The sequence below is a fragment of the Leucoraja erinacea genome, chromosome 29 (assembly GCF_028641065.1).
Source record: "Leucoraja erinacea ecotype New England chromosome 29, Leri_hhj_1, whole genome shotgun sequence".
Taxonomy (NCBI): Eukaryota; Metazoa; Chordata; class Chondrichthyes; order Rajiformes; family Rajidae; genus Leucoraja; species Leucoraja erinaceus.
Genome location: NC_073405.1, coordinates 14927154 through 15180085, shown reverse-complemented (window position 1 = coordinate 15180085; position 252932 = coordinate 14927154). Strand labels below are relative to the sequence as shown.

Sequence of the window (252932 nt, the reverse complement as noted above, 5' to 3'; positions counted from 1 at the left end):
GCGGGACAGGCAGCATCTCTGGATAGAAGGAATGGGTGATGTTTCGGGTCTGAAGAAGTGTCTCGACCCGGAACGTCACCTATTTCTTCTATCCAGAGATGCTGTCTGACCCCTGAGTTACTGATCACTGGCCTTGGGGGTAGCCGGCGAGGGAGTGGAGCGACCGTGTGGGGGGAGGGGACGCCCCCTCTCCCACTGTAGGGACTTTTTGAAATTTGATGTATTAATATCATGTTTTAGTGCAATGTAGAAGTATGATTTCAATGTTTTTAGTTTGAAGGATTATTAAGATAATGTAGGGTCTACATGAGAGATAGGAGCAGGTGATTATTATGTTTGACCTCTTAAAAACTGGGGGATAATAATACAGGCCATCCTCCATCTCAAAAAGTGGGGGGATATATCTCCCCCCCCCCCCCCCCCCCCCTCCCGGATCGACGTCAGTGCCTTCCATGGTACAGAAAATTTGACAACAAAACTTTAAAATGTGTTATCATTTCAAGTCTATTTCCTTCGCTCCATAGATGCTGCCTCACCCGTTGAGTTTCTCCAGCACTTTTGTCTACCTTACAATTTCAAGTGCTGTTTTGGGACAAGAAATAATCATGACATTTCCTGATTTTGCAAAGTCATACAAATTATGTTTTGTTTGGGGATAAAATCAAGAGTATTTTGAAAGTATGCATTCTCCTTTTGACGTATATTTCATTTTGATTTGAATTTAGAATCATCAAACCATGACATTAATAAAGGGGGTATATGTTTGTGGAAACGTTACGTTTTTTAAAGTAAGACTTTCAAGAAATCTAAAATGCATTAGAAACATACATTTCAATGCACTGAGTCTCTTGCCCAGAGTAGGTGAATCGAGGACCAGAGGGATAGATTTAAGGAGAAGGGGAAAAGATTTCATAGAAATTTGAAGGGTAACTTTCTCCACGATAAGGGTGGTGGGTGTATGGAACAAGCTGCCAGAGGAGGTAGTTGAGGCAGGGACTATCCCAACATTTAAGAAACAGTTAGACTGATACATGGCTAGGACAGGTTTTGGAGGGATATGGACCAAAAGCAGGTAGTGAAGCTGGGGCATGTTGGCCGGTGTGGGCAAGTCTGGCCGAAGGGCCTGTTTTCACACTATCACTCTATGACTACATTATACCTCCACCATGCATGAATGCCTCAAAATCAAGTGGTTGAGTTTTATTGCCATATACTCAGACATAGAAACATAGAAAACAGGTGCAGGAATAGGCCATCGGCACTTTGAACCAGCACTGCCATTCAATATGCGCATGGCTGTTCATCTAAAATCAGTACCCCTTTCCTGTTTTTTCCCCATATCCTTTGATTTCGCTAGGCACAAGAGCTAAATGTAACTCTCTCTTGAAAAGATCAAGTGTATTGGCCTCCACTGCCTTCTGTGGCAGAGAATTCCACAGATTCACAACTCCAGGTGGAGATTTTTTTTCCTCATCTTAGTCCTAAATGGCCTACCCCTTATTCTTAAACTGTGACCCCTGATTCTGGACTCCCCCAACATCGGGAACATTTTTCCTGCATCTACCCTGTCCAATCCTCTAAGAATTTTGTATGTTTCTATAAGATATCCTCTCATCCTAATTTCCAGCGAATACAAGCCCAGTCGACCCATTCTTTCATCATATGTCAGTCCCGCCACCCTGGGAATTAACATGGCGAACCTACGCTGCACTCCCTCAATAGCAATAATGTCCTTCCTCAAATTAGGAGACCACAATTGCACACAATACTCCAGGTGCGGTCTCACCAGGGCCCTGCACAACTGCAGTAGGACCTCCTTGCTCCTAAACTCAAATCCTCTCGCAATGAACGCCAACAGCCTGCCGTACCTGCATGCTTACTTTCAGTGACTGATGTGCAAACATACCCAGGTGTCGTTGCAACCCCTTCTAATCTGACACCATTGAGATAATAATCTGCCTTCCTGTTCTTGCCACCAAGGGCAGCATGGTGGCGCAGCGGTAGATGTTGCTGCCTTACAGCGAATGCAGAACTGGAGTCCCGGGTTCGATCCTGACTATGGGTACTGTCTGTACGGAGTGTGTATGTTCTACCCCTGACCTCCATGGGTTTTCTCCAAGATCTTCGGTTTCCACCCACACTCCAAAGACGTACAGGTATGTAGATTAATTGGCTTGGTAAATGTAAAAATTGTCCCTAGTGAGTATAGGATACCGTTGGTGTGCGGGGATCACTGGTCAGAGAGAACCCGGTGGTCTGAAAGGGCCTGTTTCTGCGCTGTATCTCTAAACTAAAGTGGATAACCTCACATTTATCCACATTATAAGGAATCTGCCATGCTTCTGCCGATTCACCCAACCTTTCCAGGTCACCCTGCAGCCTCATAGCATCCTCCTCTCAGTTCACACTGCAACCCAGCTTTGTGTCATCCGCAAACTTAGAATTAATGAATGAATAAGTTTATTGGCGAAGTATGCACACATACAAGGAGTTTGCCTTGGTGTTCCGCTCGCAAGTAACAACACGACATACAGTAAATAATTGAGAATAAACCATAAAAATTTAAAACATTAAGAATAAAACATTATAGTTTAAACATGTGAATGAAATAAAATACCAGAGCAAAACAAGGCTACAGACTTTTGGTTAATGACCAGAGCTACTGTAGCAATTTTACAAAAATTTTAAGATTTAAAAAATCAAGTCTGCAATTTATCCCATCAGATAAAGCATAAAAATAAGTTTAATTTGACACCTAATTCACTTTCATATCTTCAGTATTAAAAATGTTATGGCCATTTTCATACGTGGAAATTAGCATCTTGTTCCCTATTGCTTTTGCATTGACTTAACACAAAACTGTGATCGACGACAGTCAAAAGCCCATAACTTTCTTAAACATTAAGAGAACTGAATGAAATTTTCAGTTATTATAGATTGAAGCATTCTGAAACAAATATAAAACATCTTACTTGGATGACCTGAAATTAAAACATATAATTAGTTAATTACCTAATTGTAGTCAATTACAAAATTGACCGTTGTGGCGGAAATAGTAATAAACACCCAGACTGCCTTGAAAATTCAAAAATGAGATATTCTCAAGATCAGAACTTTAATATTATTGTATTATATGCTGTAGGTCCGTAACAGATAGGTAAATAAATTACAATTTCTAACAAGAGACCAAGTCTTTATGGAGAAGATCAGTTGCTAGCTGGTACATTGGCATATCATAATCAGTAGCATCATCATACTCCTCAGATTGTAACCAATAAGCAACTCTACACCTTGTTCCACTACTTTCCCATTAAGAATGTGCTGTAGATTCAATTTCTTAAGAAAAGGATATATTTGTTAAATAGCCCAAGTATCCAAATAACAAACTAATCCCATTCACACAAGAATTCACAATATAAAATGATTTTTAAATCTCACTGTCATGAATTCATATGCCAGATGGAAGGAATTTGATTCCCATAATTTAATCTAGAAACATCCACTCAATATAATCAACATTTTTATTTTTTTGCACAATACATGGGACTAAAACTGATATTTAGTATAAAAATATTGACTATTGGGTAGACAATAACACAAAATATCGACGATTTAGATGCTCTGATGACATGTCTTAAAAAAAAGAGCATTTAAATCATCTTGCGAGTGGGTTTTTCTGGAACACAATCGATTGGAACGTTGCATTTGCGGTGAATTTGAACGCCATATCGGCAGGAAAAACACTGCCGGTTCGTATATGGGGCCCAAATCACATTTTCGCAACGAAAAATTTGATTAAAGCCATCCCAAGAAGCAAGTTTATATGTAAAATACACGACTTGCCCGTTGTTTTATCCCGTTCATGCGATCCGTCGCGTTGAGGACGTTAGAAGTCGCTTTTTATTGTAATCAAATAATTAAATTGTCTCGCGACCAAAAAATAAAAAAATTGGGAACGGAAGTCGGATCGATTGTTCTTCAGCAGCTAGCAGCCCGAGGAAATCCGCCACCGACACGGTGGCGGATTTTAATCTCGCCCCTCCCTCAAAGGCGCCTAAGTCGCGCACACGGCCAGTGGCAGAACTGAAGTGCCGCTGAAGGTAAGTTTTGTAACATTGCTAGCTACTGCTCGTGGAAAAAAGCTGTTTTTATGCCTGGCTGTGGCGGCACAGTCCGGAGTCGCCTTCCAGAGGGAAGTGCTTCAAAGAGTTTGTGGCCAGGATGAGAGGGGTCAGAGTTGGTCTTATCCACTCGCTTCCTAGCCCTTGCAGTTCGTCAATGGGGGGGGGGGGGAGATTGCAGTCAACAACCTTCTCAGCTGATCAAACGATTTGCTGCAGCCTCTGGATGTTGTGCTTGGTGGCTGAGCCAAACCAGACCATGATGGAGAAGGTGAGGACAGACTCTACGATGGCAGTATAGAATTGGACCATCATTGCCTGTGGCAGATTGCGTTTCCTCAGGTGCCGCAGGCAGTACATCCTCTGTTGAGCCTTTTTGACTTTTGCGTCGATGGTGGCCCCCCCCCCCCATTTAAGATCCTTGGAGATGATGGTCCCAAAAAGACTCCACAGATGTGACTGGTGTTATTGATGGTAGAAAAAATGCCAGAGAAACTCAGCGGGTGAGGCAGCATCCATGGAGTGAAGGAATAGGCGACTTTTCGGGTCAAGACCCTTCTCATACTGATGGTGAGGGAGGGGCAGCAGGCCATGGGAGCGGAAGGACTATAGGCTTTTAATACTTTTCCCCACAAACTGGTGGTCAACTGGGGGACCCTTCTTCATACTGATAGCTTCCTGTCGGGGAGGAGTCAGAGTGGCCATCACACATCCACGGGGCAGTAGGGGCGGGGAAGAGGCAGAGACATTGTGGGCTACTACAGTGGAGGGGGAGGGGACGCCGAGGATGAGGTGGAGCAGCTGAGGATTATCTGAAACCTTGGAGGTAATAATACTTTCATACTGACCTTGGGTGAAATATGAGGTGGCGGATTTCCTCCAATTTGCGCTGGACCACCACTCTGCTGCAATGGAGGCACTTCCTGCGGGGCTCAGGAAGGACAGAAAGGTCGGATTCGGTGAATGGGATTGGGGAGCATAGTAACATAGTGTTGAGCCACCAGGAGATCAGGTTGGTTATTGCGAACTGAGCGAGGTGTTGGGCGATGTACCTTGATGGTGAGTTGGGGAGGGGAGGGGGGGCTCTCCTAAAGTCTACTATCAATTCCACTGTCTTATGAGCATTGAGCTCCAGGTTGTTACGAAGGCACCAGGACGCCAGGTGTGTCACTACCTGTCTGTTGGCAGATTCCTCCCTATCCTGGATCAGTCCAATCAGGGTTGTGTCGTCCACAAACTTGAGAAGTAAGAGAAGCGGAACTGAAATTGGAGGTCGATATTCAATGAGTGGGAATGAAATGTGGAATCCAGGACCCCAATGAGATTGGAAGGGAGTGTCAGGTTGGGGAACTGGCATGTTGGGCGAGTTGAGAAGGACTACATGGTTCAATTCCCGTCGGTGAGGTTGTTAGAAAGGGAGCACATGACTACCAGAGTCCCTATTGGCAAGGGTTGTCAGAAAAGAGAGCGGCATGATATGGGGCCGACCCCAATGAAGTGAGTTTGAAACCAGAGTCTTGGCAAGTCAAGCATGTGGGGTGGTAGCCAAGTGTGGTGGTAATTACTTCATGAGCCAAATGCCAAGCCATTAGGATTTTTGGATTGTGGAATAATGGATTATTGGATTTTTACTAGATCAATAGATTTCTCAATAGTAAGGGAATCAGAGGTGTAAATGTAGAAACATAGAAAATAGGTGCAGGAGTATACCATTTGGCCCTTCGAGCCAGCACAGTCATTCAATATGATCATGGCTGATCGTCCAAAATCAGTATCCCGTTCCTGCTTTCTCTCCATATCCCTTGATTTTGTTAGCCCTAAGCGCTATATCTAACTCTCTCTTGAAAACATCCAGTGAATTGGCCTCCACTGCATTCTGTTTTAGGGAATTCCACAGATTTACAACTCTAGGTGAAAAAGTTTTTCCTCATCTCAGTCCTAAATAGCCTACCCCTTATTCTTAAATTGTGATCCCTGATTCTGGACTCCCCCAACATCGGGGAAATTGTTCCTGTATTTACTATACAATCCCTTAATAATTTTATATGTAAAACATATGTGTAGTAAAATCGCACTGAAGTAAAAGGTCAGCTGGGAAAGCTAAACCCCCATTTTGTATCAATGTTGAGAACCTTCTTTGGTTGAAATTTCCCCAGTCATCAGACTTGCTGCTGTTTTTCGTACTGTTATAAGTTTTCAATCTGATACTATCTTGGTATTTGCTTATTATTGCCATGTGTATCAAGATACGGTTAAAAAAACTGTCGTGCATGCTATCAAATCGATCACAGCGTACATGAGTACATCTGTCAAAGTTCGTCACTTAAAAAGCAGACAGTAACAAACATGTTAAAGGTAAACCAAGCCAATCCTTAATTGATCATCAGCTGGGAGTGTCGGGAAGTAGAAAGAGCACAACGTTGCTCAGTCTGTCCCGGGTTTCCACTCAAAGAAAAAAGGAAAGTTAGTGTAATTATACATTTTCTTATCAATAAAATACACTTTCTAAATCTGAGTGAAAGATCCGTAGCCTATGGGGAAAAAAGGGAGGTTGGACCCATATATTTTCAATGACAGCCTTATTCTCAAATCTTGGCACGGCTTCAGTACAGCAGCCCATTCCGGAAGGACAACTAACTCCATTTTGTTTTCAAATGACTTCCATCTTGGTTCCAGAATGGGCATCCATCTGTGAACTATAACAAGCTTGTAATACTTGGATGAAAGCCACTACCTTGTCCTTAGCTGGGACAGGCAGTTCAGACAGATATCTAATATGGTGCTGTGCCCAGACAATACATCTCTATTTTAATACATTGTTAATACATTGTTTCAATGATTAGTATAAACCAAACTTCTAAGATTTTCCAAGACTTTATTCTGCTGAGAAAATTCTCTTTTAAATTTGACTGCTTTCTGTTTTACAGCAAATCTTCATTTTTAATTTACGAACCAAACTTGATCAAATTAAACTCTTTCATTCCCTCCTCTTTATCATATTGTAATAACCTTCACATTCCTCGGTATTTACACAATGGCCGCAAGCATTTAATGATGACAATTAGAGCAATGATCAACAGAAAGATGAAGCCACAATGTATCAGGGTACCCCAAATTCCACTGACCCAAATGAAAGGCCACCAGTTCCCATATTCCTTACCATATCCATGCCTGTCACTGCTAACCTTATGGATCCTTTTAATTTTGAGGAAAATGTGGGGCAGCTAGGTCAGTGATATTAGAGGATTTATCAGGGAGATAGGTGCAACACTGTTGTTCTATTATAGCACAGGTGCCCCATTCGAGCGCTCATAACTCATAGACAAGAAGGTGTTAGTCCAGGTCATCTGGGTCATTCCCAGGACCAGTAACAAGATTAGTAGTTTTTGTACCATCATGTTTTTTTCATCTTTTTTATTTAAGCCCAATTTTTTTGCAATCGGCGAGATGTATCCAACGAGAGTTGTTTTCGACTTTAACAGCGGTCGGTGTGGATAGCAGTACTTGGTACAGCCCTTTCTAGTATTCGTTCAACTTTTTCCGATCCCAATTTCGTATCAGCACGTGGTTACCGGGCTGGACCTTTTTTTCTGAGTCTGTGTCAGGTAATGGTCTTTGATTCCTTCACCTGTAAGTGTATGGCTGACAGAATATGGGTTAGTTGCTGCACATAGGTTATTATCTCATCATTCAATGCGTGTAAGTCTAATGTGCCTTCATGGGGTCTACTAGCTCCCCAAGAAGTCCTTAATGGTCTACCATAGACAATTTCTGCAGGTGATAGTTTTGTAGCACTGTGGGGAGTTACTCGCATCTCAAACGAGGTAATATCTTAATCCAAGTCTGTCCCATTTCTCGCATTACCTTTGTATCCTTATTCTTGAGGGCTCCATTACCTCTTTCCACCATACCCGAAACCTGAGGGTGATATACACAGTGAAATTGCTGTTGAATGTTAAAATATGCACATAATTCTTTGTTAACAGTAGTAATAAAATGTGGGCCGTTATCAGAACTTATAACAGAGGGTAGCCCGAATCTTGGAATAATTTCTCTGAACAATAATGTCACAGTAATTTCAGCAGTAATTTTAGTGGTTGATGGAGTTTCAATCCATCTACTAAATAAATCCAGTATAACTAAGCAATATTTGTAGCAATGAGCCTTTGGCATTTCAATAAAATCAATCTGAATGCATGGTCATGCTGGCATCGGTGTTACCCCAGTGGGTATTTTAATGGTTTGCCTGGACTAATTTTCTGGCAAATCCTGCAATCGGAGGCTTATTTTAGAGCCTTCTGCCGAATTTTTGGATGCCACCATGTCTCCTTCGTTATGCTGATCATTCCCTCCTTTCCAGAAAGTGTGAGGGAGTATATTTAGGTTAGGAGTGTGGGTCAGGTACACAAACTTGTCCAAGTGGGGTTAACCAAAGTCCCGTGGTAGAATCAATGGCGCATCCCTCTTGTTTCCATTTTTGCTTTTCATGTTCAGAGGCATCCCTCTGTAATTCTTTATCCTCCCTCATGTCTGGCAATACCATTCTATTTACTAGCACTGCACTCCCTGGGGGCACCAGGTTATGTGATCTACGGGCTGCATCCATGGCGACCTGATCTATGTGAGCATTTCCCTTGGAGATGGGATCGTCTCCTCCTGTATGGGCATCGCATTTTAAAATAGCCAATTGCTTTGGTAGCATAAGTGCCTTTAAAAGGTTGTTTACAAAAAGTGCATTCTTAATCGGGGTGCCTGCTGCTGTGAGAAATCCTCTGTGTTGCCAAAGTGCTCCAAAATCGTGGGCTACTCCGAAAGCATACCTAGAATCCGTATAGATATTAGTGCATTTGTCCTTAGCTAATATACATGCTCTAGCCAGTGCAAATAATTCTGCCAGCTGTGCTGACAGAGGGGTTTGGAATCGTCCTTCTAGGACCATCTGCGTTTCATTTACAATAGAATAGCCTTAGGCTTGTTTACCTGTTTCAGGTATAACCATGGAAGAGCCATCCACAAACCCGTGTGCAGACGTGGCGCCCGACGGACGAGAAGTCGAAGCAAACCGAATGGAAACTAAGCTGAGACGCCAAATAACCGAATGGAAACAAAGCCGAAACGCCAACTAACCGAAAGGGTGGGACGCCTAAATGCAAACTAACCGAAAGGGCTGGACGCCTAAAAGCCAACTAACCGAAAGACTGCATCGCCTAAAACCAAACTCGCCGAACGGCGGCGTCGCCTACAAGCCAACGGACCGAATGCCGCTCAACAGAAAAGTCAAATAACGGACATGACGTTGCCGGGGGGCGGGACTTGTCAGCGATTGGTCCAGGCCCCCGCGTCTATCACATCACTGGAGGGATGAACATTGTCCCACACCTCCGTTCCACCCAACCCACAGCCCGCAGAGGGTGGCCGTAGGAGAGTGGGGGCTGTCCCGAGGGATGCGCACCTTCGGCCGCTTACAACTTGGTGCTTGGGTTCAGATTGGGGTCCCCTATGGCTTGTGTGGGAAAATGACCCCCACGCTCCCGTCTCCCCCATCTCTCTCCCTCCCCTTCTCTCTCCCTCCCCCTCCCTCCCCCTCTCTCTCTCTCCCCTCTCTCTCTCTCTCTCTCTCTCTCTCTCCCCTCTCTCTCTCTCCTCCCCCTCTCTCTCCCCTCTCTCTCTCTCCCCTCTCTCTCCCTCTCTCCTCTCTCTCTCTCCCCCCCTCTCCCCCCCCCCCCCCCTCTCTCCCCCCCTCCCCCCCCTCTCTCTCTCCCCCCCCCCCCCTCTCTCTCTCTCCCCCCCTCTCTCTCCCCCCCCCTCTCCTCCCCCCCCCCCCTCTCTCCCCCCCCCCTCTCCCCCCCCCCCCCCCCCCCCCCCCCCCCCCCCCCCCCCCCCTCTATGGAAGTTGAGAAAACTGGCACTGACAGCAAAGATAGACACAAAATGCTGGAGTGACTCAGTGGGACAGGCAGCATCTCTGGAGAGAAGGAATGGGTGGTGTTTCGGGTCAAGACTCTTCAGACTCAGTCTTCAGGTCTGAAGAATGGTCTCGACACGAAACGTCACCCATTCCTTCTCGCCAGAGATGCTGCTTGTTCCGCTGAGTTACTCCAGCTTTTTGTGTCCATCTTCGGTTAAAACCGTTTACAGATTCTGCTGTTTTGTCCGTGGGAGCTTGCTGTGTGCGTTCCGAGGGAGAGTGGGGGCTGTCCCGAGGGATGTATGGGAAAATGACCCCCATGCTCCCGTCTCCCCCACTGGGGTATCATTTCATATGGTCTGCCTCATCCCCTTCATCTATTACCTGGGCTCATAGCCATAATGTGTGAGGCACAGAGGCCGACGTCACAGAAAATCCTTCCGAGGGGTGAACCCTTGAAAAGCGTCTGGACCTGATGGTATACCCGGTCGTGTTCTAAAAACCTGTGCGGACCAACTGGCTGATGTTTTTACTGACATTATCAACCTCTCACTTCAGAGGTCTGAGGTTCCCTTCTGCTTTAATAGGGCATCAATTATACCGGTGCCCAAGAAGAGCAAGGTGACGTGCCTCAACAACTATCGACCAGTGGCATTAACGTCGGTGGTGATGAAGTGCTTTGAGAGGTTGATCATGGTGCAAATCAACTCCTACCTCGACAAAAACCTGGACCCACTGCAGTCTGCCTACCGCCACAACAGATCAACGGTGGATGCGATCTCACTGGCTCTCCACTCCGTCCTGGACCACTTGGACAACAAAAACTCGTATGTCAGGCTGTTATTCATTGATTACAGCTCGGCATTTAATACAATCATCCACTCCAAGCTGTTTACCAAGCTCTCAGATCTGGGTCTCTGACCATCGCTCTGCAATTGGATCCTCGACGTCCTCATCCACAGACCACAGACTGTTCGTATTGGTGGAAATGTGTCAGCCTTGATAACAATCAGCATGGGAGCACCTCAAGGCTGCGTGCTCACCCCCCTGCTATACTCACTCTATACTCATGACTGCGTAGCCGGTCATAGTGCAAATTCCATCATCAAGTTCGCTGGCGACACCACTGTTGTGGAACGTATCACTGATGGAGACGAGTCAGAGTATAGAAGAGAGATCGACCGACTGACCAAATGGTGCCAGCACAATAACCTGGTCCTCAACACCAACAAAATCAAGGAACTGATTGTGAACTTTGGAAGGGGTAGGATGGGGACCCATAGTCCCGTTTATATCAACGGGTCGATGGTGGAGAGGGTCAAGAGCTTCAAATTCCTGGGCCTGCATATTTCTGAAGATCTCTCCTGGTCCGTGAACACTGATGCAATTATAAAGAAAGTACATCAGTGCCTCTATATCCTGAGACGATTACGGTGAGTCGGTATGTCAAGGAGGACCCTCTCTAACTTCTACAGGTGCAGAGAGCATGCTGACCGGTAACTTCCACAGTAGAGAGCATGCTGACCAGTTGCATCGTGGCTTGGTTTGGCAACTTGAATACCCAGGAGCAGAAAAGACTACAAAAAGTAGTAAACACTGCCCAGTCCATCATTGGCTCTGACCTCCCTACCATCGAGGGGATCTATCGCAGTCGATGCCTCAAAAAGGCTGGCAGCATCATCAAGGACCCACACCATCCTGGCCACACACTCATCTCCCTGCTACCTTCAGGTAGAAGTTACATGAGCCTGAGGGCTGTAACGTTCAGGTTCAGGAATAGCTACTTCCCCACAGCTATCAGGCTGAAACAACTGAAACAAACCTCTGAACATTAATAGACCATTATATGATTATTTGCACTTCATCTCCTTATTTAATATGTGTATATAATGGTATATTGACACACTGATCTGTTCTGTATTCATGTCTACTATGTTCTGTTGTGCTGAAGCAAGCAAGAATTTCATTGTCCTATCTGGGACACTCTTTTGAATCTTGATTCGTTCTCCGACTCTCCCAAATAATATTCAGTTTTTATACGGCGTGCTGAGTATCCCGAGTGCGAGCTTCCTATACCATCTGCCCAAAAGGTCATAACAGCCCATCTCATCTGGGTGATATCGTTATCTGCCCAGTTCAGGTTGGTCTTTATCATGGATTGTACTTTTACTGGCAGACAACTCGTAAGTATCACATTAAACTGCTGGGACAGCTGTCCTGTATTAAAATTAACATCGCCAGCATTAGTCTGATAAGTGGCAGTGAATCTATCCAGATAATCGTGGCATTTCTTTGGAATGCGGCTTACAATCAACTATCACTGACATGTTAATGCGTTTCTTGAGACATTCCTTTAAGTGTGTCATCATAAATTCACTACAGGCTTGGGAATCCTGTGGGTAGACTGCCTTCATTGACTCCCACGTTTGGTATTTCATCAGATTTTTCCATTTTAATCTTTGTGCCTGTGATAGCAAGGACATGGTCATTGACCAGATGTCTCTGTCTGTCACTTTATAGTATACTAGACCAAGTGCAGACCCGTTGGGTCTGTTCCCCCAACATGGGGTTGTGGGGGGGGGGGGAGGCAGCATGCAGCATCACACACTAACTATCCCCCCCCCCCCCGCACTCACGCTAATTACCCCCCTTGATATTATATTAATATTATTAATTTGCTCCTTTTACCCCATAACCACCCTATCTACTGACGCATAGCCCCCAACTTGCAGTCACATCTAGAGAGGGGGGGGGTGCGGGGGTAGAGAGTGAGGTCAGAGAGAGAAGGGGCAGAGACAGAGAGAGACAGAGACACAGAGAGATGGGCAAGAGGGATAGGGGGGGTGGAGGGGAGGATAAGAGGGAGGGTGGGTGAGGGGCGAAAGGTGGGGGAGGAGGGGAGGACAGAGAGAGGGTGAGAGTGAGGGAGAGAGAGGGAAGGGGGTAGGGGTGTGTGGAGGGGAGGGGGGGTTTAGGGGAGGGACGGTGGGGGAGGGGAGGGGATGGAGGGGAGGAAAAAGAGGGGAGAGAGGTGGGGAGGGGGGAGAGGAGAGGGGCCGTTAGAGGAGATGGGGAGAGGAGAGGGGGGGGGAGGATGGGGGGGGGGGAATAGGGGGGGGGAGGGGAGGAGAGGGGGGGAGGAGGAGGGGAGTGCAGGAGGGTGTGTGGAGGAGAGAGGAGAGGATGGAAGAAAGTGAGAGGGAGGGAGAATAGAGGGGAGGGAGGAGAGGAGAAATAGGGAGAGGAGAGGGAGGGGGGGAAGAGGGAGAGGGAGGGGGGGGGGGGGGGGGGAAGAGAGTGACTTTTTACTTCAACCCAAACAACTATTTGCAGGCAGTGCTTTTTTACCTCTAACCATATTTTCATTTTCAAACCAAATTAAGGGTAGAGATGTAGACATTTGTCAGTGTCATTCAAAGCTCTGATTGAGGCACACCACTTGCAGAGACTGATTGAGGCACACCACTTGCAGAGACTGATTGAGGCACACCACTTCCTGGTTTTATAGTAGCTCCCCCTCCCTCCAGCAGGGGCAGCAGAGAGAATGGGGAATGTTGTAAAAACATTAATATATCTGTCAATTTTCATCGACGGGAAAAATCCTCGGCACACGCGGCGGAGCGAGGTGGCCAAAAATGATGACCGTAGGTGGCGGCGTTCTCTCGGAAACCGCAGCACAGAAAGCCGAAACCGGTCAAGAACAGAGTTTTAGTAATATAGGCTAGACCAAGTGCAGACCCGTTGGGTTTGTTCCCCCAACGTGCTGTTGTGGGGGGGGGGGGGGGGGGGAGGCGGCATGCAGCATCACATACACTAACTATCCCCCCCCCCCCCCGCACTCACGCGAATTACCCCCCCTTGATATTATTAATTTGCCCCTTTTACCCCATAAACACCCTATCTACTGACGCATAGCCCCCAACTTGCAGTCACACCTAGAGGGGGGGGCGTGGTAGAAAGTGAGGGCAGAGAGAGAAGGGGCAGAGACAGAGAGAGAGACAGATGCAGAGAGAGGGGCAAGAGGGAGATGGGGTAGAGAGGAGGAGAGGGAAGGTGGGTGAGGGGAAAGGAGGGGAAGAGAGAGTGTGAGAGTGAGGGGGAGAGGTGGGGGTAGCAGGGAGGGGGAGGTAGGGTGGAGGGAAGAGGGTAGGGGGTTGTGGAGGGTGGGGGAGGGGATGGAGGGGGTAGGGGGGAGTAGAGAGGGGGAGGTGAGGGGGAAAAGGGGGGAGAGAGATGGTGTGCTGAGAGGGGGAGCAGGGAGGGAGGGGGTACGGGTGTGTGGAGGGGAGGGGGTTTAGGGGAGAAATGGTGGGGGAGGGGGAGAGGAGAGGTGGGGAGAGGAAAGGGGGTGGAGGGGGGGGGAGAACCTAAAAAATATTTTAGAACCAAAAAAGACACATTCTGCAAGCATTGTAGAACCAAAAGAGACACTATTTGCAAACATTTTAGAACCAGTAAACACTTTTTGCAAACATTTTAGAACCAATAGACACATTCTGCAAGCATTTTAGAACCACTAAGGACACTTACATTTGAGTAGACATGTGTTCAGTGTTATTCACAGCTCAGAGAAACGTGACCCTCTGCCTTCCTCCAGCTTGCAGACACTGATTGAGGCACATCACTTCCTGGTTTTATAGTCCCTCCCCCCTGCCACCAGCAAGGGAAGCATAGAGAATGGGGAATTATGTAAAATCATTAATATCTCTGTCATTTTTCATCGACGGGAAAAATCCTTGGCACACAATACGGCGGAGGGGGGGGCTCTGAGCAAGGTGGCCAAAAATGACAGCCGTAGGTGGCGTCGTTCTCTCGGAAATCGCAGCACAGATGGCCAAAATCGGTCAAGAACAGACTTTTAGTAATATAGATACTAGACCAAGTGCAGACCCGTTGGGTCTGTTCCCCCAACGTGCGGTTGTGGCGGGGGGAGGGGGGGGAGGCGGCATGCAGCATCACACACTAACTACCCCCTCCCGCACTCATGCTAATAGAGGGGAGAGGAGAGAGAGGGGGATTGCTGAGAGGGGGGTGAGATGAGGGGCGGGGGGGAGAGGTGGGGAGCAGGGAGGGGGTAGGGGTGTGGAGGGGAGGGGGGTTTAGGGGAGGGGAGGAGGGGGGGGGGGGGCGGTGAGGAGAGGGAGGGGGGAGAGGAGAGGGAGGGGGGGGAGGAGAGGTGGTAGAGGGGGAGGGGGGAGAGGAGATCGAGGAGGGGGGGGGGGGGGAGAGAGAGAGTGCCTTTTTACATCAACCCAAACAACCATTTGCGTGTTGGGTGGTGGGGTGGGGGGTGGGTTTGGGGGGGGGTTGGGGTTTAGGGGCGGGGGGGGCGTGAGGAGAGGGCAGGGGGGAGAGGAGAGGGAGGGGGGGAGGAGAGAGAGGTGGTATAGGGGGGAGACAGTCCTTTTTTACCTCTAGCCATATTTTCATTTTCAAACCAAATTAAGGGTACTCACAGTGCTGTAGACACGTGTCAGTTTCATTCAAAGCTCTGATTGAGGCACACCACTTGCAGAGACTGATTGAGGCACACCACTTGCAGAGACTGATTGAGGCACATCACTTCCTGGTTTTATAGTCCCTCCCCCCTGCCACCAGCAAGGGCAGCAAAAAGAATGGGGAATTATGTAAAATCATTAATATCTCTTGTCATTTTTCATCGACGGGAAAAATCCTTGGCACAAATATGGCGGAGGGGGGCTCTGAGCAAGGTGGCCAAAAATGACGGCCGTAGATGACGGCGTTCTCTCGGAAATCGCAGCACAGATGGCCAAAACCGGTCAAGAACAGACTTTTAGTAATATAGATACTAGACCAAGTGCAGACCCGTTGGGTCTGTTCCCCCAACGTGCGGTTGTGGGGTGGGGGAGGTGGCATGCAGCATCACACACTAACTACCCCCTCCCGCACTCACGCTAATAGAGGAGAGAGGGGGAGTGCTGAGAGGGGGGTGAGATGAGGGGCGGTGGGGAGCAGGGAGGGGGGAGGGGTGTGGAGGGGAGGGGGGAGGAGAGGGGGAGAGTGAAGAGAGGAGAGGGGGGGAGAGGAGTGGTGGGGGGAGGGTAGAGGGGGGAGAGGAGAGGGGGAGAGGGGGGGGGGGTAGAGGAGATGGAGGAGGGGGGGGGAGAGAGTGCCTTTTTACTTCAACCCAAACCCAAACAACCATTTGCAGGCAGTGCTTTTTTACCTCTAGCCATATTTTCATTTTCAAACCAAATTAAGGGTACTCACAGTGCTGTAGACATTTGTCAGTGTCATTCAAAGCTCTGATTGAGGCACACCACTTGCAGAGACTGATTGAGGCACACCACTTGCAGAGACTGATTGAGGCACACCACTTCCTGGTTTTATAGTCCCTCCCCCTCCCTCCAGAAGGGGCAGGAGAGAGAATGGGGAATGTTGTAAAAACATTAGTATCTCTGTCAATTTTCATCGACGGGAAAAATCCTCCGCACACATGTGGCGGAGGGGGGCTCTGAGCGAAGTGGCCAAAAATGACAGCTGTAGGTGGCGGCGCACTCTCGGAAACCGCAGCACAGAAAGCCAAAACCGGTCAAGAACAGAGTTTTAGTAATATAGATAGTGGAGCTTTATCACGAATCATTCAATTCAATTCAACTTTAATGTCATCGCACAAATACAAGTATCAGTACAACGAAATGCAGTTTTGCGTCAGACCGTAGTAGTTGTACATAAAGAGAAAAGACAGGAAAAAAGTAGAAAGAGAGAAGATACAGAATAATCAGGAAATACAGAATGATTAAACAAAGGGGGACGGAGGGACCAGAGAAGTCTATCGTCGGGACTCCGAGTTCAGCAGTGTGATTGTGTTGTTATAGAAGCTTTTCCTCATCCTGCTGGTACGTGACCTGAGGCTCCTGTACCGCCTCCCTGATGGGAGGAGGGCAAACAGTCCATGGTTGGGGTGTGAGGGGTCTTTGATGATCTTCCCAGCCCGTCTCAGACACCGTTTTCGGTGGAGGGCATCCATGGCAGGGAGCGGGGCACCGATGATGTGCTGCGCGGTTTTCACCACCCGTTGTAGTGCTTTCCTGTCCGCAGCAGTGCAGCTGCTGTACCATACTGTGAAGCAGGTGGTCAGGATACTCTCTATTGTACAGCGGTAGAAGTTGGTCAGGATCTGGGGGGACAGTTGGGCTTTCTTGAGCCTCCTAAGGAAGTAAAGGCGCTGCTGTGCCTTTATGATCAGCTTGGAGGTGTTGAGGGACCAGGACAAGTCCTCCGAGATATGCACTCCGAGGAATTTATAGCTGGAGACGCGCTCCACCTCAGTCCCGTTGATATGGATGGCGGTATGACTGCCTCCTCTGGTCTGCCTGAAGTCGACAATAATCTCCTTCGTCTTTTTGGAGTTGAGGATGAGGTTATTGTCGGCACACCAGGTGGTCAGGTGCTGGATCTCATCCCTGTAGGCTGACTCATCGTTGTCGCTGATCAGTCCTACTACCGTGGTATCGTCAGCAAACTTAATAATGGCGTTGGATCCGTGCTTTGGGATGCAGTCGTGGGTGAAGAGGGAGTAGAGGAGAGGGCTGAGCACACAGCCCTGTGGCACTCCGGTGTTCAGTGTTATAGTGGAGGAGGTGAGGTTATTGACCCTAACAGACTGTGGTCTGTTAGTGAGGAAGTCCAATGTCCAGTTGCAGAGGGAGGTGGAGATGCCAAGTCCACTGAGTTTGGTGATCAAGCTGGCTGGGATGACGGTGTTAAAGGCAGAGCTGAAATCTATGAACAGCAGCCTGATGTAGGAGTTGTTGTGGTCCAGGTGGGACAGGGCAGAGTGTAGGGCCGCCGATATGGCGTCCTCTGTAGACCTGTTGGTCCGGTAGGCAAACTGATGGGGGTCCAGTGTGGGGGGGAGGCAGGCTTTGAGGTGAGCCAAGATCAGCCGCTCAAAGCACTTTGCAATGACAGGGGTGAGTGCCACTGGGCGGAAATCGTTGAGACTCCCTGTAGCTGACTGTTTGGGCACTGGCACGATGGTTGATGTCTTGAGGCAAGTGGGGACAACACCCTGGGCCAGTGAGAGATTGAAAATGTCGGCGAGGACTGGGGATAGTTGACCAGCACATGCCCTAAGCACCCGGCCAGGGATGCCATCGGGGCCGGCAGCTTTGCGCTCATTCACCTTGCTCAGTGCATCTTGTACAGCAGAGGTGGAGAGGCTGAGAGGTTGTTCATTCGGGGGTGGAGCAACTTTAATGGCTGGGGTTTTGTTGTCTCGGTCAAAGCGAGCATAGAAGTGGTTTAGCTCATCAGGCAGGGTGTCGTTGTCTGGGGGAGGGGTGTTAACTTTCTGATAATCGGCAAGGGATTTGATTCCTTGCCACATGCGCCTGGGGTCAGAGTTGTTATGGAAATGCTCCTCAATCCGCCGTTTGTGATTGAGTTTAGCGTTCCTAATTCCCATTTTCAGATTGGCCCTGGATGAGCTGTATCCCTCAGCGTCGCCAGATCTGAAAGCGGCATCGCGAGCCTTCAGTAGGAGTCTGACCTCCCTGCTCATCCACGGCTTCTGGTTAGGGAAAGTCTTTATCTCCTTGTGGGTAGTGACATTATCGGTACAGAATTTTATATAGTCCAGAACTGTTGAGGTGTACGAGTTGATGTCCACTTGTGGATTGGAGGTGGACTGAGTAGCAAAGAGACTCCAGTCTGTCTGCTGAAACTGCTCCTGTAAGTCAGAGACAGCCCCCTCAGGCCAGACCTTCACTGTCCTCATGGTAGGTTTCACACGTCTGATCAGAGGTGTGTATTTGGGGAGCAGGAACAGGGAGAGGTGGTCAGACTGTCCAAGGTGGGGGAGGGGGAGGGCTTTGTAGGCTTCAGTGATATTAGTGTAAACTAAGTCCAGAACATTGTTTCCTCTGGTTGGGCAGAAAACATGCTGATGGAACCTGGGGAGTACAGTTTTAAGGTCGGAGTGGTTGAAATCACCCGCAACAATAAATGCCCCCTCTGGGTGGGCAGATAGATGTTTGCTGATAGCAGCTTGCAGCTCTTCCATTGCTGGCCTGGCATTAGCGTCCGGGGGAACATAGACTGCAGTGATAACAGTTGATGTGAATTCCCTGGGCAAATAGAAGGGCCTGCACTTTAACATCAGGTATTCCAGGTCAGCAGAGCAGTGACTACCAATCTTAACAACGTCCGTGCACCATGTGTTATTCACATAAATGCATAGTCCGCCGCCCTTGGTCTTACCGGAGTCTTCCACTGATCTGTCGGCCCTGAAGACAGTGCGTCCCTCCAGCTCAATGGCGTTGTCTGGGATGTTGTCCTTTAGCCATGTCTCAGTGAAGACCATGGCATTGCAGTCGGCGATCCTTCTGTGTGTGGTGATCCGCAGCCTTAGTTCGTCTATTTTACTCACCAAGGACCGGACATTCGCGAGGAAAATGCTGGGCAGAGCTGGCTGGTGAGGATTTGATTGCAGCCTAGCTCGATGGCCTTTCTTGGGGTCTCCATACCGAATAAATTTCCATTTTTTGATCCTGATCACTTTCAGCTCGTGGATTAACGACCGTTCGGAGTGGGTAAGTTCCTTTTGATCCTAATATCATATGCGGGTGAGTTTCACACCAAAAGCTTTCTTTACCACCCTATCTACATGAGATTATACCTTCAGGGAACTATGCACAGTTATTCCTAGATCCCTCTGTTCAACTGCATTCCTCCATTTGCTACCATTTACCATGTACGTCCTATTTTGATTTGTCCTACCAAGAAGTAGCACCTCACACTTATCAGCATTAAACTCCATCTGCCATATTTCAGCCCACTCATCCAAATGGCCTAAATCTCTCTGTAGACTTTGAAAATCAACTTCATTATCCACAACACCACTTATCTTAGTCTCATCTGCATACTTACTAATCTAATTTACCACACCATCATCCAGATCATTGATGTATATGACAAACAACAGTGGACCCAACACGGATCCCTGAGGTACCCCACCAGTCACCGGCCTCCAACCTGACAAACAGCCAGCCACCATTACTCTCTGGCATCTCCCATTCAGCCACTGTTGAATCCATCTTGCTACTCCACCATTAATACCCACCAATTGAACCTTCTTAAGCAACCTTCCATGTGGAACCTTGTCAAAGGCTTTACCCTCATCAATTTCTAGTAACCTCTTCAAAAAATTCAAGAAGATTAGTCAAACATGACCTTCCAGGCACAAATCCATGTTGACTGTTCCTAATCAGACCCTGTTTATCCAGATGCTTATATATATTATCTCTAAGTATCCTTTCCTTTAATTTGCCCACCACTGACGTCAAACTAACAGGTTGATAATTGCTAGGTTTACTCTTAGAACCCTTTTTAAATAATGGAACAACATGCGCAGTACGCCAATCCTCTGGCACCATTCCCGTTTCTCATTTGAAATATTTCTGTCATAGCCCCTGCTATTTCTACACTAACATCCCTCAATGTCCTAGGGAATATGCTGTCTGGACCTGGAGACTTATCCACTTTTATATTTTTCAAGTGTCAGTACTTCCTCTTCTTTGAATCTCATAGTTTCCATAGCTACTCTACTTGTTTCCCTTACCTCACATAATTCAATATCCTTCTCCTTGGTGAATACCGAAGAAAAGAAATTGTTCAATATCTCCCCCATCTCTTTTGGCTCTGCAGATGTCTCCCCCATCTCTTTTGGCTGTCCACTCTGACTCTCTAATGGACCAATTTTATCCCTCGTTATCCTTTTGCTATTAATATAGCTGTAGAAACCCTTTGGATTTACTTTCACCTTACTTGCCAAAGCAACCTCATATCTTTTAGCTTTTCTAATTTCTTTCTTAAGATTCTTTTTACATTCTTTATACTCCGCAAGCACCTCATTTACTCCATGCTGCCTAAATAATTGTAGATCTCTCTCTTTTTCCGAACCAAGTGCCCAATTTTCCATGAAAACCATGGCTCTTTTCAATTATTACTATTTCCTTTCAACCCTTGAAGAAAAATTGGTGAATTTGCTGATAGTGAGGAGTGTGGTCTTAGGCTACAGAATTACAGATGCAATCTTAATCATGTTAAGTATGAGCTGTTGCACTTTATAAGAACTAATAAAAGTCAGGCATATAACATAAATGGTAATTCCCCTTGAGAAGACTTGAGAAATAGAAGCAACTTGTTTTATTGTATTGTAATTAATTTATTGTAATTAATTTATTAGCCAAGTATGTAAACATACAAGGAATTTCATTTGCCAACAGTCATATAAAAAAGCAACAAGATGCATAACCACATAAAAATTAAACATAGACTTAAACAGCCACCACAAGTCCCCCCCCCCCCGCAATGTCATGTCCGTTATCGGACTTTACTGTTGAGCGGCAGTTGGTCCTTTGGTATGTAGGCAACTCCTCCTTTTGGGTAGGTGGCGTTTCGACAGAGCAGCCATTCGGTAAGTTTGCTTTTAGGTGACGCAGCTTTTCGGTTCGTTGGCTTTTAGGCGTCCCGCCCTTTCGGTTAGTTTGCATTTAGGCGTCCCATCCTTTCGGTTAGAAGGCGTTTCGTCTACGTACTCTCGGTTTATTGGCATTTCGGCCTCGTTTCCATTCGGTTCTTTGGCTTCGACTTCTTTGCTTCGGCTTCTCGTCCGTCTGTGCCACGTCCGGGTACCGCCTGAAGAGTCAGAAAGCTGTCCACACTTGCACTAGACTCCGGGATGACCTCATGAAGCCATGTCCCCGCAAAACACCGAGATCACTGCACTCACAGCACTCCCTCAGAGTTCTCACCAGTGCAGGCAGCACGTCCATCTTGTTTTTTCGGCAACCTCACATTCCTCACTCTGATGGAAGGCAAATAACATACCAACTTTCCTTCTTTACTCCCGCGGTGGGGCAATCAAAACTTCCGCAGTCGGGGCGATCGAAGCTCCTGCAATCGGAGCGGTTGAAGCTCCTGCGGTTGGAGCTCCTGCAGTTGATTCTTAACAAAGGCACCGCCAGCTCCACGATGTTAAAGCCACAGTGTGGACGGAGATACAATGAAAAAGTCACATCTCCGTCGAGGAAAGAGGTCCCCCATCCCCACATAATTCAAAAACTAAAAGTACACGAAAAACATACAAGTAAACAGACCAAAACAGCAAAAGATGAAAAGGACGAGACAGGCTGTTGGCGAGGCTGCCATGTACGGTGCCACCCGATTTACAAGTGTTAAAGATAACTGAAAGTAGCAGCACAGCTTGATAAGAGTGGCAAAGACGACATAATGGATAATTGGCTTCATTAGCCGGAGCACGGAATATAAGAGTAGTCATGGGATAATTTTATAAAACATTGGATGTATCGCAGCTGGAATATTGTGTGCACACTTTGCCACACAACAGAATGGATGTAATTGCACTGGAGAGGGTACAGAGATGCATGGGATTTTGGCTTCAATGGAATATTATAATCTTGAGGAGAGTTCAGATTGATTGAGTTCAGTTTTGAGCCACAGATCGGGTAGTGATAAACCTTTCTCCATGTTGAATCAAACTATTTAATTAGGGTGGTTGCAATCTTGAATGTACTCTGAAAGATGGAGAACACAATAGTTAAATATCTGAAACACTTGAATCACCAATGCATATAAGGTCATGGACCAGATGTTAATACATGGGATTAATATAGGTAATTGATGGTTTGCATAGACATGGTGGGCTGAAAGAACCATTTATGTGCAATAGGACTATATCTTCACGCCCATTAAAAGGTTTGATAGGCTAAGAAGAAATCTGCAGCTTTTGTCGACAATCATGAAGAATCATGCTTCAATTGTCAATACCAACGATACATTACAACGAGCAGAAGCACTGTCTATATCAAATAACAAACTCGCATTCAAATACACCACACGTTTGCCTGACCTTGTCTTTTGCTTGTTTATTTCAGATTTTCAGCATCTGCTGTTTTTTGATTTTCAAGCTTTGTACATTTTTCTAAAATAACAGGGATATTGTAAAACTCCCTACTTAACATAAGTTTCTGCAATCTTTTCACAAGTATTTAATTGTACATTTCCAGTGCTGGACCAAGTGGTGGCGCCATCGAGTGTGGCAGCCTCACCAGCAGCTGTCTGTCCTTTCATCCTTTTTGTTGTTTTTAGTCTAAAAGTTTGTTTTTGGACTATTTTAGTCTTTTTTATGTGGGGGGTGGGTGGGGAAGGGGGAAACTTTTCTCAGTCACTACCTGGTCGATGATGCGTTTTTTCTCCGAGCCGCATCTTCACCCCCCTACCATCTGGATTCACGTGGCTTTTCCTGCCGGAGACCGGCCAGAGCTTCAGCGGAGGCGCAGCATTGGATTCCATCGTGGAGCGGGCGATGCCTTACTGGGATCGCCATGTTGGAGCTCCAGAATGTTGGGCCTGCCGACTTTGACACTGTGGAGTTGCGGTCCGCGGAGTTTCCAGCCGCTGACATCGCGGAGGCCTGGGATTTTTCGCCAAGGATTGCCAGTGTTGGAGGTCCGCCCAGCTCGGCCTGTAGACTTCGGAAGCCGCGGTCTCCGGTAGGAAGCGGCCGATTCAGAACTCCAGGCCGCTGAAAGTGTTCTTCCGACGTCGGAGTTCCATCATTCTGCCGAGAGGGCCTGAAACATCGGGCCACCGTTGCGGCGACTGCGGAGGGTTCAAAGGCCCCAAATACGGGTGAACAAGGGGAATATGACTGAACTTTGTTGCTTTTCCTCACAGTGGGAAACGTTGATATGTTTTTATGTTTTATGTTAAATTCTATGGTGTTGTGTTTATCTTATTTGTGTGCTGCATGGTAACTCAAATTTAACTGCACCAATTGGTGCATGTGACAATAAATGTCCTTTGTCTTTATCCAGTTTTGCACCAGGCTTTTCAGAGTCATTTAGCTCAATTAAATTATAGAAAATAATAAATTATTGCACACTAGATATAAGAATGCAAATGTGTGATCAAAAGATCTCACAGTTCATTTCCCACAAACTATGCTTTATACAGACCTAAAAAATCAAGATGCGTTTTCACATGAAAGGTCTGGGTGAATAATTACTAACAACCATTATAATTACTAGGTATAGCAACCATCTTGACTGGGAGCTGACTTTATTGTTAGTTTTTTTTAAATTACAAGTTTAATACTTGGAGCCACCCATAGTATTACATTTGGTTGTGCAATTTGAGACAAACAACATGACATGAGAAGTTATGTCTGACCGATATGAAATAGTACAAAATCATGTACTATTTACACAGGCAATTGAAAAACACAGCTATCAAAATTTTGCAGATTTACGCAACACACAAATGGTAGCACTGTACCAGGGCGGCACATTAGCGCAGATGGTAGAGCTCGGGTGCTGTATGTGTGGAGTTGGCATGTTCTCTGTCTGCATGCGTTTCCACCAGGTGATCCAGTTTCTTCCTACATCCCACAGAACTAGTGTTATCGATGGTCGGCATGGACTTGGTGGGCAAAAGGCCTGTTTGCATGTTGTATCTCTAAATTAAACGGAACCAGCCAGATTCCTAGTAATATGTCCTTAATCCCAATTAAGGACATATTACGCATTATGCCCCAGCAACTCTTTGATTGCATAAACTACTATTTTGGCTGTTGCTGAACAAGAAATTAGACAGTCCATATGACAATAGAGGGGAGGAAAAATAGTAAGAAAATTGGAAATGCAAGTTAAATATCTGGAAGAGGAAACATCAATGGTGTGTGAACTCACTTACATGATGAGCTCATTTTCTGAACAGAATATGGATGTCTCGGCTCTATTCAATATCACAAAATCCACACTCCCTTTCACACTGGAGCCCTGATTCATTTGCTCCCTTCAAACTCCTTGGTTCTGTTTCCTGTTCCCTTGAAATTTACTGGTGCCATTTCCTGCACTATTTGAAACCTATCGGATTCACAGAAAATGTTATTATTCTATCGTGTAACATCTTAAAAAAGAGTGAATTAAAAGTCCATTGAAATATTAATAACATCCAATAGTGCAGAAAATCTGCAAACACAAAGTGCAGAGTTTGCCAGATTAATGCGTTTTACTGTTTCTTGATTGACTCATTTTACTCCTCTTGCCCATTCTCCAATTTTTTTTTAATGTGAACAAATTCTGATAGAGGCAGTCCTGTGTACTTTACATAGAAATAGGTGTTTACACATTGTATTGTATCCAAAGACAATGCACAAATGTGGTTAATAAATGGTTTAATCATGGTTTTGTGAACAGACACCAGATTACAGTACACTGCAATGTTGTGTGAACATGAAGTATCAGAAGTGATGAAGCAAAATCTATATATTATTTACAAATTTATAAGACTAAATGAAAATCAGTGATTCAGGCAACAGACCAGTGATAGAAGGTTTATCAGTGACAGCACATTACAGCCAGTTTGCTATAATACAATCTATGGTCACAGTGAATATTAGCAATTTCATACCCATCCCCGTCTGATTTAATTTCATCTCCTCTTCATTTGTATCCAAATCTCAACCACAAATTATCACTGCAATAGCAGATAGAGCATGTGCAATTGCTATTTCTCCCAGTTATCGGGCTGCTTCTTTAATAATGATCATGGAACAGCAATACTTAATGCTCAAACATCATTGCAGGGCACCATGTTTTTTGCCTGCATGGTGCCCTGCCCATTGCAGGGCACCATGTGTCCTTATGAGACATGGTAATGTTATTCAATTTACTTTACAAAGTTCACTGGAACTAGACTGTCGCTTTTGGGTACAAAAATCCAAGTTAGGGGAAAACCATAAGTACCTTGACAAAAAAGCAGCACAGATCACTGGTCAACCAGAAAATATGTAACTATAGCCTTAAGTACTTGGGAAAAAAGGGAAACTTCCGTCACTGATGAGAAGCCAAATGGATACTAATCTTGAATGTGGCTTTGAACCCAGGCGATTGGAGATAAAAAGGGACATGAATATTTTGTACGTACCAAATGATTTAAACAAAGCCATCATTACTGTTTTGGTGACAAATAATCTGTACAAGGGGTAGTCAATCATGATTAGAATTAATGTGAAGCAGATTAACTGTGGATAGCCCATTAAAATAAATTTAAATTTAAAATCAAACTGAAACAAATTTCCTTTTCATGTATTCAACATTTATTATGATTCGTCTATCACATTTATTTTCTTTCTGTTCTCATTGCACAGAATGTCTTAAAAACAAAAACAGTGTACTAGATATGGAACTGAGAAAGGATTTACTATGTGCAAATTACAGATCAGCATAGATTAACATTGCTTAAAAAAGAAGAATCATATCTCTCGAGTTTACACAGCCCTGCGGGTCAGCTACTGTTTTTGAACTAAATAGTCAGTGATACTGGTATGCACAGTACTTTCCACACCAACTTGCTTACGCTTATGATGTATACAGCTCACATGTGATCGCATGGTCCACATTTATACCTGTTCGAGCTGTTAGCACCAGTTAGCTGCATAAAACACTTCAATCCTATTACAATATTCTGTTTAAAAAATAATTTCTCAAGTAAAGAACAATTTGACAAGAAAGGGGCAATTTACTTAAACATTCAGCATAATTTTAATCAAAATATTTTTCTATTGGCAAATTTCCACAGTATGTCTGGGACTGGCATTTTAGATCTGTATCAGTTTGTATCTGGAGTGAACCCAAAAGAGAACAAAATTAATATTTAACAGTGACCCTACTCTTGCATGCCTGGGTAACGTCCTGATCTGTTCAGGGAGGATGGGAAAATCCTGGATAGATATGCCTTTTGGCATCTATCCGTTACTAGCCGCTGTTGGAGAACTGGACTTCAGACATGATTGTAAGTGTTGAAAAACACTTGCCTGAACTTCAGGGTTGAACAAATGTAAAAATTATTATCAAGAATGTAAAGAATTGACAAATAATCCAATTCCAGAAGGTCCCAGGTCCCCTTCATTTCCATAGATTGATAGATTTCAAGATCCAAAGAGCCTAGAAGCCAATAAAAACATGATCAGTCATTTTTATGATAAAACTAATTCATTTTAAAACAGGTTTTTTAAAGGATAATTGTGGTCAGGTGATATGGGGTGAAGGCAGGAACAGGGTACTGATTGTGGATGATCAGTCATGATCACAGTGAATGGCGGTGCTGGCTCGAAGGGACGAATGGCCTACTCCTGCACCTATTGTCTATTGTCATAGCTCAAAACTCTCCTGGTGAAATGGCAAAGAGAAGAATTTCCATAAAGCATATTTTACATTCTCATGTTTCAGAAAGAACTGCAGATGCTGGAAAAATCGAAGGTAGACAAAAATGCTGGAGAAACTCAGCTGGTGAGGCAGCACCTTTGGAGCGAAGGAATAGGCGACATTTCTGATTGAGACCCTTTTTTAGACTGATGTCGAGGGGGTGGGGTCGTGAAAGAGAAAGGAAGAGGCGGAGACAGTAAGCTTTGTGGTAGAGCTAGGAAGGGGGAGGGGGGAAGGAGGGAGAAAGCAAGGACTACCTGGTGTTCATACCACTAGGGTGTAAATATTTACATTTTCATGATATCTCAAATTCATATGTCATGTTTTTTTTAGATATTCTCATCATGTTGGTAACTGCAGCAAGTAACTAGCATAAAAGCAGGAAGCCACCAACAACGGTGAATAACCAGAAAATCCGGCTTAATAATATGTTTTTTGTTGTCCTAAATTACGAGAACTGCAGTATTACAAGATTCTCTCTTTTTGACATAACCAAGAGATCTTTTTTGTACAGCCACGGAGGAAGATGATGCTTCGATTTAATTAATAATCTAAACCACATTGACCTCCACACCACTGCACAGAAGCATCAGTCTGATTAAGTCTCCAAAGTAAGCAGGTACAGTGCCCTCCATAATATTTTGGACAAAGACCCATCATTTATTTATTTGCCTCTATACTCCATAATTTGAGATTTGTAATAGAAAAAGTCACGTGGTTAAATTGCATATTGTCAGATTTTAATAAATGCAATTTTCATACATTTTGGTTTTAACATGTAGAAATTACAGCAGCGTTTATACATAGTCCCCCCATTTCAGGGCACCATAATGTTTGGGACACAGCATTTTCATGTAAATGAAAGTAGTCATGTTTAGTATTTTGTTGCATATCCTTTGCATGCAATGACTGCTTGAAGTCTGCGATTCATGGACATCACCAGTTGCTGGGTGTCTTCTCTGGTGATGTGCCAGGTCTGTATTACAGCCATCTTTAGCTTATGCTTGTTTTGGGGGTTCATACCCTTCAGTTTTACTCTTCAGCATATAAAAAGCATGCTCAATTGGGTTCAGATCGGGAGATTGACTGGGCCACTCAAGAATTGACCATTTTTTAGCTTTGAAAAAATCCTTTGTTGCTTTAGCAGTATGTTTGGGATCATTGTCTTGCTGTAGAATGAACCACCGGCCAATGAGTTTTGAGACATTTGTTTGAATTTGAGCAGATAGGATGTGTCTATACACTTCAGAATTCACTATGCAACTATCATCAGCAGTTGTGTCATCAATGAAGATAAGTGAGCCAGTAACTTCAGCAGCCATATATGCCCAGGCCATAACACCCCCACTGCTGTGTTTCACAGATTAAGTGGTATATGCTTTGGATCTTGGGCAGTTCCTTCTCTCCTCTATACTTTGCTCTTGCCATCACTCTGGTATAAGTTAATCTTCGTCTCATTTGTCCACAAGACCTTTTTTCCAGAACTATGGTTGCTCTTTTAAGTACCACCTCATCTGTGAAACACGGTGGTGGGGGTGTTATGGCCTGGGCATGTATGGCTGCTGAAGGTACTGGCTCACTTATCTTCATTGATGATACAACTGCTGATGGTAATAGCATAATGAATTTGAAGTGTATAGTCACATCCTATTTAACCATATAACCATATAACAATTACAGCAGGGAAACAGGCCATCTCGACCCTTCTAGTCCATGCCGAACACGTATTCTCCCCTAGTCCCATATACTTGCGCTCAGACCATAACCCTCCATTCCTTTCCCGTCCATATAACTATCCAATTTATTTTTAAATGATAAAAACGAACCTGCCTCCACAACCTTCACTGGAAGCTCATTCCACACAGCCACCACTTTCTGAGTAAAGAAGTTCCCCCTCATGTTACCCCTAAACTTCTGTCCCTTAATTCTCAAGTCATGTCCCCTTGTTTGAATCTTCCCTACTCTCAGTGGGAAAAGCTTATCCACGTCAACTCTGTCTATCCCTCTCATCATTTTAAAGACCTCTATCAAGTCCCCCCTTAACCTTCTGCGCCCCAAAGAATAAAGCCCTAACTTGTTCAATATTTGCTCAAGTTCAAACAAATGCCTCAAAACTCATTGGCCAGCGGTTCATTTTACAGCAAGACAATGATCCTAAACATACTGCTAAAGCAACAAAGGAGTTTTTCAAAGCTAAAAAAAATGGTAAATTCTTGAGTGGCCAATCACCTGATCTGAACCCAATTGAGTATGACTTTTATATGCTGAAGAGAAAACTGAAGGGGACTAGCCCCCAAAACAAGCATAAGCTAAAGATGGCTGCAATACAGGCGTGGCAGAGTATCATCAGAGAAGATACCCAGCAACTGGTGATGTCCATGAATCGCAGACTTCAAACAGTCATTGCATGAAAGGATATGCAACAAAATACTAAACATGACTACTTTCATTTACATGACATAAACTCTGCTGTAATTTCTACATGGTGAAACCAAAATTTATAAAAATGGCCTTTATTAAAATCTGTCAATGTGCACTGACACATGTGATTTTTTTTCTATTACAAATCTCAAATCATAGAATACAGAGGCAAATAAATAAATGATGGGTCTTTGTCCCAAACATTGTGGAGGGCACTGTACATTTTTATCACTCGACTTAAGACTTAAACCAATCAAAACTTTCAAAGTCAACAAATAAATTCCTCAATTTAATTTGGAGATCGAAATAGGTTGAAACAGAGTCTTAGTAAGCAACTTAAAATACCAACTACGTGATAATTATAAGCAATTTGTGTTTGGAAAAGAGATTCACAAAGGGTGAAATCAATTTATTTACTTACACAATCATACAGAACATCATGAAGATATTCCACAGGGCGATGAAGATCCGGAAGTAGCGCAGACTCAACAGGAATTCTCTTATGTTATCACCTGAGAAAAAGTCAATTATCATCAAGTTAATCTCAAGCAGCTTTCAACTGACTCTCATTTACATTCAATCACCTTTACCAGAAAACCTTTTCTCAACACTTGATCTGGGAATATTTTTTACTGAATCATAGCACAGCTAATAGAGCCACTGCCTCATGGATTCCGTGACTTGGATTCAATCCTGACCTCTGATGCTGTGTACATGGAGTCTGCATGTTGTACTTGTGGCCATGTGGGTTTGTTCTAACTGCTCCAGTTCCCTCCCACATCCAAAAACACGCACATTGGTAGGTTCACATCGATGGTTGTACATTGTTCCTGGTGTAAAAATGAGTGGAATCTGAAGTGAGTTGCTGGGGTTTCATGTTAGAATAAATGGAGTTATGGTAGGATTAGTGTCAAAATATGTGCCTCATGGTCAACATGTACAGTGGCCCGTTTCCATACAGATATCTCTATGATTCTAAGATCTTTAGTGGATATTGACGTACAGCAAGTGAAGATGTAAACAACTGAGCAATAGTTGAGCTGTTTGACTTCTCCAATACTTCCGATGTCAACAAATACTACTTTGATGGTTGACCTGCTTCCAGTGTACCGATGACCACATTGGCAACATAACTCCCTACAGCATCGGTTGTCTCGTCTATTGAGATCCATATTTTCTTGCAAGCAACTTAATCTCAAATTTTCTGCACAACAATGTTGAAGTTGCTGTCAACATAATTTTTCTGTAATGATGACTCGCTAGGTCTATGTTCCTCTGTGTATTTCTCTAAAAAACCTCTGAGCTGATTGTTTTCCAATTTCCACCGTGGAATCCAGCATCAATGAATGCCTTGCACTCGAGATCACTCGAAAACTCAGATTTGCGACTGGAGCCAGCAGTAAATGTAGTGAGGAGACAAGCTTGGGTATTTCGCTTGGGTAGTCTACACCCCAGCGGTATCAACATTGACTTCTCTAATTTTAGATAGCCATGGCCTTCTCCCTCCTCCTAGTCCTGTCTCCACCTCTTACTTTCTTTTTTTCCCGCCCCCCACACATCAGTCTGAAGAAGGGTCTCGACCCGAAACGTTGCCTATTCATTCTCTCCATTAATATTAACGTGTTAACATACAAAACATCATGGTAATCACGGTACAACCAGAGAAAATAGCACGACCTTTTGGCAAAACGGCAAAAAAAGTGATTTAGGCACTCGATCATGAAAATGGCATTATCCTGGTGAAATCATCAAAAAAGGCACGAAAAGGCATTTATGTTAAAATCCTGGCTTTACTTATGATCAATGAATTGGACAAGCGCTTAAGTGTAATATGTTCATGTTTTTTGATATTACACAGCTGGGTGCATGTGCCAGTTGTGAGGAGAATACATAGAAGTTCAATGAGATACAGACAGATCAAGTGAATGTTCAAGTACATGGAACGTAATGTTGAAAAATCTGAATTTGTCTATTTCATTGAACAAATAAATTATTTTTAAAAAGTGATTGAAGAGTGTTCAGATACCTGGGTATCACTGTGCCCGAATCATGCAGATTTAACAAGCGATCGGGAAGTCAGCTATACTGGCATTTATTGCAAGGGGGTTTGAGAACAAGAGTAAAAATGTTGTTTCAATTATATAGAGCCAAAGTGCAAAACGAGGTGGAATATTATGGTCCAGTCCAATATATCTGCCCATGGATGAATACAGGATGACACAATATGCTGGAGTAACTCAGCGGGTCAGGCAACGTCTCTGGAGAATGTGGATAGATGACATTTCGGGTCAGGACTAGAAACGTCACCTATCAATGTTCTCCAGAGATCCTGCCTGTCCCACTGAGTTACTCCAGCACTTTGTGTCTTTTTTTGTAAACCAGCATCTGCAGTTCTTTGTTTCTACAAGGAAGAATATACTTGCAATAGGGAGAATGTTATAAAAGTTTGCCAGATTAATTCCCAGGACAGTGAGAATGTTCCATAAAGACAGATTAAGCAGACTGCACCTATATTCTCTGGAGCTAAGAAAAATAAGACATGATCTCATTGAAATATACAGTATTCTTATGGGGATTGACAGGATAAAGGCAAGGATAATATTTTCTTTGAAAATCAAACTTCATATTCTTGGAATCCATAATCAAAAGATAAATTGCTGGAAACATTCAACAAATCAGGCAGAATCTTTGGAAAGAGAAACAATTAACAGTTCAGGCCTGGGACCCTTCCCCAGAGCTGGTAAAGGAGAAACAAGTTAGTTTACAGAAGCAAAGGCAGACACAAAATGCTGGAGTATCTCAGCGGGACAGGCAGCATCTCTGGAGGGAAGGAATGGATGACGTTTCGGCTCGAGACCCTTCAGACTCGAGTTACTCCAGCATTTTGTGTCTACTTTCAATAAAAACCACCATCTGCTGTTCTTTCTTACACAGTTTACAGTAGCAATGTGGGTTGGGTAGAACAAAGGGAATAACTCTAATAGGATGAGGTCAAATGATTTAAAATAGCAGCTCAAAGCATATTATGCTTCTTTGTCTGTGCAAGTGTTATAAATAGCAAAGCTGTGAGACATGCCTAATGGGGAAGACTGTATCAATAACAACACTGAAAAAAAACGATAACAGGCATAAATGATACATTTTTATACAAAAAGAACGAGAATTCAATATTGAATACGGAGCCAGCAAAAAATGCTCAGATAAAAGATGAGGTGCAGTTCTTCAATTTTGCATTGGGTCTTACAACAGAAGACCACAGACAGATCAGGTGGGATGGGGATGGGGTATTAATTTTGCAGGGAACCAAAAGCTCAGAGTCACTCCTGTGGACTGAATGCTGATGCTTCACAAAGTGATTCCCCAGTCTGTATTTGGTTTCTCACATCTAGAGGAAGCCACATTGTGAATACAGAATGTGATACACTTGATAAGAAAAAGTAGAAGCAAATTGATGCTTCACCTGGGAAGACCATTTGGTTACTGGACGAGGGGAAGAGAAACGGTGAAAATACAGGTGTGCAGCATCTGTAATTACATAAGAAAGCACCACAAAACAGGAAGTAGTTGGTGGGAATAGAAGGCGGGACACGGGAGTCGCAGAAGGTATGATCCCTTTAAAATGCTGAAAGGGGAGGGGAGGACAACGTGGGATATTGTTGAAGCTGACAGAAATTACAAAAGATGATGCATTAAATGCAAAGACTGGTGAGGTGTTGCCTTGTCCATGAGGTGAGTGGGTGAGAGACGATACATAGTCAAGTCTCTTAATATTTTCTCTGGCAGGGGTGACAAGAACCTAAATAAGATGTTGGCCATTCAGGACGGTCACAAGAAATGTCTTCAACCAATGGGTTGTGATTTTTATAACATTTTACCCAACAGGTCAGTGGAGGCTCAAAGACTCAAGAAAATTTAAGGTAGAGTCTGATATTAAGGAAATCAAGAGATAAGATGTTAGTGCAGGGAGGTGGAGCTGAGGTAATAAATCAGCCATGATCCGAACGGCATAGCAAGGATGAGAACTGAACACTCCTGTTACAATTTATTGTTTTCATGAGGTTCTCTCCTATAAGCAGCCGAAGCAGTGCTGTACTTCAAGATTGAAGAGAGTTTATTGTCATGTGTCCCTGATAGGACAATTAAATTCTTGCTTTGCTTCAGCACAACAGAACATAGTAGGCATGACTACAGAACAGATCAGTGTATCCATATACCATTATATAAATATATACACACATGAATAAATAAACTGATAAAGTGCAAATAAACAGATAATGGGCTATTAATGTTTTGTCCGAGCCAAGTTTAATAGCCTGATGGCTGTGGGGAAGTAGCTATTCCTGAACCTGGTCGTTGCAGTCTACAGGCTCCTGTACCTTCTACCTGAAGGTAGCGGGGAGATGAGTGTGTGGCCAGGATGGTGTGGGTCCTTGATGATACTGTCAGCCTTTTTGAGGCAGCGACTGCGATAGATCCCCTCGATGGAATGGAGGTCAGAGCCGATAATGGACTTAGCAGTGTTTACTACTTTTTGTAGTCTTTTCCGCTCCAGGACGCTCAAGTTGCCGAACCAAGCCGCGATGCAACCGGTCAGCATGCTCTCTACTGTGCACCTGTAGAAGTTAGAGAGAGTCCTCCTTGACAAACTGACTCTACGTAATCTTCTCAGGAAGTAGATGCGCTGATGTGCTTCCTTAATAATTGCATCAGTGTTCTCGGACCAGGAAAGATCTTCAGAGATGTGCATGCCCAGGAATTTGAAGCTCTTGACCCTTTCAACCATTGACCCATTGATATAAACGGGACTGTGGGTCCCCATCCTACTCCTTCTAAAGTCCACAATCAGTTCCTTTGTTTTGCTGGTGTTGACGGCCAGGTTATTGTGCTGGCACCTTATGGACAGTCGCTCGATCTCTCTTCTATACTCTGACTCATCCCCATCAGTGATACGTCCCACAACAGCGGTGTTGTCAGCGAACTTGATGATGGAGTTCGCACTATGACCAGCTACGCAGTCATGAGTATAGAGCGAGTACAGCAGGGGGCTGAGCACGCAGCCTTGGGGTGCTCCCGTGCTGATGTTATCGAGGCTGACGCATTTCCACCAATACGAACAGTCTGTGGTCTGTGGATGAGGAAGTCGAGGATCTAATTGCAGAGCGATGGGCAGAGACCCAGATCTGCGAGTTTGGTAACCACCTGGGAGGGGATGATTGTATTAAATGCCGAGCTGTAATCAATGAATAACAGCCTAACACATGAGTTTTTGTTGTCCAAGTGGTCCAGAGCGGAGTGGAGAGCCAGCGAGATCGCATCCACCATTGATCTGTTGTGGCGGTAAGTGAACTGCAGTGGGTCCAGGTTTTTGTCGAGGTAGGAGTTGATTTGGCCCATGATCAACCTCTCAAAGCACTTCATCACCACAGGCGTTAGTGCCACTGGTCGATAGTCATTGAGGCATGTCACATTGCTCTTCTTGGGCACTGGTATAATTGATGCCCTTTTAAAGCAGGTGGAAACCTCAGACCTCAGAAGTGAGAGGTTGCAAATGTCCATAACAACTCCAGCCAGTTGGTCCGCACAGGTTTTTAAAACACGACCGGGTATACCATCAGGTCCAGGCGCTTTTCGAGGGTTCACCCCTCTGAAGGATTTCCTGACCTCGGCCTCTGTGACTGAGACTGAAATACCATCACAGCGAATGGGGGCTCGGGAAGGCACATCAGTATTCTCATTATCAAAGCGTGCGTGAAACGCATTGAGCTCGTCAGGGAGTGATGTTTCGCCGACATTCGAGCTGCCTCCTGATTTTGCCTTGTAGGAGGTGATTGCATTCAGGCCCCGCCACAGCTGCTGAACATCTGTCTCATCATCCAGTTTGGTGCAGACATCCCTTTTGGCTTTTTTGATGGCCTTACCAAGGTCGTATCTGGACTTCTTGTAGACCACTGTATCATCGGACACGAATGCCTGGTGCCTGGTCTTCAGAAGAGTGCGGATCGCAAAGTTCATCCAAGGTTTCTGATTGGGAAACACTCGGAAGGTTTTTGCGGGGATGCAGTCCTCCACACATTTCTTTATGAAGTCTGTAACGACAGCGGCGTATTCGTTCAAGTCCGTTGCCAAGTCCTTGAACATTGTCCAGTCCATAGTGACTCCAAACAGTCCTGGAGTTGTTCCTCTTCTTAATTTCACATGAGCTATAAATTCCATGTAATAGAAGTTAAAATAACAAAATCTAAAATGGAGGTAAATGTCGACGACAGCTTCCTTTGTTGGTGTACAGGAGACCTTGTTGATTGGAAGTCACCAGGGAATCAGATTTCAACAGTTACCAGGTAAATTATTCCCCTCCTCCCAGCCCATCAAGGAGCAAATGAAGCAACAGCAACAGCTGGAGCACAGATTCCGAAAATTCCCTGGTGATGCCGGTGAAGGAAAAAGCAACAGAATGAACATTGTGAAGATTTACAGAAGTACAAAACAAGAAGAAAGAAATGGGGATGGTTTTGAGGAAATGTATTACAAACAAAATAAAATATAGGATTTAAATTAACAAAAAGATCATGGTTTTTGAAAGAGATGCTGAACATACAATCCAGCTGTTGGAACAGACTAAAAAGAAAAATACTTCAATCAACCACAGCAGCCGCAAAAAAATCACTGCTCTGTGAGGTTCCAAGTGGATTTCTTCCGATATGATTTTGACACGACACAATGTATGTCTTAGTGTAACATCCCCAAAGATCTCCACCAGACCTACCATATAGGTCCAATGGTGTGTAGTTAATGCTTAGAAACAACCTGTGTTATTAGATGAAACCTCATCAAGCCAGGATGAGAGGAGCAAATTGAATAGATCTTGCTCTTCATCTGGGTACTGTGCGATTTCATGTCCTACAAGTTTTCTTCAATAAAGAATGTTGGGTGCAAAGTAAATGCGTCTGAAATAACTGCAGTTCCCAACCATTTCTAACTCTATGTTGCGCAACACTTAGATTAATGAAGCACAAACAAAAGAGAACAGAATAACATGTGAACAGTTACAAACCAAGATGTCACCTTGAAGGACTCTGGTCAGGCAGTTACAGTGCATGCAGAAAGTATTCAGACCCCTTCACTTTTTCCACATTTTGTTATGTTATAGCCTTATTTTAAAATGGATTAAAAAAAAAAATTTAATCACCAATCTACACCCAGAATACCCCAGAATGAAGCAGCAAAAACAGGTGTTTAGAAATTTTTGCAAAGTAATTAAAAAAAATAACTGAAATATCACATTTACATAAGTATTCAGACCCTTTGCTATGACACTCAAAGATGAGCATAGACTCATCCTGTTTCCATTGATTATCCTTGAGATGTTTCTACAACTTGATTGGAGTCCACCAGTGGTACATTAAATTGATTGGACATGATTTGGAAAGGCACACACCTGTCTATATAAGGTCCCACAGTGCACAGAGCATGTCAGAGCAAAAACCAAGTCATGAAGACTAAGCAATCCAAGACAGGATTGTGTTGAGACACATATCTGGGGAAGGGTATAAAACAATTTCTGCAACATTGCAGGTCCCGACGAGCACAGTGGCCTCTGTCATTCTTTAATGGAAGAACTTTGGAACCATCAGGACCTTCATAGATCTGGCCGCCCAGCCAAACTGAGCAATCAGGGGAGAAGGGCCTTGGTCAGGGAGGTGACCAAGAACCCGATGGTCACTCTGACAGAGCTCCAGAGTTCCTCTGTGGAGATGGAAGAACCTTCCAGAAGGACAACCATAACAGTACTCCACCAATCAGGCCTTTATGGTAGAGTGGCCAGACGGAAGCCACTCCTCAGTAAAAGACACATGATAACACGCTTGGTGTTCGCCAAAAGGCATGAGAAACAAGATTGAACTCTGGCCTGAATGCCAAGTGTCACGTCTGGAGGAAACCAGGCACCACTCATCACCTGGCCAATACCACGGTGAAGCATGGTGGTGGCAGCATCATGCTGTGGGGATGTTTTTCAGCAGCAGAAACTGGGAGACTAGTCTGGACAAGTACAGAGAGATCCTTGAGGAAAACCTGCTCCAGAGCGTTCTGGGGCGGAGGTTCACCTTCCAACAGGACAACGACCTTAAGCACACAGCCAAGACAACGCAGCAGTGGCTTTGTGACAAGTCTGTGAAGGTCCTTGAGTGGCCCAGCCAGAGCCCAGACTTGAACCCGATCGAACATCTCTGGAGGGACCTGAAAATAGCTGTGCATCAACGCTCCCCATCCAACCTGACAGAGCTTGAGATGATCTGCAGAGAAGAATTGGAGAAAATACCCAAATACAGGTGTGCCAAGCTTGTAGCATCATACCCAAGATGACTTGAGGCTGTAATCGCTGCCAAAGGTGCCTCAACAAAGTACTGAGTAAAGGATCTGAATACTTATGTAAATGTGATATTTCAGTAGTTATTTTTAATTACTTTGCAAAAATTTCTAGACACCTGTTTTCAGTTTTTTATTATGGGGTATTGTGTGTAAACCTGTTATTCTAACTTTTTAGCAATGTATCTATACCTTTCTCGTCCTGGCATGCAAGATTCTTGCAAAGATCCTTGAAGGTGGTAGCACAGGCACATAACATGGCGAAGGCGTATGGAATTATTGGCCTTCATTTGTTGGCGCATTTAATACAAGAGGTTAAGCTCCAACTCTTGCAAACATTGGTCAGTTACAGTACAGCATGCAGTTATGGTCACCACACTATATGAAAGATTTGATGGTGCTGGACAGGGTACAGAGAAGACTCACTAGGATGTTACCTGAGATGCAAATTTGTATTAATGAAGAGATACTGGGTATGTTTTCCCTGGCGCAGAGGTTTTTTTCAACTTGCCCTGCCATCAGCAGTGTTCCACCCTACAATGCCATCGCAATGGGATCTCATTCACATTGAAAAAAAAACACAGCAGAGTTCCACCTCACAATGACGTCAAGAGGGGTAGGGAGGGGAGAGGGGTTATGGAGGGAGGGAGGTAGTGACTGAGGGTAGGGGAAAGGAGAGAAAGGGAGAGGTGAGGGAGGGAGTGGGAGAGGGGAAAGAAGAGGGACGGTGAAGGGGAGGGAGTGCTGGGGGATGATTGAGGCACAGTTGGGGAGAATTGCCGTGACTCTCGTCACAACGGGGATCTCTGGCGTCACAACGGGAACCCGTCAGCCGCACTGTGCAGTTTGCTGGAATATTGCATTAGGGGAACGGGGCCCAACACTTGGCCTAGTACCCTCTAATGTTGAGTTATCTATCCATTTCAAGTGTTATACTTCAAGTCCTATTCTTTGTAGAAATGATAAACAACAGCAGTCTCAGCATTGATCCCTAGTGGTACATAATTTGCACAATGGGACAGGACGGGCCACAGCTGGGTACTAGACAGTGCATCAGAGCAAGACAAATTGTTTATAAAGAGAGATAAGAAAGGAATGGGCAAGAAGAAAAAGGCAAGAAATTAAAAAGATCAACCTCTAATGTTTACAGTGAAGTGCAATAACTGTCAACATCCTACTTATCAAAAGCCAATTAACATTTTTTTTTAATTCAGTCGCTGATGTAGTGTAACGATACCACAGCATATTTTTCACACAGCAAGAACATTCACATAACCGTGACCATATGATTTAATTGAAGGTACTGATTGAGGAATATGCTTTGGTCAGAAAAAATGTGGACTACATTGCTTTTCTGTAGAACAGCAACAGGGAATTTCCTGTTAATAGCATGAATCGGATTATATCAAGTTGTTAATTGTTTACAAGTGATGTCCATCAACTGGGAACTCGTCTGTATTCATCTATATGGTATTAAACCTAACCTATAAACAGAACAGTATAGGACAGGAACGGGTCCTTCGTCCCACATGACTGTGCTGTATATGATGCCAAATTAAACTAATCCTGCCTGCACCTGATCTGTATCTCACCATTACTTACATATTCCTCTGTCTATCTAAACCGGGTTGTTGTATCTGCCTCCAACACCACCCCTGCCAGTGCTTCCTAAAGAATACCTCTTTAAAACTTTCCTCCTTTGAGTTTTGCCCTTAAGTCTGATATTTCCATCTTGGGAAAATAAGGTTCTGGCTGTCTACCCTACCTATGCTTTTCATAATTTTCTAATCTATCAGGTGTCCTGTCAGCCTCTGAAGCTTCAGAGAAAACAATCCAAGTTTATCAAAGCTCTCCTTGTACCCAATACCTTCTAATCCAGGCAACATTCTGGTTAACCTCTTCTGCACCCTCTCATGAGTCTTCACACCCTTCACATCTGTCTTCAGAACAGAACTGCACACAATAGTCCAAATGCAGCCCAACCAAAGTTTTATAAAGCTTTATTATTACATCCTGACTCTTAGATTCAATGCTCCAATTGATGAAGGAAAATATACCATATGCCTTCTTTACCACTTGTGTTGCTGCTTTCAAGCTATGGACTTGGACGTCAAGATCCCTTTGTTTATCAATATTGTTAAGAGACCTGTGATTAGTATTGTATTCACTTCTGGTCACCACGTCATCGGAAAGATGTTGTCAAGCTGGATAGGGTGCAGAGAAGATTTACGAGGATGTTGCCATGACTAGAGGTTCTGAGCTATAAGAAGAGGTTGAGTTGGCTGGAACTCTATTCCTTGGAGCGTAGGAGGATGAGAGGTGGTCTTATAGAGGTGCATAAAATCATGAGGAATAGATTGGATGGATGTATAGAATCTCTTGCCCAGAGCAGGTGAATCGAGGACCAGAAGACATAGTTTTCAGGTAAAGGGGAAAAGATTTAATAGAAATCTGAGGGGTAACGTTTTCACACAAAGGATGGTGGGGGAATGGAACAAGCTGCCAGAGGAGGTAGTTGAGGCAAGGACTATCCCAAGGTTTAAGAAACAGACCGGTACATGGATAGTGTGTAAGAAAGAACCGCAGATGCTGGTTTAAATCACACAAAATGCTGGAATAACTCAGCGGGTAAGGCAGCATCTCTGGAGAGAAGGAATGGCCGACATTTCGGGTCGAGACCCTTCTTCAGATTGATGTCTGTGGAAGGGGCGGGATAAAGATAGAATGTAGTCGAAGACAGTAAGACTAGTGGGAGAACTGGGAAGAGGATGGGGTGAGAAAGAAAGGGCTATCTGAAGTTAGAGAAGTCGATGTTCATACCGCTGGGATGTAAACTACCCAAGCGAAGTATGAGGTTCTGTTCCTCCAATTTGCACTGAGCCTCACTCTGACAATGGAGGAGGCCAGGGACAGAAAGGTCAGATTAGAAATGGGAGGGGGAGTTGAAGTGCTGGGCCACGGGGAGATCAGGCAGGTTAAGACGGACTGAGCGGAGGTGTTCAGTGAAATGATCGCCGAGCCTGCGCTTGGTCTCGCCGATGTAGAGAAGTTGACACCTGGAACAGCGGATACAGTAGATGAGGTTGGTGGAGGTGCAAGTGAACCTCTGCCTCACCTGAAAAGACTGTTTGGGTCCTTCGATGGAGTTGGAGGGGGGAGGTAAAGGGACAGGTGTTGCATCTCCTGCGTTGCTGGGGAAAGTACCTGGGGAGGGGGTGGTTCTGGGTGGGAAGGGGCAAGTTGACCAGGGAGTTTCGGAGGGAACGGTCTCAACGGAAAGCAAAAAGTGATGGAGAGGAGAAGATGTGGCCAGTAGTGGGATCGTGTTGGAGATGGCAAAAATGTTAGAGGATTATATGCTGTATGCGATAGCTTAGGTGAGGACTAGGGAGATTCTGTTCTTGTTACGAATGGGGGGGAGAGGGAATAAGAGCGGAGCTGCGGGATATCGAGGAGACCCTAGTGAGAGCCTCATCTATAATGGAAGAGGGGAACCCCTGTTTCCTAAAGGATGAGGACATCTCCAATGCCCTGGTATGGAACACCTCATCCTGGGTGCAGATGCGGTGTAGACGGAGGAATTGGGAGTGGGGATAGTCTTTACAGGAAGCAGGGTGGGAAAACAGTGTAGTCTAGATAGCTATGGGAGTCAGTAGGTTTGTAGTAGATGTCGGTCAATGGTCTGTTTCCTGTGATGGAGACGGTGAGATCTAGAAACCATATAACAATTACAGTACGGAAAACAGGCCATCTCGGCCCTTCAAGTCCGTGCTGAACACTTATTTTCCCTTAGTCCCATCTAACTGCACTCAGACCATAACCCTCCATTCCTTTCCCGTCCATATACCTATCCAATTTATTTTTAAATAATAAAATCGAACCAGCCTCCACCACTTCCACTGGAAGCTCATTCCACACAGCTACCACTCTCTGAGTAAAGAAGTTCCCCCTCATGTTACCCATAAACTTCTGTCCCTTAATTCTCGAGTCATGTCCTCGGTAGGGAGATGTTCCAAGTGAATTTGAGTGCAGGATGGAAATTAGTAGAACAGGTTTGGAGAGGTATGGGCCAAACGCGGAAAAATGTGACTAGTGTAGCTGGGACATGTTGGCTGGTGTGGGCAAGTTGAGCTAAAGGGCCTGTTTCCACGCTGTATCATTCTATGACTCTATAATTAGCTGCATACTTTCCTCTTACATTTGACCTCCTAAAATGCAACAACTCACACTTGCCAGTGCCATTTTCCCATCCATATCGACCAGGAGTGAAGAAGACTGCAAAAAGTGGCAAACACTGCCCAGTCCATCACGGGTAATTACCTGGAAGGTACACAAAAATGCTGGAGAAACTCAGCGGATGCAGCAGCATCTATGGAGCGAAGGAAATAGGCGACGTTTCGGGCCGAAACCCTTCTTCAGACGGAGGGGGGGAGAAGGAAGGAAGAAGGGAGGAGGAGGAGCCCGAGGGCGGGGGGGGATGGGAGGAGACAGCTCGAGAGTTAAGGAAGGGGAGGAGACACCAAGGGCTAGCAAAACTGGGAGAATTCAACGTTCATGCCATCCGGACGCAAGCAACCCAGGCGGAATATGAGGTGCTGTTCCTCCAATTTCCGGTGTTGCTCACTCTGGCAATGGAGGAGACCCAGGACAGAGAGGTCGGATTGGGAATGGGAGGGGGAGTTGAAGTGCTGAGCCACCGGGAGTTCAGGTAGGTTATTGCAGACTGAGCGGAGGTGTTCAGCGAAACGATCGCCCAACCTCCGCTTAGTCTCCCTGATGTAAATCAGCTGACATCTAGAGCAGTGGATGCAGTAGATGAGGTTGGAGGAGATACAGGTGAACCTTTGTCGCACCTGGAACGATTGCTTGGGTCCTTGAATGGAGTCGAGGCGGGAGGTGAAGGGACAGGTGTTGCATTTCTTGCGGTTGCAATGGAAAGTGTCCGGGGAGAGGGTGGTGCAGGAGGGAAGGGAAGAATTGACAAGGGAGTTGCGGAGGGAGCGCTCTTTGCGGAAGGCAGACATGGGGGGAGATGGGAAGATGTGGCGAGTGGTGGGGTCACGTTGGAGGTGGTGGAAATGGCGGAGGATTATTTGTTGTATTTGCCGGCTGGTGGGGTGAAAGGTGAGGACTAGGGGGACTCTGCCCTTGTTGGGAGTGCGGGGATGGGGAGAGAGAGCAGTGTTGCGGGGTAGGGATGAGACCGTGGTGCGAGCCTCATCAATGGTGGCGGAGGGGAATCCCCGTTCCCTGAAGAAAGAGGACATTTCCGATGCCCTGGTATGGAATGTCTCATCCTGGGAGCAGATGCGGCGTAGGCGGAGGAGTTGGGAGTAGGGGATGGAGTCTTTACAGGGGGCAGGGTGGGAAGACGTGTAGTCCAGATAGCCATGTGAGTCAGTTGGTTTGTAGTGTATGTCGGTCAGAAGTCTGTCCCCAGCTTCCAAGTCTGTCCAATATTCCCTCCTGATGAACCTTTTCCAGTCCTGGTAATTACCTCCCCACCATCAAAGGGATTTACAGGAAATGCAAGGCCAAGTGAGATATCATGAGCTTTTGAAATGTGGCCAGACCTGCCACCTGGTGGCTGAGCACGGATAGTGCAAAATCCTCTGTCCTTGAGTGATTCCATTCACAAATCTGGATATTTTGGAAGCAATTTAAATCTCCACAAACTCCTCAACAGACATATGTCAGCACTTAAAGCATTTAATCTCAGTGAAAGTGTTTGACATAGGAGGTCTCCCTCATGTCTGTGTCCGTAGAAAAAGAGCTTCTCAGCCTTCTAGCACTGCCGGGTCAGGGCTTTTCAAGGTCACATCCCAAGGTTGTTTAAATGTGATGAGGGTTTCTGCCTTAACCACCCTTTCAGACAAGGAAGTTCAAAGGCCTGCTACACTCTGCAAGAAAACAGTTTGCCCCATTCCTTTCTGTCGCTTCTACCAATTAATTTAGATCTACGTCTTGGATTCTGAACTGTTTGCCAAAGAAAAAATGGTCTTCCTGTTTACTCCTTCTGCCCTTCCATAATTGTATAGGTGTCCATGTCTACAATTTTCTATCAAAAACTATTTTCCTCGATAAAAGTGAGAAATTCAAATTGATGGTGTTAAGAACTCTTTTCCAAAGCAAATTTTTAGCACAAAGTACTTGAGGTCTAAAAATTAAAAAAATGTCGGGAAGTTACAACTGGTTCTAAACTGCTCAAATCAGCAAGGTATCGATTTTGGGAAGCCATGTATCAACTGCTGTGACATTGATACAATTGGGTATGTGGTGAACAGATGCAGTCAGAACTGGAAACAACTCCTGGGACTTTACCAACATAATAATCCTCCCTTTCATATGGAATTGATCATATATGCTCCAATAAATCGTGGCTTGGTTCAGCAACTAGAGCGCCCTGGAGAGGAAATGACTACAAAAAGTAGTAAACACTGCCCAGACCATCATCGGCTCTGACCTTCCTTCCATCGAGGGGATTTATCGCAGTCGCTTCCTCAAAAAGGCTGGCAGTATCATCAAAGACCCACACCATCCTGGCCACACACTCATCTCCCTGCTACCTTCAGGTAGAAGGTACAGGAGCCTGAAGGTTCAGGGATAGCCACTTCCCCACAACCATCAGGCTATTAAATCTGGCTCAGACAAAACTAATCATTAATAACCCATTATCTGTTATTTGCACTTGATCGGTCTATTTATTCATGTGTTTATATTTATATAATGGTATATGGACACACTGATCTGTTGTGTAGTAAATGCCTTCTATGTTCTGTGTGGTGAAGCAAAGCAAGAATTTGATTGTCCTATCTGGGACGCATGACAATAAACTCACTTGAACTTGAACTTGAAATTTAAAAGTGGCATAAAGGATCAGATTGAAGAAGATAATTCTAATTTAGAAGCCCTGAATGAAACAGTTTTACCTGTAGTCAGCTCTCTCCCATCTTCTCCAAAACCCTGCAGTTCTTTTCTCTTTCTAAAAAACAAAAATAAAAGTGTCATTCAATCATGCAAGAAAGAGAGACCAGACTGAAGTACAAATTCAGATATTCTGTTGTGTAGATCAATGTTTTTAGAACACAGAACAGACGGGACAGACCGTTCGGCATATAATGTCTGAGCCCAACATGATGCAAAGTTAAATTAATCTCATCTGCCTATAAAACCTTTTTTGGTAACCATAGCTGAATTTGCTATTTACATCAGTCTAATGAAGCTACACTACATACAGTAGCCCTCCATAATGTTTGGGACAAAGACCCATCATTTATTTATTTGGCTCTGTACTCTACAATTTGAGATTTGTAATAGAAAAGATCACATATGGTTAAAATGCACATTGTCAGATTTTAATAAAGGCCATTTTTACAAATGTTGGTTTCACCATGTAGAAATTACAGCAGTGTTTATACATAGTCCCCCGATTTCAGGGCACCATAATGTTTGGGACACAGCAATGTCATGCGAATGAAAGTAGTCATGTTTAGTATTTTGTTGCATATGCTTTGCATGCAATGACTGCTTGAAGTCTGTGATTTATAGGCATCACAAGTTGCTGGGTGTCTTTAGGTGATGCTCTGCCAGGCCTGTATTGCAGTCATCTTTAGCTTATGCTTGTTTTGGGAGCCAGTCCCCTCAGTTTTCTCTTCAGCTTATAAAAGGCATGCTCAATTGGGTTCAGATCAGGAGATTGACTTGGCCATTCAAGAATTGACCATTTTTTAGCTTTGAAAAATTCCTTTGTTGCTTTAGCAGTATGTTTGGGATCATAGATATAGATATAGATATGCCATTTATTGTCACTATACATGTACAGTGAAACTGAAAGCTGCTCGTACTCAGTGCATACATACAATTTAGCACAAAAAACAAGAAACAGAAAAAAAAAAAAAAAAAACAGAAGGGAAGGGGGGGGGGGGGGGGGGGGGGGGAATAGGTGCACAAATTCTGCGGCGCTACATTCATATATATATATATATACAGATGGAAGTCCGTTGTTGGGCGGTGTAGTCAGTGCATGTGTGAATTTGAATTTATGGTAGATATAATTCTCGGAAAGCAACTATTCCTGAGTCTGTTTGTCCTGGATTTGATGCACCTATAGCGCCTTCCAGAGGGCAGCAGGTCGAACAGTCCAAACGCAGGATGGGAGCTGTCTTTGATGATCTTCTTTGCCCTGCTAAGGCAGCGGGAGGTGTAGATGTCCATCAGGGAGGGGAGAGGGCAGCCAATGATCCTCTGCGCTGTCCTGGTTACCCTCTGAAGCCTCTCCCTGTCTGCCATGGTGCAGCTGCCATACCATGCTGTAATGCAGTATGTCAGCAGGCTCTCGATGGACGAGCGGTAGAAGGTCAGCAGCAGGTTAGAGTCCAGGTTGTGCTTCCTGAGGACCCTCAGGAAGTGCAGCCGCTGCTGAGCCTTCTTGATGACCGCTGTCGTGTTGTCCGTCCAGGAGATGTCAGCAGCGATATGGACACCGAGAAACCGGAAGGTGTTGACCCTCTCCACACACTCGCCGTTGATGTGTAGGGGGGCTAAGTCGGTGCTGTGCCTCCTGAAGTCGACAATGAGCTCTTTTGTTTTCCTGGTGTTCAGAGCCAGATTGTTTTCTGAGCACCAGGTTGTCAACTTCAGGACTTCCTCTCTGTAGGCTGCCTCGTCTCCCTTCGAAATAAGTCCGACCACAGTAGTGTCGTCAGCAAATTTGACGATGCGGTTGTTGTTGTGGGCCGGACTACAGTCGTAGGTGTAGAGACAGTATAAGAGGGGGCTTAGCACACAGCCCTGTGGGGAACCGGTACTCAACCTGCGAGTGGAGGAGAGGTGGGGGCCGAGTCTCACAGTCTGGGGCCGGTTGGTGAGGAAATCCTTTATCCAGGCACATGTGACAGTGGGGAGGCCGAGAGTGACCAGTTTACCTATGAGAATGTCCGGAATGATTGTATTAAAGGCTGAACTAAAATCCACAAAGAGCATCCGGACGTAGCTCTGCCCCTGCTCCAGATGGCTCAGCACAGAGTGGAGAGCTACGGTGATGGCGTCTTCTGTGGATCTGTTTTGGCGATAGGCGAATTGGTGGGGGTCGAGGTCTGGTGGTAGATAGTCCTTGATGTGCTGGAGGACCAACCTCTCGAAGCACTTCGTGATTACCGGAGTGAGGGCCACAGGACGGTAGTCATTAAGGCTGGTGATGGTAGACTTCTTCGGCACAGGGACGATTGTGGCTGATTTTAGGCAGGATGGAATAACTGCCTGGGCCAGGGAGAGGTTGAAAATTGTGGTGAAGATGGCAGTGAGCTGGTGGGCGCACGCTTTGAGCACCTTACCAGGTACTCCATCTGGGCCGGTAGTCTTCTTGGGGTTCACTGCCAGGAGCACCCGTCTGACATCGTGCTCCGTTACAGTGGGTGGAGTAGTACAGGAGCTAGGTGAGGGTGGAAACAGGGCTGTAGCAGGTGAGTGCTGCTGTTGTGATGTTTCAAAGCGGGAGAAGAAGCAATTTAGCTTTTCTGCCAGCGGCGCACTCAGGTCTTATGACTTTGTGGCACAGCCTCTGTAGTTGGTAATGTCTTGTATGCCCCGCCATACCTCCCGTGTATTATTGCTGGACAAGTGGGACTCTATGCTCCTCTTATGGTCCGCCTTGGCTTTTTTAATACCACTTTTCAGATCGGCTCGGGCAGCCCTGTACAGAGCTCTGTCACCTGACCTGAAGGCAGCATCGCGGGCTCTGAGGCGTGTGCGGACCTGGCTGGACATCCAGGGTTTCTGGTTTGGGAAAACCCGTATGTTTTTGTCTACAGTCACATTTCCGATGCAGAACTTGATATAGTCCAGCACCGATTCTGTGAGAGTTTCCAGATCCTGGTGTTCGAATATGTCCCAGTTTGGTCTGTGTAAAGCAGTCCTGTAGATTGGAGAGTGCATTTTCAGGCCAGGTTGTAACAGATCTTATGGTGGGCCTGGCACTGCGTCTGAGGGGGGTGTAGGCTGGAGAGAGCAGGAGGGAGAGATGATCTGACTGGCCGAGTTGGGGGAGGGGGATGGCTCTATACGCGTGCTTGATATTGGTGTAGACATGATCCAGCGTGTTCACACCTCTGGTAGAACACTTGACATGTTGGTAGAATTTCGGCAGTACAGTCTTCAAGTTGGCCTTATTAAAGTCCCCTGCGATTATGTGAACACCTTCGGGGTGATCCCGCTGCTGTTCGTTAATGGTGTTCAGCAGGAGAGAGAGCGCCTTGTTTACATTGGCGTCAGGTGGAATATACACAGCCGTGACAATCACGACTGTTAGTTCTCTCGGTAGAAAAAAAGGCCGGCATCTTACAGACATGTACTCGAGGTCAGGGGAACAATGATTGGCTATGATTGTCCCGTTGTTGCTCCAATTCTCATGCACGTATATACAGAGACCCCCTCCCCTGCTCTTACCGGAGTCTATAGTCCTGTCCCCGCGGAGCAGAAAGCGACCTGCTAGCTGCATGCTAGCATCAGGTATCCCCGGGTGAAGCCAGGTTTCGGTGATGATCATAATACAGCAGTCGCGGACATATCGATTTCCGGCGAGTTGTACTTCCAGGTCATCCATTTTGTGAACCAGGGATCTGGCGTTGGAGAGATACAGGCTCGGTAGAGGTGGCTTGTGTGGTCGATTCCTTAGCCTTAGCAAAGCCCCGGACCTGCGGCCTCGCTTCTGCTTCCTCTCCCTCCTCCGTCTGCGCCGCCTCCTAGACCCGACAACAATCCACGGGGACCCCGGTGGTCTCGCTATGTCGCCCGGGATGTTATACTTGCGATGGAAGACACCCGAAACCGCAGTCTGGCGCTGGTCACCGATATCCGCGATATCCACGAGGTTCTGTCGGGAGTAGCGGGTGTAGCGGGTGTTCGCAGAACCGACTGCAAAGACGTACACGGACAACACAACGTACACAAACAACAAAAAAGAGCATCGAGTCCGGGAGCCGTGAGCCGCTGCGACCGTGCGCGCCGCCATCTTGGACCGGACACATCATTGTCTTGCTGTGGAATGACCAGCCAGCCAATGAGTTTGGAGGCATTTGTTTGAACTTGAGCAGATAGGATGTGTCTAAACACTTCAGAATCCATTATGCTCACTTAAGTGAGCCAGTACCTTCAGCAGCCATGCCCAAAACACCCCCACCACCGTGTTTCACAGATGAGGTGGTATGCTTTGGATCTTGGGCAGTTCCTTCTCTCCTCCATACTTGGCTCTTGCCACGACTCTGATATAAGTTAATCTTCGTCTCATCTGTCCAAAAGACCTTTTTGCCAGAACTGTGGTTGCTCTTTTAAGTACTTCTTGGTAAACTGTAACCGGGCCATCCTATTTTTGCAGCTAACCAGTTGTTTGCATCTTGCAGTGTAGCCTCTGTATTTCTGTTCATGAAGTCTTTGGACAGTGGTCTTGGACAAATCCACACCTGATTCCTGAAGAGTGTTTCTGATCCGTCGGACAGGTGTTTGGAGATTTTTCTTTATTGTAGAGAGAATCCTTCTGTCATCAGCTGTAGAGGTCTTGCTTGGCCTGCCAGTCCCTTTGCGGTTAGTAAGCTCACCAGTGCTCTCTTTCTTCTTAATGATATTCCAAACAGTTGATTTTGGTAAGCCTAAGGTTTTTCTGATATCTCTAACAGTTTTATTCTTGTTTCTCAGTCTCATGATGGCTACTTTGACTTTCATTGGCACAACTTTGGTTAAAATGTTGAAAAACAGCAATAAAAGTTTCCAAAGGTGATGGAAAGACTGGAGGGAAAATTAAGTTGCAAGAGCTCTCTTATACCTGCATTACGGAGGCAATTAAACACACCTGAGCAATTACAAATGCCTGTGAAGCCATGCACCCCAAACATTATGGTACCCTGAAATTGGGGGACTATGTATAAACACAGCTGTAATTTCTACATGGTGAAACCAAAATGTTAAAAAAACGGCCTTTAATAAAATCTGACAATGTGCACTTTAACCACATGTGATTTTTTCTATTACAAATCTCAACTTGTGGAGTACAGAGGGAAATAAATAAATAATTGATATTTCTCCCAAACATTATGGAGGGCACTGTATATTTGTGGAACTCTAAAACCTAAATGAAACGTAATAGGCACAGCATCAAACAAGTGGAGGCGTCAGTCCCTGTGCAACACTATTCTGAAATTATGTTCAGTTTCTCTTATTTCATACAAACACGAGTTATGAACAGCAGTAGGTCACTTGGTCCCTCAAGCCTGCTCCATCACTCAATAAGATCACAACTGATCCGACAACAATCTCAAGGTAATGTTGCCACGGTCTCATTTAGATATTGTGAATCAACTTCAGATCCAAAAATGTTCAAAGGTTCTGATTCCACCATCTGGTGAGGAAGAAAGTTCCAAACAAATTCACTATCTTCAAGACATTTACCTTAACCACTTAGGTAGACACAAAATGCTGGAGTTACTCAGCAGGACAGGCAGCATCTCTGGAGTGGGTCTTGACTCGAAATGTCACCCATTCCTTCCCTCCAGAGATGTTGCCTGTTCCGCTGAGTTACTCCAACATTTTGTGTCTACCTTCGATTTAAACCAGCATTTGAAGTTCTTTCCTATACCTTAACCACTTGTTAGATACACAGCAAACAGCTGGCTTCTTTTCCCCAACTTCTAGCAATCTGTCCAAGTCACTTCCACCTTTTCTGATAGCTTTTAACGTAGGCATTTAGCAACAAAAAAACGAACTTGCTGTTTGCCTATCAGCTACTCAACTTGCATTGACAATGCCCTTTTAAACCAATGCTGGTGTTGAGATGCTCCTGCTGTTTTCCCCACATACTGAAGCCCTATTACACTGCATAGCCCAAACTCCAAGGACCTCTCCGCTGAAAGAGCCTTATATTTCGAGTTTTAAACAAATTGACGATGTCAACTGAATAGTTGGTAAACTTACATAGTAATGAACTTCTCAGTTGCAATTACAATGTGGGCCTCTCCGAAAGCGACTTGTTTACCATCTCAATTGTAACCATTCTAGTTTAAAGCTACAAGGATGTGACTCTAAACTAGATATGGATAATACTTTAAATTAAAACTAACTCACCCCTTCTGCAACAAGGCACACATTGTGAACTTTGCTGCCCATTAACAGCTGGACACTTCACAAACTACTTTTCACAGCGTTCTATGAAGAGCCGTTGCTATTTAAAGGGGAATTCATTGTGTACCTTTGACAGTGTCAGCTGCACATGGCTTTAAGCAGGCAGGGGCTGTAAGAATGAAGTGGGATGGGGTGACTGCTTCTGGCGTGAAGCACAAGTTATTTTTGCATCGCTCCTGCTGTTTGCTGGTGGAGACCACCTGTTCTCCTCGAGTACAAGTGGCAGGTGTCGCAGGCATGCGAGGTTACGAGGATTAAAGGTTCAAGGAAGATTGAACTCATCTGGCACTTGACCTGCACATTTCCTAGTTCTGCAAAACTCAATGACTTCTTCAACTTCACGACTAATTTCCATCCTCCACTCATATTCACTTGGACCATCTCCGACATCTCCCTACCGTTTCGTGGTCTCACCGTCTTCATCACAGGAGACAGACTATTTACCGTCATCTACTACAAACCTACTGACTCCCATAGCCATCTAGACTACACTTCTTCCCACACTGCTTCCTGTAAAGACTATCCCCTACTCCCATTTCCTCCGTCAAGACCGCATCTACACCCAGGATGAGGTTTTCCCCATACTAAATATTCAGAGATGTCCTCATTCTTTAGAAAAAAGGGTTCCCTTATAATAATCATCCATTATAAATTAGATTCTCACTAGGTTCTCCTCAATATCCTGCAGCTCCCCTTCCACCCATTGCAACAATGCCAGAATCCCCCCTTGTCCTCCCCTTCCATCCCATCAGCCGTCGCATACAGCATATAATCCTCCAACACTTTTGCCACCTACAATGGGATCCCACTATTGGCCACATCTTCCCATCTCCATCCCTTTCTGCTTTCTGCAGAGACCATTCCCTCCACAACTCCCTGGTCAACTGGTCCCCTCCCACTCAAAACACCCCCTCCCCAGGTTCATTCCCCTGCAACCGCAGGAGATGCAACACTTTACCTCCCACCTCAACTTTATCCAAGGACACCGACAGTCTTTTCAGGTGAGGCAGTGGTTCACTTGCACCTCCTCCAACCTCATCTACTGTATCCACTGCTCCAGGTGTCAACTTCTGAACATCGGCGAGACCAAGCACAGGCTTGGCGATCGTTTCGCTGAACACCTCCGCTCAGTCCGCCTTAACCTACCTGATCTCCCAGTTGCTCATCAGTTTAACTCCCCCTCCCATTCCCAATCTGACCTTTCTGTCTGGGCCTCCTCCATTGTCAGAGTGAGGCCCAGAGCAAATTGGAGGAACAGCACCTCATATTTTGCTTGAGTAGCTTACACCCCAGCGGTATGAACATTGAGTTCTCTAACTGCAAAGAGCGCTTGCTTTCCCTCTCTCTCCATCCCCTTCCCATTTCCAGTTCTCCCACCAGTCTTACAGTCTCTGACTACATTCTATCTTTGTCCTGCCCACTCCCCTGACATCAGTCTGAAGAAGGGTCTTGACCCGAAGCGTCATCCATTCCTTCTCTCCAGAGATGCTGCCTGTCTTGCTGAGTTACTTCAGCATTTTGTGTCTACCCTCTTTTTTTCGTGATACCCTCTAATCCAGACAGCCTCTCCAAAGCCATCCTTCCTGTAATGAGACAACTGTTTGGGTCATATTTCTCCAAATGCAGCTTCACCTAAACTTTATAGTCTCAATTTGATTTCCTGACTCTTATACTCTACGGTCCTATCGATATACTCAATGCCTGGACTGTTGCTCTGAAGTGCTCATGAGTGATATGGGATGATACTTCAAGCACACATTTTTACATCACGTGGACTTGCAGTACCAAATTCAACTGGAAGGTATTTTATTGTGTCTCTTTAAAGCACTTCTCACAATACCCCACATTCCCATTCTCCCCATCACCCCACCCCCCTCACCAACAAAATCAATAGAGCATTTTTATAAATTGTTCAAACAGACAGATTGAGAAACTATCAAAGAACTTTAAGTGGAATGACGACATGAATTACAGCCACAAAAGCCTGGATTCATCCCTCCCCAGGGACATACTCACAGTTTGAAGTTCAGCACAGCTCCTGCATTCATCAGCAAGGTGCTGCAAGAGATTGAATTAGGTGAAAACACAAAAGCATAATTTATCTCTCCATATATATATATATCATAAAGTTTCATCTTGTATGTATGTATGTATGTTCCTGAAATACAGCCAAAACGGTACATGATAGCGCCACAATTTTAGGGGCGCCTTACTCATCATTCGCCTGGTAAGTTTTGTTCAATTTTACAAAGTAAAATTTTTACAAAGTATTTCCTTTTATAAACTTTCATATACTTTATACCTTGAGCGGCACTGCGCTCCCACTTGCCAGGCCCATTAGTTGTGCCTTCGCAGTTGGGGGAGGGGCCGGGCCACCAGCCATTTTGAGATCGGCATTTTGACTGGCGTCACAACGGGGATCTCTGGTGTCACAACTGGGATCCAACGGGTCATCTAGTATTCTATAATTTTCCATCCCTGCTCTTTCCCTTCACCCACTGTGGTTTTTTAGTTGGGCCACATTTATTTGTTTTTACCCAAGTACATGTGTTTAGTTAATTTCTTCTGACTAAAACCTTTGCATATCTGGAGAAGAGACTCCCTTCTGATGGATGCTTCCTATTTCAATTACATTTTTAAAAAGGTAATCCTGAAATATGTAGAAATGTGGCCATATTGGTCGCCTTTCTGCACAGAGTACCATACAACAACAATGATAACATGAAGGTTTAACTCCAACTCAAATTAAAGGTTTGTTTCAAATGCACTCTTTCAAGTTAAACATTACACACTTCGTTTTTATTTCAAAGAATAGAACATAATTTTCAAGAAAATATTTTTTTATGAAAATCTAAATTCTATTAACTTGTACTTATACAGTGTTACACTTTGGAACACCTGACATTCTTTGCAACCAATGAAGTATGTTGAAGGTTAGTTCATATTCAATCATAGGAAGTACAGCAGCCAATTGTACACATCACGTAATCAATGTTTTGGTGGAATTTCTGTTGAGCAATTGATTTCACAAATTAAACCTCTTTGACTCCTCTGTATAATGGAGCCTTTAACAATTAGCCTCAGCTTCATGGTACAGCCATGCTCCACACGACCTACTTCCATTCTGCACCAGTGTAAATCAAGACTACATTCTCTGTGCAAAACTGCTCCTGACTCAAGTACAAATAACTGCATTGTTCATGGCAAAGGCTGCATACATCAAACAATCAGTCTTATTTAGACTTCTGGAACCCATGCATTCAATGGCTGATCCAGGGCCATGTCAATCTGGCTGTGACCAATGGCTCTACTTTGATTGACCGGTATTCAGTGGCTCCTGGGTCATTAAGAGCCACGCAGACCTGCAGCACCTCTGATACATGTATGTGGACGGACGCCCTTCTTTCTGCTTCATCAGTGGAATCCACATGGAGTCCAACAGCAGAGACCAATCATGGCACAATTCTCCATCATTACATAAAATAATCCACCTCTCCAATACAATGACAACCAAACCAGGCAAATAAATAGAGGTCTCATCGTTTAAAGAGGATTTAGCCCTATTGATTAATTTAGCAAGTAGACTAAATTACTTTATTATACTAACTTCACATTTTGTTAACTTTAGGAAGCATATAGCTATGTTTTAATTATTTTCTTTTAATTTGCAGCATTCAATATATTTTAAATGTTTGAATGTCAGAAACATTTAATGATTGTTACAACGTCTCAGGAGCTTTGACTGGAGGCGAGTGTTTTCCTCTAGATATGCCGCTGGTAAAAAGACAAACAAGGACCACCTCCTCTAACCTTATCTACTGCATCTGGTGTTCCCAATGTGGACTCCTGTACATCAGCAACACCAAGCAACTGTTTTGCTGATCACTTGCACTTGGTCTGTAAAGGCCCACTGGATCTCCCGGTTGCTAACCATTTTAACTTCCCTTCCCATTCTGACCTCAATACATATTTGGGTTGGGCAGATTATAACCCAATGGTATGAACACTGAATTCTCCAATTTTAGGTAACCTCTCATCAACCTCCTGTCCCAATCCCTTTCTTCCCCACAAACCTTCCCCCCCCCCCCCCCCCCACCTCCTCTTTTCCCCATTCCCTTCACTCCCCTGTGCCCTACCTGGACTCTCACTATTTCTCCCCTCCACTTTACTCATTCTTTGATATCACTAGGTTAATAATGTAGCAGCAAGTGTGTAGAAATAATGTACTTGTAGCAGCAAGAATTTAGGAAGGCAAAATGTAATTTAATTCTTACTGCAAAAGATTTGAGTGTAAGAATAGAGATGTCCTGCACCAACTATGTAAGGCCCTGGATACATAATATTACGAATATTCCCAACTAAATGAAGAACACATTGTGAGAGCGAGTAACGCCAGTTTGATTCTTGCTATGGTTGGATTGGTGTGTGAAAAGAGACTGGGGTAATACTCTGTACAGTTCAAATGAATGAGGTGATTCCTTTAAAATGTCTAAACTATTTCAGATCTGCGAAGATAAATGCAAGTGTTAAAAACAAACTGCTGGACGAACTCAGAGGGCAAGGCAGCAGCCGTGGAGGAAATAGACAGTTGACTTTTTGGATTAAGACTCTTCAGCTAGACCGTGTCTTGTGGGATTGATATTTCCCAGGCCAGAGTTCTGCAACCAGGAGTCACAGTATAAACATCTGAAATTCTCTGCCCGAGGCGCGGCAGATAAGTGCAGTCAGCACAAAATTCACGGGCGTATCTGAAAAGTGTCAGTAATTTAAAAAAATGCTCAAATGGGACGATTACGTGGGTAACAGAAGGACTGCCTACATTTGTTTAAATTATTCCCGGGTACCCCTGGTACCCGCCACAGGAGTTCAGTGACCACCAACAACCCGACCTGAATCCCTGCCCCTCCCTCCCTCGCACCCACAACAACCGCCGCCCGCTCCATCACCGCCAACCCCCGCCTCCAGGCGCAACCCAGCGTCAGGCCGGGTCCCTCACAGCCCAACGTCAGGCGAGTCCCCCCTGGGGGCCGGCGCTGCCCCCTCCCGCCGGGGACCCGCTCCCCAATCGACGGCCTTTACCCGAACAGCAGAAAGTCTCCGATCATCTCCGTCCACCTCACCGCTCGGCGCAGCCCAGCGGCGTCATCGCCGCCGTCCAATCACAACGCGGCCACACAGTCGCAGAAGGATGACGTCAGGCCACAGGTCCAGCAGGTTTGGTTGTGCGCCACCACCGCGTTCTCCGGTCAACCAAACAGAGGAGTCGAGGCCGCTGCTGCCTCAAAGATACTAGATACTATAATCTTTGCTGCTGCCCAAAGATCATATAGCGGAGGGTCTTTGTTGCTGCCTCAAACCCCGATTTACGTGCCCACCCGTTCCCCACCATTCATACGTCCTGAGCTCGCTGTCGGTTCCCCCCCAACTTCTTGGTCCTCCAAAATATTCCAAATGGAATTTAAACTGGAGGTGGTGAACTTTTGTAGCAATGTTACAAAATTTTGAGATTTAAAAAATCAAGTCTGCAATTTATCCCATCAGATAAAGCATAACAATAAGTTTAATTTGACACCAAATTCACTTTCATATCTCAAGTATTAAAAAAGTTATGACCATTTTCATACTCGGAAATTAGCATCTTGTTCCCTATTGATTTTCAATGGGCATTACAAAAAAGCTGTGATCTTAGATAATCAAAAGCACATTTCTTAAGGAAAGATTAACATTTTTAAATAGCCTAAGTGTCCAAAGATTATTCACAAATAATTCACAATATAACATGATTTTTATATCTAATTTACATTAATTTATAGGCCAAATGGAAGGAATTTAGTGTTCAATTGCTGTAAATAAATGCCCATTTAAATCGGTTTTCTAGTGGGTTCATGTGGAACGCGCAGGTTTAGAATGTTGACAGCGCGCTGGATTAGTGCCCTCAAATGCCGAGAAAAATACTGGGGGATATAAAAAGCCCAAAATGAGCTACTCGCTATAGAAAATTATAATTATAGGGTAATATACATGCCCCATTTAATGTAAAAATAAGGTACATACCTTTAATTGTTTGCTTTATAAAACCCTGGGGCTGCCAGAGCTTGCGAACTGAACGAGAGCTTTTAAATTTATTATATCTACTCTTCGAGGCCTATAAAACTAATAATAGCTTTTGGGACCGGGTCTTGCAGCGATTCTCCGTTAATGATTTACTAGGCTGAACATCTGCGATTGGAACAGCCTAGTAAAAATCGGGTTTTAAACCCGCCCCCTCCAAACAGCTCCAAAATCACACACAAGGGGAGGGGCAGATGCTCAGCCACGATTCAGGTACGTTTTGTAACATACCTAGGTGAAGGGAGGGCTTAAGCCAGAAAGAGCTATTTTAAATTGGGAAGAAAGAGCTACTTTACATTTAATTGCATCTGGTTGGGTAACTATAGTTGGGTGGAGATTATTCCATGCTTTAATTGTGCGGGGAAAGAACAAATTGCTGTATACATCTATTTTTGTAGCTGGGATCACAAATTGGATCGAATGCCCTCGTCTGCTCCTAATTGGTTTGGGTTTGGTGTAGGTCTTGTAATCTATGTAACCCCAGTCCACCATTACCCCGCCGTTCCCAGTGCAGGAATCGACCTCAACCCTGAATCCACCCCCACCCACACCCGGCCCGTCATATGCGAGCCCCGCACGGGTGTCGTCTCCCATCCATCTGCCACGGGTTCAGAGCCCACTTGGACTCCTAACCCCTGGACCTGAGCCCATTGGCTCAATTGTCCCACTATTGTAACCTCATTGCCAACATTTACCCCCCCTCATAAACGTCGGGCCAGAATGCCACCCCCTCACTCGCAGGATTTCTCAATCTCAGGATCTCATCCAGGTCATCATTCTTTACACCCCCACCAATGGGACATGCAGAACACCAGCACGTGCGGCCCATTCCACGTTCTTCTTCCTTGGAGTTACCTGAGCCATATTTCAGTTAATCTGCGGATCCAAGATGGAATGAGTCTAAGGGGTTGCAATGCACAGGTCCCTGGACAACAAGGGCAACAACGTAGTCAACATCTTCACCCTAAGATAGACACAAAAAGCTGAAGTGACTCAGCGGGACAGGCAGCATCTCTGGAGAGAAGGAATGGATGATGTTTTGGGTCGAGACCCTTCTCATCTTCATCCTTTGGCCATTTCTGTATGTGACTACAATAGGCGGTGCATGGCACCAGAGTATTGCAAACATCCAGTGTCACTATGTGCTGAGATTCTACTCGTTGCTGAGGATAACCCCTTTGCCGTGCAATGTAGAAGGCGGATGGCCATTTCTGCACTACCTATCCTTCATGGAAAGGTTCTATCAGAAAAAAAACACCGTGGATTATAAGTCATTAGATAGTAGTCTGCATACAACTTCCAACGGACACGGTGGAACAAGATAGATACTGTGGAGTGGTTCCCTGAACAGACGGCCCAAATCATCTGCAGAATACTTCAGTGCCAGAACAAGCATCACGAAAAGACACAAAATGCTGGAACAACTTGTCTGAAGAAGGATTTTGGCCCGAAACGTTGCCTATCTCCTTCGCTCCATAGATGCTGCTGCACCCGCTGAGTTTCTCCAGCATTTTAGTGTACCCTGGAACAACTTAACAGGTCAGGCAGCATTATTGCAGAACATGGCTAGGCGATGTTTCAGGTCGGGACCCTTCTTCAGTCTGACTCGACCCGAGAGGTCACGACCCAAAACGTCACCTAGCCATGTTCTCCAGAGACGCTGCCTGACCCTCTGAGTTGCTCCAGCACTTTGTGTCTTTTTTAGTAAAGCAGCAGCGGCAGTTCCTTGTTTCAACAAGCACCAAGACATTACTTGGCTGGTGCTGAGAGTGGCCCTTCCTGATCCTTCCTGTATAGACACAAAGAGCTGGAGTAACTCAGCGGGACAGGCAGACTCGTGCACCAGTCAGAAGAAAGGTCTCAACCTGAAATCTCACCCATTCCTTCTCTCCATAGATGCAACCTGTCCTGTGGAGTTACTCCAGTTTTTTGTGCCTATTTTTGGTTTAAACCAGCATCTACAGTTCTTTCCTACACAGATCCATCCTGTATGTTTGAAACGTGCTGCCTTTGGAGTGGCTGTGATGGGGAAGATATGGTTACCCGCAGACTGTTGACTGGTTTTGCTAAGAGGACTGTCAAGGCTCATTCCAAGCAGCTATATAACAATGAACTCTCTGATTTATGGGCTGTTCCCATGGACACATACCAATACAAACATCAAGTACTACTGGGAGATCATCAACTTGATGAAGGACGCTCATTGGTCTGCACAGAACTTGATAATCATCACGTCCAAAAGAGAATATTGCCAACTGGCACATTCCACGCTACAAGGGTATGTGCTGAGGGACGCACCGGGGCCCAGTGCAGCTAATGCAAATGTTTTGTGGGTAATGGTTGCAGTCAATAGTCCATCTGCCATTGGACATTGAGGGACTAAGTCCGGAGAAGAAGCCTTTTAAACATTAAAAGTTTGTATTAAAGCTATGCTTGTTTTAAGGGTAGGAAACGCAGAAAATATGGGGAACATTCCGTAGATATAAACGTATCCGTTTGTGGAAGGCGGAGGTCGTTTAAAGTGGTGCTGTTGATGAATCGTAGGAAGAATGCTCGTCCATTCTGTCCTCCCTCTGTGATTCACCTTCAAAAGGTGCAGCCAGGGAGTTTGCCGCTCAGGCTGCTGTTTTCTGTTTAATTCCGGATCCCGACGTCACCGCCCTCGCCTGATGACACTTGACTCCTCGGGTCCTCCAAGGATCCAATGATAGGGGTGTGACAAGCCTTTCCTCTCGCTGGGTTGTTTCCCCGCCTGCCTTTTTAGGGCTGTGTTTAGGGCTGTTTATTTTTGTGTAGGCTGCAGAGATAGGTCCCTGATTGGCTTTGATCACACGTTAGCCGTGCAATTGTGTGTTGTGTGGGTGACGTCAAGGGTTTATTTGTGATAGTCAGGGGCCGAGTTAGGGGCATTTACACTGTCAACCACAGCTGAGGAAAGGCAGACAGATAGACATAGACAGAAAGAGAGGCAGAGAAGGAGAGAGAGTGGAGGAGAGACAGAGAGAGACGTGGAACCGGAGGAAAGGTTTAGAGCCACCTGGCCAAAGCATTTACCGGAACCAGAAGCAGCAAAAGCCTCAGAATGGATGTCCTGGCGGTGCTGAATCTGAGCGACATCGCTGTTTATTTTTCTAAACTCACCATGTTCCCGCTGTTTGACCTGGCTTATTACATCGTGTCAATTCTCTACTTGAAATACGAACCAGGTCTGTGCATTTCAGTCTCGGCGGTATTGGGGCAGGGGGCCGTGGTTATATTTGAGGGACGAGGACAATCCTCTTTCGTACTTGCATTATTCCCAGCCCAAGAGACCGGACGTATTTCTAGAATTTGCTGTGTTTCATCCTGCTCGGCGATGGATCGGGCGTGTATCTTACTTTAATCATGGGCCGGGTCGAGATCTGAAAGCGATTCGCTTTAACGTTTGGTTCTGCAACCGTGTATTTACCGAATGAAATCACTAATGATCAGAAGGACATCGGGTGGTAACCCCAGAACCAGCTGGCCTCTGTTGTTGCAGCGTGTCCTACCGCAGTCTGCGCCCTTTAAACCCGACCTTTATCAAAGTATTCACTTGATCTTTTTACTTCACTCTCCTTACTTTGCCATCAACGGAAGGAGTATTTTGGCACATTTGGAGGTTGTGTTTATGGTGGTGGCGGGTGTGAGGGACGGTGAGAATCTGCAGGAGGTTCCTCATGTGCCAGAGAAGAGAGAATAAATAGCTGTGTCTAAGAATAACTGCAGCTGTCTAGCTGCGATGCACATTCCTTAGGGTAGATCCAGCGAGGGCACACGGTTATTCTCATATACTTTCATCACATGGTTTCCAATTAGGAATCCAGAAGAAATAAATAGACGCGGGTAGATATACAGCTGGATATTGAAATTTGAAAGAAAAATAAGTAATTGCCAGTACTGGCGTACGATCTTTCAAGATCAGGATATTTCCTGTTTCTTCCTCAACAGCGTCAGCTCAGCGGGATAAAGTCTGAATTCGGGTCCAGTGCAAATATAGTAATACACGGCCATCTCTCAAACTGAAACTCAGCAGTTCTTTAAACTCAAAAAAACTACTTTTTTTTCACTAACTAGTCTTTTATTGATTTGTAAACGTAACATTAATGCGATGCTAGGTCATTGTCATCTCCTTTCCTCTCCCTTCTATGTTCTAAGTGGGCTATATCCTCCAAAACACTCTGGTTCAGTCTTACAACTCCACCGAGAGCCACTTGATTTCCCATAGTCACCTTCCCATCTAATTGCAGAAGTTGCCACACCTGCCTTATATTTCCACCCCTTCCAATGTCCAGGGACCTCTCTCCAGAACACCTCCGTTTGGTCAGCAAAGGATGGTCCCAGAGGTTCCATTTGTCTTGTCACTTCAACTCTTCATCCAACACCCACCTAACTTTGGCCTCGAACAAGATTTCAACAAACCCAAACCTAACCTCAAAGAACAACACCTTCTCTTCCAACACAACACATTTACAAATATGGAATCCAGTCTTGTATATTACATTTCCAGCATTCGGTTTTGTTCTCTTCTCTGGTCATTTCAGAGTTAATTAATCTCCTTGGCACACACCATTTCTTATTCGCTTTATAGTCTATTTTCTTCTGGCATTACTATTATTTATGTCATTCAATCTCCCATGGTCTCCACACTAGGACAAATGTATTGTTTTGTTTTCTCCACCCCCCCCCCCCCCCCTTACTTTCACTACTTTAAATTTAGTCTTTTGTTACTTTTCCCAGCTCTGATGGAAGGTCGTCACCCTGAATTGTTGACGTCATCGTAGATGCTACCCAATCTGCTGAAGATTTCCAGTATTTTTTAAATTTCAGATTCTAGCCTTGAAGCATTTTGGTTGTGGTGTACCTGTAACTGAATGGGTGACTGTGATAATAGTTGCCACGGCTGCTCTCTAATTGGCAGAATCTGCTTTCCCGTTTTCCTGACTGCACCACTGTCTTCTTCAACAATGCCCAAAGTATATATTTTGTTAATTTATGCATGGGATATGATTGCCCCTGTGTCCATCATACATTGTCAATGCTTAATTGCTTTCAAATTAAGGAGGCAGTTAAGAGCCAACAAATTGGTGAGTCTAGAGTCACATACAAGCCACAATGAGTAATGATGACAGATTTCCATCCCTTTTGGAAATTAGAATACCATAGTTCTTACAACAATCCCATACTTTAATGGTTATCATTACTAGGTTTCTTTTATAATTTTAGGTTCATTATTGAATTTAAATTTCTTAGCTGCCATGATGGGATTTGACAATCATCCAGAATTCTGTCCTTCCTAAAGAGTAGCGACCAGAACCGTGCACAGTACTCCACCTAACCAATATTTTCTAAGGTTGTACCATAACCACCTCCTTTCTCTTATATTCAATGCTTCTGCTACAGAAGACAAGTATCCCATATGCCTTCTTCACCATCTTGACTCTATGTGGTACCATCTTCAGGTATTTGTAGATTTGTACATCAAGATCCCTCTGTGCACAATACTCCCATACATCCTACCATTCATTATGTACAATCAACCCATATTAGCCCACCCAACATCCAAAGAAGTCAAGAAGTGTTTATCATCATAAGCACAAGTATGGTCAGGTACAATGAAAATCTTGCTTGCAGTAGCATTACAGGCGCATCGACTCAAATAATGCTTATAAACATACATTATAAATAAGTTACAATTACATTTTATAAGACACAGTAAAAAGAAAAAGACTGGGCAAAAAACAAAACATTAGAGCAAAACACAATGAGGAAACTATCAATGGTAGTGCAAGAGGTGGTCCATAGTGTTCCTTTGCTGAGATACATTGAGGTTGGTTGGTTCCAGAACCTGATGGTGTAGGAATGGTTTAATTTCATCGACGGGTAGCATTTCTACCAGAAATAAGTACAAGCACTAGAAACGCCTGCAAAAGGCTTCTTTTGCACAATTTCCTTATCCGATTTTGATGCTTCAATTATTTCAAAACCTAACCATGTATGAATACCCTTTTTCATTATGCACATGCTTTACATCAGATGAAGCAAGTTTAATTGATCAGAAGGGCAAGTATTCCCTCTAAGATTCACTTGTTGGTGAAAAAAATCTAAGTTGCTGGAAAATGACAGTGAACTGGTTTGGTGGGCACAGAAGTAGGAAATGGAATTCAAAGCAGTGAAATATAAGATAATGCATTTGGAAAGGGGAAAAGGCAAAGTAATACATAATAAGTGGTGCAACGTTACAAACTGCAAGCAAAAGAGGCTATCATGGACTACATTATCCACAGAATCCGAAGGTAGAGGGATAGATAGATCAGGAGGCTATTGGTAAATACAAAGAACGGGGAAGGTAGACAAAAATGCTGGAGAAACTCAACGAGTGAGGCAGCATCTATGGAGCGAAGGAATAGGTGATGTTTCGGGTCGAGACCCGTCTGAAAAAGGGGCTCGACCCGAAACGTCACCTATTCCTTCGCTCCATAGATGCTGCCTCACCCACTGAGTTTCTCCAATATTTTTGTCTACCTTCGATTTTTCCAGCATCTGCAGTTCTTTCTTAAACAAATAACAGAGAGGTTACATTAGAACAATAAGACTCCAGAGGACGATGTCACCACACTTGAAGTAAAAGGTTATAAATTAGAGAAGGTGCAGAGCAGTTTAACAAAGATATTGAAAACCAAACTAAATGCAGATGCAGAAAATCTGAAATAAATATTGAATATGTTGGAAATGTTTCAGTCTAAGACCCATCATCAGACTGGGAAACCTGTTTTTTATCTTTCTCAATTCTGATGATGGCTCTTTGATCTAAAACATTAACCATTCCCTTTTCCACAAATGCGCCTAATCTGCTGAGTGTTTCTTGCATTTTCAGTTTTTTTATTTAACAAAGATATTACTAGAAGAATTCTAGTTACTAGGGTGGATTGTATCAGGCTGTGGGTGTTTTCTTTGGAGAATTGAGATTATAAGATACAGATGTACAGAATTTTCAGAGGAAGGTCGATAACCTGGAGACGTAGGCTTGAACACATAGGAGGAGATGTGAAAAAATGTTTTCACCAGAATAGTAAAAGTGTGGAATTCACTGCCCTTAAGAGTGGTGGTGGCATAAACCCTTATCACATTAGATGAGCACTTGAATCATAACATACAGGCCAATATAAAAATAACATTTGTTTAAGAAAGAACTGTAGATGCTGGAATAATCAAAGGTAGACAAAAATGCTGGAGAAACTCAGCGGGTGAGGCAGCATCTATGGAGTGAAGGAATAGGTGACGTTTCGGGTTGAGACCCTTCTTCAGACTGATGTGGGGGCGGGGGTTTGGCGGGTGGGAAGAAGAAAGGAAGAGGCAGAGACAGTGGGCCGTGGGAGAGCTGGGAAGGGAAGGGGGAGGAGGGAGAAAGCAAGGACTACCTGAAATTGTAGAAGTCAATGTTCATACCGCTGGGGTGTCATTTGGCTGGGATAGACATAATAGGCTGAGTAGCCTTCTTCAATGTTATATGATTGTTACTGGAGAAGTCGCAGAGACACCTGAATTTCGTGGGGAGTTCAATGGCAGCTGAAAATGGTAGGACAGAGTAACAATCGCAAGCGCAAGAGATGCAACACTTGTCCCTTTACCTCCCCCCTCGACTCCGTTCAAGGACCCAAGCAGTCGTTCCAGGTGCGACAGAGGTTTACCTGCATCTCTTCCAACCTCATCTATTGCGTCCGCTGCTCTAGATGTCAGTAGATCTATATCGGTGAGACCAAGCGGAGGTTGGGCGATCGTTTCGCCGAACATCTCCGCTCGGTCCGCAATAACCAAGCTGACCTCCCGGTGGCTCAGCACTTCAACTCCCCCTCCCACTCCGTCTCTGACCTCTCTGTCCTGGGTCTCCTCCATGGCCACAGCGAGCAGCACCGGAAATTGGAGGAACAGCACCTCATATTCCGTTTGGGGAGTCTGCATCCTGGGGGCATGAACATCGAATTCTCCCAATTTTGTTAGTCCTTGCTGTCTCCTCCCCTTCCTCAGTCCCCCTGCTGTCTCCTCCCATCCCCCAGCCTTCGGGCTCCTCCTCCTTTTTCCTTTCTTGTCCCCCCCCACCCCCGCCCCCGATCAGTCTGAAGAAGGGTTTTGGCACGAAACGTTGCCTATTTCCTTCGTTCCATAGATGCTGCTGCACCCGCTGAGTTTCTCCAGCTTTTTTGTGTACCTTCGATTCTCCAGCATCTGCAGTTCCTTCTTAAACACAGAGTAACAATCTGATCGATTGTTACATTTTGTTACCAAAATGATCAAGCTATAACACTTGAATAGGCAAATGAAATTTATAGCTACTTTGGAACACCGCGATAATATAGTTACCCATCAGCTTTTAACAGTGCATTGTGCTTTTAAAAATAAATGATGTTGCGTTGATAATGAACCTTTCAAACCATCAGGAAGTCAAAATCCAAACTACAGTAAGTATAGGAAGGTAGCACAAATAGCAATGAGCTAAATGACTCTCTTCTATTTCAGTGATCATGATTGGGGAATAAATATTGACCAGGACAATCATTCTTTAAATAGGGCCAGACCTCCTCATCCATCTAAGAGGGAAGAAGCAGCCTTGGTGTTGCAATGCGACTTGAAAGATGGCACCTATAACAGTGCAGCATTCCCTCAGTACTGAACTGGAGTGCAGATCAGTCAGGGTATGTGCTTACATTTCTGAGATGGCACATGAATTCATGTCCTACATATTCAGAGTTAAATGTGCCAACACAGGGATAAGATTGACCATCAAATTCGAGAACAACTTAAAGCACTCTTAAATCCAAATTTTACATAGTGAATCCTTTACATGTTCATTGGCATTTCCTAGTTTTGCTTTTAATTACATGATTTAATTCATCAAAATTACTTATTTGAGGGTGCTTTGAGAACCAATTTCTATGTAAAAAATTGCTTTGAAAATGCTGTAATTGTTACAATGTTTAGAGCTGATGGTAAAAAGTTCCTGAGAGGCCACCTAAAATCCACAGCCAGCAATAATCATGGGTCTTTCCACTTAGATGGTTTGATTGGCCTTCCTCGTATGTATTTTTCAAGTACTCTACATATGTACAGAGCTGGAAACTGGTCAATATTGATGTTCTAAGTTATTTGGAAAGGAAACTGGAAAATATATGGTGGAAAACAGCATGAATGGCTACAGGGAAAAGTAGAATCAAAGAAGGTCACATTTTCAATAAATGCACTTGTGATTGCAAGGCAGGAAGGGATGTGAAATATTGTCCTGAGGGGAAGATATTTACAGAACTCTGTAGTCAGGAAATATTTTTGTAGAATTTTTATTAATGAGATAGAATGATTGGGTATCCACGTCTATGGGATAACATACAACCCATTCTGGTTCCTTGTTTTCTTTTTTTTCTCATTCACAGGATGGGCATTGCCGCCAAGGATAGAATTTTTACCCATCCCTAACCTCACTATGGTAGAATAATGATTACATTGCATGACCAGTGGTATCGAAGGACTTGGTTAATATCTAGGAACGAGTTCTGATCACACCATGGCATCAGTTTTGGTGATCAAGAAACAACAGGTCTGTCATAAAAGCTTATTTCATTCATAAATGTACTTAGGCAGAGAAATATGCTGATCTGGCCTATATGTGACTCCAGAGTCTAACAAACAATATGGCCAACTCAGTCTAGTGTCAACCACATTACTGTTGCTTTTTGGGAGATATTTATATAATTTGTTGATTTCTTTGTGATGTGGGCATTGATGGCAAGGCCAACATTTATTGCCCATTCTGAATCGCCTTGAGAAATTAGTGGTGTGCTGCCTTCTTTAACTGCCGTGGCCTTTTATGGAAGTGCTGATGGGCAGGGACTTCCGGGAACTGGAAACAGTTACAAAGAAAGGCAGACAATATATTTCCAATTCAGAATGGTGTGTGATTGAAGGGGAACCCACAGCTGGTGGGATTCCCATATGTCAGTGATCTTTATCCTTTTCTATCAATAACGGTTGCAACTTTGGGAACTTACATTACATTACAGCAGTCTTGGCAAGTTGATAACAGATAGAAGACAATAGGTCAAAATAAGATATCATCCTCTTTGGTATAAAAATATTTAAAAAAAAGCAGTTTTCTTTTTAAGTGAGAGATTAAAAGGTCTTGTTGCTCTGAAGGACCTGGCTGTCCTTGTACATGAATCACTGAGAGCTAGTTTTTAGGCATTCAGCAAGCATTCAGGAAGGCAAACAGAATATTTGCTTTTATTGGAAGAGAATTGAGTATGTGAGGAAATATGTCTTGCTCCTCTGGTTAGTTACAGAGCTAATAAAAGTGTATATGCAATATTGTATGCCTTCTTACCATAGGAAGGATATACTTGCATGGGAGAGGGTACCAAAGGTTGTGTGTTGTCACAAAAATCTGATTTGATCATGAAAGGTATCTGCTGCTATATTCTACTCTGGTTTTCATATGCAATTGGTATTGGTTTATTATTGTCATGTGTACCAAAAATGCAGTGAAAAACTTTTGCATGCTATCCAGGCAGTTCATTTAATGCACAAGTGCAATCATTCCATATATAAGTACAGCAAGTGCAAAAGACAAAGTAAATCAAGTGTAGAATACAGTATTACAGCTAGAGAGAAAGTGCAGGTAAAAATGTGCAGAGGTCGTAACATAGTATATTGGAGGATCGGGAATAAATCTTTAGCATATGAGATCCGTTCAAGAGTCGGATCACACCACGGGTAGAAGCTGTTCTTGAATCTGATGATGTGCTTTCAAGTTTTTGTATCTTCTGCCCGATGGGAGAGGGGAGAAGAGAGAATGACCGGGGTGTGAGTGGTATTTTGATAAGGTTTCCCAAGGCAATGTGAAGTGTAAATGAAGTAAACGAGGAGAAGGCTGGTTTGCATGATGGACCGGGCCGTATCCACAGTAAAGCATTGTTTTGTGTGGTCTTGGGCAGTTGACCAGTGTGAGTAATTAAACCAAGCTGTGATACATTCCAATAGAATGCTTTCTATGCATCAGTATAAATTGATGAGTCAATGAGGACTTGCCAAATTTTGAGGAAGTAGAGGATTTGGTGTGCTTTCTTGGCCATATTGTGTTTGTGATCAACATCTTTACTTCTGCTGTGGTGTATGTAACTTTTAGTCCTTTGATCGAAAATAGGTTTGTGCTGCTAATAAAGAAGGAACTAAAGATGGGTCCCAACCTGAATCAGAACCTTTCATTTTCTCCAGAGATGCTGCCTGACCCGCTGAGTTACTCCAGCATTTTGTGTCTATCTTAGTTATGTGCTACTTATAGTTTTACACATTGATGAGTTGGGTGAAAGAGTTAGCAAGTGATATTGTGGGGAGTGGTGCTGTGTGTATGAGTCGGTGGAACTGATCTGAAGATATTTTCAGAATCTCAGTATCTTTTACACGCAAACTGCAGGCTCATCATTCTGCACAGGATCAAATTGACAGCAACTGCTTGAGATTAACTTCTTGGCTTTGAGTAGGTAGAGAACCAAAATGATTGATCTATAATTAATAGTTTAATGTAATGCTCAAAAAGTAATACCTAACCCAAGTTTAAAAAAAATTGAAATCAAATAATAATATTCATCGATTAAATGGGATTTCAGTAGTGACTTTTGGACAAAAATGGCAACCTGTAAAAGCTACCTTATTTGCTTCATATGTCATTTTCAACCTTACTCATCTTAAAAATGAGAAATTAGTTCTTACATATTTATAGAATAATCAAATTTTACTTTCATGGTTTTTCCTCGAATTGCTATTTAAGGAGCCAGGACTGGGACTGTATTTTTTTCACTTGGATCAGTGACCTATGGCCTCAAACACTCTCATACATGTACCTGCACTGCTTGACCCATGGAGGTTATGTTGATTATAGTCACTCACAGATTCCGACCATCAGGACCATTCCAAGCTGCTGTTGTTGTTCATTGCTGGAATAAAGCACAGAGATTTCATCTTGTTTTTCTTCAACTCAGCGGAATTGCAGGCTTCCCTAAAGTTGAGACTCCCTGACACCTTGCCAAGAGCACCTGGTTGTAGCTCTGAAGGATATCTATGACCCTCATGCTCAAATATCATATTTCCTGCAGGCATATCTACTGGTTCTTCATTAGCCTAACCAGATGCCTTGAATTGTCCTCTCAACATTTTACCTTTCATTTTATCAAGCTGTTTTAGGGATGGCACAGTGGCACAGCTTTAAGAGAATGCGAGGAGAATTAAAATACATGATTATATGATTAGTGTAAATGAGTAATTGATGACTGGTGCAGACTTCATGGGCTGAAGGTCCTTTTCCATGCTTTATGTCTCTTTGACATTTATTCAGTCCCTTTAAGAGTTGGCTTAAATTATACCAACAAGCTAAATGTCAGCAGTCCATATAACTGTAATAGATCAGTAGTGTGCACTGAAACATAGAAAGGGAAACCCAATAAAACCTTTCAGTCAATCTTGCAGTTAAAAATAAGTGTTGTGTGGGACACACAAATACTTTGTGAACCTCCCATAATATCTAGATTTTTCACTCCAAGCTTCATGGAATAGCATTGTAGGTTTCTAATTTCCGGCCCATATTTTACATATTCAGAGGAATTCAGTGGAACATTTTAAGGGGCTTTGCAGGAGTAATAAACAAAAGTTGGCACTAACCCACATAGAGCAACGTTCAAAAGTTGGCCAGAGGCAGGTTTAAGATTAATTTTAAAAGAGGAAAGTCAAGGTTTAAAGGGGAAATTCCAGAACCTGCCCAATTTACAGCTGAAGATATCTGTCAACAATGATCAGTCAAAGTTGCTCAAGAGGCCAGAATTGGAGAACTGCAGATTTCATGTGTAACTAAATTGTAGAACTAAAGAAGATTACAGAGATAATGTACGATGAGCCAATGGGTAAATTTGAAAACAAGAGCATTTTACAATCATTGTATTGTTTAATCAGGAGCTGATGTAAATGAACATGTCCATGCTCGAGTAATGGAGTTTGGGGATAGGAGTGCTCAAGAATTGAATTTTACCCCATTTCATAGAATCATAGAAACTTACGCCTCAGAATGAAGTTGATTGACTCATTGTACCCAAGCTTCCAAGTAACTTGAATGCATAAGGTACTAATAAAAATATTTGACCACTTGTGTGTTCAATAAACTTGGTAATGTATGCCTCTTTGTTTACATTGCTAGAACATTCATATATTTCTATCAGCAGCCACTACCTATTTCTATCATAGATATTGTCTGTCTCTACCTTGGCCTCAGCCACCCTGCTGCTGTTATCTTCAGGCATAACTATTCCAATGCTCTCACCTAGCCTCATAACTTTCATTCTCCATAAATTTCAGCTCATCCAAAAAGCACCAAGACCCAGCTTGCACCAAATCCTGATCACCGGGATCTTACTCAGCAGAATCTGTTTGAAAATGTTTTAAGGCCCACTAGATTTTCGTTTTGCTGCAACACACAGCATCCATGCACTATTTCATTTTTGGTTTCTTATGCATCCCCAATTTCCTCTACTAGACCAACATCCTAAACTACAGGCACTGAAATTCATTTTCTAAACCGTAATATCACCCCCCTTCACTTCCACAGGAGAGGCTGCAGAAGACCGCTTTGTTGCTTGCCTCGGGACTCAAGCTTGGTCCAGTCTTGGCATCTTCAATGGTTTTGTGAAGATCATAAATAGATTTCTTGTACTGCTGGGGAATGCTTGATATGAATGCTGGAGACTTGGACTTCAGCTGAGAAATGTAACTCGCAGTTAATTTATAGTTTCAGGTTGGGGAACGTGCGTATCAGCTTCTTTGGTACACATTCCTCTCCACACTTGAAGTCTGTGATAGCAGTGATATGCTCATTTAGGTTAGCCACAGCTTCCTTGTATACAGACCAGTTCTCTGACTCAAAGCAGTTGCAAAGTATCGCATCTGTTTCCTCAGACCAACAATGCACGTTCTGCACCAGATCCTCTGGCATCCGTTTTTGCTTTTTAGCAGGGAGTAAAATCGTAGACAGGTGGTCAGATTTGCCAAAGTGTGGTCGGGGATGGAACAGTAGGCCACTTTAATTGTTATCTAGAAGTATTCAAAGGTGTTTGGGCCTCTGGTTGAACAGTGCTGGTAATATTTTGGTAGCATGCTCTTGAGGTTGGCCCAATTGAAAACCCTGGCATTTATGAACAAGACCTCAGGGTAATTCATTTCAAGGCTATTGGTGAAGCGTGTAGTGCATTGAGTGCAAACTTAGCATCAGCATGGGTTGGGATGTAGGCAACGTGAATTCCTGTGGCAGGGAGTAGGGACGAGTCTGGAGATTCCAAAGACGATGAAGTGAGTTACTGTGTTAGTTGCGGTCACAAACAACATAATTGATGACTTTAAGCAACGCACACCCAGAAACCAAATTACCATCAAGAGTGTTTTTAAATAATAATAACAAAAGTAGGGAGAGGACACAAGCAGAAACAAATTCTCAGACAAAGGTGTGTTTATAAAGTTGTGTTTGGAGCGATAAATGTACATAGGGGTTTTACCTCAATCATATCAGCATAATGAGAAACTGTGATGCTGGTGGGTGTGGCGTGCTGAATGAATGTCATGAATGTAAGGATTTGAGAGGGCTGAGGTAGATGTGAGGAAGCAATCCTGTGAATCATTTTAGATGATTTGAGTATGGGAATCCATGGGCATGCCTTGGTGTAGAAGGAGGAGAAGGAGCTCAGAGTAGATAGAGTGATACAATTAAGCTTTCACCACATAATCCATTAAAAGCAACAGGAAGCAGCAATCACATGTTAGCAGTAATTGTTGAGTTTCTATTGATGACTGCCAGCCAATAATTTGAATTCAGGGTGTGTATATGTCTAGGCTTACTGCAGGCAAATACACATCTAACAGCTGTTTACACAACAAATGATCTATTTAAGGAACATATGACGGTAATTTTTGTTTCTAATTTTGAAAAGGACATTCTTTGTTAAAATGCAGGCTGTGGAGTTTTATACACATTTTGTACTTTCTCAACTCACTTAGAGCTATGCAATCACATGGGCTTGAATGACAGTGGATTGCACAATCATGCCACCATTATGGACATTGTCACAAATTCAAACTTTAATTACTTCATTATTCAAATGAACAGAAATTCATTCCTGTCTTGTTTTAGACAACAACACAAACTTCAGTTGAGGGAGTAAGTTTAAAATTTTGTAGAAAATACAAAACTTAGCAATATTGAAGATGCTGGTCCAAAGCCGCAGCAGAACCCAGGAATATATTGATAAAATGCTGATGTTGATATCCCACTATCCAGACTCAACTTAATGTAGGTAAATGTGACACGAGATGAAACATTTCAGTGAAGCTGAATAATCAATTTGGCTTTGATTGGACCTGGGAGAGTACTTGCACAAACATTTGAACATGCTGGGGGCAGTTGAGAATGCACAGCGTAGCTTCAGTTTTTCAGATAGGAAAATTAAATATAGAAGCAAGAATATTGTGCTGAACCTTCGCAAACATTGGTCCATTCGTAGCTGATGATACATTGTGCATTATTTATGACACCAAACTTTATGAAAATTGTTAAGGTTCTTACAGGGTATGCAGGGTGTTTACCCAGGTTAATGCAGTAATGTGAAGAAATTGGAGAAACCAGTATGTCCTTATTTGAATAGACAATTTTAGTCAAGATCTATTATAGGCAGGTCAAAACTGTTTACTCTGGCTAGTCAATCTATAACCACTGGCCAGACATTAAAAACAATTGGCAGAACTAATGGAACATTTCTTTGCACCTATGTTAAAGGTGTCATATTCCATTGAAACATTTAAAAGTCAATTGGACATGCATTTGAAAAAGACATGCAGATTTTATGGGGGTAGATGGGGTTGGAATTACACAGCCCTTTTAAAGAACTGGCAGAGGCATAATCAGTTGAAAGACCTCTACTGCACTGTAGGATTTGATATAATCCAATCAATCAGGGTATATGAAGGGACACTATTTTGAATGGACAGATTAGGGCAGATGTGGACCAAAGAGTTGAGTGGCCAATTTGTAATTACAAAACTAACTGTGGATCCATGTGATTGATATGGGGCGATGGGAAATACACAAAAAAAACTGTTGCCGATGTTATAGAGCTCCAGAGAAGCTGCACTGGTCTACAGAGTAGTGAATAAAGCTACACATTTGTAGTGTTTTCCTTAAGTTACTATCTCATCTTTTATTTAAATGAATGACTATAGTTGAACTTTTGCCTGCAAGTCAAAAGGTTGACTATTCTGGTCCTACCCAAAAGATATGAACACAAAAGCTCTCAAGTGCTGTAAAAATAACCCATGGCAGTATTTTTGGAAGATGATTTCCCTGGTATCATCTTCCATTTTTATTACTGACTCCAACATCGCTCAAAAGATTGCCAGGCCGTTACATTGCTGTGTGCAACAGCTTGCTGTGTCCAATTTTGCAGCACTGCTTCCAAAATTACACCAATCGCTATCCTCTAAATACACTTCATCCAGTGGAAACCATTTCAGGATGTCCAGAGATCTTGAAAGATGCCATTCTTACTTGATGTCATTCTTTCTTCATGCCTAGTAAATCAAGAAAAAGATTAATAAGGTATAGACTGACAGCTTTTGCAAATGTATGCAATGTTGGATATAGTAAAAGAGGATCTGAGGACCATGCAAGGTTAAATAAAGGTACATGTGGCTGATTGGTGCGTTTTTTTTTTACAGGAGCAGTGGATGTATCCCGTCGTAATCCAATTGCCTCATGGTTATGTGCAATGCTTTATTGCTTTGCCAGTTACATAATGGCCGATGTCCTGCTTGGAGAATCGCCTCTCCATTATTTTAACAACACTTCTCACGTCTTACTGGCATCAGCTGTTTGGTGAGTGGTCACTGATTTTATTATTTAGAGTATTCACTTGATTAAAATAGAAGATATTACCATTGATGGGGTTGTTCATATACGCCTAATTGGTGCTCAGACGTCACTATGGATATGCTAGTATACATTCACAGGACAATTAGTTGTAATTCACAGAACAATTTGTTGTAAAATAAATTAAGCCATCTCAACTTATTACAAGGATTGTTAGACCGTTAGAAAATTGTGCCCTAGTGGATGAAACCTCTATGTGATGAAAAAGGTATTGAAAGCTGCCATCAGGTTAATTCCAAGCTTAATGTAGTAGTTATCCCCACAAACACCTGTGTCCGTATGTTAAGCAATCAGAGATTTACAAATAATTTGATCAAAATTGGTGAAATTCTGATAGCACTTTTTGTGCAGTACAATTGTTTCAATTGGGTAGATCAGTGAAGACCAGGGTTTTAGAACATGTACAAGGGCAGATAAAGTAGATGTTACGAGGTTTCCATTTTTCCAGAAAATAGTGGCCCTTTAAAACAAACTGCTAGCACATAGAAGGAAATAATGATTCATTGGATTTCTTCAAGAGTAAACAGGATCTGTTTCCAGTTGGGATGAGCATTTGGTGCAAGAAGGCATTATGCGGGCCTCCTGAATTTGTCCTGGTCACATGACATTTGTCTTTTGCAGATCTAGCCTTATCATGATGTCGATATTCAAGTCTCCTTTCAAATGTCTACAGTTTAGGTAGTAGAGGAGTGTTTGTATTGTGGCATAGAAGGCTAATTGATTGTCCTATCCCATGTATTACAGGACTCTCACTTAACTTTTTTTCCCTGTTGCCAGCCGGGCAACCTAGGCAGCTTATTAGTTTGCCAAATGACAGTTTAGGTGGTTATTTAAGACGGCTTGCATGATGCGTCCAATAATGTGCTGGGACGAAGTGCGTAGTTACCAGTCGGAATTATGCTCAATGAAGCATTCACATATTATTTCTGCTTGAAATAAAGTCGCAAACTAAACATATTCACCAATCAAGACATGATATACACCACAATGACATGCAGCAAAATTATAATACAGTATCTCAACTCTTTTTACGCATTGCAATTAATGCAATTTCTATTATTTCTTTCCACTTCCAAACAAAAATGTGGTTGGATTATTCAGCGTATGATCAACCTGTGTCAATAAATCCTGGACCATGGTAACATATATGCTTAACCATGCGCACTACAGATTGATGCAAGCATGTTTTCTGTGAAGGACCGAAAATTATCATGACATGGCCATAGCATGGGTCGTTATTGCTATTGGTACAGAAACACTCTCGCTTCCCACATAATTTATCCACAACAAAATATACAGGTTGTAAGGAAATGTCCAAAGGCATTTTATGATAATAGCTGTTAAAACCGACTATACCCATCTGACAGGTTAAACATTACATTAACTGACAAGAGATGGCCAAATGACATAACTGCAGCAAATGTTCTTTTGGTAATATGTTTAAAGGTGTCAAAACGCCACATTACCAGACATTCAGATTAGATGTATGTGCTGTGAACAGCAATGACGATACCCAGTTTGTACGCACCAAATTTTTTAAAAAATTGATAAATGCTGTTTCCATCATTCCCACTTCAGAATTAACGTTAAAATTTCAATTGAAAAATCTCCTGACAAAATTTGTGTTGTATATAACCGACGGTAGAAGTAAAACCTGGATAAATCCAACGTATAGTTGTGAACGTTGCTCATTAAATAACTACAGTACTGATACTCCATATTAAGAGCATTGATTTGCCGTTAAAATGAATTCTGTAATAACGTGTCAACGGTAGCAGTGACAATCGAACACTGAGGTTTTAATGTTTCACGAGTTATGGATTAAATTAAATAATAACATTGAGAATTAAAACACATTTGATTGTATTCCGTTATCAAACATAGTCAATGTTCGCTCTGAAGACATTTCCAGCGGAGTAGGGTCGGGGGGGGGGGGGGGGGGGAATCAGTGCGGGATGTATAGATGGGGGGGGGGGGGGGGGTGTTGAGAAGGCAATCGGTGTGGAATGAATGGATTAAGGCTGGGGAATTAGTGCGTGTTGGAGTAGGTAAAATTGTGAGGGGAGAGCGCGGGGTTGTCAGAGGGGTTGAATGGAGGGATCAGTACGGGATGGACGGGGGGTGGGAGGGTCTGTGCAGGATGGATGGGGGGATCAGTACAGGATGGATGTGGGGGGGGGTCTGTGCAGGATGGATGGGTTGATCAGTACAGGATGGATGGGGGTAGACAAAAATGTTGGAGAAACTCAGCGGGTGAGGCAGCATCTATAGGAAGGAAATAGTCAACGTTTCGAGTCGAGACCTTTCTTCAGACTGATCCCCCCCATTCTTTGTTGAATGGGAGGATCAGTACAGGATGAATGGGGGGGGGGGGGGGAGGGTCAGTACAGTGTGGATCGGAGGGTCTGTGCAGGATGAATGGGTGGTTCACTACAGGATGAATGTGGGGGATCGCTACAGTATGAATGGGGGATCAGTGCAGTATGAATGGGGGATCAGTGCAGGATGAATGGGGGGAGATCAGTGCAGGATGAATGGGGGGGATCAGTACGGAATGAATGAGGGGATCAGTACAGGATGAATGGAGGGGGGGGTATCAGTGAAAGATGAATGGGGAGATCACTGCAGGATGGATGGGGAGGGGGGTCAGTATGGGATGAATGAGGGGAGCAGTACAGGATAAAAGGTGGATCAGTAAAAGATGAATGGGGAAATCACTACAGGATGGATGAGGGGTTCGGTGCAGGGTAAATGGAGGGTGGGTCAGTACGGGATGAATGAGGGGTTCATTACCGGATGGATAGAGGAGAAGTGCAGGATGAATGGGGAAGGGGGTCAGCAGTGTAGGATGGATGGGGAGTGGCAGGAGAATCAATGCGAGGTGGATAGGGTGATCAGCGCAGGATTAATAGATTGGGGGGGGGGGGGGGTAGTTGGGGAGCACAGGGGATGTCAGTGAGGACTGAAGAGACGGGAATGGGGATCAGTGTGGGTTGGAGAGGAGGGGTCTCAGGATAAGGGGGGGAGGGGTCGTACGAGAGAGAGAGAGAGGGGAGATGGGGAGGAAGGAAGATCAGCGCTCATTGGACAGGGTCAGCATCATCGCCCCGCTGCCTTAGCCGTCCCTGTCCACCGCCAAGTGCTGCCGCCAAAGGGGGAGGCAGTTGGGATCTCTTCGCCACCGCCTCCCCTCCTTCGCCAGCCAACAGGAAGGTGCGGGGCCGAGCGGTGCAGTTGCTTCAGACAGCGGGAGGCCTCCCCCTTCCTTCCTCCCTCCTAGCTTCGGCGTGCGGGAGGGTTTGCCTTAAAAGCGAATATAGTGGAGTGGCAAGCAGCGACCGCTATTAGTGCGGGCGGGGTGCGGGAGGAGGAGGAGGTGGAGCCGCTGCCGCTGTGCAGGGCACGCCATTCGCTCCAACTGTCCGTCACGCCGCACCTAGTATCTTTGCCCTGGACTACAGCTTGTTACCACCGCCGACACGAAACATCACGTTCCTTTTCTCCAGAGATGCTGCCTGACACGCTGAGTTACTCCAGTTTTTTGTATCTATTTTCGGTATAAACCAGTATCTGCAGTGCCAAGCCGGGCAAAATGACTCGGCATTTAGGTTGCCCGGCGACACTTTGGGTGGTCATTGGCACCCGGGCAACCGCTAATTTCGAACCCTGTATTATATTTTGTGCATATTTTATTAATTCCAATCATATTTCAGGATCCTTGTCCTAATACTCTACTGAAAGGATTTGAGAAAAAAATGGGGTCAAGAAATGTATCCATGGTTAGTAGTGCAATCTTATAGAAACAACTCATTGACCTACACAATATGCTGATGATACCATATTACAAGTTTTGCATAATAAGCGAGTTCGGTATTCCGACTGCGTATTCCCAGGTCAAAGGTCACCCTGCATAAACATTGCTGTATAAGCAGTGGAGCTGTGGACACATTTCATCCGTTTTTTCCAGCTTTGATTCTTCTAGGTAAGAAAATATTGCTTTCAAACTATGAATTAGTTGTATTTAATGTTCCTTTGTTAAAAGCTAAGATTATTTTGTCGATTTTATTGCTTTATGCTACGGTGAGTGAGCGAGGTCGGGGTCCTTGGTCGGGCCCAGGTCTCCGGCGCTGCTGAGTTGCAGATGGGCCGTCCCTGTCCCCTCCCGGGTGTCCCGTCCTTGTCCGGAGGCGGCTGGAGGTATCGGGCCGGGCTTGCAGCCGGCGCGGAGAGAAAAGACATTGACTCCAGCTCCCGGGGGGGACCTGGGGCCATCGGCTGCGCCTCTCTCCTTGTGCAATGGCTGACGGTTGGCCCAATCGGTGCCGGCGTGGGCCGAGCGCCGGTCATCGGACTGTGTGCCGCCACTGCTCCGGGCCGCTGTCCTGTCGGTCCGGGGCTGTCAGTTGCCCCGGCGGGGCAGGCAGAGTTGAGCTGGGGTTGGTGCTTCTTCTCCACGCTGGCTGTGGGCCTGTGGGACGGTCCAGTGGCGGTTCGGCAGCGCTTGCGCCGCCGGGAACCCAGGTTCGATCCTGGCTGCGATGAGGCGCGGATGTGTGCGTGCAGCTGCCGAGAATGTCTCTCCGCCGGTCCAGTCTCCTTCCCCCCCCCACCTGTCTCCCACTCGCATCTGCCCCCTCTATCTCGCTGGTACACCCTGCTCTCCCGCTACCTGGCACACCTGTTCCTCTGATTCAATATATTTTCACACGTAAATCATGAATAAAGATAAGAATATATAAAGTTTATACAACCAGCGTTTTGTTCGCTTTTTCTTTATGGTGAATGACAAATCCCATGATTCTTCGCGTTTTTCAGAATACCGAACTCGCTTATTGACTGGAGATAGTTACCTAGGCATTGCCATTTTAAAGCATAGTATATTTACATATGTTTATGATTAAAGTATCTACTGTAATAAAAACCTGTTAGCTTGTATTGGTAAATCATCAACAACTCACCCGTTCTGTTGGAAAGTTAGTGATTGTGGTTACTCGGCAGTTGAACAGCAAAAGATAAAACAAACATTTAGGCAAAGAAAGAGATGATTCTAGGCTACATATCTGATGGCATACTCAGCCAAAGACTGTCAGATTAATACATAACTGGAATCAAACAAGATGAAAAGGGAAAGAAGGAAAATAAAATGGGAATTAAGGACGGCAAAGAGACCTGCTGCCTCGGGTTCAGCTCGCTGAGCTAAATGTTACTTGCATTACTGTCTGTGTGGAGTAGGCAGTTTATCTCTGTGACCACTTGGGTGCTCGCTGGTGCCATTTACTCCCACATCCCAAGGGTGTGATGGTTAATTGGTTATTGTAAATTACTCTCAGTATACATAGTATGTCAAATTAGGAGAGTGAGAGAGAGAATAGGCAAGGGAATTGGAATGAAATGATAGACATAATGGGCCGCATAATATGAAAGATGAAGAAGGAAGGAATAAAATGTTAATTGAGTACAATGAACTAAGGTGAGAAGAAACTCAGAGCTTACATTGGCTTAGCGTGTTGCATGAATTCTTGCTTTGCTCAGAATATCTATGATTGCATGTAATGTCGGGAAATTTTGATTGCTCTTTGGTCTTCTATCACAAGCTGCACCAAAATAATTAAATAAATATGATTTAAATTCTTAATTTTTATATTCACTCGTCATCTAATAAAGCAAGTTAACTATGAAGCTTTAAATCACCAAGTACGTCTTTGTCCTGCCTTAACAGCGATTGAAGAAGTCCATTTACAAAGTATACAGATTGTATATTAGTTCACAAGAGAGTACTACTGTTATGACCCTTTCTCCCTGGTCGCACTCTTGTGTGATATAGGACAGGGCAAGGACAAGGACATACCATATGTATGGCTAATATTTCCGCAAAAACTGAAGGTGCTGAAACTAAATACTCAATTGTTAAATTGGTTAAGGCTAGAGATTGTAGACAATAGACAATAGGTGCAGGAGTAGGTGATTTGGCCTTTGGCTGATCATCCCCAATCAGTACCCCGTTCCTGCCTTCTGCCCATATCCCCTGACTCCGCTATCTTTAAGAGCCCTATCTAACTACAGATTGTAGTCCAGATCTTGTTGATTTCTGCGTGCTCATTAACACCAGATGGTACCATAAAATACATACCCAATCATGAAAGTGACCAACAATTGACTCCTTCCCACTGCAACTATTGTACTTCAGATACTTTTTATCCATCAAATTTTTCAACAGAGAATATCTTGGTCAATGTTCCCTGTACCCAGTTACTATCCAATCACAGTTGTAAGAGCTACCTACTCTTTCCCTATAATTCCACAACCTTTCTAATTTTATTGTGAAAGTTGCAACTGAATCTCTCCAACCATTCTTTCAGTGAATACATTCCAGATGTTCGAAACAAAAATCTCTCCATAATCCCTATATTTCTTTGGTTCTTATTTCTATTATCTTAAATGTATCTCCTGGTTAGTTACCTTTTTGTGTCTCCCTTTAACGTTTTCTGTTCTAAGGAGGAAAACTGTACAGAAAATTTGTAAAGATGAACCGTATAATTCATTCAAATAAAGTTTTCATTGTATTACTTGCATCTTGCACAATATTTAATTTCCAAACTATGTAAATTTGTACAAAAGTGGATTATAATACAAAATGAAATTCTTGTGTGCCAATTTTTGCACATGGTAACTCACCTAATTTCATGGAAAATTAAAAGTACCATTGAAAGAAGATAAACTTCAAACGCCACGAATAATCAGAGAAATGTGAAAAAGCCATTCAAGATAATTTCAGCTGTGGCACATCTCCAGCGAGTAGGGTTCAATCCAGAACGCTTGTGCTGTCTGTGTGGAGCTTGCACGTTCTCCCTGTGATTATATGGATTTCCTCAGGTGGTCTGAATTTTTCCCACAAAGATGTCTATGCAGGCAGACAAATGTCCACTGTACAATACTTGGAGCATGCAGGTGAGTGGTCGAGTCTGGGGGTGAGTGGTCGAGTCTGGGGGGAATTGAGGGGAAAATAAAATGTGATTCATGCAAAGGGCACTTTATGTTTGGCATGGATTTGATAAATCAAAAGCTTGTTTCTGTGCTGTATGATTCAATGAAAAGGCTGATATATTGTGCACTTGTTGTCCATATTTGGAAAAAAATGTTGTATTTATGTCATTTCTTTACAACTCCAGAATGTTTTGAAGCATTTTACATCTAATGAAATACATATTTGTGACCAGCATGGTCACAACAAAACAATGATGGCTTATTGTCATTGTTGAATACAGGATAGGCTGGGCAGTAGCAAGAATGCCCTTCATTTTTGAAATAATGCCATAAGATCTTTGTCAGGCACTTGAGTGAGTTAATGAGGCTGTTTAAATCTCATCATTGCATTATTGACAAAGTTAGCACTCCTGCAGCATTACACCAGAGCATCAGTTTGGATTTTCTGATAACCTCTGAAATATATTTCCACCCACAACCTTGTTATATATGGCTGAAGGCCAAGGAAAAAAACCAAAAACATTTTGATTACTTTTTGGATTCCTCTTTCCCTACACACCATATTTATTTTGGACTAATTCAAGAGTCAAGAATGGTTTATTGTCATATGTCCCAGATAGGACAATAGAGTGAAAGTTCTCATCCAATGCAGCCTTTTATTCAGATATGAATTCCAATCTGAATGAAAAGTCAGAGGAGCAGAATTAGGCCATTCAGCCCATTGAGTCTACTACTCCATTCCATCATGGCTGTTCTATCTTTCCCTCAACCCCAATCTCCTGCCTTCTCTCCTTAACCTTTTGACACCCTTCCTAATCAAGAAGCTGTCAATCTCTACTTTAAAAATACCCAATGACTCGGCCTCCACAGCTGTTTGTAACAATGAATTCCACAGATTCACCACTCTCTGACTAAAGAAATTCTTCTTCATCTCCTTTTATTCTGAGGCAGTTCCCAATGGTCCTAGGCTCTCCCACCAGTGCAAAACATCCTCGCCACATCTACTCTATCCAGACCTTTCGCTATTCTGTAAGTTTCAATGAGGTCCTTCCTCATCCTTTTAAACTCCAGCGGGTACAGGCCCAGAGACGTCAAACGCTCTTCATTAATTAACCCAATCAGCTCTGGGATCAGTCTTGTAAACCTCCTCTGGACCTCCTCCTACAAGATATGGGGTCCAAAACTGCTCCCAATACTCCAAATGTGGTCTGACCAGTGCTTTAGAAAGCCTCAGTATTATATTCCTGCTTGTATATCCTAGTCCTCTCGAAATGTATGCTAATATTGCATTTGTCTTCCTTACTACTGACTCAACATGTAAATTAACCTTTTGGGAATCCTACACCAGCACTTCCAAGTCCCTTTGAATTAAAATGTCCTCACATTTGATTTTTGTCATCTATTTAAAGATTCATCTGTTTGGGATCCCTCGGTCAAAGGCATGAACATGACCTCTGTTCATGGGGCCGTGTGGGAAATTAAATCACATTTAACAACACACATTTGATTATGTTGGTGTTACATGTACTTATTCAGTGTGTTTAAGTTTTGAATATTGAAATCAGGAATATTTATCACAAACTGAACCAATGCTTTTAACTTAGGTATCTCATCTTTTACTGCCCATTGAACCTTTTCTACAAATGTGTGACCTTCATGCCTGTGAAGTTGGCCCTCACTGCTATGAAGGAGGTGGTGCGAGTACGCAAAATTAGTGTGGGCGTTATTCATGCTCACCATGCCTATCACCATGGATGGATCATTATGGCTTTGGTTGGATGGGCTAAAGGTAAGTAACTTGTTATCTCTCTATTTTTTAGGATGTTAAGCTAGGCATGGCAGCATTGAATATTAATTATAGCTTCACCTATATAATTGTAAATTTCACAAGAGTTTGTGACTGCCTTCCAGTTGTGTTCTTCTCAAGCTATATTTTACTCTCTGGATGGGTGCATTGGGACTGATCTTTGTATGAAAAAAAAATGAGACTTGAAGAAATCACAATTCATAAAAATTAAAAATCCAATTATACAGTCAATACAAAATTAAAACAGAATTATCTGGATGATTAACTAATGGTGGTCATTATTATTTTGTTCCCCACAGGTGCTGGAGTTGCCCTGATCTCCAACTTTGAGCAGCTGATTCGTGGTGTCTGGAAACCTGAAACAAATGAGTTTCTCAACATGTCCTTGTAAGTGTCAATGACAATGTCCAGAGGATGAAATTTATCCAAAGTAAATGGTCAATCGCCAGCTGATCGCCCATGTTACGACCTGCCCAGTTTTGGAAAGGAAAACTAGCTGCCAATTTGTAATTACCTGTTTCTGGTCCCACTCAAGATAGAATTGGCCCTGCTACTCCCGACATGCTTAATGTTTCCGACACGTTCATGATTAAATCTTTGATCATCATAGTGCAGGTTTAATCCTGTTCTCTAAACCTCAGCTGTGGTTATGGGAGCAGCCACTAAGCAGAAATCAGATGTCATTCTTAAGAGAATGGAAAAGTTGTGGAGAACATATCTGATAAGCCGATATCATCACATATGGAATCAGGAAAATTACAATGGGGGATGTACGATTGACAACAAAACTAACCACAATTTTATTTTGTCCTTGAACAGCCCGACAAAAGCTAGTCTTCTTGGAGCTGTTATCTTCACCCTACAGCAAGCCCGTTGGCTGCCCATATCCAAAAACAACGTTGTCTTCCTGTTTACTATATTCATGATTGTTACTAAGGTAAATTACTTTTTTCAATTGCAAAACATAAAGCTATGTTTCAGGATTGTGATATTCTAGGCTTGGTCTTGAACAGTTGTTGGTAATCACTTTTACCTCTGAGCGAATGCCCAGTAGCATTTCAACTTACGGATCTTCAACAAAGATGTGGAAGCAACCTTGATTGTTATTCAACGTTTCTTCCTCTCTTTGACTTCTTTGCCTCAAGAAACATAGTTACATATTCTGCTTCCTATGTAATCCCTTTTGGTCCGCCATAATGCTAAGGGCTTGGATGCAGTGGAATTTATCAAGTGTATCTAGGAACGTTTCTTCAAGCAATCTGTGGATGGCCCTGTTAGAGAGGGGATAATGCTGGACTTTCTATTGGGAAATGAGGTTGGGTAAGTGACTGAAGTGGCAGTGGGGGAAGAATTTGAGATCAGTGATTATAATTCTATGTTTTAAAATGGTTATGATAAAAGACAGGACTGGTTCACAAGTTAAAGTCCTAAACTGAAGTGAGGCTAATTCTGATTATATTATACAGGAACTTGCAACAATGATTGCAAGAATTTGTTGAGGGCAAATGGTGAGACATTTTTAAAAATAAAACAAGGAGAATTCAGGACTAGTGTGTTGTATTAGAGTAAGGGCAAGGCTGGCAGAACAAAATCCCTTAAATAATCCTTCTATCAATTAATTTAAATCTATGTCTCCCCTTAGTTAAGAACATCACTGCTGATGCAAATGAAACTATAGCTGAAAAGTGATTTTGAGACTGGTCAGGAAAAAGGAGGAATGTGCCAAGTATAGGCAGCTAAGATCAAGCAAATCCCTTGAAGAGTATAAGGGTAAGAGGAAAAATCAGCAGGGCAAAAAGAGGTTACGAGATGACTGGTAGAAATGGTAAATGAGAATCTTAGGAGATCCTGCAAATATATTAAGAGCAAAAGGGAAACCAGGGAGAGACTAGAGCTCCTTAGCAATCAATGTGGTTGTCATGTGTGGAGACACTGAAGATGAACGAGATGTTGTGAATATTTCACAACTGCATTTACCATGGAGAATTTCACAGAATGTAACAAATTCAGTGATATTTTAATATCTATCCACAATACAAAGAAGGAGGTGCTGGTGATCGTCAAGGTGGATAAATCCTCAGCGGCTGATCAAGTGCATCTCAGGACATTATAGGAATCCAGGGAATCTGAGGCCTAGATGGAGATTTTTGCATCGTTAGCCAGGGTTGAGGTACAGAAAGGCTGGTGGGTGGCTAATGTTTATTTTAATTTAAGAAAGGCTGCAAGATCAAATTTATAGTGACAGGAAGCACTGGTTGTGAGAGAGTTTTGTTGACAAGAAAGCTGTTTGTCGGATCCTGTGATTGGTTCTTTGTATTTATACATTTAAAAGCAGGTGTCATTACTGAATATTTCGGCAAATAAAATTTGTCTCATTGGCAAAGAAAGCTTTAGACTGCAAGAAATTATCTAAGGACTGATGAAGATCGCAGAAAAGTGGGAAATGGTATTTATTCTGGAGAAGGGTGAACTATGCACTTGAGAAAGGCAAACATGTCAAAGGAATAAGCAATCATTTGTAGGAAACCAGTTTCACCGAAACTGAAGGGGGACCCATATCCTGGAAGGTTTTCTGTGCGATTTTGGAAATTCTAAACTAGAATGGTAGGTGCAGAGAGTCCCAGATGCGAAAGTTGGGAGCAAATACTATAGTCAAATAGAGCAAGATTTGGAGGCAGGTTAGGCAGAGAGAAAAGACCAGTGGTTAAAACTGCATTTATTTAATTGTATAGGCTTAATAATGGGTAAGGTGAATGAGCTCAGAGTGTGGATTGGCTCGGGGGCTGAGATATTACAGAAAAATGGCTGAGGGAAGGACAGGACAGGTGGCTCAATGTTCCAGGGTATAGATGTTACAGGTATAAAGATGCAGGTAAGAGAGGAGGGGGGATTGCCTTTTTGATCAGGAGGACATAACTACATTGCTTATAGAGGATATTCTTGGGCGATCGTCCAGTGAGGCTACACGGATGGAACTCAGAAGAGGAAAAAAACATCTTGATGGGACTGTATTATAGGCCCCACAATTGTCAACTAGGAATTAGAGGAACCAATGTATACAGAGATTGCAGATAGCTGTAAAAATTAAGGGCAGCATTAATGGGAGATTTTAGCTTCCCTAACATTGACGGTTTCCCATAGTGTAAAGGACTTGAACGGATGGAATTTATTAAATATGTCCAAGATAGCTTTTGTGGCATAGGATGTTTAAATGGGTGTTTGATGGTCAACAAAGACTTGAATGGTAAAGAGCAAGTTCCTGGATCTACAACACTAGGTAGCTGAAGGTAACATAATGGGAAGAATAGTACGGTTAAAGTTCATTGCATCTTTACCTTTTTGGCCTAAGAGTTGAAAATAATAGGTGTTAGAACTATTCTGTTTATGCCACAGGTCTAATCACTGGGAAGGATATGATAGCACTATCAATATGAAATTATCACTAATGTCACAACAGCTGGACTTTTTAGGTATAAGGAGGGATTGGCTAGGTTGTGCTTTAGAGGCTGAGGTTGTATAAAATTTAAGAGCAGCCTGAATATGGTGAAAGGGCAGACCTATTTACATCATGCCCTATTTGCATCAGCAATGATGTCTTTGACCATGAGGAGACATAGATTTAAATTAATTCATAGAACAATTAAACCTTTTTGCTTGGAAGAGTGGCGGAGTCAGAAACTTTAATTCCATGGAAAATATCAAATATAAAATATAACATAGGAACAAGCCCTTCATCCCACAATGTCTCTGTCAAACATGTTACCAAATTAAACAAATCTCCTCTACCTCTCCCCATTCCCTGGATATTTGTGTGCCTACCGTACCTGCTTCCACCACCACCAGTGGCAGCGCATTCCAGGCACCCTCCACTTTCTCTGTAAAAAAAACCTGCCCAGCACATTGCCTTTAAATTTTACCCTCTGATCTTAAAGTTATGCCCTCTAGTATTTGGCATTTCCATCCCGGGATAAAGCTTCTGACTGTCTACCCCTATGCATGCCTCTCAAATTTATAAGGTTCTATTTTGACGTCTCCCGTTAGTCTCCAATGCTCTAGAGAAAACTATCCAAGTTTGTCCAACTTCTCCTTTTAGCTAATACCTTGAATAGATAGGCAACCATCTGATAAACCTTTTCTGAACTTTCCAAAGTATTCACACCATTCCTGTAATGGGGTAAGTGGAAGTGTACATATAACTCCAAAATGGTTCATAAAGCTGCAACTTGGATTTGCAATGTACATGGATGAGCTCCTGGTGTACTGTAGTTTATAGCCCTGTAGTTTGCGAAATGGCAATTTTAATTAGATCTTTTTTAACCCAGCATGAAAGTGGTCTGCTTCTATGCCATAAATATCTGTGATTCTATGACGTTGATTTTTCAACCAGTTTCATGCACAAGAATTCAAATGAATCAGAATAAATGAGGCACAATCACTTTCCTTAGCTTCGATGGTAAAAATGTGTGTGTGTTTACAATACAGCGAGTCACATTTTTTTAGATAGTTAATGGAGCATCTGTATCCTCGCTTACCTCCTCCTTGTGCAAATCCCAGTTTACATTTGTTTCTGTGATTGTAATGCTGATAAAATAGAGTCTTTTTGACTAAATAATTAACTTGCATTGATAGAAGAATTAAGGTGATCAAAATAGACAATGTTAAAAATAAATGTAATTCATTTGCTGCTGCTGTTTTATTATTCTCCCATTGCAGGTATTCATGACAGCAACACACTCCCATTGGTCACCTTTTGCTCCCATTGAAGCTTTTATCTGCCCCATCGTCTTTAGGAATACTTGTGTTACCTCTGATGATCATGACCGTGTCTATTCTCGTGACAATACACATAGCTGCTCCCCTTGCAATCTGTCTCCCTACACCGCCAAGACAAAGGAGGAACTCAATGAAGGGACAAGGAAGAAGAAGTGCAAAAAGACTGAATAACTGCTATGACTCCCAAGACAGTTATCAAAGTGCTGAAAGTGCAATTTCTGGGATTTAGTGTGATCCGGAAACTGTTATTATGAGGAAAATCAACATAATTGTACTCATACAGTCTACTAGGGTTTGCGTTTGAGCTTGTCTGTCTCATTAAATGGAAAGAAAAATGTGAATGAATGTGAATTAGCCTGTCCTTCCCAGGAATGTCTATCCTGGTACTGAAAAAGAATGTGATTCCCAGTCTCATATCCCACCTAGAATGGAGATAGCAATTTGTCATTGTCTCTTTAAGGCTATGTGGATATAGAATGGGAAGTAAATGGAAAGATGCATCCTGAATTGTCCGCCAAAATTGCTGGGCTGTATTCTCGGAACTTTGTAAAGATAAATGCCTTATTTGCATCCAACTAACATTTGTGCCAGGTCTGAGAGAGTTTCGTTTCATCACTGAATGCCAATGTCAAAATGGATTATTTTTCAGTATTGTTGGCTAATAGCTTTTGGACTGAAGAGGCAAAAACAAATGATTAGAATGATTAATTCCAGTAAGTGCTGAAGCGGTATAGCCTCTAATAATTAGAGTAGATGCATTGTTCCTGTCAAGACTCACAAGAGTTAAAGACAGCAATTGAAATTGAATGGTACAGACAGTGGAACTGTAACAGGCAGCTGGGAGAAACAGTTCAACGATTCTATTGATGTTGGTACAGAAAATGGGACTGCAACAAGCAGCTAGAAGTAAACAATTCAACATTTCTAATGGTAATACTGAATAATGATTTGTGCATGTTTTAAGCATTAGTCTACTGAGATCTAGGATAAAACTACACCACAGATATGTGAAATGCCACATAGGAAATTTCAAATTTACACTCCAAAATTAGGTTATTGTACCAACATTAAGAGAAATCCATTCTGACGCTATAATAAAATGTCCTCATACGGTACACACACACTCATTATTTTCAGGTAAAGGTAGAAAGAATTTTGTTGTTGCCAAAAATACAATGTAAGGAACTGTATTATACTTGTGATCTTCCAAATAAAAAATACTTAATATAATAAAGATTAAATATAAACTACATAGCTGAATGTTGACTTGTTCACATACTGAGAATGACGAGAAGACGGAGACGTGGGCTGCCTGAGGTTAGTGGAGTCAAAAATGTTTACAGGTACTTTGTCTTTGTTTTTTTGCAGCCACTGTATGAACATATTACCTCCAGATTTCCTAATCAATTAGTGCTTTTAGAGCATTTGAAAAATAGGAATTTGAGAAGCAGACACGTGGAGACTGTTTCAAGGGCTAAAGTGTGTAATACAAGGCAATGAAGATGGGAGGACATTGTATGGCAACAAATGTTTTTGTGCTAAACAAAGTTTAAATTATCAGTAATTTTCCATGAATGTGCAAAAACTAAAAGTACCATATTTACGATCTAACAACATTTGAAATACATGGATATAAAGATGGAAATTATACTTCTTGTAACATTTCACAACATCCTCCATTTTTTTGTCCTGGGAGAGTCTGAAGTAACGGTGAGGGAGGGAGGTGGGGGGGGAAGAGAGAGAATGTGTCATGTAGCAATATTTGAAGCAGAGTGGAATGCAAGGTGAAGGGCAAGTAGGGAATCCAAGACATGATACGAAGAGTCACGGTGGAAAGCCATATGTAACCCACAGGACTTCCTGGAGATACTGTGAATCTTTGGTAAAGACAATACATCTGAAAATTAGTGCAATAAATGCTTGGTTGGGACATAGAACAAAGCTCTTACTATAGTGATGTTCTGACCAACCAGGCTCAGTATATGGGAAAATACACACACTATTTTAAGTCTGAAGAAGGGCCCTAACCCGAAACATCGCCTATCCATGTTTTCCAGAAATGCTGCAAGACCCATTGAATAACTCCTGGACTTTGATTTTTGATAGATGATTGAAAACATGTTTTGCCTGTGGTATAAGGTTGACATTAATATTTTTGAAGGAAGTCTTGGAGAAATGGGGAATGAAAATAAGTGATGTTCGCTTAAAGGAAGAATTTGCCTTGGCTTCAGTTGAGAAGAAATCAGGAAAATTGTATTGTTCTTTGTGCCTGTACTACACAAAGTACAGAAACAGTTTGGTCTATCACTTTCTGGAGCACAAAAGTAAAATCCTATCACTATTTAAACAGTATATACAGTGCCCTCCATAATGTTTGCGACAAAGACCCATCATTTATTTATTTGCCTCTGTACTCCACAATTTGAGATTTGTAATAGAAAAGAAATCACACGTGGTTAAAGTGCACATTGTCAGATTTTATTAAAGGGTATTTTTATATATTTTGGTTTCACCATGTAGAAATTACAGCTGTGTTTGTACATAGTCCCATTTCAGGGCACCATAATATTTGGGACACATGGCTTCACAGGCGTTTGTAATTGGTCAGGTGTATTTAAATGCCTCCTTAATGCAGGTATAAGAGAGCTCGCAGCACCTAGTCTTTCCTCCTGTCTTTCCATCACCTTTGGAAACTTTTATTGCTGTTATCAATGTGCGGATCAAAGTTGTGCCAATGAAATTCAAAGAAGCCATTGTGAGTCTGAGAAACAATAAAACTGTTAAGATACATCAGCCAAACCTTAGGCTTACCAAAATCAACTGTATGGAACATCATTAAGAAGAAAGAGAGCACTGGTGAGCTTACTAATCACAAAGGGACTGTTAGGCCAATGAAGACCTCCTCAGCTGATGACCAAAGAATTATCTCTATAGTAAAGAAAAATCCCCAAACACCTGTCCGACAGATCAGAAACTCTTCAGGAGTCGGGTGCGGATTTGTCCGCCGAAAACTTCATAAACAGAAATACGGAGGCTTCACTGCAAGATGCAAAACAATGGTTAGCTGCAAAAATATAATGGCCAGGTTACAGTTTGCCACAAAGTACTTAAAAGAGCAACCACAGTTCTGGAAAAGGGTCTTGTGAACAGATGAGACAAAGATGAACTTATATCAGAGTGATGGCAAGAGCAAAGTACAGAGGAGAGAAGGAACTGCCCAAGATCAAAAGCATACCACCACATCTGTGAAACGGTGGTGGGGGTGTTATGGTCTGGGCATATATGGCTGCTGAAGGTATGGCTCACTTATCTTCATTGATGATACAACTGCTGAAGGTAGTAACATAATAAATTCTGAAGTGTATAGAAGCATCCTATCTGCTCAAGTCCAAACAAATGCCTCAAAACTCATTGGCCGGTGGTTCATTCTACACCAAGACAATGGTCCCAAACATACTGCTAAAGCAACAAAGGAGTTTTTCAAAGCTAAAAAATGGTCAATTCTTGAGTGGCCAAGTCAATCACCTGATCTGAACCCAATTGAGCATGCCTTTTATATGCTGAAGAGAAATCTGAATGGGAGTAGCCCCCAAAACAAGTATAAGCAATACAGGCATGGCGGAGCATCACCAGAGAAGCCACCCAGCAACTGGTGATGTCCACGAATCGCAGACTTCAAGCAGTCATTGCATGCAAAGGATATGCAACAAAATACTAAACATTACTACTTTCATGTACATTACATTGCTGTGTCCCAAACATTATAGTGCCCTGAAACAGGGGCACTATGTATAAACACAGCTGTAATTTCTACACAGTGAAACCAAAATGTATAAAAATGGCCTTTATTAACATCTGTCAATGTGCACTTTAACCACATGTGATGTTTTCTATTACAAATCTCAAATTGTGGAGTACAGAGGCAAATAAATAAATTCTGGGTCTTTGTCCCAAACATTGTGGAGGGCATTGCATGCAGCCTTTGATCTAAATCAGTGAGGCAGACCACACTATGTATTTTGTTCTGTTGTTCACTGCTGAGCTATATACCTGCACGGGAAGGTAGACACTCCCGCCCCCACGAGTCTCGGGCAGATGGGGCTCGTCAGCCTAGGAAGGCAGTCCATCTAGGAGAGGGAAAGCTCCAATTTAAAACCTCCACTGCCTTGTGGCCATATCCACTCATGGAGTCTGGAGTCGGAGCCCCTAAGGCAGTTCGTTGTTGTCTACAACCTCGCTCTGACAGCTCCTGCGACGGCGCTGGTGCCAAACTGTAACGGCCCTGCTGTTCCTTTGGATCGATCAGCGACATGGAGAGGGGGGATGTGCTGCATGGGGAACAGCCTGTCTTGTATCCGACTACACATCACCTGCACAACTAGGATGCATCACCACCATGCATGACCATCAGTCATGACCGAGAGGGGCCTACTACTATTCACTGCTGAAAGATGGGTCAGGCACAGATTGAATCTTTGCAAAATCATGTTGAGTTTTGTATAGTACCCATCAATTGAAAAGTGCAAGGCGGTGAATGGCCCAAATCCAAAACCATTTTTTCTATTTTTTAATATAACTAAAGAACATTTTACTGTAGTCCATCAGAAAAAAACATGATGTAGGACAATCAATTCCCCTCACCCCCAACATCCCTTAATTGAGAAGGAACTACCTCAAATAATCTCACCATCCATCACTTGAAATGCAATCTTGAATTTTAGAGTTCTTCAAGACCACATCCAAATACTGTACAAAAGATTTTTTTTTTAAATCTTGACCATCCTTTCAGACATTGAGATCCAGATGGCAACCAGATGGCTGGAGAAAAGAAATAGGTGACGTTTCGGATCGAGACCATTCTTCAGAGTCGGGGAAGAGGGAGACTAGAGATATGAAAGGGTACAAAGTGAATTTAAGGTGTGAAAAGGACAGATCAAAGCATACAATGCTCAAGGAAATGTAGAATGGTTCATTGTTGGCTATGGGGAAGCTGACAACGAGGCACACACAATAAAAATACTCAGGAAGGCAGTGAAACTAGTCGGAGAACTAGTGTGGGTTGGGACGGAGAGCAAGGGTTACTTGGTTAGAAAAATTAATATTCATGCCTCGTTTATATCATACGGTCTTACCTCTCTTTCTCCCATCAGCCATGTTCCCCACCATCTTAGCTTATCCCGCTTTCCGTCTTGGTGGAGCCTCGCCCACAACATTAATTGACGGGGTCTCAGCCAAAGATCTGGTCTCAGTCAAAGATCCTTGCTATAAGTTTGGTCTCAGCTCCCCGAGCAGTTATTGGACCTGCGCATGACAGTCTCTTTAGCTCGGGGTTGTGCGATTCATGGGCTCGAGCAAACGGACGTTGAGGGCAAGGCCTGAGCGTGCTGGAGGCGGGTGTGCGAGCGACCGCGCCGTCGAGTGGTGGCTGTGAGGTAAAAATATGAGTCAATGGATGGTGGTTTTCAGCAAGCTGAGCCGTCGCCATAACCGCCTGACTCGTCGGTTGGGATGAATCTTCCAGAAGGTGGGAGCCAGTTGACAGCATTCTAAGAGTTACCGCTTTTTTTTGGAAAGGGCGCAGGTTGGTTTCCCCTTTGGGCCCAATCCTGTTTTTTTTTCTAAATGAGTCACACTCGCAAAATCTTAACTGATTTAAGATATCTTCGCCTATTGAAGAACCTGGCACTCCAACATTGCTTAGCCGTTCTGTTATATGAAAACATTTCAACTAACATATTGATATAAAGGTGGCGGTGGGCGACTCGGAAAATTAAAAGAGTTTGTCAAGTGGAGGAATTGTTCTGGAATCCTCGACATTGATTCAAGGCACTTCACCGCTGAAGTACGCTAAGAATAGCTTTAGCTAGCGGCTAGTTACCCTGTCCCACTTAGGAAACCTGAACAGAAACCTCTGGAGACTTTGCGCCCCACCCAATGTTTCCGTGCGGTTCCCGGAGGTTGCAGGTGGTTGCCGGAGGTTGCAGGTAGGGAGACTGACAAAAACCTCCGGGAACCGCATAGAAACCTTGGGTGGGGCGCAAAGTCTCCAGAGGTTTCCGTTCAGGTGTCCTAAGTGAGACGGGCATACACTGTAAAAATAGATCCAGTCGTTGCATTGAAGCGATTGGATGGCAAAGTAAAGTGGAATTTTGTACTTACTATCATGTCCGAATAGTGGATAAGGAATGCAACACCTGTGGAGGCAAAAGGTGGATCAACATTTTTTGGTCAAAACCTTACATCGGGATTGGGGATGTAGAGGGAAGATAGTCCGTTTAAAGAAGTGATGGACTTTCACACAGAGAGTGGTGAATCTCTGGAACTCTCTGCCACAGAGGGTAGTTGAGGCCAGTTCATTGGCTATATTTAAGAGGGAGTTAGATGTGGCCAAGGGGATCAGAGGGTATGGAGAGAAGGCAGGTGCGGGATACTGAGTTGGATGAGCAGCCATGATCATATTGAATGGTGGTGCAGGCTCGAAGGGCCGAATGGCCTACTCCTGCACCTAATTTCTATGTTTCTATGGAGAGGAGTAAAACGGGCTGGAAGGTGAGGAACCAGGTGAGGTGGTGGATGATGGTCAGATGGACAGGTGGAGGAGAGGGAAATTTAGAGATAGTTTGGAGGGTGATATGTGTAAACGGATAAAGAAAATAAAAAAAGAGCAAATGGAGCTGTGGGGGAAGGTGGATGGACGGTGCTAAATAAAACCAGATAAGAGCAGGATGATGGATAGGTGAATTCTACATTGCTATCGCTTATGTCTCCAGTCTTTGTTTCATTGCTACTTGGGGCCCCTTACCTAAACTCTTTCTGATACATCAACTGCATTGGTATTGCTTTCTGTACTCGTACAGAACTTAGCCTTCATTATTTTTGCTGCCATTTTCCATGTTGCCTAATTTCCATGAGTCCTTTCTTGCACTATCTTTATCACGGAATAGGATAGTGACAAACATTCTTTACTTAGTCCGTGGACTCCGACAACTATCTTGACAATGCTTCCTCTCATCCCATCTCCAATGTGGAGATTATTCCATTCTCCATGTTTCGTTATTTCTGCTTCAATGAGGGGACTTTCCTCACAGCTGCCTTTGAGATGCCTCCCTGAAACTTAGTTCCTGGACAGAGGATTGAGTTACCTTGCATCTAATTTTCTATACTATTGGTCCCCAAATTCAAAGGATTATCCTTTATAATGTCTGCCAACTTCAATGAGATTCCATCAATCGCCACATGTCCCATTCCTGTCCACTTTCAGCATTACAAAGGGGCAGTTCCCTTTCTCTGGTTTATTCTTCCATCTCCACCATTTACTTTCCTTCTCACACACTTTCCCCATGCAATCTCAGGAGATATAACACTCATCCTCTCATATTTTCCTTTCCTAGGGAAGGGATCAAAACCTTCCAGATGAAGCACTGTACTTCTGATGTACTGCATTTGGTGTTCGCAATGTGGTCTGCAGTACGAGAAGCAAAATGCATATTTGGTGACCATTTTGTAGCGCACTTGCATTACGTCTGGAGAGGTGATCTAGTGCTTCCTGTTGCCTGCCACTTTAAATCTCCATCTCACTTCTACTCCAACCGAGCTGTTTGTTGCGTCTTGGGCTGTTATCAAATCCAGCCTAAGGTTGATGAACAGCATTTTGTTTACAATCTGGGCACATTGTACTCTTCCAATCACATTATTGAAATCTACAACTCTGATATCTAAACTTTCTGTCCGATTCAGAACTGACCACTTCCATCTGTGATATTAGCTTAGTTTTTTTTTCTCCAGTAGCATTGGTTGATCTACTGGACATATCCTATGGCCCTGCATTTTACCTTTTTATATGTACCAATTACCTCCATTAATGAGTCAGATGATGTCAACAAATTATCCCTATGGCCACCTTGGCCTTGCCCTATCAGAGAAATTCCCATTATCCTATCTATCTTTCCCCCCCATCTTTACTGCAATCAGGAAAGAATAATTAAAACGGATGCACTGCAGGTGCTGTGTGACTTTGTGATTTATTGTAATTTTTTATCTCTTACTGTTTATAGGAGAAAACTTTATATTTTGGAACAAAGATACCTTCAGCGGAGATGTTGAAGAATTTATTCACAGCAATCAAAATAACAATCAACTGACTGCGTCAATGGTCAGCAATGTCACGATAAGAATGGATACTTAGCTTTCAAAGAAAATATGAATATCTTTTGTGGCACTGTTTAAAAACAAAATGACAAAACAAGAATATTCAATTGAACAGACTTCTACTTTTGATTGTAAATTACATGCTAACGTGAAATGTGCTTGCAAGCAGGAAATAAATGTGTATAATATTGCACCATGATAGTGAAAGGAAACACTGGTTTTCCAACAAGTAATCAGAACTGGATCATTTGTAAAGGATACCATTAATGTTATTCACACTTGTGGGCTGCCAATGCTGATGAATTGAGAATAAAATATTTTGGTCATACATAACCTTATGAAAATATTTCAGAAATAACTAAGGGAATGGAGTTGTCTGAAGATTACTTTCTTGTTACATCTGACAAAGCACAGGATAGTTCATCTAAACAGATTAATCTAGATAAGTCATCTGAAGCTGGGATAAAACTAGAATTAAATAGAAAACCAATAATAGAAAGTGATAAAATATTGTGCATGTGGTGTGGATATTATGCATTTAACAAGCAGTGCTTTGAAGATCATACAAAGGAGCAGCACAGCCACTTTAAATTAAGTAAAGAAATCTCAGCCTCTTCAAAAGGGCTGCAGTGCTTTGGAACAAGAAACAGTTGCTTGAATTCTCAAATTAATTCATCCAACAACGAGTCTCTGAAAATAAAGGCAATTGTGAAGAAAATAAAGACAGTTAGATCTGAGTATCAACACAGTGTCAGAAAAAATATTTCAAGTATCACTGGAAAATGTGATGGTTACAAGTCTTCAAAGAACATGCCAGAGGAATCTATAACCCAACTTACATTTGGACAAAGAAACCCAAACAAAATGTTAAAATATGAAAAACAAACTTTGCTCTATATAAAACGACTATGTTTATTTCATTGTATTCTTTGTCGATTTCACACTTTGTTCCATAATTGCATCCTGCGTCATGTTAGAAATGTCCATTTTAACCCCAGTGGAAAGCGAAAACTTAAAAGCAGTGTTCGTTTTTCCAAAGGTTTAAGAGCACTAAAGCTTTGTAATAAGCGATGCATGTCAAAAAAATTATCATCGAACAGCTACATATTATCATCGGTAGGAAATGATTTCACTGTAAATACACCAGATATGAGCATAAAAAATGAAAATAAAAATTTGGCATCCTCCATCGCAGAACCATTTGTTTACAGTAGTAAGTTGGATAATAATGAATCAAGTAGTTATTTAAGTAAGGAGGACATTGACCGAAATTGTGAGACATCTTTGTTGCTTCAGATTAATGATCAGATGCAATTTTCAGTACCTTGTTTCGGTTATTCAGATATTAATGCAGTTCCAGAAATGGCTCGAGATTTTATTGGTACACCTTTATACTTTTCAACCATAATGACTCCTAAGAAGAAGACCAATGAAAATGACTTGTACTGTGTTAATCCAGCTTCTAGTAAATGTCTGGCTTTGGAAGACATAGTGAAAAATCTGAAAAAACGCAGGATACTGCCAATCAAACGCATGCCTGTAGTATCCCTGCTAAATGATCGAAGTGCGAGGCGTAAACAAACTATTCCATATTGTAGAACAACAGAGGAACAACAGGCTAAGTGGATGCTGGAGGCCTATAGCTTCTTAAACCAACAGAAGATTGAAAAAGCGGTGGAGTTTCCCATGTATGGTGACAATTGTTTCATTGACACAGTAGCTGAAATTGAAGTTGTGTTATCTGATACAGATGATAATGTTAAAAGGGCAAATTTAAATGCTTGCAAAATTTATAATTTGGGTGAACAGTTAACAAAATCAGTAGATGAGAGCAAGATGTATTCTACATCAAGTAATAAAAGAAAACTAGGAAATGTTTACACACGCATGTATAAGTGCAACATTTGCCCTTTTTCAAGTGCTAACATCAGCTATGTCTTTTTACACTCTCAGGAACAACATTCTGAAGAGGAAATGTCCTGTAAAAAGATTCATAATTATAGCCATAAGTTAAACATGCTGACAAAGAGGAATTTTTGCTTGTCTCTGCATGATGTATTTTTGGTTGACTCAGAATCTTCTGATCCAACTCTCCCTTGCTTGGATGCATCTTCTAAGATATGTTTCTGCAAGCACTGTTCATACAGTGGGGACTGGTTTTCTTTATTTGAGCATTACCAAAGTAGTCACCTGTCCAAGAAAGAACCAAAGAGTCAAAATGTCAACTACCTGCAGGGCAGAGGACAATTATCATCCCTTTCAACCTCCAACAGTGAGCCACAATTGGTATTTGAGTGCCAGGTCTGTAATTTTGCCTGCTCTTCAAGGCGAGTTATTTGTAGACACCATTGCATCAAGCGCAGTATTACTTATGCTCAACTTGAAGACTCTGAAATTATTTTCAAATGTGCTTTGTGCATGTTCACTCATATAATTCGGGAAGGACTCGTTAATCATTATCTCGTGTTTCATAATATTGAGCCTCCACATAGATATTATGGAAAAGGTCACGATGAGCTTGGCTCTCTGATAACCAGTAATGAAGAGCTGAAAGCTAGTATGGAAAAACAAATATGTATATTATGCTCTTTTAAAGCTATCACTCAAAAAAAACTTTTGTTCCATTATAAAATACGACACTTCAAATTTTATTCTCAAAATAAGTGCACAATCGAGTGCAAAAAGACCAACTTAAATATAACTAATTTTCATCCATTTGATGAAATAAAAACTTTAAGAGAGAATGGAAGTGAAAATGTTAATGCTGTGATGGACAGGAGAATATATACAGAGAGTAAGATAGATGCAGATATCCCTTTAAAATGTAGTAATGCTGAGAAACTGGAATTGATCAGCTGCAAAGGAAGTGACTGCTTTGTGAAAGCAATACCAATCAGAGATAAATTGGGAAATGAAAACTGCATCCCAAAAAGAAAATTGGACAATTCATTCCCTGTGACTGCAAACTCAATGAATATGACAAGATTTCATCTCGGAAAGCACACATTGAGCAGACGTGAGAGTGAGCACTTGGGTTGTAATGTCGTGATGCCAGAAGAGCAAAATGTTGACAGCAGAGATCTTTTCTGTGGAACTGTCGATCCTTTGAACAAAGTGAAATATAAAGAGGCAGACAAAAAATGTATACTAGAAGCTGAGGATCAGTGCCTTCGAGGAAATCTGGTAGGGTTTACTGGCTCCAAAAATCATTTTTAGTATGACACGCAGAAAGAAAATGGCATAGAATTTAAATTGTTTTCTTTCATAAAACTTAGTTACTTCTGCATAGCAGGTGTCTCCATTTGATAATGTACATATCTTCTGTATTTTTAATTCATATTTGACAGTTTGCCTTTGATATTTTCAGGCAATTATGTGGCAGATTTACTTGTGTAAGAAAGAGCTGCAGATGCTGGTTTAAATCGAAGGTAGACATAAAATACTGGAGTAACTCAGGTGAACAGGCAGCATTTCTGAAGAGAAGGAATAGGTAACGATTCGGGTCGTGACCCGACCCGACCCGAAACGCCACCCATTCGTTCTCTCCAGAGATGCTGCCTTTCACGCTGAGTTACTCCAGCATTAACTGTCTACCTTATGGCAGATTTACTTGTTCAGATAGTGTAAAACATCTTTATTAGCAACAAAAGCTAATATTATGCCAGTATATATGGCTTATTTTTAGATTTTATGACAGTGCACCAGTCACCTAATATTTGAAATGGTAGCAAATTGTTTTCTGGAAGAAATACAAATTTTAGAACCCAGTTATAGTTCAAAATGAGTAATTCATTCTTTAAATATAAAATGTAAAAAGTCACAAAGTAGAGCAAAAAATTATGTTAGGGGAATATTAAACGGCAGATATTAATGAAATTAGAAGTACAAGTAAATCATCCCTACATTTCCATTGGTTCATTATACATTATTTCTCTTCAATAATTTCAGGTCCCAGAAAACAAAATATCAAGCTGCTATCATAGTGTGAAGAAAAAATATTCAAAGTTTGCAGTTAATCAGAATATTGCAATGGAAGGGTACCGTTGCAAGTATTGTACACGACTTTTTAAAGCATTGGCAGGACTGCGCAACCATGAAAAGACTCACTATTTGTCCAAAAATTGTCACCGCTCTGCTAACAAGAGCAGGTAATGCTAATATATTTTTCATATTGTTTTGCTTATATTTTTCTATTTATTTATTTATTTTTTAATTTTAAGTACAGTAAATTACAGTAATACACATCACATATATCTTATTACATTTGTTGTACCACTTCGTTTTTCGAGCTTTAAAAAAGGTAGAAATAAAAGAAGTAAGGAAAGTGAGCAAGAATCGTGAAGGTGCAGGAACGTGTTGGGAAAAGAAAGCCCCTTAGGGAAGAAGTTAGAGAAGGAAGTAAAGAAAGGAAATAAGACCCTAGAAAGAAAAGAAAAAAAAAGGAAAAACAATCGCTCTATTGTAACACAAAACTCCGCAAAAAAGGATATACCAACCGTGTTTTTTTTTAATTTATTTTATGCCCCCCATTACCAGATCCCGGTACCATTTATATTTTAAATTACTTTTGCACCTTATGCTTGTAATAGTTCCATAAATGCAGACCACGTCTTTTGGAAGTGGTCTGCTTTGCCTGCTAGGAGGAGTCTCATCTCTTCCAAGTGTAGTGTTTCGAACATGTTTGAAATCCACATTTTTATTGTTGGTATTGGAGCATTTTTCCAAAATTTGTGTATAAGCCTTTTTCCCATTATTAACCCGTAATTAAGTAAGTTCTTTTGAAACGCGTTTAATTCGGGGTTACCTTCCGATATTCCAAAAATGATCCATTCTGCTTTTGGTACAAGTTTTATTTTAAATAATTTTGTGAAGATTTCAAATATCTCGTTCCAGAATTTTTGGATTTTTATACAAAAAACAAAAGAGTACGCTATGGTTGCTTCTTGTGACTGACATTTATCACAAATGGGTGAGACATTGGGGAAAAGTTTATTTATGTTAGTTTTTGAATAATATAGTCTATGTAATGTTTTATATTGAATTAGAGTATGTCGTACGTTGATCGAGCATTTATGCACATATAGTAAGTGTTTATCCCAGCTCTCTTTTGAAATTTTTATAGCTAGTTCTTGTTCCCAGTCTCTTCTAATACCATCGGTTATAGGCATTTCTATATTTAAAATAATGTTGTATAAGTATAATATTAGATTTGCTGATTCAGCCTTTGTCTTCATGGCTTCATCCAGTAAGTCTGGGGGCATGTTATGATAGTCTTTTGTGTATTTTTTCAGATAGTCACGGATTTGAAGATATTTAAAATATTGATTATTTTTCAAATTATATTTCAGTTGTAATTGTTGAAATGATAATAATTTTCCTAATTCATACAAGTCTCCGAGCGTTTTGATTCCCATTCTTTCCCATTGTGTAAATGATTTATCTATAATTGAAGGTTTAAACAACGGGTTATTGACTATTGGCATTAAAAGAGATAGATTTCTTAATTTTAGATTCTGTTTTATTTGTTTCCAAGTTGGATTTTTATTATAATTTTTGTTATTCAGATTCATTGGTGAGAGGAGATTCGCTCCTGTATTACACGGAGAGCAGTCCTCTCTCCATTACAATCCAGTCCACCTGCTGGGCATAGGTGTCCAGCAGGTGAATCATATTTTTAATATTTACTGCCCAATTATAGTACATAAAGTTAGGGAGCGCTAGACCACCCATCTCTTTTGGTTTACTAAGGTGTGCTCTTTGTATTCTGTGGGATTTCTAATCCCATATAAAATTTGTAATGTCTGAGTCTAGTTTTTTGAAAAACTTTTTTGGAAGATATATTGGAATTGATTGAAATAAATATAGGATTTGTGGTATAAAGATCATTTTTATAGCATTTATTCGACCTATTAAAGACATCGGGAGCGTTTTCCAAAATTTGATTAGATTATTTAGTTTCTTAAGTAAGGGGCTATAATTGGCATTAAACATAATGTGATAGTTTCTTGTGATTTCAATTCCTAAATATTTACATTTTTCTGTGGCTATTTTAAAAAATAGTTTTGCTTATATTTATGACGACTGTGCAGCTGACGATGCTATTCATGCATTTCCACTTTCTGATGTTGCAGCCAAACTTGTGATTTATCTAGAACTGAAAAGAATACTCTTTAAGATAGTTTTGCATGTGGGTTTCTACTCCAACTTCTGTGTCTTTAAAAGTTGAGAATCTCTATGTTTTTTATACTTACATTTGATATCTCTCAAAATAATAGTGTTTAGTCTCCAACCACTCCACAGGACTAAAATTAGTTATATATTACCAAGTCAAGTGCTCTGCTAATGTAATCGTACCTATATGTAGTTTTATTTTTCAGTTTTCTCGGGTGCGTAAAATATTTAGACCATGTGATTAAACCAAAGTTGGCTACATTATGGGGAGGAGCCATCTTGGGGAACGGCTGCTAATCAGCAGCCGTCCGTTTAACTCACTCATTTGTTTTGTAGTTTTAGTGAGTCCAGTGCTTTGCTTATTGGAGAGTTAGACCTTTTAATGTGGGGGGAAGTCAAGTCAAGTCAAGTCAAGTTTATTTGTCACATACACATACGAGATGTGCAGTGAAATGAAAGTGGCAATGCTCGCGGAACAACAAAACAACCAAACAAATTATAAACACAATCATAACACACATATTATTTTACATAATAAATAATAGAAGGAAAAACGTTCTGTACAGTTAGTCACTGGTGAGAAAGGCGTTTACAGTCCGAATTGCCTCTGGGAAGAAACTCCTTCTCAACCTCTCCGTTCTCACTGCATGGCAACGGAGGCGTTTGCCTGACCGTAGTGGCTGGAACAGTCCGTTGCAGGGGTGGAAGAGGTCTCTCATGATTTTGTTTGCTCTGGAGTTGCACCTCCTGTTGTATAGTTCCTGCAGGGGGGTGAGTGAAGTTCCCATAGTGCGTTCGGCCGAACGCACTACTCTCTGCAGAGCCTTCTTGTCCTTGGCAGAGCAATTCCCGAACCAGATGGTAATGTTCCCGGACAAGATGCTTTCCACCGCCGCTGCGTAGAAGCACTGGAGGATCCTCGGAGACACTCTGAATTTCCTCAATTGCCTGAGGTGGTAAAGGCGCTGCCTTGCCTTACTCACCAGTGCTGAGGCGTGCGATGACCATGTCATATCCTCGGAGATGTGGACTCCCAGATATTTAAAACAGTTCACCCTATCCACAGGATCCCCATTTATACTCAATGGAGTGTACGTCCTCGGATGATGTGCCCTCCTAAAGTCCATGATCAGCTCCTTCGTTCTTTTGATGTTCAAGAGGAGGCTGTTCTCCTGGCACCAGAGTGCTAGATCAGCCACCTCCTCCCGGTAGGCCCTCTCATCATTGTCTGAGATCAGGCCCACCACAACAGTGTCATCAGCAAACTTAATTATTGAATTGGAGCTGAACCTAGCCACACAGTCATGTGTGTACAGGGAGTACAATAGGGGGCTGAGGACGCAACCCTGGGGCGATCCTGTGCTCAGGGTGAGGGACTTCGATGTATTCCCTCCCATCTTGACTACCTGGGGCCTGGCGGTGAGAAAGTCCAGGACCCAGGCACACAGGGAGGTGTTGAGCCCCAATTCCAGTAGCTTCTCGGCCAGTCTGGTGGGGACTATCGTGTTGAAGGCTGAACTGTAGTCTATGAACAGCATCCTCACGTAGCCCCCCTTCTGGCTGTCCAGATGGGAGAGAGCGGTGTGCAAGACCTGGGAGACCGCATCGTCCGTGGACCTGTTCGGACGGTATGCAAACTGCAACGGGTCCATGTTCCGAGGGAGGAAGTCGCAGATGTGATTCTTCACCAGCCTCTCAAAGCATTTTGAGGAAGGGGGTAACTAAATTTCTAGGTCCCTACCTGGTCGGTGAGGCAGCTTTTTCTCCGGGCTGCCCCGTCGACCCGTCCTCGTGGCCTACCAGTGGGCGTGGAGCGCCGTTTCCTGGCGGGGACCGCCCAGCACCTCGGCTTCGGTGGCGGCACAGCGCTGGAGCGCTATCGCGGAGCGGAGCGGGCGATGCGTTGCCTGGGTCGCCGTGCTGGATCGACGCGCTGGAGCTCCGGTGAGCTGTGACTGCCGAGTTCATCACTGCGGGGCTGTGGAGCGGAGCGGGCGGCGCCGACTTCATCGGGAGCCTTGGAGCTCCAAACCGACGCGGCCTTGTCGGCTTCGGACGCCGCGGTCTCCGGTTAGGAAGCGGTCGCTCCGCTGAGTGGACTCTCCCGACGCCGGGGCAACAGCACCTGGTGAGAACGGCCAGGAACATCGGGCCTCCGTAGAGGCAATAGCGGAGGCCTCAATAGGCCTGACTTTGGGAGAACTGGAGATGGGGACTGGACATTGTGCCTTCCCCCACAGTGGTAACCATTGTGGGGGGATGTTTTTTTGTATGCAAGTGAATATTTAAGTTTGTGTCCAAGATGGCTGTCGGAAGGGAGAGTGTACGCTGGCGCGGTTTGGCTGCCGCTGCTCTCTCTTCACATTGTGTTTTTGATTTTTTTGTCTTTGGATCGAATTCTGTCTTTAATTTGTGTATTGGTGATGTCTTTATTATTTATTTTATTCCGATTATATGTTTTTTTACTCTTGTTAATTTCTGTAAGGTGTCCTTGAGACTTTTGAAAGGCGCCCACAAATAAAATCTATTATTATTATTATTATTATTAGATATTTAAAAAAATTATCGCCCAAAAATTGTATGGAACATTATATTTGACACAATGGATTTTTTTGCACGTAGAACATAAAACAGTACAGCCCAGGAACAAGCCCTTTGCCAATAATTTCTGTGCCGAACTTTATAACAAAATATACTAATCTCACCTGTCAACGCATGATCCTTATCCCTCCATTCCTTGCATATCCATATGCCTATTTAATAGTCTTTTAACAGTTACTATCATATCTTCCACCACCCTTATGTGCACGTTCCAGGCACCCACTACCCTCTGTTTAAAAGAAATTACTTGCCCCGCAAATCTTCTTTAAACTTTGCCCCTCTTACCATAAAGATAAGCCTTGAATTTTTTGACATTTATCCGCTAGGAATAGATTCTGACTGTCTACCATATCTATGCCCCTTATACTTTTACATACAGTAAACTCTCGCTACAACGGGCAATGGGGGGGGGGGGGGGGGGGATGATGTCCATTATTGCTGATTGTCTGCTAAAACCTAGTACGGAATTATCATTGTATGTAGATGAAACAAGGAGCTGCAAATGATGGTTTATACTCAAAAGGACACAAAATGCATATTTCTGGGCCCTGGACCCAGCACATTGATGCAATCATGCAATAAAGAAAGCCCATCAACACCTCTACTTCCTTAGTTGATTGAGGAGATTCGGAATGCTGATAGATACCCTCTTGAACGTCTACGGGTGTACAGTGGAGAGCATATTGACTGATTGCATCACGGCCAGGTTCAACAACGATTGTCCAGGAGCAAAGGAGATTATAAAATGTGGTAAATACTGCCCAGTCCATTACGGCAACTGACCTCGAAGGGATCTATAGGATGTGCTGCCTCAAAAAGGCAGCCTACATTATAAAGGACCCACACCATCCTGGCCCCACTCTCTTTCCACTCCTGCCATCTGGAAGAAGGTATAGGAGCCTGTAATCTAGAACATCCAGTTTCAGGAACAGCCTCTCAAAAACCATTCGGCTATTGAACTCTACGAACTCCAACTAAACTCCGAACTATTAACTTCCTTGATTGCAATAGGGGCTTAGGCTTTGTTTTGTTTTTGCATTATATATATTTTAATTTATTGAACTTTTTGTTGTCTGTTGTGGTATCTACTGAGTACTATGATTACTTACCTACTGTGTTGCTGCAAGTAAGAGTTTCATTATTCAGTTTTGGGACATATGACAATAAAACACTCTTGACTGGTATATTTCTCTTTGCACTACGGTTATATTTACATGCGGATTGATCGTACTTGTATTATATGATCTGATTTAATTGATGTCAGCTATCATGACAATAAGACGCAAACAAAGATGTGTCCTCTATCTTGGAACAGTGACTATAATAAACCAACACCAAATGTCCAAACTCCATTGTCAGCAATGGAAGTCGGGATCGAACTTGGGCACATTTTACTGCCTGTGCCATTGTGAGTCCATAGTGAGTTCAAAATGTGCAGATGAAATGTAACTTAGCTATTCAGAAACTGAGAAGGGCTAAAGCACTTCAGGAGGATATATTCTGATAAAATGGGCAGAATTCATTGGTGCCTTAAGTGTTGTAGGGAAGTAAATGCAGCAAATTTTGTTGATGGTACACACTATGACCACTAGTGCATGAGGAAGAGAATGGGATAAATGGAGGGGTGCCAGTCAAATAATTGTATTGTCCTGATGGTGTCAAGCTTCCTGAAAGTTGTTAAAGCGCACTAATCCAGGTATCCCATCACATTCCTGACATGCCATGTGCTGGAAAATATTCCCTTATTATATGGAAGGCCATTAGGCTCATTGAATCTTTCCCAGTTCTTGGAAAAATCTAAACAATCTAATTTTCCACTCACCAATGTTTCTGAAATCGGAACCATTTTGTGCCTTATACCTTTGTGGCACAAATATTATTGGCACCTACGACTCATGCCTGACTGTTGCCTGGGTCTTATTGGATACAAGTGTGTACTGCTTGAATTGTTGACAAGTTATAAATTAAATTGAGTATTGTGCAATCATCAGTGAACATCCACTTCTGATGGAACGAGGACTATTGATGAAATAACTACAGCTGGTCTTTGGCTATATCCATGAGCATCTCCTGTAGTTGCATCTTAAGGCTGGGATGAATAACCTCCAACAACAACAACTTTCTTTTTGTATGAAGTATGTCTCCAACCTCAAAGTTTCCCCATGATAATTTGTGACTTTAAAAAAGGCACAAAATGCTGGAGTAACACAGCAGATCAGGCAGCATCTCTGAAGAACATGGATAGGTGATGTTTCAGGATGAAACTCTTGGATTTCTCTATTTTTTGACTGAGGTCCTGGTGAAACCAACACTGAACATTGGAAACCCATTATTGGGCAATGAAAGCCACCTGATAGCACTGAGAATGATAATTTCCATCACTGATTGACCTCGTTGGATCTGTCCTGCATTTTGTAAACAGACTTGAGCAACTTGTCCGATGGATGCCTGTATTGTAGTTGTGTTGGAACAACTAGCCAGGACCATATCTAATTATGGAATGCAGATTTTCTATACTAGAATTGGGAAGTTGTGCAGTCTATGACAACTTTTCAGAGTGATACAAATAAATGTTTATCCCACCCTAGCTTATGAAAAATAAGGCAATAAAAATGATAAATATCTTATTTGCGATCTCTTCAAATTACAAAATGAAAAAAAAACATAACTTCTATTTATAACATTACTGAGCATCTTTAGTTAGATGAAAAAAATTATACAACTAAGGCAAATGATCACATTTAAATGCCTTAAAACAATACTGCTGGATTTCTGTCCTGAGCCTAAAGAGACTAAAGTAGCTAGGACAAATAATGGGAAAGCTGCATCATGAGATTGCCAGATTGTTGCAAAGGGGAGGTTTCACGGCAGTCAGGTCACGACCCATGACCCGTACTGTTGCTACGCTACTCCAAGTGGAGTACACGCGATGAACTGCAGGTAGGCACTTACCATTGTTTCCAGCGTAGCGGGCCCGTTAAAACCCGCTGAAATTGTCAATTTTTGCGCCGTAAATAATTATGGAAATTGGGATAAGCGCGAGAGACATTTAGCCTACTTCAGAATTACAAGAGTGAGGAGAAATGACGGTAGATAGAAGCGAGAAATGAAGGGACAACAACAGCCAGAGTGCTTGGCGAACATTGGCCGTTTGCTCACTGCATTTCATCAACAAAGGCATTATTTGTGTTTTTTCTTGATTCCTTTAGCATCTAAAAAGTTTCAGAAGTGATAAATCTGGCTATAAATTTTTTAAATCGCCCATGGTTCTCAAGTGGTTTTTACATACAAAATGAAAACGCATCTGAAGAAAAGTTCACAGCCAGATTCATCACTTCTGAGACTTTTTAGATACCAAAGGAATCAAGAAAAAACACAAATAATGCCTTACTTGATGAAATGCAGTGAGCAAACGCGATAATTCCCAATATTTTCATTTCCGATATCTGCACAGCCAATGTTTACCAAGCACTTTAGCTGCTGTTGTCCCTTCCACACTTGCTTCTCTTTACTTTCATTTCGCTTCACTTTTGGAATTCTAAAGTTGGGGACATGTCTCTCACACTTACCCCGACTTCCACAATTTTTTTCAGCGCAGAAATTCAACATTTTGGCCATTTTTAACAGGTAGGAAAGTACGCGTTTCTTGCATTAATAACATATACCGGAGGTTACGGATGTCCTCCAGATGGATTGAGCGGCTCTGTGCATCAAGCCCTATGACCCAGTGACCTTACGTGCAACCCCCCTATACCCCAGGTGGCTTCACTGATGTCCTTCAAGCAAGTAAACTGCCTCCCTCACACAAACTAACCTCTATATCCAGAGCCATAGCAACGTGATTGATGATTAACCAACTTCTGAAATGATCAAGTAAACTTTTCGGGTTCAGTTATCCTGAAAGAAATGCTGAATGAAATAACAATAATGTATTAAATTATCACTGTTTATCACCAGCATCCAGATGTTTGATGCTAGGCCTACAATCAGTGCACTGAAGATGTTATGCTAAGTTTGTCTATTGCAGGCAATGATTGAAAACTGCTGTGAGAATGAAATTTTGGGTTTAAAGTAATATTTTTAGCGATAATATAATTTTGTGGGCCTTGAGGTGTAGTAAAAAGCTAATTCGTTTTTTTTCTGCTTTTCTTTAGTAAAAAAAACAAGTACAATGTGATAAATGACATCCTGACTGCTAGCTCAGGTAGTATGAGATCCTATTTTGTTTTCTTTAGATTTTGACTTACTCCATGACTAATAATCAGTTCTACCTTGGAAGGAAGCGATTCCTAAAGTTATTATTTTTGGTATTACTTGCATATTTTACTGAATTATTTCCAAAAATGCATTATGGATGGGGAAATTTCATTTCTCGTGATTTCTTTCTAAATCCTGCAGTGAAGAGCACTTGCAATGTTTGGTTCAGTAGAAATAGATGATGTTTGGTTAGAAGTAGAATTGCGAATAAGCTGATAATTAAGTGGATTCATTCTATTAAAATGTTACAGAAGGCAGAAACTACAGATGCCCAAGGTGTTCTTATTCTACCCCACTGATTGAACACCTAAGGTCCCATTCACTAAAAGTGCATGGGAGATTTCTTATGCCAAAACTGCGTTCTATGACATTGGACTCTCAAGAAACTGGAGGATATGTGTCCCAGCCATTAAATGGTAAGAATTTTCTGGCTTTTTATTGAGGATCAATGTTATATCTCTATAAGAGAGAGACTCATTGTCATGTTTGCTTTATTATTGGAAAGGCAAAAGAATACAATGACACCTCATTTCATGCCTAGGATGTGTTACCAGGAACAAGAATACAAATGAAGTTAGTGCTGAGAGGGGTAATTGTAGCATTATGTACAGAGAATGCTGACCGTGTTGCTGTGATAGGAACCTAGTGCATGTCCAGCAATGAGCCATGCTTGGCTCAGTGTGGAGAGACTGCCTGTGAGAGTACCATCACATTTACACTAGTCTTGTGCGTGCAATCTTGGGATGGCTTGATACTGTGTCTATTGAAGAATTGTAATAATGTCCTTGGTAGTGACTATCAGGAAATAAGGAAATCCATATAACCCATCTGTTTGGTTAAATTGATATAAAAGATCTGGAAGCGAGGATTTTTTTTCTTGCATCTTTGTCAAAATTTACTCCAGAAATAACATCAGAACAATTTATATAGTTATTTGTATTGCTAATCTTTTTGAGATAGAATTAGGGTTGTGCAGGTTGGTTCACAAACTTGATGGTTGTAGGAAAGTAGCTGTTTCTGAACCCGGGGTGTGAGACTTCAGACTTCTGTACCTCATGCCAATGGTAACAGCAAATGATGGTGATCCTTGATGATAGATGCCATTTACTTAAGGATGTGCCCCTTGTAAACCCTTTCAATGGTGGAACAAATAAAGTACAAATTGCTTGCCATTTATAGCAGTGACCACATTGAAGGCTGTTCATAATGGAAAAACAACAACTTTTGATGTTTTATGGCTGTGAAAGGTGCAATATTATTTGATCTTCGTTCACTGGATTCCAGAATTCCTATTCATGTAAGTTTATTTCAATAGTTTTACAGTCGTTCTTTGTCATTTCAGAAAATATATTTTTGGAGACTCCACGGAGTGATTGCCAAGCCTGTATCATTAGCAGTGACTCAGCAACAGAAGTCATGCCAAAGACTGCGGAGATGAAGCGCTATGCATGTGAATTTTGTGATTTTAACACGTGCCGGTTCCAGAATGTGAGGAATCATTATCGTACAATGCATCCTGAGAATCTATATTTTGAATGTAAAAGATGTTGTTTCTTCAGTGGGGAAAAGTAAGTTTCAAAGATGATGGATTTAAGATGTTTTATCTTCCCTGCATAAAGGAAAATATCTCAAACTTTGGTGTCTTTTGTACATTGGTAATATTGGATGAGGAAAAGTGATCGGAAGAGAACTAGAAATAAATTATGTAAATTTATGTATTTGTCTTAATGAACTTTGAGATTGCAAATTGATATAGGTAATAGAATGGTCATGCATTAAGTTTCAAAAGAAGCCCAGGACTTTGGTTAGGCTGCATTTGGAATATTGTGTGCAGTTTTGGTTCCCCCATAATTGGAAGGATGTGCAGGGTTTGGAAAGGGTGCAGAGAAGGTTTACCAGAATGATGCCTGGATTAGGGGGTATTAGCTAGAGGGACAGTTTGTACAGACTTGGATTGTTTTCTCTGGACAACAGAAGTTGCAAGGAGACCTGATAGAAATATATAAAATGATGAGAGGCTTAGATAAGGTAGACATTCAGAACCTTTTTCCCAGGATGGAAAAATCAAATACTAGAGGATATATCTTTAAGGCGAGAGGGGCAAAGTTTAAAGGAGATATGTGGGCAAGTTTCTTTTTAGAGGGTAGTGAGTGCCTCAAATGTGCTGCTGGGGTTGGTAGTTACGGCAGATACGATAGTGGCATTTGAGACTTTTGGATATGCAGGAAATGGATGGATATGCATTATGTGCATGTAAATAAGAGATGGCTGTAGCATCATGTTCATATAGATGTGGGTTGAAGGACCTGTTCTTGTTCAGTATTTTCTATATTCAATAACATTTCTATAGAACCAGAGTTAAGAGTTTTCAATCTTATCAAGATATTTTTGCAAGCATGTATGCTGAAAAAGTCTGATATTAAAAATGTATGTTAGATAGAAATTGTGAACTAGGCCGATTTCTTAATCCTCATCCAAAATTGATTGCAAATAGAAATGCAGTTGTATGTTCTCCTAGGTTTATTGAGTTGGTTTTGCAAATAATTATTCTCACTTCACAAGGTAAAATAATCGTTTGGCTGCTGAGAGTTCAAATGTGTTAAAGTGCATTGAAGATTTCCTTTGTTGCATTGGCAATAGACTTTGTGCTTATTTGTATCCTTTGAGGAGAAACTTAATTTGAATTTTATTGGATTTTACCACGAAATAGTAAGGTAATTCTGTTTAAGGTTCTAGCCACCATTCATGAATATATGTGTTAATTTATTCATCTTGATTATCTGTGAAATCTAATTGAATAATAATGGTAATCTGGGGATTGCAGACGACACAAAATTGTGGGGATCTAACATTGGTGTTTTAGAGATATAGTTAAAAGGGGGGTCACTGGTCCTCCTGATGTTTATACTTCCTGAGTTGAGCAGATTCATTGAAAGTGTATCTTGTGAAGAAGTCACAGTTTGAAGAGCTATATGCAGTGCAATACAAGGAACATTGTCTCATTTGGATTCATTCAGCTAAGTAATGGGGGAATATGTAGAGTCGCAATCTGAATTGGGGACAATAATTTTAGTAGAAGTGTCTTTTTAATCAGGTAGTCCCTTATTGCTAATGCAGTCAAAGTCCACCCTGATATTTGGGGTGAGGGTGATTGTGTTCTTCTGAGAGCTCACCTGGTATCATTCTATTCCTGTGCCTTTTTCTTTAATATGTTCCTTAATATGCATATTGCTGCTCATTGGGTTGGTGTCTTCAGATAGCAAGATTGTGTAGAATACAGCACACAAAATCAAAGTGCACTGAAAGATAAACAAGTGATTAGGATGCACTTAGTTATTCTGGTTGAGTTTTTTGTTCATCCTTGAGAAAATCTTTGAACTTTTATGTTGTTGAACGTGGCTTGCTACTAGTCGTGGCTGCCTATTAATGACAAGATTTCCTATTCAACACGAGCTGCTATGGAAATATGGATTAGGTCATGCTGATACCTGGTCTTCTGATGATGTTTGTTCTTATTTGCCTCAACTTTTCAAGAGAATATATAATCTGGTTTGGTCTAGTAAACTTTTTCTATGTAAGTGCTTATCCTTTCTCCTGATTTTAATCAACCTGGTCTCTTGTTTGCTAATTGTATCTTCATTGTTTATTTAGCTTTTTTTCTCTGGCAAATACTAGGCTGGTTTTCAAAATACAAACCTACAAAGTAAAAATAATATTATTAAGATAAATTCAATTGTAGTTACTTAGAATTTTCTGAGATAAGCAATGCAGAAGTATTTTTATTTGATAATTTCCAGAAATACACTTTCTCGGAACACAGAAGTATGCAAACTCGCTGCGGATGATAAAAAAAACTCTACAAGGAAGGTGGACGTTAATATTTTTGAAGGAAGTCTTGGAGAAATGGGGAATGAAAATGAGAGTGATGTTTGCTTAAAGAAAGAATTTGCCTTGGCTTCAGTTGAGAAGAAATCTGGAAAATTGCATTGTCCTTTGTGCCTGTACTACACAAAGCACAAAAACCGTTTGGTCAATCACATTCTGGAGCACAAAAGTAAGATCCTATCACTACTACTTCATATTTAAACAGCATATACAGTGCCCTCCATAATGTTTGCGACAAAGACCCATGATTTATTTATTTGCCTCTTAACTCCACAATTTGAGATTTGTAAAAGAAAAACAATCACATGTGATTAAAGTGCACATTGTCCCCCCATTTCAGGGCACCATAATGTTTGGGACACACAGTTTCACAGGTATTTGTAATTGCTCATGTGTGTTTAAATGCCTCCTTAATGCAGGTATAAGAGAGCTAAATGATGGGTCTTTGTCCCAAACATGGACGGCACTGTAAGTAAACAAAATGTATAAGAAGGAACTGCAGATCATTAGTCAATAGTCTATTCCTTGTGATGGAGGCTGTGAGATTAAGAAAGGGGAGGGAGGTGTCAGAGATGGTCCGTCTGAAGAAGGGTCTCGACCCAAAACGCCACCCATTCCTTTTCTCCAGAGATGCTGCCTGTCCCACTGAGTTACTCCATCTTTTTGCGTGTACAGTATATAAGTAAACTCTGAAAACCTCAATTTGACGTTCATCCAACTTTTTTTATTTGATTACAGCTTGTACAATAGTGAAACTCCTCGTGAATATTATGAATTTTGTGGAAGCCTTTGAACTGATACAGTCTATGATACAGTCTAGCAAATCCCCTATATTTGAAATGATGTCAGGCACTTTTTCTTTGCTCTCTTTGCAAGGAGATGATTTTTTTTTCTTTCTATTAAGAGAAGGCATTGTTAATATCTATTTTACCGGACATGGATCCTAATACCCAACGAGTGCAAAATGAGTGCAAGCCAGGTAGGACTAGTACATGTGCAGTAAGTGGAATGGCACTAAGGAATGTTGATGAAAAGAGGGCTACTGGCATCCAAATCCATCCAAAAGAGAGCTATTGGCATCCAAATCCGTTATTCCCTTAAACTGGCGACATGGGTCGATAGAATGGTGAGGAAGGCATATGGCATGCCTGCCTTTATCAGTCAGGACATGGAAAAAGCACAATGTTATGTCAAAACCCTGGTTATGCCACTCTCAAGTGCATTGTGTACAGGTCTGGTCTTGAAGGATGTGATTACACTGGAGGAAGTGCAGGGAAGATTCATCAGGTTGTTTCCCGGATTGGAGGTATTTAATTATGGGGTGAGAGTGAATAAGCTGGGCTTGTTTTTGGTAGGGAATAGGAGGCTAACGTATAATGGATAGAAGTATATAAAATGGCGAGTCATAGAAAAGGTATATTGTCAAAGTCTATTTCCCATGCTATCAAAAACAATCGGGCATAGGTTCACGTTGAGACAAAGACATTTTCAGGATGAGCTGAGAGGGTAAGCTTTCATTATTACATAGTGATTGCAATTTCGAATTCACTCGCAGATGAGATAGTGAAATCGAATTCAATCACAACGTTTGAGGCACTTAGGCAGACACTTGAATAGGCAAAGGCATGGATGCTTAGTCATAGAGTGATACAGTGTGGAAACAGGCTCTTCGGCCCAACTCGCCCACGCGGCCAACAATGTTCCAGCTACCGTAGTCCCTCTTGCCTGCGCTTGGTCCATAACCTATTCTATCCATGTACCTGTCTAACTGTTTATTAAACAATGAGATAGTCCCAGCCTCAACTACCTCCTCTGGCAGCTTGTTCCATACACCCACCACTGTGTGAAAAAGATACCCCTCGGATTCCGATTAAATCTAATAATAATAATAAATACTTTATTGATCCTCTCAGGGAAATTCAGATGTCCAGAAGCCCCCAACCAACAAACCCACAGATTCAAAACGAACGCAGACAGAAAATACATAGAATACACTGTGGACACTACCTGAGAGCAATAAATACTTAAAAAGACCAATAATTAACAAATTAAAAATTGCAAAAATGCATCCCCCTACAGCCTAGCGGTCTGAATTATAAAATCTAATGGCTGCAGGGGTGAAGGATCTCCTGAACCGCTCCGTTCTACAGGGCAGGGAGAGGAGCCGGTTGTTGTTCCGAGTGCTCTTTTGACTCTCCAGAATTACATGGAGGGGATGCCCGGGGTTTTTCAGGATGACCTGCACCTTGTGCCTCATACGCCTCTCAAGCACATCCATCCCAGAGTCTACTCTCCCCTCCAGCACTGAGCTAGCTCGTTTAATCAGTTTGACCAGCTTCTTCTTGTTTTTTTCACTAATGCTGTTGCCCCAGCAGACAACAGCATAGAAAATAACACTTGCAACCACAGTGTTGTAAAACATGTGCAGCATATCACTGCACACATTGAAGGATTTGAGCCTTCTGAGGAAAAAGAGTCTGCTCTGGCCTTTTTTGTAGAGGGAGTCAGAGTTGACAGACCAGTCCAGTTTGTTATCAAGGTGCACTCCAAGGTATTTATATGTCTGCACCACCTCAATGTCAGCCCCAGCAGCGTTGACCAAAGATCTTATAGCGAAGCAAGATAGACTACTCCTGCTAAATGCAATGGACTGACGTGTAGTACGCTATGGAGGGGATCATGGGCATTTTTCCACGCCCATTTTAGCAACCTGAGCCTACCTGACCCGACCCGACTCGCACTGTAATCAATGTTGCGGGGCAACAGTTTGTATGGGTCAGATTCATAAATCTGTCAGTTCAAACTTCTTGTCAAGAATAAAATTTGATTCTGGTAATTGTCTTTTTTAATGTTTTTTAAATCATTTCTTTTTAATTGGCTCACAAGCAGTGTTTGAGTTGATTTTGTAGTAACCGGAACCGACCCGACTCGCAGGGTGATTGACAGGGGGGGACTTTTTGTGCGTGATATAGGGTTAGATTCATAATTCTGTTAGTTCATAATTCTGTTGATTCTTGTTAAAGAATAAAATGTTTATAAACACATACATGAAAATTATATAAATGTATATAACACACACAATTATATTTCTTCTAATCCAATAATGAACTTTATTTCAGACTAGACAAGGGACATTAAATAAGAAACATTGTAAATAAGAAACATTGTAAAACTCCCTGCAACTTCACACACACTAGGCCTTATCCCCCCCGGCACTCTCTCGCCTGCCCCCTTACTACAATGTTCCCCCTCCTATGCCCCCTCTCCTCGCTGCCCCGGGCCCCGCACTCTCTCTCCCCACTGCCCCGGACCCCGCACTCTCACCCCTTCCCCCCGCCCTGGGCCCAGCACTCCCTCTCCCCGCTGCCCCGGGCCCCACACTCCCTCTCCTCGCTGCACCGGACCCCGCACTCTCTCTCCCCGCTGCCCCGGACCCTGCACTCCTTCTCCCCGCTGCCCCGGGCCCCGCACTCCCTCTCCCCGCTGCCCCGGGCCCCGCACTCTCTCTCCTCGCCGCCCCGGGCCCCACACTCCCTCTCCTCGCTGCACGGACCCCGCACTCCCCCCCGCTGCCCCCGCACTCTCTCTCCCTGCTGCCCCGGGCCCCGCACTCTCTCTCCCCGCTGCCCCGGGCCCCGCACTCTCTCTCCCCGCTGCCCCGGGCCCCACACTCCTCTCCTCGCTGCACGGACCCCCGCACTCCTTCTCCCGCTGCCCCGCACTCTCTCTCCCCGCTGCCCCACACTCTCTCTTCCCGCTGCCCCGGGCCCCGCACTCTCTCTCTCCCTGCTGCCCCGGACCCCGCACTCTCTCTCCCCGCTGCCCCGCACTCTCTCTCCCCGCTGCCCCGGGCCCCGCACTCTCTCTCCCCGCTGCACCCCGCACACTCCTTCTCCCCGCTACCCCGCACTCTCTCTCCCCGCTGCCCCGGGCCCCGCACTCTCTCTCCCCGCTGCCCCCCCCACACTCCCTCTCCCTCGCTGCCCCGGACCCCGCACTCCTCTCTGCCCCCGCACTCTCTCTCCCTGCTGCCCCGGGCCCCGCGCTCTCTCTCTCCCCGCTGCCCGGGCCCCGCACTCTCTCTCCCCGCTGGCCCCGGCCCCGCACTCTCTCTCTGCCCCGGACCCCGCACTGCTGCCCCTGCCCGCCCCGGACCGCGCCTCTCTCTCCCCGCTGCCCCGGACCCCGCACTCCTCTCTCCCCGCTGCCCCCCGCACTCTCTCCCCCGCTGCCCCCGCCCCCGCACTCTCGGATCCAATCTCCCCGCTTGGATCCAATCTTTGGCCGGAAGAGAAGGCGGGAGCAAGATGGCAAGAAGGGGGAGCAAGATGGTGGAGTCAGGTTGCTAAAATGTGTCCTATAATCACCCATGAATCCGCCCATGAGCGTACCTCACGTTTGCGTGAGAGTAATCCATCTTGCTTTGCTATAAGATCTTTGGCGTTGACCGGCTGAAGGGGGAGCTTGGACCTGCCAAAGTTAACCACCATCTCTTTAGTCTTAGTTGTGTTCAGGATGAGACAGTTCTCTTCACTCCAGGCACAAAAGGAACTGGTCAAGTTCCTGTATTCCTCCTCCTGCCCGTTCCTTACACATGCCACAATCGCTGTATCATCTGAATATTTCTGTACGTGGCATGTGTCAGACTTATAGTTAAAGTCTGCTGTATACAGGGTGAAGAGGAACGGGGCCAGAACCATTCCCTGTGGGGCACCAACATTGCACACCACTGTGCCAGAGACACTGTCCCCCAGCTTGACAAACTGTGGTCGACCCGTCAGGTAGTTGTATATCCAGGAGATAAATGTGGAATCCACCCCCATCTTCTTAAGCTTGTCATTCAGAATCAGGGGTTGGATGGTGTTGAACGCACTTGAGAAGCCGAAGAACATAATCCTCACATAGCCACCGGGTTTGTCCAAAAAGGAGTAGATCCGGTGCAGCATGTAGAGGACTGTGTCATCCACCCCAGTGTTCTCCTGGTATGCAAACTGTAGTGGGTCGAGTGTGTGCTGGACTTGTGGTCTCAGAAGACGAATGAGTAGCCGCTCCATTGTTTTCATGATATGGGATGTAAAGGCCACCGGTCTGTAGTCGTTTATCTTGGTCGGCCGCCCTGCTTTGGGAACCGGCACGAGACATGATGTTTTCCACAGACCTGGTACCCTCCCTGACTGGAGCTCAGGTTGAAAATGGTCTGGAGCGGCTCCGCCAGCTGAGCCGCACAGTCTTTTAGTAGCCTGGGACATACACCATCAGGGCCAGCTGCTTTACCAGGGCGCAACCTCCTCAGCTCAGCTCTCACCTCGTCCGCCGTGAAGAACAGTTGAGGAGATGCCGGCGTAGGAGGTGCTGCAGCTGTGGTGTTGGGGGGGCTGCCTCGTGGAGGTGATGGTGGGGGAGAGGCTGCACCCGATCAAACCTGTTATAGAACAGGTTAAACTCATTGGCCTTGTCCACGTCTCCTGACGGCTGGCTTCTCTTCTCCTTGAAGCCAGTGATGGTCTTCATTCCTCTCCACACCTCTTTGATGTTGTTGTACTGCAGTTTCTTCTCCAGCTTCCTTTTATAGTCCCCTTTTGCCTGCTTCATACTCCTTTTCAAGTGCTGCTGTACCCTCTTGATTTTTTCCCGATCACCAACCTTGAAGGCCTCCTTTTTCTCGTTTAGGAGGCTCTTGATGTTGCTTGTAATCTAAAGTTTATTATTGGGAAAGCAACAAACAGTTCTTACTGGTACAACAACATCCCTACAGAAGTTGATGTAGTCCGTTATGCATCCAGCCATCCTGTCGATGTCCATACAGCTGTTTAATTCCTGTGACTCCATCAGTATGTCCCAGTCTGTGCATTGAAAGCAGTCCCTCAGTGATTCACTGGCCTCTGGTGTCCACTTTCTGAAAGACCGGGTGGTTGTAGGCTGTCTCAGTACACAGGGTTTGTAAGAAGGCCTTAGATAAACCAGGTTGTGATCTGATTTGCCAAGCGGTGGAAAGGCTAAGACACTATAGGCCTCCTTGACATTGACATAGCACAAGTCCAGTGTCTTATTGTGCCTTGTGGGACAGTCAACATACTGTGAGAAGCCTGACAAGTGGGGGCTGATGTTCACATGATTGAAGTCCCCTGATAAGGCAATGAGTACGTCCGGGTGTCGGGTCTGTAATCTCGCGACAGTCTCTTGGATGACGTCACATGCAACTACAGGCTCCGCTCGAGGAGGAATGTAAACAATAATGGCGACGATTCTTTTCCCCTTCACCTTGAACCTATGTCGTCTAGTCCTCGATCTCCCTACTCTGGGTAAAAGACTGTGCATCTACTCGATCTATTCCTCTCATAATTTTGTATACCTCTATAAGATCTCCCCTCATCCTCCTCCGCTCCATGGAATAGAGACCCAGCCTACTCAACCTCTCCCTATAGCTCACACCCTCTAGTCCTGGCAACATCCTCGTAAATCTTATCTGAACCCTTTCAAGCTTAACAATATCTTTCCTATAACATGGTGCCCAGAACTGAACACAATATTCGAAATGCAGTCTCACCAATGTCTTTTACAACTGCAACATGACCTCCCAGCTTCTCTCCTCAATCTCTGACTGATGAAGGCCAAAGTGCCAATAGCCTTTTTGACCACCGACTCAATCTTCAATGAACAATGCACTTGTACTCCTAGATCCCTCTGCTCTACAACATTACCCAGAAGCCTACCATTTACTGTGTAGGTCCTGCCCTTGTTTGACATCCCAAAATGCAACACCTCACACTTCACTGTATTAAATTACATCAACCATTCCTCCGCCCACCTGGCCAATCGATCCAGACCCCGCTGCAATCGTTCACAACCATCTTCACTATCTGCAAAACCACTCACTTTTGTATCATCAGCAAACTTGTTCATCTTGCCCTGTATATTCTCATCCCAATCATTAATGTAGATGATAAACAGTAACGGGCCCAGCACCGAACCCTGTGGCACACCACTTGTTACAGACCTACATTCTGAGAAGCAATCTTCCACCATCACCCTTTACTCCGTGGAGCCAATTTGCTATCCATTCAGCTATCTCTCCTTCAATCCCATGCGATCTAACCTTCCAGAGCAGCCAACCATGCGGCACCTTGTCGAGCGCCTTACTAAAGTCCATGTACAAAACATCTACAGCTCTGCCTTCATCAACCTTTTTGATCACGTCTTTAAAAAAATCAATCAGATTTGTGAGACATGACCTCCCATGTACAAAACCATGCAGACTGTCCCTAATCAGCCCTTGCCCATCCAAATGTCTGCATATCCTATCCCTCAGAATAATTTCCAGTAATTTACCAACTACAGATGTTAAGCTCACCGGCATGTAGTTCCCAGCATTTTCCCTGCAGCCCTTTTTGAAAAGAGGTACAACATTTGCCACCCTCCAATCCTCTGGCACCTTTCCTGTATTTAAGGACGACTCATAAATTTAAACCAGGGCTCCCGCAATTTCCTCTCTAGTTTCCCCACAATGTCCTCGGATATATCTGATCAGGTCCCGGAGATTTGTCTACCTTCAAACATGACAGTACCTTCAGTACTTCCTCCACGGTAACCCTGACTGCTCTCATGACACTTATGGTGACTGCTCCAATTTCCTCCGTCCTACTGTCTTTCTCCTTAGTAAATACAGAAGAGAAGTACTAATTGAGGACCTTGCCCATCTCCTGTGGCTCCACACAGAGGTGACTGCTTTTATTCCTGAGAGGACCCATTCTCTCTCTAGTTACCCTTTTCCCCCTTGTGTATTTATAACATCTTTTGGGACTGTCTTTTATGTTTCCCGCCAGAGCTATTTCCTGGCCTCTTTTTGCCCTTCTGATCTCCTTTTTTAGTTTGCTCCTTAGTTCTTAAAACTCCTCCAGGGATGCACTTGATCCCAGCTGCCTACACCTCTCCCGTGTATCCTTCTTGTTTTTGACTAACGTCTCAATTTCCCTCATCAGCAAAGCTTCCTTATGTTTGCCTGCTTTACCTTTCACTCTTGCGTTCTAATGCTGACAAATAGGATGATTGTAGGTGGGTTAAAAGGTTGAAATAAACCTGGTGGGCCGAGAGCCCGTTTCTGTGCTGTAAGACACTATGACAATGGAACATCATCGTTATCACGACCTCTACAAAAATGGAGCTTGAACTATGTGGCTCAGAATTCCACTAATCACTGAGAGATGAAGAACCACATTTTGCATTCACACATTTGTGTTCTTACTCTTAACCGTCCTCGGTAATCAGAGGCCCAGATGAGTTTGTTTTCAGTTTATCCACCCTGGCCTCATCAGAAATAATCAATTTGTTTTATTCATCTCTTCCCACCCTGTGCAACTTAAAACCCTCTTTCCCAGATCTACCAAAGAGCATGAAATTCTAACTTTACACAGATACTGCCTGATCTACTGAGTATTTTCAGTTTTTCCAAGTTTAATTATTGAAGAATTGGATACTTCTGGAATTTTGGAATTTGCTATTCTCTCGTTTATTTTTGGAATTCTTGCAAGCAGCCTTATAAGAGACAAATTTGAACTAAGCACTTTATGTAGGTATTGACAATGATAGTCCCATAATTTTGTGACCAGGATGTCTCTACATTAAACCATGAAACAGAAGGACCAATAAATCTCATTAGATATAAGGGAATTTCTGTTTTTGTAGCAGTTCAGATAATTTCATTATCTTATCCCTGGCATTTACCTGTGCTTTTGTCTTCAGATGGCCAAGCACCATATGCGGAAGATTGTCAACTGAAGCTTCTGCAATTCTTTACTGAGAAGATTTTCTGTTGTGATTGGTGTACATTTGTTACGCTTAGCGAGGAAAGCCTACTACATCATATGGATACGCACAGCCTGGTGAAGCCGTACAAGTGTCGACTCTGTTTCTTTGAAACTGGGCTACAGACAGAGTTGGAGAATCATCTACAGGAGCAGCACAAGGTACTTTTCTTGAGGATGTGGAAGGGAATATAGAACATTGAATATCTGTTTTTCCCCAATACCTAGGTTGGTCAAGATTCCTCAATATTGCAATAAATTAATAGCTATTACAGATTATGTTGACTATATTTGTGGGTTCATTTTAAAGGAAGTTACTTCAGGCAAGATGCTTTTTAATATCATGAGTATGCAGTGATTCCAATAAATGGCTCGGGTGCCAATTTGAAAATACTCAAAAGGAGAAACTAAGTTTAGTTTCATGTGTGTTTTGTTGCTTTTTTTCTGTATGGTAATTTGCATATCACTATACCTTAATTGGTACATGTGACAATAAAAGACCTTTGAAACCTTTGACCTTCTTCGTGAACTGAAATGTAATTATGGTATGCAGTCCAGAAAGCAAGTGACCAACGCATCACTAAATTAGTTCATTTATTGGCGATGGTGATAGTTTCATTATTTCCTGAAAAGATAAATGCTTAAATATAAACGGTGAACTAGTAAGAACATTTCTTATAGCAGAGATGTCCAGAACAAAAGGGCATAGTTTTAGGATAAGGGGAAGGAGATTCAGAGGGGATCTGAGGAAGATTTTTTTCCACGCAAACTAATTGGAATCTGGAAAAAAAAACGGAGTCGATACGGAGACAGATACTTTCACACAATTTAAGAAGTACTGTATCTAACCAATTGAAGTGGAATAGAATAAATTCCATGACACTTTTGTTCCTTTATGTAAATAATTAATTAGCAAATCCCAAATTTAAGCAGTTTAAATTTTCTAGGAAATGTTTTCTCCTAATTGTGCCATTCAGAAAGAATCTGTTAAATATGATGGACATTCTAATATTTGCTTGAATTATTCGGGCTGTTTGATTTAACTGTGCAAATTATTTGATTCATCTGTAAAACCTGAGTTGTTTGCATGTAAATATGTGTGTTTATTAAATAGGTAAAGTGCAACTTTGATCTGGTTGGTGAGGTTAACCTAAGTGAAGCTGAATTAGTTGCAGAAATTGAAGAGTTCCAAAGGAAGAGACTCAAGAGTAGTCACCGTGAAAAAAGTGAGCAGTATTTGCACTTTATAGAAAGGTGATTTATCACCATAAGTTCTATTTAAGGGTGGAGAGGTGAGAAGAATGACATTTGTTTTCAGGATGCAGCCAACACTCTAGTATTTGTTACATGTCCAACAAGATGTATTCAAAAATCAAACGAAAACCAAAAAATAAACCGTGATATTTAAAATAAAAACATAAAATGCTAGAAATATTCAGCAGGTCTGTATCTGTGGGAATACAAATGGTTAACATTTCAGGTCAAAGGCATTTCATCAGAATAAGATTTATTTGATAATGTGGAAGTTGAAGTTATTTAGCAAATCCTATTATGAGTTTGATTCTGCTGAAAAATTATAAACCGTCACTTGTGTGATATTGAATCGGGTTTGTATATAAATTCAAAGGCATTTGAACCCAAATAAACCAATTGTAAGTGATCTTTTCTTTTACTTGTTTGTCCCAAAGGTAGTCAGCGTTGTTTTGTTGTTTTTGTCATTTACTTATTGGCACAGTTAAATATTGCTCCAGAACCACATAGAAGCGAGTTAGTTTATCTAATTGTAGTCCATTGTCCAAGAGATCAGCCTAACCTCACTCTAACAAAAATATTTAATTACATTAAATTCATTGGATTTGTCTATATTTTGTATATCCTGTTTCCTATTAAAGTTACAGCAGTTAAAGTATTCATTCTTTTGATTTTTTTCTCAAGTAATGAACTCTACAGTGTTGGCGTGGATTTGGTTGCTTTCACCCAACTTAGCTGAGTTTCTGTTCACTTCATTCTAGCCTTGGACATCAAGTCCTAGGTGTTGATTTTATTTTATACGTGATCGGGATCATTGTCACTACAGTGGAGTGGAAGAGCTTGGCTCGCTTCCAGTTGGGAAAGCAGCTCTTCCTTCCCTGTTGCTGGTAGTGCTACAAAATCAACATCTAAATGGAAGACCCTCTACATTCAGTAAGATTGATCACATATTGATTGATGATATGTTTATGCTCCCATCACAGATTAATTTCATGTTTGCATTCCATTTTATGCTATTTTATCTGAAATGTTATATAGACTTAAGAAAACATTCTTTTAAAAAGTGGAAATAACATAAATGTTCATAATTGCTAAGACCTCTTCATTGGCAATGAAAACATTTGAGTATAATGTTAAAAAAAAAACAATTTTTCAAATTGGGCATTGCTTTCACATTGTTAAAGTTTCATTATGTAAAAGGTGCATTTTTTGTTCTTTTAGGGATTCAAAGTTGCATAAGGCATCACCATTCAACTAAATCGATCCAATTTCCTTGTGAATATTGTGGCCGAAGATTCTTGGATCCCTTGGAATGGATGAGCCATGTTCAGAGACACTCTGTAAGTTACAATAGAATACCAGTAACAACAGTAGACAAAAATGCTGGAGAAACTCAGCGGGTGAGGCAACATCTATGGAGCGAAGAAATAGGCGACGTTTCGGGTCGAGACCCTTCTTCATACTGATGTTGGGGAGGGGGGAGAGGGGTGGGCGGGCGAGACAAAGAAAGGAAGAGGCGGAGACTGTGAGAGAGCTGGAAAGGGGAGGGGAAGGAGGGAGAAAGCAAGGACTACCTGAAATTGTAGGTCAATGTTCATTACTCTGGGGTGTAAACTACCCATGTGAAATATGAGGTGCTGCTCCTCCAATTTGTGGTGGGACTCAATTCTGGGCATGGAGGAGGCCCAGGACAGAAAGGTCGGATTCGGAATGGGACGGGGAGCTACCGGGAGATCAGGTTGGTTATTGCAAACTGAGATGAGGTGTTAGGCGAAGAGATTGCCAAGCCTGAGCTTGGTCTCACCAATGTAGAGCAGTTGACACCTGGGACAGCAGATGCAATAGATAGGTTGGAGGATGTGCAGGTGAACCTCTGCCTCACCTGGAACAACAGTGATAATTTGATCTCGAATTTAGTAGTCGTAAGGTTTTGTATCATTTTTATCCAAACTCAATTATACATTGATTTTATATTGACATTCAGATTAAAGATTGAGAGTCCAGTGTTTATATTTACTATATGATTACACTCTAATTTGTCAATTGAATTTTAATGTACACCTCAGAACTATTCTATGGATGTATCTTAACATTTGAGACAAACTAGCAAAATTATCACCCAATGTAACTAGTAATATATTTAGGTGTTACGAGACCAAGTGGGACCCATTGGACCCTGTCCCACGCGGGGAGGGGGGGGGGGGAGAGCGTGGCGTCGACGCTTACCCCGGAGACAGGCGACCTCCCCCCCCTACACAAGGAAAAAATAATGGAATTTATGGGGGGGGGGGGGGGGGGGGGGGCGGAGGAAATGGGAGGGGGAGCGTGGGCTGGGGGGGGGGGGGGGGAGGGGGAAGAGGTGTGTGTGTGGGCAGGGGGGGTGAGAGGTGGAAAACAGATTAAAACCACGAAGTGCTTTCAAAACCCGAGATTTTTAAAAAAATAAACGGGAGGCTTTCCTGTGGAATGAAATCACTCTACCGTGGGGGGGGGGGGGGGAGGTGAAAAACGGGTTAAAACTGCGAGGTGTTTTAAAACCTGAGGTTTTTTTAAATCAACGGGATAAAAGGAAAGTCTATTTTAAATGTTACTACACCAAGTGCATATATAGGGTGGATTCAAAGAGTCTTTTTCCTAGAGTAGGGGACTCAAGCACCCGAGGCCATAGGGTTCAAGGTGAGACGGGAAAGATTTAATAGGAGCCTGAGGAGCAACCTTTTCACATAGAGTAAGGTAGATGTATGGAGCGAGCTGCTGAATGAGTTGAGGCAGATACAATAACACTATTTAAAAGATATTTGGAAAGTTACATTGTTAGGAAAGGTTTAGAGGAATAATGGCCAAATGGGTCTAGCTTCGATGAGGCATCTTGATCAGCATGGACATGTTGGGCCGAAGAATCTATTCTGTGCTGTATTGCTCTGACAAGGAAAGCTGAATATAGTAGTTTATTGGATGTCTTGTTTTCCCAGATTTCTCATGGTACAATTCTGTAAATAGATTGGAAGATGACAAGGAACTGAAAGAAAATTAGAAAGAATGTGAATAAAGCAAGAAAACTTGAACAGAGAAATCTCTTGGTATTTTGACAGCACTGTCCTTGGATCTTCATTTAGTATGGCAGCCAGTGATGTGGAATAAATTCAAAATTTATTCTGTATGTCGTTTCTGTTTTTTCTTGAACATGGTTTTGAAGGAACATGATTTTATTTAATAAACTCAATATTCATCAAAATGCTGTATAAAGGTTGCAAGATTTTGTGCTGGAGTCAACAGCAAATACTCAGCTGCAGTATAGTGCATTTTTCTAAGTAGTTAACTGTTGCCCAGAATGTATTTTACTTGTTGAGTTAATTTTGAGCAGCGAATATTAAAGTAGTTACCAAGTGAAAAGATACATTCCTATTATGACAATCTGTGTGGTTACAAAATCATTGATAGTTTAAAATAAGCCTATTTGGTCTTTGAATGAATAGCTAGAATATTACTTACGTACAGTATGTATTTTTTATCAAACATCCAAAATGATCAAACAAGATCCGGCAATACTATGCTTGTTATTTTTGCAGAAATCCAAAGAATGTTGCTTTTGTCATTGTGAGCAGACACTAGTTCACTTTCACATCCCTTTATAGCAAAAACGTTAAAAGACATTACACATTTATGCATTAGTTCAAAAGAGGTGAGATTATAATTTGAAACTGAATTACTATTGGGGGAGAGAATTTTTGTTGTTGATCTCATTGCTCTATTTGTTAATATGATTTGATAGTTGGTGGACTTTAACTGCGGTAGGAATTGTGCACTGAAAAGATAAAGCAGCAGCAACCCATGTTCACTCTTAACCCCACCTATACAATTGATTGAACATTTATATTTGGTGGTTAAATCATATTGGAATGTAATTGAGTTATTATAAAATGTGTTTTTCTCACAATTGGTTGCAGTTCAAATTTGCTTTATTATTATGTGCAGACTTGAATGGGTACAACAAGATGGACGCAAGGATTTGGGGGGGGGGGGGCGGCGAGGGCAGGAATTGATTTACTCTGCAAGAACTGAGGGCGAGTGATATCCTGAGAGAATTGATATTGGTGTTGCTTAAATATTTGTATCCCTTGATTTTAAATAATTTTTGATTTAAATGTATTTCTTGACAGTCCTCTGGGAGTTTTGTCAAAAATGTGTTTATTTTCTTATGATTAGATATAGTGGTTTTGCTGAAAAGTATTTCCGTTCTTTAAATTTTAGGAATTGATATTGAAAAATGTTAGTTGTTAATAAAATGTTTGTGTTCAAGTTCATAATTCTGTTGGCCAATTCATTTGAGTCTGAAGCAGTCGAAACCCGAAACATCACCCATGCCTTCTTTCCAGAGATGCTGCCTGTCTCGTTGAGTTACTCCAGCGTTTATGTCAATCTTTGGTGTAAACCAGCATCTGCAGTTCCTTCCTACACAAATGGTATAGTGGCATGTTTGGTTTCCTTGCCTGAAAATAATTTTCCAGAGTGTTGTGTCAATTCGTCAACATAGTTCCTGGGATGGCCACGTTGTAGATCTGCAATAGAAAAGATTGAGTAGATTCTCCGACGTTTCAAAGAATTTTGTACAGTAAGGGAGAATGTTTTCCCTTGCAGCCACATTTGGAATTAGCCAAGTTTGTCATATGTGCACAGATGATGAGTCAAAGGGCGTGGCCATTTCAGACTGAGATGAAGGAAAATTGCTTCCCTGTAAGGAGAGTAATCAACCTCCTGTACCTGTCTCAGCCCAGTTCTGGTGGGGGTGGGGGCTGAGAGCAATGTAGCATTGCACATGCTCCAGGAGACCAGGAAACACACCTGACCTACTCCAGATCTTGGAGTAGCACAGTGCCCGACATAGCAAAATAATTCGAGTATAGGAGCAGGGAGGTTCTGCTGCAGTTGTATAGGGTCTTGGTGAGACCACACCTAATAATAATATATTTTATTGTCATTGCACATTAGTGCAACGAGATTTAGTATGCAGCTTCCAACCGATGTAAAAGAAAAGTAAAATAAATAAATAAGCTGTGTGACATGACCATCCAAGGGAGACAGTCCATGGGGGATGGGGGGCACTCAGCATGGCCGGTTCAGAGCCGCTATAGCTCTGGGAATAAAGCTGTTTCTGAGTCTGGAGGTTCGGGCGTAGAAGGCCTTGTAACATCTGCCGGAGGGAAGTAGTTCGAACAGTCCGTTACAAGGGTGTGAGGAGTCTTTATGGATGCTGATGGCCTTCCTGAGACACCGTGTGTGGTAGATGCCCTCCAAGGCTGGTAACTGTGTCCCAATAATCTTCTGCGCTCTGTGGACGACGCGCTGAAGAGCTCTCCTCTCCGCCTCCGTGCAGCTGAGATGCCACACAGAGATGCCATACGTTAATATGCTCTCTGTGGTGCAGCGGTAGAACGGTTGTCAGCAGCTGTTGGGGCAGACCAGTCTTTTTTAATGTCCTCAGGAAGAACAGTCGTTGCTGTTCCTTCTTGACCAGCGCAGCGGCGTTGGTGGACCATGTGAGGTCCTCTGAAATGTGAGTGCCCAGAAACTGTATTTTGTTTCATCACCGTTGGTGATCAGCCCAATCACTGTTGTGTTGTCTGCAAACTTCACAATGGTGTTGGTGTCGAATGCAGGAACACAGTCGTGAGTGAAGAGGGAGTAGAGCATGGGGCTTTAGTACACAGCCCTGTGGTGTGCCGGTGCTCAGGGTGATAGTGGAGGACAGGTGCGGGCTCAGTCTCACTGCCTGCGGTCGCTCAGTCAGAAAGTTCAGGATCCAATCGCATAGCTGACGGAGTTTGGTGGTGAGACCGTATTGAATGCAGAGCTATAGTCAATGAAGAGCATCCTCACGTACGTGCCCTGTCTGTCCAGCTGAGTCATGACAGTGTGAAGAGCCAGAGAGATGGCATCCTCTGTTGATCTATTTGCCCTGTATGCAAATTGATGAGGGTCCAGTGAGGCACGGATGCTGGATTTGATGTGGGAGAGGAATAGCCTTTCGAAGCAGTTCATTGGGATTGGAGTTGGGGCAACCGGGCGGTAGTCGTTCAGGTTGGTGACTTTAGACTTTTTCGGCACCGGCACTATGGTGGCTGTTTTCAGGCACTTGGGGACCGTTGCCAGAGATAGATTAAAGATTCTCACGAATACCTCCGCCAGCTGTACAGCACAGTCCTTTAGTACCCTTCCCTGGACTCCATCCGGGCCTGCAGCCTTGCATGGATTGATCCTACGCAGAGCACACTGTACCTCCTGAGTGCTCAGTGTTAAGGCCTGTCCCTCCGCCATGGCCGGGGTTATTCCACTCCTGGTGGTTGCCAGTTTCAAAGCAGGCAAAGAAGGTGTTTAGTTCGTTGGCCAGTGTGATATCACTGTGGGGGCAGGCGGGGCTGCTCTTGTAGTCAGTGATGTCCCTGACACATGCTTCTGGTGTCCGCGGTATTGAAGTGTTCTTCCACCCTTTGCCTGTGGATGTCTTTGGCCTTTTTTATGCCTTTGTTCAGGTTCGACCTGGCTGCACTGTAGGAAGAAGTATCCCTGGATTTGAAGGCATTGTTGCGTGCCCTTAGCAGATTCTGAACCTCCTTGTTCATCCAGGGTTTCCGGTTTGGGAACATCTTTATTTGCTTGTCCACTGTGACAGTCTCCACACAGCAGTTGATGTAGGAGAGCACAGTAGATGTGTACTCCTCCAAGTCTACCTCTGTACCACTGGTTGCCTGTGTGCAAACAGGTCCCAGTCGGTGCGATCAAAGCAGTCCTGGAGTTGTAGGGTGGCGTCCTCGGGCCACCTGGAGTATTGCATACAGTTTTGGTCTCCAAATCTGAGGAAGGACATTATTGCCATAGAGGGAGTGCAGAGAAGGTTCACCAGACTGATTCCTGGGATGTCAGGACTTTCTTATGAAGAAAGACTGGATAGACTCGGATTGTACTCGCTAGAATTTAGGAGATTGAGGGGGGATCTTATAGAAACTTACAAAATTCTTAAGGGATTGGACAGGCTAGATGCAGGAAGATTGTTCCCGATGTTGGGGAAGTCCAGGACAAGGGGGTCACAGCTTAAGAATAGAGGGCAAATCCTTTAGAACCAAGATGAGAAAAACATTTTTCACGCAGAGTTGTGAATCTCTGGAACTCTCTGCCACAGAAGGTAGTTGAGGCCAGTTCATTGGCTATATTTAAGAGGGAGTTAGATGTGGCCCTTGTGGCTAGAGGGATCAGGGGTATGAAGAGAAGGCAGGTACGGGATACTGAGTTGGATGATCAGCCATGATCATATTGAATGGCTGGTGCAGGCTCGAAGGGCCGAATAGCCTACTCCTGCACCTATTTATGTTTCTATACTCCAGGAGGCCAACTTACCAACTTGGATCAGTAATTGTTAGAGCTTAATAATAATAATAATAATAATAGAGAACAGGCCTGATTGTCCCAGGGGAGATTGGAAGCAATACCCAAGCCCCAAAACAATACAAGAGTTTGAAAAAACTGGGTATGCTGGCACAGGACAATTAGCAGCAACAGCAGCTTTGAACTTAAAAACCATAAACTATTAGTGTAAAATATCCACATCATGGAAAACACTGCAATGCGTTGCCATCTTAGAATACCAAGCCATGGCTGATGTGATATTTATGCAAGAATGCAGCTATCACATTTCCAATGAGCAGAAATGGTCAGTGATGGCCCCATGACCCATTAATACGGTTGTGACGGCACAGGGTAGCAACTTTGCCATCTCTTAATTTGAAGAGGTATTCAATGGGTATTTACTTATAGATGTAATTCAAAGAAACACTCTGCTCTGCTTGATCAATGCATACACTTCACCAGTGCAGAATGAGTGGCTAGCTGTGTTCCAATAGCCCCCAACACGGCTGGTGAATTCCTGGACAATTGATCTGGCTGGTGATTTTAATTGAATCATTGACGTGACTGGACAATATTGGACTCCAGACTCTGATGGTAACAGTTAAGAGAAACTGTTCCACCCTGCAGATGGAGAACAGCAGCACCTTGTTGAGAGCAGAAGACTCAGCTAGCTCCAAATAGACTTTCTCCAGGTCCAAGGCAGGCAGCCAGTCATTGATTTCACAGAAGTGTTGTTCTCTGACCATCTCCTTGAAACAAATTGTCACCTACAATGAAGACTAGAGGGCAGGGATGACATGGGAATGGTACATCAAGCTGCAGAAAAAATGTGAGATGAAAAATACATACTTGAGAATTGTGAAGCCCCCATGGGCAATTCATGTGCGTCGAGGACCTTTATCCAAACCGATATTCAGATGCCAAAAGTGTCAAATATTTATCAGCTCTAGAAACACTTTCAGAATCTACTACTTTTACAGTCAAAGGAAGGTGGCGTGGGGGAGGAAACTAAGCTGACGAGCATACACAACTCTAAGCAGGCAGCTCTGATAGAATCTCTGCTTCTATGGATGGTGGTAATCAGTATGAGGGGGTGGCTGGAGTCATCAGGGTTCTGGCCAGTTGTTTTCTGAGCTCAACAGGTGCTATCTTGATTGTCATTCATTACATTGGCTTTCATCTACATTCTGGAATGGAAGGTAGTAAGCAGTACGCCACTATTTAAGGATGAGAGAAAACAAAGACAAATGGAAATGTTGGAATCTTAAGAGGTAGCAAAGCATTTTGAAAATAACTAGTCAACATAAACTTGTGAAAGGATAATGTTTCAATAATTTGTTTTTGAAGTGGTGTCTATAATAGATTAGGACAAGCCAGGCAGTTGATAAGGTGCCACAAGATTATGAGAGCTAATATGCTCAAGTGGATTGATTGATAATGGCTGTGACCAGTAGCAGTGATTGTGAACAGCCCGGGCCACAGCATCAATGATTGTTTATATCCAAATTTGCTGATGCTGCAAAGCTCAGTAATTGAGTGAACTTCAGGAGGATAGAGACAGGTCAAGTCAACAGATAAGACAGTAGGTGGAAAGATCAAAAATGATAAATGCCCAATGTATTTTCTCAATGGAAGCCTGGGCTCAACCTCTCCAAACATATTGCAATAACCTTTAAAAGGTAACAACATTGGGATCCAGATGGAAGAGGATTAGAAAGTGTAAGCAAAGACATTTCTTTAAATAGTGTACTTTATCAGAACTGTCAGCACACATTCATAGTAGCACATGATCAAGCAGGCAAGACTCAAATTGGCATCTATCTTTGAAATGATACTCAAAACTCAAAATGATACTCAAAGTCGGTTTTAAACTTTTATTTATGGAAAATTGAAGTGACTCTTCAGTAGAGCCTAATTTCAATACAAGTACTTTAACAATAAAGTAACCATGAAATGATCAGTAATTCCAAAACAATTCTGGTTTCAGAGGCAGGAAACAAAAATACACAAGAATATGGTACTGCGATTAGCACTATGCACCACTAAAGATTTCCTTTACATTAAAATCCATTAAAAGAAACAAGATCTAGTAGCGACGCTGAAAACGGGGATCATTGGACGGTCTCTGCACTCTGTCTTGGTCACTAAAGCTGCCTGTTCCTTGCATGCCACCTCCTGACACTATCTGGACCGTGCGGTTCATCGGTTGAACACCCTGCTGGTTGCCCCCTTGCACAAATCCTCCATGCCTGGGGAATAAAAGATATATGTCTCTTCATTCAAGCTTAATTCATGCTGGACAAGAAACAAATACAGATATGCCAGAGCAGGTCCACAAAGATAGTGTTGTGGTCCAAGTTAGATCTCTGTAGATGCATCACATCTATAGATAGCAGAACTCAAGAGACTGGTTTACAAACCTCAAATCGAAAAAACTACATACAAAGATCTGAGATAAGAATGAAATCTCACCAAATCTCTTCCCATTAACTTCATGCCAGAATACTGTATCAATATGCACAGGACGCAGAAGATTAAAAAAATGTCAATTTAACATATTGATGTGCATTTTTCTCGAATCCCCGCACTTGTGTCCAATCTCTTTATTTATTTATCTATTTTAAAAAAATTGATACCGATGATTGTAAGACTGGTCCACATTTTTCTTCCTTGATGAACATACTGCAACACCAAATAGCATTTAACATAACGAGCAGTTTATGAACTTAATATTACTGTATGGAAATAGAAAACCAGTTTTGTACAATATTAATTAGCAAAAACAACATTTTGCTCAACCGATGTTATCCTACCAACCAGCAGTGACCTTTATCTTCTGTGTTTGCCCCATTTCTATAACCATGGTTATCCCTTCTTCCAATTCTTAAATATTGATCTGCCATGATTTAACACAACCCGACGGTTTCCCCCCGCTGTATATTCTGCATCTCGTTTCCTTAAGCAGCAGCAGACACACACACACACACAGTCAAAAGTTCCATCAAAAGATTTTATATATTTTAGAAAAAGTAATTTTTAGGATTCTTCTACTGTATTGTTTCATAACTATCAGGCCAACCAACTCCTGGTCTTGCAATCTCCTTACCAATAAAAATATTACACAATAGATATAACGTGACTGATGAATTAGGAAATAATATCTGTATTATGTGGGCCAAATTAGTTATAACACTATTTCAATCGAGATTTAGAAAACCACCTAAGTTACTGAAAAATAGAAATAACTGTTACTTAACCAAACAGATGGCTACTGATATTTCATTAAACAATGTAAACATGTAGTCATCTGTGCTTTTAGCTTATAGTAACAATTTTTATAGCTATTAAAAAACTTGGCTATGATTGAGTAAATCTTTTGTACTAAGGGCTAAGGGGACCAGGGATAATTCATGTTCCCTTGTCAATATTTCCTTCAGAAATGTAATATGGCATGAATTAGTTCATTGTATTTCTCCTATAAATAGAAACTGATATATTGGACATTTCACTGACTACAGAACAGCAGGAAACTAGTCTTATTAAATTACTTAATCGATAATAAAAATTCACAAAGATTGTAAGTTTAATTTGGAAAGTATTTAATTCTAGAAACTAAATGTACGCAGTGGATGCAAGAAATGATGGAAAACAGCATAAGCTGTAAAAACACATGGGCGATTTTTGATGGAGTTCAACAAGGTCCAATTTAAAAGCATTTGAGCAATTGGGAATAAACTGAAATATGATCACTATTTATTTTCACAGCTTGTGGGTAATTTTGGGGTGTTTAGTAATGGAGCTTACCAACTCAATTCATTAAACGTGTATGGTAACATCATGAAGTGCAAAGCCCAGTTATAATCACAGTGCCCTCCATAATGTTTGGGACAAAGACCCGTCATTTATTTATTTGCCTCTGTACTCCACAATTTGAGATTTGTAATATTTTAAAAAATCACACGTGGTTAAAGTGCATTGTCAGATTTTAAATAAGGCCATTCTTATACATTTTTGGTTTCACCCCCCCCCCCTCCCCCATTTTCAGGGGACCATAATGTTTGGGACACGTGGCTTCACAGGTGTCTGTAATTGCTCAGGTGTGTTTAAATGCATTCTTAATGCAGGTATAAGAGAGCTCTCAGCACCTAGCCTTTCATCCAGTCTTTCCATCACATTTAGAAACTTTTATTGCTGTTTATCAACATGAGGACTAAAGTTGTGCCAATGAAAGTCAAAGAAGCCATTATGAGACTGAGAAACAAGAATAAAACTCTTAGAGACATCAGTCAAACCTTAGGCTTACCAAAATCAACTATTTGGAGCATCGTTAAGAAGAAAGAGCACTGGTGAGCTTACTAATTGCAAAGGATTCATTGAGCAGGCCAAGAAAGACCTCCACAGCTGATGACAGAAGAATTCTCTCTATAATAAAGAAAAAAACCCAAACACCTGTCCGACTGATCAGAAACACTCTTCAGGAGTCAGGTGTGGATTTGTCAATGACCACTGCCCGCAGGAGACTTCATGAACAGAAATACAGAGGCTACACTGCAAGATGCAAACCACTGGTTAGCCGCAAAAATAGGATGGCCAGGTTACAGTTTGCCACAAAGTACTTAAAAGAGCAACCATAGTTCTGGAAAAAGGTCTTGTGGACAGATGAGATGAAGATTAACTTATATCAGAGTGATGGCAAGAGCAAAGTATGGAGGAGAGAAGGAACTGCCCAAGATCCAAAGCATACCACCTCATCTGTGAAACACGGTGGTGGGGGTGTTATGTCCTGGGCATGTATGGCTGCTGAAGGTACTGGCTCACTTATCTTCATTGATGAATCAGCTGCTGATGGTAGTAGCATAATGAAACTAGTCCCCAAAAAACAAGCATAAGCTATATATGGCTGCAATACAGGCCAGGCAGAGCATCACCAGAGAAGATACCCAGCAACTGGTGATGTCCATGAATCGCAGACTTCAAGCAGTCATTGCATGCGAAGGAAATGCAACAAAATACTAAACACGACTACTTTCATTTACATGACATTGTTGTGTCCCAAACTTTATGGTGCCCTGAAATGGGTGTGGGGGGGGAGACTATGTATAAAAAACAGCTGTGATTTCTACATGGTGAAACCAAAATGTATAAAAATGGCCTTTATTAAAATCTGGATATGTGCACTTTAACAACATGTGATTTTTTTTCTATTACAAATCTCAAATTGTGGGGTACAGAGGCAAATAAATGATGGGTTTTTGTCGAAAAAAACATTATGGAGGGCACTGTAGATCTACGGAACAGCACCACCGATATCAAGTCAGCAACATCAACTTTACATTTTAGCGACAAAACCAATACCAGGGAACAATGTGGTGCTTCCAGTTCAAAATAAAACATGCATTAGTCTCACCTCCAATTTTTGTAATAACCTCAGTATATTCCAAATGTGTCTTAATCCCCACCCGTCAGCAATATTTCCAGGGCACAATAAAACATCGATTTGGTGCAAAACAAAGGAGGAAGATGACTGAACTTTATTGCCTTCCATCACAGTGAAGAATGCTGATGTTTATGCTAAATTATATTGTGTGTTATGTTCTTTTCACTTGTATGGCAACTTAATACATCACTGTACCTTAATTGGTGCATGTGGCAATAAATGTGGACAAACTTTATTATACCCTAGACTGTGTAGCTGACCCACTGAGGTATTTCTCTCCCCCCACCCCTTGAACCTCTCCATGAGACACTGTAAAGAAAGGCCGCTTTCATTCTATAAAATTGAGTTGGTTTCAGTCAGATCCCAGTGAATTACAAATATAAATTACAAGGCCAATGCCACTAACAATTTCTAAGCAAATACAGCTCATCTAAATCATATTTGTGCTCAGCTAGATTCAGCAGCAGCCAAAATCTCCAAAACTAACAGCTTCTCGCTTAATAAAGCATGTCTCCTCTTACCCCGATATTCCTCCTCGCTGCATCATATGACCTTGTCCAGACTGGGCAGGTATGCCCCTATCACCTCCTACAATGGCAGAATACTGGGTTATTCTCCACAAGAAGTAGCCTTACATCAGCCATGAGTAATAATCTTTATGAGAGATTCAACAAATTTCAGCTCAAATGTAGTCCCTACAGTGGCTTATTAATTCATTCTTTTGGATGCAGGTATCACCGGTAAGTGCAGCAATGACTGCCCATCACTACCTTAGAAAAACAGACAAGTCCTTGAAGTAATGCCGAGGATCTGATGAAGGTAAAGATGCAGTGAAGACATTCCAGAATTCAAGCCTAATAAAGGGCCAGCCAATGATATATATTTCTAGTCAGAAATAAGTGCAACTGAGAGAAACCTGCAGGAGGTTGTGTTTCCATGCAGTTGCTGTTCTGGTCCTTAATGGTTGCAGACATCATGAGACTAGGAACCGGACAGATTAGCTACACCACATTTTGTAGATGGCAGCGTGATGGTGAAATGCTAAGGGCAGTAAAAAGAAATAAATCAAGACTGCTTTGTTCTGATGAGTCCGAAGGAGGATCCCAACTCAAAACATTGCCCATCCATGTTCTTCAGTGATGCTGCCCGAGCCGCTGAATTACTCCAGCACTTTGCGTCTTTTTTTGCTTTCTAGTTGACGTCAAGCTTGAGTGCCATGCAATTGGAGTCGATTGTTTCTGACCTATGCCTTGGAAGTCTGAAAGTTTCCAGTGAGCCAGACATCAGAAAATACCAAGCCCCTTCCCTGCTTGTGACTAGGACATGCAACAAACATTCTGCCAGACAATCTGCTAGTCGCATAGCAACTGTGTTTGGAAAGGAATGGTCATTGTTTTGGGACAGAGTGGAGAGGGAAGTCAGCCAGTATAGAGGGAGTAGTGGTGAAGCAAAAACAACCAGGGAGGGCTTAAGAATGGTGGGCATTTGTAGGGAGGGGGAGCAGTGGAATTTGGAGGCAGAGGTAGATGGATGATGGATAGAGGTAGACATGAGATAAATAAAAGGCAGATGGAGCCAGGTGAGCGTTGGTGGTGGAGGCAACTGCAGGAAGGTGATAAGCAGGAACATTATGTGGCTGAGTCAGTTGAATTACAAGTGACCCCAGGAATATTGGGAGTGGAAAATATGGTGACAAAAATGTCATGGATGGATGCCTAGACTAGCTGCTGATCATAATTGTCCACAATTTTACACAATGATTTTCCAATCAGACCATTCCTGAATGTAGACTAGATCTTGGCATATGCTTTATGTGCAGAAGAGTTCGGAATAGAATTGAATGGTGCAAGCAGTAAAAAAAGGAAGGTCATTGATAAAGCAGCCCAAAATGGTTTGGGCTGGAACGATCAGTCTCCATCAACGATGACAACCATCTTGCATTGCCCACAACGCAACACAATGGAGTATTTTACCCCAATAACCACTGACTTCAGTTTTACCGTGACTATTTGACACCACAGTCAAATTAGTCTTTGTGTTGTGAGCACATACGCACACTCTCTCTCTCTCTCTCTGGAACTAATTTCTTTGGTCCATGTTTGGACCAAAACTAATAAGGTCTGGGTGTTAGATGACTCTGCAGAAAGGCATGTAGGTTTTTGTTGAGATGATGCTTAATAGAACTGTCCAGGAACCTTTCAAACATGATACACCCAGATCATTTGCCACATTGTTAATTAGATGCCAATGCTGTAACTATGCAAGAACATTTTGGCTGGCCGTATTACTACATCTGAAGCACATGATTTCAGTGTTGTCATCAAGATTTTGTCTGATTCTGTAACATAGCCGTGTTTAGCCATTTATTTCCATCACATGGAGTGAATGAACTGAAGATTAACTTCTGTGCCAGTGGGGATCGCAGGAAGAAGCCAGGATGCATCATCCTCTCCAAACATTTGGTTGAATGGTGTTGCAAAAAAAACCCCCAAAAAAACAAACAAAATCACTGCATTTGTTTGCATCCAAGGTAGTTCTTCTATAACATATGCTTCCATCTGTGTCATAGATGCTGCTGCACCCGCTGAGTTTCTCCAGCTTTTCTGTGTAACCTGTTGCTTCCATAAACCAATTGGATAAAGCACGAAAGATGAATTAGGGCACAATATTCGTATTTCACGGGCTGAATTAGTTATCTCGACCACAGGAGATGAAAAAGTTACTTTGGAAATTGATAGCAAAATGGTGTCTTAGAAAAAGAATCCCATTCCCCAGAGTAATCAGACACCATTGTTTATTATGAACCACAAGAGACCATTTAAGACTTGCTTTGGAAACTAATAAGCAAGCTTTTGACATTTGTGCAAATCCACACTAAATAGTGCAACATAAAACCTTTTGTATTTGAAGTTTGCAGTAACAACTTTTAAAAACACCTTTATTTATTTTAAAACCGGCAGGGAAAGTATTCCGACTCTAGAAACTGTAGCCCCATACCCCGTTTATCCCATTGACAATTGTTTCTAATAACACGATTTTCTACATCGTAGATTTCCGAGGAACACCATTGTTATAGGAGAGAGGGAGGGGGAGAGACAGAGAGACAGACAGAGATAGAGGGAGACAGGACAGAGAGATAGAGGGAGACAGACAGAGAGAGATAGAGGGAGACAGACAGAGAGAGATAGAGGGAGACAGACAGAGAGAGATAGAGGGAGACAGACAGAGAGAGATAGAGGGAGACAGACAGAGAGAGATAGAGGGAGACAGACAGAGAGAGAAAGAGAGAGACAGACAGAGAGAGAGAGAGGGAAAGAGACAGAGAGAGATAGAGAGAGACAGACAGAGAGAGATAGAGAGGGAGAGAGAGAGATAGAGAGAGAGAGAGAGAGAGAGAGACAGAGAGAGAGAGAGAGAGAGAGAGAGAGATAGAGGGAGAGACAGAGAGAGATAGAGGGAGACAGACAGAGAGATAGAGAGAGGATGAACAAGAGGGGGAGAGCAGACAGATGAGACAGAATGGAGGACAGACAGACAGACAGGTGACAGACAGACAGACAGACAGGGATGAGGGGGGAAGGGGGTAACGGAGAAAGCAGAGGTTTGGCGGAGGATGGAGGATAATGGAGGAGGGGCATCGGGGACTGAAGAGGGAGAGTGAGATGCGTTCACATTGATCTTACATTTTACAAGTTATTGCCATTTTTAAACTAAAACGTCAGCCGCTCCTGCGCAGTTAGGGGCTATGGGTGAGTGGTGGAATATTGTATTGGTGGAACGGGGCCCAACGGGTCCCACTTGGTTTAGTACATATATTACTATAACTCTCATCTTGTCTGTAACATGTGTGTGCCTGCCTGAGTGTGTTGTGATCCCAGAACTACGTCAAAACGGTACAACTTTTACACCATCTTACTCACAATTGTCCTGTGGTGTGGTGCATCAAGTTTCATTCAGATTGATGTTATATTTTACACGTAGTTACATTTTTAACTTAAAAAATAAAACAGCACCCCCACTTGCCCCACCCCTCCCGTCTTCACTTGACTGGCGTCAAAAGGTAACCGCACGTGTCCTCAGCGCAGCCTTTCAGAACACCATCCTTTTTTCCTCTCTTTAAACACCTCCACGGGTAAGTTCCCTTCCATTTTCACTGCTGCTCCGGGCCCAGGAAGAGTGCGGGGAGGAAGTTGAGCGGCACCCAGGGCAAGGTAGGCCTCTGCCTCTACCGGCTCGGCGCCGCTCGGCCCCACCCCGAGGAGCGGCACCGGGCCAGCGAGGAGGAAGAGTGCGGGGGGAGGAAGAGGAGCAGCACCCAGGGCAAGGTAGGCCTCCACCTCTGCGCAGTTGGCTGCGTGGGTGAGTGGTGGAATATTGTGTGGGGGGAATGGGTAAGTGGTGGAATATTGCACTGGGTTGGGGGACCAGCCGTCCCGGGGGGGCTATGGGTGAGCGGTGGAATATTGCTTTTGGGGACCAGGCCTCCCGTACGACAGGGACACAACCGGGGGGGGGGGGGGTGGGGGGGGGGGGTATATATTTTTAAAAACTCCACCAAAACGGCACACGACAGCACTACAATTTTGGCCCACCTTACAATTGTTCTGCGATGTAAACAAAACAAGTTTCATTCAGATTGATGTCATATTTTAGAAGTTATTGACATTTAAACTTATCCACAATATCCTTAGTCTCAAACACCACTAAGATATCGGACAGAGCATGTATGTTAATATCAAGGTTAGCAAACGTAAGGGATTGCATTTCCTTCAAGCTAAATAATAAATAAATTGAAATCAAACTTGGTGAAATATTAAAACTGAGAAACTGACGTCTATAGGACTAGATTAATGTAACAGTATAATCAGCATTCAGTACATTCGTGCCACTTATAAATTGAAAATAGGGAATCATTCATTGTTTTTGCCCACATCAGTGAAGCAGGCCTATAAAAGTTGCAGGTCACTCAATGGTTTTGGGTAATATTTAATTTTGCATGGAGTACACTATGAAGAAATCATGGGTTAGATCTCACCATAAATCCAAGCCATGCTGCTGATGTGAGTAAAGAGTGATTCCACTGAGACAACCACTGGCTATTCTTCAGTTCCATTATTTCAGCAATCCTATTCACCATACTCAACAATTCAGTCCTAATATCAGTTATGCAATATCAAACTCTCTAAACAGAAAATGTATTGCAGTATGTAGTTTGGATATACATTCAACATTTGCGTCTCGTGCTATATCTGGAAAGCAAGAGGTAAATTAAGAATAGTCAACTTTAAAATATAATTGTTCATTTACAAAATATACATTTGTGTGTAATGCTAAATTTAAAAAGATCTCGTCACCTGCAAAGAGTTGAAAAATGACAGAAGTTTGGTAGAGATGCGGTGAGACAACAAAGTGGCTGGAAATGCATTCCTTCTCATAAGCTAATTATAAGATATTTTCTTTGCTATGGGCACATTTAAACGTTTACATGCCCCATAAGAGATGTATAAACATGGAGCAGTGTAATGATTGAACAAATATTTCAATGGTCCATTAAAAAAAAATGCCTTTGGATTGTTAAACCTATGTAGAAACTTTGACAATTGGAGAAATTAATTTTAATTACAGGGTTTCTAAAAACCAATATTCCAATGAAAACCTATGGCTTGAGCTGCTAATCCCAGCAACATTACTTCATAAAGTAATCCATGCCAAGACCAAATTTGTATTTTACACAACCACACTTTTACACTGCCTCGTTAGCAAGTACCCTGCCATAATGTGGCTGTCAGCAACATATCTGAAGTGTTTATAGATTTTTTGGATGCAATAAACATGGAAATGCGGATCACGATTCATTGTTTTAAATCGTAACGACTAGACTCAATTACAAGTTCAGAACCTTTAAAGCTTTTCATGCCGAGTGCATATCCCGAACAGATTACCTTGCCAACGGTCATGATCTCTTCCCATCATTCCTCCATCCATGCTTCCCTGCCAAGAGCGCTCGGGATGACTTTCTATCTTCCGCCCATGTTCACTACTCCAATCCCTATCTCTGTTGGAAATTTAAAATATGTTACTTTAAACAGAGACATGCAAGGTGGGTGAATGCTCAATTTATACTGCAAATTTTAAGATTACCCATACCTCCATTAACTAAGTTACCTTCATAGTGAAGCATTGCTTCTTTACCTACTTCTGTCCCTATATCACCAATGTTTTCATCTCTCCTAATAACAAATACAAGTTCATCGTTAAGAGTCAATTATCTACTGTGCAACGGCGTTGCACATCAACCACAAAACTGATAGGATAGAGAGATAAGAACAGCAACAACATTGGGGACAGATAAGCACCACCATCTGTGTGTAAAAACTTACCCCACAGATCTAATTTAAATGTAATCGCTCTCACCGCTGGTTTTAGAATCTCCTGCTGCGGAAAAGGACAATATATGCTCCTCAATGTTTTAAATCTCTTCAGGTCACTCCTACTTTCTCATAATACTTCCTCAGTCACTCACATTCATTATACCTTCACATTTCTAAGATCACTAAGGATTATTTATTTTCAGTAAAGAATGTATTCCATAGAATGTATTCCATAAAAAAAAAGGCGGTATGAAATTAAATTCAGAGGTAGGCTATTCCAGTATATTTCTCCGCACAAAGCATAGTGGAAACCTTGAACTTGTTTTCATTTGTTAGCAAATGCTAGGTTAAGTGAATTTTCAGGATCAAGAGATTGTTTTTCCAACAATCAGGGAAAAGTATAGCCAAAAATAGACAATATTGCAAGGATTTAAAAATATGACGTTGAATAAACCAATTTTTTTGTGATAGAAGTCGTAACCAGTTTGGACACATTTTCCTGGGCAGTGGGTTCAAAAGTCAGGGTGCACAGGGGTCAAGATTTAAAGTAATTTGTAGATTATGTTTGACACGGTTAAAGTATCTAGACGAGTGATCAAAATAACGGATAGTGCATTATTTCTGTGAATGCTGAATATACTTAAGGTTGTGTAGGCTAATCTGCACTTACGTTGCCTTTGCTCATACATGCACCCTGAAATCCACAGGCCTGTTTCAAATGGCTGCTAATTTGATATCTAGAGTTCTTCTCCTTACTTTCTAGTAATGCTTCAATCAGGATGAATCATCCTGCTAATTTTTAATCCTTGCCCAATACCATCACTACTGTAGCTCCCTCTTGTCCAACTGTGATAATTGACAAGTTGTCTAAAAGGCTATTCCTTACAGCACAGTAGATCTTCACATCTCCATTTTTAGTACATGTATTACTACATGTTTTAGTACGTGTTCTATCCTGGCTAACACTTACCTTGATTGCTGAGGCAGTACTCCTCCTCGGTTGTCTCCCACACGTTTCATGCCAGGTCCATAGCCGCCACCACCACCAGACCCGCCCCAACTTTCTCGCTGTGACCCTGAATCACGACTGTGCCGCTCTGGTCCTCCATGTCTTCCATCAGGATATTGCTGAATGTTTTAATGCAAATAATTTATTTATTTTCCTTTAATCTGATACTTGAACATTTGAAGCTGGTGCCATAATAGAACAATAAACTAATCATTAATCAGTCTGAAGAAGAGCCTTGACCCAAAATGTCACCCATCCCTTCTCTCCAGAGATGCTGCCTGTCCTGCTGAGTTACTAAGGTATTTTGTGATCTAAACCAAGCATGAATCTCTTTTATGGGAGAAAGAACAGTATACATTGGTACCACCTTATAAAGCCTTGCTTCTCAATCTCATCAAGACAAATGTCTGTTCTTTAGCGTATCTTTTTCTATAGTCACCCCCTCCTTTTAGCCCTTGTGCATTATATCACTTGTCACTCTTGTAAATTCACAGAACTAAGAAATAGTCTTCTGCCATGAAAACAACAACTTGAACTTGATTTTAATACTGTCCCACTTTATAGGTTGTACGTCTTTCAGGCTAAATTTGCACACCAACATTAAACTTGCCTGTGAAATCATTAAAATTGTCATTCTGCACCTTAACTTAACTGACAATAAGGGTACTTATTTTCCAGTTCCAGCATTTAAAACCTCATAACACAATCATAATTTGCAACTCTAGGTAACAGGAACAATTTCTAAAACCAGGAACTGTTCTACCAAGGTAGACAAAAGTGCTGGAGAAACTCAGCGGGTGCGGTAGCATCTATGGTGCGAAGGAAATAGGCAACGCGGACAACTGTTCTACTGACTTTGTTTCATGTCTGAACTACTTCATTAGCCCTTTTTTGCCTTCATGATATGGGAAGATCTATAAAAGGCAGAACTGTGACGGACTTCAACAAAACATGAATCTGGCTTTTTTTTTCTACTTTCTAAACATCACAGGTTTTCCCTTCTGCAAATAACATCAAAAAACATTTTGAAGACTAATGGGCCTTTCTGCGTATCAAGATCCCAGTTATACAGCAAAATTGTCTTCAAGACGAGAAAGCCACACCCCAAGGATTCTTAAGTGCATATGTCAAAACAAGCAAAGCAAAATATTACCTGTCCATCTCGATCGCCAATGATGCCTCGGGAACTGTAGAGGAAAGGAATACCACAATCCAATGAATGGGGGCAATTAAGACCACTACAAAGTACTATGACTTCAGTGAACAAGTCGGAATGCTTCTGTGTCAAAATTGATAATGTTTCTGGTATTGTTGTTATTAAATGGCCCCAAAAGAAACATTAGTTATTTGGAATCCCTCATGCAACTCTCCAAACAATTTTACATTAGTTACTTTATCAGAATTCTGTAATAATGTCCATTAAGTCAAAGATTAAATGTTAAAGCAACTAATCACACATATTTGGTGTAAACAAATGTTTTACCATATTAAGATATACAATGGAGTAGACTGGATGGGCCAAATGGTCAATTTCTGCTCCTTTGACTTCTGGATACAAAGCAACTGGTCTTGAGAAGAACGTCAAAGCTTTCATTTATTTGCATAAACTTTAGTGCGGGTAATTCTGCTATAATGCAAAGAAGCCTCATTTTATAGGAAACCACAGGGGAAAAGGGCTAGAGGATTTCAGATACACAATAAGATTTCTCTGCCCCACATTATTTTCACGAATGAAAGGCTGTATGTTACATTGATTAAAAGAGGTTAATTACACAAGTGCAAGTAGAAGTGACTACTTGCCAATTTCAATTACCACTTCTGGTGGAGTTGACAGACTGTTTTTAAGAGACCGTGGTGTTTGATTACTGTAAACAGAAATCATTTTTTGTCTCTAAATTCTATTTTTTGGCAAGACCACGTTTTTTCTGTTTGTCAATTTCCAAGTTTCCAAAACTTAATTTTTGCCTAGTTCCCCCATCAAAATTGTATTACAACCAATTCAGCCCAAGTCATACAAACTGCTCCCCAATTCATCAATTACATTATATCCAATTTGTTGTATGAAAACACGCATTAAAGCAGAACTACTTGCAATAGAAATGGCTTTCTGCTGGAAGGATACCCGAGGAAAACATTTTTCACACAGTGGTGAATCTCTGGAATTCTCTGCCACAGAAGGTAGTCGAGGCCAGTTCATTGGCTATATTTAAGAGGGAGTTAGATGTGGCCCTTGTGGCTAAAAGGATCAGGGGGTATGGAGAGAAGGCAGGTACAGGATACTGTTGGATGATCAGCCATGATCAGATTGAATGGCGGTGCAGGGTCGAAGGGCCGAATGGCCTACTCCTGCACCTATTTTCTATGTTTCTATGTTAATTTGCTTATTTGACAAACTACATCAGCACACCTCACCTACTCCAATTATATATCAAAACTGCTCAAATATAACGATATTAGTAATTGTGCACATATTCTTTGGTAATGTATTAAATTGTGTTAGCGCTGCAAACAAGTGTGATTTAAAAAATTAGGCATTCTATAATCAGCGGCTGAAAGCATCATATGCTGTCGGTAGAAATAGTGCTAATCCCGTTCTACGCAAGAATTGTAAATAAAGGAGAACTGGAACACGAGTCTGCTCCAAGAATAAAAAATCATGGGAGGACTTGATTGCAAGTTCTCCATGGAGAGCAAAGCAGCAAATTGAATAAATCTCTTACCTACAATCAAAATCATCTTAATTGATTTAACTTCACAGAATCTTCATTTAGCAAATGTATTTCAACTTTTAATTTTATATTACCTATGTACAAAGAAAATTATTAAAAGCCATCAAGTTCTTTCATGAAATTTTATTTTTGGAGCCTGCTCCACCTACCTATAACCCACTAGTTAAGTTTCTATAACCGTTCAGACCTAAAATCAGTGTGATGTTTATGTTGTGAGCAGTTAAACTATTTCAATTCAAATTTGGTTACAAGGTAATGTAAATTAACCCAAACTTGCAAAGCAAATCTGATTCAGTTGTATTCAAACATGCAGAATTGAGCACGAGTGATATAAACAGCGGGACTTACCACTGAAATGTAGGATTATCACAAATAGCTTGTTATTTGTATGATCATGTCAAAATACTACATTTTGTGCCATAGATTGTAGCAGTCAATGAAATGATCACAATCTCCAAACAAACTATTCTATAGCCACAAATTGCTAAACTCCAGCGGAGGCAAACCCAAATATTGCCAATTTCGGGTAACTAAGAAATTACTCCCAAAATTAACAGCAATAAGCAACTTTCATGAACATGTCCCATTTCTTCTCAATCCCAATATAAGAGCATAGATATTTCAGCGATTTTCTTTGAGAATTAAAATGCAGTTTATACCTAGAATCTCGCCTCTCAAGTTTCCAGTCCCCACGTGGCGGTCCTCTTCGTGGAGATTCACGTCGAGGACTATGGTTGCGATGAGAACTCTGAACAAGGTGTCTATCATGATCTCTATTAGATTTTATCATGATTTCACGACCTCGGCTACCACCTCTCCTTTCATGAAATCCTTCAGGTCTCTTCTCAAACCTTCCTCCAAAAGACATTTCATCACGACGCGGTGGGCCACTATCTCGCCTTTCAAAGCGATCCATTCGCCTGGATAATAGAAATGACATTAATCTAATAAATGACTGAGCTCGTTTCCATTAGTGACTAATTTAATTAAAAGCAGACAAAAACACCCATTGTTCAGAAATTATCAGGATATTAAGTGTTGGGGCGTAGAGGTTGATGTTAAAAATACTGCAGCAAAAAACCCACAACACAAGCCAATCTAAAAGGTAATTGACTCCTCTCACTTTGAGCTATTTAGTAAAACTAATCACTGCCATCAAATTAACAGTAAAAAGCACTGATTCTATTAAACGTTGGTTACAAGGTAATGGAAACTGCCAGAGGCAATTCTGATTCGTGTTCATTGCATTTCCCCTATTCAGAAATAAGCATGATGTAAGACAACCTGCTAGACTGCAGACAAAACCCAGGGACATGAGATTACTCCAAATACTCAAGCAGAACCACAAAGCTGTTTGGTATGAAAACAACTATAAATCTGGATTTACATTCCACCACATCCATTTCATATGGTACATAATCTGGGAGAGCTTGAAATACAGAATAGGAAATAAATGCGAAAAGCTGCAATTTCCATCAATTATTTCATTTATTAATCAGCAGCAGACTAGCAGACATTTCAAAATCAAATCCACCTGAGAAACGATATCACAAATTATAAGTTATGTAAAAAGGAACTACAGATGCTGGTTTAAACTCAGGCAGAATCTCTTGAGAGCAGGAATGAGTCTGAAGAAGCATTCTGAAGAAGGGTTTCGACCCGAAACGTCACCCATTCCTTCTCCCAGAGATGCGGCCTGTTGCTGAGTTACTCCAGTATTTTGTGTCTATCTACAAATTCTAAGTTATTGTAACAATCACTTTATAGATGGATTTCTCACAATTTTTACAAGAATGCTGTACTGGACTAGAAACAGCAGTAAAACCTGTCACACATTATATATATATATTATATTTAGCGGCATATATTTGAACTTCCAAATGTCTTTATTAACAAGCAGACTGGAAACAAAATATTAAATGATCTTTGAGAAAAAAAACATCTATTTTTCTTAGGACCATTTTGTTTAGAATTTCGTGATACAGCGTGGAAATAGGCCCTCAGCCCACATGGACCATCGATCACCCGTACACTAGTTCTATGTCATCCTACTTTCACATCCTTCACACTGAGGCAATTTTACAGAAGTCAATTAACCTACAAACCTGCATGTTTTTGGAATGTGGAAAGAAACCAGAGCACTCAGAAAATCCACAGGGTCACATACAAACCCCACAGATAGTACCTCAGGATCAAACCCGGGTCTCTGGTGCTGAGGCAACAGCTCAATCGTGCTGCCCCAATGCATTTTATCATTTAATCATCAAGTCAATGCTGATTATTTGCAATATTCACTAATTTAACTGCAGTTATGTAGAAATATCAACATGTAAACATATGAGTTTTTCCTTAAATCCAAGTCAACTGTTTAATCAAATAGGCACCCACTCCTCATCAACCCAATTCCAAAAACATTGTAAGGTGTAGTCCGAATCATAACTTGCCTGTCCATCTGCACGTCCATAAATGTCCGGCTTCGATCTCTGTGGTCAAAATCACTGAATCGGTCCTGGCGGCCAAAGTCTGAACCATGACTGCTGTATCTACTGTCACTATCCAATGCCATACGTTTTTGATCAGGCCAATATTGATCATCTCTCCTAGAAAAAAGATAATTGTTAGGATCATACTAGACCAAGTGCAGACCCGTTGGGTCTGTTCCCGCAACGCGCGGTTGCAAGGGGGGGGCGACCTGACGTCATCGCACAACGCCACGCGCTAGGCGTACGCCGTCAAGACGCTGCGTAAGCCCTCAATGCGCCTGCGGGCCGACAGGCCGTTGATGCGCGGGATTTTCGGAGAGTGCAAGCCCACGGGGACAGCGAAAAGCAGCGGGGGACCAGCCGATGTGTGCCTTCCACTCTGTCATGCTGGCGGAAGGCACACATCGGCTGGTCCCCCGCAAAATGTCGGTGTTTTTGGAGGAGAGCCGGGCGACAGCAGCCGTTATGGTGGCTGGCCAGCAGGAGGCGAAAAAATTAGTGAGTGGGGGTGAAGGATTTTATTAAAAATGTGTACAGAAAAATGTCTAAATGTAATGAGGAGTGGATTTGCGAATGTAAAAGTGAAATCGCTAGTGAAATGGAAAATATCTTGGGAGTTTTTGCGTGTGGTTTTGGCGGACCTACGAATCAAAGGCCAAAAATCTAATCTGACATACATCCACAAACAAACACACACAGAGTTTCAAAAGTATATAGATATAATAATAAATTCTCAACGGTGTAAAATTATAGACATAAAATTTACCTGTCACTATCATATGGTCTTTTCAGACCACCACGACGTTCATGTTCATAGCGCATTTGTTCCTGTTGTCGACGGAGCTCTTCTCTCTCTCTATTAATTCGCTCTTGTTCCCGCCTCCTTTCCTGTGCCGCAACAGGGAAGTATGTTTTAGTATTATACAAATGGTCAATACCAGAATTAACTTCAGTTCAATTCCCAATTCTATCTACAAAAAGTCCCCATTTGAATGAAATAATGATTATAACTGCTCATTGTTCTTAACTAAATAGCCACAATTGAGAGTTAGTCAAAATGTTTAAAAGACCACTGCAGTAAAAGCAGTTACCTGGCATGTGCCAGTTAATTAATTATGTCAGATAATCTGATGCCGGTTCAGGGACTCCCTCAGCACTTTCTCAATGTTGAAAAGCTGTCCCAATATCTATCTATATTACTAAAAGTCTGATCTTGACCACTTCCTGTTGTTCTGTATATTGATTTTAGAAAAAATGCTGCCACTTACGGCTGTGATTTTTGCGCATCTTACTCAGTCCCCCTCCACTGTGCAGGACAAGAGGATTTTTCCCATCGATGATGGGAAAGAGTTATTAGTGTTTAAAAAATGTTGAGATCCTCTCTCCTGAATGCCACGCCCCTTCTGGAGGGACTATAAAACCCGCAAGTGTTGAGTGCCTCAGTGGGTCTCTGCAAGATGGGGGAGCGATGGGGGTCACGTCTCTCAGTCTGAGCTATGAATAACATTGAACACATGTCGACTAAACTGTGAGCGGTTTTACTCACCTGTCGGTGATCTTAATGTGGTTTGAAAATATAGTTTGGAAATGCTAAAGCAGCGTTGCCGATGGTATGGAAAAGCTAAAGCTGTGTTGCCTAATTAGTTGCCGTGCCTTCTATATAATTAAAAGTCTAACCTTGACCACTTCCCGTTTGCGCTTTATATTGACTTTTTAGAAAAAACGCTACCAAGTCCAGCTGTGATTTTTTGCCACCTTACTCAGCTCATCAGGTTCCGAGGATTTTTCCCATCGATGAAAAATAAAAGAGTTATTAGTGTTTAAAAAATGTTGAGATTCTCTCTCCTGTCAATCACGGTATGAAGACAACGCCCTTTCTGGTGGGACAGGAAGGGACTATAAAACCCAGAAGAGTGGGCCTGGCAAAGGCTCTGCAAGATGGTGGAGGGAGAGGTCGCGACTCGCTGTCTCTAGTGGCCTTGCACCCTGCTTGAAATAGAATTTCAAATAATAGCCATGAATCAACTGCCAGCCCACCAGCCGTGAGCTGCTAGCACAACAGGCTTGAGTGACTGAACCGCCAGTTCAAGAATCCATTCGGCCCACAATGTCCATACTAGCCCTCTGGAAACCAGTCCCTTCTGCCCACAACACCCATACTAGCGCTCCAGAAAGCCTCCCCTTCACTGGCCACCAATATTGGAATTGGAGAGGTGGAATATTGTGTTGGGGGACCAGCCCTCCCATGTGATGCTGGGACCCAATGGGGCTCACTTAGTCTAGTATTAATATAAAGCTCCTTTGATACTGCTCAAACTCTAGCTTTGGAACGCCTACAATATATACTTCCCAGGTGCCAAATGAGTGTGGTATCTGGGTTCTTGCTCGAGATCGACATTGTACCCTTTAAATTAACAGTTTAAAATGTATCTTGATGTTTGCATTTGTTTAGCTACCATAGTGACAGAATGAATTGAACAAGTCACTGATATTTTGTCTGTTTCTTCCCCATTTTACCTGTTCTATTTGAATTCTCTCCCGCTCCAGTTTCTCACGTTCTAGCCTTTCCCTCTCCAGACGCTTTCTTTCGATTTCAAGCCGCACCCGCTCTCGTTGAAGCATCTGCCGTTCTTCACGTTCTCGCAAACGTTCTCGTTCCCATTTTTCTCGTTCCCTATTAGAATATTTATTACATTAATTTTTTTTAAATGTTAGTTCTTAACAATTATTTCAAAATGACGTGCCTCGAACCCACAAAAACGTTTCCATGAATGTGCTTTTCTCCTTTACCAATGGATGCAAATATTTCATCCACTCCCCTAACTTAGTTGCAATATCAATGGCTCAGTCAAAGTCCTACTGTATGGACAATGCCGTTTGGACAAACTCATCCATGCTAAGACACCCAAATTATCATTTGGCTTATCCATGTCCCCTGTATGAGAATTCCATAATAAGAATAAGAATAATAATAAATTTTATTTATGGGCGCCTTTCAAGAGTCTCAAGGACACCTTACAAAAATTTAGCAGGTAGAGGAAAACCATGTAAGGGGAATGAAATAAATAGTAGAGACATGACTAGTACACAAAGTAAAGACAGAATTCAATTCAAAACACGATGCAATTAATGCACAGATTCAAAAGGGAGGGGGACGTGGGGCTAAGGATAGGCAGAGGTGAAGAGATGGGTCTTGAGGCGGAACTGGAAGATGGTGAGGGACACGGAATTGTGGATCAGTTGGGGGAGGGAGTTCCAGAGCCTGGGAGCTGCCCTGGAGAAGGCTCTGTCCCCAAAACTGCGGAGGTTGGACTTGTGGATGGAGAGGAGACCAGCTGATGTGGATCTGAGGGACCGTGAGGGTTGGTAGGGGGAGAGGAGGTCAGTGAGATATGGGGGGGGGCAGATGATGGAGGGCTTTGTAGGTGAGGATCAGGATTTTGTAGGTGATCCGGTGGGAGATGGGAAGCCAGTGAAGTTGTTTGAGGACTGCAGTAATGTGATGCCAGGATTTGGTGTGGGTGTAGAATGAACAGATTCTTTCCCCCCCCCCCATCAGGGTAGACGAATCTAAAGTGAGGGCAGAGACATTTCATTGTCCTATCTGGGACACTTGACAACTCTCTTGACTCTTGAGATTTCAAAGCAGCGTCATGGAGAATATTTTCACTCAGGGTAGTCTGTATCTGGAATGGGCCACCAAAGGAAGCTATAATAGTGCATACATTTTGGCTTTCAAGCCATTTGGACAGATATAAATGGACAGGAAGGATTTAGAGGGCAATGGACCAAATGTAAGCAAATACAGCACAGACAGGTTGAGCCGAAGGGCCTATTTCCCTTCTGCATAGCTCTCACTACAAACCTTTCTTATCCATTTACCTGTCCAAATTTTACAAATGTAATTTTACTATCTATTCCACTTCCCGTGGAAGCTCCTTCCATGTTATGTATACCCTCCAAGTAAAATGTGCCCCTCAGATCCCCTTCAAATCATTCCCCTCACACCTTAAATCTACACGCTCTAGTTTCAAATTAACCCACTATGAGAAAAACCATGCCCCCCCCCGGTCTAGTATCAAACAAACTTCAAAATCAAAGACCACCTTTAGCTTCACTTTCTGCTCAAGTTAGTCACCAAAATACCATTTACCTAGTCACCAAGATATCATTTACAGCAACCCATACGCAACAAGATAACTGACGCATCAACATGTTCCATGGGTCCTTTTATTGTTGTGGGTCTTGGGAGTAGATTAACTTGCTTTACAACAGAAGCTCAAGGAAGGAGGTTAAACACACAAAAACAAAATACAATCCAGACTTATCTTAATGTAGTGTACTGAACCCATCAGTGAACCAGGCCTAGAGGGGATTCAAGGCAGTCAATGGTTTGGTGCAGTATTTTTATATAGCATGGAGTACACTATGAAAGGATCATTAAACGGATCCAGACATAAATCCATAAGCCATGCAATCAGTTGCATTTGCCTCGAGGTAAAAGTAACAAATTTCATGTTTAGTTCTTTTGTTTAAAAACTACAAGATTTCATTATGCACTATCGCAACAAAAATGGGAAAATATTTTAAATGCTCTGTTTAACACTTAACTTACCTGCGTCTTTCTATCTCACGAATCTCCCGCTCCCGTTGCCTTTGTCGCTCACGTTCCCGCTGCTCTTTAATCTTATCGAAGCTCAGCATGTCCTTTTTATCCTTTTCTTTACTGTCCGACTTGTCCAGATTCTTTGCAGGCTAATATTAACAAGATTTTCTCTTCAATTTTAATGTTTCCTGTCAAACTGCTTAAGCAAGATCTAACATGCAAGTCAGGAACAAGTATAGTAGGTATTTAAAAATGGCACTGATGCCCAGCCATTTGCCAACAGAAGGGAAAATTTAGCCTGTTTTGTTTGAATATTTTAATTAGACTGTCAAATATTGCACCCCTCCATAAAGAGAGAACTCTGATTTTAACATCCGATTGCATGATAGGACAAAATCAAACTTGGAATAATACACATTAAACATTCTAAGGTATGTTTACAAGAGAAGAAAGCAGACTTAGAATCATTTGGTCAACGTACGAATGCCACTACATAGATATGAAGGAATTACAAAATTAAAGGGTTCAGCAGAAGATGAGCAAAGGCAAACAAAAATTTTACATATTCTCTAATTTTAATGCTCAGGCGAGTGCAGGAATGTTAAACACAATCTGGTGGAAGCTATTTTAATCTATTTTCCATCTCCACCGTTCAAAGGTTTTAGCTACTTTCTCTATCAGCAGTCAAAATTTCCCCATTACAGGAATGTGCATCCCCCTCCTTCAAAATAATTTGTGGGGGCAAAGTAAAAGAAATTCAAGATTGTGCTGTTCCATTTGAGCACCCTCCCAGAGGAAAATTAACCATTTTTTACTTTTTATTTTCATATTACTTTTGTATAAATCTTATAGACATAATTTATTTCCCAGATTCACGTCCAGATTGCTTCTGTTCTATGCAGGGTTGAAAGCAGAATAAACTAGACCAACATCAGCCCAAAAGCCAAGGTCCCTTCAAAGTTTAATTCTTTCACACTTAAAATGTTTACTGGTGTTTACTGTTTTAATTGGTTGGAACAAAATACTCGACATCTTGACGATGCTACGGCATTATCCATATTTTGTGACAATACGTGAAGGACTTACCAACTCATCTTTGGACTTTGTCTTCACACTGATGACTGGTTCTCCTTTTGATTTATCCATCACAACTATTCTTTCGGAACCACGACTTCCTGCAAGTGTAAAGAAAACATTCATACACTATAATATCAGAGAAATTGTATGTGTTCAGAAAGATATGCAAAGATAATTCAATTCCGATATTAAACATTTCAAAAGAAAATCAGACCCACCAGTGTCTTGAAAGCTAAACATAAAAATCAGCTCATCAAAGCTCTAGAGCAAGAGGTGTGATTATTGAAATATTAAAACTTAACAATCTGTCAGAGACATACTCAAACTTATGAGTATTGATAAATTTGTCAACTCATACTTGGCGTCTTACCTGATCTGCTTCCATCAGCCCGTGTGGACCCAGATTTCCGATCCATTTTAAAATCTTTTTTATCATCCCTCTTCTCATCCTTTGACTCTTTCTTTTTGTCTTCCAGTTTCTTCAAATCATCCTTTTTATCATTTCTCCCACTGCTTGATCTGAAGTACAATTGGATTAGTTGCAGGTAGCAAAGCGCAGATGTTTTGTGCTCCATTAATAAGGAGCAATTGAATTGAATCATACAATACAGCATGGAAACAGGCCCTATGGCCCACCTTGATCATGACGACTTGGTTGGTATTCCAGGCTAGTCCCATTTGCCTCCATGTGGCCTGTAAAAACTTCCTGGTATGTATCTATCCAAATATCTTTTAAAAGAGGTATATGCTTCTATAGCTCCTCATACTAGATGCAAACTACCCTTTCAGTGAAAAGGTTGTCTCTGAAGTCACTCCCGAATCTCTCATCTTAACCCAGGCCCTCTAGTTTTAGAATGCTCCAGCCTGGGAAAACTAGTTCACTTGATCCATGCCCCTCATGATCTTTAACACATCAATCAATCACTCCTTAGCCACCTACGCTTCGAAGCAAAAAGGCTTGACAAACTCCCTGTATAATGCAAGCCCACCCTTGTGAATATCTTCAGCACCCATGCCACCTTAATGATATCCTTCCCATGAATGGGTGCCCAGAACACACAGTATTCCAATGGTTTGTAGAGATGCATCATCATGTCCCAAATTTTGTACTGAATAACCTTCCTAATGAAGTCAAATGGGACCAGCCCAGTATAGACATGGTGAGCCAGTGCCTATTTCCTTGCTGCATAGCTCTTACTATAAACCCTTCTTATCCATTTACCTGTCCAGATTGTCAAGTGATTTTAACCACTTCTTTCACTTCCCATGGTGCCCCTTGTGTAGAGGTAGGCTGAGGGATGATCTTATTCATGTATAAAATCATGAGGATGATACGATGCACAGAATCTCAGGGTATGGAGAATCAAGAATTAGAGCTCAGTTCTCCCTTTTCGTCTTAAAGTTATGCCCTCTAGTATTTCACATATCCATCCTGAAGAAAAGGCCATATACCATTCAATATTATATGCCTCTATCATGTCTCCCCTCCACCTCCAAATGCTCCAGGATAAACAATTCAAGTTTGTCCAACCTTGCCTTATAGCCAATACTCTAATCAAGGGAGCATACTGGTAAACCACGTTTGAACCCTCTCCAAAGCCTCCTTCCTATTATGTGGAGTTCAGATGCAACCAATAGTTTCTATCATTCAATAATATTTTCCTTTATCACTCTTCTAGGCAATGAAACTTAAGCTGCTTTCTTTTGATCCCCTTTGCAAAGTTTTTAAAAATTAAACATATTTAAATCTTTATTGAAGAGTTGCTATGAAGCTGTGGTTATCTGGAAGTCAATGAGGTAAGAGATTAGCATTCCTTTTCTGCTGCTGAGAGAAGCTGAAGGGCACTACATATAAAGGATACTATTATTCAATAATTATAATGATGCAGAAGACAACTGCTAGTTTTAATTCTCCCCTTGGTGAAAACCCCATTTAGCTTTCAACTTGTAATGGCAGGACATTTCGTGTGGCTTGAAGTACAGCAAAAAAAAACTATATCAATTAAGTTTCAACATCAAAGACCAATTTTAACTTCAATTTCTGCTCAAGCTAGTCACTGATATATAATTGACATCTTTAATAACAACAAGGCAAAATCAACAAGGCAACTGACGTGTAAAAAAGGTTCCTTGCATCCTTTTACTGTTGCGGGTCTTGGGAATAGATTAACTTGCTTTACAGCAGAAGCTCATCAGGAAAATAAACACACAAAAGCAACGTACAATCCAGACTTATCTTAATGTAAGTGTACGGAACCCATCAGTGAACCAGGCCTAGAGTGGATTCAAGGCAGTCAATGGTTTGGTGCAGTTATTTTATATAGCATGGAGTACACTATGAGAGGATCATTAAATGGATCCAGACATAAATCCATAAGCCATGCATTTAGTTGGAAAAATAAAGCAACAAATTTTGAGTGTAAAAGGTTACTCCTCAAGTCCATCCTAAATCTTTCCTCTCTCAGCTTAAGCCTAGGCCCTCTAGTTTTAGAATCCTCTACCACAGAGAAACAAAGACAGTTTACTTTATCCATGGTTCTCGGGATCTTATACACCTCAATAAGGTCACTCCTTAGCCTCCTCCTTTCCAAAGAAAAAGCGTACGCAAACTCTCCCTATAACTCAGGCATGTATACCCTGAAACATTAAGCTGCCAAAGCAGGCCTTCTGTTTTGGCTATAATATCTCAGACCCCGATGTAATCCACACCCTGCGTTTGCCCAGCTTACCTTTAGCATTGAAATACATAGTTTAAAGCACTAGTTTTTCCTCTCTATCATTTATCATGTACCTGCCTGTCCGACAACCTTGCTTTCTGACTACAGTACTTCTGATCTGCCTCCTTTCTGTTCTGGAATCCACCCGCCGACCATTTGATTAAACCCTACTGAACACCACTAACAAACTTCCTTTCTAGGATATTGGCTCCCCCTCCTGTTCAGATTCAACCCACCCCTCTGGAGTAATCCATAGATCACCGCCTTTGAGGTACTGTTTTTTAACCTCTTTCCTAACTCCCTACATTCACTCCACATGACCTCATGCCTTTTGCTACCTATATCATTGGCAATGATGTGCACTACGACCTCGGCTGCACATCCTACCCCATGGTAATGTTTTGCAATACACAGCACTTCAGTTCAAAACAGCATCTCTCAAAACAGCCACTTTGCTACACTGTCATTTCTTATTGGCTGTATGCGTCTCAATGAGTCAATCAACATTTTTTTAATCATCATATCTGGTTTCTTGCCTGAATGCTCATTTTTCGCCTAAACATCCCCAGCTTTCCTGGCTGAAAACTCACGAACTCAATTGTTCTCACAGCACCCTCTTAAAACTTGTGCTGCTACACTGTTCTGCCTCCTGGCTGGAAAACCACCAGCATGAAATAATACTTGTGCAATCTGATGATAATTACCTACCCAGAATGGATCTTATGAGCTCTTTACCACTTTAATAGTGGGAAAGGGTTTTATGGTCAGAAAATGTTAATACTTCAATATACTGTGATTTACAACACTCGTATTAACCAAAGCAAGTTTATAAATAGTATTTAATGAATGGAGGCATTGTTTTATATAAATTTGCAATCATTAAATCTGACCTGTCAGTTTTGGAATCTGCAGAATGGCGCCTGTCACAGCTGAGTTCTCGACCGGGTGTGGTTTTGGGATCTTTTTTCGAATCATCCTTCTTCTCTGGTTTTTTACCGGAAGGCTCATTTTTAGCCTAAAAAGAGTAACCATCAACAATCTCAATACCAGCTACATCTACACATATTCTTGGTTAGCTGGATATTCAAGTGCTGCTTACAAACCACAATGACAAAGATTCCTTCCACTTAAATGATCCTGTGCCACCTTTCATTTTTTAATTTGTTAGCTCTGACTTTGCAGTGGAAACTTTTTTTTAATCTGAAGCTCTGCCATCACAAATAGATTATGTGAACACTGTAGGCAATTACGCCAATTCACAAGGCACATCATTTATATTTAAATGCTTTTCAAAACAGTCTTTCAGTTTTTATTCTCACTGAATGAGTTAGTGAGATCCCAGTTTAAAATTTCAACTACTAACATTATGTCTTCATTTATAAAATATTTTTCCATGAATTTCCTAGTAAATTCTAAACAAAGATCTTCCCTTAATATTTTTCAGATTTTTGAGTACTGATGACACTCAATTTGAAACACCGACATGCCATTTCCCTTTGCCGATGCATTAATTGTTTTTTGTGCAGTATTTACTGCTTTTTTTCCCCAGACATAAAATTATCTCATGCCATGATAAACTCACCTTCTCTACAGATATCATTCGTCCATGCAGCTCCGTTCTATGCAAATTGCCAATACACTTTGTTGCCTCCTCGCTGGTTGACATAGTCACAAATCCATAGCAACGTGCTCCAGGACTACGAGCGTTAGTCACTACTTTTGCACCTACCACCTAAGAAGAAAAGGCATCGAAGTGAACTGAGCCATTTAAAAATGAATTCCTCATTGAAACGGATGGATGCAATCGCCAATATTTAACAAGTGTCCATGCAATAAATGAATATTGTTTATTTTACACATTAAAGTTTCACTCCTGTGACAACACATCAACAAAATGACATTTCAAAATCAGTGAGTGGTACTAACTGCAGAAATGAATCCCAGTCACCTACAGCCCAATAAATCCAACAGAATCACCAGATTTTTTTGTTGGGAGGGCCGGACAGTGTAATTAGGTAACTACAGCTAAGTTATATATCTAAGCTCTTGGTCTGCATCATATTCTGAAAAATTAAACACCTTCATGGTGGACATCATGATCAAGTGATACTCAAAATTCAATGTTATTTAAATCTGCATGCCCGCAACTATTAGTATCTCTTACAGTTCAACTTCACATCATAACCTTTTCAGTTAATGGAGAATTAGATTTTTTGTAGGATTACATCTGAACATCAAAACATATGGCTGAAGAACTTTGGAACTATTTTGCTTCCATAATTCTCCCACAAATGTCACATGGAAATGCATTCTGACTGAGGTTCAAAGACAGATGTCATTCAAGAGTTTTGACAAGTTGCATTCAGAAGTTAATACCAAGGGCAGATGAGTCCTTTTTGAGGAAGAGAAAGACTGGAGGTGATCATGAAGGAAGGGAATGCTTCAGTTGTGGAAAGATTTAAGCCCAAATATTTTAACACTTGACGAATCAGACTAATGCTGGTCAGTGACAAATGAATGTAACTTGCTCACGGTCACAAAACAAGCAGGTACAGGATCTTGCCCAAATATTTGACTATTCCTTTGTCTCCACAAATGCTGCCTGACCCACTGAACTGCTCCAGTGGCCTTTTCTAAACTCGGCAGATTCCAGAAATTAGTCTCTTGTGTTCACAGAAAACTAGCTGTTTGACAAGACTAGGTAGATAGTCTTGAGGATGCTGTTCATAGACTACAGTTCAGCCTTCAACACGATAGTCCCCACCAGACTGGCCGGGAAGCTAATGGAATTGGGGCTCAACACCTCCCTGTGTGCCTGGGTCCTGGACTTTCTCACCGCCAGGCCCCAGGTAGTCAAGATGGGAGGGAATACATCGAAGTCCCTCAACCCGAGCACAGGATCGTCCCAGGGTTGCGTCCTCAGCCCCCTATTGTACTCCCTGTACACACATGACATGTGGCTAGGTTCAGCTCCAACTCAATAATTAAGTTTGCTGATGACACTGTGGTGGTGGGCCTGATCTCAGACGACGAGAAGGCCTACCGGGAGAGGTGGCTGGTCTAGAACTCTGGTGCCAGGAAACAGCCTCCTCTTGAACATCAAAAAAACGAAGGAGCTGATCATGGACTTTAGGAGGGCACATCATCCGAGGACGTACACTCCATTGAGGATAAATGGGGATCCTGTGGCTAGGGTGAACTGTTTTAAATATCTGGGAGTCCACATCTCCGAGGATATGACATGGGCATCACACGCCTCAGCACTCGTGAATAAGGCAAGGCAGCGCCTTTACCACCTCAGGCAATTGAGGAAATTCAGAGTGTCTCCGAGGATCCTCCAGTGCTTCTACGCAGCGGCGGTGGAAAGCATCTTGTCCGGGCACATTACCATCTGGTTTGGGAATTGCTCTGCCAAGGACAAGAAGGATCTGCAGAGAGTAGTGCGTTCGGCCGAACGCACTATGGGAACTTCACCCCACAGGAACTATACATCAGGAGGTGCAACGCCAGAGCCAACAATATCATGAGAGACCCCTTCCACGGACTGTTCCAGCTGCTACGGTCAGGCAAACGCCCCCGTTCGGCCATGCGGTGAGAACGGAGAGGTTGAGAAGGAGTTTCTTCCCGGAGGCCATTCGTACTGTAAACGCCTATCTCACCAGGGACTAACTCTACTGAACGTTTTTCCTTCCATTATTTATTATGTAAAAGAATATGTGTGTTATGATTGTGTTTATAGTTTGTTTGGTTGTTTGTCTTTTGCACAAAAGTCCGCGAGCATTGCCACTTTCATTTCACTGCACATCTCGTATGTGTATGTGACAAATAAACTTGACCTGACTTGACTTGAGATAGGAAATATGTTATTGCCATGAAGAAGTGCAACAAAGGATTATTAGACTGATTCCTGGAACGATAGAACTGACAGTATGAGCAGAGATGAGCTTGGATAAGCCACATTCAATGGAGTATAGAATATTTTTAACACGATCTCAGCAACATATAAAATTGTAAAAATGACGAGACAGATACAGGGAAATTCTTAAGATGGTTGCAGAGTCCAGCACTAGTTATAGCCTCAAGATGCAGGACATCTCATTTAGAACTCAGATCGGAAGAAATATATTCAGAGGATGGTGAACCTTACTCACAAAAGGCAGTGGTGGCAGAGATTAAACGCATTCGAGGTAGGTGATGTTTCTTGGTGCTAAAAGTTTCAAGAGATACAGGGAGAAGGTAGGAATAGGGTACTAAAGTGATGATCAACTATGATCAAGAATGACAGAGGTCTAAAGAGTTGAATGCCCAATATCCACATTTTTTATTTTTAAATCCACACTTTTACACCGAGAACAATCTTAAATAATCCAGGGAAACATTGCAAGATACTTAGAAATTTAAATCAGTTAATTACCTTGCCATATTTACTGAAGAGGGTTTTCAAGTCGGTTGCTCTGGTAGCAGAGGACAGGCCACTCACCCAAAGATTCTTTCCTGTATTGTCTGAAACCACGGTACTACCAGATCGACCTGAATGATAATGAATTTGTTTTAATAGACAAAACTGGATAACACAGAAAGAACCATAAAAAGGCAGTGGAAAAAAAATCTTCTGTGATTTCAAAATTCAAGCCGGGCACTACTACATAGAGCAAAGAATGCAAAATCAAGGAGCTTCATCACTCTGTTCTAATCAGTAGTCCAGTTCCAGCAATTAAGTTTGATTTGAATATGATCTGATATGAATGAAAAGCGAGTCAGGGAATGGATTGAGCTGAGTGGAGGCAGAAGCACAGAGCAAATCCTCAAACGTTCACAGTATCAGTGGCGCCAGCCGGCAAGAACTCTCCCTGCTTGCTCTCCCTGCATCTGCTTGCTCTCCCATTGTTTCTCTGATCCTCTACCCATTTTTGTTCATCCCTCATTTGCAAAAAATTCAGGTTATCAATAGTCCTCAGTAAAGGAACCTTTTGAAACCCAGGGTCTGCATGTATGTGAAAATACCACTCAATTCATCACATAACTAATAAATGCTTTGTATCCGCATTAGACTCCATCACCTATTTAAGTTATGTCCTCTGTTCTTGTGGTTTTATCCTCAAAATAGATGGTCTCAAATCTGACCCCACCACTAAACCGACACCAATTTAATTCTTAAGAGTAAATCTCTTAAATTCCTAATATCATATCCTTCTTTCGGATTAAAAAATAACCCTTGATAAATACTAATGTGCTTTCAATAACTTATTGTGCAAACAGTCATGTGTGTTTCTGTGGTTTAGAAATAGATTAAGATGTAAACATGAATAGACGGGCGAAAGCATTTGTGTTTCTTAAATCTTGGAACAATTCATTGCCAAAAAAAGTATTATAAAGCAAGATAGGACACAATGTCTGTCAATTCTATAACCTACCTTTCTCATCTTTTGCCACAATTTTAATATCTTTTCCATCCTTGATAGAGCTAAAGCATAAAATTAGATTTGTTAGATCCAGGAAACAAAATTGCATTTCAGAAGTATACATTTTTTATGTCAGAACTTTTGTCAAGCCAAACTGTCCAATACCTACCAATGTATAATGTTATACTTGAAAATGCATATTAGCCAAACATTGGGTGAGGGACAATGACATTTTGCATGTCAATTGGCAATGAAACTGCATAAATTGCCTCATTACATTTTTGAGCCGTTGATGAAGAGGACCCCAGATGCAAAATATTCCAGGTTTATGATCAACCTCTTCAGGTTGGAGAGCAGAAAGTGTGATAGGAAGTTGCCTCAAACGGTAAAGGGGGAAAAAAATTAAGAACTTTTAAACAAAAACAAGATAGATCAAAATTATCACCACTGTGCAGGCCAATTCACGAGACAAGTTTACTGATATCTTAGTATGAACGGAAAAAAAGAAAGCTTCTGATCTAGAACTGAGAAACAACAAACCTCTTGTTCTGATCACTGCCCTCTATAATCGAGATTTCTTTCTTAGCTGCTTCATTAGAATCACCTTCATCTTCTGTTTTCAATGTTTCATCTTTGCTTTCCTCAGTTCCTGGCTGCTGGTCTTTCTCTGCGCTCTCAATGCCTGCCCCTTCTAACTCTTCTTTCTGTTGCTCGCCTTCCATTTCGTCCATATCTGGTAGTGTGCTCCTTTCATTTTCAATTTTATTATCGCTGGGTACTTGATTGGAGAGTTTCTCGGAGTCAGTCCCTGATAGTTTTGATTCTTTCTTGGGAGCATCCAAAAAGTCATTGTCGAGTTCCAATGTCAGCGCATCCTCTGCTTGTACAGTAACTGAGATGTTGTCATCTTCTTCTTCTTTCTGGTACGATTCTATGTTGATCAATTCTTGTGTAGATTGCTGGGTCTCAGAGGGCTCCTCCTCGATAGGGACTGAACTACAAGCTTCCCCCGAACTCTCGGCTACATTCTCCTTCTCTACGGGATCAATGGGAATAGAATGGCACAAGGTTTAATTACCACTGAAATAAAGCAAGAACATACACGGAGCTAACATGCCTGCCGTGTTCACTAGGCAGGACTGTCCCTATCTTTTACTAGAACCACAGGGAGATTGGAAAACTAAGGGAGCACACAACTACCTAAAAAAATGAATTAATTGCAATTCTTAACTAATTTACCAATAGTTATTTCAATAACGCCACAGATCAGTCTGACTCTTCAAAACTGCAAATGGATAACTTTGGAAATAAGCAGACGTAGTTCAGGTGAATATATGTCCATATAATTCCAAGTAGTAAATAGCCGGTCTGAAATTCCTTTGCAATTCAAGATGATCAGAAATAATTATTTTCAAACAGCTTCGAAGAGTGTTCAATAAATGTTTCCTTTTCATAGTTCTAAGTCTTCTGATTAACTTCATTTCTTCCAATTGAAGCAAGAGTCCAGCAAAACATATGTAATGTACTTGAGCAGGTGACAATTCATCAAGTCCTTAAACATTCTTGGTTGATTGCTCTTCCATTTGATTTAACCTGCAGCATTTCCTTAATTCACTGAGGTCTGTATTTTCTATTATTCAAAATATCATAAACTGACCAGTTTCTTTTACATCAGTAAAACTTCAGTTTAGACTCTAAAGACTTCCACTCCATTGCCCATCCTGTAGAATTTAAAGGTTTGAGTAGAATACTCGTGTACTCAGTCACATCACCAGATCAAGGTTTAAAAATCCAATCAGATTTCAAAGACGATCAACAGCAATAACATGTGCTGGCCCTGTGTTTTAATTTGATATGTCCATGTTGCACAACTAACTTTACATACTTCCTGTTCCTGAAACGGACTCCCAAACTAAAATCTGTTGAAGAAAATACATAAACATATTTACGATCAAAACACATTTTATCACTATCCCAATGGTTTTATAGCTTGATGAAATCTTTATATAATGCTTCAAGTCATTGTATAATTTGAAGAATACAAATTAAATTTAAAATCAGGCACCTACAAGCCTCAATTGAAATTGTGTTAGTGATTAGATCAGTGGCCAAAGGTTCACTAACACCTTTTGCAATATAGTGAATTTTTTGTCAATGAAAGTAAACTATTTTTAATTTATTAAACATCAATTCAAACAAGATTCAAAAATACATATTGCCAGCTTTCAAAAAAGCTGTTGGTTATGTATGGGTCAGTTGTGCCACTAGACTTCACAGCAGGTTGGATTAATGTAAAAGATCTGGGATATGCCTAAGTTTTCCAGTCTCCCTGTACCTGTGCTGCTCTGAACCATTGCTTTATATTCCAGAATACTTGCATGAGATCAAGTCTTTCTTAAAAATGAGGAAAATAAAGCTATACTGGGAAACATGGATGGAAGGATGGTCTCTAATACCTGTTTCTTCGGGAATATCTTCAATATCCTAAAAATAAAGGAGAACAACAAATCTTAATGCTATTATGCTTAATGCTATAGAACTCTTAATTGCCAAAAAAATACAGAATTACAGCCCATTGACCATTTAGCACATTCAAAATGTTAGCATTATATGTTTTGAACGACAAAATACAACTTAGAAGCATGTTATTCTATTGATACATCCAAAACATGTTTAATAATTTCAGGTCGATAGAAATGAATTGGAAAGCAGACAAACAATCTAAGAGCAGAGATGTGTCAGCACAAAAGCAATGACCACCACAGTAATCTGGTGGCTGATATTACTGCGGTATGTGACAGGCTGTTCCCCGGTTACAAACATCTTTTTAATGGACTCCCCTACATACAAATGAGCCCCAGTAATATTTAATTCAAAAGTCCCATGCATGTATATACACTAATTCTTCCAAAGGGCAGTACTAGTTTCCTTTCCCTCTACATTTTTTGTATTTTTTTCCTTATCATTCTTAAGAGCTGCTGATCCCATTCATTGCAATACTGTGGAAATATGGTTAACAGAATTTTTTGTGTATTTTCCAGTTTTTGTTGCGGGGGAAGAATTGACTGTAAAGACAGAACCCAGTTGTTACCCAGGGGACTGCCAGCACACCAGTTGTTGAAATGCTGCTTCATTTACTTCAGGTTTACAAGATCACTTTGTTCCACAGCATTATGCAAATTAAAGATGTACCTGTGTTGTCTCGTAAAAGCATTACAGTTCTGTTATCATAAATATCCACAATATGTATATTGGGAATGTTTTACAGTAATTGGCTGTGAAATGGAAACTGCCAGTTCATTTAATTGGTAATGTTAAAGCGACTGACAGATATTAAAGGTCGCATGTATGATAAATTAGTAAAACAAATCATCAAATTTAGAATTATTTTACTACATAATTTGGATCATTGCAGGTAGTTAAACTTGTATGTTATAAAATATTATGGCATAATTATGGAACATTTGATTAGCTTGCTATCCGTAGATAATTGCCTTGCTAAATTGAATAAAAATTGAAACGTAACTTTTGAGGCAAATGATCTTAAGAGCATGATGGATGTTGATACCCTGTGACTGCATATTACCTTTCAAGCCAGCAAATGTACTGGTCAAATATTCAAAATCTCAGCAAGAACTAGAATGGTTAATTGAAGCCAAAGGAACATGTAAGGAGACTTGGAAAAAATAGTTGAATTATAAGGTTAGAACATTGGGGCAGATTGGAATGGAGGATATATTTTATGGTGCAGAGGAAAGTTTGGAGGGACCTTTTATTTTTATACTTCTTACAATTACTGTAAAACAGACAATCTAGAACAAAAATAACAATCTCAAACTTGCATCCTACTTTATTTGACATGGATTCCTCCTCTGCAGTGCAAGGCATGTCAGAGTCCATCATCTCTTTTGATTCATCCACAATCTGAAATATTATAAAAACATTAGCCCATCAGGCAAGGAATAATTCAAATTTAACTGATTTGCAGTAAAAATGCCATGTTTCAACAGCAAAGTGACCTTGCAGCTGCGGAATTAGCTAAAAATCAGTCAGTGTGTCTTTCCAAACTGTCATCTGTATACTTTTGTGTTAGACGGTTAAAGATTAAGATGAATTTCCAACAAGAAGAACAATTTGTTACACAAATTATCCTCCAGGTCTAGACATTTCCCCGTTGTCAGAAACTGCATTTCACCAACAAAAAATTCTAACTGATTGTTTCTCAAATCCAGGCTCAACATGCTGGGTTGAAGAACATTTATTTCTGATACCTAGTAACAGCATAATTACTGGCATTGTCTAGTTTAGTTATTAATGGAGTTAATGGCTCAGGTTTTGCAGTTGCAAGATGATGCAAGTGTCACCATTCAACGCTATTGCTTTGAAATTGATAATACCTTCTGGAATGTGCACATGCACAACCAAAAATGAAAATCCAGAAGTTATGGTCAGCAATTCCCTGCTCCCCATAATTTTGCATCCTTTTCCTGCATAATTTTGAAAAATCAAATCTCGCAAGAACTTAATAGTACACATTATTCGAACAATGTCCCATCCCAAAGGTTGTGCATCATTGCACAAGGTGAAAGTGAGTTTTTTTTTTTAATAGTAGACCAACCACTAACACTGCAGGCCCTTAGCTAATTTTGAGTACTCCAATTTCCTCTTAAATATTTCAAAATAGAGGATTTCATTTTTTTTAAGCATTATTCTCAAGCAAAGGCTCCAAACTTTATTCATACTCTGTTTAAAATGTTAGTTAAAATTTTTGCTTTCTATTGCCTGGTTCACCGACTCAAAATTCCTTCAATCAACCAGCTATTCAGCCTGCTTGATGAAATCGCTATTGCCAGACTAAGGATCTCATAATAGGCACTTGACAACAACAAATGCAGATAAAGCGAAGCCTGCACTGGAGGTGGTGACCTTTTCTTGGCAGCTTTCTGAAAGGTTGCCAATTTTCCATTCTTCACTGCTTAACGCAAAATCCAGGCCATTCAGTATACATTCTTCTGCCACTCTATTAGTTTAATCCCAATCTTAAAACAGTACCACCTCTATTGAAAATGCCCCTTTCCCACACCATTCCATATAGCTATGATCATCCTTGTTGATAAATTCATGCTGCAGATCCCATGCTCAGCAGAAAAATAATTAAAAATTGAAAAGATGAAAATTAAATTGCACAAATTCAGCTAGCTGGCCTAGATAGCCTAATTAACTCTTCCCATTCGAATGCATCTAATTTGTTCTATATATCAATTTCCCCACTAAGATTTTCCAAATTCTATCAACTTGTGCACCTCTCTTACTCTGTGTAAGTATCTCCTTACTAAAGATTTAAAAAATCGATCCTTAATATTGATCTATGTACTTTTTAAAAGATATTTGGGAGCGTTCTTTCAGCCTTTAGTATTTCAGTGGACATAGCTCATATAACTTATGTTCTCCCACGTAATGGATTATCCCAGTGATCCTAAAGAAAACATTTTCTCAATTTTAATCTCATCTATCATTGGGTGCTAAAGCATGAATATGGTATCAACTATAGCCTCACCAGTATTTTGGATAAATATGATTGCCTGACAGCTTTACTTATAAAATCCAGAATATGGCTGCCCTTTTGTGGTTTATTTACTTGAAATAAGTAAATTGCAGGTGTAGCATATACAGCCAAAGGGAAGATTTGAACACAGGTCTCCAAAGACAGAAGGGCAGCACAACAACCCACCACTGATCCATCCAGACCCTTCCAGAATAAGCCAAATTCAGCTTTCCTCCCTTTTACAGTGAATTCTGTCCAACCACAATTGAATGCAAATACACATTCATGAAAAGTAAGTTAATTTAAATTCTTCATACTTCTGCTGGAAGGTTTGTGCTTAGAATCAGAGCTGACTCCAGAGGTTCTTCTGCCTCCATCTCCAAAGGTAGCTGCATAGTAATCTCTACAGGTAGTCCTACGTGTTCAATATTCTTGGTTAAAGACGCTGTGATCTGTTCAATCTCATTTTCATCAGCACACCCTGCCATTGCACCTTCGATGTCAGTTTCATTCCCAAAATTAACATCCAATGCTGAAATGTCCTGTAATTGGTCAACACTGGCTTCTATATCCTCCTGCAATGAAATATGCAATTACTTTAGTGTGTTTAAAAACAGGATAGGAAACAACATAAAGGACTTACACAGCCTTATGATGGATACATTGCCAAATTATGCATGTCAACAATCTCATAACTTCCAAACTATCTCAAAATAACTTAAATGTTATAACTTTTCAATTTAAAATTGAACAAATGCAAACTGAACAAATGCTTAACTAACAATTCTGTGAGAACCAATATTAGTAATGGGTTGGTGTAAGTCGATCAAGACAACCTACTGAAATGATGGTGCCATATCAATTATGTTTTACCAGGGCACAAAGACAACTTGTGGTACACATATTTTCTTGATGCATCTTCAGAATCCAAGTGTAGGAGACACATGGTAAGTTGCAGCATACCAGTTTAGATAAACACTTTAGATAATGCTTTTTAGCAGACCCTTTAGAAGTGAATATGCCATTGCTTCTAAAAACCCATCTGCCCTGCAATACCAGTTCCGACTCCCAGATCTCAAACATGTTATCAGTAATAATAAATGAAGTTTGAATCAGGATTGCATGATTCCAACCAATACAAATGGCATCCAGCAACTGAAGTTGGCAGCAACTGCTAGCAAAAGCCACAGGCGCAAATAGATTGTGTTAAGTGTTTAAAGTCACAAACATATTTAACACACAAGACGCCTACTTCCATTGGTATCATTGTTGCTATCGCATGGAAGATACAAACACCCCCTCTCCTCCCCCCATTCGTAACAAGGACAGAGTCCCCCTTGTCCTCACCTTCCACCCCATCAGCCGTTGCATACAGAATATAATCCTCCAACATTTTTGCCACCTCCAACGGGATCCCACTACTGGCCACATCTTCCCATCTCCACCATTTTCTGCTTTCCACAGACCGTATCCTCCGAAACTCCATGGTCAACTCGCCCATTCCCACCAAAACCACACCCCCCCCCCCCCCCCCAGGTACTTTCCCCTGCAACTGCAGGAGATGCGACACCTGTTCCTTTATCTCCCCCCTCTACACCATCGAAGGACCCAAACAGTCTTTCCAAGAGAGGCACACGTTTACTTGCACTTCCCCCACCTCATTTACTGTATCCGCTGTTCCAGGTGTCAACTTCTCTACATCGGTAAGGCCAAGCGCAGGCTCGGCGATCGTTTCACTAAACACCTCCGCTCAGTCCGTCTTAACATACCTGATCTCCCGGTGGCTCAGCACTTCAATACCCCCCTCCAATTCCCAATCTGACCTTTCTGTCCTGTGCCCCCTCCATTGTTAAAATGATGCCCAATGCAAATTGTAGGAACAGCATCTCATATTTTGCTTGGGTAGTTTACACCCCAGCGGTATGTACATTGACATCTAACTTCAGATAGTCCTTGCTTTCTCTCTCCATCCCCTTCCCCTTCCCAGTTCTCCCAATGATCTTATTGTCTCCGCCTACATTCTATCTTTGTCCCGCCCCTTCCCCTGACATCAGTCTGAAGAAGGGTCTCGACCCCAAGCGTCGCCCATTCCTTCTCTCCAGAGATGCTACCTCACCCGCCGAGTTACTCCAGCATTTTGTGTCAAACTCCCCACAAACTGAAATTTACAAGATGACTGGTTAAGGTTATTTATAATGACATAATTTAGCAATTATTGCTCAGCAATTTCTCTGGCATTGAAAATTAAATATTCAGTCTTATTCTTACAAGTTTGAACTGTGACTAGATTGAAAGTATATTTTTTGCTTAACTTCGTCCTTTCTCAAAATCTACTTTTCTTTCTCCTCTTTGTTCAATGTTTGGTATTAAATTTATCCAGTCTAATTTACACTAGTTAGTTCTAACACTTGATGTTAAAAAAAATTCTATTCAATTGGGTGGTATACAGTTGCTTGCCACGTTTAGAAATGAAACAACCCAAACTATGTGGACATGAGTACTTGTAATATAAATGCAAAAATTAACAATAAAAAATGTATTATCAAATACATTGCAGGAGGATCGGGTCTGGGAACTTAATATTCAGGGTAATACATCCTATAGAAAGGACAGGCAGGTGGGCAGAGGAGGGGGGGTAGCTCTTCTGGTGAGGGATGGACTTTAGTCCCTTGCGAGGGAAGACATAGGGACTGACGAGGTAGAGTCACTGTGGATTGAGTTGAGGAATTTCAAAGGCAAGAAGATACTAATTGATGTTATCTACAGACCCCCAAATAGTAGCCCCGATGTAGGGTGCAATTTGCAGCAGGAGTTAAAACTGGCATGTAACAAAGGTAATGCCACTGTGGTGATGGGGATTTCAATATGGAGGTAGACTGGGAAAATCAGGTTGGTTCAGGGCACCAAGAAAGAGAGTTTGTAGAGTGCCTCCGAGATGGATTCTTAGAGCAGCATGTAATGGAGCCGACCAGAGAAAAGGCAATTCTGGATTTAGTGTTGTCCAATGAACCAAATTTGATAAGAGAACTTGAGGTGAAGGAACCGCTTGGGGGTAGTGATCATAATATGATTAGTTTTAATCTGCAATTTGAGGAGATGATTAAATGGCAGAGCTGAACGAAGGTGATTATGAAGGCATGAGAGAGGAGCTGGCCAAGGTAGACTGGAAAGGGATACTAGCAGGAATGAGGGTGGAACAGCAATGGCAGGAAGTTCTGGGCATAATCCGGAAGACGTAGGATCATTTCATTCCAAAAAGGAAGAAAGATTCTTAGGAGGCAACCGTGGCTGACAAGAGAATTTAGGGATAGAATAAAACTAAAAGAAAAGATGTATAACACAGCAAAGAGTAACATAGAAACATAGAAATTAGGTGCAGGAGTAGGCCATTTGGCCCTTCGAACCTGCACCGCCATTCAATATGATCATGGCTGATCATCCAACTCAGTATCCCGTACCTGCCTTCTCTCCATACCCTCTGATCCCCTTAGCCACAAGGGCCACATCTAACTCCCTCTTAAATATAGCCAATGAGCTGGCCTCGACTACCCTCTGTGGCAGAGAGTTCCAGAGATTCACCACTCTGTGTGAAAAAAGTTCTTCTCATCTCGGTTTTAAAGGATTTCCCACTTATCCTTAAGCTGTGACCCCTTGTCCTGGACTTCCCCAACATCGGGGGAATCTAAATCCCTGCCCCGTGCACCAGTTCCTCAGCCACACGTTCAGGTCCCGTATCTCCCTGTTCCTGCACTCGCCAGCACGAGGAACTGGAAGCAAACCGGAGATAACAACCCTGGAGGTCCTGCTTTTCAGCATTTTTCCGAGCTCTCTAAAGTCACGTTGCAGAATATTCATCCCCTTCTTTCCGACATCGTTTGTGCCGACATGCACTACCACTTCCGGATGTTCACCTTCGCCCTTGATCCACAGTAGAGTAGTCCTTCCCATTTTCAGAACTCCTTTTACATATTTTTGCCTGTTTTACAGCACCCGCATTTCCTTTTTCAATTACTGTTGCGGTTTGACTTTCCACCTTACCTTCACTAGCAACATTTGACTTCCCATTTTACCTTCATCCAATGACTGACCACACTACCATTAGCCTTCCTACACTAATGGTTTTCATTGAACACCTGCATTGCACATAAGTCAAATGCTTCAAATAAAGGGGCAATAGCCATATAACGTTACATTTAAGGGAGTCGTTGATCTACAGCTGCAATGGAAATGTGTCACTCGCTATCTAATGAGATGCATAATGGTGGCAACAAAGCCAAAATATTTAAAGAACTTACTTACTCTTTTCCCCTCAATCTGCTTTGTAATCTATTTGAGTCTCTTTGCTACTTTAGCATGGTTTGAACTGCCTAGTTTTAAGAAGTATCAATGTTTCATGATTAGATCAATGCGGACAAACAGGAAATTGATGTACAGCATGGGCTACAAAAGAGCAAAAAAACTCTTGGGTTTCAAGCTGGAAAGGGTGCAGAGATGATTTAAGAGGATGTTGCCAGGACACAAGGGCCTGAGCTGTAGGGAGAGGTTGAGCAGGCTAGGGCTCTATCCCTTGGAGCAAATGAGGATGAAGGGTGATCTTCTAGAGGTGTGTAAAATCATGAGAGGAATAGATTGGGTAGACGTACAGAGTCTCTTGCGCAGAGTAGGTGAATAGACAGCCAGAGGACTTAGGTTTACGGTTGGGGGGGGGGGGGGGGGGGGGGGGGGGGGGGGGGGGGGGGGGGGAAATGATTTAATCGGAATGAGTGGTAACTTTATCACCAAAGGGTGACAAGTGTATGGAACCAACTGACAGATTATTGCAATGTTTAAGAAACATTTAGACAGGTAAATGAAATGGACAGGTTGAAAGGGATATGGGCCAAACGCAGGTAGGTGGGACTAGTATAGATGGGACATGCCGGCCGATGTGGGAAAGTTGAGCTGTTAGACTATTACTCCTGTGAGATCGGTTTACTCCTGTGAGATCGGTGTTAGTTTCCCATTATTTCTATAAATATTTAGTAACTCTGTATTATCAAGCAGCCAGAATGGCAAATTTGCATAGGTAGTGGGAATAGTACCATGATCTGTAAAATTAGTACAGAAGGAAATGCAAACATTTCATTTACGTTCACTCTCAGCATCAGGCATGATATTCACATCTAGAAAAAAATTTAAGAAGAATTGGCTGGGGGTCCAGGAAGCCGGCCAGTGAGGGATCAGGGGGCTCCTGCATTTTCAAGAAATTGAAAGTGATTCCCAAGCTTTCTGTTGGTAGTTTACATAACAGAAGATTAACAATTCTCTAATACATAACCAGTAAAATAACCCCCAAAAGATAAATATTTCATAAATAAATGACTTCATACAGCTTAAAAAAAACTTTACAAAAAAAGGTTACATTGAATGGGTCTTTGCCTAGCACTGTGTGCAAACTGCACAGAAAAAAGAGACTGCGTCTGAACGCCCCGCGGAGACTGCGTCTGATTGGCCGCCGAGTCTGATTGGCCGCGCATTATTTAATTGGACCCAACGTCCTTGGAGACAGCGGCTGATTGGACGGGAGGAGACTGATTTGGACGGGAATTTTATGGGAAGCTGGACGGTGATTGGACACAACACCCTTAGAGGCAGCGGTTGATTGGCCACCAAATAATCGGGCACAAAAAATTGACAAATAGAAAAACAAACAAAAAAAAAAATCGGGATTCTGATTTATATCGGAAGAATATCATGCCTAAGTATGCTTCTAGGCAGCACAAACATTCAGAAGGCAAATTATTATGGGTATCTCGAAAGCCAGAGGGAATTAAACAAAATCTAGAGTAATTAGGGCTCAATGCAAGAAAATTAGAGAACTCTTCTGGAAGGAGAACATTAAATAATTACATGCTGTAACATTTACAGTGGTGTACCTGATAGACAAAATACTTTGAGTAAAATAGGTAATTTCAGAGTGAAAAGTAGCAAATAAATGTTTTCTAATCTTTGATGCAACTTTGTATTTTGCTAGAGTAAATATGCATCTTTCATGTGAACACGTGGAAAAGTCAATAAGGGTGAAAGTGCCAACAGTACCTCCACAGATGTTCATTGGATATTTATTGGCTTACAAAGTGAACAACTTAAAGACTTCTAATGCAATAGTAAAAAATCTGAAAACAATGCAATATGAAAGCCCCCAGTGGTGTACTTCCATATACCTTACATATTCAGCTGGTAAAATTACATTGGTCCATCAAATTAACTAAAAATAAGAAAAGAGAAATTATGAAATAATATCCAGTGCAGGTCAAAGGCAAGGCTCCTCATGTTCTCGACGTACCAAAAAAGGTATGTGATTAATTACCAATTGGATACAAATTTTACTGAATTGAAAAGCATTTTGCAAAATATCACAGCACAACTGATAGGATGAAAAGTGCTTAAGTAAACTGCTACTTCTCTTAAGAGTAACAAAAAACATAACAGGAAAAAATTGAGTTTTTTTGGAAACAGATGGCTGTGCATCAGAACATATGGACAAAGATAACGTGGCCATCTTTTTTAAGGGTGGAAACATAAAACAAATCATAACTGCGACGACAGCAAAGGTCAAACAATGGAACATAATGATGGGTTTTTTCTGGGACACATAACTAGCGTTCATCCAGCCACATCAGTTGTTCCAAAGTTGCTAACAGCATATAATCAAGAATAAATAAAATGAATATTATGACAAACAGTTTAGTTGTCTCAAGCATGCAATTAGATAAACTAATTTTACTGGATACTTAGTTTGGAAAATATAGTTTAAAAAACATAGTAAAAGTGTTAGGTACACAAAAATGCTGGTAAAACATAGTAGAAGTGTTAATGTTCACAATTAGAAATACAACATTTTCAGCCTGAAATGAAGGACGCTATTTCTTTTTACTCAAAAGTCACTAATATTTTAGAATATTAATTGCATCAAACAATCCTAAAACAGCTCAGTCACCAACCTGTCCATCTCCAGAATCCTCCTCCAGTCCATCATCTGTTCCATCATCCTCTGTCCTCCGACCTATATCAGAGTGTAAAGAATTGTCAAGATTTCAATTTTACTAAGTAGTACATGTTGCATGCTAAGATGCATGCTTATGCGGAATCAGGGCAATATTATTAGCATGTTACGCGAATGCGGTTTTAAACATGGAGTACAGAAAATTTGACTTTTCTGGCAGAGCTACCATGGGATTCCTTAGTCAGTAAAGTGATCAGAACATTGTTGTATATTCTCCACTTGTTATTAATGTCCATTACCTTTCCCTGTTCGCTTTGGTATTTTTCTTCCTGGTGTGTCTGCTGCAATTGGAATTTCATCTGGATTCCCACCTTCCTCTACAATCACCTAAAAGACAGTACAAATATTACAGGGAAAAAAGTGGATTGGCTCATGCTTAAAAAAAGTATACTTTGACATTAAAACCTGCATATTTTAGAATTAAAGGCTAGCGATGAATTCAAACAAAGTAAAACTTTAGTAGCATGAAAATTATTTTACTATCTCAACATCTAGCCAATGGAATGACAAAACAGTCTAGTCCCAGGGATAATATAAAAATTGAGTCAACTAGATTGTATACAGCAAGGTGCCACAAAGAGAAAATGGCACAATAACCACATTGTTTTAAATTAAGGATGTAATTTAACATTTTATTGAAAAGACAGCACCAACATCATAATGCTCCATATGTCTTCAGTTGGGGGGTTTTTGTTGAATTTGCTGCTATTGTATAGGACAGATTCTGAGACAGGAGTGATTGATTGTGTCATATCAAAATCAGTCATTGGTGTAGATTCAAATTACAATTTAAAATTATGCCAATCTGGCATATAACCCTCTCCATTGCTGAAAGTGTCTTTGGCTTTTACTTCTACACTCTGTGATTTTTCTTCTAATCCATTTCCCTATATAATCTCTTCAATTACATAATTTATTTTAACGCTTACATTTCTAGTCCCTCCACTTAAATTTGCAGTGAGATACTAGTTTTAGGTATAAACTTTTTAATTAGCCCACAAGTAACTATTTGTACAGAACAGTGAATGCGACTCAAATTACATTATTTACAGTATAAAAGTCAGATTTTCTTTACGTACGTTTTTTTTAACATTAAATTCAAATTAGTTTAATTATAATTAGTATTATCCACGGTTCGAGTATTTTATTTTTATATTTTGTGCAAGCAAAAATACGTGGCTTCGATGAATGGAAGAATCTGAATTAACCTCGGCCTTTTCTAATGTTGATTTCTCAAGATTGGATTTTGATGGTTTTCCCCCCGTATTTTCTGCAGTCCACAGGCTAACAAAATGCGTGGGATAAACACACCAACGTAACCTTTTGTCAGGATTCATGCAGAAAATTGCAGTATTGAGTCAGAACAGGAGATAAGTTACTGGGTAACACAAGGTAATTAAGTGGAGCATATATTAGCAAGGTTGGGTGTTAAGAGAAGTCCCACTGGAGTAAAAAAAAATCATGCGATCTTGTCAAGAAACATCGATTTGTACGTGAAGAAAATGGGAACTAACACCGAAACTCAATTAAAGAAAATATATATTAAGATAAACGCCAGGAAAATTGTAGAAATAAACAGCGAGTGGGTCGCGAAGTGTACAGGCACTGCGACCTCAACTCCGGGGCCCACTGCCAGCCAGATGCTTGTGGACCGCTTCTCCGGAGCCGGGAAACAACGGCCACGGAGACGCGCGGACAAGGCCTCGCCGTTGGCACCCGCCTCGACCCCTCACCTTGCGGAGCCTTTCCACCAGCACGCTCTTGTTGCCGCTGGTATCAAGGTTTCTCTTCTTCAGTTGCGCTTTCAGATCCACCACCCTGAGCTCGGTAATCCTGCGCAACTCGTCGACCGCCTCAACAACTGCCACGTTTTCTGCCGCCATCACTGCAAACCGCCGCTCCACGACAGGGCTACAAAATGGCGTCGGCTACTGCAGGAAAAACCGGGTCCGCCTGCTGCGCGTGCGTGGACGCCGCAAGCGCGGGAGGCCGATCCGTGTGCGCGCGCAGGCACTGGACCTCTCCATCACAGCGGGCGGGAAGACGGGCATGGTCGTGGCCTCAGTCTGTTGAGGTCTACCATCCACACCACATTACCTCCACTCATTGCAATTCTCAATGTTTTTTTGCTCTCTGCTATTTTTTTAACTCTGCTCAAACCTTAATTCTACATATAATTTTGAATTACGCTGCTCTCAAAAGTGTTTTATTGTCATATGTCCCAAATATAACAATGAAATTCTTACTTCTCTCCGTCTGCCCTCAGGTCATGGTCAATAGGTGCAGGAGTAGGCCATTCGGCCCTTCGAGCTAGCACTGCCATTCACTGTGATCCTGGCTGATCATCCACACTCAGTACCCCGTTCCTGCCTTTTCCCCCATATCCCGTGTCTGCTATCTTTAAGAGCTCTATCCAACTCTCACTTGAAAGCATACAGAGAATTGGCCTCCACTGCTTTCTGAGGCAAAGAATTCCACAGATTCACGACCCTCTGTGAAAATGTTTTTCCTCATCTCTCTTCTAAATGGCTTGCGCCTTATTCTTAAACTGTGGCCCCTGGTTCTGGACTCCCCCAACATCAGGAACATGTTTCCTGCGTCTAGTGTGCCCCAACTCTTAATAATCTTATATGTTTCAATAAGATGCCCTCTCATCTTTCTAAATTCCAGAGAATACATGCCCAGCCGCTCCATTCTATCAACATATGACAGTCCTGCCATCCCGGGAATTAACCTGGTGGCTGCACTCCCTCAAATGCAAAAATGCCCTTCTTCAAATTTGGAGACCAAAACTGCATACAATACTCCAGGTGTGGTCTCAATAGGGCCCTGTACAACTGCAGAAAGACCCCCACACAAGTCCTTTTCACATTTTATGAATCCCATCTAACTTTTGATTATCCTGAAATATTTAATTCCCAACCTTGGTGTCTTTGCAAACACCCTGAATCAAAAGCTTTTACAAATATATTTCACGACCAATGAAGATAATGGAACTGTGTCGGAAAGAACTGCAGATGATGGTTTAAATCAAAGGTAGACACAAAATGCTGGAGTAACTCAGCAGGTCAGGCAGCATCTCTGGAAAGAGGAATGGGTGACGTTTTGGGTTTGCGTTGAGAAGCTGAGACAATTTATAATGATACTAGACCAAGTGCCGACCCGTTGGGTCCCGTTTCCCCAACGCAATATTCCACCACTCACCCATAGCCCCCAACTGCGCAGGTACGGCTGACGTTTTTAAAGTTTAAAATTACAAAAACTCGTCAAATATAAGCTCCCCCGCTCCTCATCTCTCCCCTATCGCACTCCCCCACTAAACACAATGTTTAAATAAAATTTCTCCTCCTCCCCGCCCCCACTCCCGCTTCTTCTTCTTATAGGATTCCGGCAGTGTAGACGCTGCTAAGCGTATTACTGCCCTCCACAGGTCAAAGTTTGAACTAAATTCTAACATACAGTCCTATAACTTGCAGGAATTGAAGAATAGCCCTGGATATCAGTTGATGTTTCTCACTGTGTCCAAACAAAGATGAAACAGAAAAAGCCTCAACTCCAAGTCCTGTCAGTCTAACAAACAATACTTTTCTTTCTACCCTGTACGTTTTACATTCTAGGAAAACATGCTTAACTGTCTCATTACTCCCACATTCACACAAGCCAGAAACATGTTTCCCTACAATGCACAAATAGTATTTAACCCACAGTGTCCCAACCTCAATCTACACAGTTTAACTGAGTCCCTACGGGACAGGGATGTACAGAAACATATTTTCCTAACTTCAGATTGTATAGAAAAGTAGTGTCTACCCCTGACTTCCATTTCCCATCCTCTCTGCCATTCTTTTGTTAAGCCCTCTTTAATTATTTCTCTCAGTTCCACTCTCCCCGATAATACATGGATATCTATTTCTCTTCTTAAACTCTCCTTTGCTATGAGGTCCACCTGCTCATTCCCCCTCACCCCAGCATGCCCGGGAACCCAGCAAAAAGTGATGTTACACGCAAACCCAATTCTAGAAAACACACTCAAGATTTCATTTAGAATGTCAGGACGAGCTTTAGATTTCCCTACTCTTAAAGTTTCTAGAGCAGCTGCAGAATCAGAACAGATAATGACTTCTCTAAAACTGGCTTCCTCAATCCACCATAGAGCCCATTGAATTGCCATTAATTCAGTTGTGAGAACAGAGCTTCCATCAGAAATGCGCCGGCCAATCTTCAACCCAAGCTGCTCCACATACACTCCAAACCCAGCTCTCCCACTAACTGGATCTTTAGATCCATCTGTAAAAACAATCAAAGTGCTCTCACTGATTGAATTAAGACATTCCACTATTCTTGGAGTCACCTCGCGCTTATCTTTTTCCTGAAGAAAAGCAAGGTCAATAAACAGTTCAGGAAGAATCCAATAGGGCACAGGTAGCCTTATTGTATGCTCTATAACACCCCCTTGTTCCAAACCCAGCTTCCTAGCTCACTGATTTATAATGACAAAATATGTGTTATATTTGTTACCATCATCAACCTCTTGCAACAAACATCTTGCTGGGAAGGTATCATTACACCCACAAAGTTTAGCCCAGTAATGTAACCCTAGCTTAATGCGCCTTAACCATAAGGGCATTTCTCCCATTTCAACAATCACGGCAGGGACTGGGGAAGTCCTGAAGGCTCCACAGCAAAGCCTCAAAGCCTTTGCCTGCAACACATCTAGCCTAGCCAGAACAGTTTTAGACGCAGACCCATACACAAAACACCCATAGTCAAGAGAAGATCTGATCATGGCCTGATAAATTAGCAGCATTGTCTCCCTGTTGGCCCCCCCACTCACACCCAACCAGACTTCTCATAACATTCAGAACTTTTTCACACTTCAACACAATTTTACCTACATGCACAGCCCAAGTCATACGCTCTTCAAACCAAACACCCAAAAACTTAAAAACCTTTACCTTCTCCAATAGAGACCCATACATATACAGCCCTAACTTAGGTAACTTTCTTTTAAAACCAAATACCATATATTTAGTCTTAGAGGCAGAGATTTTAAAGCCCCATGTGTTCTCCCATTCCTCTACAGACACTAACACTCTTTGAATCTGTTTTAAAACAAACTCTACATTACGACCTCTTTTCCAGATGGCCCCGTCATCTGCAAACAAAGACAGACCAAATCCTCTCTCTAATTTACAAAATATGTCGTTTATCATGATATTAAATAAAACTGGACTGATAACACTTCCCTGCGGGGTTCCATTCTCTATTTCTATAGTCTCTGAGCTGACACTACCAACCATTACTTGTATTGTTCTATTCAATAAAAAATCCTTAATCCAGTTGAACATTCGTCCCCTGACTCCCAAGTCAAAAATTTTAATCATTAATCCCTCCTTCCACAAAGAATCATATGCCTTCTCAATATCAAGGAATACACTCACTACTGTTTCCTTGCTTCTAAATGCCCTTTTAATATCCTGATCCAAAACTTATACGAACTCCATTGTAGACCTTCCATTCCTAAAGCCATTCTGTACATCAACAAATAGTCCTCTGGTTTCTAAAAAATAAACTAGACTGTTGGTTACCATCCTCTCCATAGTTTTACAGAGCACTGCTGTGAGCGCTATAGGGCGATATGAACTAGGGTCAGATGCCTCTTTGCCCGGTTTTAAAATAGGGACCACGACTGCATGTTTCCATTCCTTTGGTAAATAACCCTCTGCCCACACAGTATTAAACAAAGCTAAGATTTCATCAAGTACAGTATCATCCAGATGTTTAAATAACTCATACGCCAACCTATCTCTCCCCGAGGTGGTATTTGCCCCAGACATAATTGCATCCTTCAACTCTTTTATGGTAAAAAACAGATTAAAGGTATTATCATTTACTAAACTCCTCTCCAGCTTCCACTGATTAACTGCCATCAGCTCAGTTCTCTTTCTACACCTCTCCACTCCCATGCTCTCTGATCTATGCACTGCTTGAAAACTGTCAACACACATGTCTGCTTTTTCCTTATTGGAGACTGCTACCACCTCACCCTTCTGCAACACTGGTAACAAACTTCTTTTATATACTCCTGACATTCTACGCACAGCTGACCACAAATGCCTTACTGGAGTTTCCGGGTCTAGCGTACCACAAAACGTCCTCCAACTATTCCTCTTTGCATCCTTTACAACTCGTCTTGCTACTGCCCTTAGCCGCTTGTACTCCATTGCATTGAACAAAATTGGATACTTTCTTAATTTTCGATAGGCTATATTCCTATTCCTTACAGCTTCATCACTTTATTCCACCAAGGAACAGGCATATGGGACCTAGGTTCCTGCTTCACAGGAATAGTACAACAAGCTGCCTCATGAATCATGAGACTAATGGAAGTATTCCAACTATCTACAGAACCCTCACTATTAACCTCTCCAACTAAACTTTGAGCCTTCTCTTGAAATTTATCCCATTTGGCCTGAGAAAAGTTATATCTAGGGACTTTCTTTTTCACTTCTCTCCTCAAATCCCTACCAAACCTACATAAAATTGAATAATGATCACTACCCAATGTATATCTATCCATTACATCCCATTCACCAATTCTTGCTAAATTTGATGAAGCAATTGATAAATCTATGTGGCTGCAGGTGTTTCTCACAATATTATACCTAGACGGCCTTCCATCATTTAACAATACCAACTCATACTTGTCTAGAAATTCTTCAACAATAACACCATTTTTATCCCTGTGATCACTACCCCATAAAGGATTATGCGCATTAAAGTCTCCAATCCATATAACAGGACACCTTACCTTCTCCATTATCTCATCAAAATCTGACAATATCAAGGGTTGACAGGGGTTATAATAATTTATCACAGTGATAGAATTCTGGCTGCTCCAAACTTCCACAGCCAAAACCTCAAGATTAGAATTAATGTCAACTTTCCTATACTGCAACCCAGTCTTAACAAAAGTTGCACAACCCCCACCTGATCTATCAGACCTATCTAATCGCACACATTCATAACCTGGGATTACAAAATCTAGACAGGGCTTTAACCATGTCTCTTGGATACATATTAATTCTGGTGCTTCTTTAAATTCATCAACAAATCTCTTTAACTCTTGACCATTTCCAATCAGACTCCGGGCGTTCCATTGAAGTATATAAAACATTATGGTGTTAATGAGGATCACCATCATCCACCTCACTGACATACTCCATACTGCTAGCTCTCGACAACTGTGACCTCTCCATACACTGACTCTCCGTCATGTATTGATGCAACTTTTCTGGCAACTGCTTTACACTGAGGAACCTTTCAGCTGCCCCCACCACTAACCTGATGATATCTGACCGGTTAACTGCTTTCTTAGCTCCTACCAGCACATCAGAAACAAAAGACAGAAATGACTCCTTATTAAAAATCAACATGTCAGATGGAAAAGCCAACGGCAAGTTTGGCTCAGTGATCTGGCTTCCTAGCACCACTCTAGTCCCAGCGCTCACATCTCCGCGTTCTCTAGCCACCCTTTGAGCTGCCTCTGCATATGACACGTTGTTCTGATCCTTCACTTCCTGCACTCGCTTCGCCTGAACAAAGCGCTCACAACCATGAAACCCTGCTGCATGATCCCCATCACAGTTAGGGCACTTAGGAGCCTCTGCCTTGCAATTTTGTATTGCATGATCTCCACCGCACTTTGCGCACTTTCTTTTACCCCGACAAGACTTTCTTTTACCCCAGCAACATGTCCAAACCTCTAACAGTTATAGCAGCGCAATGGTGGTTTAATGTACTCCTTCACTTGATACACCATACTCCCAAGAAACACTCTCTGAGGCAGTACTCCATCTTTGAACGTAAGCAGGACCGGCGGGTCCGTGACTCCATTCCTACTCTTAAATCTCACAACATCAATTACCTGGGCCCCCTTAACGTTTTCTAAGATCTCCTTCTCAGACAAGCCATCATACATCCCATACACCACTCCCTTTATTCCCTGCTGTCTTCCTCTAGGGATCAAACTCTCCACCTTGACCACCAATTTCCCCACACCCCTAGCATCATTAAACTGTTTTCTGTCTTTGCAACAAACTCTTAACATCCCATTATACAGAATCTTGGCCTGAAAAACCCTGCCTATCTGGCTCTCCAAAGCGGCAGGGGTTACGGTGCGGGACGTGTAGGAAACAGGCAGCTGCAGGCCATCATGGAGCTGCAGGCAAGCAGCACCAAGACCGAACTTGGAGGCGTCGCAGGTAAGAACAATGGGACGCTGCAGATCGAAGAATTGGAGAGTGGGGGTACTGACCAGCCTGGACTTCAGAACGTCTAAAGATTTCTGGTGATGCGGGAACCAGGCCCAGGCAGTGTCCTTCTTGATCAACTCCCTCAGCTCGCTAAGGTCGGGGATGAACTTCCCCAGGTAATTAACCATGCCCAGGAAACGCTGCAGGCTGGGCACGTTGGTGGGCGAAGACATCCCGGAGACCGCAGCCGTCTTCTGCGGGTCAGGCTTCAGCCCCGAGGCAGTAAAGACGTGGCCCACATAGGTGACCTCCGGGACGCGGAAACGGCACTTCTTTAGGTTGAGTTTGAGGTTGATTTCACGGGCCCGGTCCAGGACTTGACCGAGGTGGAGGTCGTGCTCAGCAACGTCCTTACCGTAGACCAGGATGTCGTCAACGATGATGGCACACGGCAGACCGGCGAACAGCTGCTCCATCGTCCGCTGGAAGACCTCGCTGGCAGAGTTGATCCCGAATGGCATGCGGAGGAATCAGAACCTGCCGAAGGGCGTGCTGAAGGTAGTCAGGTAGGAGGACGCTCGTCCAGCGGTATCTGCCAGAAGGAGCTCTTGGCATCGAGATCCGAGAAGACAGTGGCCGGGCCAACCTGTGCAGCGACGTCCTCCACTGTTCGCATGGGGTAGTGTGGGCGTCTGATGGCAAGGTTCAGGTCTTTGGGGTTGATGCAAATGCGAATTTCACTTTTGTCCTTTTTCGCAGCAACAACCATGGTGGAGACCCACCGGGTGGGTTCGCTCACCTCCTTCAGAATGCCCATGGTAACCATGTTGAGCAGCGTTGACTCCACCTTGTCCTTCATGGCGAAGGAGACGCGGTGTGGTGGACGGATCACAGGTTCAACACCGAGGTCGACAACGATCTTGTAGCTGCAGGGCAGCTTGCCCAGCTTGTCGTCAAAGCGGTCAGGGTATTTGTGCAGGGGGTCCATAAGGGTCCGCACCTGGTGGATATCACGGTGGAAAGAGACCAAGCCGAGGTCCTGGCACGCCCGGGTGCCCAACAGGGTGATGTTGTTCGTATCCAGTAGATAAAAAGTGAGGGGCCGAGAGGCCTGCAGTGCAGGGTAGCCCTCCCCACCGGAACGAGCACGCCTCCCCAGTAGGCATGCAACAGGGAGTTGTCGGGAGTAACTTTATCATCAGTCCTTATCATCCTGAAGAGGCTTGTTGACATTACATTGGCCACGGCCCCCGTGTCGAGTTTGGCGGTGAAGGTCGAGCCGTTAACAGTAACGCGAACCGAAGGGTCCGTTATCAGTGCAGGTGCATCCAACAGTGAAAATATGCTGGTCTCCCCCTGGGAGGAACTTGTATCAGACAAAGGGAGTTTGTCAGGCTGGTACTGTGAACCAAGCGCGCTATCAGCTTGAGCAAGGTTGTTTAACATTCGCCGTGGAGCAGGAACTGGCTTTTCATGGGAGCGGCAAGCGGCAGAGGAATGGTTTAATTTCCTGCAAAAGTTATACGTTTTGCCCAGTGCAGGGCACACATTAAACTGATGGGAGGCAAAGTTGCAGTTGGGGCAACGCTGTGGGCTGCTACCCCCGGGTGCAGGGGAACCCCGTTGCCATTGCGGGCCAGCGTACCGCCGGCGGCCAGCAGCAACACTGGTAAAGTTAATGTCATGATCAGCAGACGACACCACCGAGGCGACAGCCTCAGCCATGCGGGAGGAGTGCAGGGCCTCGTCCAAAGACAGGTCGTGCTTCCGCTGAAGTTCAGCCCTTAGTTTTTCATCCTGAAGGCCATACACTAGAATGTCCCGGGTCAGTTGATCGGGGGTCAGCGTGTCCAGGCGGCAACGCCTGGCCAGGTGCCGCAACGCGGCGATATAGTTATCGATTGACTCTCCAGGAATCTGACGCCGGGTGAACATTTTAAAACGCTCTAGAATGCAGTTAGTGGGGATGTCGCACATTGCGGTAAACTTAGCCATAAGACATACCGGGTCTTGTACATCTTCACCTGCACCATAGACAAACGACTCAGACCATTCCAGGGCATCGGGACCAGCCAGGTTGAGAAGCAGAGAAGCCTGTGTCGCAGGGGTGGCAGCAGGATGGGCGATCATGACGTAGTTTTGGAAGTCACGTCTAAAGACACCCCACCGATGGGCAATGTCTGAGTCGAAGACAAGCATATCGGGTTTGCAGCAAGAAGTAGCCATGGCACGGGAGATACAAAAAAAAACACAATGGGGAACTGGGTCAAAAGTAAAGAAAACCCGACAAACGGGAGGCGCAAAGGTACGATTTTTACACCATGTAAAGAGGAGTCATAACACACTGTGTCTTTACTACTGTTTATTCATGATACACATACGTAGCTGCGCTAGCTGTTCGTGGTCTGTCACCGGAACTAGAGAGAGGGATCAATGGGTGGGAAGGTTGTAATTATACTTGTGATGTGGGGAGTGGTTAGTAGTGGTGAGGTCACTATGTTAAAGGTACATGCACATGTCATCTACACGTTCTAAACAGCTTACCCCTTATTCTTAAACTGTGGCCCCTGGTTCTGGACTCCCCCAACATCGGGAACATGTTTCCTGCCTCCAGTGTGTCCAAACCCTTAACAATCTGATGTGTTTCAATAAGTTGGCCTCTCATCCTTCTAAACTCCAAAGTGTTCCTCAATAGCAAGAATGTCCTTCCTCAAATTAGGGGACCAAAACTGCACACAATACTCCAGGTGTGGTCTCACTAGGGCCCTGTACAACTGCAGAAAGATCTCTTTGCTCCTATACTCCTCTTGTTATAAAGGCCAACATGCCATTCGCTTTCTTCATAGACGGATGAACAAGGACCCCTAGATCCCGTTGTACTTCCCCTTTTCCCAACTTGACGCCATTTAGATAGTAATCTGCCTTCCTGTTTTTTATACCAAAGTGGATAACCTCACATTTATCCACATTAAGCTTCATTGGCCATGCATCTGCCCACTCCTCCAACCTGTCCAAGTCACCCTGTATTCTCACAGCATCCTCCTCACAGTTCACACTGACCCAGATTTGTGTCATCTGCAAATTTGCTAATGTTACTTTGAATCCCTTCATCCAAATCATTGATGTATATAGTAAATAGCTGCGTACCCAGCACCGAGCCTTGCGGTACCCCACTAGTCTATAGAACATTGGAAAATTATCACCAATGCATCCACAATTTCTAGAGCCACTTCCTGGGATGCAGACCATCAGGCCCTGGGGATTGATCAGCCTTCAGTCCCATCAGTCTACCCAACACATTTCCTGCCTAATGTGGATTTCCTTCAGTTCCTCCGTCACCCCAGATCCGCTGGCCACTACTATATCAGGAAGATTGTTTGTGTCCTCCTTAGTGAAGATGGATCCAAAGTACCTGTTCAAATCATCTGCCATTTCCTTGTTCCCCATAATAAATTCACCTTTTTCAGTCTTCAAGGGTCCAACTTTGGTCTTAACTAATTATTTCATCTTCACATACCTAAAGAAGCTTTTACTATCCTTCTTTATATTCTTGGCTAGCTTACTTTCATACCTCATCCCCGTATTGTCTTTTTAGTTATCTTCTGTTGCTCTTTAAACATTACCCAATCCTCTTGCTTCCCACTCATCTTTGCTACATTGTACTTCTCTTTTATTTTTATACTGTCCCTGACGTCCCTTGTCAGCCACGGTCACCCCTTACTCCCCTTGGAATCTTTCTTCCTCTTTGGAATTAACTCATCCTGCACCTTCTGTATTATTCCAAGAAATACCTGCCATTGTTGTGCTAGGGTATCTTTCCAGTCAACTTTGGCCAGCTCCTCCCTCATGGCTCCATAGTCTCCTTTATTCAACTGTAACACTGACACCTCCGACACCACCCTTCTCCCTCTCTAATTGTAGATTAAACCTGACCATATTATGGTCACTATCTCCTAATGGCTCCTTAACCTCAAGTTCCTTTATCAAATCTGGTTCATTACATAACACTAAATCCAGAATTGCCTTCTCCCTGGTAGGCTCCAATACAAGCTGCTCTAAGAATCCATCATGAAGGCACTCCACAAACTCCCTTTCTTGGGGTCCAGTATTAACATGATTTTCCCAGTCTACCTGCATGTTGAAATCTCCCATAACAACCGCAGCATTACTTTACTACATGCCAATTTTAACTCCTGATTCAACTTGTGCCCTATATCCAGGCTACTGTTTGGGGGCCTGTAGATAAGTCCCATTAGGATATTTTTACCCTTAAAATTCCTTAGTTCTATCCATACTGACTCCCCATCTCCTGTTTCAATGTCACCCCTTGCAAGGGACTGAATTTCATTCCTCACCAACAGAGCTACCCCACCACCTCTTCCCACCTGTCTGTCTTTTCGATAGGAGGTATACCCTTGGATATTCAGTTCCCAGCCCTGGCCCCCTTGCAGCCTTGTCTCTGTAATTCCCACAACATCATACTTGCCAATTTCTAACTGAGCCTCAAGCTCGCCTACTTTATTCCTTATACATCGCGCATTCATATTCAACACTTTGACCTCCGTATTCACCTCCCCCCTCGCACTGCTCGCAATTGGTCCTGACCTTACTCTTTTATCCTTTCTCGAACTTTCCTTCCCATTAATTCGAGAATCTTTTGTAATTTTTCCTGTACTCACTTCCCCTTCATCTCCATATTTATACTCCCAATTTGTCAATCCCTCCCCCCCCACTATTTAGTTTAAATATCCTCTGTCAGTGTGTTCCATATACTAAGTGAAATAGATGCCCCTCGGGTTCCTGTTAAATCTTTCCCCCTCTCAGCTTAAACTTATGTCCTTTCATTCTTGATTCCCTTACCCTGGGCAAAATACTTTGCATTCAACCTATCTATTCCCCTCATGATCTATCCTCTCCCGCCGAAGAACCGCACCCGGTAGGCGTGACTCGCCCCCACAGGCCTCCCAGAAGGCCGCGGCGACATACGCCACTCGGGAGGCCGCGGAGAAGCCGGGCGGCAAAGCCTTCCTGGACCAATGGATCCTCGGGGGCAATTATGGAGCCTCGGTGACAGTGGAGCCTCAGCAGTGGCGGTGGGGCCTCCAGCTTACATCGTCCTTCGTCGCTACAAACCTCCCAGAATTATTGATATCATCAGTAAACTTCTGAATCATGGATCTTACATCTGTCCAAATCATCAATACATAACAAAAAAACATATAAAGAAAACCATTGGAAAAAGCCATTTTCACAACTTTCTTTGTACTTGTATTTGGTTAGTGTCTGTCAGTGAAGCTGCGCCATCCACTGTTAATAGTGCCTCTGGAGAAAGGAATAATGGTATTCCCATGAGGACTATTGTCTATAACAGCATTGAAAAGCCATTAGACAGGTACATGGATAGGAAAGGTTTAGAGGGATATGAGCCTTATCCGGGCATGTTGGACTAGTGTAGATGAAGCAGTTGGCATGGGCAAGCTGGGTCGAAGCGTGTGTTTCCATGCTGTATGACTATGACTGGGGAATTCATTCATTCAAATTCCACCTTTCACTGGGAAAACAGGGCTTGTCCACCAGGTGTCATCAGAGCTCAGGAAATGGGAGCCGGGCAGCTGTGCCCTCGTCTGGTACTGGAAGAGTGAAGGTGGGGTTCTCTGGCTTGAGGCAGAACCCAGATGTCTCCCCCACATTACACTGGGAACACATAGAATAGAATACGTTTATTGTCATTGCATAATACTGTGCAACGAAATTCCATTGCATTTCCTTTGGTTTAAAAAGAACAAAACACAACAGCCATTGACTTATATATACACAAAATCAGTGAAGAAAATAATAAATAGGTATTAAAAATATTTTAAAAGAATATTGCGCATTATCTTGCACCCGAATTATATTGTGCTTCCCCAGAGTTCTCTGTTAGAATTAAGTTCTTTTATCGCACATGGGTAGAAACTGTTTTTTAGTCTACCAGTGCGAGCCTTCAGAGACCTGTATTGCCTCCCAGAGGGTAGCAGAGTGAAAAGGTGGTTGGCAGGGTGAGATGTGTCCTGCTTGATGTTTGTGGCCCGGCTCAAGCATCGGGCCTTGTATATGTCATCTAGGGAGGGCAATTTAGCGTTTGTGATGCTCTGTGCAGATTTAATAACTCTCTGCAGCGCCCTCCTCTCAGCCACAGTGCAGCTAACAAACCACACCAGGATGCCATAGGAGAGGATACTTTCCATGGCGCACCGGTAGAAGGACAGCAGCAGCGGCTGTGAAACGTTTGCTCTCCGCAGAGACCTCAGGAAATACAGCAGCTGCTGTGACTCAGGCCCATACGAAGCTTTTCAAAAAGGGGGGTGGGCAGGATTACAAACATTTTATGTGAAATAAGTGCACGCAGCGCATAACACAAGCGCGAAAGCTCAAAGGCCCTTGCGGCCGGGGTCCAGGGACCGCTTAAGGGCCCTGGAATCTCTAGGGTTTTAGATACACTCTGGCGCATTCTGAGCCTTATTTTGGAGCATTTTTGCTTCAAATTTATGACAAATAATTTTGGTTGAGTCAAGAGTAATGAGTGGTTGGAATGGGATGATTCGGGTCATTGATGTATACATTTAAAAAAATCAAGAATTGAAGCTGTCCTTGTTTTGATAATCAAGTTGTACTGTAAAATGTTATGTAAAATGTTGTAAAGGAGCATCCAAACACTGCAAGTAAAATACTGTAAGTTTTTGCGGTAAATAAAACCTTTTATTAGAAAATGTTTTGTGTGTTGATTTGGTTGCCTGTTACTGTTCGACTGTGTTAGTGTGTGCACATAAAAACTATGATGCTAAATGATAGTCGCAAACTATGGAACACATATTTTTCAGTATTGTTATCAAGGAAAAGAAAGCAGTTCCAATTGTTTGATATTATTCATATGGAGGAGAAAATATAATTGCTCTAAAACCTACCTTAATTTTGTAATCTCACTAATCCCCCTTTCCCTCTCCCCCCTCCCTCTCCCTCCACCTCTCACACCCTCCCCATCTCTCTCTCCCCTTCCCCCTTCCCCCTCTCTCTCTCCCCCTCTGTCTCAACCCCCCCCTTTCCCCCTCTCACACCCCCCCCCCTCTCTCTCTCTCTCTCTCCCCCTCTCTCTCCCTCCCACGCAGCGAGGTTCTGACTCCGCACCGCAGACACTGCAGCCCACCTCCCCGGCCCGGAGAAATGGGCACACCCCCAATGCAATAGTCCACTACTTATCTGGAGTAGACACCTAGGATCTTTGGTAGACACGAGGCATCGAGGTGATTGTGTGGAGTGCAAATGGAGATCTGAACCCGCCCGGGCCCACTGTGCACGCACGGAGAGACAGCGTCATTTTGCGTCGCTACTGCGTCACCGGTTTCCCCCAACTGCGTAGGCGCGGATGATCGCAATTTTTCCCCCCAAAACTTCCAGCGGGCCGGAACCAGAATTTCAGGTAATTTCTGTCAAAGTTTTTTTCTTGGGATTCTTTTACTCTGGGAAAAAAACCACCTTGGCTGGAGACCCTAGATATTGAGGCCCTAGGCTTCAGCGTATGAAGCCTATAGGTAAATCCGGCCCTGCCGAGGCCCCCCTAGATCTCGAGGCCCTAAACTTAAGCTTGTGAAGCTTATACGTAAATCCGGCCCTGCTCTAGCCCCAGCCTATCCAGTCTCTCCTGATACCTTGGGCCATCCAGAACTGGCAATGGCCTTGTGAATCTTTTCTGCAACGTTTCCAGCTAATGATATCCTTTGTACCACATACAATACTTCAAGTGCGGTTTCATCATTCCGCCGTGAACAAAAGTGGACCCGGCATGGGGGGGGGGGGGGGGCGCTGAGAACAAGGGGAACCATTAGGGACTAAATGAAATACTTGTAACTTTGTCAACTTGGGTATCCAAAACAAAGAATCTCACTGTAACATGTCGCACGTGACAATAAAGATTAATTAATTCATTCGTTCATCAATGTCTTGTACAATTCTAACATGATGTCCAGATTCTTATACATTTATGCCCTGACTGATGAAGATCAGCATGCCAAACTCCTTCCTCCTCATCCTGTCTACCTGCAATGTCACTTTCAGGGAACTAAGCATCTGTGGCGCTTGTCCCCCCATTCCGCAACACCCCCCAGGGCACTATCATTTACTGTGTAAGCCCTACCCTTGTTTAACTACCAAAGTGAAACATTTCACACATGTTCCTATTAAACAGTTAAATTCCATCTGCCATTTCTTAAACCCCTTTCCCATCTGATCTAGATCTTGTAGAAACAAAGAACTGCAGATGCTGGTTTATTCCAAAGGTTAACACAAAGTGGGACTAATGCTGATGGTCGGTGTGGGCAAGTTGGGCCGAACAGCTTGTTTCCGCGGTGTATAACTCTATAAACTGGACTAGAGAACTGCTTGATTGCTGCTGGAATTCGTCTTTCTATCACATTTAGCAGCTCTAAGGAGTAATGATCACCATTGATTGCAACTAAAGGTTATATTGAGTAACTGTCAGCCATGTTGCCTCTGAATTCAGCAACTCCTGTTATTTTGCCTTCTGCTTCATAAGAACCATAACAAAAGAGAGTTAGATGGAGCTCTTAAAGATAGCGGAATCGATGGGAATGGGGGAAGACGGGAATGGACTACTGATTGTGGATGATCAGCCATGATCACATTGAATGGCAGTGCTGGCTCGAAGGGCCGAATGGCCTACTCCTGCACCTATTGTCTACGTAAAACAGGAAAATCATTCACAAATATCAACCAATTGTCTCACAGTCCTAGAATTTTTTTAAAGCTTTTGTCTAATTAATTTTCTGGTACTTAGTAAAACAGCAATCGTTCAGGTTATTATATTGTACCAGGACAATGAATGTTCTTGTGTTCTCCTCTGAAACAGGCACTTACTTCTGCTCTCTGACACCACCAGTTCACCCATTTCTTTGGAGCATGGCAACCTAATCTACCCACATAGCAGACCACCCTTCAAATTCATGGATGGTACTAGTCTATAGGCAACAAAGTGTGCAGGGAAGAGAGAAATAATCATACAGCATGGAAACAGGCCCTTTGACCCAACTACCTATGCCGACCAAGATGCTCATCCACATTAGTCCCATCTGCCTGTGTTTTACCATTTACCATTTATTTTTGCAACTGAATGACCTCCTGCCTCACTTAAGGTTGAGTCAATTTCATATAGGCTAGACAAGGGAGAGGTAGCTAATTCCCTTCCTTAAGGGATGCAAGTTAATCCGTAGACACTAGGAACTGCAGATGTTGGTTTACCAAAGAGACACAAATTGTTGGAGTAACTCAGTGGTTCAGGCAACAATTCTGGAGAACATGAATATGTGACATTTTGGATTGGGTCCCGTCTTCTTCAAAGTAGGCATACCTTGAGGAGGTTTCAACTTATTCACAGTAGGTCTGTTTTATTTTTGAAATGGTTCTCATTAAGAACCACTGAACCCAATCTTGCTTTGATTGCAGTTCATTGCAGAGTTTGCGTCACAATTTTGGCTTAAGGGACTATTGAAACATCTTACGGACTTTTCCTGGCGTGAATCCAGACATGTTTGGATTTCTCCAAAAGATTAAAATCTGTCCTGGTACTGCATCTTCCCACTGATCAGCAGCAGCCAACGTGGCCTTATAAGGCCATTGCTGAGACAATGAATCACGCCTGCTCATCAGATGGCAACGGAAGGATTCTGTGAATTCTTTCGCCTTGAATAAGCCAATTTCTTTTGCTGGCTGTAATTTGAAATTGCACTCTAGCGTACCGCACTACTCCTGTGAAAAGATAAAACCACAGCCATGAGCCTGGGAGGGGGAGGGGGCAGTGAACTATTCAACATCCATGGTTATATTCTTCACGGTGCATACACACCCACACGCACAAAGCATACATGAGGGGATTTATATGGGTAGAAGGTCCAAACTGGGAGGCATAAACACATATTTATCACTAATAAACTGAAAGCTAAAAGTAGTTGGTTTGAATCAATTGAAACTTTTAAATCTGAGAGTGGTACATTTAAAAAAAAATCAAGAAAAAACTGCAGTTGCGTGAAATCTGAAAGAAACATCGAAAATGCTCAAAACATTCAGCAGATCAGGTTGCATCTGTGAACAATTTCTGATCTGAGACCCCCTCATCAGAACTGAAAAAGAGAGAAAACAAGTTAGTTTTCAGTTGCAGAGAAGGCGAGGTAGAACAAAAAGGGAATATCTCTGATAGGGTAAGACAAAATGGGTTACTCTGGCAGTTAGAAACCCATCATGTTTCTTTAAGTGTCATGTATTGCTGGTAGCAAGGCCGTGGGACATGTCCAGCAGTCAGACTGTGTTAATGGAGAGAAAATTACTGAGCCAAAATTAGAATGGATAACTGGCAGAAATGGCCCGTTCTGATACAGGCAGAAAGTCAGAGCAAGTCACCAAAAGTTGATGACTTCAGTACTGAGTCCAGAAGGTGCAATGAGTCTGGATGGAAGATGAAATGCTATTCTTCACACTTGTGTTTCACACTCCTGGTAACAGTGCAAAGTGCTGCATAACCAAGGCAAGTAGACAGTGAATTCTCCAATTTTAGATAATTCTCCAATTTTAGATAATCTCCTACTACCCCCCACACCCCCTCCTTTCTCTTCAACACCCCCCTATTTCTTCCCTCCCCTCCTCCTCTCCTCCCATGTGCTCCACCTAGACTCCCACTTCTGCTTTCATCTCTGGCCTTTGTTCCAGCCATCTGCCAATCAAAAAAACCCCCTTGCTTCCTTCCACCTGTTACCTACCGCACTTTGTCCTGCCTCTCCCCTCTTCTATCTTTCCCCCCACCCCACCCTTCTACAATCAGTCTGAAGAAGGGTCTCGACCTGAAACATCACCTGTCCATCTTCTCCAGAGATGCCACTTGACCTGCTAAGTTACTTCAGCACTTTGTGTCCTTCTAAGTGGATACACTGAGTCTTTGTTATTCATGAGAGTTAGAGGTATGGACTTTCTGCAGATAGCAATAAAATGCAGGTATCACTTGGGGCAGCGAATCCCATTGTGCATCTAAATTATTTTCAACATATAATACAAATATTCCAGATCCTGGCCCAGGGCCATACTCCTGACTATTGCTCCAGTTACACACCCAGCCCTTCCTCCAGATGGGATTCATGTGTACAAGAAGCCATTTCTGCTCTGTTGGTTCCCCTGGGACAAATCGCAGATGTTAAATCAGCAGATGATGAAGACATAGTATGATGTGTGAAAGGTCAGGCCTAATCTAACCGAATGGCAGAACAGACTCACGTGGGATGATCGTAGGACTACCTTTTATGAAGCCCTGGAAGGACAAGGGCTGCGGCTGCCTGCATTTAAACCTTCGCATCAACTTGCCCAGGAGTTACATCACTGTTCTTTCACTGTCGCCAGCTACAGTACTGTAATTTCCTGCCTTACAGCACCAACTGTATCGGTTCGAGGAGACAATACAGCAGCATTTTCTCAAAAATAATAAGGGATGGGGAGGATGCTGGACTTACATGCTGTGTGTGAATGAAAAAAAGAAACAAGAGCTGCTACATTTCCAGACTGATAATATTTCTTTATGAGGTTTGTCTGCAGCAAGCAGACAGTTTGCACCAACATAGTGGATCTTTCAGAGTTACTGTACAGCATATCCCAGCCCAGTTTTGTGCAGCAAAATAGAGATATGGAGCAATAAATAATTTGTTGGAGGAACTCAACGGGTCAAGCAGCATCTATGGGAATAAAGGAATGGTTGACATTTCTGGTGAAAACTCTGCATCAAGACCCAGAAAAGTATATCCTGCTGGCCACGAAATTCAAATGCTTGTTAAATATTTATATTGCCATCCACATAGACAACTCACACCGTTATTTAGTCTAGACACTGGGAGGCCAACTACAGATTGAATGATTGTTAAACCTTTGTTCAGTCAATAAAATTTTACAATCGTCAAGGCTATAAATAAAATATTTACTTCTACTCCCATTTAATAAAATGTTGGCTGAAATGAATAGAATCAGTGATGTAATGGGGTTGGGGGAGGGGTGGAGAGATGGCCTTGGTTTGTACTGGGAGTTCTAACAACAGTATCTATGGGACGTCAGGAGCTACAGAGCTGTGTGGACTGCACTATGATCACACTGAAACGCATGCAGCACGTTACATATAATGCACATGAAGATGCCACTACCTTCTATATCCACTTAATCCATTGTATATCCTACATACGTGCATCAGGCTGCTTTCCATCTTTAAATACAAGTGTACAACACTGTTCACAGTCACTGCAGATTATTTCTGTTGTCTGGCTTTCCCAGTAAGTTCCTCAGTTGTATGTCTATCTCTGGCTGTAACCTCTTGGCATAACTCACTGCTTTCCTGTGACTCTGCAGCAACAGTTGCCTCCATCCCAAAATCTTCAAAGCTTCACCTGAATCATTCTTAATCTTCCTTAAGACTTATTGCATCCTTTACTACAGTAGCATATCTGCTAACCAGTGGGAATCCCTTCCCATATTGCAAGTCGGCAGCTGTCAATCTACATCACTAATGATTTTCCTTTAAGCAGGTGTCCTGTTGTCTACCACTTCAATTGCTTGCAGAATAATCGAAGTACAAAATAGTTGCTGTAGCAGGAGTGAGATTCCGCAGTCTCTCTTTTATAACTTCTGATGGCCCTGTCCCACGGTACGAGTTCATTCCAAGAGCTCTCCCGAGTTTGCCCTGATTCGAACTCGGGTATTTACGGTAATGGCCGCTCGTCGGTACTCGGGGCTCTCGTGGACATTTTTCAACATGTTGAAAAATCTTCCCGAGTCTTCCCGAGCTTACCTGCCGTTAGTGAGTCTTCCCGAGTACCTGCCGTTAGCGTTATGAGCCGCTAAGAGACGTCCCCGAGCTCCGTACCCGCTACGTTCATTCTCCGTACTTACCACGAGTTTGATTTTTTTTTAAACTAGAGAGAGCTCTTGGAATGAACTCGTACCATGGGATAGGGCCATTATTCTGCTGTGCCAGTATTGCATAAGAAGCAGAGCTGTAAAGTATTGCCCTGTGTTGCATGATACTGCTAATCAATCGACTAACCGACTACTATACAATCCTACTACTGCTGCTGGCATGTGTGTTGGTGAAACTCTTTTACACAAGAGCTGCATGGTGAATGAGTGCACCCATCACACTGAACCTATTTCTGGACATTGGGAACTACCCTTTGATTTGAAGCTACACTTACATCTGTGTGGGTCATGAAACATGGAATTCCATGGCATTTTTGGCAACCATCTCAATGGAGGTTACACTCTATACTCCAAATCATATCTAAGCTTTTTGTGCCCAACAGCTTATATTGGCTTAATTCGGCCTTTGGATCAAAGCAGACATGTCTCAGTGCATGATTTAAATGCTTACCAGTGCTTTGGTACGTATTTCAGCACACCGACAAGAACACTCACTCTTTCACCTTTTTTCATTTTATGTTCCGAACATGAAGCTCTCCATTATCTCGATGACAGCTGGCAGAAGTACTTGTATAATCCTGAAATAAAATGCTGGAAACACGCAGCAAGTCACACTGCATCTAGAGAAAAACAAACAGTTCTCATTTCAGGTCCTTGACCCTTTCTGATAGAGCCTGATGAAGAAATTGTTCTGGTGAAGGGTGCTGGACCTAAACGTTAACTCTTTCTCGTTCCACAGATGCTGCCTGAACTGCTGAGTATTTCCAGCATTATCAGTTTTTAAATTTCAGATTTCCAGCATCTGCATTTCTTTTTGATTTTCATCTTGTAATTTCTGTACTGCTTTGCAAGTGGCTGTCTGCAGAGATGCTTAGTTAGTGAGTGTGCAATGTCTTTCAACACTGATTTCTGAGATCAAAATATTTTATTAATGTTCTCTGTGGTACTGACTTCCTGGAGATTCACAGTCCTTAACCTCAGGAATGTTATTGGCCAAGAGAAATATCTGTCTTTTCCCTGTAGGAATGATTTACAGGCCTTGTTATGCACCCTCAGGCTGTCCATGGGGCTGCATGTACATGAAAAGTAATTTCCTTTCATTTCCCACTGAATGTCACAGTTTCTGAGTCTTCTGTCTGTTTGGACTTCAAACCCAAGAAGTCCCCATTATTGTTCAAGAAGGAACTGCAGATGCTGGAAAATCGAAGGTAGACAAAAATGCTGGAGAAACTCAGCGGGTGCGGCAGCATCTATGGAGCGAAGGAAATTGGCAACGTTTTGGTCCGAAACTCTTCTTCAGACTGATGATTCAGTCCCCAATATTGCAGATTGATGTTGCCAGTCTTTGTTTTAACTTTTACTTTAAAATCAGTTGGTACCTCTTTAAGACTCAAAGTTGCTGACTGCAGCCCTCTTTCTCTTTCTTTGCCTTTCATTCTCTTTCCCTCCCCATCTCTCCTTTATTTTCTCTATCTCCCACTCCCTCTCCCTGAGATGGCCTATCCTTCCAAACCTCTCGTTGAGCTGCATTGAAGAATCTCACCATTTGGGGCTATTTTCTGACACTGCTGCTGGTTTTACCCTAAATCTATAGTTTCCCTAGAGTACCACAGTGAATATCTCAATCCTCGATCGGGTGACACCTGGTAGTTCAAACGTTTTGCAATGACTTTTACTGCTGGCGTCTTTCTTCTTTGGAACTGAAGACAATTATCAAGGCTAAAGGGTGGCCCCAGACTATACTGGGAGCACTGGGGAGCTCTGACTATATTAATGCCTACAGTAGACCAGGAGCTTGGGGTGTAGACTTTATTCTGGTCTCACCGAAAAACATCCTCCTATTCAATAGAATGCTTACCACAGTAACAAAGCTCTCATGCAAACATTTTACCCATGACAATACTAAAGCACTGAACCTATCCAATATTTTCCTGTAATTTCTCTGCTGTGTGTTCTTGTGTCAGATGGACCTGGAATTGTTGATATCCCTTCCAAAATTCTGTGATTCCCTTGCAAGGGTGCGAAAGGATAGGAGGCTCAAAAGAAGAATTTCCTGAACTATGGTTTGTAACTCCCACAGATTTGCGAATATAAATCTCCTGGCACTGAAGTAGCAACTCTTGAGAAAAATCACAGGGTTATTAAAACATACAAATCGGCTTTGAATCTGTCTGCTGTTAAAATACTGGAGGAGGTAATCATCCTTGTCATTTGTGGAAGCGGGAAGTCATCTTCTGGAGTGCATCCAACAACAGCATAAACCCTGAACTAAAATAAGCAATTTTTAAATGTAATTTGTCCGTGCTAAAGGACCTACCTGCACGTTACTGTTCAGTGGTGAAGCAGCTGGATCTCTTCTCACATTGCACCAGATTTTTATAGCATTTATCTTTAATTTTGCAATGGAAATGTCCCTTTAAAGGCACAATGTTCAGAAAATTGGCCCCAGGGCAGAGAACCACAAAGGGGGCGGCCCGGAATGTGTCTGAATTCCTTGTGTGATCCAGACCTTCTCCCTTGGGGAATGTGTGACTGAGCGTCCTCTCACGCTGCACTTCCCACAACAGCTTCTAGCCTCACTCATCCTCGCACCCAGCTCCTCCTTCCTGTCATCCCACCTCTTCCTTTAATCTCCCCCTTCTCTACTCCCCCAATCCCCTATCCTTCAGTTCATTCTAGTGCTCAATTACACTTCATTCAGGCTGAATCTGCAACTCTTCTTCCTCTGCCCCACCTACACGGTCATTCTGTTGTCTCTCAGTCAGATTGCATTGCCCCTGTCCTTCTCATTGCCATGTCACCCTCCTCCCTGATTCCAATTCCAATCATACCTGGCGGTCATCCCTCAGTGTCAACAGTGGCCCGAGCTCTCCTTCATTCCCTTGAACTTTTCTCATGTTTTTTTCTCTTCCTATCATTGCACATTGGTGGTGGTTCATTATGTCAGAAGTATTTGCCGTCAGTTTGCAGCATCTGGAATCAGTTCGAGCAGCAGCGACACACAGAATTATGATTATTCAGCAGTTTCAGCAAACTCCACATTCCATCTGCTGTTTGAGTATGGTGATATATTTGAGTATAGTAGATATTTCTTGGGTTCATTGGTAATTTTTTGTATTTACAGAATCCTTCTGCGCACGGAAATACTTTCCCCACATCCTCCCTGCCCAAACTGTTCATTATTTTCAAGACCTCTGTTGTATCAACTTCAACTCTTGGACTTTAACTGAAGAAAATTACGTATAACCTGTTCAATCCCCTCTAACAGTGGTAGTGAGGAAGGCATTTGGTTAGTTTGTCATCAAAGGCTGAGGCATTCAGCATAAGACACACAAGATGCAGGTGCAGGAATCTTGAGAATACAAAGTGCTGGAGTAACTCAGCCGGTCAGACAACATCTGTGGTGGACATGGACAGGCAACATTTTGTGTCGGGTCTCTTTGTTCCAACTGATTGGTGTTGGGAGGGGGTGGGGGGGGGAGAGAAAGCTGGAAAAGAGCGGTGAGGACAAGACAATGCCTGGCAAATGATAGGTGGATATAGGTAAAGGAGGATTGCTTGGCAGATGTGTGGAGTAAATGACAAAGCTAGAGGTGAAAAGGAGACAAATCGATGCCAGATAAGGAGTAAATAGTAAAACCAAATGGATGGATTTATGGGAAATATGTGGGAGGGTAGGGTTACAGGGAAAGGGTAAAGAGTGAGCATCGGGGTGGGAGTGGAGGGGGGGGGGGGAAGTTATTAGTTAAAATTGGAGAATCCAATGTTCATATTGTTCGCTTCGAAGCTACCCAAGCAGAATGAGAGGTGCTATTCCTCCATTTTGCATGTGACTTCACTCTGCCACGGAGGAGGTCCAAGACTGAAAGATTGGTTTGGGAACAGGAGTTAAAATGGTTAGCAACCAGGAGATCCAGCAAGCCTTAATGGGCTGAGTGCAAGCCTTCAGCACAACAATCGCTACATTTATGCTTGGTCTTTGGTCTTGCTGATATAAGGGAGGCCACATCGGGAACACTGAATGCAGTCATCAAGGTTTGAAGCGGTACATGTGTCTCACCTGAAAAAGTTGCTGTGCTCCCCGTCACACCCATCACAGCATTCTCTGACATTCCCATCACCTTCAACATGATCCCACCACAGATCACAACTTCCCATCCCTAGTATTTTCCACAGATGCCATTCCCTCCGCAACTCTTTGGTTAACCCACCCCTCCCACCTAAACTGCCGTCCCCAGGTACTTTCTTCTACAAATGCAGATGTAACATCATTTATTACACGCCCTCCCTCGGCTCCATCTAGGGACTCTGTACCAAGTACGTGCTCTAGAAAAAAAGGGGATTGGAAATGAGTGGGCATATTTGGGGATGATGTATTTTCTGACTTTATTCCAAAACAGCAACAGCAGTATTGACATTCTGAACTATTTATTTTCCAAAGGGCTGTAGATTCTGGAGATCAAGATTTACCATGATTGGAACTAAATGGCAGAGCAAGCTTCAGATCAACCTGGAGACCCAAGGCCACGCACTCCAGAGATTTAAGGAACTTTCTTTGCACGGCACATAAGTGCCACACGAGTTACTGAAGGAAGCTGCAATGAATGGATCAATCAAAGAACAAGATTTCTTCAGCAGTGAGTCATTTTATTTGCTTATTGATCAACATCACCAGTGTAAATGCAGATCACATCATCATTCCCCAAGACAACTGTTTGGGATGTGCATTCCCTTTTAATCCAGTAACACATCACCTTTAATACAAATAGTGTCTTGTTTCGGTGTTCAAGGTCCAGCAAGTGTGTGATTTGTATAAAAGTTTAAAAAAAAAATCAATGTTAGTCACAGATAATGCTGAGGGGAGGCACCTCTGCACCTTCTTAAATGGGGAAAGTCACTTTTGATTATGTTGTAAAGAAACTAACCTAGCTCATGTTATGGTATTGGGATATCACCAGCCCTTGGAAGAGTTAAGTGTTTTTATGCTACTGAGGGCTGGTTAAGGATTGCTGAAAGATCTATTTAACACCCTGCAGCGTCCATATCAACTAAACTGTCCATTCTTTTTTTCTAATGCAAATAAGCTTTCACCCACTGAGCAAAAGTATAAAGGCACATTCCAATATATGAGCTGTAAAACTGCTCACTTGAATCGTTGAGGTGACAGTGGAATGGGGCTGCAATGCAAGACTAAAGTGAAACCAGCATTAGCCAAGGCATTTCTCAAATCTTCTCCCTAGTGTTTTGGATTACCCCATGCAAGAATAGGAGATGGATTCTGTTCAAGATCCCGTGTCTCAACATAAGCAAGCTTCTCGTGTTCCTACATTTGGCTCTCCCAACCTCAGTACACATGGAATGGCTACATTTTACAAAGTTGCACAACAAATCAATCAGCAAACTTGAGACTTGAGGCTCTCCCCAAGTGGCTTTGGGAAGGGACCCAGGCAACCTTGGCCCACAAAGAGGCATTGGGACATCTTGTTGCAAAAGTCGAAGACACTCAAAAATCAGATGAAGTGATCAGCTGGGTACTAGCTTGCACTGCCAGTTACCTTCCAGGATCTAATGAGTAACCTCACCCACTGAAATGTAGAACAAAGCTTGCGAGTACAATAGTTGGCAGCACAATAAACATGGACAACAACAGGCTGACGAGATTTCAGGCTGCAGGCTCTACCTGGAGTTCCACAAAATACATGGTAGGTCATGCCCCAAACCTGCACTTCCTTGCTTCATGTCCAGAAGAGAAAGTTTACTTATGTGCTTAATCTAACAATAGGAGAGAGACTGTGTGTACATGTGTGGGGAAGGGGAAGGAAAGAATCGAATAGCGTAATAAAAATTCTACAAAATACAAAATAAAAACTTTGGTCCACATTTGATAATAATCGATCTAAGTCGACAATTGATGAGGGAGAGGACGATATGGAATGTAGAGTCATGGATGATAATGGTTACTTTTAGTTGTAATCTTCTCGCCTCCTTACAAGTTATGCAGTTCCTGTAGAGTTTGATCGAGGACCTGGTGCATACCCATGTTCTCTTCTTTTGCACGAGTAACTTGTTCTATTAAAAGCAAGGGAGAAAATGGAATACAGGTCAACATCAGACATGGAATAAGTGGTAGAAAACAAGGAGCTGGCAGAACTGATTGTGTCTGCTGCTGTTTATAGACTACAGCTTGGCGTTCAATACCATCATCCCCTCCGAGCTGGTTACCAAGCTCACGGAACTGGGTCTCTGCGCATTGCTCTGGAATTGGATCCTTGACTTCCTCATCCACAGACCACAGTCTGTCTGAATTGGCGGAAATATCTCATCCTCAGTAACAATCAGTACGGGAGCACCTCAAGGCTGCGTGCTCAGCCCTTTGCTTTACTCGCTCTATACTCATGACTGTGTAGCCGGACACAGGGCGAACTCCATCATCAAGTTCGCCGACTACGCCAATGTTGTTGGACGAATTACAGATGGTGAAGAATCAGAGTATAGAAGTGAGATCGACCGACTGACCAAATGGTGCCAGCACAACAACCTGGCTCTCAACACTGGTAAAAGCCAAGGAACTGATTGTGGACTTTGGAAGGGGTAGGATGAGGACCCAAAACCCTGTTTATATCAATGGGACCATGGAGGAGAGGGTCAAAAACTTCAAATTCTTGGACGTGCATATTTCTGAAGATCTTTCCTGTACCCAGCACATTGATGCAATCATAAAGAAGACACATCATGGCCTCTACTTCCTGAGAAGATTACGGAGATTCGGTATGTCAAAGAGGATTAGCTTGAACTTCTACAGGTGCACAGTAGAGAGCATACTGACTGGCTGCATCGTGGCATGGTTCGGCAACTTGAACGTCCAGGAGCGGAAAAGATTGCAAAAAGGTGTGACCACTACCCAGTCCATCACCGGCTCTGACCTCCCCACCATCGAAGGGATCTATCGAAGTTGCTGCCTCAAAAAGGCAGCCAACATCATCAAAGACCCACACCATCCTGGCCACACACTCATTTCACCGTTGCCATCGGGAAGAAGGTACAGGAGCCTGAAAACTAACAACCAGGTTCAGGAACAGCTTCTTCCCTACAGCCATCAGGTTATTAAACACGATAACAAATTAGCTCTGAACTATACCAGGCTATTATTATTATTGCACTATATTTGTTTATTTATTGAGTATGTGTGAATGTGTATATATGCATACTATTTTTTTTCCTCCCGTTATGTACTATGTTTACATCTTCTGTTGTGCTGCAGCAAATAAGAATTTCATTGTCCTATCTGGGACATACGACAAAAAAACACTCTTGACTCTTGCTATTGACACGCTGAATTTCAAACCCTTAGATTCGCAACGTCCTCCATTTAAGTGCAGGTGGGGTGGAGAAAGCATCCCAAACTATCTTGGAAGTTTAGTCAAAAGTTTAGAAGTAATTCCGATAGATGGCGGAATGCTTGGCAGACTTGTACCAACCCATATTTTTTTTAAAAGCACCTCACTCAGAATGGCCTTGTTGCATCTGAGCATTTAACACAATATATACCATTTGCAGAAATGGGAACAAGGTGAACAAGGACCCCTAAACTGTATTTCAGTGATTACTGGTACAGCACTACCCTCAATCAAATCGTATTTCCTATGGGAATGCATACATTTACAGGTTGCATGCATCTTTGGTTTACAGTTTTTAACCATTAAACCACTCTATCTTGGCTAGCAAACATCTTCTCACTGGCTCAAGCATGCACATTGAAGGAAGCAGACATACAAATTGAGAATTGATGAAGCACATGCATTGTGTCCTTAATGCTTCTGTTGTTAACTGCTGCTCGATGCAGTTGCAGACCCCAATTCATACCTGTTTGGTCATGAAATGTAAACCTCAGTTTAATCAATAGGTTGCTGTAATTTTGTGCTTTTGAGTTTAGGATTATAATTTCAATGGATGTGTTACCTTCTGGGTTTACCCTTTCTCACACTGCTACCAAAACCCACACCTGTACCAGTTAGCACAATATTGACATAAGAGTAACACCAACCACTCCTTACAAAGGAAAATAAAATTTGAAAAAATTAAAAAATTTAAAGGGGGAAAAAAAAGCAGACCATGGGGGGGGGGGGGGGGAGAGAGAAAGCGGGAAAAGAGTGGTGAGGACAAGGCAATGTCTGGCAAGTGATAGGTGGACATGGGTAAAGGAGATACAGCTATGACAGAGACATCTCTACCACTTCATCCAGCAGCTTGTTCCATCTAAGCACCACCATCTCTGCAGAAAAACTGTCCCTCAAGTACCTTTTATATCTTTCTACTCTCTCACTTTAAACCTATGCCCTCTAGTTTTAGTGTGGAGGTGGGCTGGGCTGGAAGCACCATTCCATGCAAGCAACAGCACACGAGATAAACAGGATCTGGCACTTACCCCAAAAACAAAAAAAGTTAAGAGACTTTTTCCAGGAGTTGATGGAGATGTTTGCTCCAACAGAGTGCTGTTGAGTCACGAAACCAGCGGAAAGGCGGAGAGAGAGAGAGAGAGAAGCAGGTAAGGTTGAAGAAATAGGAAGAGTCCTAGGCGACGACAGTGAGTTCTAGAGCAGAGGTCAGAAGATGGAGAAAGCCGAGAATGCTAGGACTCAGCTGATGAGAAAGTCCCCTTTCGAATTTCTTCACACAATCTTTATCTGGCAGCAAAAAGAAGGAACATAAAAGCAGATTTCAAGCATAGTTGAAGCTTCAAGGCAGAAAAAAAATCCTGGAGAAATCACTAGTAGAGTTGAAACCCCACCCTAGCTGCGTGCCTCTTGGGCCACTAGCATGCTTAAACTTGAAGTTGCAGTACGACATGGAAATATCAATCAGTATCATGTTCTATTAATTTCTGGGCGTCAGGCAAATGTGTTCAAACAGCTACGATGCCTCACTAGTTCTCGAGTATCCACCATGCCTTTACCTCTGAATCAGGACACGTGGCCCCACTCCTGAGATCTGGCACACAATCCAGATCCACTTCCAGTAGTGTCAATATAAAAAGTGCGAGTTTTGCATCAGGCCCAGTCTTCCCGACCAGCTGATGTAAAATTCAATGTTATTTAGAAGCAGAGACCCAATGTTTTTGCTGATAGCATCATTCAGATAATGCGACCTCACATAATTAGCCATTATCACATTCCGTGTAAACTCATGGACACATTGGTATTCTATATTTTAACTGTGATTATTCTTCAAAAGAATCTAATTGGTTATAAAAGCTTTGGGATGTAACGAGATCTTGGAAGGTGTTTTATACACGTCTTACTTCACTAATCATATACAAGTCCACTTCCACATGCTCTGACAACCCACTTGTAATATGCAAGAAGAATTAAGGACATTGGACATATTTGGAGGCTGGTAACTTGCTCCATGTGGGTGGCACAATGGTCAGCTGATAAAAATGCTGTCTCACAGCACCAGAGGCCCACATTCCATCCCGACCTGCCTTGCTGCCTGTGAGGAGGTTGTACGTTCTCCCTTTAACAGTTTCCCACAGATCTCTAGTTTCCTGCCACGTCCCAATGATGTGCAGGTTGGTGGGTTAATTGATAATTGTAAATTGTAAGGGTGGGTGGTAGAATCTGGGGGGAGGGGGGGAGAGAGAAGAAAGGAAAGCGAGAGAGAATAGAGCAAAATATAAATATAGATAATTCTGAAGAAGGGTCCCAACCAGAAACGTCACCCATCCATTTTCTCCAGAGATACTGCCTGACCCGCTGAGTTACTCCAGCATTTTGAGTCTATCTTTGAGATAAATGCAGGACTGTGTAAATGGGTGGTTTGTGGTTAGTGCAAACTGGATGGGCTAAAGGGCCCGTTTCCCCACAGTATGAGCAAGTAATGTCAAATACCTTCTTACCTTCACTAGAAGCTATTTGCTAAATAAGTTGGATATCCACCCAACAGTTCCTCGTGTCTCAGACCTGGGCCTTCTGTTTCCTCATCTCTGAGTCTCGTAAATGTATTGAGCCCCAACCTCTCTTGCTGTTCACCCATTAACTAGGTCCCTATTTAATTTGTTCCCAAACAGGTTGCAATAATAGCTAGGATTAAATGGCCCTCTGATAGGACAAGCCAGCAACAAGGACAAGAACTCCAACATGAACTTCAGCTTGTGGCCAGTGGAGACTCCTTGTTAGTGCCCCCACAAGGTCTAAACCTGCACCCTCCCGACCTTTCCACAACCAATAGCTGGTGTGGAAAATTCCTTGAAGAACAAGACCTGCCCTTACCCAATAACAAGCTCTCAGGATATTTTGATATGGACTAAACTTCACCAGCACCACCAGCCTACAAGGTAATGGTTCCCCAGTCATGGTTATGGGGTTGGACAGGCTAGATGCAGGAAGATTGTTCCCGATGTTGGGGAAGTCCAGAACAAGAGGTCACAGTTTAAGGACAAAGGGGAAATCTTTTAGAACTGAGATGAGAAAAACATTTTTTACACAGAGAGTGGTGAATCTCTGGAATTCTCTGCCACAGAATGTAGTTGAGGCCACTTCATTGGCTATATTTAAGAGGGAGTTAGATGTGGCCCTTGTGGCTAGAGTGATCAGGGGGTATGGAGAGAAGGCAGGTACGGGATACTGAGTTGAATGATCAGCCATGATCATATTGAATGGCGGTGCAGGCTCGAAGGGCCAAATGGCCTACTTCTGCACCAATTTTCTATGCAAGGCTATAAGTCTTTGCCATCAGACAGAAATCACTCGCCTGGCTGTGGGAGTCCCCAGCTTCCAGGCGACAGGAACATTGTCTGCTGCAGTACAACTAATGTGAAGAGCTGCAAACCATCTAAATGCTTCCATCAAAGCACAGAGAACCAGTATTTAACTTCCGCATTAAAACAAATTAATGGGGGAGTGAGATTTGCTGTCAAGGCCAGTATTTATTACCCAACTCCAACTGCTGGATACATAGAGGTGGCCAGTGCAGGTTACAGTGGGATTAGAACGATAATTCCCGACACAAGACAGCTCAATCTTTTCCCGACTGGTACTCCTAGTGAACCCTTGCAGTTCTTCTGGTGAAGGTGCTTCTGCAGGGGCTGGAGTGAGAGTTTCAGTACTCAGGCCCAGTGATAGTGTTTCAAGTTAGATGGTGCATAACCTGGAGGGAAATCTGCGGGTGGTGTTCATCTGCACCTGCCACCCTTGTCAAGACTGAGGTTGTGGGTTTGGGAGGCAGACTGGCAGCCAGCAACAGTGTATTTGGTGGATGGCGTACACGCCTCCATCTGATAGGTGGTGGGTCACATCCCCACTTAATCCTGCATGCTGCTGGCATCTGGAGTGTTATTGGTGCTGAACTAATCCAGGCAAATAGAGAGAAGGGTCTTGATTCCAAATGTCACCCATTCCTTCTCTCCAGAGATGCTACCTGCCCCGCTGACTTACTCCAGCTATTTGTATCTAGAGAGAATTCCATCTCACTCGATGGGGTGAAGGTCCTGATCATCAGGCCAGTCACTTTCTGAAGGATACCCACTTCTTGAAGCCACAGTATTTATCTATCTGCATGATAGTGACGCAGGGTTATGGTGGTGAAGAGCTCAGCGATGGGAATGTCATTTGAATTTCAAGAAAATAGAATCTCTCTTGCTGGTGAAGGTTCCTCACCAACTCTTTGGGATCTCTCTACTCTTTCCATTCTGGTCTCATCCAGCTCACATCTACTCTGTGCCAACATTGGCAGCACAGTTGCTGCTGTTCAGACCAAGCTCTGAACTGCCCCCAAACCTCTCACCACTCGGCTTAAAGTAGCACCATTAACAATCTGGATCTGAGCCTCCTCCCTGCCTGGGAGATCAGCCTAGGTTGAGGGCACAATATAAATGTAAGTTATTGTGTTGGGAACCCATTTCCACACATCCTCCACCAGAGTAAGGGTCTGATATATATAAGGTAGCAAGTGATTGCAGTCTCACCCTGTATGGAGGGTCATCGGAGAAATTAGCTTTGGTTGCCAGTGAAAAACATCACAAGCAGACTGCGCTCATGTTATTCCCTTCCTCACATTGGGCTTGTGAGAAGACCATCAACTCAAAGACTCACATTTGGCATCCTCACATGCACTACCCACCACCGAGGCAGTGGCTGGGTAGCATTTTTCCATCTCACAATCTTTGCTCCTGATCCTGCTGTGTTTTATGTCACTACAATGTCACCTCCTCTTGCTCTGACCTTCTATGCCTGGTCAATGAACGCCAAGGCACAGACTACAGCCATTGTAGAGAATCAAGTGGCCTGATCCTCACTGCAAGGACCTGGAAACAACAGGCAGATTTGCACCAAGCACTGCAGCGATGGACAGTGCCGCCCACCCTGGAACAGCTCACACAGGCATCAGGCAATGGACACATGTAGCATTGTTAAGTGTAAGGCATCACCGTTGGTTGACCTGCACCATGTTGAGCTCAGTGACTCTATTGTTGTTGGGAAAAATATTCAGGTTTCTTACCCAAGGAACATGTCCAATGCATGTGGAAAGCAGCTGTTGCACATGGATTGTACTGGGGTCAAGAGTGATTCCTCACAGGATTAGTGAGCACATCTGAGACAGAAGCATGGGAACAGCATGCATCAGCCCTCCTCCCAGACTGTTGCCACCAGTGGAGAGCGACAGAACACTGAAGCCCTGTAGAACACCTCAATTCAGTCCACTGATGTGATCCTGAGCCAGTTGTGGTACTGACCACCCAGCCATTATACCAAGGCCCAGCTCAGCGCAGGTGTCCGAGGGCAAGGCAGCACAAACTCAGTGCATCTTCTCTAGTATTTATTCCCCATCATCAATCACCACTGGTTCCATGTAGCTCACTAATGTACTTGGAAGGACAGGAAAGTGCAAGACTTTGGCTGGGAAGACAATCCTCAGATTCCTCCTCTCCCCACCTCAGTATTGCGATGGGCCAAGAGATTATACCTTCCCCACCCCCCCCCAAATCCCAGTACGGAGGGTGTATCAACAACACAATACAAGGAGGCCAGACATTGACATCGGACGTTGGTGTTAAGAACAGGTTCCAAGTTAGTGAATGTGGCACAGAATGGACAAGTGACAGGTCAATGTAGCACCCAAGGCAAGGGTTACAGTGTGCAGAAACGGTCGTGCTAAGGAGTGGAGGGATGGGACACCAGGTTGGTGTGGGATGCCAGAGAAGTGCACGTAGGTAGCAGGGGCAGAGAGTAACCGATGAGTGACCTCACAAAGTTAACCAGAGGTGTGATTTAATTCAGCCACATTGATATGGATAAACTAGGTCTTACTAACAAAACTGTAACCTTGCAACCTAGGCTACTCAAGAAGAAAACAAGAGTCATTATACCTCATTGGGCGTGGAATTACTTTTGCAGTCAGGAGTGTTTATAAGGACGCATTTTCACTCCTTGCTTAGACCTGTTCAAGGGCCACTCTCTGATGTTATACAAGAGTGCCCAGTTTCCTGCACCATTGCTGGGTTCTAGATGGGGATGCAAGATCATCCAAATGGCCAGCTTGGCTTGGTTACCAACAGTCCTGCCCCTCTGTGGTCACAAAGGTATCGAGGTCAAGTGTAATTTCCAAACCCAATCAGCATAAATCTACTGTCCCTTAGACACCCAGTGCAGAGGGAGCCATTATGTTACATTGATCAACCAACGAGGATTTTTTGCATTCCCTCTCTGCAGAGGCAGTCTGTCCCACAGAGTATCTTCTGCATTTGATGCATTGACACAAGTGTCACATTTGGTTAAACATCAGCTGTTTAATAAATCTTCTGGGTCTATTAGAAAAAACTGGTGCTTTTCCTGCATAACTTTCCCTTCCCCAAACACCAAAACATTCACATACAAGGTGCTGGATATTCTAGCTACTGACGTATGGTGGCCTGTTTTTATAGAGAGTAATGTGAATGGATTGATATTTTCCTCGTATGATTCTGTGGTATTAATCTCACCTCAGAGTGAGAGGACATGGGTTCAAGCACACAAACTTACAGAATATCGCACCATTGGATGTGTCGCCTTGTAACTGCCTTCCCCGCCACCCCCCCACCCGACGATGCAAGGATCCCAGTCAATTTAGAACAGCAAGCCCTTTCTTGCATCTCGAAGAAAACTTGTCCCTCAAACCGCTGAGGTCCTCCAGCACTTTGTGTTATAACTACCAAATAACATGACATGCACTGATGCCTGTGCCAAGGATTATTCCCCAAATATAACAGCGGCTTTCCTCAAAATGTTCATCGACAGCTATGTTGGGGTCTAGATAACCACAGATGTACAAATTCTTTCTTCAATCATCTCCAGAGAAATTATACAGGTGAGAGATGTGGTGAGGTTTGTATAGACTGAGAATGAATCAGTTTGCCAACAGCACTGCAGGATGCCAGTGGTCAGTCAGAACCAAGACAGTTTCTCAAGCTGCAGAATCACCTGCATATTTAGATTAACATTCAATAGTTTTGAAAACACAACACATACCAGAGAGGTGAAAAAAAGACAACAGAGGAGAAAACAGACAGTCTCAATTTTATTCACACAGGGAAGAGGAGAGGGAAGAGAACCGTAGATGTTATTTGCCAAATAATTTCAAGGAACAGGAATGCACCACAGAAAGTTTAGATGCAAAAGGATCATTGAACCAGTTAGTGGAGAGAGAGAAGGGGATGGGGCGGAGAGATCATTTACAAGGAAGTCATGTCATTGAGGGCCAGGTCTAACTCTTCACTGATAGCTTTGTACTTCAGCTTCTGAGCATAGAGTTCATCTGTTGGTTGAAGGGCAGAAGGCAGCCAGGTTTTGGAGCCGGTGACCAGGTGGTTGTGACAGAGAAAATGGTGATGAAATGAGTGAAATGTTAAGTGGAAAAATAAATAAAAATGGCAAGATGAAAAATGAAAAGAAACAAATTAAATTAATTAATGGAGCAAAGTGAAAGCAAAAACAAGTTAACATCTTTCAAGACAGCATTGGAATAACTTTCAACGTTAGTTTTAGAAAAACAACTGGTACACACGATGTTTAAGAAGGAACTGCAGATGCTGGAAAATCTAAGGTAGACGAAAATGCTGGAGAAACTCAGTGGGTGAGGCAGCGCCTACGGCTGTGGTAACATTGTCAATCTTGGTTCAAGCAAGACTCCTGTTTATTGGGACTGTGCTCAACCTAAATAAACCTCGAAGACCACTGTTTCTACGAGTGGTTTACATCAAGAGTATCTTGCTTGTATCTATTGATAACATTCACAAGCACAAAAGAGGGGAACCATTCAGCACATTTATCTCATCTGTCCACCCTGCTCAACATGCAAGCCCATTCCTAGAGGACAACGCCTGGTTACCGGTTACCAGTTCCCCTCCTAGCTCTAGCTGATAAACTCTGGGTGACCTCATGGCCTATTATCTAAGATTGGAACGGGATCTTGATCAACTGGGCTAGTTGACCGAGGAATAACAGATGGAGGTTAAGTCTGATGAATGTGAGGGGTCGCATTTTGGCGAGACAAACCAGGGCAGTAAGTGGTGGGGCTGTGGGGGGGGGGTTGCTGTAGTAACAGATAGACCTAAAGGTACAGGTATATGGTTCCTTGAAAGTGGCAACAGAGGCAGAAAGGCTGGTGAAGGCAGCTTTTGACACAATTGCCTTCATTAGTCAGGATATTGAGTACAGTAGTTGGAACGTCATGTTACAGCTGTACAGGATGTCAGCAAGGCAAACTGAGTATCGTCTACAGTTCTGGTCACTGTGCTATATAAAGGATGCCATTATACTTTAAAGAACGCAAAGATGATTTACGAGGATGTTGTTAGAGCTGGAATGTTTGAGTTACAAAAAACTGGATGGGCTGATCTTTTTTTTTCCCCTGAAGCAGACAGGTGCCCTGAAGCTTTATAAAATCGAGGCACATAGATTAGGTTAACAGCCAGAGTCTTTACTCCAGGTACGGGAGTCTAACATTAGAGAGCATGGACTTAAGGATTGCAGGACAAAATTTAAAAGAGTCCCAAGCAGCAATGTTTTTACACAGAGAACAATATGTAAATGGAATGAGCTGCCAAAGTGGTAGAGTTGGGGGATAATTACAACATTTTAAAGACACTTGAACAGGTACACAGATAAGAACGTATTGGTATGATATGGGCAAGGCACAGACAAGTAGGATTATCAGTTGGCATGAACAAACTAGGCCAAAGGGCCTGCTTCCATACTTGTGTAGAAAGGAACTGAAGATGCTGGTGTGCACCAAAAATCATCACAAAATGCTGGAATAACTCAGTGGGTCAAGCAGCATCTCCAGAGAAAAGGGATGGGTGATGTTTCGAGTCGAGTGTGAAGGGTTCCGACCCAAAACATCACCCATTCTTTTTCTCCAGAGATGCTGCCTGACCCACTGAGTTACTCCAGCACTTTGTGTCTATCTGCTTCCATACTTTAAGACTGTCTCACAGGTCATTCTGCAATATATCTAAGGCTTGGATAGGCAGTATGTTACAATGAGAAGACCTGTTACCATCACCAGATTCCAAAGTTCATTGATCAGTGTCTCAGTCAACTCCACAAGCACCAGGTTATGGATGTGTACTGGACACAAGGATCCTCAATTTAACACCAAGGTTAATGCGAGTAAATAACTACGTACTGCAAGAAAATGCTTTCAATGCTCGAGAAGCAGTGAATGGGAGCGCAGCCACTTATTGTAACCTCTGCTCTCTGATATCTTAACCCCAAGAGAAAGTAGTCTGTCCAGTCAAAGACAGAAAGGGAGCAGCAGGCAGATACCAGAGAAGGGAAAGGATACAGACCCAGATGGGAGAGAAACCTACGAGAGAGCACTGCAGCCCTGGTGAGAAAGGGGGATAAAAACAACTGTCCCTGCAGATACTGAGGAATCACATACCTTCCAGGTCATCAATGGTCTTTTCCAGTTTTGCAACAGTTCTTTCAGCAAATTCAGCACGAGTTTCTGCCTGTGAACCACAACCAATTACAAGTTATCAAAATGTTCAGCACACTACACGGGAAAGTAATGAGAATCAATATACTGGACCCAGGAGTTACCGATAATAAATAACGGGTTTTGTTGGAAACAGAAGCACACTTTGGCAATGGCGAGGGAGTAGAAGCACCACACAGACTAAGCAGGATCAATGCGGCGACTGGACAGATACATGAATCAGCTGGAGCCCGACAAACATAAATATGCTGCTGTCTTTGTAGATTTAATAATTACCCTTTACTATTCTCAATCTCACTGCTGTAGGTTGACTCTAGCAATACATCCACAGCCAAATGCAGTCAAAGTCAGCCGACTAACCGTGCTACAAGCATGCACAGGACTCAAACGTTGCGTAAAGAACTGTGCACATCAAAATGCCTTGCCCGACAGCCTCATTCAAACCACCCAGGGATACCAGGCATGGAAACAGTAAGAATGTGAAGGATAAACATTTTGACAGATAAGAATAACATTCAGCAAATGGGGCCACACTGACTGTAACAGACAGGCCAACCAAAGTAGTTACTGACTAGCTAGCAGGAAATGATAAAACTATCTTATATTCGATTTCAGTGGAGCACAGCGGAGCTGAGGAAGTTAATTTATCCAGCTCAGGGCCCAACATTAATGCAAGGCACAAATGTGCCATTAATGCAAAACATATGCTTCCTTATGTTCAAATCAAATTTGCAAATGTCAGCAGACCCACCTCCTTGAGCTTGTCAGACAGAACCTTGATCTCATCCTCGTACTTGTCCTCCTTCTCCGAGTACTGCAAATAGAAGGACAAATTAGTAAAAGCCCAAAGTCCCAGCGACCACCTACTCCCATCATGACCAGACACCAAGTTGCCATAATTTTCTTCAGTGAGGAGCAAAAAGGAAAAGGGGGGCTACTGATCCTCTCAAACAGAATCCACAGCTCACATAGATCATGGTTGATACTTTATCTCCATGTACCCACCTTCACTGCATTCCCTTAAACATTCTCACCAAAGATCCACAAACCTCCCATCTCCAACTCTTTTGTGACGAGGTAGATCTAGATTTCTGCTATCCTTTGAGGCTTGAGCACAAGTAATTGGATGTGCCTCAAGGACCACGTAAAAGTCACACGGCCCATTTAGAACACAGCACAGAAACAGCCCCTTGGCCCACAATGTCTGTGCCGAACACCAAGCCAAGATCAACTCTTATCTAACTGCACATAATCCATATCCCTCCATTTCCATGTACCTATCCATAAGTCTCTTAAATAACACTATCGAATGCCTCCAGCACCACCCCTGGCAGCACGTTCCAGGCACTCACCACCCTCAGTGTAAAAAAAACTTGCCCTTAAACCTTGCTGCTCTCACCTTATAGCTAGTATTTGATATTTTCATCCCGGGAAACAGGTTTTGACTGTCTACCCTATCTGTGCCTCTCATAATATTTTACATACACTTCCATCAGATCTCCCCTCAACCTCCAGCATCCAGAGAAAACAATCCAAGTCTGTCTTACCGCTCCCTGTAGCTAGTACCCCTAAACCCAGGCATCATTCAGGTAAACCTCCTCTGAACCCTTTCCAAAGCATCACATCCTTCCTGTAACGGGGGCGGCCTGAATTGCACGCAATACTCAATTTACTGGTGTGTTTATTCCTGACCCACCCATCCCAGTTTTCCATCAAAATCAGATTCCCAAGATTTCAGTATTGCAGTCAATGTGGGTGTTTTTTTGGGGGGCAAAATTACAGACGTTACGTTAAACCAACACTCTACCTGTTGCCCGAGTTGCACATAAAATATCTCTTGTGATTACTTAGAGCTCACAGGAGACTTTCCCAGTGTTTTGGACACATTATCCCCAGGCCCAATCATCATCGCCAAAAAAAGATGCAGTAATAAGAAACAGTCTGCTTCTTGTCTGTGTTATCACCCTCTAAATGCTTCCATTTGACTGGAAGACCCCTGTAACTTTGGCTGCAGTGGCACAGCTGGTAGAGCTGCAGCCTCACGTCACCAGAGATCCGGGTTCAATCCCAACCTGGGGTACAGTGTGGAGAGTGTGCACACATTCACTCTGCGACTGTATGAGTTACCCCCCGGATGCTCCAGTTTCCACCCACATCTCAAAGATATGCGGGTTTGCAGGTTAATTGGCCTCTGTAAATAGTGCCTAGTGTGTGGGGAGTGGACGTGAATGTGGGTTAACACAACTAGTATAAATGGGTGATCGATTGTCGGCATGGACACTTGAGCTGAAGGGCTTATCTTTCAATCTAACTTATTCCCACAGCAACCCAGGCCAAATCCTACTGATATATCAGAAGCATTATTCCTCCATCTTCTCTGCAACATGAATGGCCAGTCTTTTCCCTCCAGAGTGGGTAGCTTGAAACTAGAGGGCACAGGTTTAAGGCGAGAAGGGAAAATGTTTTAAGTGGACCCAAGGCATCACTTTTCCATCCAGAGGGTGGTGGGTGTACGGAACAAACTGCCAGATGGAATCGTAGAGGCGGATACGATTGCAAAATTTAAATAAACCACAGTTGCACAGATAGTATAGATTTAAAGGGATATGGGCCAAACAAGGAAATGGGCCTAGCTCAGAAAGGCACCTTGGTAGCATGGACGCTTTAGGTCAAAGGGGTTATTTCCCTTTCCCAGTTCTGATGAAGGGTATTCAACATGAAATGGAACCTAATCTGACGAATGTCTCCAGCATCTGCAGTTTAAAAAAATAAATTTGACCAACAATAGAAAAGTACTCATCTCCAGATTCCTCAACATTCCAACACTCCTCATGAAGAGAAAGATTGGTTGGTGGAGAAGCTGTGAACAGGTTGGTGCAGTGACCATAGACACATCAAAGGCCAAACCATTGCTTCAGAGGGCTGTGGAGGCCGTCAATGGGTATTTTTAAGGCAGATTAATAGATTCTTGATTAGTACGGTATTAGGGGTTATGGGGAGAGGCGAATCGCAAAGGGATTGAGAGGGAAAGATAGATCAGCCATGATTGAATGGCGGAGTAGACTTGTTAGATCGAAAACCTACTTTCCGCAGAGATTGAGCGAGCAGTGTACTCTCACCTTGTCTGACTGAGCCTCCAGTGATTTGAGATTGTTAGTGACATTTTTCAGCTCTTCTTCCAGATCACCACACTTCCTGTATGAAAGAGATTGGAACAGCGCAAGAAAATTTAACAACAGTGTGGCAGAGATCAGCAGTAAACCTGCATTGAGCAGTGCCAGTCAGCAACATCCTCAGGAGATGCTGAGAACACACTCCCTTGCACACATCCAACAAGTCAGTATAGGAACAGATATGGGGCCCAAAACTGCTCATAATACTCCAAATGTGGTTTGACCAGTGCCTTATAAATCCTCCGCATTACATCCCTGTTTTTGTATTCTAGCCCTCTCTAAATAAATGCTAGCATTGCATTCGCCTTCCTGTCTACCGATTCGATGAGTCACAGATTTATTACACAAACAAACAATAATAAATAGACTGGCGTCTGATTCCCAAGTTTTGTCTCTGATATTTTTTTCTTAAACAATGCACTCCTCCTGTCCTGGAATACCAAACTGACAAAGCATTTTCATGGATAGGGTCTATTTAAGTCACCTGCCTCATAACATGGGGCCTCTTTGAACATGTCAGAGAGGCTTTTACCCAGCAAGTTTTTTCTTTATGTAGCAGAGGGAGGCAGCATGCCCTAATCATGAAACCCACGCCCTCAATTGCGACCAACTTAGCAGTGTAGAACACAAAAACAAGGAACTGCTTAAACAAATACAAGCAAACATAATTGACCTTGTGTTTCCAGCTCATGAAGGAAGGCCACGGTGATGGGTCTAATTCCGTTGCAGTGAGGAGGACACGTTCCAGCCGGAAGCATTTGAGAAACAGATCAGACTATCAGGTTTGTACTCGCTATGGAGAAGCTCTCGCTACGTGCAACCACATCAACAACCAACCGAGCTGACCCCGATTACAGGGAGCTGAGAGATGATCCGGACCAGATGGAATGGGAGCATACAGGTAAATGGGAGCCCCTCAGGGCAGAGGCAGCGCATTGTCAGAGGGAGGAAATGAGACACTAGAATGTCACCTGATGAGACATGTTAAAAAAACAAGAACAAAAAGAGGGAATCGAGCCAACTATAGAACCAGCCAACAGCACAGAGGGAACATATGGAACAAATCAAAAATGGAGATAGGCTGATGGTGAACAAAGGGGAAGAGTATGAGCCCGGGTGACTAACAGACAGTAAAGTCACAGGTGACTAACACACAGTACAGCCATAGCAAATAATTTCATCATGAATCTAGTCAAAGCTGATGAGCATTTTTATTTCACCTCTCTGAATATCCCTGACATGGACAACATTCAAAAACAGAAGTGGTTACATTATTAACATTCTTTAAAGATATTTAGCCGATTAAAGGATTTTCCACAAATACAAAATAATTAAAAGTGCTGTATCTCTTCTCCTTCAAGCTCTTGGTTGAAACAAACAAGCTCCTGGATCCCCTCCTGGTCTGATCTGGTGCAGGATCCCAGAGTTCTGCCCGATCTGTAGCCCAGCCCGAGGACAGTCTCGCTGGTGGAATCAGCTAATTTGGAACTTCTGTATTGTAAACCAGTAAATACCTGCAGCTCACCACGGAACTGCCAGAAACTGATCCAGATTACCAAGTTCACTTTTTATCATTGGTCCAGAACAAACATTTGAGGCTTGCGTCCCTCCCATCTGCCTCTGAGGCTATTTGTCTCTCCCAGAAGGGTACCCATCCCCCAGTGACTAAATAGTGTGAATTCCTCCACCTCTATCTGTTCATTTTCCCACAGGAATATGCCCCTCCTGTTGCAAAATGCCCAGGTCGACAACAATCTCAATTTCCCCTGTGCTTGCTGTTTACTTTCCCCTGATATTCCTTACGTTGTACAACAGAATGGTAATGGCTGCAGTGGAGGGATTGTTATAGTTCCCACATTTTTTATCTCCTCCATAATTCCTGAAATCCTAGTTGCAGGATCTCCACCCTTCTGTTTCTGTGTCCTTGGCTCACCAATAGATCATGACTTCCAGCTGTTTCCCTCCCCTTCCTCCTGGACAACATGCATCCTCTGAGTTTTCCTTTATTCTGACAGCACTGGGGACCCTTGTCAGCAGCAGCACACATGCCCACTACTGCCCTACCCATTGCACCCCTGGTGCCCACTGCACATTGTCTTTCATTCCCCGATGTTCTGGGCCAGTTTGGACTCCAGGCCTACATCCATCCCCAAACGAAAATGATGCACATATCTTCCATTCCAAAGTTCCCTCCCATCATCATCAGCCGAGGAGTCATGGCAGCCCAGTAGTCCCACTACACTCAGACTCCTTGGCTGGACAGTCGTGGCAAAGGTAAGGACGCAGACAAAATAAAGAAACCCAACCACTCTTGCTTTTGACAGCCCGCCGGCCCATTGACTTACATCTCCGCGACTTCAGCACGCTCCTCAGCACGCTCCAGCTCTCCCTCCAAGATGACCAGTTTACGTGCCACCTGCAGAGAGACTGAAGTCAGTATCGCCAACATCCTCGGGTAACAAGACCACAGGAAACCCCACAGGCAGCTTCTCCTGTCAGGCAGGTACAAAACTCTACCATCAATTACTCACCCCCACAGTCCCATCCTTCCCCACCTGAGCGCTCCCACTCATGGCAACTCGACAGCAACCCTCACCTTTATCACCAAGGACAAGTACAGGATCACCTTTTCATATAGGTTCCCCTCCATCTCAATTTGGAAATATCGCCATTCATAATGTTATCCAACATGTAAACAGGCCCTTCGGACCCACTCATCCATGCTAACCAAGATGCCCATCTTCATCCCTGGGTCTCCATGTCCCCTAGCACTGTTGGAGCACCTTCACCAGAAGCTCATGTAAGAGGCTCACCACCATTTCTTTGAGGGGAAATTACAGATCGGTAATAAATGCTGACCCTCTGAACAAAGCCCACTCCTGGAGAATGAACAAAGGAAGTGACACACCATGCACCAGTTTCCCTTGCTACCCTCATGCTGGAAGTCAAGGGATTGAGAGGTGTTATCAGAATTGCTTGGACATTACATACTGTGGCCAGTGGTGGAAGGGGTGCACATCAAACAAGCTGCTATGTCCTGGACCTACAGATGTGGAGAGAATCCATTTTCTGAAGACTTCTGATGAAGTCCAACTGAAGTGACCCCACCCGAGACCTGGGTTTGATTCTGACCTCCGTGTGGGTTTGCACGTTCTCCATGCGGCAGTGTTTTCTCCAGGTGCTCCGGCTTTTTGCCACATCCCAAAGAGATGTGGCTTTGTACATTCATTGGCCACTGTAAATTGCCCCATGTGTGTCAGGTAAGTGGGAAAACATAGAACTAGTGTCAACGGTGGTCAGTTTGGATTCAGTGGGTCGAAGGGCCAGTTTCCATGTTGTATGTCTAAACTAAAACAGAATGGAATCAGAATGCAATATTCCTAAACTGGCTGACAACTGAATCGTGAGATATTACGAGGAAGCAGAGACGCCTCAAGCTGATTTAAGCAAGTTGTATGAAAGGCCCAATATATGGCAAGTGCAGCAGTAACACGAGTAAAGGTGGCAGGTGACCCGGCCGGTACATTGGTTTGGGCATCGCTGGGTGCTCACCTCCTCGTACTTGCGGTCTGCTTCTTCAGCGATGTGCTTTGCTTCCTTCAGCTGAAGCTCCTGAAGTTCCATCCTTTCCTCATCCTTCATTGCACGGTTCTCAATCACTTTCATGCCCCTGTTGAGGAAATACACGGTCAAGGCGATAGCTAGGAATAGGAGCCAAATACCAGGGTAGTGACGGTTACTAACCGAGAGCTTCAACCAGAAAATCAGCGCAAATTCAACCAGTCAAATGGTATTTGGTGATTGTGTTGTTAATGTACTTCAAAGGTGGTCCTGGCCAGCACTGGGATTGGGCACTATGGGCATGGCATCAGAACATCAAATACCCTGCAGTTTACACGCCAAGGTAATACACCACCAAATGTCAGCAGCCGGGATGAACAATGTCCAATCCAAAGAGCATTGGTGATCTCCTAAACTAATTCACATGGAGATAATTAGCACATTTTGGACATAGTAATTTGGACATAGCACCAAATCAGGCCATATTGCCCCACTTGTCTGTGCACTCCATGGACCTCATCCCATCCACTTTTCTCAGGCAGGCTCTGAAGATCACGGCCAACTTGTTTCCACTCCGGTTCGGTGATTCTTCAACCTGAAACATTAACTCTTTCCCAGATGCTGCCTGACCTGCTAGGTGCTACAGTACAGGAGGTCTAGTCCACTGCCAGTCTTGTGGTCATGACTTTCCACTGTCCCACCCCCCCCCTTACAGGAAGAGCTGAATAACTCAGCCGGAACAGAAGGAACTAGAACCCCAGCTCCAGTGAGGCGAGTGACCTGCTGCGGTATCCCCGTTTCCATGGCACTGTGGGAGATTCACCCTGTGGTGACACAAACCCCTGCACACTAACTGGGGCAGTGCTCACCTCTCACTCTCGTCCGCTGCTTTCTCGGCCTCCTCCAGTTTCTGCAGGGCAGTGGCCAGGCGCTCCTGGGCCCGGTCCAGCTCCTCCTCCACCAGCTGGATCCGTCGGTTGAGGGCAGCAACATCACCTTCAGCCTGAGGGGGGAAGCAAAGAGACTGATTTTAGATTTGTTCCCCTTCCACCGTACAGTGTCACCTCCTTGCTGCTTGTGCTGCAGAACACCTGTAAGACCAGTAGATGGTCATCACCTGGGCCAAATGCTGGATAACCAAACTACAGTGATTTCCTTTTTAGCACGGTTGGGTAAATAGGCGAATAGTCAGATAAGCCAAAGATAGACACAAAATGTTGGGGTAACTCAGCAGGACAGGGTGCATCTCTGGATAGAAGGAATGGGCGACATTTCGGGTCAAGACCTTTCTTCGGATTCCAGCGTCTTCAGGAACTTCAGCATCTGCAGTTCCTTCCTACACAATCAGATAAGCCAAGTTTGACCTGCCATTTGATTGGTCATTCCGTTGGCTGGGGTGCAACATTAAACTAGCTTCACCGATGCCTGAAAAGGTTGCAAACTCTTGGGAGAATTAATTAAGACGAAGGAGAGAGTTGGCAAGGGGTACGCCACCTGTTAAAGCTGTCCAGAGATTCCTGCTGGAATTTCACATTAAGACAGGAACTGAATCCAGGGACAAGACTTCTCAGGACGAGTGGGAACACATTGACCATTATAGGCTTTCAGAGTAATATAGTGAAAAGACCAATCTCCATTGACAGAGAAAACTTCCTTAAATATCCCCGCAGACAACTTGTCTTAATATTTACCAATTCACAGACATCAACACAACTGATAACTGCCCTTTTGGTTTCTAGGAAATGCCAGCACTCTGCCCACACAAGTTTCAGATACAGGAGGCACATTACAACTGTCTATGTTACAAGAGCACAGTTGTAATAGTATCCTGTCACGTCGGGACTTACTACTGATATGACAATCCTGATTCATGTGGAAACAAATTCATGGCTAGCGTCAGGTTACTGAGTGGAACTTGTATGTGTGTAGACAACTATCCATCGACTAGCCCACTGCTACATTTAGTGCCCAGACCGAACTAGTTCCCCATCTTGCCTTTGCTGCCCTTCTTAAATAACCCTCAAGTCTTCCAGGACTTCACCTTTGGCTAAAGATAAATTAAACATCCTTGCATGGGCTTTTGCAATTTCTTCCTTAGCTTCTCAAGGTCCAAACGCACTTGGTCAGCCCCATGGGATTTATTCACCTTGATGCGCTTTAAGTCCACCAATAACCTCCCCTTTAGCAAGTCATATATAGTTCAGACATCACAACTCATTCCTCAATTCCTTCGTTTTCAGGATCTTTTCCAAAGTAAATCCGATGAGAAATATTCTTAAACATCTGACTCATTGTCTGTGGCTCCACACAGATGGCTTTTCTGATTAACAGGACCCAGTCTCTCTCTAACCACCTTTCTCTCTCTCTCTCTCTCTGCCTGGCAGATCCATCCAATGCCTTATTTTTGCTCTCCGCATTTCCCTCCTACACCTCTTATGCTTGTTGTGGGATTTGTGTGATCTTGACCGTTTAAAAGCCACCTCTCTGCTGATTGGGGCCTCAACATCTCTTGGCAACCAGGGTTCTCTAAACCCACCAGTCTTGTCCTACACCCCAATAAGAACATGTTATCTTTGAACTCTTGCTATTTCACTTTTGAAATCCTCCCAGATGCCATACGTCCCTTTGCCTGCCAACTGTTTCGTCCAATTGACTCAGCAAGATTTGCCTTGTGCCAATTTAGGAATTAAACTTATGACCCAGCCCTATCATTCTCCATAACTACTTTAAAACTATGAATTATGGTCAATGATATGAACGCCCATCTTGTTCCTCAAGAGGAGGTCCAGCGTTGCACCCTCTCTCGTAAGACCCTTTAAACATTAAATAAACTTTCTTAGATACAGTTAACAATTCCAGCACTTCAGGCTGAAGAAGGGTTTCGACCCGAAACGTTGCCTATTTCCTTTCCTCCATAGATGCTGCTGCACCCGCTGAGTTTCTCCGGCACTTTTGTCCACCACATCCAAGCCCTTTCCACTATGTGTGACAGTGACAAAAGGCCTATGACATGAAACATTAACCCCACTTCCCTCTCCAAAAAATGCTGCCCGATCTGCTGAGTGCTTACCACATTTGGTTCTTATTCCAGAACCAAGGAGTCTTTGAACTGGAAATGAAATAACCAATAAGATATTGATCAGATAATGTTGTTATTAGAATGTCAAGACTGCTGAATATTGGACATGGAACTGTTAAGTCACACACCACCTCCCAATCTTGCTTTTACATATCTCAAGCGACAAATGGGAGCCTATCAGGCAATTTTCTAACATATGGGTCAATGGTCATCCCACTGCTTTCAGGGTCTCCCACAGAAGTTCACAGTGTAGAGCGATGCCTCATTCACACATGTGCAGAAGAGACTTTAAAATGAGGTCTAGAGAATGCAGAAAAGGTACGTAGCAGAATGCGTTCCTAGCCATCTTCAGGCCAGAGATCACAGTGGGTACATGGAACAGCTATTCAATAGAGGAAGGTGGGTGGTGATGTTCCACATGGATCTGGACAGAGTCGTAGCTTCGCGATATACATTCATATTTTAGACTTGGAATCAAGAATAGAATTTCTTAATTTGTGGTCAGTCTCAAGGTGGGCACCAACAAACCTCAAGATATTAATAAACCTCCAGATTTGACAATGCACTTGACAGCGATCTGAAGTAGTAAACATTAGGAGCAAGGTAGAGTAGAGAAATCAAGGGATCTTGAACAACAAACAAAACAAAGGTGGAACCACAGATTAGCAAGATCATAGAACAAATCGAGCTCTAGCTAGGGGTAATTTCTAGAGGCCAAATCAAAAGTTGGGGCAAAAACCAAACTGCTGTAGTAACAGCGGGTCAGGCAGCATCGTTCGAGAGAACGTCCAGATGACATTTCGGGTCAGGACCTTTCTTTAGAGTGGAGTAGGGAAGTGTTTGGGTGGCACGGCGCAACGGTAGAGAGACACAGGTTCGATCCTGACTACGGGTGTTGTCCGCTTTAAACCTCACCCACTGCCACTTCATTCCCTCTACATCCTTCAGGCAAACTGAAATCCAGCCCACCGTTGCAACACAATACTTTGATGCAGCACAGGTACACAAGCATCCCGAGCTTACCAGTTAATAAAAACCCATTCACTACCATCTTAAATGTGGCACCAGGGAACAAGTCTGGCAAGGGACTGAAAGGAATGTTGACAAGAGAAAGAATGATATTAAGTGGCGCACTCAGAATGTCTCAATATGAAGAGGTTAAACAACTGCACAATATTAAATTTTAGGAGCTAATTATCCATTTCCTGGTTCACTAAGGAACCGTTGCCAAGGGCAACATAGACCATCCTTCAATCACAATCCCTGGAGTGTTGGTAGTGGAAACCAAAGCAGGAGCTTCTCAGATGACAACGATATAAGCAAATTTGATGTCTGTGGATTAAAAGGTGCAAGAGATATCGTTGGCAATTCAATTCAGAACCAGACTGACTATGGTGCACAGATGAGGGGGAAAATAAAATAAAATGGATAAAGAGGATGCTGAAAAAGTGGTGTGCAGTGAAGTCAATACTAACCCATACTTTTGTGCTAATACGTCTTTTATTTTATTTTATTTCGATTCGGCAGCATGGAGGCACAGAGGTAGAGTTGCTGCCTTACAGCACCAGGGACCCGGGTACGATCCTAACTACGGGTGCTGTCTGTATGGAGTTTGTACATTCTTCCCTTGACCGCATGGGTTTTCTCTGGAAACACGTTTTCTCCCATATTCCAAAGAAGTGCATGTTTGTAAGTTAATTGGTTTCAGTAAAATTGTAAATTGTCCCCAGTCTGTAGGATAGTGTTAGCGTGCAGGGATTGCTGGTCAGTGCAGACTTGGTGGGCCAAAAGGCCCGTTTCCGCACAGTATCACCAAACTAAACTTGGATGCACAGTGGTATGACTGACAGGCTATGCCTGGTGCTGCACATTGAACTGAGCAACTGCTCAAAGCAATCCAGCCCCATCAGCTCACTTAGGGCCGCATTGTCAACTGAGACCCCTGGAGCTCTGCCCATTCTGTGCTATACACCTCTTCCCCTGGTGAAGAGATTAATTAAGCAGCAAAAGCAAATGCCAGATCGAAGAGAATTCCCTCCTAAACAATGTAAATGCAGCTATAATCAATTACTGCAGCACCACGAGAGTTAGCATGGTGAAAAGAGAATGAAATGTGGAAAATGTATATTGAGTCTGTTGAGGAAACGGGAAGCTGGAGTGAAAACAGGATGTGTGAATTAATTATTAAGAGATGATTATTGTACAAAAGCAGAACTCTTTGTGGTCTCTGAACCACCTGGATGGGCAATATTTCGGGTCAGGACCCTTCTTTGGGATTGTCTTCGGGTCTTCAGACCCGAAACGTTACCAATCCACATCCTCCAGAGATGCTACCTGACCCACTGAGGTACTCCAGCACTGCCTTTTTTTGTAAACCAGCACCTGCAGTTTCTTGTGTCTGCTCTTTCCACAGGGATGATTTTGTAAAAGTTATATCCACCAGGATGAAGATATTGGCCTCAAGCCTGTGGAGTAAGATAGAGCCACAGATTCAGAGGTGAACGACAGAAAGGACTCCTTCACAAAGAGCAGGGGAAGTCTGCACATGGCAGGTCCGCATGAAGTTCACAAAACCTGTTCCCTGTTAAATGCAAAATGAGGATCAGCAAACAGGAGGCCACACTCGGGGAAACACAGCTCAAACCCGGATGATAAACCAGAAGCTCACAGATCAATGGGGATCTGTTTCGAGTTGTGGCCAACCCAGCACTGGGTGTGAGCTGGCACCGACCCAGCCCATTCTCCCTCCCCCCCCCCCCCCCCCCCCCCCCCACACCCCCTCACAGCTCACACACACAGCAAAGAGCTGTTCCAGCAGAATGCCAGCAGCAACTCCACAAAGGCAGGAAGCCAGCTCTTGTGGGAACTCCTCTCAGCTACACGGTTGAAAACCAGTCAGGAAATGACAGGCTCCTGTCCACACAAACTGTCCTTTGCTTCAAAATGGTCTCTGCCAATTAGTTGTTGTGCCTCAGTAGAGGATATTATTAGCATAATGGGATTAGTCAGTGATCTCAGCGCAAGAACAGCAATTTCCAAATGATTAGGGATCAGCTCTGCTTCAATAGCCTGCCCCTTCCTTCCTCTGACAGAGCTTCACTTATTCCTTATTTGGTAATACTCAGCTCAAAGGAGGGAAACTGTGGCTCGGGGCTCTGAAAACCTGATAGAAGCCTTGCATTAATCTTGCACCCACATGACAGAGGCAGAAAGGGAAGGCAAAAAGCCCACATACCACAGATGCCAATGCTCTTACACGTTCGCAGGCTTGCTAAGTTGTAGATCCTCTGAGATCTACCAAGTATTTCCACTACATCAAAATCCAACATCATTCCCCCGCAGTTCCTCCCCATCAAATCTATAAATAGCAGCACACTGATGAATGGGGCTGTTTTCCCAGCGAAGGCCTTCATGCTTAGCCAAGCCCCATCCAGGTCTGAATACATCATCCTGGGTTTTTTTTAATGAAGTGGGGACAAAGTAAAAAGAGCAGAGCTTCAGGCGGCCATGGAAACGGCAGAGCTGCACAATGTCACGCTAGGTCTCTGTTTTACATTAAAAGAGTCTTCACATTGAGAACATTTCCCACAAGCAGTGGGCTAAGGAGTTAACACTCTGTCGACCACAGCCTGACAACTTGGGAGTTTTGTTAAAACAACATTTCATGCTTCCCAAACTTGGGATCCCCAAACAGGTAGCCATTTGGGATATGATGTTGGCCTATATATAGGGAGAGATTGAGCAGGCTAGGACTCTATACCTTGGAGCACAAGGATGAAGGATGATCTTATAGAGATGTATGAAATCACGAGAGGAATAGGTAGGGTGGATGCACAGTGTCTCTTGCCTAGAATAGGAGAATTGAGAACCAGAGGACATAGGCTTTAGGTGAGGGAGGAAAAGATTAAATAGGAACCAAAGGGGTAACTTTTTCCACACAAAGGGTGGCAGGTATATGGAATGAGCTACCGGAGAAGGTAGTTGAGGCAGGTATGTGGATAGGACAGGTTTAGATAGATATGAGCCAAATGCAGGCAGCTGGGACCAGTGTAGATGGGACATATTGACCAGTGCCGGCAAGTTGGGCCAAAGGGTCCGCTTCCACACTTTCAGACTCCATGTATATGATGGAAATTTACTGTTGATGGACTTGGTTTTTGTCAAGGGGGGAGGTTTCAGGAAAACTGCCTCCTACTCCAGTGGGCCCGACGATGAAAATAATGGCTGCCAGGGCTTAAAGCACAAGCAAGTCACGAAAGAGGTCTTGGCAGAGGGAATCAGAGTAATGAAGTCATGCATGTGCTGACTCAACACCGACTCAACTCAGCAGGAAATGCTGAGCAGTATCACCATTACATCAGTCTCTCCTATCAAGATCAAACATTACTGGCTTGGAAGGTAATAAACCACTGATTAACCTTTCACCAGAACTGGACTGAGTTGAATGATTAACTTCCCTGGCGCTTTGGCAACAAATGATTGAATCCTGAGTCAGTGTAAGTAACCTGGGTGGGGACTTTTCACGGTTATCTTATGTGTACAACTATTTGCTTGGATTGCAGAGTGAATGAAAAATAGCTATATAAATGGTCTGCCCACTTCGGGGAAACCTAGTGAAGGAGGCACGCTACAAAACGGACGAGACAGGATGGGAGGTGACCCGCGAGGCATAAACAGCAGCAAAGATCTGTCGGGGAAAACGCCCCTCAATGCAACACATTCTGGCTCAAAGACTCTGTCCAAAAGGATACTTCCTCTCGGCCACATTTCCAGTTCATTATCAGCTTCGAGGATTTGCCCGATGTCATTCAAATGATCTACCCAAATAATTTCTTCTGTAAACAGATCATCTGAATTTGAATGAATAGTGGTGTGCAGGATCGTGACTGGTTTGGGGAGGCTTAAAGGTGTAGAGAGAGACATGAACATGGGGGGGGGGGGGGGGGGGAAGAGAAACTTTTGAAGAAAAACAGATGGATTTGATCTGGAACTTACTTCCTGCCAGAATGGTGGAAACATAACTGTCAGGGTTTCCAAAGGGAACTGGATAGGCACTGGAGCAAGAACAACCATTTGGCAACCTCAGCCAAAGAGGAGCAATGGGAGAGACGGACCTATTCTAAGAGTGGCCTCAATATTTCTACAGTAACTGAAAATTCAAAGGATTCTTCTGAAAAAGAAATGTATTTTCGTAGAAAGTCAAAGACAGCTACTATCTTTAACATGTCAAAGACATGGGGAACAAAGTCATGCATGATCCCTCTCATTTTAGAGCCTCATCTTCCCCTATGACAGGAGAAATATCACTGACCACATCTACAGCACACCACTCAGGGCTGGGCACAAAGCATTGTCAAATGCTTCAAAAGGTGTAAAGCTGTTTAGTTGACGGTCATGTATACCAAGGTACAGCAAAGAGCTTTTTTTGTTGCGTTGCTATCCAGTCAGTGGAAAGACTATACATGATTACAATCAAGCCGTCTACAGTGTGCAAATACAGGATTAGGGAAGAACCTGCATTAAAAAAACCTCAGACCAGTCAGTGCACATGGTAACTAACCCATTTCCCAACCACCACATCCATGAACTGGTTACTCCCTCAGTGCAGAAGTGCTTCCAAAGTTCATGTTACTTCAGGGCTGGGCAGTGCTCTCGATTTGCCCGTTCTGGGCACAGCAACATCAACTTGGTTGACATTATCAGAACACATTTACCTGAATACACAATGATGGTGTCAGTGTGGAATAGATGACGGCAAATAAGTTATGGCTGGTGGACATCTTAAAATTTCTTCAGTTGGTAGATGCCCGACTCTCCTCTTGCTACACGTCTCACTTTCTCATGCTAGCAGTAGACATAATAGTTCCAACAAACACCTTGCACCCAGTTTCTTTTCCCTCCCTCCCTCTGCTCATCACCCATCTCTATCCCCTCTAAGTCTCCTATTTCACACCCTCCATGTTCCCATCTAACCACCATCATTCCCCATCCTACATTTTATTCCTGCAAAGGGATTCCTTCTTGGAGAGAGAGGGAATGCAGGGATTACTTGAAGTTGGAGAAATCAATATTCATACCACTTGCCCGACCTTGATCCATACCTCGTGCTATCAGCTATCTCTGCTCTACTCCAGTCTTAAAGGGTCCCAACCTGAAACATGACTCTCCATTCACTTCACAGATGCCACCATACATGCTGTATTTTGGTCATGATTCCAGCAACGTCAGTCTCATGTCTCTCTATCAAACCCGTTTGTTCCTGCCAGGAAAGCTTAGTATTTCCTGCTTCTACGCCTTAGCATTGGGAAATAAAGCAAGGACAATCGATTGAAATACCCGTTCATGAACATTTCAGGAAGTCCTCTACCACACGTGGAACAAGGGATTGGAAACCTTGGCCAATGTCTACAAAGCAGGAGACTGACCTTTCATGTGTGGAGGAACAAAGAGCCAAGATAAATGAATGGAGTTGAAGCAAAGACTGACCAGAGTGTGATACTCCACCCAAATGGCTCAGTAACTTCCCCTGCAGATGTCTCATGATGGAAGAGCATGTTTAAAACAGTGGTAACGAGGAACTGCAGACACTGGTTTACAAAAGACAAAGTGCTGGAGTAACTCAACGGGACAGGAAGCATTTCTGAAGAACATACACAGGTGACGTTTTGGGTCAGGACCCTTCAGTCTGGTGGTGGAGGGTGGGGAAAGATGAAAGCTGTGAGAGACGAGTAGGACAAGGCCTGCAGGTGGTACAGGTGAGGGGAGGGTCGGGTGATAGGCAAATGGTTGGACAAAAGCTACAGATGAAAAGTCAGAATGTCTGAGCCAAAAGGTTTGAAGTTGCAAATCGTGAAGCTGGAGGAATGAATGGGGCGATGGGGGAGGGGAAAAAATGTCCAAGTCCCGGTGGGATACAGGAAAAGGGGGTATTAGTAGTTACCTAAAATTGGAGAATTCAATGAAAACAGTGCCTCTGTTAATATTTGCTTCAAGGCATTTGCTCTCCCACAGACACCACAAGCCAAGGACTAACCCACTGCCCTTCTGAAACCACAGCCACTGTCCCTGCTGCAACAGTGATGGGAGAGGTGGGAGATTGTAACCTTCACATGGTCCACCCTGTTTCAAGGGATGCAATCAACCTGGCATGCACAAAGAGAAGATCAAACACACCAAGTTGTCTTACAACTTTAGGCTGAGCACACCATACACAAGAAGAAGTCATGGGAGTGCACAGCACAGTGGCTGCAACAGACAGGACACTGGGCCGTCGAATTTCCGACTCCCACTAGCTCAGCCGGTGAAGTTAATGGTTTAATGGTACTGAGCACGTCCCTAGTCAGGTGCAGTTACTGGTAGCGCAGTGGTAGCGTAGGGAACGTAATGCCACTGCCTCATATCCTACAACCCCACTTAATTCTTGTCCTCCAGAGTTTGAATGGATTCTGCATGAGTTTCCTCCAGTTTCCACACACATGAAAGGCTAGCAGGTTAACTGGCAACTGCAAATTACCCTTACAGATGATGATTAGTAGAAGTTATTGGCAACATGTGAGAGGACAGGTTACAAGTAAAATTAGTGGGGAATGGGATTGCTCCATGAGCTGGCATGCTTGTGTAAGGAAACATGGAAACACCTGGACACCGACAATGCCCCAAGGGCAATGTCTTACTCATAGGCAACTCACTATGACCCTGGTCTGCAACAGGTAATGGCTGCCTCACTCCCAGGAGACAAAGCCCACACAGTCCCTGGCGCATATCTGACCTTGCCAATGATTGCAACTTACTGCCAAAAAACAGCTGGCTGCAAGCTCTGCTCTGACAGAACAACCGACCATGAGAACTGACTGAGGAGCACCCGGCTTGACAAAGAAACAGGCATGTCGAGCTGGTAGGCAACTCGTCACCAGCACACGCTGAAAGGTGTCAAGATCACAAGCCACAGACAGATCACACAATCATATCAATCCCCCGTGACTTGATGCCCCCTAGGTCAGGACTGAGAATCAAACCATCACCTGCGAAGGCAGCAGCTGCTGGAAGGGTTGCTGACAACAAGTACCTGAAAGACCACTTCAGTCACCATCGGCAGGCACCCTAAATGACCACTTTGATCACTGCCAAGTACCCAATGATCCAAGACAAGGCACAAAGTGCTGGAGTAACTCAGCGGGTCAGGCAGCATTTCTGAAGAAAATGGATCGGTAACATTTCGGACAGGACCTCATTTCAGAATTAGTCCGAAGAAGGGCCCCAACCCAAAACGTCACCTATACATTTTCTCCAGAGATGCAGCCTAACCCACTGAGTTACTCCAATGCTTTGTGTCTATCCTTGGTATAAAGCAACATTTGCAGTTCCTTTTTTTCACATTATACGCTGAACGACCACTTTGGTCCCTGTCGACAAGTAACTAACCTGGTTGGCACAGCAGGCCTGATGTCTGCTTCTGCCTGTGGATGTGGGCACTTAGCATCAGCTCATGCAGAACCAATGGGGTTGGCGTTTGCATTAGATGAGCAACAGCACCAGTCCTCAGGGGAGACAGGCCTGGCCAGCAGCTTCACGGTGAGCTCATGTTTGTCGCAACCCCAAAGCCACTGTTTCACAACTCTGCCAGGTGTGTGGTCACTACACACACGAAGAGCCGTCAGTGTCTGTTCAATGCACACTCGGAGAATGCCTGGTCACTGCACACAAGACAGGCTGACAACCACTGTTTGAGTACCCGAAGGCAGGGGCAGAGGAAGGAAATTTCCATCAGTGCCAGCAGTTCCCAGTGAGACTAGCGAGCCAATTACTCCAATTACTGGCTGGTGGTACTGAGGGTTCTCACTGCAGGGTGCACCTTCATTCAAATTCTCGCGGGTGCAAAAGACCATACGATTTGCTCAACAGCTCGGTCAAGATTGCCATTAGGTAGACACAAAATGCTAGAGTAACTCAGCAGGACTGGCAGCATCTCAGGAGAGAAGACAGCCATTCATGGGTACAGGAAGTCAATGGTTCTGCCCGAGTCGACTGCCTGTCTCTCTTTCTGGCCCATGTCGGTGCCCGCGTATCCCTGGAAAGGGAGCACCTAGTGTCCACGGGGATTCTGGAGGTCTTCCGTGAATGACAGCATCTGGTCACACTGTTGGGCGGCACAATGGTGCAGTGGTAGAGTTACTTCCTCACAGCACCAGAGACCCGGGCTGGATCCTGACTATGGGTGCTCTATGTACGGAGTTTTATGTTCTCCTTGTGACTGCGTGGGTTTTCTCGGGTGCTCGGGTTTCCTCCCACACTCCAAAGATGTACAGGTCTGTAGGTTCATTTGTTTCAGTAATGGTAATTGTAAAAGAAAATATTTCCATTGTGTGTGGGATAGTGCTAATGTACGGGGCGATCGCTGATCGGTGTGGACTCAGTGGGCTGAAGGGCTCATTTCTGCACTGTATCGCTAAACACACTGTGCACAAGGGGCACTAATAGTGTTTGGTCACACTGCAGACACTGGTTACTTTGCAGCAACCCTTCCCCCAACAGTCTCCAAGCTAAGTGAAGTTAAAACACTAAATATAGATAAGCAACAGGATGCCTGCTCAAACCTCTTCCTCATCCAGAACATGCTGGATAACCTCAACAGCTGGCGAATTACTCATTCCCGCTGCCTTCTGATGCAATAGATTTATCAAACAATGCAGCGGTTCAGCAAGGGGAGCCATTTTTCTCATTTCATTCTGGGGTGTGCGAGTGGTGCTAGCAGGATTTCGACATGTTCAAGCTCTCGCTCAACACACAGGCTACGATGTGTCAATGTTATCGCAGGATACTCCCATCCCCACACACTTCGACCTCAGGCGCTGGGCTGGGCAGGAAGTGTTATTGTTTAAGGCAGAAAAAGCTCCAAATGGGCGTGGAAGCTTGGGAGAGCAGTCAACCTCCATGTGAACCACAATGGGAAAAGCTGCCACTACTACTACTAGTTGGACCGCAGGGAGCTCTTGGCAATTGCTTCGACTGGTTCGGCCGCATTCCAGAAGCTGTCAAATAATGGTCCTCTGGTCCCAGAAGCAAGGAATGGTCCTCTGGTCCCAGAAGCAAGGAACTGGTAGTTGGGCACAACATAGCCAAACAACAGCTGGAATAGGTTCCAGACTGGAATTCAGAGGGCCAGGTAAACAAAAGGGTGCTTAAACACTTCCAGGGCATCCATACATTGAGTGCTCTAGAGATGTGCTGCTTTGTAGGTGAATTGGATTCTGTACAATTGCTCCTAGAGTGTAGAACTAGCATACAGGCGATTGCCAGTCGATGGGCCAAAGGGCCTGTTTCCACAATGTATCTCTAAACTCAACAAAAATGTAAACTAGAGACACCTAAGCAAGAAAGTCCAGTGTCCAGTAACTTCACAGTTTCACAAGGAGTGAACTGAATTAGTTGGAGATTAGCTTTTGACATGATGGGGATGTCAGGAGCAGTTGAGCTGGACCACCCACTTGCCATTTTTGGCACTCACATTCTTGGTCCCACTACTGTTGAGGATGGGGAGTGGGGGGGGTCACTGGAACCCCCCTCCCTACACAAGCTGTTTGATTGTCCACTGACCAGATGTGGCAGGACTGCAGAGTTTCCAACAGACCCACTGGTTTGATATTGCGCATTGTCTACAACAAGCTGCAGCCCTCAGTTACTCCATCATTTTAAGCCAACTGGTTATTGTTCTTAGCATGCTCCTCTACGTTCATTGAGCCAGGATTGATCCCCTGGGCTTCATTAGTAATAGCAGAGTGAGGTACAGGTTACGATGGTGTACTTTTACACTGTACCTGACGGTTCCCAGTGCCTGTTTTGAGCTGGCCCCATTTAACACATGGAGGGTTCTCACAGTTTGGAGATGGGACTTTGTTCCCACAAGGACTGGGTGGTGGTCATGTCTACCAATGCAGCAGCCACAGCTCAACTGGTGAGGATGAGGGCAAGTTTTTTCATCCTGCACATTGATTCATATGCTATCTGCCTCAGACCCAGGCTAGATTCGATCAGATAAGACACAAAATGCTGGAGTAATTCAGCAGGACAGACAACATCTTTGGAGAGAAAGAATGGGTGACGTTTCATTCTGAAGACGGGTCTCAACCCGAAACATCACCCATTCCTACTCTCCAGAGATGTTGCCTGTCCCGCTGAATTACTCCAGTATTTTGTGTCCATCGTCAGTGTAAACCAGCATCTGCAGTTCCTTCCAACACTTTGCGCATGACTTTGTCAGTTCTGGTGCACCCAAACACCTTTGCTAATGGGCAATAAAGGCCCCACCCAACATCCATGCTACTGTTTCTTTAACATGGAGGACGCTGACTCATCAGTTGAGGGTTGGCAGTGGGCAGTCATCAGAAAATTGCATTGATCTTGCCTGAAAACTATTTCTGTGCAAATTTTATTGAAATACTGAATTTACATGGAATCTCAAGCTCAGGAAGTGAGATAAAATAATAAACGTATGTGCTAATCACAATCGTGAATAAAAGTTTGACATTGATATAAAAAAAAACAATACAACCGAATAGTCTTCTATGAAGCACGGCATTGTCACACATTGGGGGTTCTGTGCAGTGGATCCCACACTGGAATACAGTGGAAATCCTGAATGGAGAAAGCTCTATCAAACAGGGCAGATACAAGGGGAGATAGCCATCAATTACATCATTCCATCTGCTTTGGCCTGAATTCAGTTTACATACCATAGGGGCAGAGTTCAACACATCCCCTCCTAATGCGCTGCAATCACAGTGCACAGCCTCACTTGGGCCATTCAGACCCCAGCACAGTCCAGAGCAGTGAAAAGAAATGCGGATACTTGCTTTTCGCCATCTTAGGAAGTTCATAGAACCAAAGATTCTGAGTTTTACTTCCAGTCACATATGCACAGCAAGATCCCATGATTAATGAGAAATGCTGGGCTGCGCTGCCTTGCTCGGCTTTGAAAATTGATGTAGAATATTCATTCCACACCCAACTGAGGCGCCAATCCATCAAAGTTTAAAGTTCCACCAGATTGAGAGTTGCCCTCCTTACTGCATTTATTCATGGTACTTGAAACAAAAATGGCCAGAACTAAAGACTGGGGATGGATGGTCAGATGTTGTGCTCTCTGAAGTAGAAATATTCTTTCACAAAAATACTTAAATTGTCATCAATTTTCAACTATTAAGCATCCCTCATCCAACCCCATTTGCTCTTCTCCAAGGTCAGTCTACATTAGTTACCCACCATCTGCCCCAGCTCAAAGTCAATACCCCCAACTTGGCTCAATCCACTCTAGTCTGCAGTGCTACTAAACAGTTGCAAAGGACATCAGACCAGTCACATCATCTTCCCCTTAACCAACTGCCCCAGCACCCGAGCCCTTGGTTGCCAGTCCCCAACTTCCACTTGTTGAGACGGGCAATTCTCCCAAAATGACTTCCCAACACACTTCAAGAACCTTGCGGCCTCGGTTCTGTGCCAGCACCTTGGGCGCAGGGTCATTTGAGTGAGCCGGAACAGGGCTGGCTCCAAACCACCAGGAAGGAATGCAGACAGAAAAACCACACACCTGCTTTGCCACCTGGCAACTTCCTCCATGACACACGGTTATTAAAAATGGAGGTTATTATTTCCAAGTGCAATGACCAACAGTGTTCAAACAGCATATTCAGGACATTGAACATTCAGATCACAAAATTGCTGGGGTTCCAGTCAAAGTGTTGAAAACCCCAGCAAACTCAGGTCAAATTTTTCCATGGAAGTTTCTCACTGGTCTGTACCCAGCAATTAATTCTTGCCAGCTGGTCTACCCTATTGCTTGTGGACCATTCTCCTCACACGGTTTCACCAACTCCTATCTCAATGACATTGATCAAACTGTGTGCAAATTAATTCAGGATATTTGTATCAATCTCTTAAAGTGGCGAGTTAAACATTGTAACCACTGTGAACCATTCTCCTGATCGCCTTACATTGGTGACTCATACTTAAAACGGCCGCCTTTCAGCTCCACAAGTGGAATTTTCCACTCCTTTCAAAATGTCCCCGATCAGACAGCCCACCCTACAGCCTTGGCACATCTGGATGTGGAACATCTGTATAATCCATGCCACACCTACTAAGATGCCCACTTCTTGGTGAACAATGCTGCCTGGAAGATCTAGCCGTGGCAAACGAGAAGGCTGCCCATTGTGCAAGAACCTGGCCGAACCTTTGAAACATAAGATGATGGACACGAAAGAAGAAGATCTGCATGAAGGAATTGCAGCAATGGATACCTTGTGTTCTTGCACCCATTATTCAGCTTTGCCACTACAATGGAGATGCAGCTCCGCCCTGCACATCACACTAGACCCATTCAAAGCTTAATGTAACATACTACAAATAGGAATTGTAGAAACAAAGAACTACAGATGCTGGCTGATACACAAAACACAAAGTGCTGGAGTAACTCAGCGGGTCAGGCAGCATCCCTGGAGAACGTGGATAGGTGATGTTTTAGGTAGAGATCCTTCTTCAGACCGATTGCCTGGGATACTGCCTAACCTGCTGAGATACGACAACACGTTGAGTCCTTTTGTTTACAAATAGTATATCTTCGCTCCTTTAATGGCCTATTTGGATATACCACATCACCATAGTCACACTCTGCTCTAAGCAGCAGATTGTTGTGGTATTCACAGCAAGGTGAATCGCTTCACATTCACTCGTCTGAAAATTGATCCTTTGATAACAGACCTCTTTCTTGCTGTTTGCAAATTGTTCTTTTGTTATAATCCCCAGGTTGTGCAGGCCATAAAATTTGACATTGTACTTCTAATTCACATGAAAGCTCGCAATGCAAGTGGTTTCGAGGCGATTACTCCCACTAACCTGGGACAGTCTGGTACCTTACCCACCCCATCTCAACTTTGTTTGAAAGTTTGCTATCCATCCATTCCCTCTGCAACTTTAGACCCTGACAGAGTGGATAAGTGTTGAAACCTTAGTCTGACTGGACGGTATAGGACAAAACTGGCCGATTCATACTTCCAATCTAACTTCGTTTCAGCCTTTTAGTTTCAGCAGTTCATCAACACACTCGCTTGCTGTCCTCATCTCGCCTTTCGGGGGGGGGGGGGGGGGGGGGGGGGGCTTTGTATCCTTGCCCCCATACCACTCGTCCCAGGGATACCACCCCTCTGGTGGGGGGTGGGGGGCAGACTCTCTTCCTCCACCCCTATAGAAACATGTTCCCATCCCGTCCCTCCAGGGAAGGGAGAGGTGAACCTCACTCCCAACCCCCACTCCATCTCTCCGGGGGGAGAGATCCTTTGCCCCGTCTCCATCCCAGGGAGAGCAGTCTCTACTCACATTTTGCCTCCGGACAAGGAAAAAAAAGCCTCGCTCCCTGCCCCCATTCCTCTCCCACCCTAGGGAGAGGAGCCTCGCTTCCTGTCCATCCCCTCCCTCTGTATCAGCACCAGGACCCCGGGCAGCCTGTGCCGGCCACCGCCCTGCTCCGTGAGCTTCGAAGTATCGCTGGCGCCGGCGCCGCGCCCTCCCCGGGTCCCCCCGCCCGCCCGCCGTCTCCGCTCTCACTAACTTGCTCCCGCAGCTGGCGCTCCGTGTCCAACTCCCGCTGCAGCCCCTCGGCCCGGCCCTCCGCCTCGTCCGCCTGCTGCTGCAGGCTCTGGATCTTCCTCCGCACCGAGTCGAGCGAGGTAGCTCCGGCCATGATACAAGTTTGAGCGGCCCGGCGACTGTGCGGGGAGAGGCAGCGGGGCGAAGGTGGGCGGGATGCCGCGCTGTCCCGGGATACGTGCACCAATCAGCGGGCAAGGGTGGCCCCGGGACCCCTCCCCCCCCCTCCTGCCCGCTGACGTCAGCAGGGGGGGTCCCATCCTGGAATATGGAACTTTTCGCCTTATTTGGGAATGAGTGGTGTAAAAAAGGGGGGACAGAGTCCTCCCACCGGCTAAAGGTGAGGCGGGATCCGCCCAGCCTGCACATCTGGCCCAAGCTCAGACCGAGAGGAAATCTCTACCGTGGAAAAACTCATTACCCCGCGTTTTTCAGCCTCTCTTTCCTCAGTTCCGGAATGGAAAGAAAATTCCTCTCCATTCTCCCGTTCACATGCAGCTTCTGGTGCCTATGGATCACTGTCTGGAAGGGAATACATTGCCAAAAACAGTCATTTAAAACGAAACATATCCCCGTCGTGATTATGAACCAAAAAAATAAATAAAAATGCTGGAAATCTGAAATAAAACGGAAAGTGCTGGGAACACATCATTTTAAGCACACTGGAACAGGTCAGGCATCATCTGTGGAAGACACAAAGTAATAATCTTTCATCAGAAATGTAGGGAAGTACATTTTGCTGGTTTACAGAAAAAGATACAAAATACTGATATAGTGATGCGGGCCAGGCCGTATCTCTCGAGAACATAGATAGGTGAATCTTCCAGCCAGAACTCTTCAGACTGATGATGGGGAGAAAGCTGGAAGAAAACTGGGGCCTGGCAAGTTATAGGTAGAAACCTGTGAAGGATGTCTAACATTAACAGCCAAGCACTGATAAAAGTGGCCTAAGACCAGTGAGTCGGTCAGACAATGTGAGGAGAGGATTTCAGCAGTGGCATGCTTGACTGTTCTTCACTTGGTTCATTGTATTTCCTTCCCAAGGCAATTAAACCAGTTACTGTGCCTGACCTGACCCTACTTATGCAGCTTTCTAACTTATCCCACCTGCTCCCCTATAACTGCAGGTAGATTGAGTTACTGCTGCAGTATTATCATGAGTTAGAGCCTGAACACGGCACTTACAATGCAGTGATCTACCATGGGAGCCATTAAATTACCGACAGTACCTGGAACTTGTGTGCTGGATGTCTTGAACCCTCATTGCAACTGTTTTTCTACTGAACCATACAACTTGGCATTGTGTTTGGCATGAATATTCAAAGCTGAAGGGCATATTCCTCTACTGTGTTCTATGTTCCTCAAGAAGTCTTACATATGAAGGCCTTGAGAAACATCTGTTCACTCTGGCAGCGGACACCTAGCTGAGTGAGGTGCAGATGAGATATTGTCAAACCTTGGGAAGGTCAGAGCTTCCTGCCTCATTTCATAAACGCCACCATAAACGCACAACTGCTCTGAAACCTACATCAAAGTTTTTTTGCAACCTTCAAGTTGAACTATCCAAAGTTGTATTTTCTGGATATCCAACCTATGAACTGTATACATCATGGCTGACTTTTGTATGGCTGTAAGGGAAAAATAATTTTGGTGTCTCTTCATTGAAGACAATGACAATAAATTAAATCAATCAATCAAATCAAACATCCACTGCCCATATCCTATCCAATACCACTTCAGATCAGGCACCACACCAGCATTTGTTGAACAATATTGGCTCCTGGTCCACTACAACCTGGCTTGTAAAATTTACACTTAATTTACAATTGCCACTTAACGATGCGCTGCTGATTCACATGCTCATCCATTTCTATAAAGCTCCTTCTCTTCAGCAACACCTTTCCTCCTCACATCTGAAGGGGATGCATTCCAATGAACTTGCTGATTCCAACTCACTGCCAGCTACTGCACAAGGACCAGGTTGTGTTGAAATAAATGATTCCAGTTTATAGGATGATCCAAAACTAAGTAATGCCCAATTCACCATTCGGGCCTCTGCCTCAAACTGTTTGGATAGCGTGACAGGGCAACCTCACTGCCCAAAAGCAGAGGAACGGCTGCAGGAGGAGACAAACATCAGGGCTGCAGTGGTTACAGGTTGTGGTGTTGGTGGAGGTAGCCTCTGGAGACCCTACAACACCTGGGTGAGTGAGTAGATCGAGATTCTAGTTCTTGGTCACCCCTGAATGTAACTGTGCCATCAGGTGATTAGGCTTCCAAGGCTCCCAGTTCATGAATTTCCTCCCCAATCTCTCTACTTCTCACTTATTTACTGGTTTCTTAAAATCAAAGCATCTGACTACGTTTTTAGGCATCTGCTCTAACATTGTGTCATGACACAACTTGTTTGATAACATTCCCATGAAATGCCGTGATATACTTTGTCATGTGAAAAATGCTTTGTAGATGTAATGCACTATTTGTTCTTTGTTCTGAGTAACTATGTCCTCCTATCACTGGTAATAGGTTCTCTCCAATTTTCCTTTCCAACCATTCCATAATGTTGAATACCTCAGCTATCTCCTGTCTCTGCTATAGAGAAAACTCCAGCTTTTCATGATAAACAACACTGAACGTTCACCTCATTAGATAAACTTCTTCTGCACTCTGTCCTTCAACCACATTTTTGCTGAAGTGTAGATCCCAAATCTGAACACTTCCCTCCATTTGAGGTTGGATTTCGGTTTCAAGCCACCTAATCACGAGTAAAATCAGAAAATGTTAGAAACATTCAGCAGGTCAGCCAACATCAGTGGAGACAGAAAAACATTTAACGTCCAATCTCAAACATTAACTCTTTTTCTCAGATGCTGCCTGACCTGCTGAGTATTTCCAGAATTTGTTTTTATTGCAGATTTCCAGCATTGGCAAATTATTCTTTAAAAAAAAATGTTTTTGTTTAATTTGTAGATTTCCACGCTGTTATAGGGAGTGTTACTACTTTACAGGGAGAGTTACATCAAAGTACTTAATCCAGGAGAGCACCGTGCCTTTAATCTATATACCGTGATGCCCTGATATTAGATTCACCACTTTTCTTCTTGTGCTGGGTATTAGGGAAGTGCCTGTGACTGTTGCAAACACTCACATCGGAAGCTGTCTTCTCGGACATGTCCAGCTTCTCCTGGGCGCTTCTGAGTCCCTCGGACAGTTTGTCTAGTTCATCCTCCGTGCTTTTCATTTTCTTCTGCTGGCCCATCAGCTCCTCCTCAACCTGTCCAGGGGAAAGGGCATAAACATTCTGGTCACTGCTCACCCACAAAACACAGCCTCACATAATAAACCAACACCAATCCATTCTTTCAGTCGCACATTTATATCCCCCTGCTTCCAATGAATGCTGAGACCATCAAAGCTATAAGCATAATTATTGGTTTTATTTTCAATTCTTATTTCAGTTTGATTTGTTAAACAGATTTTGTTTGCAGCCCAACTATAAAATAAAAAAAACATTGTATTAGCAATATCCCACTAAAATATACTTTTTATTAAAACCATCCTACGATAGTACACACTGTATTAATACTATCCCGCTACAATAGACTGTATTAAGTCCATCCCACAATAGTACACACTGTAATGATGCCTCACTACAATAGATTTTATTAACACCATCCTACAATGGTACACACTGTAGTAATGCTACCCGAGTACATTAGACACTATATTAACACTATCCAATTATGGTATACATTGTAATAAGACTATCACAGAACAGTATATACTGTATTAATACTATCCCCCGACAGTATACATAGTATTAACTCTATCCCACTACAATATACACTGTGTTCCATCGCTCCTGTATACTAGTCTTAGGGCATGAATTAATTATCACCGGAATTCAAGAAATGGCAGATTTCCTAATTGGCTTCTCACTATTGTAAGATAATATAGTGGACAAAATTCCTGGATAAAAAATTAAACTAAAAATAAATCAAACACAATAAAACATAAGTGGAGATAGAGTTATATTGTTGTTATTGCGGAAATCACAAATCATTCTCAATCCCATTGCAGGGTTTTAACAGGAAGTTGTTGACATGCTTCCAAATTGATACTGATTTAAATGAACCTTATTTGTGTAACGTTCCAAAGAGAATTTGATAGTTTCTGCATAAAGAATATATTGAAAAGGAGGCACTCATGCACTCAAATGGAATATTGTCTGAATGGGAAAGGCAGGGAGTGCCGGAAGCCAGAATGTAATGAATGCAATGGTTGAATGGTTTAGTGCCGATTACTTGAGTTTTGTTAGTTGGCTGCCTGAAAGGTCTCGACCCGAAACATTGCACATCTATTTTCTCCAGAGATCTTGCCTGACCTACTGAGTTATTTCAGCACTTTGTGGCCTTTTGTATATTAACCAGCATCTGCTGGTTCTAATGGAGAAATAGTCAGGGGAAAACAGAAGGGCAGACATTCCAGGGAAGAGGCAATGGGAGTAAAATAGTTGAGAAGAGAACTGAGAAGGGATGACTAAGAGAAGTCTGGAGAGGAGATGGTCATTGTGGGGAGGGAGCTGATGGCATGTGGGTGAGGAGATGGTGGCAAATAGGGAGAGAGTTGGGGGGAGAGTGTTGGGGAAGAGGGTCTAAGAGGGTGCAGTTAATGGAAAAAATGCACTGGAGGATGGATGACGGAGATGAACTGGGGGTTAGTGGTCTTGTGGGATGGTCAAAGGTCACGGTTGAGGGGGGTAGTGGTAGGCAATGGACATGACAGTTGAGGAGTGGGATGGGATGGAGCATGACGGAGATGAAAGTAGAGACATTTGGACAGGTACATGGATTGGAAATGTTTAGAGGGATAAGGGTCAAACGCAGGCAGGTGAGGTTAGTGTAGTGTAGAAGGGGAATCTTGGTCGGTATGGGCAAGTTGGGCTGAAGAGCCTGTTTCTGTGCTGTTTGACTCTATAACCAAGGAGGGATGGAGAGAGAGGAGACAATTGAAGGAGGAGAGTCATGGAGGTAGACAGTCAGGAGTGAGTTGAGAAAGAGGGGAGAGAGAGATTGTACATGGGGTGGGAAGAGTTGAGGGGAGAGGGAGATTGGACATGGGGTGAAACAGTTATCGGAGAGATCTGGGGCAGGGTTGATTAAAAGAGGGGAGTGGAGGACACATTCATAGAAACATAGAAACATAGAAAATAGGTGCAGGAGTAGGCCATTCGGCCCTTCGAGCCTGCACCGCCATTCAATATGATCATGGCTGATCATCCAACTCAGTATCCTGTTCCTGCCTTCTCTCCATACGCCCTGATCCCTTTAGCCACAAGGGCCACATCTAACTCCCTCTTAAATATAGCCAATGAACTGGCCTCAACTACAATCCGAGTCTATCCAGTCTTTATTCATAAGAAAGTCCTGACATCCCAGGAATCAGTCTGGTGAACCTTCTCTGCACTCCCTCTATGGCAACAATGTCTTTCCTCAGATTAGGAGACCAAAACTGTACGCAATACTCCAGGTGTGGTCTCACTAAGACCCTGTACAACTGCAGTAGAACTTCCCTGCTCCTATACTCAAATTCAAGGGGAGAAAGGGAAGATCAAAGGAGTAGATGATTGCAAAGAGTTGGGGTAGGGTTGGGGGGGAAATAATCATGGAAGGTTATGGGTGCATATAAATGTAGGGGAGGTGGTCGGGCAGGGAGAGGGTCAGGGGAAATGTGGCTGTACGTGTGATGGTGAGGGAGAGTGGTTGGCAAGATCCAGGGAGGTCGTTAATGGGAGAGTAGATGGAGGGGTATATTAATTACTTAATTACTGACTCCTACTTGTCTAAACTATTGTCTCTGTACAGAGTCCACATCCCACACAGCTTTCCCTCTGCATTTCTCCAAACCTCTTCAAATAAAACCTACTTTAAAATCCAGCTTTTAATGAACTACTTTGTTATTTTTGGCATCTCTAAACCTGGCTGTGAAAAAAGTGGTCAAATAAAATCCAGAAATGCCCCAGTCCTAAATATAAATCATTTGAACGCGTTGATTAAATTTCACGCTGTAATCACACCGGGGAGTCATTATCCTCCTTATGCCTGAGTATTTTTCCTGCTGAGTGCCAGCGCCATTACACTTTGTTAAACTGCAGAAGTCTAAATCGCTTGGATCCCCCAGCTAATTCCTCAGCTATCCAATGATGTGCATTTTATGTGAGAGGATTAGATGGAGCCTTGACTAATGTGTGGCTAATGACAGGAGCCCCTTGGGTCTGACTAATGGCATCGGAAGCCTTTAGTACCATCTTCAGTTGCAAGGTGGCAGCCGTCCATGTGTGTGGAGCCTGGGCTGCAGCCAGGAGCACGGACGATCAGAGTTACTGTGCCAGGTCTTCCCTGTGGAACCTTCGACCCAGAAACAGGCCAGCTGGTTACTGTTGGTGCGTTTATACCTCCCACTCCTCTGCATCCGATCTATCACATTATCATCCTATTTATTACCTGCTTAATTTCTCTCTTATCATCTACCAGGAGGCTTGAGTTAGCCCCGCTTTAGTGAGGCATACCTCCCCGTCATCTCCTGTATTTACTTTGGGAGGACTCTCAAAGACCACCTTGTATTCATGGTCCCCAGTTTCAGACACAGGCCTGTTCAAACCCATTCTTGAATTTAAAGAATGTTACGTCCATTCAAGACTGAGTTTTTCTGGGGAAAAGAACTCCTCAAAAATTGACAGGTCAGCGGGGGTTGGGAATTAGGGGTGACGAGGAATTAGAAGCCGTTGTCTAAGATCACACAAAAGTACTTTATGTAAAATTCGGAGACTTTGAGGGATGTGGTCCTCGCCTTCCTCCCCATCGCCTCGCATAGTCCCACCTACCCTCCCCCACAAACTCCCTATTCACCCTCCACCCTTCCACACACAGATGCACACACAAACGTAGTCACATAAACACACACACACATGCACGGACACACGCACACACACACACACACCACACACACACACACACACACACACACACACACACACACACACACACACACACACACCACACACACACACACACACACACACCACACACACACGCACACACACACGCGCACACACACACACACACACACACACACACACACACACACACACACACACACACACACACACACACACACACACACACACACACACACACACACACACACACACACACACACACACACACACACACACACACACACACACACACACACACACACACACCACCCCCCCCCCCCCCCCCACACCCTTTCCCCAGATTCACAAATGAATTCTTGCCCAGACAAGACCTAATTGTTTTTGTAAAGCATTCAGCCATTGACCTGGAATCAGGAATTCACAGTGGAATGCCAAGAATGATATTCCACTGAGGCTCTTTCCCAGTTTCTCCGGGATGATTGACCAGTCCTTTATGGCCTCCTGCAGACACGGCTCTGCCCCCGTCAGCTGCTCGGAGAAAGCGACCAGATGTAATCTGACCAGGCAGCCGACACTGAGTAAACTGCACGGTGCAGGAGCAAGCAGCAAAGGTCTCAGGGGCAGATTAAGTGAATGGTGACTGAGTTACTGGATGCGACCTTGGCTGCAATCTCACCTCTGGGTTTGTCTACGATCATCGTCATTCTCTCTAATAACTAACTAATGACGGGAGAGTGCAGACTGGTCCCCACTCATCCTCTTGACCACACTCCCATCCCCACAACTTGGAGACAGAGTGAATGAAATAAGTGCAACTGAAAATCCAGGGAGAAGTATAACGTACAGCAAATGGACAAACGCATTGGCAGTGCCGGCCAAATTGAAGCCAGCCTCCAGCTCCCAGTCAGGGACTTCTGTGCACATCTGGAGTTACTGGCTGGGCTGGGCTGTCCCTATGGAAGTGAATACCCCTGGTGGTGGGTTTCATGTAGGGTCACCCTGTGGACGGAGGCAGTTGACTGCTTGACATGATCTCCTATCATGGGTCAGATTGCAAAGTAAGATCACACAAAAACACTTGGTGGAAAATGTCAGAGAGCGGAGAGATTGATCAACAAGGCCTCCAATGTTCTCCCCACCGGCTCTACACACCTTCACCTACCCCCTTTCCCCAGCTCCCTACACACCCACATCTCTCCACCCTCCTTCCACCGCTTCACCTATGGGAAAAGCGTGTAGGTTCTCCAAACCTATATCGCAGGTATGCCGCAGCTTGCTAACACCCACTGCCCCATCCCCTTCCCCGCCGCTTCACACACACCCACCTTTGCACCAGCTCTGTAACATCCACCTCCCCCCACCTGTCCCCTCACTGCCTAACGCGCACCCACCTACTCCCTTATATCCAGCAAACTCTACCCTCCTCTCCCACCCTTCACTGCACCCCCACCTATCGACCAATTCCCTAACAACCTCCTTCCCCTGCACCCTTCCACACACAGGTACACACACGCTTGCACACACAGTCACATATGCAAAAATGCATGCACTTGCAGAAACACACAAAACATGCACTTACACATGTGCCAAGAACACACAGGCATATTCACTAACACAGACCCCCATATAAACAAAAGCACATACTCACATAAACAATCACACACACATACGCCTTCACACTTACATGTACACGTACACTCATACACATCTACATGCACACACCTACACACACACAGTCGCCCAGGCTTCATAGGAGACTGGATGTGCCTGTGTCCAGAGCAGTGACAGGAAGAGTGAGGAAAGGCAACGAGCGGTCAGCAAGCAGCCAGTCGCCAGGGCCAGCCTGGCTTCACCCGTACCACCAGTGTGAGTGTGACAGAGTGTGCTGCCCACCTGCCAGGGTCAGGGACGTCACTGGATGAGCCAAGGCTTTCATCAAAGGGAAGGAGGAAGGGGTGAGCCCATCAGTGGTATCAACAGCTGAGGAAGAGTAGGAACAAGGTCGTAGAGGTGGATCTCCTGGAGGGAAGAGATGGCAAGACAGTATTCTGAGGAGTGGGGACCACGGGAATAATTCTGCTGTCACGTGCCAGCAACTGGAAGTATTGGGCCCAAGGGTGAGACATGGTGTAGTACAGGGTTATAGAGTGCATGTGGAAAGGATGTTTCCAGTAATGGGAGAGTCTAGAACCAAAGGGCACAGTCTCAGAATGAAAGGATGTACCTTTAGAATAGCGATGAGGAGGAATTTTTTTATACGGTGGTGAATTCATTGCCACATATGACTATGGAGGCCAATAACTTGGGTATTTTTAAAGCAGAAATTGATAGGTTATTGATTAGTAAGGGGGTCAAAGGTTACGGGGAGATGAAACAATTGAGGGGATGGAACTGATGGCATTGCCCTGAGAGCCATCATAGACCCGATGGGCCAACTGGCCTCCAAGGTCATAAGTAAATATGAGGAATGAGACTGGAGTGGGAGAAGGAGACGGCGTATATTTAGTAACAACAGCTAAAGCTGGTGAGTTGCAGGCACAGACAGTTGTGTGGTTTTATGATGGTGGGGATAACTGAAACATGGCTTAGAAAGGTCAGGACTGGGAAGTCGCCCAAGAGATTGAGCTGACTCCTGATCCTAGGGCACAAAGTGTGCAGCAATCAACTGTACTGCAGGTTGCATCGGTTTTCACATCAAATGAAATCCTAACTGCCAGAAGCCACATGGCCTCGTGCACAGCTACAGATAAGTACACCGAACCCCCTCTGTTCCTCAATACTCCCTACCATTCACGGTGAATGCACCATACTTTGTAAGCATGCTCCCACTGTTCCTCAATACTCTCTACCAATTCAAAATGTGTGTCCAACCCTGTTATACTGAAATCCCTCTTGCTCAATACTCTCTTCCATTCATGGTGTGTGTCCTACCCTTGTACACTGAGTTCCTTCTGTTCCTGTGTCCCCCCTACCATTCACAGTGTTTATCCTACCCTTCTATACCAAGCTCCCTCTGTTCAACAACCACACTGATGCCCACGTGATGGGCAATCTATCTGCCCACCTCACCTGCAACACACAACATCTAAGCAAACTCACCAAGAGGTGTTTGCCCTCACCTCTTGGTCAGCATGCAGTGCAGCTGGTGCAAGTTAACCCATGAGGAATGAGTGAGGCATGTGGGAATATTGAAGAATAAAAGGACCTTGGTGTAGTGGTCCAAGACCTCTGAAGGTGCAGCATGGGGAGAGATAATCAGGACACTTCGAAATGTAGAATCTAAGAGCAGAGAGAGCTAGGGTGGGTTTTTAGAAAACACTGAGTAGTCCACAGCTGGAATATTGTGTGCAGTTCTGCCCACCAAACTATAGGGAGGATGTCATTTCACAGGAAGAGGAGATTCACCAGGATGTTGGGTTTGTTGTGTATTCCTTGTAAGAAGGGACAGGATAGGCTGGCTTTGTGTTCCCTGGAGAGGAGAGGCTGAGGATTGAGGTAGGGGTTGGGTAATTGATAGGACTAGACAAAATGATCAAGGGCATGGATAGGATGGGAAACTATTCCCCATGGTGTGAGATGTCTGAAACTAAAGAGTGTAGGTTTAGGGTGGGGGGAAGAAGTTTAGAAGGATCAAAGGAGGATTTTTTCACCCAATGGGTGCTTGGAATCTGTACACTCCCTGAGACTGTGTTGTAGGCATTTGACTAACATCTGGATGAGAACTTGAATCACCAAAGCCTAGTAGGCCATGGGTCAAGTGTAGGCAAAGGGATTTGTGTGGGTGGGTACTTCGTGTTCAGCATGGACATCGTGGGTCAAAGGGACCGTCACTGCACCATACAACTCTGTTTCTCTAGATCTTGTGCTCACACTCTCATTCACTGAGTTCTTACACAGAGAGCGTTTGATCACACTTGGGGCCAATAAGTTTACGCTCAGGTCAATGAGCTCAGCTTTGTGGTAACCAAGTTCATGCTGTCAGTGTGACAAGACCCACAGTTTTTGAGTTCACACTTGTGGTTTAGTGTGCTGGCTCTTGTAGAGCACGTGCGTGGTCCACGTGCCCAGTCGTGAGCTCACACTTTCTGAACATGAGTCCATGAGTTTTCACACACGATCCGCGTGATCATGGACATACCATGAACTGACACGTATGCATCCACATACATGGATGGAGGAGCATGTATCCTCCGTGCTCCCATTCCCATCACTTCGGTCAGTGAGTTTACACTCATGTTCGTATTCCTTGGCTGAGTTTACACTCATAGTCGGCATGGTTACACATATGATTAGTGGGCTTGCACTCTCGGTCTGTAAGCACACTGTCTATTAGTGTGTTCGCTCTTGCAATCAGTGAGCCCATGTGAGTTCACATTGATTATCCTGACTTTGCGCTACAGCTAGTGTGCTCAAACTCACGGCCGGTGAAGTCACGCTCACACTTGTTGAGATTGCATGCAGCCAGTAAGCGGATCCTCAGTCTGTGAGCTCACTCTCACAGTGTGTTCACACCCAGAGCTAGTGAGAACAATCTTGCTGCGAATGAGGTCCACAGATGGTCCGTGAGTTTGCGGAGCTCTTTGTCTGGTGAGGGGATGAAACTGTGGGTGGATCTCACACACACTTGGTGGACCCACACAGCCGTGCCGTGTGCCCACACTAATGTTCCTCGTGCTCACTCCTGTGTGCGGAGAGGTTCCCGTGGTGGGTGGGATTGTGCCTGCTCTGGTCTGACAGTAAAGGGCCTGTCCCACTTGCCGAACTTCTTTGGGCGACTGCCGACGTCATATCAGGGTCGCCGAAAGATTTTGAACGTTCCAAAATCCAGCGGCGACAAAACAAAATGTTGCGACACTTGAAAAATCACCGCACGTCAATACGTCATCACGCCGCGTCACGCCGTATCCCACCGCTACTTTTTCGGTGACGTGATACGTCAGTCAATGATGCCAGCAGTCACCGAAAAAATCAGCAAGTGGGACAGGCCCTTAAGCCTGAGTTTCTGGCTGGAAGATTCCCTTACAGGATTGCCATAAATGGGAAGGAGAGATCTGCACACCCAGTACTGGCTCACAGATCAGACATCCTCCCTGGTGGTCTGACACCTCACCCCCACAGAAACCCCAGGCCCACCTATTCCAGGACATCTGTGCACTGGTTGGCCTGCGCTCCCTCTCTCCTTCACGGCAGCTTTGATTTTTACGGCATCTTCCTTTGTAATGTGGGAAATAGCGGATTTTGACTGGGACCCTCAGTTACATACTCTCTCCCTCCCCTACTACTCTCTCTCTCTCTCTCCCTCTCTCTCTCTCCATCTCTCTCTCTCCCTCCTCTCTCTGTCTCAGTCTCTGTCTCTCTCTTTCTCTCTCTGTTTGTCTCTCTCCCTCTCGCTGCCCCTCTCTCTCTCTCTCCTTCTCTCTTCCTCTCCCACTCTCTCTGCCCCCTGCCTCTCTCTCTCTCTCATCTCCCCCTCTCTCTCTCCTCCTCTCTCCCTCTCTGTGCGCCTCTCCCTCCCTCTCCCTCCCTCCCTCTCCCTCCTTCTCCCTCTCTCTCCCTAATACTTTAAACAAAACAGCCACACCCCTCCTCTCTCTCTCCCTCTCTCTCTCCCTCTCTCTCTCCCTCTCTCTTTCCCTCTCCCTCTCTCCCTCTCTCTTCCTCCCTGGGGCCAGACTGTACCCCATATCCCAAAGTTACATCACAGCCTTGCCTCTGGTTGAGGACACACACTCCTTATGCAGCCCTAACTAACACCATTAAATAACACTGGCACACACAATTATTCAGCCTGGGCACGCAGCGTTACACAGACAACACACACCATTATGCATCCCAAATGCACACCATAACACAGTCCAGACATAACCATTAGAAATCCCCCCCACACACACACCATTATATAACACAAACATACACCATAACCCAGCCCACACACACACACCATTATACAACACAAACATACACCATAACCCAGCCCACACACACACACCATTATATAACACAAACATACACCATAACCCAGCCCACACACACACCATTATACAGCACCAGCATATATTACACGGCCCTCACACACTATTACACAGCCCCAACACACACACACACTGTGGCAGACTGGCCAGGGTGTCAGCTTGCCCGATGGCAAGTGGGCCCCTGATGAAGTGAGCCCCCTTTGTCTCCTGGCAACCACTCCGCTACTGCACACAGACACACACACTATTGATACAGCATCAGCATCAGCATCAGCATCACACACACACACACACACACACACACACACACACTATTCCCATCAGCATGTTCCCAGCTCCACCCCCACAACACTCTCACCAGCCACCTCAGCCAACCTGTTTGTACTTGTCTTCTGCTGCCTTCTGGTCGGCCTCTGCCTGCTCAGCCCGGTCGATGGCGTTCTCCTTGTCCAGCTTAAGCATCTGCATCTTCTTCTTGATGGCTTCCATGGCTGTGGATCGGGCGAGGGAGCGGACCTGTGCTGGGCTGGGAGAGGAGCAGTGCTGAGAGGCAGAGTGAGAGGGACTGAGCCAGGCAGGCTTCTAATCACCAGGCTTCCAAGACCTTTAAGGAAAGGAATTGTGTCTCTCTCAGGGCTCCCTGCTCTCCCTGGTGGTCTTGGAGCCTTGTATTTGAAGACTCTCTTTGGAATGAGCTGCTGTAATCAGCTGTTCTTGGCTGATGCCCGTATTTGGGGCTGAGTTTATTCTGCGGCAGATCAGATTGCCATATTTAAAACTCATGGACAGGTTGTGAGAGGGGAGAAGGTGTTGACATTCCCCGACCAACCTTGTCAACACTGCTCCAAGACGGAGAGGAGGGAGCCTCCCTACTCCCTCTGCCACTGACATTCAGGGGGTCAGCTCCCCAGCCTGCAAATGCTGCAATAACCCTTCGACGGTGCAGCTTGGTGTGACCAGCAAAATGAAGGTGATCCAAGCTTGAAACTACAGAGAAATGAAAAGCAAGTGAGTGTAAGTCACTATGTATCGTCACTAATTTGTAAGACAGGGACAGACCTCTCCACATTCAGTCTCCATGTGGGCAGCTTCTGCCAGGAGCAATGCACTCAACGCCAGTGACAGGCAGGGAATTGTCATTGGACCCAGCAAACCATCACTAGAAAGGTTGACACGAAAAGCTGGAGTAACTCAGCGGGACAGGCAGCGTCTCTGAAGAGAAGGAATGGGTGACGTTTCAGTCGAGAGACCCGAAATGTCATCCATTCCTTCTCTCCAGAGATGATGCCTGTCCCACTGAGTTACTACAGCTTTTTGTGTCATCATTTGGTTTAAACCAGCATCTGCAGTTCCTTCCTACACATCACCAGGGGGGGTGTTGTACCTGTGAGAGTGGCTGGTCCTCACCGTCACGGTGGGTATCGGGGAACTTATGAATGTGGAGTGATTCCGCCCAAGCTAATCCCCGCTCCGTCAGAATTGCTCCTTGGATCCAAGCTGACCGTTCTCTACATGTTGACAGGATGGTTCAGTTGCCTGATAAGAGCTGGGTATAAACTACCCCTGAACCTGGAGGTGTGCATTTTCACACTTCTGTACCTCTTGCCTGATGGTACAGGCTGCTGCTGTACGCTCTACACTTCCTCACCCTCGACTTCCGTCTGGACATGCCATAGTGGTCCTTATTCCTCACCCCCACCTGGTCAAGTTGGCCATTCAAGGGTCCAGGCAGCGGGCAGATGAGGGTTCTACCAAGTTGACTGACTGCCTCTCTTCGGGGCCCAACTCCATGCCCACGTGTCCCTTGAGAGGGAGCACATGGTGTCCACAGGGAATTAGGAGGCCTTTCATGAACGCTGGTCAATGCTGTGGGGGTCGAGTGCCTCGTGGATATGACTGACAATGTTGTCATCTGATGGTCGATGTTTGCAAACTGAATGAGTAGCAGTTTTGATTAACGGAGCATGTTGCATACTGTGAATTTATAATAAGTAAGTAAATAAGTTTATTGGCCAAGTTTTCACGTACAACAATCAGTCAACAATCAACAATCAGTTTTATTCGTCACATTGCACATAAAGTGTAAGTGAAATGAATTTGCCAGCAACGGTACAATAAATAAAGAACACACAATACACAATAAAAATTTAACACAAACATCCACCACAGCATTCATCACTATGGTGGAAGGCAAAAAATTTGGCCAGTCCTCCTCCATTTCCCCCCGTGGTCAGGACCAGAGTCCAGAATCGGCTCTTCCCCACCGCGGCTTCAGGCTGGTGTAGGCCGCAGGCCAGCGGTCGAAGATTTAAAGTCCCCGCCGCAGCCAGAAGCACTGCAGACCGCAGGGCCGGCGGTCGAAGCTCCCCCTCCAGGGTTGAATTTGAATTTCCTTTATTGTCATTCAGACCCTTTCAGTCTGAACGAAATTTCGTGCCTGCAGTCATACATACAATAATACAC

General features: G+C 43.3%; 5 protein-coding genes across 9 annotated transcripts; 2 read left to right on the top strand and 3 right to left on the bottom strand.

Annotated features, from left to right (window-relative positions):
• Nucleotides 1-25238: 25238 nt before the first annotated feature.
• Nucleotides 25239-56430, bottom strand: smim7 (small integral membrane protein 7). The gene is made up of 5 exons (XM_055658715.1): nucleotides 56319-56430; nucleotides 53256-53297; nucleotides 45002-45054; nucleotides 30130-30220; nucleotides 25239-27026 (listed from the first exon to the last, which is right to left on the bottom strand). The coding sequence occupies exons 1-5, from the start codon at nucleotides 56342-56344 to the stop codon at nucleotides 27011-27013; spliced, it is 228 nt and encodes a 75-aa protein (XP_055514690.1). The 5' UTR covers nucleotides 56345-56430; the 3' UTR covers nucleotides 25239-27010.
• Nucleotides 56431-59813: 3383 nt separating this feature from the next.
• On the top strand, nucleotides 59814-89184 carry tmem38a (transmembrane protein 38A). Its single transcript, XM_055658714.1, has 6 exons — nucleotides 59814-60556; nucleotides 74160-74316; nucleotides 82959-83143; nucleotides 83461-83548; nucleotides 83981-84098; nucleotides 87875-89184. Exons 1-6 carry the CDS (start codon nucleotides 60433-60435, stop codon nucleotides 88103-88105), a joined length of 903 nt encoding a protein of 300 aa, XP_055514689.1. The 5' UTR covers nucleotides 59814-60432; the 3' UTR covers nucleotides 88106-89184.
• Nucleotides 89185-93232: 4048 nt separating this feature from the next.
• LOC129711220 (zinc finger protein 462-like) lies at nucleotides 93233-132178 on the top strand. Of its 3 annotated transcripts, none has more exons than XM_055658708.1 (11): nucleotides 93233-93366; nucleotides 95989-99265; nucleotides 100031-100230; nucleotides 109009-109058; nucleotides 109363-109527; nucleotides 110454-110679; nucleotides 112909-113165; nucleotides 121736-121959; nucleotides 122912-123023; nucleotides 124270-124388; nucleotides 126021-132178. In XM_055658708.1, exons 2-11 carry the CDS (start codon nucleotides 96449-96451, stop codon nucleotides 126042-126044), a joined length of 4194 nt encoding a protein of 1397 aa, XP_055514683.1. In that variant the 5' UTR covers nucleotides 93233-93366; nucleotides 95989-96448; the 3' UTR covers nucleotides 126045-132178. The 3 variants fall into 3 exon arrangements, with proteins under 3 accessions (XP_055514683.1, XP_055514686.1, XP_055514684.1); XM_055658711.1 differs by having other exon boundaries at nucleotides 93241-93458; nucleotides 95989-96086; XM_055658709.1 differs by having other exon boundaries at nucleotides 93241-93458.
• Nucleotides 132179-132309: 131 nt separating this feature from the next.
• On the bottom strand, nucleotides 132310-176833 carry safb (scaffold attachment factor B). 2 transcript variants are annotated; one of them, XM_055658712.1, is made up of 23 exons: nucleotides 176604-176833; nucleotides 175110-175197; nucleotides 174809-174870; nucleotides 168143-168400; nucleotides 166130-166204; nucleotides 164737-164764; nucleotides 162821-163316; nucleotides 162293-162342; nucleotides 161293-161408; nucleotides 158461-158610; nucleotides 157769-157893; nucleotides 154532-154680; nucleotides 154171-154259; nucleotides 153094-153233; nucleotides 150996-151152; nucleotides 149245-149366; nucleotides 148440-148595; nucleotides 146655-146915; nucleotides 144420-144453; nucleotides 143228-143385; nucleotides 141829-141941; nucleotides 136408-136474; nucleotides 132310-132698 (listed from the first exon to the last, which is right to left on the bottom strand). In XM_055658712.1, exons 1-23 carry the CDS (start codon nucleotides 176751-176753, stop codon nucleotides 132536-132538), a joined length of 3207 nt encoding a protein of 1068 aa, XP_055514687.1. In that variant the 5' UTR covers nucleotides 176754-176833; the 3' UTR covers nucleotides 132310-132535. The 2 variants fall into 2 exon arrangements, with proteins under 2 accessions (XP_055514687.1, XP_055514688.1); XM_055658713.1 differs by lacking the exon at nucleotides 136408-136474.
• Nucleotides 176834-200741: 23908 nt separating this feature from the next.
• LOC129711219 (tropomyosin alpha-4 chain) lies at nucleotides 200742-250973 on the bottom strand. 2 transcript variants are annotated; one of them, XM_055658706.1, is made up of 9 exons: nucleotides 250845-250973; nucleotides 240688-240813; nucleotides 220693-220826; nucleotides 219815-219932; nucleotides 218608-218678; nucleotides 216209-216284; nucleotides 213841-213903; nucleotides 213033-213102; nucleotides 200742-202184 (listed from the first exon to the last, which is right to left on the bottom strand). In XM_055658706.1, exons 1-9 carry the CDS (start codon nucleotides 250956-250958, stop codon nucleotides 202102-202104), a joined length of 855 nt encoding a protein of 284 aa, XP_055514681.1. In that variant the 5' UTR covers nucleotides 250959-250973; the 3' UTR covers nucleotides 200742-202101. The 2 variants fall into 2 exon arrangements, with proteins under 2 accessions (XP_055514681.1, XP_055514682.1); XM_055658707.1 differs by lacking the exons at nucleotides 240688-240813; nucleotides 250845-250973 and adding an exon at nucleotides 237502-237715.
• Between the last annotated feature and the right edge of the window lie 1959 nt (nucleotides 250974-252932).

What these genes read in the sequence shown, in the direction of transcription:
- smim7 (XM_055658715.1), bottom strand. Translation starts at nt 56,344, where the DNA reads ATGATCGGAGACTTTCTGCTGTTCGG. An exon ending in GGAGACTTTCTGCTGTTCGG is followed by an intron (nt 53,298 to 56,318) that starts GTAAAGGCCGTC and finishes AATCTCTTGCAG; the next exon opens with CACCTTGCTGATGAATGCAG. An exon ending in TGGGAGAGAGCTGACTACAG is followed by an intron (nt 30,221 to 45,001) that starts GTAAAACTGTTT and finishes ACTTTTTCTCAG; the next exon opens with GTGATAACATAAGAGAATTC.
- LOC129711220 (XM_055658708.1), top strand. Translation starts at nt 96,449, where the DNA reads ATGGAGTTGTCTGAAGATTACTTTCTTGTTACATCTGACAAAGCACAG. An exon ending in TGTTTCTTCAGTGGGGAAAA is followed by an intron (nt 110,680 to 112,908) that starts GTAAGTTTCAAA and finishes GATAATTTCCAG; the next exon opens with AAATACACTTTCTCGGAACA. An exon ending in GCCATGTTCAGAGACACTCT is followed by an intron (nt 124,389 to 126,020) that starts GTAAGTTACAAT and finishes TTGTTTTCCCAG; the next exon opens with ATTTCTCATGGTACAATTCT.
- LOC129711219 (XM_055658706.1), bottom strand. Translation starts at nt 250,958, where the DNA reads ATGGAAGCCATCAAGAAGAAGATGCAGATGCTTAAGCTGGACAAGGAG. An exon ending in TGTCTGACAAGCTCAAGGAG is followed by an intron (nt 213,103 to 213,840) that starts GTGGGTCTGCTG and finishes TGTGGTTCACAG; the next exon opens with GCAGAAACTCGTGCTGAATT. An exon ending in GACCATTGATGACCTGGAAG is followed by an intron (nt 202,185 to 213,032) that starts GTATGTGATTCC and finishes TGCTTTTAATAG; the next exon opens with AACAAGTTACTCGTGCAAAA.
- tmem38a (XM_055658714.1), top strand. Translation starts at nt 60,433, where the DNA reads ATGGATGTCCTGGCGGTGCTGAATCTGAGCGACATCGCTGTTTATTTT. An exon ending in CTACTTGAAATACGAACCAG is followed by an intron (nt 60,557 to 74,159) that starts GTCTGTGCATTT and finishes TTTTTTTTACAG; the next exon opens with GAGCAGTGGATGTATCCCGT. An exon ending in GAGTTTCTCAACATGTCCTT is followed by an intron (nt 83,549 to 83,980) that starts GTAAGTGTCAAT and finishes GTCCTTGAACAG; the next exon opens with CCCGACAAAAGCTAGTCTTC.
- safb (XM_055658712.1), bottom strand. Translation starts at nt 176,753, where the DNA reads ATGGCGGCAGAAAACGTGGCAGTTGTTGAGGCGGTCGACGAGTTGCGC. An exon ending in GCAGATTCCAAAACTGACAG is followed by an intron (nt 154,681 to 157,768) that starts GTCAGATTTAAT and finishes ATTGTACTTCAG; the next exon opens with ATCAAGCAGTGGGAGAAATG. An exon ending in CTTGAGAGGCGAGATTCTAG is followed by an intron (nt 144,454 to 146,654) that starts GTATAAACTGCA and finishes TTTCCTCTACAG; the next exon opens with TTCCCGAGGCATCATTGGCG.